Source organism: Bos taurus, chromosome 10 (assembly GCF_002263795.3).
Source record: "Bos taurus isolate L1 Dominette 01449 registration number 42190680 breed Hereford chromosome 10, ARS-UCD2.0, whole genome shotgun sequence".
Lineage (NCBI taxonomy): Eukaryota > Metazoa > Chordata > Mammalia > Artiodactyla > Bovidae > Bos > Bos taurus.
The window spans coordinates 36979779-37218756 of NC_037337.1; the positions used below are offsets into that span (position 1 = coordinate 36979779).

Sequence of the window (238978 nt, forward strand, 5' to 3'; positions counted from 1 at the left end):
GAGACTATTTGGCTGCCTCCTAACCCTCTATCAGACTCTGTTGGGTGTGGAGACAGCGCTCACCTTCACAATGTCGCCTGGACCCAGGAAGTGTGAAAAGTGGGCACAGAGAATGGTGAGCCTCTTGGGGATTAGAAATAAGAGCATGAAGTTTGCTTTCAAGTATTTCCACCTGAAAACTGCAGAAGCTTTTAGAGCAAGCTAATGGGAATGAGCCACAGGAGGCGTGAGAAATGGCCGCTCTCTTTGTTGAGGGGTGTGGGAAGACTGGGAGGGACGCAGGTATTGCACGGCTGGCTGAGGGCAGTGGAATGGGGCGGATACTTTTTGAAAGCAAATATCCTGAAAAACCTGTTACTGGAACTCCAGATTCTCGTTCCCACGTGGATCATGAGACCCGAAGTAACTTTCAGGCTTTCAGAATCTTTCCTGCTTGTGATTAGCTTTAACTGCAGGTAATGATTTGGAGAAGGAAATGGCAACCCCCTCCAGTATTCTTGCCTAAAGAATCCTGTGGTCAGCGGAGCCTGGTGGGCTGCCGTCTATGGGGTCCCACAGAGTCGGACACGACTGAAGCAAATTAGCAGCAGCAGCAGATAATGATTATCTGTGAGGTAGTGTTTGGGAATTACTGACTGGGAGACCTTTCAGTTCAGTTCAGTCGCTCAGTTGTGTCTGACTCTATGACGCCATGGCCTTTACACCTTGGGAGATCTTTACATCTAAATAATTGTCTACTATTAATGGACTCCTGTTATATGTCAGGTATAGTGCCTGGTGCTTCATGTATATTATCTCACTTAATACAGGGAATATGCCTATAAAATGGGACTATAATTATCCTTCAAAAGGACAGAAATGCAGAATAAGTAACTTGTCTAAGGTTATGTAACTAACAAATGGTTGATCCAGACTTTAAGCCTACTATATCAGAGAGCAGAGCCTGTGCAATTCTCCTACCACACCAGAGAGTGTCTAGAAGTTGCATTGCAATCATGTCATCTTTTGGGTGACTGCTTGTCAATAGTAGGTACCTTTAAAAATGCACAGGACAGGGGACTTCTGGTGGTCCAGTGGTTAAGACTCCGTACTTCCTCTGCAGGGGGCATAGGTTTGACCTCTGGTCCAGGAACTAAGATCCCACATGCCACATGGCAAGGCCAAATACATAATAAATACATTTTTAAAAAATACATAGGAGTTCCAGTAAGTGTGTGTGTGACAAAGTAATCTATCTAAATTGAAATTATCAGTAATTAAAATCAGTGTAAGTAACTTTTTCAGCTCAGTCTCTTTTCCCCAAGCACCTTGGACCTTGGCCCCCCTGCAACAGTCATGGGGTTTGAGGTAGGTGATAATAGTGGAATTTTTTTTTTATTATTATTAAGTTTTTGTCTGCACCACATGGCATGCAGAATCTTAGGTCCTCTACAAGAGATCAAACCCAAGCTCCCTGCACTGGAAGAGCAGAGTCTTAACCACTTGACCACTAGATGAGTCCCAATAGTGGAATTTTTAAAAACCTTTTTATTGAAGTGTGACACATACAAAAAGTATATACCGATCAGAAGTGTATAGTCATATGGAATTTTCGCAAACAGATCCAAATAGCCAGTAAGCAGATCGAGAAACAGAATGTTACCAACACTCCAGGAGCAATTTGGGTCCCGTCCCATCTCTGCCGCTTCTCTCCTCCCCAGAGGTAACCTCTATCCTGCCTTCAAACACCACTGATTGGTGTAGCTTGTTTTGCAGTTCATATAAATAGAATCATATAGGTTGGATTATTTTTCGTTTGCCTTCTTTCACTCAGCAATGTTTTCCAGAGTCATCAAGCTGTTGTCAGATCCAAGTTCATGCACCCAATGCACAGTAAGGCCAAACAAACCAAAATGCTGAAGTTTGGAGCAGAGAAAGGTTTAACTGCAAGGACTCAGCAAGAACAGGCAGTTCATACTCAAAATGGCTGAACTCCTCAGTGGTGTGGGGAGGTTTTTTTGTTTTGGGCTGTGCCCTCAAGGTTTGTGGGATCTTAGTTCCCCAACCAGGATCAGTCTCTTGCCCCCTGCACTGGCACTGGACTGCTAAGGACGTGCCAAGGAAGAGTTTTTATAGACGAAATTTGCTTGGAGGGCTGCAGGGTGCAGGACCTTCCTTTGATTGGTTGGTGATGACGTAACAGGGTGGTTCTGGGAGTCAGCCTTCTGGTTCTAACCAGTCTGGATCCCCTGCTTTGTGTGAAATTACCATCCTCCACATGGGTGGGGGCCTTAGTCCTCCTAGGCAGAAGGACTCAGAGATTCGTATCACTTTGTGATGTATATTCCTTGAGGAGGAACTAGTAACCTGCCCCTAGTTTCCTTTGTTTCTGCATTCCTTTATTCCCCTAATTAGTAACTGCTTGAATCTGCCCTTTGAAGCTCAGGGAAGGTCTATAGGGCTGAAGCTTTTTCCTACAAACCAGAAATAGAGGACACAAAAAGGCTTTTGTACTCAGGAGGGGCCCCATAGAATGCTGCTTGGTTTCAGAGCCACAACAATTTTGAGAGATGGGAGTCGAAGGGAAGAGACAAGAGTAGAGCAGTGTTTTTGTTTTGTTTTGTATTTCTGTGTTTTTAAATTATGTCCTCTGGCTCAGTGCTTCTCATACCTCAAACAAGATGCTACAAACAAATTCCTTGAGAATCTTGTTAAAAATATAGATTCTGATTTGATAGGTGTGTGGTGGGATTCTGAATTTCTTAACAAGTTCTGAGGCGATGCAGATGTTGCCAGCCTGAGGCCCACACTTCGAGGCACAAGCAGTATGCTTCACAGTGGGCAGCGGCGTTTTAAAACCCATTCAACGACTGCAATATATAATCATTTCACCGTAATAACACCAATGGGAAAGATTGGAACATAGTTTCTATATCATAAAATTTGATTATGTTTTTCTGAATGATACTCTTCTACTAAAAAAAAAATAATTTATCTTTTCAAATAGATGTCAAATACACATAAAAAAACTTTAATAGGTAGACAGTGAAAATAACTTGCCTTGCTGCTGGCCCCTTATTTCGTCTGTCCAGAGGTAACCACTGTTACTGATTAACTGTGAAATGTTCAAGGGATATTTTACCCATATACTTATTTATCTTTTACACAAATGGTAGGTAATTGTACATGCTGTTCTGCCTCTTGTTCTTTTTATTATTAACAATATGTGTGTAAGTAAATATCTAATGGTATGTATTCTAGATATTGTTCAGTTCAGTTCAGTTCAGTTCAGTCGCTCAGTCGTGTCCGACTCTTTGCAACCCCATGAATCGCACCACACCAGGCCTCCCTGTCCATCACCAACTCCCGGAGTTTACTCAAACTCACGTCTACCGAGTCGGTGATGCCATCCAGCCATCTAATCCTCTGTCATCCCCTTTTCCTCCTGCTCCCAATCCCTCCCAGCATCAGAGTCTTTTCCAATGAGTCAACTCTTCACATGAGGTGGCCAGAGTATTGGAGTTTCAGCTTTAGCATCAGTCCTTCCAATGAACACCCAGGACCGATCTCCTTCAGAATGGACTGGTTGGATCTCTTTGCAGTCCAAGGGACTCTCAAGAGTCTTCTCCAACACCACAGTTCAAAAGCATCAATTCTTCGGTGCTCAGCTTTCTTCACAATCCAACTCTCACATCCATACATGACCACTGGAAAAACCACAGCCTTGACTAGACGGACCTTTGTTGGCAAAGTAATATCTCTGTTTTTTAATATGCTATCTAGGTTGGTCATAATTTTCCTTCCAAGGAGTAAGTGTCTTTTAATTTCATGGCTGCAGTCACCATCTGCAGTGATTTTGGAGCCCCCAAAAATAAAGTTTGACACTGTTTCCACTGTTTCCCCATCCGTTTCCCATGAAGTGATGGGACCAGATGCCATGATCTTAGTGTTCTGAATGTTGAGCTTTAAGCCAACTTTTTCACTCTCCTCTTTCACTTTCATCAAGAGGCTTTTTAGTTCCTCTTCACTTTCTGCCATAAGGGTGGTGTCATCTGCATATCTGAGGTTATTGATATTTCTCCTGGCAAGCTTGATTCCAGCTTGTGCTTCTTCCAGCCCAGCGTTTCTCATGATGTACTCTGCATAGAAGTAAATAAGCAGGGTGACAATATACAGGCTTGACAAACTCCTTTTCCTATTTGGAACCAGTCTGTTGTTCCACGTCCAGTTCTAACTGTTGCTTCCTGACCTGCATACAGGTTTCTCAAGAGGCAGGTAGGTCAGGCAACTCTTTCAGAATTTTCCACAGTTTATTGTGATCCACCCAGTCAAAGGCTTTGGCATAGTCAATAAAGCAGAAATAGATGTTTTTAGGTAGTGAGAATAGGAAACAGGAGTTCAAAATGGCGGTGGCTAAAAGACAAGGAAAGGAAAAGCCCACGAAAATAGAACAAAGAAAGGTCTGAGGACCGGAAGTGAAGACCTCAGGTAGAACAGCACTCCTGGCTAAGCCCAATTTGCATAGGGCAGGCCCAGGGGGAGGAAAAAAAACATATAAAAGGAGGAACCAAAGCGCTTTCTCTCTCTCTTCCCCGCATGCGTGCCTGCACTCCCTCTCTCTCCCTCTCTCTCTTCCTCCCTCTCTCTCCCCACCGCCACGTGCGCCTTTGGGTTGGCATGCCCTCAGGAACACTGATTTGTCTAAGAGCTATAACACTGTCTGTCCAAGACCGGAGAGCTGTGACGCACCGAAGGCTTTAATGTCTGTCATTCCAAATCTTTGTTGTGATAGAACCGAGGAGCATACACTCGCCTGACAATATTGTTCTAAGTTCTTTTGGTATTTTAATTCATTTAAAGTTCACAACAACTCTCTCCAACAGGTATGATTATTATTTCCATTTTATAGATGTAATTCAAATCTAATATACCCTACAAGCCTCGAATTTGAAGGTTTTTCCCTAGCTGTACACATGCATCTCTACTCCTATATATATCATAATTTACTAAATAAGTTCACTATTGATAGACAGCTAAATTGTTTTCAATACTTTGCTATTACAGAGTGCTGCAATGAATTTTTGAAGCACATTGTTTCATACTGATGAGTATAGCCATAGGAAAATTCCTAAAAGAGAAATTGCTGAATCAAAGGAATGTGCATTTAAAATGTTGGTCAGTATTGCCAAACTGGGGCTTCCCTGGTGGTCCACTGGCTAAAACTCTACTCCCAACACAAGGGGCCTGGGTTTGATGCCTGGTCAGGGAACTAGATTTCATATGCCGCAACTAAGTTCACACGCCATAATGAGGATCCCTCTTGCTGCAACTAAGACCAAATGCAGTAAAATAAATAAATATTAATATATATATATATATTGCCAAATTGCCTTCCATAGGTGAGTTTTGTCTATGTGATAGATGAGAAAGGTATTTCCTTGTAACTTTGGTTTGTATTTCTCTTATGAATGAGGCATCTTTTCATGTTTAAGAGCCATTTTGATATTCTTTACAACTGTCATATACTTAAAAAAAATTGTAGTTGATTTACAATGTTGTGTTAGTCTCTGCTGTACAGCAAAGTGAGTCAGTTATACATATACATATATCCACTCTTTTTTAGATTCTATTCCCATACAGGCCAATACATAATGTCAAATAGAATTCCCTGTGCTGTACAGTAGGTTCTTATTAGTTATCTGTTTTTATATATATAGTAGTTTATGTCAATCCCAATCTCCCAATTTATCCCTCCACCTCCCATCATGTACTGTTTTACCAAACTGTTGGTCTCTTGTTACTGATTCATAAGTGTTGTTTTTTTGGCTGTGCTGCTCAGCTTGTGGGATCTTAGTTTTCTGGCCAGGGATTGAACCTGGACCCTTGGCAGTAAGAGCACAGAGTCCCAACCCAATCACTGGACCACCAGGGAATCTCCCATAATTGCTACTTTATATTAAGGAAATTATTCTTTTGCCTGTGATATGTAGTAGGATGGGTTTTTGTTTATTTTTGGCTGTGTGCAGGCCCTTCTCTAGTTGTAGCGAGTAAGGGCTACTCTCTAGTTGTGGTGCGAGGATTTCTCACTGAAGTGGCTTCTCTCATTGTGGAGCGTGGGCTTAGGGCTCTCAGGTTTCAATAACTGCAGTGCATGAGCTCAGTAGTTGCGGTTCCCCGGCTCTAGAGCACAGGCTCCGTAGTTGTGGTGAACGGGCTTAACTGCCCCAAGGCACATGGAATCTTTCTGGACCAGGGATCGAACCGTGTCTCATGTATTGGCAGGTGGATTCTTACCACTGAGCCACCAGGGAAGCCCCTGTATGGTGTTCTTTATTGTAGTTGTTTGAATGTGTCTGTGTATGCATGTGTATATGTGTGGCTTCTGGCTTTCATGTTACACTACTTAGAGAGGATTTCCATACTCCAGCATTATTTTTAAAAACCTATGTTTTCTTCTAGGGCTTCTAAAGTCTACTTTTCATTGCTCCATTTTGAGTCATCTAAAATATAGATTCCAGATGGCTATTTATTGTCCCAAATATCTCATATTGAACAATCCATGTTTTCTGAACATTTCTTGAATAATCTCTGTATTTCTATGTATTACTTCCTTTTCATATACTATATTCACATATATATTTGGGTTTATTTCTAGGCTTTTTATCCCATTTTACAGTATCACTAGTACAGTATTTTAATTACTGAGAAGGAATGTAGTTTTCCTACGTGTTCCTCTTCCATTTTTTTTTTTGCAACATCCCCCCAGGGGTTAAGGAACACCATCACAGGGCATGGCTGTTCGTTGTTCAGTCATGTCTGACTCTTTGCAACCCCATGGACTGTAGCCTGCCAGGCTCCCCTATCCATGGAATTCTCCAAGGCAAGAATACGGAGTGGGTTGTCATTTCCTACTCCAGGGGATCTCCCCGACCCAGGGATAGAACCTAGGTCTCCTGCACTGCAGGTGGATTCTTTACCACTGACCCACCGGACATACTTGCAGTCTAAGGAAGAAATGCAGGTCTTCCAAGGCTTTACAAAACAGTGATTTGTTCATGACGTCATCCAGCAAAGAAGACCACAAACAGGATCAGAACCCAGGGATTTACCTAGTTCTTCCTTCTCTCCAATGCCCCAGCATGGGAGGGTAGAGGTGGCAGAGAGGTTGGGTCAATTTTTCAATCACCATCCACAACTAACAAATCATTAAGTCTTGTTGATTTCAGTCTCCTAGTTTGATTGATTGATTGATGCTTGGCTGCACAGCATGTGGGATCTTAGTTCCTCTATCAGGGAACCAACCCACACCCCTTGCAGTAGAAGCTGAGTTTTAACCACTGGACAGACAGGGAAGTCCTAACCTCAGTTTTCTAACACCATAGAGATAGGATGTAAAAATAATATTTATTTCACAAATCCTTTTGAAGATTAACTAAAACAGTTATCAATGAGCCTAGAAGAGTGTCTGGCTAAGGGCCAAAGTCCAGTAAATGTAAGGCAGAGCTCCTCTCCTTTCCCCCAAATCCCTGTTTTCCCCTGGGGTAAAGCAAAGGAGAAGGCAATGGCAACCCACTGCAGTACTCTTGCCTGGAAAATCCCATGGACGGAGGACCCTGGTAGGCTGCGGTCCATGGGGTCGCTGAGGGTCGGACACGACTGAGTGACTTCACTTTCACTTTTCACTTTCATGCATTGGAGAAGGAAATGGCAACCCACTCCAGTGTTCTTGCCTGGAGAATCCCAGGGACGGGGGATCCTGGTGGGCTGCCGTCTACGGGGTCGCACAGAGTCAGACGACTGAAGCGACTTAGCAGCAGCAGTAGCAGCAAAGCAAAGGAGAGAAGCTCTTTGGACCTTGCCTAAGACACACAGACGTGGAGGAAGCCCCTGGATGATTAAGAGGGAGGTTGGAATTTTACATTTCGACCCTTGAGAACCCAAAAGGCCCCAAGTCAGAGGGCTGTGCCAGAACTTTGATAGAGCAAAGTTCATCTATTGCCGCCACCAGCGCCTTTCCTCTACCCACCGGTTCTGACAAGGGGCGGATCCGGAGGAGCCGGGGTCGGGCGGCTCGGCCCACAGAGGGTCACGCGGGACTGGGGCCGGAGCCTAGAGCGACTTAGCCCGCGGGCTCGGCTGGCCCACTAGGGAGCCGGGCCACGCGCGGGGTCGCAGGCGGTTCGCTCCGCCCTGGCCTCAGCAGAGGCCTCTCCGCCGCCAGCAGGGAGAGGCTCCGGCCGGACACAGGCACCTTTGTCCGCGGCTTGGAGGGGCCCCAGCTGCAGCCCAGGGAGCCGAGTGTGGCTGCGACGGTCGGAGGGAGCGCTCCCCCGTCTGGAGGCCAACGGTTGGGTCCTCCCATCACGCAGAGAACATTCCACCGTCTAAATGCCTGCGTCTGGGAACAATAGCTTTTGTTAACCCTGGCTTAAGTTGGTCCTCTGGAAGTAAAATTTAACTCAACGAGGATTGACTTGGCCGCAAAGAGTGTAAGAGAACTGTGAGCACCATTTTTTTCTTTAATCCTAGGAGCTTGTGCTTTGGGAGACACGGAAAACGTCACTGAGTTTGACTAGAAAGAGCCAAGGAGCGCGTGGACAGCAGGTGCCGAGAGGGCAGAAGAGGGCAGATGTAGGTGAGCCGGCCCTATGGGGCAGTGTGGAGGCCGGAAGGTGTCCCGACCTGGTGGCTGGAGCTGTGGGGCTACCACATGGAAACAAGGGATGGGAATGCTTACTGGGTGAAATGTAAGTGGAGAGTCCCAGGACAGTGCTAAAGCCTGTGGACCAAGAAAATACTGCCTACCACTTCAGGACACTACAAAGGTGGCCCATCATCAAGCCATAGCCCCTAGAGCCTCAGCTCCTACCCTGCAGGGTGCACCTGGAGGGGATTCTGGAGGAAGAAAAGCAGGATGCTGGCCTAGATAGTTCAGGTGCATTTCAAAGGAATAATTTCATTGGGCCCAGACTCTTGAATCTTCCAATACACAGAAAAGTGCTAAAATCTTTAACTTTAGAGATTGTTTTTTTTGTGATGAGAATAATCTTTTGATATTCAACTAGTTTTTTTCACAGCAAAAACTCCTATATACTGTGACTCTTCCCTTACCTCTTTGGTAAGATCCTCAGAGTTATCTGAGAGGCTGTCTCCCAGACGATAGTTCACAGTAAAGGTCCTAGAATAAAATGTAACTCGCGGCTTTTAGGTTGTGTGTGTGTTCACTCTACAAGCCCCAAACAATAGTCCAATTCAACAAAACAATTTTTCAATATATATACATTTTTTTGACAAAGAATTTGATTTTTATAGTTGCTGCTGCTGCTAAGTCGCTTCAGTCGTGTCCGACTCTGTGCGACCCCATAGACAGCAGCCCAACAGGCTCCCCTGTCCCTGGTATTCTCCAGGCAAGAACACTGGAGTGGGTTGCCATTTCCTTCTCCAATGCATGAAAGTGATGAAAGTGATTTTTATAGTTAAGAATCAGTATATATTTAAAGATTGGTATCAGTCTTTTATTAAAATGAAATATAGAAAATGTAACATGTAAAAATGGATGAAAGAAATATGGTGCTCAAAACATTTAAATCTTCATTTGTTAGGAAATACTTTCTTGTTTGTGACCCAGAGGTACTTTGGTCCAACTACTGAAATTTACAAATGAGGAAAAAAAGGAGGGTCAGAATCATTTGTTACTTGCTCAGCCTTTTATGGTAAAATGCAGCATGAGTTTCTACCAGCACCATCTCTCATTACTCTGAGTTGCAAATTTAGGATGAGAAAAGTGTTAAACCTTATAGAAACTTAGTTTTGCAATGCGTCAGTAGTGTCTTCTAGAAACACATTGAATATTATTGAAACTGTGCTGCCTTCTTTCAAGTCTGTTATTTCTTTTGGTCAGATCATGGGCCCCTTTTTGAAAGTTGGAAAGTTTCGAACTGTCAACTCTGTTCAAGCAATGAACACAACAGTTAACTTTGTTTTTTAAAGAGCTTTACAATTTTAACATATTTAATATTCTTAACAATGGTTTGGGGTGGAGATTCTTATCCCTATTTTTCCCAACGAAGCACAGAAAAGTTAAGTAACTTTCACAGGCTCTTAACCACAGGTCTCTGCTGTGAGAATTACTATCGCCATATTATCTATAAAGAAAATGAGGGGAAAAAAAGAAAATGAGGGGCCCAAATAATCCCTCAGTATTTTTTAAATTAGGTCTGTTACAGTGCACAGGAGAGAAAGTTTCAAGCTGTGTCTTAGGAATCTCCAACTCTGCCAGATATTGCCAAGCTCTCTCTCAAAGTGGCTGTAACAGGAACATTTTCCCCAGCAGTGACCCATTGCTCCATCTTCTCAATAATACTTTTTTTATTAACAATCGTATAGGTGTAAAATGATATCTCATTTTTGTTTAAATTTATACTTCATCAGTCACTAGTGAGTCTGAGCATTATTTCAAATATTTATGAGAGGCTTTTTTGTTTGTCTACAGCAAACAGTTTTCTCCTGGTTGCAGCTTGCCTTTTGTACAAAAGTTTGTTTCTATAAAGAAGTTTTAAATTTTAATCCAGTCAATGTATTAATATTTTACTTTATAGCTTTTTGCGATTTGTTTACGAAATTATCTCTTACCCCCAAAGTCATATAGATATTCTTCTGTATATTCTTTGTAAAGTTTTAAAGATTTTCTTTTCAAATCAAGATCTTTATTTGGGATTATATTTACATATGGTATAAGGTAATTTATTTTTTTCTCATATTTATATCTAATTATCTAGTCATCATTTGTTGACCAGACAAGGATAGTTCAATTTAAAAAAAATAGATAAACCATAACCATATCCTGGGGGTGAGTGGGTTTCAAGAGTTGGAGAGAGCTCAAAAGGGAAGAAATGGTTCCCAGGGCCCACTCAGGTCTCGATGGTGCTGCTGGCCCTGACTAATTCCAGGAATCAGAGTGGGATTTCGAAGAATCTGAAGAAGGTATTTCTGTTCAGCTAAACCCCTGTGGGACCTGGTTCCAGTCCCAGCCACTGGAGGAGGGCACATCAAAGCATGGAACTCCCCTGAGACAGGTGCATAGCCAGGGGCAGGGAGCTGCCTTGGCAGCTCTAGAAGCAATACTAATATTATGGCTTTTTCCAATCATTTTCCCTAGAGCTGATAGCTCCATAGGTCTGTTTTCCAAGTTTTCACGGGGAAGGGTTTTCCCAAAAATTCTGACACCTCACCCAATATTCAGCCTTCAAAATCTGTTTCTTTGTCACAAGCTCCCTTACCAATTTATCAGGACGCTGTGTTTTAGGTTCTTGTTTTGGTAGCAGCTCCACTTCCAGATAGCAGTTTCCATAGTATCAGAATATAGGGTAAACTGATATAACAAAGAGACTACAAAATACAACGGCTCAAACAAAATGTTTCTTTTGTTCTTATCCAACTCTCTAGGGGTGAAAAGTCAAAGGCTAGTAGGTAGCTCTTTTTCAGAAGTTTATTTAGGGATCCTTGTTCCTTCCATCTAATTGTCCAACATTTTCCTAAGGTGTCTCCTCTTACTAAGTCAAAGTTGGATTACTCATACACTACATTCTAGCTTCCAGTCTTTCTGTCTGTGTCTGTTTCTTTTTATTTGTTTAGTTTTCTGAAACTCTTTCTTTGGTTAATTTCTCAGAAATAACTCATATAACTCTCAGGATGAACAGTAGCCTGAAATTTTGCCATATTCCTAACAGTTTGGATTCTCCAGGCAAGAACACTGGAGTGGGTTGCCATTTCCTTCTCCAACGCATGAAAGTGAAAAGTGAAAGTGAAGTCGCTCAGTCGTGTCCGACTCTTAGCGACCCCATGGACTGCAACCTACCAGGCTCCTCCATCCATGGGATTTTCCAGGCAAGAGTACTGGAGTGGGGTGCCATTGCCTTCTCCAACGGTTTCTCTACAGTCTATATACTTGAAGATCAACTTGGCTGGATACAAAATCTGTGGTTCACATTTTCTGTCTTTGTCTCAGATATGTTACTCCATTGCTTTCTATAAACAGTGTTAAATAACAACAACAACAAAATAACAATGTAATATTTTTTTCTCTTGGTCTTTTTTTTTTTGCCTGCATGTCAATAACTGTTTTGTTTTCAAGTCCAGTGGTTTTAATAGACCTTGGCTCTGTATTGGCCATTCTGAATCAGTTTTCCCAGATACCTGCTATATTCTTTTCAAGGATAGTTTCAAGTCCTAGAGAAGAGCTCCCTAGTTGTATTTATGTAGTGATTTAAAAAAAATAATATTTATTCATTTTGGCTGTGCTGGGTCTTCATCATTGCACATGCTTTGCTCTAGTTGTGGTGAGCGGGGTCTATTCTTTGCTGTGGTGTGCAGGCTTCTCATTGTGGCGGCTTCTCCTGTGGAGCGCGGGCTGTAGGCGCTTGGGCTTCAGTAGTTACGGCACATGGGCTCAGTAGTTGTGGCTCGCAGGCTCTAGAGCACAGACTCAGTAGTTGCTCTGCGACATGTGGAATTGTCCCTGACCAGGGATTGAACCCGTGTCTCCTGCATTGGCAGGAGGATTCTTTACCACTCAGCCACCAGGGAAGCCCCACAAAGTGATTTAAAAAGATATATGGCCTCATATTTTCTGAGATTTGTCTCTTCTGCTTCCCTCCCTTACATTTATTTGGATCTTCTTATTTATCCCTCTTCCTGAGATTTCATTCCCAGACGTTCATTGAACGTCTTTGTCTTGGGAGGAGCTTTGTCTGTATTTCTGAGTTTATAGGGCCCAGTCTGCCCCCTAACCATGAGACCTTATCATATCCTTTTGGTGCTCTTGATTTATTGGTGAGCTAGACCCCTACTGGATCCCCTCCCAGCTTCCATTAAGAGGAGGTAATTGGGGGGTTTTTTTTTTTTGAAGGGTTCTCAAAAGCCAGGTTCCTTTTCTATGCCTCCTTCTGCACAGATTCCATCACACACAAGTCTTGTAGCTAACAGGGTTTATTCTTGCCTGCCTGAATTTGTGGGTTCAGAGGAATGCTTTGCCACCCAGGTTTGTAGAGATGTTATCCACGAGTCTTTACTACCCCAGTGGCACTTTGCTGCTTTTGCAGTCTACCTCCACTCCACTGATCCTGCCATGTGTTGCTTTCACTATCTCTCAACCCTAAACCTTTTTTTTTTTTTTAGTTAGTTTTGGCAGCACTGGGTCTTTGTTGGTATACTGGCTTTTCTCTAGCTGCAGAGAGCCAGGGCTACTCTCTGGTTGAGGTGTGTGGGCTTCTTGTTGTGGTGGCTTCTCTTGTTGCAGAGCAGGGGCTCTAGGGTGGGCTGACTCAGTAATAGTGGTTCCAAGGCTCTGGAGCACAGGCTTAAGAGTCGTGGTGGCCCAGCTTACTGTGGCCCAGCTTACTTGCACTGTGGTACGTGGGATCTTCCTGGATCAGGGATTGAACCCGTGTCTCTTGCATTAGCAGGTGAATTCTTTACCACTGAGCTACTAGGGTAGCCCCCCAAATCTTTTATTATATATAGAAAATGTCCTTTATAACCCAAGTAAGCGATCTCTCTGGCAGCTGTCAGGACTGTTTGTCAGTCTCATTCCTCAGTGGAGAAACTGCTCCAAGCCCTGGATTCAAGCACTGAGCCTGATTCTAACCCCTGACCCTGATTGGATCATTTTTTTCCCCTAAGTGCCTGACTGCTACTCCTCTCTTTACAGCCTCAAGGCTTCAGTCCTGCTTGTGACTGTGTTTCTATTTAGTTCAGTGCCGCAGAGATGATAATCTTGTTTTTGAGCTCAGCACTATCATTTCAGTGTTTTCTTTCTATATTTTATCTATCCCTGCTGTGTAATTTGAGCAGAGGGAGTACCTAAAGAGGGAACTCGCAGAACCATCTTGACTCAAAGTATCTCAAAAAACAGTTTTGAATGCACAATGAACAGACAAGTCACTACAACGTTACAAAAAAGAACAAGAAGGGCTCGCACTCGGAGAGATTAGAATGCAGTGAAGGAAGGTGAAGGTGATCTGTACTATACCACTGTAAGACAGACTGAAAACTGCTCTATTGGAAATGATCAGTAGAGCTCTGTCAGCCTACAAGAAGAAGCAAGGGCTCATGAGGGAGGGGTGCAAAGAAGCCTTCTCAGAGGAAGTGGCTTTGAAATGGATCCTTTAGGAGTGCTGTAACAGGAGTGTACCTGTTGGTTTGGTGACCTCATCCTTGAAACTGGAGGACATGCTGCCTTGGTGGAGTGAGGAGGATGTGCTGGAAGAAGAGCCTAGAGCTTAGCGCACAGGCCACGGAGTTCACACAGACTCAGCTCCAGTCTTGGCTTTGCAGCCAACTAGAGGCAGAAGCCTGGGCAATTCACTCAATCTCTCTGAGCTTTAGAAAGGGAATAGTGTCCCCAGCCTCACAGAGTTGTTGTAAGGATAATTGATGGTAATATAAATAAAGTCGTGATTAAACTCTCATAAAGTGATAGCTGTAACTTTTAGATTATGGAGGGCCTTGAATATCAAGCAATTAACTTTTTAGAAGCTTTGTTGAGGTGTAGTTTACAGTAACAAACTGAGCACTTTTGACTACCACTCTCTGGTCCTACTTCTGCTCTCTGGAGCAGCCTCTAGAATATTACTCAGACTTCGATAACCTCTGTGGTAGGCAGAGTAATGATTCTGCAAAAATGTCTACTTCTTAACCCTAAGAACCTGTGAATGTGTTAGGTTGAAAGGCAAAGGGGAGCCTAAATTGCAGATGGGATTAAGGTTGTTAATCAGCTGACCTGGGGATGGGAATATTATCCTGATGCTTAATGTGATGGACTCCTTTAGGAGTGGATTAGGGAGGCAGAAGGGAGGAAATCATATATGTGTGAGGACTCCTTGTTCATTGCTGGACATGGCTTTGAAAATGAAAGGGGACATCAACCAAGGAATGTGAGCAGCCTCTAGAAACTGGAAAAACAGGAATGGGATTCCTTCCTGGAGTCTCTGGGAAAAGAGCCCTGCTAAAGCCTTGATTTTAGCCCAGTGAGACCTACTTTGAACTGACCTCCAGAAGCATAAGATAACAAAAATGTGTTGTCTAAAAGCACTAAATTTGCTGTAATTTGTTACAACAGAAATAAAGAACTTGTACAGTCTTGAATAAATGCTTGTTGATTAGCTGAATTAATAAATCAAAGGCAAATCTACTGCCTTTTTCATTTAATAATCCTTCTAGTTTTGAGGGAGAGAAGATTTAGTTTGGACCATGTTATCTCCCAGTAAAGTTCTTGTATCTTGACATGAAATTGCTGGATTGGTGCTAAAGCAATTTTGAGGTTGATTTAAAAGCACTATAAACTGAATGTTTGTATCTTCCCAAAATTCATATGTTGAAGTATTGGAAAGTGGGTCCTTTGGGAAGTGATTTGGTCATGAGGGTAGAACTCTTGTGAATGAGATTAGTGCCCTTATAAAGGAGACTTCCCTGGTGGCTCTGAGGGTAAAGCGTCTGCCTGCAACAAGGGAGACCTGGGTTCGATCCCTAGGTTGGGAAGATCCCCTGGAGAAGGAAATGGCAACCCACTCCAGTACTCTTGCCTGGAAAATCCCAGGGACAGAGAAGCCTGGTAGGCTACACTCCATGGGGTCGCAAAGACATGACTGAGCAACTTCACTTTCACTTTGAAAGAGTTCCCTTGATCCTTCCTCCATTTGAGGACATAGCAAGATGGCAGCTGTGTATGAACCAGGAAGTGACCCCTCCCCAGACACCAAATCTGCTGGTGCCTCGATCTTGGTCTTCCAGCCTCTGGAAATGTATATGCCACCCAGTTTATGATATTCTCTTATAGCAGGCCGAAGGGATTATAACAACTGGGATCATTCCACACTGGATGCACTATTGATATGGTAATGATGTAAACCACACTCCCTCTGCTACCATTCTAGATGGGCCAGCAGAAGGCAGGCTGACCCCTACAAATCAGCTGACCCCCTTCTTTCTTTTCCCACCAGGTGCCTTTTTTTTTTTTTTTAAGGGATATGTCCTGTATTTCCAATAAAAATGGGAAAGGTGTTAAAGTCAGTTCTTTGTTGCAGTGCTTTTTGATTTATGGACCTTTGTTTTATTCAGTTTGTTAAATAAGAGTTGACAAAATTATTGCTTCCCATCCCCCACCCCCAAAGCAGTCAGAGAAGAGCATTGAAAAAACAATTCCAATAGTTAGTTACGAAATTTAATTGTAAGGGTTAAGCAGTGGTTATTGGTCAAACCAATCAACATTAATAACTTTGAGGTGTGCAGAAACTAGTCTTTAAATAAAGGTGACAAATACCAGTAAGATTCTTACAACACTGTTCAGGATCTTAATAAATGTGATTCTGGAAGTTGAGTACAAAAGAGAATGATAGTGCAATCATCAATAAGTAAACCAAAGGCATAATTTTCTAAATCATTTTTATGTATTTTTTAAAAAGATTATTTATTTATGGCTGTGCTGGGACTTCACTGCTATGTGGGCTTTTCTCTAGTTGTGGCGAGTTGGGGGGTTACTCTATGGTTGTGGTGGGTGAGCTTCTCATGGGCTTCCCTGGTACCTCAGCCAGTAAAGAAACCACCTGCAATGCAGAAGACCCCGGTTCGATTCCTGGGTTGGGAAGTTCCCCTGGAGAAGGGATAGGCTACCCACTCCAGTTTTCCTGGGCTTCCCTGGTGGCTTAGATGGTAAAGACCTGCAATGCTGATGGCTTCGATCCCTGAGTTGGGAAGATCCCCTGGAGAAGGGCATGGCAACCCACTCCAGTATTCTTGCCTGGAGAATCCCCATGGACAGAAGAGCCTGGTGGGCTACAGTCCAAGGGGTTGCAAAGAGTCAGATACCACTGAACTTCTCATTGCAATGACCTGTCTTGTTGGTGGCTTCCCTAGTGGCTCAGTTGGTTAAGAATCTGCCTGCAGTGCAGGAGACCCAGGTTCAATCCTTGGGTCAGGAAGATTCCCTGGAGAAGGAAATGGCAACCCACTCCAGTACTCTTGCCTGGAGAATTCCATGGACAGAGGAGCCAGGCAAGCTACAGTCCACTGGATTGCAAAGAGTTGGATGTGACTGTGTGACTAACTTTCTCTTGTTGCAGAGCACTGGTTCCAGGGTGTGCAGAGTTCAGTACTTGCAGGACGCTGGCTCAGTAGCTGCAGTTTACAGGCTCTAGAGCACAGGCTCAGTAGTTGCGGCACATGGTCTCAGTTAAGCTGTGGCATGTGGGATCTTCCTGGATCAGGGATCGAACCTGTGTCTCCTGCATTGGCAGGTGGATTCTTTACCACTGAGCCACCAGGGAAGGCCCTCTAAATCATGTTTAGTTAAACAGAGTAAATTCTAGTTTTTTAAAAAAATTTAAAGTGCATAAACTCAATCTGTTTTCTACCTGAGACCAAAACAAGTTTCTTTTTTCCTGTCTAAACAAAATTCTTGGCATTAAGGTAAATCTGAATTCACATGATATACTTTGTTAAACATTTCCAAAAAATTTTAAGCCTGCTGTAAAGAGAAATTCTCATGTTATACTACATATATATTTACATATTTTTCTTCAAAGACAAATTTATGAAGTTAATAGGCCTAAAATAAAAAGTGTTCTTATATGTGCAATATGAAATGGGATCACAGAATCTGTGTACCCAGATGAATCACTAAGAGTTCAGAAATTAAGCTCACTTTAAGAAAATGCATTCCCTCTTTTTTGGTGCCGAGGTTGCAAAGTTGTGATGTATGACAAAAACTTTGTGTATACAGGCTCCAAAACTAAGCATTGTTCTAAATTGGCTGTAACTTAAATTAAATAACTGTAACTTAAGTTAAAATTAAACTCAACTAGATCATTGTGGTTGGAGAAGGAAATGGCAACTCACTCCAGTATTCTTGCCTGGAGAATCCTAGGGACAGAGGAGCTTGGTGGGCTGCCATCTATGGGGTCACACAGAGTCAGACATGACTGAAGTGACTTAGCAGCAGCAGCAGCAGATCACTGTGGTTACACCACACTTGGCTTTAGGTAGGGTCTGCAGGTTTTACTGAGGTAACAACCTCTTATCTCTTGCCTCCCATCCTGCGCTTGTCCCCACTGCCCCCAGCTTCCTTTCATATGGCTGCATTTGGCAATGTTTCCAAATCTTGGAAGCAGAAGAACCTGCTAAAGTAAACAGAGAGGATGAAAAATGACACTATAAATGATACATGAAAAATCAACCTTAGAGTATAGTCTGAGAAGCAGCAGTCTACCCTCAAGGGAAAAAGAGAGAATTTAAAAAGTAGGGGGACTTGCCTGACCGTCCAGTGGTTAAGACTCTGTCCTTTCACTGCGGAGGCTGTGAATTTCATCCCAGGTAGAGGAACTAAGATCCCACATGCCAAGCAGCATAGCCAAAAAAATAAAATAAAATAAGGGGCTGTTTTTCCTAGATATTTTCCCACATAACAAAATTTCAAACTCTGGAAAGGTAATGCCTTTGAAGGAGGAGCTAGGGAAGTAAATAAATGATAAAGAAATACAGCAGTAGCTTTAGCTGTCAGTGAGTTTCTTTGCCCTGGCATTGGCATTATCAATATGATCTTTATTGGTGTCAGCCTTTTCTGTGATCTGTTCTATTTGTCAGTTGTGAGCCTCAATCCCATTGCCTATGTCCAGGGCCATGTTTTTAGGTTGTCTAGGATACTGGCCACTTGAGTCAGGTTCTCTTCCGTTTCATCTTCCCTGGCATGATTTGTTATATGTTTAATGTATTCACCCGTTGGCTGCTCCTGTGGTCACTTGACGCAGCTGACCATTTGTCACTCAGCCTGGCTGCTTAGATACTATTACATTGCTAGGAGAGCTGTCTCCAGCATCTCCCCATGTTGCCTTATAGACTTTACCAGACTCAATGTTCTTTGTCCTATTACATGGACATAAACAACGGCCTCAGTCCTTGTTGAATTCTGTTAAAATCTTCTCTGCTTCTCTCATGTCTTTATTTGGTCTATGCCTCCTTCTGTGTGTTTCAGTTGTTCCCCTTGCTCAACCAGTGTAGGGATAGTCTTGATTCCTGCATCCTGAGCTTCAGTGGCTAAACCCAGGATTCTCCTTGTACTTTCCGCAGACTCATCAGTAACGTGGTTGGCCCTCAGCTGAATTCCTTCTGCTGACAGATTATCCATGATCAATTAAAACTCTTGATAGGTGCGGAAATTGAAATGTGGATATTCAAGCAGTTCTGACTGTTTCTCTCTGGCTGCGGCAGCTCTGACTCCCGCAGGCCAGACTCCCAGCTGCACCCTTCTTCCAGGTGACTTCTTAAGCAGTGGTTCTTGGAGAGGCAGAGGGAGGAACACGTCAGAGTCGGCTAGGAAACTCTACAAACACCCACAACACCTTACTTTCCTACCTACCCCAGGGGAATCTGCTATGGTTTTCTCCACCCTCTTTGAGAAGCACAGTCTTAGAGCAAATGCCACATGAGAGAAGGGAGAAGTATCCGCATGGGGGATACACAAAAGGGGTGCTTCTGAATTAAAAGAGATCTCATTCCCAGTTAGAGTTTGTTCTCTTATCCTGTGACTATGTCCAAGCTGTTGACCTTTTTTCCATGGACAGAGCTTTCCCAGAGTATTCAGAAGCCCCAGGAAGACCCAGTGTCTTCCCTTCTGTTTTCTTTTCTGTCACCTCCAATCCTGGGAAGACCAGGTTCTATTGCTAGAGTTGCCAGGATCAGGACTTCCTTTCCTGGTCCCTGTGCCCTCTCTAGATTGAAATATTCTGTCTGTAGCCCCTCTATCCTAGTAGATCCTAGTCTTGTTAGAAACCAAAAGACCCCCAAACCTCCAAGTGATTTTTTTAAAATTTTGCTGCACTGGGTCTTAGTTGAGGCATATGGGATCTAGTTCTAACCAACTAGGAATTGAACCTGGGCATTGGGAGCATGGAGTCTTAGCCACTGGACCACCAAGTAAGTTCCCAGATAATCTTTTTTTTTTTTAATGTTATTTTTAATTGGATAATCGTTTACAGTGTTGTGTTGGTTTCTGCCATATATCAACATGAATCGACCATGGATATACACATGTCCTCTTTCTCTTGAACCTCCTTAACCCTTCTTGGTGGTCACAGTGCACAGGGTTGAGCCTCCCGAATCATGCAACAAGTGCCCACTCGCTATCTAATTTTACACTTGGCAATCTATATATGCTTCAGTGCTACTGTCTCATGTCCCTCCCTCTCCTTCCCCTGCTGTGTCACAAGTCTGATCTCTATGTCTGCATCTTTATTGCTGCCCTGCAAATTGGTTCATCTGTACCATTTTTCTAGATTCCATATATATGTGCTAATATGTGATATTTGTTTTTCTCTTTCTGACTTACTTCATTTTGTATAACAGGTTCTAGGTTCACCTACCTCACTAGAACTGACTCAAATTCATTCCTTTTTATGACTAATACTCCATTGTATATTTGTCCTACAGCTAGCAGGTGATGTTTGAGTTTCTTCTTAGCTCTGTGGTTTTGGGTTTGTGGTGTCTCCACCAACTTCTCCAGCCAAATTCCTAGAGTAATTTCATGAAGAAATCGGATTTCTCCACTCGATTGTTCTAACCCGATCTGTACCTTTGTTTTCTCTAGAAAGTCCTGCTGTCAGGAGGGTTGCTATTTGGCCCAATGCCCTGTCTGTGTAATTTGCCTTTAGGGATTCCAGATACTTCTACTCTCATTATCAGTTGGGTAAGAAACTCTTCTCCCTGTTTATCTTTCAGATGTTCTTCCTCTCAGCCACTCTGGCAGTTCCTTTGCTCCAACCCCAAGGCTGGCGACTCAGGGCTAGCCCATCTGCTCCTGCAGCCCCTTTTCTTAGTTGCAACTGTCCACTCAGATTGGGGAAAGGAAGGGAAAAATGGACTCCATCATGCTACATTGTTGCCTTTTATAGTATGATGTTAAAACAAATGTTAAAGCGATTATAATTGGCTCCCATCCCCAGAAGGAACATCTTTCTTTACAAGGAGGGGATGTGTGCATGTGTGTGCACATCTGTTGTGCTGGACTGAGGACAGCATTTGGGCGCCATGCAGGGGCACACATTTGCAGATGGTGTGTTCAACCTGGTCCTGACCCTTCCTGAGGCCCTGGGGGTGGAGGAGCATCTCCTGAGACTCACTTCTTTCACAGGAAGCTTCTGGGCTGTCCCCTTCCCCACTGCAAGGGGTGGCTTATAAGTCTCTCAGTCTTCAGGCCCAGGCTGATGTTCCTCCCACTAGCACCATCCCAGGCAGCTCCTGACTATCCCCAGGACCCTTGGGTGAGACCTCATGGGACTTCTTGTAGGTTTAGGTCACACTCCAGCCGTCAGGTAATGGCACCCCACTCCAGTACTCTTGCCTGGAAAATCCCATGGACGGAGGAGCCTGGTAGGCTGCAGTCCATGAGGTTGTGAAGAGTCGGACATGACTGAGCTCCTTCACTTTCACTTTTCACTTTCGTGCATTGGAGAAGGAAATGGCAACCCACTCCAGTGTTCTTGCCTGGAGAATCCCAGGGACGGGGGAGCCTGGTGGGCTGCCATGTATGGGGTCACACAGAGTTGGACACGACTGAAGTGACTTAGCAGCCAGGGGTCCCAGATGCAACCCGATTCCAGAGTCCATAAAGAACAATTCAGCATTTCTAGGAGCTTAAAATCAATTCTGCTCTTTTATCATTGGGACAGAGATTTTTTCTAGGACCATCTGGACTCCCTGGAGTTGCTGCCAACAGGACAGCAGGGAAACTCCAGACCAGCACAGGCTGACTAGGGTATCGACGTGGTTTCCTGTGATGTCTTCCACTCACCAGGTCAATCAACTGCAGCCTGTTCCTTATATTTCACAGAGTCCTTACAGTGGAGCTGTTTGGTTGCTCCAGGAGCACAGGAGGAAAACAGCGAGGAGGATGAGTGGGGAGAGAAAGACTCATGCAAAAAAGGGAGAGGAAATGAGTGATGCTGAGGAAGGCGAAAAAGGCAAATAGCAACAGCAGTAGCAGCAGGAGCAGAGAAAATTGGGATGTGAGGGTGGGAGGGAAAAGCAGAAAGGCAGGGTTCTGTTCATGATAATATTAACCTGAGTTCCTGGTTAACATTTTTTAGTGACTCATTAAATATGCATAAGAAAGTAAGGAAGGAAGCTTGCAGTTTTAATTCAAGATAAAGCCCAGTGTTTCCACAGTCCCCATCCCTGGGAAGAGCTGTGGGGTGACTTCCCAGGCTTCCCCTGCAACCTGGTCTGGGAAGTCATGGGTGAGGAAACTAGCAGAGTTGAGTGACTTTGCTGCACTCCCCTGCCCTCAAACTGGCAGACGGTCCCCTACGACATAAGGGTTGAGATGCCAGAAGCTCTTTGAAGGCAGTTTGCTCTGTTTCTTTCTTGGATTTTCCTTCCTCATATTCTGCTTCGTTTTCTCTTTTGTCCTGCTTAACCCTGGATAAATCACTAAACCTTTTGGAACTTCTGCACTTATGAAAATGGAGATAAGAAAACTTTCCGGCCTTTTCTCTAGAATACTGTTGAGATCAGCTTTCATCTATAAAGGGCTTTGTATGCTGCAAATGACAGCACAAATGTTAATTGTGATGGCTGTATTCTAGGATGATATTGCTTTTCTTGGACTTCTCTGCCCTCCCAATGCAGGGGGCACGGGTTCAACCCCTTGTCAGGGAACTTCCTGCATGCTGCATACTGCAGCCTGAAAAAAGAAAGAAATTGCTTTCCCCAACCCATAGGCTTTCCACTCCTCAGTATGACTGTCAGAAAGCGTGCTATTAATCCAATTTCAGAATTTCCCTATACCTTAGGCCAGCAGGTAATGTTAATGAGGATTTGGAAAACAACCGCTGGGTTGACATGAAGTCTGTCCTTTCGGTGGGTTTTGTTTTCTGCTCTACGGACAGTGATCTACCTCCAGTGTTCACAACTCAGAGCTTTGCTCTCTCTTGATTCAGTTAAGCAAGTATTCCAGGATTAAGTTCCCTAGGAGCTATGGATGTCGTCTCCGCATATCCATTTAGAATAAGTCTGTTTGGGCCCAGAACACCTGGACCCTATGTAAATACTGTGTGTGTGCCCGTGGAATGAATTTGAAAATGCTATGTGAATAAATAATGGAGTAGCAAGGAAGGCATTCTGTGTGATTATGGTGAGATAACCCTAAACCAATAAGAGGGGAACAGGAAAAGGGACTAAGAGAAAATAAAAGCTGATTCCTGGTAGAGACATACGACCTGAATCTGTGCAGCTAAGTAGTGACTAAGAGGGAATGAAATATGACATAAAACTCAAGAGGAGGGTTTTAGCTTGTCCAAGGAGCAAAAGGAATGTGGGAAAGAGAGACTTTAGAATCCATAGGTATCTTCTTGTTCTGCTAGGAGAGGCAGGATCTTGGTAAGATTTCAGGACTTATAAAACCTTCAGAAAAGACTTGCAGATAGCTTAAGGTCAGGTGGCATGATCACATGTTGTCTTCAATCTGTGGTTTACTTGCTTGTGTGGATGCCTGGCATCTAGCTCTGATTAGAAAGGGTAATTCAAAGACAAGCCTCTTCTATTATAAGAGACTAGTTGTGTGTGAGGAGCCCCAGGGACTGTGGCTGGATGAGGGAGGTTAGCTGTTCATGCCACGGCTTTGATAGTCTGAACGCAAGTCTGCTGTAGCGCAGGTGCGGCTGATCTTTCCCAAGCCTTCTCACAGTGCAGTTAGAAAAACCTGCAGCCTTCTCTTCCAGGAAAGGACTAGATGTTGCCATGCATCACTTCTCTTGTCCGCCCACAAAGAATGAAGAAGCAGGTCAAAGCTTACCTGTCAATTATTCTGAGTTGACCTCCACTGGGGAATCTCTCCATTGCCCACAAATTAGCCCTCTGTACACCTCTCTCTGTACACCTCTCTTTGGAGAAGGCAATGGCACCCCACTCCAGTACTCTTGCCTGGAAAATCCTATGGGTGGAGGAGCCCAGTAGGCTGCAGTCCATGGGGTCGAGAAAAGTTGGACACGACTGAGCAACTTCGCTTTCACTTTTCACTTCCATGCATTGGAGAAGGAAATGGCAACCCACTCCAGTGTTCTTGCCTGGAGAATCCCAGGGACGGGGGAGCCTGGTGGGCTGCCGTCTATGGGGTCGCACAGAGTCGGACAGGACTGAAGCGACTTAGCAGCAGCAGCACACCTCTCTCTAAGGAAATCAGTCTTCCCTCCACATCCACCAGGAGGAAGCAAAGAGCACGCCTGCCTGGGTGATGCCAGGGGCAACCTTGCTTCACAAGGGATTGTAAAACTACCCCCCACTTCCTTCCTTCGACAGCAAATGCAGAGGTTAGGGCTTTCCCGCTGGCTCAGCAGTAAAGAATCTGCCTGCCAATGCAGGAGATGCAGGAGAGCTGGGTTTGATCCTTGGATTGGGAAGATACCCTGGAGTAGGAAGTGGCAACCCACTCCAGTATTCTTGCCTGGAAAATCCCACGGACAGGGGAGCCTGGCAGGCTACAGTCCTTAGGGTCGCAAAGAGTCAGCTTAGCGACTAGGCACAGTGAGCATCAAGTTTATTTCCCAGAGTGGGGAGAAGGGAAGTGAGGGAAGGGAGACAGCATATCAAAATGCACTTCCAAGACAAAAATCGTTTCTGTGGCACATGGTGCTACCGAGGGAGAGGTGATGACAGCCTCCTCCCATTTCAGGAACAGTTCCCAGAGTTGTCCGTAGGCGGATTCACATGACACATTCTTAAACCCAGTTCCATTCTGTGCTGTGTTTGCTCCTTGTTCACATCTCCGGAACAATGCATCTCTACATCTTTGTATCTGAGTTTGATTCCTAATTGGTTGTCTAGCTGAATATCCAGGCTGGCTTGCTTATCATGCATTTGTGCCAGTATTTATCCTTTCGAATCATGAAGCTTCATCAATCCAGCCCTACTTGTGCACCAGAGCTGGAATATTGAATTGTGTGAATGTTGATACTCTAAGAGAAGTATAATTAGGAAGTTGGGTGTTCTTCACAATGTTTTGATATGAAAAAATACTAATACATGTTGCTGAAAGAGATAACAACCAATGATGCAAATTTGCCTGGAAACTATTCTAAATCCAATTTGCAACTTTCTGTGAGATAAAATTTGGGTTGTGACATTTTTTGATTGATGTCTCTATATGAGTAGGTTTTTGGCTTTTTAGTGTTGCTGATTTTCTGTTCTCACTCCTCAAAGAATCTTTGCCAACATACCACTGACATTTGAGGAAGAGAATAGAGACAGTTTGGCTTCTTGTAAATTCTTCTGTTTCCTTGGTGATGTAAATAATTATGGAACACATAAAAAGTTTTTAGCAAGTTCAAATGTGGTTTTGAAAAAGCAGGTTTGCTACCTGTGATAGGGACAACAGGAACAATCTCAGCAAGAAATTCTCTGCTCTTTAACTCGCTTTAATTTAGAAAATCTTCCTTAAAACACAGGGCCTACTCAGATGCCAATTTAATGGCAATATAAAATATGCACTTAATATGGTTCAATAAAGCTGTTCGGGTGGGTGGGTGGCTTTGGACCTCATCTCTGACAGAATAATTCTCTGCCATCTTCAGCTTTCCTGGGAGAATCCTGTTCAATGGGCAGACCCAGAACCCAGGAGCTTGAAAGGAGGGGCCGAGTCACCTAAAACTGAGGGAAGAATTAATCCATGTCCATTGTGGAGTCTTCACATGGACAGGTTCTCTCCACGCGGGAAAGATGACTGCCATTCTGGAAGAGGTCTGACTTGAATCACACCCTCAGTGGCATGCTTTTCACTTTGACTCTTCTAAACTGTTCTCATGTTCTTCAAGTCCCCAGTTTCTCTTTTTCCTTCCTTTACCACCACATCTTCTTTTAATCTTGGCAAATCACCTCACTCCCTTACTACCTCCCAGGTAGAAATATAAGCTCTGTACATTTATTACCCATGGGATCTTACTGAAGTTATTTCCCTTCTCAGTGATTTTTGCTTCCTTCACTGTAAAATGGGGATAACCACAGTACCTATCTTATGAGGTGGTTGTGAGGATTAAATAAATTAATATATAAGAACTGTTTAGGCCTATACCATGGTGAATGCTTAGTAAATATTAGCTCTTAATGTTTCTGAGAACACAGAGGCCAATGACGTGAATTCCATCATCCAAACTCCTCTTCACCTGAAAAAAAACTCTGTCACTCTCTACCACTGCCTCCCTCAGAGCAAAAACATGTCTTATTTTCTAAGTCTGTGCTCTCCACCTGTGTCTTGATTCCATCCCCTCCCATTTACTCAAGGGAACTTTGTTGAATGAATTCTTTTCTCCTTCATAGTTTAAATTGATTCCTTTTTCCTGGCTCCTGTTTCTCATTCTCAAACACACTCAGGTCTCTCCTATTTTGAAAAAGGCCTCTGTATGACCCCCATGTCTTTGAGTTACTGTCCCATTTTCCTCCTCCTTTCACTGCCAAATACTCTGTGCCTCCATGTCTTCGTGACTCACTTTCTCGTTATTCCTCTGCCATCTGGCTCCCTCTGCCACCCCCCACTCTCACATGGCTGTGTCTGTGGTCACCCATCTCCAAATTCAAAGGACTTTTCTTGATTTCTGTCCTCTTTAGCCACTTTGCAATGGTCAGTATTGCTGGCTGTCATCTACTCTGTGAAATCCTCTCCTCTCTCACACTCTCCTCTGAGTGCAAGTCTGTTGTGCTGCTGCTTCTCCTTCCCTGTGTCTCCTTTGTTCAATAAATACCCTTACAGGTTCCATTTTTTTCTTTCTACTCTTTGGTTGTGGACATGGAGAGGGTTCACCATGCAACCTACTGATCTCTACTCTTACTCTTTGATCTCTTGCAGGTCTTGTGCCTTCCCATCACTCCTTTAAGTATGGCACCTGCCTCACTTTTTGTACTCACCTCTTTAGCCTCATGCCTCATGCTCGGAGAAGGCAATGGCACCCCACTCCAGTACTCTTGCCTGGAAAATCCCATGGATGGAGGAGCCTGGTAGGCTGCAGTCCATGGGGTCGCTCAGAGTCGGACACGACTGAGTGACTTCGCTTTCACTTTTCACTTTCATGCTTTGGAGAAGGAAATGGCAACCCACTCCAGTGTTCTTGCCTGGAGAATCTCAGGGACGGAGGAGCCTGGTGGCTGCCATCTATGGGGTCACACACAGTCGGACACGACTGAAATGACTTAGCATAGCATAGCATGCCTCATGCTTGCTCTCACTCTCTGTTTCGGCCACTCTGGCTTTCTTTTGAGTTCTTGAAGGTGCTGGGGCCTTTCTGACATGGGATTTTTGTTATTGCTGTTGTTTAATTTGCATTCATCTTCATCTTTTTTTTTTTTTAACCCTCATTGTTACTGTAATTTTTTTCTATTTTGAAGATTGAGATATAATTCACATACCACAAAATTTTATCCTCTTAAAGTATATGATTCAGTAGGCTTTAGTATATTTACGAAGTTGTGCAACAGTTACCACTATTTCATTCCAGAACATTTTCATCACCTCAAAAAGAAATCCTATACCCATTAACAGGCCCTCTCTTTCTCCCTTGTCTCCATCAGTCCCTGGCAACCACTAATCTACTTTCTGTCTCTGTGTTGTGGGTTTTTGTGCATGCTGGTCCTTTTGCCTAGAACCTCTCCTCTACTTTATTCCCTAGTCAGCTTCTGTTTTTCCTCAGTGATCAGTGCCAGTGTCCTTGAGCTGGTCAATTCCTCCTACATGCTTTCACAGGAATATGTACCTCTTTTGCAGAATTTGTTATAAATTGCAGTTTTATTCTCTGTGTGTGGAGTCATTTATAAATGCACCAAATTGTACATTTCCATTAACACCAGATTCACTTGAATGTAATAGTATGATACCCAACTAACACAAAAATGCATATTTTTCTCCCCACATCAATTCCTCCTTCATACTTCCCCATTTGATGATACTTCCTCATTGTCTCAAGCACACAGGTTCAGTTTCTTGAAGAACTTTGATTCCCTTCTCTTTCGTCTTCAACATCCAGTTCTCTTCAAATCCTCAAGTTGAGTGGATTCTTTTGCAAGTCCTTGCATGCCAGCCTTTAGTAGTGTCCTTAATGCTCAGTAAACACTGCCTGATAACGAATACCTTATGGAGCTATCTGCAATAAAGGAAATGGTTGTGGCCATGATGTTGAGTGAGTCTTAGAGACTGCCAAAGGGGCGAAAGAGAGAGGTGAACGCAGAGAGTGGAGGGTGGCATTGGATGGAGACTATCCTATACTACAGAGAGCTGGAGAAAAGCAGTAAAGTACTAAGAGAAGCAAAAGGAGAACCTGGCTAATGTACCACAGTCCAATCACCATTTTTGAATATCTGTTACCTGCTTGGTGCCCAGATTATGGTGATACAAAGATGAATCAGAAGTTGTTTCTTTCCTAAAGGAAGCCAGGGTCTGGTGAAGGAAACATTTATGTAAACAAAAATTCACAATAGAATGTGGTAAGTTTTATAATAAGACTATTCACAAAGTATTCTGTGAGCAAGAAGAGGTAGTGACTAAGACTGTAGCAGCACAGAGGTGGGTAAAGGTGGGTGGGCGTCACAAGATGACTGGGACTTCAGCAGCCTGTAATCAGAAAGAGTGATATGCCAGGAAGACAGAAGAACTGTTAACAGGCCTGGGCCCATGAGAACTGCAAATCATTTTGTTTAGCTTTAGTGCAAAGGGTAGGAGGGAATATCCTGGGAATTCAGCCTGGGGCTCCTTTGTGAGGAATCTCACAGGAGGCCAAGAATTTATTGTCTAGTTAATAGAGAGTCTTCAAAGTTTTGTTTTTTTTTTTAAATTTGGCCATACCCTGAAAGGCTTGCAGGATCTTAGTTCTCTGACCATGGATAGAACCTGCGCCCTTAGCAGTGAAAGCACAGAGTCCTGACCTCCTAACCACTATTTCAGTTCAGTTCAGTCACTCAGTCATGTCCAACACTTTGCAACCCCATGGACTGCAGCACACCAGGCTTCCCTGTCCATCACTAACTCCTGGAGCTTGCTCAAACTCATGTCCATTGAGTCGGTGATGCCATCCAACCATCTCATCCTCTGTTGTCCCCTTCTTCTCCCACCTTTGATCTTTCCCAGCATCAGGGTCTTCTCCAATGAGTCAGTTCTTCGCATCAGGTGCCAAAGGATTGGAGTTTCAGCTTCAACATCAGTCCTTCCAATGAATATTCAGAACTGATTTCTTTTAGGATGGACTGGTTGGATTTCCTTGCAGTCCAAGGGACTCTCAAGAGTCTTCTCCAACACATAGAGAGGCACAGACATAGAAAACATGTATGGATACCAGGGGTGGAAAGGGGGAGTGGGATGAATTGGGAGATTAAGATTCACATATATGTACACCTATGTATAAAACAGACAAGAAGTGAAGTCGCTCAGTCGTGTCCAACTCTTTGCAACCCCAGGGACTGTAACCTACCAGGCTCCTCTGTCCATGGGATTTTCCAGGCAAGAGTACTGGAGTGGGTTGCCATTTTCTTCTCCAGGGGATCTTCCTGACCCAGGGGTTGAACCCAGGTCTCCTACATTGCAGGCAGACGCTTTACCGTCTGAGCCATCATACCACAGTTCAAAAGCATCAATTCTTTGGTGCTCAGCTTTCTTTATAGTCCAACTCTCACATCCATGCATGACTACTGGAAAAACCATAGCTTTGACAAGATGGACCTTTGTCAGCAATGTAATGTCTCTGTTTTTTAACATGCTGTCTAGGTTGGTCATAACTTTTCTTCCTAGGAGCAAGTGTCTTTTTATTTCATGGCTGCAGTCACCATCTGCAGAGATTTTAGAGCCCCCAAAAATAAAGTCTGTCACTATTTCCATTGTTTCCTCATCTATTTGTCATGAAGTGATGGGACCAGATGCCATGATCTTAGTGTTCTGAATGTTGAGCTTTAAGCCAACTTTTCCACTCTCCTCTTTCACTTTCATCAAGAAGCTCTTTAGTTCTTCACTTTCTGCCATAAGGGTGGTGTTATCTGCATATCTGAGGTTTTTGATATTTCTCCCAGCGATCTTGATTCCAGCTTGTGCTTCATCCAGCCCGATACTTCACATGATATATTCTGCATAAAAGTTAAATAAGTAGGGTGAGAAAATACAGCCTTGACGTACTCTTTTCCCGATTTGGAACCAGTCTGTTGTTCCATGTCCAGTTCTAACTGTTGCTTCTTGACCTGCATACAGATTTCTCAGGAGGCAGGTCAGGTGGTCTGGGATTCCCATCTCTTTAAGAATTTTCCACAGTTTGTTGTGATCCACACAGTCAAAGGCTTTGGCATAGTCAATAAAGCAGAAGTAGACTGCCAGGAAATTCCCTGAAGTTTTTTTTAAATTAACTTCATTAGGTATAATTTACTTACATTCTAATATATAGATTTTAAGTCTACGGTTCTAAGTTTTGATAAATACATCCTTATAACTACTGCCCAAATCAAGATATAAAACATTTCTTTTTAAAAAATTGTCCAATAATGTTATTTATTTATATATAGTTGATTTACAATATTAGTTTCAGGTATACAGCATAGTGATTCAGTATTTTTACAGATAATATTCCATTAAAAGTTATTACAAGATAATGGCTGTAATTCCCTGTGCTATACAACAGACATATCTTATTGCTTATCTGTTTTATACACAATAGTTTGTATCTCTTAATCCCATTCCCTTATTTTGCCCCTCACCTCTTCCCTCTTCCTACTGATAAGCACCAGTTTGTTCTCTATACCTGTGAGTGTGTTTCTGTCTTGCTGTATACATTCATTTATTTTTAAAATTTCATAGATGAGTGATATCATACAGTATTTCCCTGACTTCACTAAATTTAATGCTCTCTAGGTTCATACAAGTTGTAAAGGGCAGAATTTCATTCTTTTTATGGCTGGGTAATATTCCATTATATATCTTCTTTATCCATTCATATCACATCTTCTTTATCCATTCATCTTTTGATGGACACTTGAGTTGCTTCCCTATCTTGGCTATTGTAAATAATGCTTCTGTGAACTTTGGGGTGCACATATCTTTAAAAAAATTTTTTAATTTTGTATTTATTATTTATTTTGGCTGCACTGAATCTTCACTGCTGCCATGTGGGCTTTTCCCTAGTTGCAGCGAGCAGGGTCTACTCTTCATTGTGTTGCATGGGCTTCACATTGCAGTGGCTTCTCTTGTTGCCCAACACAGGCAGGTATCTTTTTGAATTAGTGTTTCTGTTTTTTGGCATCACTGACTCGATGGACGTGAGTCTGAGTGAACTCCGGCAGTTGGTGAGGGACAGGGAAGCCTGGTGGGGTCGCAAAGAGTCAGACACGACTGAGTGACTGAACTGAACTGAACTGATACTATTTTCCAGAGTGGCTGCCCTAAGATACATTCATACCAACAGTGTACCAGGATTCCTTTTTCTCCATATCCTCTCCAACATTGTAAACTTTTTGATGAGAGTCATTCTGACAGTGTGAGGTGTTATCTCATTGTGGTTTTGCTTTGCATTTCTCTGATGATTAGTAATGTTGAGTATCTTTTCATATGTCTGTTAGCCATCTGCAGGTCTTCTTTGGAAAAATGTCTATTCAGATCTTTTGCTTTTTTTTTTTTTTGGCTTCTCCACAGGGCTTGTGGGATCTTAGTTCCCTGACAAAGGATAGAACCTGGGCCCCCTGCAGTGGAAGCACAGAGTCTTAATTAACTACTGGACCACCAGGAAATTCCCTCTTCTGACCATTTTTGGTAGGATTGTTTGGTTTTTTGACATTGAATGGTATGAGCTGTTTATATACCTTGAATATTGCCACTTGTGGGACATATCATTTGCAAATATTTTCACTCATTCTGTAGTGCCTTTTCATTCTGTTGATGGTTCCCTTTGCTGTGCAAAAGATTTTAAGTTGAATTATGTCCCATTTGTTAAGATATAGAACCTTTTTTTTTTCACCCACCCAAGAAACTCCTCTTGTGCCCTTTGCAATTGATCCCCTCCTTTCCCCAAGGAAACGATATGATTTTTATTACCACGTTTGGTTATTTATTGATATGTAAAACCACCCCAAACCTAGTGACTTAAAACAATAAAAATCATTTATTTGCTCATGACATTGCAATTGGTCAGGGTTTAGTGGAATCATTTTGTCTTTGCTCTCTGTGGCATCAGCTGAGATAGCTTGACTGAAACCGGAGAACCCACTTCCACAATGACTTGCTCAAATGGCTGGCAAGTTGGGATTGGCTCTTGGCTGGGATCTCAGCTAGGACTGCCAGTTATGGATCTCGTTTATCTTCCACGTGGCTGTCTGGGCTTCCTCACATAATGGGTTCCAAAAGGAGGAAGTGAAAGCTGCCAGTCCTTTTAAACACTAGACTCTAAACTGGCACAGTATCACTTCTGGTATATTGTGTAAGTCAAAGCAATCATAGGCCAGTCCACGGGCACACAGGCTCAGTTGCATCAAGGCATGTGGAATCTTCCTGGACCAGGGATTGTATCTGTTTACCCTGCATTGGGAAGCAGATTCTTATCCACTGTACCACCAGGGAAGTCTCCTTTTTATTGTTGAGTAATAGTCCAATGATAATCAATATGTTTATCCACTTTTTGTTGATGGACATTTGGGTTGTTTCTAGTTTTTTATGATTATGAATAAAGCTGTTATAAAAATTCTTATACAGCAGTTTTTGTAGCTATATGTTTTCATTTCTCTTGAGTAAATACCTAGAAATTTGAATTTCTGGGTCATGGGATAGGTATATGTTATAATTTATAAGAAATTGTTAAACAACTTCCAAAAGACTGTACCACTTTACACTTCCAGTAGCAATGTACAGGAGTTCTAGTTGTCTCAGATCTAGCCAACAGTTGTTATTGTCAGTGTTTCAAATTTTAAATATTCTGGAAGGCATGAAGTGTTATCTCATTGTACTTTTAATTTGTATTTCTCTAATAATTATTACATAATTTTATTTTTCATATGCTTATTACCATTTTGTAGGATGTTCTTTTAAAAAAAATCTTATTTGGGTACACTGGGTCTTCTTGTGGAATGTGGGATCTAGTTCTCTGACCCAGGATCAAACTCAGGCCCTCTGCATTGGGAGCACAGAGTCTTAACCACTGGACCACAAGTGAAGTCCCAGTAGATGTTCTTTTATTCATTTACTATAGCTGTGTTGGGTCTTTGTTGCAGTGCATGAGCTTTCTCTAGTTGCGGTGAGCGAGGGCTACTCTAGTTGCAGAGCATGGGCTTCTCACTGCAGTGGCTTCTCTTGTGGAGCACAGCTCTAGGCTATGTGGGTTCAGTAGTAGCAATGCGCAGACTCTAGAGTGTGGGATTGTAGTAGTAGTGTATGGGCTTAGCTGACCTGTGGCATGTGGGATGTTAGTACCTGGACCAGGGATCGAATCTGTGCCCCCTGCATTGGCAGGTGGATTCTTAACCACTCAGCCACCAGGGAAGCCCCCCAGTAGATATTATTTGTTAAGTGTCAGTTTAAGTCTGTTGTCCATTTAAAAAATATTGTGTTGCTGTCTTGTTATTTTTGAATACAGGTGTTCTTTATATAGTCCAGATGTTTATACTTTGTCATATACAAATATTATTACCATATGTTAATAGATTGGAAGATAATATTATTAAAATATTAATTATTCACAAATTGACCTACAGAGTTAATGTATTTCCAATTAAAACACAAGCAGGTTTTTAACAGAAAATGAAGAGCTCATTCTAAAATTTTATATAAAAATACAAAAGACTTAGAATAGTCAAGACAGTTTTGAAAAAGATAAAATTGAAGGACTTATACTACCTGACCTCAAGACTTACTACAGATTTACAGAAATCAAGGCAACATGGCATTAGTATATGGACAAATAAATAGGTCAATTTAACAGAATAGAGCCTAGATATAGACCCAAACATAAGCAAAAAATTGATTTTTGAAAAAGATGTTATAGTAGGCAGTCTCTACAATGGCCCACATTGATTCCTACCTCCTGGTATTCACACCATTATGTACTCTCTTCTGTTTGTATTTGGACTGATAGAAATGATAGGATGTGGTTTAGTCCCTAAGTTGTGTCTGACTATTGTGATCCCATGGACTGTAGCCTGCTAGGCTCCTCTGTCCTTGGGATTTTCCAGGCAAGAATACTGGAGTGGTTTACCATTTCCTTCTCCAGGGGATCTTCCCGACCCAGGGATCAAACCTGGCTCTCCTGTACTGCAGGCAGATTCTTTATCAACTGAGCCACCAGGGAAGTTACTTCTGGGGTAAGGCTTAAAAAATGCTTAAAAAATGCTATGACTTACACTGTGGGGGCACTCTTTCTTTCTTGGATGGTTCGCTGTTGGTAAAGAACTAGTAGTCCTGTTGTAAAGCAGCCCTGTGGAAAGGCCCATGTGTCAAGGGACAAAGGTCTGCCAAGAACCACATGAGTGAGCTTGGAAGCGGACTCCCCTCCCCGCAAATCAAGCCTTTGGATGAGACCAAAGCCTTGGCCAACAGATTCACTGCAACCTCATGAGAAACCTTATTCCAGGGCACCCGTATAAAATATGCCCAAGTTCCTTAACTATAGAAACTATGAGGTAATGAATATTGCTGTTTAAAGCTGTTGCAGACCAAAAGAAGAAGAAAAAAAAAAAAAAAAACTGAAAAAGGGAATTCCCTAGTGGTCCAGTGTCAGGACTCTGAGCCTCCAGTGCCGCAGGGGCATAGGTTTGATCCCTGGTCAGGGAACTAAGATACTACAAGCCAAGCAGCCAAAGAAAAAAACAGCTTCTAAGTTGCTAAACTTTGGAATAACCTGTTAAACAGTGATAGATAACTAATATAGGTGCCAAAGTAATTTGAAGAAGGAAAAATAGTCTTTAACAAATAGTGGTGAATAAATTTAATATCCTTATGGAAAAAAGTGAAACTCAACCCCTACCTCACACCATACACTGGCATTAATTTGAGCTAGATATTAGACTAAAAGCTAAATCTAGTAAACTTCTTCCCCAAAACACAGAAGACAATCTTTATAAATTGAGGTGGACAAAGATAATTTGGACAAGATACAATAGTGGCAACCATAAAAAAATGTTTGATAAGTTGGACTTTCTCAATAGTTTTAAAATAGAGGCATTATATGATGAGATCTGTATTTCAGAAAAGTTAAGATGAATGTGACAGCAGTGTGTCTGTTTTTCTCTCTCTTTCTCACACACACACAAATACTCAATACTAGTAACCATTAGAAGTAGCCAAGTTCAGTGAAGTTGAATTGATAAATACATATCAGAAATGCTTGTCTTAACTTACATATTCTTTCATTCTTTCACTCAATTAACAGATATGTTATCTTTTAAAAACTGTAGTAAATATATATATATATATATATATAACATTTACAATCATAACCATTTTTTAAGTGTGCCTTTCAGTAGTGTTAAGTACATTCCCATTGATGTGCAAGCTCCAGAACTCTTTTTATCTTGCAAAACTGAAACACTGTACCCTTTAAACAGCAATTTTCCATCTTCCCTTCCCTCCAACCCCTGGCAACTGCCATTCTATTTTCTGTCTCTGTGAATTTAAGTACTCTAGATACCTCATATAAGTACAAAAAAAGTATTTGTATTTGTGTGACTGGCTTCTTTTCATGTAGCATAATATCCTCAATATTCATCCATGCTGTAGCATGTTTCAGATTTTCCATCCTTTTTCAATGCTGAATAATATTCCATTGTATGTATATATTGTATTTTGCTTATCCATTCCTCTGTCCACAAGCACTTGGGTTGTTTCCTTTAAAAAATGGATTTTGTTATCCATTTTATAATTTCCTCCATTTCTGTATAATTCAGTGTGGCTGTTATAAGCCATAACTAATGTTCACAATTACTTTATCAACAAAGGTCTGTCTAGTCAAGGCTGTGAGAGTTGGACTATAAAGAAAGCTGAGTGCTGAAGAATTGATGCTTTTGAACTGTGGTGTTGGAGAAGACTCTTGAGAGTCCCTTGGACTGCAAGGAGATCAAATCAGTCAATCCTAAAGGAAATCAGACCTGAATACTCATCGGAAGGACTGATGCTGAAATTGAAACTCCGATACTATGGCCACTTGATGCAAAGAACTGACTCATTGGAAAAGACCCTGATGCTGGGAAGGATTGAAGGTAGGAGGAGAAGGGGACGACAGAGGATGAGATGGCTGGATGGCATCACTGACTCGATAGACATGAGTTTGAGCAAGCTCCAGGAATTGGTGATGGACAGGGAAGCCTGGTGTGCTGCAGTCCATGGGGTCGCAAAGAGTCGGACACGACTGAGCGATTGAACTGAACTGAATGTTCCCAAATCTTACTGTCTGAAATCTACCTAAGTTATCTTTTGCTCTGATGCTGGGAGGGATTAGGGGCAGGAGAAGGGGACGACAGAGGATGAGATGGCTGGATGGCATCACTGACTCGATGGGCGTGAGTCTGAGTGAACTCCAGGAGTTGGTGATGGACAGGGACGCCTGGCGTGCTGCGATTCATGGGGTCGTAAAGAGTCGGACACGACTGAGTGACTGAACTGAACTGAACATATTCACTGCCAGTTGATTAGGTGTCTCTGCTCTATGCCATCCATATTATGGGACCAAGGCTGACAGAGTAACCACCAGTTGGAACACTGTTAGCAGCTGTGGCAGAAGAAAAGAGAAAATGGCTGAATTGCATGCCGGCCTTTAAAGCTTCTTCCCAGAAGTGATACATGTCACTTTCACGCATATTTCATTACCAAAGCAAGTCATGTAGTCATTCCTAACTTTATAGGAGCAAGGAAAATCAATTATATCATGTTCCTGGAAGTTGGGAGAAGCAGAAATATTTGAGGATAGTATAACTGTGAACAACTACTTCCAAGATCACCATTAATACTCTTCAGCACTCAGTAAAGTATCTGTCCCAAACTTCAATAAACAGATACATTAAAAAATCATTTCACTCAACCTTACTAAGAGTATTCACTGTGTAGGACATTATAAACCTTTTATTAGTGTATTGTAGAACAATATAGATGACAAGTTTTGTATTCTAAAATCAACTTTAACATGCTATTATCATTATAATGAAATAACTTGTATTTGTAGGGTCTCACAGAGATAAGGTTTGAACTAATGCTGTAATAGTGGGAGAAGTTGAAAATAGGGATTTACCTTAAAATACAAAGTTTCAACGTTTGAAGCCATAGAACTTTGTGACTAATTGAAAGTGACAAATAGATGAAAAAGATCAGTTAAGGGTAGGAAGCTTTCCTAGACTGGGAGGCTTATTGAAATGGTGGTGTTATTGCCCTTTTAAGGGAATGCAGTAGTAGCAGGTGTGTGATGCAAAGAGACAATGAGTTTGATTTTTGGAACACTGAATTTCCGATGTCTACAGGAGGCTCTGCCCTTGCTAACCGTCCCTTGCTAGGAATGGATAAGAGCAGGAGAGGATAATGAACTGCTGGAAGGAGACCGGGAAAGGAGAGTCTAAAACATTGTGTTATATAAGTGAAGGGAAGAATGAGTTTTGCGGATGTGTTTACTCTGAGGTATTTAAATGTAAGCAATTTTTAACCTTCATCAAGTGCAGGAACAAGTGCCCCCTATACCCTCTAGCCATCTCTGTATTATTAATATCATTATTTTACTTCAATAATGTCTACAGTTTAGCATCTTAAATGACAGGTTAAGAGGAAAAAAAGCCCCTTGAAATGAAGGTGGGAGATAATGTAACAGTTTGTACCAACAGATGGGCACCAGGCACCAAGGAATCTAAAAAAGATCTGCAGTGTAAGAATCTGTTGGTGTGCCTCTAGCACTGTCTAGGGGAGAAACAGAATACTGGAGGAAAAAGAATTCAAGAATATGCGGTATTGGACACAGGATGCTGGTTAAAACACAACCTTTACCACTAACTTGTATTCACAGCTATACAGTGCCTCCTATTCACCAAGGACTGTGACAGGTGTTCAAAATATTTTTATTTTGGAATCATCATGACAATCCAAAGGCTAAGTTTATTGGCCCCAAATTGAAGTTAAAGGAAGTGAGGATTAAAATGTTAAAAAAAAAAATCTGTTCAAGGTCAAAGTACAGAAAGTGGAGAATTGCAAGTTCACACAAATGGGTCTGATTTCAAGGCCAGGGCTCTTTCCACTATAGTCAATGACCCCAACCTAGTTGTGCGTCACAACTGCCTGGAGAAAACACAGAAACACATTTTTTAGTTTCCCACTCAAGACTGTCTCAGAAGGTGGTAAAATGGTAACCCACTCCAGTATTCTTGCCTGGGGAATCACATGGACGGAGGAGCCTGGTGGGCTATAGTCCACCGGGTTGCAAAGAGTCGGACATGACTGAGCGACTTCACTTCACTTACTTTTCTCTCAGGGTTGTTGTTCACATTAAATATAATAAAGTATACTGGACTGTTTGATTAACATCAAGTTTAACATTGATAGGCAATTAATTTAATAGTTTTAGTACATGTGATTGTCTAATTTCCTTTCTTTTGATTTCCTAGTCAGAACATAATCTTCTGATAAGTAATTAGGCTTATCAAGTAAGTGCTTTGAAACCAGAAAAGGGTGTGAAAACAATATATTTTGGCTTGATAACCGCATTATAAATTAACTCTTAATTTCTAGCTTATAAATCTGCATTCTTGAGTCTGAGCAGTGCTAGTCAAATTCCTCCAGTTTAATCATTCCTTTGTTAACCGAAAAAACAAAGTTTTGAAATCAGCAAAGCTGAAGAAGGGAGTTAGAGCAGAACAGATACGGATTGTTTTAATTGGGAGTAGAATATCAGTTTTTTGTTGTTGTATTTGTTCTGGAGGTCAGTTTCGTGAATATAGTACAAAATTAACTCATTTAAATGCAAGACCACCTTTTCTCATCTTAGTAGATGGTGTTTTTTTCGGCTTCAATACATCATAGCTAGATTAGGTTGAAACAGAAAATGTAGTAGGGCTACATCTCTGGCTCCTTTAAAATTCCTCCTGCTCCTCTCACCTCCACTTTCCCCAACAATAGCAGAACGTTTATCAAGAAAGGTCTGGTCTTCAGTCCCCAAAGACATTCTGAAGCATTATTTCTACTTGCTAGAGGGGTTTAAAATAAGTTGTATCTAAATTAGCATTCTTCCCCTCCCACTACCACGAACTTCTGATAGTTTGCTTGTAGGCAAATACTTTTTTCTTTTCAATATTCAAAAAGGCACTCAGCAGGAACTTACCAAATGCATTCTCCCTGGAAGAAAAGTTAAGCAGTTTCCCTAAAACCACACAGCCATCAAACAAGTGGGGGAAGGGAGACTGAAAGTGCCTGTTACACCCAGTCTCGCTCCCATAATTACCCAAACTGCCTGCATCCCCGCCGTAGGACAGGGTTTTCTACGGGACAAGAAAGGAAAACCAGGGAGGTGAGAGCCAGGAAATCGGGAGAGGTGCCTTTCCCGGCATGCTCTGCAGCACACCGAGGGGCGCCAGACATATCCCGGCGTGCATCGGGGAGCGCCCAAGGGCGATGGTTCCCGGCTCCTGGAGGGGCACGCGAAGTTAAAGCGGTAGGTGTGACCTTACTTAGTTTTGAGTCCCTGCTTTCTCGTTTCCACTTTAGGAATATAATCTCATGACGGCTGAAAAGGAGGTCTTCTAACTACCCTCCCTTTCCGCGTGCGAACGACTTTCGGCGCCGCTTCGAGAACGGTGCCAGGTGATTAGCGGTTAGGGGCGGGCCCGAGCTGATCACGTGATCAAACCTGGCCGCCAATGATTAGCCGGGTGTTCCAGCAGCGCGAGGATTCCCGGACCCGTGTGCGGAGCGGCTCGTGGGCCCGCTGCGGTCGGCCCTGGCAGGTACGCGCAGGCGCCCTGGTTGCCACGCGCCCCGTCTGTCCCCACGCGCCCAGCGGCGCTTACTTGGCGCGAGGTGTTAAGAGTCTGTCTGTTTTTCTGGGGCGGGGGGACAAGAAAAAGGTGGGGGGCAATGGCGTCACGTGGACGCCACAGCCAATCGCACTCGGAGGCGCACCCACAGCTCTCCCCGGCGCCCCGGGGTGCGACGTGTTCACTGAGGTTCGGCTCTCCCCTGCCGGTCCCACCACTCTTTCGAAGCGCGTGTGCAGCCTGTAAAGTCTGGCCGCGGGTTTTCGTGGCGTCCTGCTCCGCTGTGAGCACGGACGACAAGTTCTAGGCAAAATGGCTGCTGGAAAGAGTCGCCTAGTAGGGGGAGCGCTGGGGCCGCGTGAAGGTCACATGACGAGGTTGGCAGCGCGTGCTGCTGGCGCGGGGACGGGGGAGGGTGGAAGGGGAGAAGAGCGGCCAGTCATGTGCTCTCGACTGCGCCGTTCCTAGGTTTTCCAGCGCTTTTCCTATGGCCTGACTGGCTGTTTTTACTCCTCCCACCTCGAAGCGTGGCAAGCGTCGGTGAGAAGCTGTGTGGTGTGGTAGACCGAACAGGGTTCTGGGAATGAGGACACCTAGGGTGTAGGCCTTTGGCTGCTTTTGCAATTAGCAAGTCATGTTCCAGTCCTGGGGCTTCCCTGGTGGCTCAGCGGTGAAGAATCAGCCTGACAATGCAGGGGACGCAGGAGACGCGGGTTCGATCCCTTGGTCCGGAAGATCCCATAGAGGAGGAAATGGCAACCCACTCCAGTATTCTTGTCTGAAAAATTCCATGGACAGAGGAGCTTGGCAGGCTGCAGCCCACAGAATCGAACTGGGCTCAGCACGCTTTTACGTTGCCAGTCCTGGCCTCTGTTTACTCATCGTACAGCTCTGTATAGGAGGTTATTATTATTATTATTTTTAAAAGCCTGTAGAAGGTATATGACCTCTACCTCATCCCAATGTCATGCTGATAGCAAAACAATTAAAAACAATCATTGTGAGATAAGCCGGTCTCCCCATAGGAGAAAACCCACAATAGGCCCCCTCCCTCCATCCTTAAAGTGATGTGGGAAACTTGGTGGAGGTAGCTTGTTATAATATTCTGGACACGTCTGTCTGTAGTTAGCCGTAGCATATATACTCTGTACCTGGCCACTATCTCATTTGAAAAGTATTTTGTCTTAGACGTCTAGTCCCTCTGTGTTTTCTTGGAAAGAAATCAAGAGGGAAGTAGTATTGTCATAACTGTGGAGATAGGGAAACGAAAGGAGTTAGAGGGCATGTGCTAGTGCCCCAAAACTCTGACTGGAAAGAAGTGATCTTCTCCACTTGGTGGGCCGGTCTTTATAAAAATTTTGAGGCTTCCTACCACCAACCTTCGGTGTTTTTCATAGTTCTTGGCTCCTTGCGTCAGTTCTGCGTTTTACCAAGGGTCAAGGTTTTAGTGAAATGAAGCAGGCATAAGTTACGTGTTTTTCATATCACTACCTGTGCTTTATGGTACATTTGGTGTATCTTGAAGAGCCTTTTGAATTTTGTGGGCGCACAATCTGGAAAACATTTATTGAACAATCATGGTAATAGTTATCACTTTTGAACAATTACACTAGTAGTTAACATCTTCCTAGCTTAGTACTTTATATGTCTTAATTCACTTAGTTCTCATAACAAACCTGTGAGTTAAGTAACTACTATCTCCATTTAACCAACGAGGGAAATAGCAACAGAGCGATTAAGTAACTGGCACAAGGTCGTATGGCTGATAATTTACAATTCCAACCAGAATTCTTTTCAAAAACTTGACAAAATGAGTCTAAATTTCATTTGGAAGAATGAGCTTATAAGTTAAAAAATTTTTGAAAGAAGAAAATTAAGTGGGGACTTGTACTAGTGAATATACAAATAAAGCCATGGTAATCAAAACAATAAGTGGTAACTGGCATAGACAGCACTGGGTCAAAATAATCTAAAAATAGATAAGGCTAGTGTTATACAGGTGACATTTCATGTTGAGAAAGAATTTTGAAATTATGTTGAAACAATTGGCTAACCATTTGGAAAAAAAAGGAATCCTACCTTAAAATGTAAATAAAATCTGGGAGTTAGTTCAGTTGCTCAGTTGTGCCTGACTCTTTGCGACCCCATGGACTGCAGCATGTCCGGCTTCCCTGTCCATCACCAACTCCCACAGCTTACTCAAACTCATGTCCCTTGAGTCGGTGATGCCCTTTAACCATCTGCCATCCAAAATCTGGGGGAATTAAATATAAAATATGAAGTCAAAATTCCTGCTTTAAGGAAGAGAGAAACAGATGATGAAGAAGATGATTAATGAGACCCCAAATAACTTGAAGGAAAAGAACTGTTCAGTATTGGTTGGACTGCTGACATGAATTTTTAGCTGTTTTTTTTTTTTTAAAGGTAGCTGTGATACAAACCCCAGGACGCCCACCTACCCTGTCACCCAAATAGCCAAAGAATAGTTCGTGTAACATTCCACCTTATTCCATTTAGTCCCTCTTGGAAATCCACCACCAACCTTGGGCACTTCACCCCAACAAATTTGTAAAAGTTGTTAGGTTTTTGTGTAAGACTTGCTGTAGCGTGGATAGCTGTGATTGGTGAGTTAGCTGTCTGTGGCTGCTGGAGATTGTAACAGCCTTTTTTACTTTCTGTGCAACAAAGAAGCTTTGTAAATAAAATCTTAATATTTAAAGAAAAATTACTGGTTTAAAAAAACGGGTAAGCAGTTTTCTAATGTTCTCATAGGATGAGCTGTTCTAAGCATGATTGCAAAGGCAATTACGATTGATAGAATTCTTATTGATAGAATTATTATGTAAAACAGCCTCTAGTTGGCAACAATACCAGCAAGTTAAAAGACAACTTTACTCATTTAGTATTCATTTGACATATTTATTGAGTGTGTTTGATGTGCCAGGCAGTTTTCCAGGTGTAGGGGAACCAGTGATGACTAAATCCAGGCAAAATGTGGGGAAAAAAATTTTTGCAGTAGGTTGGACTCAGAAGGTTACTTTAGTATCTAACAGATTGTCAAAAAAAGACCTAACTAGATAGATGGCATGCATAGAGAAAAATAACCAATAAAGATAAAAATACAGTATTTTCTGCTTATAAACAACACAAAACAACTCCCCCTGCAGCAGATTGGCATATATGTGATAAAACAGTAGTATCTAGTATTGGCATAGGAGTGGGGAAATTGGCACACTCATACACTGTTGTTCATGGATATTTACTTTTGAACATCCTTTCTGGAGAATATTTTGGCCATACTTAATGAAAGCATGGGCATCCCAGGTGACTCAGTGGTAAAGAATCTACCTGCAGTGGAGGAGACACAGGAGAGTTGGGTTCGATCCCTGGATTGGGAAGAGCCCTTGGAGGAGGAAATAGCAACCCACTCCAGCATTCTTGCCGTGGACAGAGGAACCTGGTGGCTATACTCCATGGGGTTGCCAGTTGCAAAGAGTTGGTTACAACTGAGCGACTAAGCACACATTGAAGCATTAATAACCTATCACTCAGCTGCTCCTCTTCTTTATTAAGGCCCTAACTGGTAAGTTTGCAAAGATATTCGTTTAAGAGTTGTCTTTTTTTTTAATTAATTTTATTTTTAATTGAAGGATAATTGCTTAAAATATTGTGTTGGTTTCTGCCATGCATAAAAATATAGAACGCTTCATAAATTTGCATGTCATCCTTGTGTAGGGGCTATGCTAATCTTCTCTGCATCTTTCCAGTTTTAGTATATGTGCTGCTGAAGTGAGCACAATAGTTGTCTTAAACAGTAGCAAAAAAAACCCCAAGAAAAATGTAAATTTTAAATAATGGGTGTTTGGCTACGTAAATAAGATGCCCTCATAGAGGGTAATGTCTTGTAACTAGTAGGCATGATAGAGATTTCTAGTAATGACTTAGAAAGCACATCAAAGCACATTATATATATTGTTAAAGTGTAAAAAGCCAGTTTTAAAGTTATTTGTAGTGTGATCACATTTTTGTAGGAATATACCTCTATGTGTTCATTTACATAGAAATCTAAGATGGTTTATATAAAACATAAACTAATGGTGATTTTATTTGAATGATAGGATTTTTGGATGAATTTAACTTAAAAAAAACTTTTTATTTTTTGGAACAGTGGTAGATATATAGAAAAATTTCAAAGACAGTATGCTGCTGCTGCTGCTAAGTCACTTCAGTCGTGTCCGACTCTGTGTGACCCCCTAGACGGCAGCCCACCAGGCTCCCCTGTCCCTGGGATTCTCCAGGCAAGAACACTGGAGTGGGTTGCCATTTCCTTCTCCAATGCATGAAAGTGAAAAGTGAAAGTGAAGTTGCTCAGCCGTATCCGACCGTCAGTGACCCCAGGACTGCAGCCTTCCAGGCTCCTCTATCCATAGGATTTTCCAGGCACGAGTACCGGAGTGGGGTGCCATTGCCTTCTCTGCAAAGACAGTATAGAGAGTTTCTAAATTCCAAATGCCCAGTTTTCCCTATTGTTAATGTCTTATGTTTGTGTGGTGTATATATTATAATTAATGAACCAAGATACACAATTATAGAACTGCATAGTTTAATCAGATTTTTTTTTTAAGTTTTTATCTACTGTCTTTATTTCTATTCCAGAATTTCATCTAGGATATCATAAATAACTTTTTAAAAAATTTATTAATGGTTTGTTGGCTTCCCTGGGTAGCTCAGAGGTAAAGAATTGACCTGTAGTGTAGGAGATGCTGGCGACTTGGGATCGATTCCTGGGTTGGGAGGATCCCCTGGAGTAGAAAATGGCAATCCACTCCAATATTCTTGCTGGGAAAATCACATAGACAGGAGCCTAGCAGGCTATATGGTCACAGAGAGTCAGGCATGATTAAGTGACTGAACACATACACACACACACACACACACACACGCACATACAATGCTTTTTTGATAGGTGAAATTACAGGGAAGAAGGTGTGAAGGGGAAAAGAGAAGTGATGTAGGGAAAAAGTGAAAATGAACCTAAGGCATGTGTGACCCAGATGGCCATAGCTTTGTTCCAAACAAAGCTGGCTGCTTGTTCTTCCAAGTCATCTGCAGAGAGTTCATATGAAATTCTTGCCTCTCAGAACCTTCCATTATACAACCACGATACCTTTTAATCATGTCCTCTTAGGATCCTCTTGACTGTGCTAGTTTCTTGACTTTTCTTGTTTTGATGACCTTGACAGTTTTGAAGAGTACTGGTCAGATGTTCCTCAATTGGGATTTTATGTTTTTTCCATGATTAGATTGGGGTTAGAGTCAACATGACTTGTCACAATGTTGACCTTGATCACCTGCCTGTGAATTTGGTTTTTAAATGTTTTCTTTTTTGTAGTTTCTGTTTTTAGAAAATAATCTGTGTTCCTTGTTTTTGTTATAACAAAAAGTATTTGTAATAATATTCTGGACATGTCTGTCCATCTTTAGCAATAGCATTTGTAGTAGGCTGTACATTGATAAGCTGATAATACAGACAGCTGATAATAGAAATTAGAGTCAGAGAAAAAATAACGGGCCAAGTTGCTGGAAGGACTAATTATAGAAAGGAATTAAAGGCATTAGTATAGTATAGCTTGTTTTAACAGTCCTTAAACTGTTTTAGGAAGAACAGCCTGGTAACTGAATTATGCATAACAGGGTGAAAATATAAATAAGATAGATTAGGCCAATTAGGTAAATTCATTCAACAGCAAATATTAATGAACCATACTGTATGCCAGGTATTATATAGGTCTAGGGATTGAGCAGTGAAGAAGACAGTGTCTTAATTTTTTTTTTTAAGATTTTATTTGGCCATGCCACATGGAATTTGGGATAGGATCCCTGACCAGAATAGTTCCCTGACCAGGGAGACGAGGCACTGAACGTGTGCCTCTTGCAGTGGAAACTGGGCCACCAGGGAAATCCCAACAATCTTATTTATAATGGGAATTTATGTTTTAGTAGATAGACAACAAATTAATACATAATATGATTTCAGATATTGTCAAAGTGCTGTGAAGAAAATAGTACAAAAGAATAGAGCATGGTGGTGCTAGGCTTGGTGTTTCTTTTAGGTAGGTCATGCGGTAAGGATTCTCTGAGGTAGCATTTAAAGGTAAAGAAACCTGAATGATAAGGAATGAGCCATGCTAGCATGTGGAACTTTTCAAGCAGTGGGAGGGACTACTAGTGCAAAGATTCCGGGGCAAGAATCAGTTTGAGATTTTCCAGCAAGTGTAAGAAGGCTGGTGTGCTAGAGTTTGGAGATTGCTGCAGTATTAATTGGTGGCAGTGGTGGGGCAAGAATCAGTTTGAGATTTTCCAGGAAGTGTAAGAAGGCAGGTGTGCTAGAGTTTGGAGATTGCTGCAGTATTAATTGGTGGCAGTGGTGGTGGAAGTTTGGTAGTAGGAAATGATATTGAGAAGTTGGTGGGTCTCAGATGATATAGAGCCTTATAAACCAGAAGGGCTTTGGATTTTATTCTAAGTGTGGTGGGATCCATTGGACAAGTTTTATGAAGACAAATGGTACTATCTAATTTATGTTTTTACAAGATTGTTTTGACTACTGTAGAGGCAAGAGGGGCAGCAGGAGACCATTCAGGAAGTCACTGGAATGGTATGATGAAGTATGGTGGCTTTGGGTCAGGGAGGCAGTGATGGAAGCAGTGTGAGGGGAGGTCAGATTCAGAGTCTGTTTGGAAGGTGGAATTGATAGAATTTGCTGATAGATTAGTTGTGAGATGTGAGAGAGAGGGATCAGAGATGGATCCAAGGTTAGCTAAAGCAACTAGTATCACATACAGAGATGGAAAACTGGAAGGAGTTAATTAGTTTGGGGTTTAAACTGAACAATTTAGTTGGATATGTTGAATTTGAGATGTTCACTGGAAATCCTTCCTGGTGGTTCAACTGTAAAGAATCTGCCTGCAATGCGGGAGACCTGGGTTTGATCCCTGGGCTGAGAAGATCCCTTGGGAGAAGGGAATGGTTACCCACTCCAATATTCTTGCCTGGCGAATCCTATGGACAGGAGCCTGGTGGGCTACAGTCCATGGGGTCGCAAAGAGTTGTGAGTGACTAACACACATGCTGTCTATCCAGGAATAGGTAATTGATTGTTTAGTCTGGAGCCCAAAGTCAAAGTCATGGCTGTGAATATACATTTAGGATGTCATCAATACGTAGATGGTGTTTAAAAATCTGGGTCTGGTGAGGTCAGCCAGGGAAGTAGAGAAGAGGGCCAGTGACCGAGCCCTGAAGCTAAACTGAAAGCATAGACAGAGAAATAAGTAACCCTTAGATTGTTTTGTCGGAGAAGGCAATGGCACCCCACTCCAGTACTCTTGCCTGGAAAATCCCATGGACGGAGGAGCCTGGTGGCTGCCATCTATGGGGTCGCACAGAGTCGGACACGACTGAAGGGACTTAGCAGCAGATTGTTTTGCATCCGCATAAGCACAGTATTTACTGTGTCTGTATGGTACAATATTAAACAAAGCTTTTGAGATGATTGTAATGTAACTTAGGCTCTTCCTGATATATAAATTGATTCTTCGGGTTTTTGTCTTTGCCCTACTTAAAATTTCTATTTTCTCTCCATTACCTGGGGCCATAAACTCCAAATTTCATACTTTAGCATGCCAGACCTATCACTGTTGAACTCTGCCCTACCTTTCTGTCCTCTCTCCTCTTTATCATTCCCGTCATGTCCAACATGTTCTGCTTGTGTATAACCCTCTATTTGCCTGGTATACTCTTAATACTTCTCTGCCTGCTCTTTGCCTCAAACTCTTGCTCAGTCTTCTATGTGTAGCTTACATTTGCTTTGTAATTTCCCCAAATTTCCACAGATAAAAGTTTGCTCCTCAGTGCACAGTACTTCCTCAGCTCTGTTGTTGGTACTTTAATTTATAGCAGAATATAAAGTCAGTTGATACTGACTGGCTTTTTTTTTTTTTTGGTGGGTAAATAGTGTTTATTTTTATTGAAAAAAATTTTTTAAATTTTAATTGGAGACTAAGTATAATATTGTGGTGGTTTTTGCCATACATTCACATGAATCAGCCATGGGTGTACATGTGCTCCCCATCCTGACCCTTGATTGACTTTTTAAATTCGTTTGTTTCCCCAGTGTGTGGCATGTAGTAGATGCTCAAGCTAATGCTTGGAAGAAGTTTAGAAGTTTTGTTTTGGCAAAAGAGAGTAAACAACTAAAACTTTGTCTTACAGTACATGAACATATGGATCATTAGCTGAGATTTTTAGGATTTTTTTAATGGTGAGTTTTGGTTTTAATGATATTTATTGTGATGGAATTTAGCCAGTACAAAGTTTAATACTGTCAATTAGGAGCCTTAGTTCAGAGACATTTTTAGAGTGGTTTAATCTCTAGAGTTGAATAATGCTTATTCTTTGAAGGCAAGGTATTATAATAGATATCTTCTTTCATTTGCCCACTTTCACACCCACCTTCTCAGTAGTCAGGAATTCTGTTTTAGCATTACATGTGTACTTTGAGCTGTTTGCTAGAGGAAAAACCCAGTGTAATAAATCCAGTAGAATCAGCAGTACCCACCCCAGGAATGTCTTTAAACTATTGCATAGAGACAGACTTAATGGTGTGAATTGTAGGTGTGCATGTTTCAGTCTGTGAGCTCAAGTAGGGTTAATTATTCTGTCATTCAGTTGTAAGCATGTATTAAGCACCACCATATATGGGCACTGTATGGGGTGCTGTGGGGGATGCACAAAAGAAAAGTTCTGGTTCCTTGCACACAAATCCCTGACAATTTAGTCAAGGAATTGAAACATAACATTAAAAAGGAGTTTAATCTTAACAAGCAGTGTATCAGTAAGTGCAAAGTACTGTGTATAAATCAAAGACTTTGCATTTCTTAAGCCCATAATTATATTTGCAGAGATACATGGTCTTATCTTGCATCAGTTTCAACATTTTGACCTGACTTGCAAGCTCTGCATTTTTTCCTGTCTTTTAACATTTTTAGTTTCAAAAAGATATTATTGATTTGACTCTTTGATGTAATGAAAGCTCTATATGGGAAGAGTGCTCTGCCAATGCATTGCTTTCCAACATTTTATTCTTGCACGCCTCTAAAGCAAATAGGTAATTTGAAAAGGTAGAATGTTATTTAACCTTTGTAAGTGTGACATAGGCGTCCTTTTATAGTTTTGCTATATGGATAGGTTTCCTTAGACACATTTTCTCCTTCTGCCTAAGGCTGAAGGGGTGGGAGCAGCTGAGGGGGAGGGGAGAAGTGTATAGAACCTAGAGGAACAAATGTTGTGTGTGTACGAATATGAGTTTAAAAGTACTTATTTTTGGATTTGAATTATAAAAGCAGTTTTCTTCTCATTTGAGAAGATATGAAAAACATAGATAAGCACAAAAAAGGAAATAAAAATTTCAAATATGCTACCTACCACTGTTAAAGAATCTGCGTACCAATGCAGGAGGCACAGGTTTGATCGCTGGTCCAGAAAGATCCCCTGGAGAAGGAAATGGCAACCAACTCCAGTATCCTTGCCTGGAAAAACCCCACGGACAGAGGAGCCTGGTGGGCTACAGTCCATGGAGTTGCAAAGAGTGAGACAGCCTACCACTCACTGTTAACCGTACTGGTGTGCTTCTAGTCTTTTTTTTTTTTAAGTGGCAAGTTTTGTTTTTTAGTAAATAAAATACTTCAGCTACCTTTAGACATGAATAAATAACTGCCTTTACATAAGGTGAATCTAGGCAGATTACTCTCAGTGCAGTTCTTCAGTAGCTTCTCATAATAAATGGAATCAAGTGGAGACCAGTTCAGATTCTTTAGCCTAGCAGATACAGCCCTTTACCTTATTTATAGCTTTGGGCTTCCCTGGTGGCTCAGTTGGTAAAGAATCCGACTGAGCCACCTGCAGTGTGGGAGACCTGGGTTAGATCCCTGGGTTGGGAGGATCCCCTGGAGAAGGGCATGGCAACCCACTGCAGTATTCTTGCCTGAAGAAGCCTCATGAACAGAGGAGCCTGGCAGACTGCAGTCCATGGGGTTGTAGAGAGTCCGACATGCCTGAGTGACTAAGCACACCCACCTTGTAGGTTATCTCATTTACTGTCTGTCTCTCTCAGACACATCTGAGAGTTAAATTCATACTAGGTATTACTTTCAGGCCTCTAGACCAGGGGTTGGGAGACTTTTTCTGTAAAAGGCCAGATAATATTTTAAGTTTTTGGGGTCTTTTTTGTCAATAACTACTCACTTGTGCTGTGGTAGCATGAAGGCAGCTATTGACAATACGTAAGTGAACGATCATGGCTCTGTTCCAGGGAAACTTTAATTATGAACATTAAAATTTTTCATGTCATTAAAATTTGATTAATTTTTTTTCAACCATTAAAGAATGTAAAAACCATTCTTAGTCTGTGGGCTATATAAAAAAAGATGGCAGAACATGGCCTCTGGGGTTGTAGTTTTCCAGTTGCTGTTATAGACTACCGTGCTTGCTATACCTCTACCTCTATTCAGTGTTCCTTCCCCCCATTTTTTTTTCCTAGGAGGACAATCTTGTTCAGAACTCATCTTAGAAGTCAGAGTCTCAGGGAAGTTAGAGTTCTGCTGTTCAGACCTCCATCATTGTATTTATTTGACTATATTAAAAAATTGTAATGGAATATAAATACACTGTTTTAACTAGTGTAAGTATCCAGTTCTTTGGCACTAAGTATGTTCACGTTGTTGTGCAGTCATCATCACCATCCATCTCTGGGGTTTCATTTCTCCAGGCTGAAACTCTGTACCTATAAAATACTATTTAATTTACCGTTTTCCTCTCACCCTAGTCCCCAGCACACCATTCTGCTTTCTGTCTCTGAATTTGACTACTGCAAATAGCACACATACGTGAAATCATACAAAATATTAGGTTGGTACAAAAGTAATTGAGGTTTTGGACCGTGAATTTTAAATCATTATAACTAGGTTCAAACACATCTTTATTAATCAAAATAGGAACCATTACAATCAACACATTTTTGCCAACGAGAAATAAGTTCATTTATTCCTGTAGCGTAAAAATCCATGCTTCGGGATTTGATAATCTCTTGGAAAACATTTTCTCCCTCCTGCTGGATGTAGAAGCATTTTCCCTGCAAAGGGCTGTATAGATGCTTGAAGAAGTGTAGTTGATTGGTGAGAGGGCAGGTGAATGTGGCAGAGGAGGCAAAACTTGGTAGCCCAGTTCATTCAACTTTTGAAGCATTGGTCGTGCCATGTATGGTCATACGTTGTCATGGAGAAGAATTGGGCCCGTTCTGTTGACCAGTGCTGGCTGCAGGTATTGCAGTTTTCAGTGCATCTCATCAATTTGCTGAGCATACTACTCAGATTTAATGGTTTTGCTGGGATTCAGAAAGCTGTAGTGGATCAGACCGGCTGCCGACCACCGAACAGTGACCATGACCTTGTTTTGGTGCAAGTTTGGCTTTGGGAAGTGCTTTGGAGCTCCTTCTCAGTCTTAACAACTGAGCTGGTGATCGCCCAATGTATAAAATCCACTTTTCATTTGTTTCATGTCACAGTCTATCAAGAAATGATTTGTTGTTGTTAGGTGGAATGAAAGGTGACATGTCAAAACAACGAATTTTTTGATTTGTGGTCAGCTCATGAGGCACCTGCTTATTGAGCTTTTTCACCTTTCCCATTTGTTTCAAATGCCGAATGACTGTAGAATGGTCAATGTTGAGTTCTTCAGCAACTTCTTGTGTAGTTGTAAGAAGATCAGCTTGGATGATTGCTCTCAGTTGGTCATTGTCAACTTCCCATTGCCTGGCCACTATGCTTCTCATCTTCAAGGCTCTCATCACTTGCAAAACGTTTGTTAGCAGTTCCTGGGCCAAATGCGTTGTTGATGTTGTGAATTGTCTCCCCTGCTTTATGACTGATTTTGAACTCAAATTAAAAAATTGCTCGAATTTGCTTTTTGTCTAACATCATTTTTATAGTCTAAAATAAATATAAATACTAAGTTATGTCATTAGCAAAAAAAAAAAAAAGGTGAGAAATGTGCATTAAGATGATGTATAACATAACCACATTTAAGAATGTATTCCAATATCAAATGGGAAAGTTCAACAATGCAAAAAACCACAGTTACTTTTGTACCAACCTAGTATTTGTCTTTTTGAAACTGGCTAATTTCACCTGGGGCTTCCCTGGTGGCTCAGTGGTTAAGAATCGCCTACCAATTCAGGGGATGCAGTTTTGATCCTTGGGTTGGGAAGATCCCCTGGAGAAAGAAATAGCAACCTATTCCAGTATTCTTGCCTGGGAAATCCCATGGACAGAGGAGCCTGGTGGGTACAGTCCTTTGGGTCACGAAAAGAGTTGGACATGACTTAGGGATTAAACAGCAACAATTTCACTTAGCCTGATGCTTCATAGTTCATCTATCTTGTACCATGTGTTAGGATTGGCTGAATAATATTCTATTATATGTTGTCATTTAGTCACTGAGTCACGTCTATTATGTGTGTATATCATGTTTTTTTGTGTATCCACTCATCTGTTGATGGATATTTGGGTGGTTTCTACCTTTTGGCTGTTGTGAATAATGTTGTTATGAACGTGGGTGTATAAACATCTCTTTGAGTCTGTGCTATCAATTCTTTTGAGTATATAGAAGTTTTGATAGAATTGCTGGATCACGTGGTAATACTGTTTTTAATTTTTTGAGGAACTGCAGTAGCTTTATCATTAAGACTTGAGTTTTTTTAAAGTAAACCTTTTGGCGAATGATCTTAGATTATAGAAAAGTTGTAAAGATTATAACAGAGATTCTGTATACTCCTCACCCAGTTTCTCCTAATGTTAATCTTACCTTACGAGGGTACCTTTGTCAAAACTGAGAAACCGACATTGATATATTACTATTAGGTAAATTCCAGGCTTAATTTGGACTTCATTAGTTTTCCCAATAATGTGCTTATTCTGTTCCTGGATAAACTTGAGGATATTACATTGTATTTATTCTGTATGTTACTTTATTTATTTTTAGTCTATTTTTTTTGTTGTTTTGTTGTTGTTTCTCTAGTACTTAGTACAGAGCATGGTATGTAATAAGAGCACAGTGTTTCTTGAATAAATTATCTCCTTTTAATTTTTCTCTCCTTTTTGGAGGCATGTTCATTAACTGTCCTTCAGGTTTGCTTGACTGATATTTATCCTTGTATCTTTATGTTCCTCTCTGTTTGTGGATAACTTTGATAAAAATAAAATTACAATTAAAGATATTTGGTAAAGAATGACAACAAAAAACTCCAATCAAACTCAGATTCTCCTTTACAAAAGCCACAAAAGTTGATCACTTTTTGCTAAATATATCTGATAACAAGGGAGCTCAGCACTTTGTGAGGAAACTTGTTTCATTGTTGAGTAGTTTTAGAGGTCAAAAGGTTATTCATTATGCTGATTTGAAAACCTTTTGTAGAAACTTCCATTCCAGAACCCTCTAGAGTATATGGAATATTCTTGCTTTCACGACAACTTTCAAGTAATTTCTTTAAATTATCTTCATAATCCATCCCTACATCTTAAATCTTCTAGGCAATGATTAAGAAAATCATCTTTGATTTTGAGACTGATTCTCACTGATTCCTTCCAGATCATGGTTCACTGGCTCCTGACTGTTCTGTGGATGTTGATTTGTTGGTTCTGCTGCAGTTGGCTGTGCTGCCCAAACCTCTACTGCCTGGTGACCTTAATTGGCTACTGATGTTCTTTTGTGATCCTCTCAAGAGCTGACCTCAGTGGTGCCTTTGGGATTATCAGTGTTGACTTTATAGCTGCCCTTATTGGCTCATTTTCTTCTCCTGATACCACTAAAGTTGCCATTAAGTTTCCTAAAGGTTAGCCTCATGCTTTTAATTTCTTACAGCAGATTTACAAGAGATTTGAGAGCAGTTTCTCTGCACTCCGTAGTGTACCCTCACTTAGTGCCAGAGGATTCCTTCCTTGCCAGTAGTCCACTGGAGTGTTTTGATACAGCTCATGTACCTCTACTCTTCTGTCTCTCACCACATTAAGAATTCTCTTTTTTTAGCTGAGGTTTTGCCTGGAGTGATTGGATATGACCTGCTTCCTTATTATTTAAGCATGTTAGTTCTCATTCTGGGATCCTACCGTCAGCTTTAAAGTACTCCTGCAGAGAATTCCCTGGTGGTTCAGTGGTTAGGACTCAGCACTTTCATACTAGCTTGGCACAGCTTAAAAAAAAAAAAAAGCCCTCCTGCAAACTTAACAGCTTATTGCCTACCTTGCCCAAATTCCTCTGGAGAGGGAATTCACTCCCAGCCTAGTCCTTTGTTGCATTTACAGCAAAGGCTGGACATAACATGTGTTGGAAGAATGGAGGAATATTAAGTAAATTGTGATGTTAAAAGTGAAAAACACATATTAAAGTTTGGAGCAACTTGCAAAGTATGTTTTCAAAAATAATGTTAAATGAAGAGTAGAACCAAAAGTGCAGAGATCCTGCTTTAAAGGAGGATCTTTATTTATTGATTGATTTTTTCATCTTTCTATCTTCTTTTTTTTTAAATTTTATTTTATTTTTAAACTTTACAATATTGTATTAGTTTTGCCAAATACTGAAATGCATCTGCCACAGGTATACCTGTGTTCCCCATCCTGAACCCTCCTCCCTCCTCCCTCCCCATACCCTCCCTCTGGGTCGTCCCAGTGCACCAGCCCCAAGCATCCAGTATCGTGCATCGAACCTGGACTGGCGACTCGTTTCATACATGATATTATACATGTTTCAGTGCCATTCTTCCAAATCTCCCCACCCTCTCCCTCTCCCACAGAGTCCATAAGACTGATCTATACATCAGTGTCTCTTTTGCTGTCTCATACACAGGGTTATTGTTACCATCTTTCTAAATTCCATATATATGCGTTAGTATACTGTATTGGTGTTTTTCTTTCTGGCTTACTTCACTCTGTATAATAGGTTCCAGTTTCATCCATCTCATTAGAACTGATTCAAATGTATTCTTTTTAATGGCTGAGTAATACTAAAGGAGGATCTTTAAAAAAAGATGCCTTAAAAAAAACCCCAAACCCTATAAAAATATGTACACATGAATATAGAAATTCAGAGTAATACAAAGTCATGGTGAGTCGTAAGACTGTAGGTATCAGAAATTATTTATTGATTTTTTTGTGTTTTCCATTAGAATGCAAGCTCTAAGAAGTCAAGAGTCTAGACTGGTCTGTCCTAGAACAGTGCCTGGCCTGTAGTAATTTTCAATAAATAATGTTGATTGTTTAATGAATTAAAATTTGAAATTTCATTTTGATTGTTTTATTGTTTAGTGCTATAGTAATGCTTGTGTGTGTGTGAGTCATCTGTCACGTCTGACTCTCTCCATGGAATTCTCCAGGCAAGAATACTGGAGTGGGTTGCCATTCCTTTCTCCAGGGGCTCTCTCAACCCAGGGATTGAACCTTGGTTTCCCGCATTACGGGTAGATTCTTTACCATCTGAGCCATGAGGGAAGCCCTATAGTAATGTTTGCTGCTACACGCTTCAGTCGTGTCCGACTCTGTGCGACCCCATAGACAGCAGTCCACCAGGCTCCCCCGTTCCTGGGATTCTCCAGGCAAGAACACTGGAGTGGGTTTCCATTTCCTTCTCCAGTGCATGAAAGTGAAAAGTGAAAGTGAAGTCGCTGAGTCTTGTCCGACTCTTAGCGACCCCATGGACTGCGGCCCACCAGGCTCCTCTGTCCATGGGATTTTCCAGGCAAGAGTGCTGGCGTGGGGTGCCATTGCCTTCTCCAATAGTAATGTTTATTAAAGTTAAAACAAAAACAAAAATTAAAAAGAGAATTCTCAATGATTTCAACCTTTTAAAAATACATTATAGTATCTGAATATTCTTCCCACCCTTGTTGGCCTTCTTTGGTCCTCTTAAAAAAAGTGGTGCTCCAAACAGGATATACTAGTACAGATTTTGACAAGCCAGCCCAGCGAATAGAGGAATATTTTCTTCTCAGGTTCTGGTAGAAAGTATACACAGAAGAACTGTACAAAAAGGATCTTATTGACCAAGATAACCATGATGGTGTGATCACTTACCTAGACCCAGACATCATGGAGTGCAAAGGCAAGTAGGCCTTAGGAAGCATCACTACAAACAAAGCTAATGGGAGGTGATGGAATTCCAGCTGAACTTTTTGAAATCCTAAAACATGATGCTGTGAAAGTGCTACACTCAATATGCCAGCAAATTTGGAAAGCTCAGCAGTGGCCACAGGACTGGAAAAGGTTCTTTTTTATTCCAATCCCAAAGAAAGACAGTGCCAAAGAATGTTCAAACTACCGCACAATTGCACTCATCCCACACACTAGCAAAGTGATGCTCAAAATTCTCCAAGGTAGGCTTCAACAGTATGTGAACTGAGAACTACCAGATGTTCAAGCTGGATTTAGAAAAGGCAGAGGAACCAGAGGTCCAATTGCCAACATCCAGTTGATCATAGAAAAAGCAAGAGAATTCCAGAAAAACATCTGGTTTATTGACTACGCCAAAGCCTTTGACTGTGTGGATCACAACAAACTGTGGAAATTTCTTCAAGAGATGAGACTACCAGACCACCTTACCTGCCTCCTGAGAAATCTGTATGCAGGTCAAGAAGCAACAGGTAGAACCAGACATGGAACAATGGACTGGTTCCAAATTGGAAAAGGAGCCCATTAAGGCTGTGTATTGTTACCTTGCTTATTTAACTTATATGCAGAGTACATCATGTGAAATGCCAGGCTGGATGAAGCACAAGCTGGAATCAAGATTGCAGGGAGAAATATCAGTAACTTCAGATATGTAGGTGACAACACCCTTACGGCAGAAAGTGAAGAGGAACTAAAGAGCCTCTTGATGAAAGTGAAAGAGAAGAGTGAAAAGCTGGTTTAAATCTCAGCGTTCAGAAAACTAAGATCATGGCATCCGGTCCCATCACTTCATGGCAAATAGATGGGGAAACAATGGAAACAGTGACAGATTTTATTTTTTTGGGCTCCCAATCTCTTCAGATGGTGACTGCAGCCATGAAGTTAAAAGACGCCTGAACCTTGGAAGAAAAGCTATGACCAACCTAGACAGCATATTCAAAAGGAGAGACATTACTTTGCTGACAAAGGTCTGTCAAAGTTGTGGTTTTTCCAGTGGTCATGTATGGATGTGAGAGTTGGACCATAAAGAAATCTGAGCACCAAAGAATTGATGCTTTTGAACTGTGGTGTTGGAGAAGACTCTTGAGATTCCCTTGGACTGCAAGGAGATCCAACCAGTCCATCCTAAAGGAGATTAGTCCTGAATATTCATTGGAAGGACTGATGCTGAAGCTGAAGCTCCAGTTCTTTGGCCACCTGATGCGAAGAACTGACACATTGGAAAAGACCCTGATGCTGGGAAAGATTGAGGGCAGAAGGAGAAGGGGATGACAGAGGATGCGATGGTTCGATAGTATCACCGACTCAATGGATATGAGTTAGAGCAAGCTCCAGGAGTTGGTAATGGATAGGGAAGCCTAGCATGCTGCAGTCCATGGGGTTGCAAAGAGTTGGACACGACTGAATGACTGAACTGAATGGCGGGAGTATGGTTTATTAAGTGAAAGTGAAAATCTCCCAATCGTGTCCGACTCTTTGTGACCCCATGGGCTATACAGTCCATGGACTTCTCCAGGCCAGCATACTGGAGTGGGTAGCCTTTCTCTTCTCCAGAGGGTCTTCCCAACCCAGGGATTGAACCCAGGTCTCCTGCATTGCAGGCGGATTCTTTACCAGCTGAACCACAAGGGAAGCATGGTTGAATAAGTTGTGTCTTAATATAGGTGCTAGGGCTTGCCCGTGGTGTTGTTAATGTATAAAACCCAGATGTTCTGCCTTTTTTTCTTGAGCAGTGAGTCCAGGAAGTTGACAACTAAGTGGATGTTGTACACAAGCTCATAATCTGTCATCTTCATCAACAGCCACTGCCACACATAGCACCTTCTTCATCTGGAGCTTGATCATGGACTTTACTTCATTAACTTGGCCATCATATTCTCATTTTGAGTCAGCAAGGAATGAAATTTGCCAGCCTTATTCAGGCCTGGGCCCAGAATTTGTGGGGTCTGCTGAAGACTGAATCATAAAGGCATCATGCTTCTTGGCCAGCTTCTTGACCGGTTTCTTATTGTTGAGTTGCTTTAGCACCGAAATGACCACATGAGGGGATATCTGCAGCTTTGGCTTATTCACAGTGCTGTCTGTCTCCTAGAACACATATAGAGACCATGGAGCAGGGAGTGGGCTTAAGCCTGACTGTGCCAGAGAAGCATTTGTCCTTCTGAGGGTCATAGTTCTTCAGGCTGACCTGAAGCTTCACCACTCCAAAAACTTCCAGTGTTTGCACTGGTTCCTGTGCAAGACTTCCCACGCTAACTCCTAGAGGCTGTGTGGGGAGACTTTGCAGCTCAGGGTCCTTTGTGTTAAAATAACTAGAAGAGAGCCACACCTCCATTTTTAGAGTTTTTTTTTTTTTCAGATGTGTCCCACTGTTGATTGACTTAGGTTGAATTTACTTTGTTGGTATTTAAAACTTTAGTTTTGTTAACACATTGTAACAATTTCCAGGTCTTTCCCAGTGAGTATTTACCTGCTGATAGAACTGACCAGCTTGCCTCTCATATATTTTTATTTTCCCTGTCTAGCTGTGCTGGAAGTGCTAAGTAGCAAAACATTCAAAAATTGGGCAGCCAGAGAATAAAAGAAGTAAAACCTCTACAAAGTCTGCACATTTTCTAATTATCCTCCAGATAATTTAGTGATTATTATCCATTTACTAGGTGTGTTCTTCAGAATTCCTGAAGTGGCAGGAGGTTAAGTACTTAGATAAAAATCAGAAACTGACCTCTTGGCTTTGTCTTCAAATAGTATTAAAAATCTGTTTTTTTCCAGGAAGGTGTGCCATTGCAGTCTTACCATTATTTTCCAGATGCTTATCAACTGCCAAGAGCCCTTCATTTTTCATGGTCTTCATTGGCTCTTATATTCATGGGCCAGGAGTTGGCAAATTTTTTCTGTAAAGGTTCAGATAGTAAATATTTTATACTTTGTGGGCCTGAGGGTCTCTGCCTTAACTCATCTATGCTGTAGTATCATAAAACCAGCCATAGACAATTCATAAGTGAATGCATGTGATGGTATTCCAGTAAAACTATTTACAAAAGTAGACATCAGGCCTAGTAGAGTGATGACCCCTATCATACACCCACCACATTCACCATCATTAAGAAGATAGAATAGTAGAACTCTATGGTGGAACTCATTTTCTTTTGAAAGGCCTGGAATCTTTGAAGAACTTGAAGGGCTTCTAACTTCCAATATTCGTTATTTGAAAAATCCTTTGCTTTTCTAATTTATTGATCCTTTATTTAAAAACTAATCATTTCCTGGCTTCCCGCCCCCGCCAGTCTTCTCCTGGTTCACACTACTTTCTGTGTGCCTCTTAAAAGTTACTTAACTTCTTCCACATCAGTACAATGGAGATAATAATATCTACTTTAGGCTTGCTGTGAGAATTGATTAGATAAGAATGTAAAGTGCTGGAGACAATGCTTGGCATATAATAGGCAGTTAGTAAGTATTTGCTGCAATTATTGTCAACATTATCATCATTTTGCAAACTGAAATGCCCTTCTCAGTGTTTTTGACAACCTGTTACTACCTCCTGGTACAACCCTTATGGCAGAAAGTGAAGAGGAACTAAAGAGCCTCTTGATGAAAGTGGAAGAGGAGAGTGAAAAAGTTGGCTAAATCTCAACATTCAAAAAACTAAGATCATGGCATCCGGTCCTATCACGGCATGGCAAATAAATGGGGAAACAGTGGAAACAGTGACAGACTTTTATTTTCTTGGGCTCCAGAATCACTACAGATGGTGACTGCTGCAGCCATGAAATTAAAAGACGCTTGCTCCTTGGAAGAAAAGCTGTGACAAACCTAGATGTTACTTTGCCGACAAAGGTCCGTCTAGTCAAAGCTATGGTTTTTTCCAGTGGTCATGTATGGATGTGAGAGTTGGACTATAAGGAAAGCTGAGTGCCAAAGAATTGATGCTTTTGAACTGTGGTGTTGGAGAAGACTCTTGAGAGTCCCTTGGACTGCAAGGACATCCAACCAGTCCATCCTAAAAGAAGTCAGTCCTGAATATTCATTGGAAGGACTGATGCTGAAGCTGAAGCTCCAGTCCTTTGACCACCTGATGCGAAGAACTGACACATTGGAGAAGACCCTGATGCTGGGAAAGATTGAAGGCAGGAGGAGAAGGGGACAACAGGAAGATGAGAAGGTTGGATAGCATCACTGACTTGATGGACATGAGTTTGAGCAAGCTCCGGAAATTGGTGATGGACAGGGAAGCCTGGCGTGCTACAGACCATGGGGTTGCAAAGAGTTGGATACGACTGAGCAACTGAACTGAACTTCTATCTCCTGGAACTGTGGGGTACCTATGGTGTGAAGTCTTGATTTCATAGAGAATGTGTAGGATAGCTTGAGGTGATACTCAGGGCTTTAGGATTAAGGAGTGGGAATGGAATAGTCTGTGTCCCTGAGCCTAAGATAGAGGTTGAAGCCCATAAGAATTTCATCCCAAATTGCATTCACTAAGTTTGGACGGAGAGGTCAGAGTCCATATGTACCTTTCTTCACCTAGGTGACTCCTTATCAGGATTATGCATGTTAGTATCAATCAGCTTGTTTTCCAAGCTGTTAACTGTATTTATATTTTCAAAATGAAAGCTTTTCAGCACTGAAGATTACTTTTCAGTTCTTTTTAAAGTGTTATAACTGCCTTTTTAATTTTAAATAGTTCTAGTTCTTGGAAACCAGCATTTTATATTGCCAGTAAGAATTTAAGATAATTAGATCAATAGAGCTAACCAGTATTGATACCATTTTGAAGTAGTAATAGATTTGATAACAGATTTTTCCAGATTGAAATGTTCATGCAGAAGCATACTTTATTTTCTCAAATTCTCCTTAATTTCATTTTTAGAGAATACTCTGCCTTCTGAGTGGCACGCTAGTAAAGATGTGGCTAGCAACAGACATTCTTGTGTCATCTTTATGGGAAATAGGGAATCATTGTAAAAGTCATCAATTATTATTTGTTTAAGCATTTTTATTTTTGATGAGCCTAAAAATTGCATGAGATATACTTGTTTTTCCTCAGAAAATCAGCCTTAATTTAGCTGTTTATTTTACTAGTGTATGGTCCAACATGATAGGAATTCATTCTTACTCTGTGAAAAATAGCTTACCCCTAAGGCTTACTTCGGAGAAGGCAATGGGACCCCACTCCAGTACTCTTGCCTGGAAAATCCTATGGACGGAGGAGCCTGGTAGGCTGCAGTCCATGGGGTTGCTGAGGGTCGGATACGACTGAGTGACTTGACTTTCACTTTTCACTTTCATGCATTGGAGAAGGAAATGGCAACCCACTCCAGTGTTCTTGCCTGGAGAATCCCAGGGACGGGGGAGCCTGGTGGGCTGCCGTCTATGGGGTTGCACAGAGTCGGACACGACTGAAGTGACTTAGCAGCAAGGGTTACTTATATGCCACACATTGTGTTAGGTACCATTATCTAATTTAAGCTTCTAGGTGGTCTCTTCCTCTTGACTTTGTTCTCTTACAGTATATTCTTAATATAACAGCTAGAGGGATGGTGTTAAATCAGAGATGCTGTTAAAGTCAGATCACGTCATGCTTAGAACTCTATAGTGGCTTCCTTTTTTTGCAGAATAAAATCTTTATAGTGGCCTATAAGGTTCTATATGATCTGATCCCCTCTTAGTTCTCTGACTTCATCTTTTACCACTTACCCCATTCTCTGCTCTATTTCCTTAGCTTCCTTGCTTTTCCTTTATCAAGGCTTCCCTGATTGCTCACATGGTAAAGAATCTGCCTCCAATGCAGGAAACCTGGGTTTGATCCCTGGGTTGGGAAGATCCCCTGGAGAAAGCAATGGCAACCCACTCCAATATTTTTGCCTGGAGAATTCCATGGACAGAGGAGCCTGGTGGGCTATAGTACATAGGGTTGCAAAGAGTTGGGCACGACTGAGCGACTAACACTTTCACACTTTGTAAGTCCAAGGTTTTCAGCTTAAATATCTACCAGTCATTGAAATAGAAAAATCTGGAGGGACTTTGGTTTTTGAAGGCAAGATGAAGTCTGAGGTGGGGACAAGATATCCAGATGGTATTGTCCAGTAGGCAATGGGAGATGCATAACTGCATCCTATGAAAATGGTTAGGACTGGAACTGTAATCCTTTTTTGTTTTTTTTTTAAACCTATGGGGTAACATACATATAGAAAAATGCACATATCATAAATACAGAACTGTTGAATTTTTACAAAATGAATGTACCCTTGATGTAGCACCTAAATCAAGAAAGAATTATTACCATCATTCTTGAAGGCCCCTGGTGATGAACTATAATGTTTTAATTGGCATTTGTTCTGTGTCTTCTTTGATTGTAAACACTTTGAGACAAGGACCATACCTGTTTCACGTATCATGGTAGTTTAGTAAGGTGATTTTTGTTGATGATTGCTCAGAGGAGTCTTACTTTCATTAGTCATCCCAGGGTGAGGAAAGTGTTTTCTCTAGAACTGTACTCATAGGACTTTCTGTTGATTCCAGCCAGTCTTTGTTGTTTTCCATGTCTCTGAACTCCTACAGTATTAAATGTCTGCACTTCATTTAATACTTCATCTGTGCTATCCGTGGTTCTTTAGTTTTTACCATGTGTTCAGTTCATATCTCTATTAGAAAATAAGTTCCTTGAGGTTGGGAGCCTTGTCATATACTCCTCCCTCCCTCCTTCTGTCCTTAAAATAGGATTTACTGTGGCTCTGATTGTACACATGTGAGGTGTGCCTGGCCAGGCCAGCCTGGCTCACATGGCTTGTATAATACATACATCTCTGGGGCCTGCTCTCTGTAACTGGGAAGTGCCCACCCCAAGGGTTCAGTCCAGCTTCACAAGGTCCTTGGCCACCTTTTTCTCAGTGTGGTTGGCCTCCACCTCCTGCTGATATTCCTTGTGATTCTTCTAGGCTAGCTCAGTCTTTGCCTATCGGCTCTCAGTCTCTAGGTCCTCCCAGTTGTCATCAATACCAAGAGTCTGGTCTTGGCTGGGCACCAGCTCTTGATGTGCTGACAGGGCAGCAAAGGGATCACCTTTGTCTCTAAGCTCTGGTCTACCCCAGTTATACTCACTGGCCAGCTGTGCATCCTCAGGGACAGCTCTGGGAGATGTGCTCCTGCCAACTTTGCTCCCATGAGCCCTCAGCTTCCCAACTGTTTCAGTCTGACTCTGGGGATCTGTGGCTGGATTGTTGCTCTGCCCAGCCCAGGCAGAGTACTGTACTGTACTTGGTACTCAGTACTGTAGCAGTCTTGCTTGGTCGACACACATTTGATCTCCTACTCGAAGCCGCCCCAGGCTTCGTCCTCCCAGCACTGCTGTCCTCTTCTGTATCCTTGCCCTCCTCTTTTGTGTCTCCCAGTGGCCTGAGGTCGTGGGTATGGCAGGCACGGGGTGGGGTCTGGGGCAGGATGTCCCTCAGGCACAAGTCTCTGGGGGAGGTTGGTCTTGGCTTAAGCCATGGGGTATGCGTAGATCAGTATAGAAGTGAGTGACGTGACTCCTGTCATGGCCCAGCCTGCCCAGCTGGCTACGTGAGAAATCCACTTTGGCCAGCTGTGTGGGGTCCTCTGACACAGATTCCAGTTTGGACAGGCAGCTTTGAATGGCCTTGAAGGCCTCATCCTGCGTGGATTTCTCAGAACCCACAGTGAGGCTGCAGAGCACAGGCAGGGAGGATCTTGTGGGCTTAATTGTTCATCGAGTGAAAGTTATGGGTGGCAGTGAAGCCCAAAACACCTGTGACCTGAGATGATGCAAATAGGTCCTTAGTGGCCACCTAGAGGCAGAGGTGAGGCCCCTGTGTCTTGTGCTGGTATTGAAATAGGAGCTGATTTTGCCCAGGCAGATGGTGTTGCAGCTGATGGGGCCCTGTTTGTCCTTGGCCTGCAGCTGCGCAGAGAGCTTCATCAGCTCCACAGTGAGGTTGTCCTTGTTCAGCTTTGGGGCCAGGAGCAGCATGGACTTGACCATCTGCTCCTAGGGATCATGGAGAGTCTATTCCTACAAGGTTGCCACGTAGAAGTATCATAACCAGGGAGAAGCAAACATGCTGTGTCTTATTTCAGGGACTGTTCCTTTCGTTGAAAATGATTTTTAAAAAAATTTATTTTACTTTGTTGTTGTGTGCAGACTTTCTCTAGTTGCAGCGAGCAGGGGCTACTCTTTGTTGCGTTGTGATTGCAGAGGCTTCACTGCCCCACCAGCTGCACCGCCACCACTGGCTTCTCATCGCAGTGGCTTCTCTTGTTGCAGAGCTCAGGCTCTAGGTGCGAGGGCCTCAGTAGTTGCAGCTCATAGGCTTAGTTACTCTGTGGCATGTGGAATCTTCCTGGGCCAGAGATCAAACCTATGTCCCCTGCATTGGCAGGTGGATTCCCATCCACCATACCACCAGGGAAGTGCTTCACTAAAAGTGGCTTATCAAATGTATAATTAAATGCAATTTAGCTTTTATGAGATTTTCTACATTCGTTTTTTTTTTTTTTTTTAATTCTTCATCAGAGAGTTCCCTGGTGGTCTAGTGGTTAGGAGTTCAGGCTTTCACTGCCATGGCCTGGGTTCAGTCACTGGTATGGGGACTGAGATCCTGCAAGCTGTGTGGTGGACCAAAAAAAGAGTGTTTCAGACAGGGTTGCTGATAAAAATTTTAGTGCATAAAACCTTTTCTAAATTTCAGGTTGTTTCCCTAAAAGCAATACTTAAGATACATCTTTCTGAGGCAGAGGCTATGAACATTTAAAAGCTATTGATTATAAAAGCTACACATGTTCATTTTAGAACATATGAAGAATACAGAAATAGATGATAATTAAAGTCAGCTGTAATCTTGCAATGCTGTGATAACCAGTGCTTTAACATTTTGGTGAATTCCTTTCTAGAGATATCTATCTATCTGTGTATATTATGCATTTAAAAAACCAATTGGAGTGGGTAGTGGGTCTTTTCCAAAGAGATTATACTGTTTTATAAATATTTCCATAGGCAAAGTATGCTAATTTTCTGCACACTTGACAGGATTAGGGATGCATTCATTCATCATTCACTGACTAAATGAATGCTTGTTTATAGTGAAACTCTCATGGGATCACACAGAGGCCAGGCCTGAGAGACTAACACTTTCATTTTCATTTGTCTCCATACCTACAGTTAATCTCCTATCATTTTTTTCCTTGAATTTAATTAGGTTTTTGACCCATTAGTCCTCTAGAATTATACCTGTGACTGTCTGTCTCCACATTGTTAGTCTAGTGGTCATTCCTCATTTCACATGATCTGTCAGCAGTTTTGCCACAGTTGATTACTTCCCTGTTCTTGAAACCATTTTTCCATTTGCTTCCAGGACATCACATTCTCCTAGTTCTCTTCCTATATCAGGGTCTGTCCTCCTTGGTGTTTCCTAGTTCCTCCTAATCTTCCTACCTCTCGGTGTTAGAATGCTCCAGGGCTCATATCTTGGTCATTCCCTTTAAAAAAAACTTTGTGGGAGTTCCGTGGTGGCTTTAGGATTCCAGGCTTTTATTGCCATAGCCTGGATTCAGTCAGGAAACTGAATACTATAAGTCCTGTGGCACAGCCAAAAAACCCAACTTTATTTCCTGGTCTCATTTAGTCTCTTACACTGCTGCTGCTAAGTCGCTGCAGTCGTGTCCATCTCTGTGCGACCCCATAGACGGCAGCCCACCAGGCTCCTCCATCCATGGGATTTTCCAGGCAAGAACACTGGAGTGGGGTGCCATCGCCTTCTCCGAGTCTCTTACACTGATGACTTCCAAATTTATACGTCTAGCTTTTGCCTTTTCTCTGAAATATACACTCATATTCAGTTGTCTACCCAACTGTTAGATATCTAACAGGATTTCAAACTTGACCTGCTCAAAACTGAGCCCTGATCTCCTACTGCCCCCAAATCTCCAACTCCCCTGTCTGCGCTCACCTTCCTCCCAGGAGTGAGCAGTTGTATAGTGGTTATGTTGTGGTTGTCTTGCCTTGGCTTCCTTAATTGCCTATGTGATTAGCTGTAGAAGTGGCTCAGAATCAGACAACAGTTAGGCCTTGGGTTTTGGCATACTCAGTAAAGATGAGTGGAGATACTTAGGGACTTTGGTGGACATTAAGAATCCTCCTCCCTCATTAAACTCTCTGACTTCATTTTCTATTATTGTTCCTCTATATCCCTTCTCTTCAGTCCTAATGTCTCCTTGCTATCCCTTTATCCCCCAAACTCCCCGGGAAAGCTCCTGTCTGAGGACCTTCTCCTTTTGCCCTCAATCTTTCCCAGCATCAGGGTCTTTTCCGGTGAATTGGCTCTTTGAATCAGGGGCCAAAGTATTGAAGTTTCAGCATCAGTCCTTCTAATGAATATTCAGGGTTGATTTCCTTTAGGATTCACCTGTTTGATCTCCTTGCAGTCCAAGGGACTCCCAATAGTTTTCTCCAGCATCACAGTTCAAAAGCATCAATTATTAGGTGCTCAGCCTTCTTTATGGTCCAACTCACGTCTGTACATGACTACTGGAAAAACCATAGCTTTCTCTTGTGGCTCAGTTGGTAAAGAATCCACCTGCAATGCGGGAGACCTGGGTTTGATCCCTGGGTTGGGAAGATCTCCTGGAGAAGGGAAAGGCTACCCACTCCTGTTTTCTGGCCTAGAGAATTCCATGGACTATAGAGTCTATGGGGTCACAAAGAGTCGGGCACGACTGAGTGACTTTCACTTTGACTAGCCGGACTTTTATTGGCAAAGTTCCTGCTTTTTGATACTCTGTCTAGGTTTGTCATAGCTTTCCTTCAAAGGAGCAGTTCAGTTCAGCTGAGTTGCTCAGTCGTGTCTGACTCTTGGCGACTCAATGGATTGCAGCACGCCAGGCCTCCCTATTCATCACCAACTCCTGCAGTTTACTCAAACTCATGTCCATTGTGTTGGTGATACCATCCAACCATCTCATCCTCTGTCATCCCCTTCTCCTCCCGCCTTCAATCTTTCCCAGCATAAGGGTCGAAAACAAAGACTGTAGAGACCATAGAGTTTAGGAAATCATAGGCATATGGTTCGTTCCTTAGGGCTTGGGAATGGAAGAGACCTCACAAAGTGTGTTTAGCTGAAGAGATAAAAGGAGAGGGGGAATGCTGCAGAGGATCAACGTAGGTAATTTGCAAAAGATGAGAATTAAGTAAAGGAGATTAAGAAGGAAGTCAATGGTAGAAGAATAAGGAGAGGGGGACACAGTAGAGCCCAGGGGTGAAGCAAGTTTTAGGAAGGGTTAAGTGGTCAGTGGTGTCAGATACCTTAGGTTAAAAGCCAAAAACTGAAGGATAAGAACTGAAGAGTGGTTATTGAGTTTGGCCACTAGGAATTCATTGGTGACCTTTAATAAGAAACGTTTTAGTGGAGTGATGAAAGTGTAGTACAGGTGCCTTCAGTTGTAGACTCTAAATGTTTATTAGTGAAAGGATGAGGGAAAGTGGGTCACAGCTTGTGGGACAAATAGAGTTGAGAGAAAAAAGATTTTTTTTTTTAAGAAGGGAAGACTTGAACATATTTATAGAATGAGGAGATGGAGTTAGAGGAAAGGCAGATATTGTGGGTGAGAAAAAGGAGTTAACTGAAGATTCTACAGAAGGTTGGGGGTTTTAGTCTTAAGAGTTTCAGTGGGGATTAGTTTTAGAAAGAAGAAATACATTTTCCTTTATGATGGATAGGAAGGAGATAAGAATGGTTGAAGACAAAGGAGTAGGAGAGAGAGGAGAAAATTTGTAGGCGATGGTACCTGATCGTCGCTTTTAGCTATGGGATTTATAATGAGAACAGCTTAGGTTTTTCATGATGTAAAAGAGCATAAATGCTTACCTTGCCTGTTTCATAGACTTGGTGTGAGTTGAAATGAATATATGTTAAAATGCTTTAGAAACTTAAAATGCTGTACAAATCTGTAGCCTATTGTTAGTAGTCAAGTGTTGGAGAAAGCCATTTGCTTTGTATAGACTATATAGTTTACTATATCAAAATACTCCAGATAGCAAGAAGGTATAGAGGATTCTGGTGTGTTTGGACCATAATGTTGGGTTCCTGTGTCTTTATCTTGTAAAGAAACCTTTCCAAATATAAATCAGGCATGCATTTTATTAAGTACTGCTGCTGACATTAGCACCTGAAATCATTTAAAATGCTGACAGTGGGAATAATTAAGGGAAAATGTGTGGGAAGAGATCTGCTTAGAAACAAAGTGAATTTTCTGTAGTTTAAGTTTGGCTTGAGATGGCAGTAATTCTACATTCTCATGTGTATCTTCAGCTAGTTCACTTCTCATAACTTTTGAAAAACTAAACTTCAAGTTTATTTATGAATTTTTAATAATTTAGTGCTGCAGACTGATGAATGTTTAGCTCTTTTCTTTTCCATGTGTCCTCATGACACATAGGCATAGTCCTTTTTAAAATCATGTATAGGGAGTTTATCATATGGTACTTAGTAAAAAAAAAAAAATACAAAAGTTTTTCTTTTTGTAAAAAAAAAAGTGTTTTCTTAGCACTCTAGATTCTTTTAGAATTTTCATTACTTTGCCCTTGCTTATCATCAGTCCTAGTTTTCTGTTTATGATTTATGGTGTTGAGGACGACTGGAGAAAATCATGTAATTGAACTAATTGTTTCATTACTCATACATGCTGCTTAGTCTAATTTGGTCCTTGAGTTTTGGTTAATTACCATGAATGTTTCATGGGCTATTGACTCATTCTCATTCTCTCTAGAGAAGTGCATGATGATGTTTCATTTTGTACCCTTATGCATTTATTCAAATATATTTGAGTGTATGCTGTGTGCTGGCCAGCGTGTTAAAGAGTAGAAAAATTCAGGAGGGAGACAGTAACAGTGTCAAATACAGTACATTGGTATATAAGAAAAAAAAAAAAAAGACAGGAAATATACTCATTTGGTGACTAAGAAGTCATGGTGACCTTAAAAGCAGTTTCAGTAGGGGGCTAAGGGTGGAATCCCCCTCACAGTTGGTGGAAGAGTAAATGGCAGGTGATAAAAGAGGCGGGGAAGAAGAGGATAGAGAGAGGCAAAGGGGAAGGAGCAAGAGGTTGTGGACCTGGAACTGTGGTGTTGTGGTCAGGTTCAGAGAATGGGTACAAATCTGAAGTTGCTGCTGAGATATTTAAACGTCCAACCATAGGCTCTGGGTTGGAGGAATCAGGATTTGAGGGACAAGAGGTTTCTGTAAAGTAAGTAAATTAAATAGAGTAAGTAAAGTCTGAGTAAGATTTTTGTGAGCTCTTGGAGTAATCGGGGGAGAGCAGTTTCAAATGATGGTGTGATTCAGGATAAAGAGCCGAAAATAGATGGTTAATATAGAGTTGAGCTAAGAATCCTTGGAACTGAAGAGGTCTGTGCATTCTAGTGGACATTAATTGGATGGGTAATCTTCATGGACACTGAAATCTCCCAAAATTGTAATAGGAAACTTAGTAGAGAAGATTACTTGGAACTGGGCTCCTACGTTTTCAGTGAAGGAGGTATAACTAAGGGATCAGAAGATGCTAGTGATGAGGAGAAGATATATCTTGAATGTGGGGCCATGAAGGAGGGTGATCATGATCTGGAAGCTTCAGTAGAAAGGCAAGTGAATGGCAATCACTTCTGGCTGTGTGGAGATACAGATCACAGTGAAAAGAGAGAACTGTGAGAAAATCTTTATATTCCATTTATAGTTATCATAAAATATTGACTTTATTCCCTGTGCCATACCATATATCCTTCTAGTTTAATTATTTTATACATAGTAGTTTATACCTCTTAATTCTCAACCCCTACTTTATTCCTTCACATAGATAAGCACTAGTTTGTGCTCTGTATCTATGAGACTGTTTTTTTTGTTGTTGTTGTTGTTGTTATATTCACTAGTTTTATTTTTTAGATTCCACATATAAGTGAATATAAGTATTTGTCTTTCTGTGTCTGATTTACTTAGCATAATCCTCTCCAAAGTCCATCAATATTGCTGTAAATGGCAAAGTTTCATTCTTTTTTTATGGCTGAGTAGTATTGTGTGTATGTGTGTGTGTATAACTTTTTCAGCATGTATGTATGTGTGTGTTTGTGTGAAGATATATCACATCTTCTTTATCCATTCATTCCATATTTTGGCAATTGTTAATAATGCTGCTGTGAACATGGGGGTGCATGTTATCTTTTTGAATTAGTGTCGTTTTGTTTTTTTTTTGTTTTTGGATATATTCCCAGGAGTGGAATTGCTGGGTCATATGAAAGTTCTGTTTTTTAAATTATTTGAGGAACTTGCATTATCAAGTCTGTGTGTGCGTGCATGTATAGTTGCTCAGTCATGTATGACTCTGTGATCCCATGGACTGTGTCCCGCCAGGTTCCTCTGTCCATGGGCTTTCCCAAGCAAGAATACCAGAGTGGGTTGCCATTTCCTTCTCTAGGGGATCTTCCCGACCCAGAGATTGAACCCACATCTCTTGTGTCTCCTAATTGCAAGCAGATTCTTTACCACTGCACCACCTGGGAAGCCCCTATGGGGTCTGTAGGAAAAGCTAATTTACAAGGTTATTCACTGTTCATTAATAGTTGTTTAGGGCAGTTCTTCTCATTCACAAAAATTTTAGCTCAGAAAATTACAGTAAAATGTTACCACTGCTAAGCCTACTACTTAGTGGTAGGGCAAATCAGGATATTCGTCTTCTATTTCTGACAAAAATTCCTGAAATCAAAGATAGTAAAGTCCATGAGAGGGAAGTTAATCACTGACACTACTAGTTGAATAAAATAAGATATTCAGTTATTTTCTGCAAAGTACCTTCTGATGAATAATGCAGTGAATAACTATAGGCTTTAAACTTCCTAAATTTTCATAAACTTTGTAAATTTGTCCAATTAAGCCCTTTTCTGCCCACGTGTATTTTTACCCTATTGGTTGTAATGCATCCTAGCAGATTCTACTTCAGTTCCGTTCAGTCGCTCAGTCGTGTCTGACTCTTTGCGACCCCATGAATCGCAGCACGCCAGGCCTCCCTGTCCATCACCAACTCCTGGAGTTCACTCAGACTCAGGTCCATTGAGTCGGTGATGCCATCCAGCCATCTCATCCTCTGTCGTCCTCTTTTCCTCCTGCCCCCAATCCCTCCCAGCATCAGTCTTTTCCAATGAGTCAACTCTTCGCATGAGGTGGCCAAAGTACTGGAGTTTCAGCTTTAGCATCATTCCTTCCAAAGAAACACCCAGGGCTGATCTCCTTTAGAATGGACTGGTTGGATCTCCTTGCAGTCCAAGGGACTCTCAAGAGTCTTCTCCAACACCACAGTTCAAATGCATCTATTCTTTGGTGTTCAGCTTTCTTCACAGTCCAGCTCTCACATCCATACATGACCACAGGAAAAACCATAGCCTTGACTAGACAGACCTTTGTTGGCAAAGTAATGTCTCTCCTTTTCAATATGCTGTCTAGGTTGGTCATAATTTTCCTTCCAAGGAGTAAGTCGGAGAAGGCAATGGCACCCCACTCTAGTACTTTTGCCTAGAAAACCCCATGGACGGAGAAGCCTGGTAGGCTGCAGTCCATGGGGTCCCTAAGAGTCGGACACGGACACGGCTGAGCAACTTCACTTTCACTTTTCACTTTCATGCATTGGAGAAGGAAATGGCAACCCACTCCAGTGTTCTTGCCTGGAGAATCCCAGGGACGGGAAGCCTGGTGGGCTGCCGGCTATGGGGTCGCACAGAGTCGGACACGACTGAAGCGACTTAGCAGCAGCAGCAAGGAGTAAGTGTCTTTTAATTTCATGGCTGCAGTCACCATCTGCAGTGATTTTGGAGCCCCAAAAAATAAAGTCTGACACTGTTTCCACTGTTTCCCCATCTATTTGGCATGAAGTGATGGGACCAGATGCCATGATCTTAGTTTTGTGAATGTTGAGCTTTAAGCCAACCTTTTCACTCTCCTCTTTCACTTTCATTAAGAGGCTTTTTAGGTCCTCTTCACTTTCTGCCATAAGGGTGGTGTCATCTGCATATCTGAGGTTATTGATATATTTCTCACAGCAAGCTTGATTCCAGCTGTGCTTCTTCCAGCCCAGTGTTTCTCATGATGTACTCTGCATAGAAGTTAAATAAGCAGGGTGACAATATAGAGCCTCAAAGTACTCCTTTCCTATTTGAAACCAGTCTGTTGTTCCATGTCCAGTTCTAACTTGCTTCCTGACCTGCATATAAGTTTCTCAAGAGGCAGGTCAGGTGGTCTGGTATTCCCATCTCTTTCAGAATTTTCCACAGTTTATCGTGATCCACAGAGTCAAAGGCTTTGGCATAGTCAATAAGGCAGAAATAGATGTTTTTCTGGAACTCTCTTGCTTTTTCCATGATCCAGCGGATGTTGGCAATTTGATCTCTGGTTCCTCTGCCTTTTCTAAAACCAGCTCGAACATCTGGAAGTTCACGGTTCACGTATTGCTGAAGCCTGGCTTGGAGAATTTTGAGCATTACTTTACTAGCGTGTGAGATGAGTGCAATTGTGCGGTAGTCTGAGCATTCTTTGGCATTGCCTTTCTTTGGGATTGGAATGAAAAACTGACCTTTTCCAGTCCTGTGGCCACTGCTGAGTTTTCCAAATTTGCTGGCATATTGAGTGCAGCACTTTCACAGCAGCATCTTCCAGGATTTGAAATAGCTCAGCTGGAATTCCATCACCTCCACTAGCTTTGTTTGTAGTGATGTTTTCTAAGGCCCACTTGACTTCCTATTCCAGGATGTCTGGCTCTAGGTGGGTGATCACACCATCGTCATTATCTTGGTCGTGAAGCTCTTGTTTTGTACAGTTCTTCTGTGTATTCTTGCCACCTCTTCTTAATATCTTCTGCTTCTGTTAGGTCCATACCATTTCTGTCCTTTATCGACCCCATCTTTGCATGAAATGTTCCCTTGGTATCTCTAATTTTCTTGAAGAGATCTCTAGTCTTTCCCATTCTGTTGTTTTCCTCTATTTCTTTGCATTGATCGCTGAGGAGGGCTTTCTTATCTCTTCTTGCTATTTTTTGGAACTCTGCATTCAGATGCTTATACCTTTCCTTTTCTCCTTTGCTTTTCGCTTCTCTTCTTTTCACAGCTATTTGTAAGGCCTCCCCAGACAGCCATTTTGCTTTTTTGCATTTCTTTTCCATGGGGATGGTCTTGATCCCTGTCTCCTATACAATGTCACAAACCTCAGTCCATAGTTCATCAGGCACTCTATCAGATCTAGTCCCTTAAATCTATTTCTCTTCAGGTTGCACTAAATTAGTGTTTGGGAAGTTTCTTTGAAAATATTCTTGTCTATATGCAGATTATTCATACAGGCTAATTATCTGACTCATCAAGAGCCAAGGAAAGGACTCAAAATCATTTGCCTTGATATTGTATGGTTGTTTTTTAATTAATGAATGAGATAGTTTTTTGTTGATGTTGAAATCAAATGTCTTCAGCTCCTTGAACTACTATTTTTGCCAAAAGGTTTATAATCTCAAATTTATTTTCTATAGACACATTTCTTTGACTGCTATAGTTATAAGTTGATTTAATTAACTCACCATTGAAAAGGCTTTCCTTGTGGCTAACAAATGAGCCACTCACAAGCTTATTTTGGTTCCATCCTCATTTTTATTTTTGTGAAGAAAATCAGCTGTGAAGAGATCCTCTTTTTAAGTTTTCTAATTTTTCTGATTGTGTTTTCCCATGAGTTGGAAATACTGTGATGACTGCTTATTCTGGTTCTATTGATGTATTTTGTATTCTTTCAGCACAGCTGTAGTATCATTGCATAATCAACCTAATGCTTTGTTAATCTAGTTTGATAACAAAATTATCTAGACTTCATTGTATCTTAAAAGTATGATATTTGAAGCTCAGTTTTATCTTCTTGTTTTGACTTAGGGTATGCACTGGTAATATAAAATACAACACATACGGATAAATGTAGTGCCTGAAAAGCTGTTGTCATTATTGCTTTATTGTAATTTGTGGTGCTCTGAGCAGCATTGCAAAACCATTAGACTGCCTTATGTGATCTCTTAGAAATGCTGAAGTCTTGCATGCTGTCTTAGGGTTTTGCATATTGTCTTACAGTGTTCCTTCATGAACTTCTTAAAAGTCTGTGGTCTTGTAATTAAGAAGTTGAGATCTAAGATGTTCCTGCTGCTGCTAAGTCAACTTCAGTCGTGTCTGACTCTGTGTGACCCCATAGATGGCAGCCCATCAGGCTCCCCCGTCCCTGGGATTCTCCAGGCAAGAACACTGGAGTGGGTTGCCATTTCCTCCTCCAATGCATGAAAGTGAAAAAATGAAAGTGAAGTGGCTCAGTCCTATCTGACTCTTAGCGACCCCATGGACTGCAGCCCACCAGGCTCCTCCACCCATGGGATTTTCCAGGCAAGAGTCCTGGAGTGGGGTGCCATTGCCATGTTCCTGAGCTATGTTTAATTCTACATGTCCAAAATCAATGCTGTTGTCATTGACTCTATCCCACTTAATTCTTATCCCTTTCACTATGCCTCCAAATCCAATCATCTGTCTCTTGTTTATTAATCCATTGATTTTGCAAATATGTGAATGCCTGATTTATATTTAGCACCAGGCCTAAGTATGTAATGATATACAAAGCAAACACAGTTACTCTGTTCTTTTAAAGGTTATTCAGTAGTATAGCAATTTAAAAGTGTGAACTTTGGGTTCAAATTTTTCTCCTTACTGCTTTATGACCTAGAGCAAATTACTTAACCTCTCTGTACCTCAGTTTCATCTTTGAAGTTGAGAGAATTCTTGCTTCATTGGTTATTGGAATTAAATGAGTTAATATACGTAAAATGCTCAGTAAATGTTAGCTTTTATTATTTGTGGAGGAAATAGACATTATATGGTCACAAGTAAGTGATCACACATATTGATAAGTGTTATGAAGTAACAGAACAAGATATTTTGAGAGAATTTAGAGTTGGCAGTAGGGATACCATTGAGATAGTGGCATTTACACAGACTTGAAAGATGAATAAATGTTAACTGAGGGTTTGTGAGGACTAGAAGCATTTCAGGCAAAAAGAAAAGGTGATGCAAAGGCCTCAGAAAGGGTTAGGGTTAGGAGCATTTGATGAACAGAAGGTTGTTTTGTCTGGAGTATGGTACATTATATGGAGACTGCTGCTACTGCTACTGCTAAGTCGCTTCAGTGGTGTCTCTGTGCGACCCCATAGATGGCAGCCCATCAGGCTCCCCCATCCCTGGGATTCTCCAGGCAAGAACACTGGAGTTGGTTGCCATTTCCTTCTCCAGTGCATGAAAGTGAAAAGTCAAAGTGAAGTCGTTCAGGCGTGTCTGACTCTTAGGAGCCTACCAGGCTCCTCTGTCCATGAGATTTTCCAGGCAAGAGTCCTGAAGTGGGGTCCCATCGCCTTCTCTGTGGGGAGACTGACGTGAATGCAAAGATCTGTAGGTCATATTAAGGAGTTTGGATTTTATTCTGACTGAAATGAAAAGCTAATGGAAGATCATAAATGGCAGAGTTGACATGAACTGATTTATGTTTAGAAAGTGCCGCTTGCTGCTGTGTGGAGAGTAGACTAGGGAAGAGCTAGAATGAGCACCTAGAGATCAGTCTATTGAAAAAAAGAAGCCATTGCAGTGGCTCTGGGAAAGAGCTGTTGTTATTTAGGACTAGGGTGGCAGTAGCGGAGGTGGAATGAAATGTGTGGATTTAAAGTGTTTTAAATTGAGTGCCTGTACCACCCTTATGGCAGAAAGTGAAGAAGAAACTAAAAAGCCTCTTGATGAAAGTGAAAGTGGAGAGTGAAAAAGTTGGCTTAGAGCTCAACATTCAGAAAACAAAGATAAAAAAAAAAACAACAAAGATCATGGCATCCGGTCCCACCACTTCATGGGAAATAGATGGGGAAACAGTGGAAACAGTGTCAGACTTTATTTTTCTGGGCTCCAAAATCACTACAAATGGTGACTGCAGCCATGAAATAAAAAGACGCTTACTCCTTGGAAGGAAAGTTATGACCAACCTAGATAGCATATTCAAAAGCAGAGACATTACTTTGCCAACAAAGGTTCGTCTAGTCAAGGCTATGGTTTTTCCTGTGGTCATGTATGGATGTGAGAGTTGGACTGTGAAGAAGGCTGAGCGCTGAAGAATTGATGCTTTTGAACTGTGGTGTTGGAGAAGACTTGAGAGTCCCTTGGACTGCAAGGAGATCCAACCAGTCCATTCTAAAGGAGATCAGCCCTGGGTGTTCTTTGGAAGGAATGATGCTAAAGCTGAAACTCCAGTACTTTGACTACCTCATGGGAAGAGTTGACTCATTGGAAAAAACTCTGATGTTGGGAGGGATTGGGGGCAGGAGGAGAAGGGGATGACAGAGGATGAGATGGCTGGATGGCATCACTGACTAGATGGACGTGAGTCTGGGTGAACTCCGGGAGTTGGTGATGGACAGGGAGGCCTGGCGTGCTGTGATTCATGGGGTCGCAAAGAGTCGGACACGACTGAGCGACTGATCTGAACTGAACAACTAGGCTTGCCTAGTAGCTCAGACGGTAGGAGCATCCACTTGCAGTGCAGGAGACCCGAGTTCAATCCTTGGGTTGGGAAGATCCCCTGGAGAAGGAAATTGCAACTCACTCCAGTAATCTTGCCTGGAGAATTCCATGGACAGAGGAGCCTGGCTGGCTACAGTCCATGGGGTGGCAAAGAGTTGGACATGACTGGGCGACTAACACACACTCAAAAGTGCTAGGCACTGTAATTGAAACTGAGGGTACAATGTTGAGGTTAAAAAGGATACAATTTCTAATTTAGTCAGTTTGTGGGGGTGGTGGGATAGGGGAAGAAATAAGACAATGAAATAATTATACAATTAAGTATAAAAATTAGAACTGTGGTAAGTTCTAGTAAGGGCAGTTATGTGGTGCTTTTTGAGATCATATCATGATCAGTAAGTCAGGGATGTTGAAACAACAGGAAAATTTGGTGATTGGCTAGACCTTTGGGCAGGTAAGGAAGAGGCAAGTGTCAAGAATTGAGTTTCTGATGTGAGCAAGTATGTAGGTGTATATAGAGAGAAGTCTGATTAGCTTCTAGTCTTGTCATCTTCCACATGGTCTTAACCAGTGGCCAGAAGTAGTTTTCTTAAAACATGTGAATTTGAGTATTTCATATATCTTCTTATAATCCCTTGAATGACAGTTTTTAGGTTCTCAGTTTCTTTAGTAGAGCATTTTAACATTGAATAGCAACAGGCAGAATCCCACATTATACATTTTTGTCTTTTGTTTCTTATAAGATGAATTTCCACCTCTTATTTGCTAGGTAATATGAAATATGGCCCCTTTGCTTTTTCTAGACCTATAATTCTCCATAGATCACAGACTTTTTAAATTGTAGCCATATTACAGTACTTGTGCCCCCTGAAATGTATTCCCTCTTCTGTCTTTACACAGGCTGCTTTCTGTCTGAAGTACTATTCTTCTGTACCCGCTATGCCTGCTGCTCTTTTATACCTTGTTAATTTCTAGTCATTCTTCACTTTTTCTGGGAGTTCTTTTCTAACCTCCGTCGTCTGGTTTTGTTGTTCAGTTGCTCAGTCATGTCCGACTCTTTGTAACCCCATGGACTGCAGCATGCCAGGTTTCCCTGCTTTAACTATCTCCCTGAGTTTGCTCAAACTCAGTGTCCATTGAGTCGATGATGTCATCCAGCCATCTCATCCTCTGTCGGCCCCTTCTCTCCTGCCCTCAACCTTTCCCAGTATTAGGGTCTTTTCCAATAAGTAGTTCTTCGCATCAGGTGGCCAAAGTATGGAGTTTCAGCTTTAACATCAGTCCTTCCAATGAAATATTCAGGACTGATTTCCTTTAGGATTGACTGGTTTGATCTCCTTGCAGTCCAGGGAACTCTCAAGGGTCTTCTGCAGCACCACAGTTCGAAAGCATAATTCCTCTGCACTCAGCCTTCTTTACCGTCTAACTCTCACATCCATACATGACCACTGGAAAAACCATAGCTTTGATTTAGTCTGATTTAGCTATCCTTCATTTGTGCTTCTGTTTTCTCCCTGGACAGAAAGGCATAAAACAATAGCTTTATTTTTTGCTGTCATTATTGATTATCTGATAATTGATTGCAAGCTCTTAAGAGCAGAAATCACGTCTTGTTTTTGTGATCTGTGTATGGTAAATACACAAAAAATGTTTGACTGGAGGAGTTAATGAATTCTATTTTATGTCAGGTACCTTTGCACAAACTATTTTCTAATTAGGATACGTTTCCTCCTTTGCTTTGTCGACTTCTAGACATCCTTTATTTAACCCTAAGTCTTCCATGATACTTCAGTGACAGTTTCTTCATTCCCTGTGCTTCTCTAGTTTTTCTTTTGTACACCCCTGATAAATGTTTGGCAGTACAGAGTAGGGATCTAAATGTTTGAATGAGTGAATCATGAGCATCGTGGAGTTATAGACTGGATAAATATTTCCCCAGTGTCCAATCCATTTCTTGGGGTAGGTTACGTCTACACGGTACTAATTGTACTTGTTGCATTGATCTTCATTATTTTATAAAGACATCCCTATCTCCAAATTCTAAATAGTTTATTGTAGTTCTCTTTACTGACTATGTAGCTACTGCCTTCATTGTTTTTTTTTCTCTCCCATTAATTTTATTTTTCCTTCAGGAACGAGCTCAAAAGTCCTCTCTTCTTTGTAACCTTTTAGAATCCCTAGACTGTGTGCATTCCTATGGTGTTCCTAGAAGGATTTTTCCAAACTGCCAAAAATAACTTTGCAATATTATTATCCTGTCTTTTCATCTAGAACTCCAGGGGACTCATTTTTATTCATTCTTCTATCCCTGGTTCGGTGCCTTGCACATAGTTGGTGCTTAACACATATTTCTTAACCGATTATATTCTTATTTAGAGACTGTTGGGTGGCAATAATCTGGAATGAAAAATATCAGGTCTGTGTGTGATCTCTACAATCTATATATAGATAATTTGGATAATGTACTGTGTTCAGCTTGCTTGAATAATCTTTATATTCTGTATTTCAATACATCCTTTTCCTTTCATTTAATAGGTATTCCCTGCCCTCCAGTGGTTAGATCACAGCTAACATTCTTAGTAAGGGTAAAGATTATACAATCCTTTTTCAATGTTTGTTTTAAAGTTATATTTAAAATCTCAGATTTACTTCTCAGATAAACAAGTTTGTTTGTTTTTTTTTTAACCCCACTGTTTTTCCCTTGGATCATCAAAAAAACAAGAGAGTTCCAGAAAAACATCTATTTTTGTTTTATTGACTATGCCAAAACCTTTTGACCGTGTGGATCACAATAAACTGTGGAAAACTCTGAAAGAGATGGGAATACCAGACCACCTGACCTGCCTCTTGAGAAACCTATATGCAGGTCAGGAAGCAACAATTAGAACTGGCCATGGAACAACAGACTGGTTTCAAATAGGAAAGGAGTACGTCAAGGCTGTATATTGTCACCCTTATTTAACTTCTATGCAGGGTACATAATGAGAAACGCTGGGCTGGAAGAACCACAAGCTGGAATCAAGATTGCTGTGAGAAATATCAATAACCTCAGATATGCAGATGACACCACCCTTATGGCAGAAAGTGAAGAACTAAAGATCCTCTTGATGAAAGTGAAAGAGGAGAGTGAAAGAGTTGGTGCTCAGCATTGAGAACACTAAGATCATGGCATCTAGTTCCATCACTTCATGGCAGATAGATGGAGAAACAGTGTCAGACTTTATATTTTTGGGCTCCAAAATCACTGCAGATGGTGACTGCAGCCATGAAATTAAAAGACACTCCTTGGAAGGAAAGTTATGACCAACTAGACAGCATATTAAAAAGCAGAGACATTACTTTGCTGACAAAGGTCCGTCTAGCCAAGGCTATGGCTTTTCCAGTAGTCATGTACAGATGTGAGAGTTGGACTGTGAAGAAAGCTGAGCACCAAAGAATTGATGCTTTTGAACTGTGGTGTTGGAGAAGACTCTTGAGAGTCCCTTGGACTGCAAGGAGATCCAACCAGTCCATCCTAAAGGAGATCAGTCCTGGGTGTTTATTGGAAGGACTAATGTTGAAGCTGAAACTCCAATCCTTTGGCCACCTGATGCGAAGAATTGACTCATTTGAAAAGACCCTGATGCTGGCAAAGGTTGAGGGCAGGAGTAGAAGGGGATGACAGAGGATGCGATGGTTGGATGGCATCACCGACTCAATGGACATGAGTTTGGGTGGACTCTGGGAGTTGGTGATGAACAGGGAGGCCTGGTGTGCTGCGATCCATGGGGTCGCAGAGAGTCGGACATGACTGAGCAACTGAACTGTTTTTCCCTTATGTCTGATAATGCTTGAAGTGTAGCTTGACCTACCTCTTCTTTTGTTACCATGAGCCACTATGTATCCCACAGTGTTTCTTAAGTATGCATTGATTGAGTGGGTGGCTCACTCAGTCTGACCTTGGTGCTTGGTTTCACTGCATTGTTCTCACATATCTCTATCAAGGGTGTAGGATCTTGCCACAGTGGTAAAGGTATCTTGTTTTCAGTAATACTCTCTGCACCCCACTAACACATACACTCAGAGTAGCCTGCTAATCATGTGCTTGTCCTTTAGTCTGGATTGGGGTGTCTCCTGGCTCTAACATCTTCTTCCCTTCCACTGTTTCTGATGAGGAAAGGCTGACTCTTGACTTCTTGGCAAGGTGATTTATTAACCTGGCCCAGGCCTCTTTTATGTTATTTTTTTCCCCAGAAGACCAAATCTTAGCTATCCAGGGAGCTTGGTATATGGCTAGCAGTCATTTCTAAACACCTGCTGCAAATTTTCAGTGGTATATCATGAAATAAGGACAGTGGAGTACATTTTTTTCTATCTAAATGTATTAAAAATAAATGACTATTATTCCTCATGAGATACGGTCTCCTTGATTTTTGGTCTTAAAATACCCATTATTTTGGGAATTCCCTGGCAGTCCAGTGGTTAGGACTCTGCACTTCCATTACAGGAGGCCCAGGTTTAATCACTGGTTTGGAAACTAAGATCCCACAAGCCATGAGGAATGGCCCCCTGCAAAAAATAAAAAAGTCCGTTCTTTAAGAAAGAATGGTTAATAGTAGGTGGTATACTTTGTAAGATAAAAATCTGCTTACCTTGTGATAGTCATTTAAATCTTTTGGGGAAATTTTACTGTTTTGTGGTGTACTAGTAGTCTCGGACGGAGAAGGCAATGGCACCCCACTCCAGTACTCTTGCCTGGAAAATCCCATGGACGGAGGAGACTGGTAGGCTGCAGTCCATGGGGTTGCGAAGAGTTGGACACGACTGAGCGACTTCACTTTCACTTTTCACTTTCATGCATTGGAGAAGGAAATGGTAACTCACTACAGTGTTCTTGCCTGGAGAATCCCAGGGACGGGGGAGCCTGGTGGGCTGCCGTCTGTGGGGTCACACACAGTCGGACACGACTGAAGTGACTTAGCAGCAGCAGCAGCAGTAATCTCGGAACCACTATGTTGATCACCATAGCTCATTTCCATGAGGCAGTGTGCCTTTCTTGCAAAGTAAGCATGATTTCTTTCATATGCATTTGCAGACAAATTTTCAGTGTATTTTTCTGTCATAGATTTCTTGATTTTTGCTTGATTCCAGTCTTGCAGTTTACTGTCTCTCGGTCATCTTCTTTGGCCAGTAGTTCTAGTTTTTGTTTTTGTATGCTCCCATGTGTGTTTTAAATCCCTGTGCTGCTGTAGGCTATAAACTTTTTCCTGTTCTTCTTTTTATGCTTTCCTGGATAAGATGTTTCTTCTGAGGGCTCAATACTACATTGAAAATATTTATTGTTTACTTTTCTTTTAGACCTATTCTGTTTTTGCTTTGTAATCCTTCTGAAACTAGTTTTCTTTTTTTCTTTTTCTTTTTTTTTGAAACTAGTTTTCTGAACTTCATTTATTTTTTACTGATTTCTGACATCTCCCTCTTTAAATATTACTAAAGCAAATTCACTGTTATCCTTTCATCTTGAAGATATTTACTGATTTTTTGGTATATGCAGATGGCAGTCTCTGTTATGACTTTTGCTTTTGTTACCAGATGATAAATTATGGAATCACAGAATTTCTCCCAATGCAAAGAATCTGCTTGCCTTTGGTGATTTCCCAGGTAATAGTCAATTAAAAGTCATGCATGCAAAGGCAGTCAACAACTAGTTGGATTTTCCTTCAGAACTGTTCTTACCTCTTGAAGCATCTGCCCTGTCAATAATATTTATCCATTCCTCTCAGGAGAAATTAATTTAAGAGTCAGTGGTACTACAACAAAAACTGTACACTTTTGGAAAATGTTGGCCAAAGTAGGATGTTTGTTTGTTACTATTAATGTGAATATGGTTTAAAGTAGTATGATCCTGTTTTCCAAATCCCAAATTTTTACACAGTAATTCAATATTTGATATTTAGACTTGCCTAGAAAACTGGGACCTATAGTTTCATATTCATTTGTTCAACAAATATGTGTCTGGTCTGTTCCAGGGATTGTGCTAGGTGCTAGAATAAAGCAAGCAAACAGTCTAGTGGGCAAAACATTCATTAATGCATAATTTAAAAAATAATTACAGTTGTGGCAGGTGTTGTAAGAAATACATGGTAGTGTGAGAGCACAAAATAGGCAGATATCTGATACTGATGGTTAAGGAAAGTTTCTTGAAGAAGGAGATTTAAATCTAGGCATGAAGGATAAGTAAGTTAGGTTTGAGGGATCTGAGAAGATCTTAGGCAAAGGGTAAGAAATATGATTGTGCAGGCTTAAGATATGGGGCAGCAAGAGGAAATGGTGTTTCTTCATGAACTTTGATAACATTCCACCACATTTGTTTCTCTTTTCCATTCTTACTTTTATTAATAGATATTAAGAGATATTTTCTAAAATATGCTTTTAATCATATTACTATACTGATTAAGAAAGTTATTTTTTTAGGAGTTTTTTTGGTGTGGACCATTTTAAAAAAGTATTTATTGAATTTGTTACAATATTGGTTCTACTTTCTGTTTTGGTTTTGGCTGTGAGGCATGTGGGATCTTAGCTCCCTGACTGGGGATCGAACCTGCACCCCCTGCATTGGAAGGCAAAGTCTTAACCACTGGACCACTGGGGAAGTCCCTGATTAAGAAACTTTTAAAGCTATTCATTGGATAGATTATTAGAGCTGCTTCAGGGCAGGAGTCCTGCCACTTTTAAGACCCGACACTTTTAAGTTATACATGTTGAGCCAGTTGTACTTTATCTATATGAGTTGGTTTTAGTTGCAATAATAAATAGTAGGCAAAGATGGAGTTGTATATAAGCTGATATGATCCCTTCTTTTTTTTCTGCCTAGCACATAAGTTTTTAGTGAAATGTGGCTAGTAAAAGTTGTTGTTGTTGTTTTTTGGTTAAAAAACAAAAACAAGCCGCTTTTGCGACCTAGTCTGTATGTAGCTCATATTCTAAGAATAGTCTTTATTGTATTGAAATAAGATATTGTACTGTTCATGGAGTTCTCGAGGCAAGAATAGACCTTGGAAAAGACCTTGCTCCTGGGAGGGATTGAGGGCAGGAGAAGAGGGAACGAGAGGATGTGATGGTTGGATGACATCACTGATTGAATGGACATGAGTTTGAGCAAACCCCGGGAGATCGTGAAGGATAGGGAAGCCTGGCGTGGTGCAGTCCATGGGATTGCAAAGAGTTGGATTCGACTTAGCAACTGAACAACAAGAGAGTATAAACGGGATAGCAACCCAGGAGTTATGAGGGGTGGTGCTGGTCTCATCTGAAGAGTGTCATCATTTTCTCTTTTAGTCATTTGAGGGAGGTATGTCTTCAGTAGAAATTGGAACTGGGAAGGTGGGATTTGAATAGACTGGATAAGGAGTATAGTTTGTCTTGCTGGTGGATTCTGTTTAAGTTGTGCCAACTCTTTGGAGTTCTAGTGCAGACATCTTAACAGTACATGAGTTGCCTGTCTTCTCTCCTCAGCATATACAAGGCACTCAAATATTTGTTGAGTAGGAAAAATGTTCATGTAAGTTGATAGGGTTTATGTGTTTATAAAGAATCTTGGTTCAAAACTGTACTTTTTAGCCAGATTTAGCATGCATTCTTTATCCCCACCCCCCTAATACTTGGTAAAATCTCTTTGAAAGCCCAGCAAAGGAAATCCAAGGGAAAGCTTTTGTTTCAGGCTGGATGAATAAAGTGAGTTTAGAGCTCATTTCTCTAACTGAAATGAGAGAACTCCAATAGAAAGGAGCAGGATCTCCTGGCACTTGAAGCTCGGCCCCAGTGATTCAACCACTCGGTCCCAATGATTTAAGTGGATTCAACTTAAACAGAATCCACCAGCAAACCAATGTCACGTGGAAACTCCTAGAATATTCCAGAACTGGGCAGAGATGTAGTCACTGAGTGTTCTTCAACTGAACCACTGAGGTCTGCCTGTGAAACTCACAAGCATCAATTCTTGCAGTTAGTTTGGAATTTTAAAAAGTTGGATTATATAAGCCTTTTAAAGGAAGTCATTCTTATATATGCAAAGAATACACCCAAGGATCCCAGTCTGAGAAACACTGCATTAAACACTGAATGTAAACACAGGTTACTTGAAGAAGCCAAAAGAAAAAAGTGGTACTAGCATGATACGATGTTGGGCTTCCCTTGTAGCTCATTTGCTAAAGAATCTGCCTGCAGTGCAGGAAACCTGGGTTTGATCCCTGAGTTGGGAAGATCTTCTGGAGAAGGAAATGGCAACCCACTCCAGTATTCTTGCCTGGAGAATCCCATGGACAGAGGAGTCTGGCAGGCTACAGTCCATGGAGTTAGAAGAGTCAGACACGACATAGTGACTAAAGAGAGAGAGAATGATGTTAAATCAAAAACAGGCCACTAAAATGGTGTGGCAATGTTATTTTTAGATTACATATAAAAACATTTTAATAAGTTCTCAGATTCTTGATAGTACATCTCTAGCTCTTTATAGGTTAGGCAGATTCCACTCTGAAAAAATACAAGTAGTCTACCTCTCCCACCAGGAGATCCAGTGCTGAATCTTGAATTTTTTTAAGTGCCTGGCATTTTATAATTTTTCTTGGTGTAGGGAGAGAGAAGCAAAAGATAAAGACTCCATTCTCCCTCACCACCAAGGTGTCCTCACAGATTCTCCAATGTTAACTTGTTCTTCTGGGGATGCATCTCTGGCTAGACATGGTTGTTAACCAGTCATCGTTCATTTAGACTTTAGGATTAGATGCTTAAATAATAAGTCAACACAAATTTTATTTTTGCTTCAGAAAATGCAAATTTTATAAGAGGAAACCTTAGACTTTTGAGAGGAAGGCATTCTTGGATAAGGTGGGAGATTCTGAAAAGGTGGCTTCCAGGAAAGAGGTTCTTGGAGTCAGGGAAGAGGAGGAAGGTGTGGAAAACTTACTTTTCAGTTTTGCCTAGGATCTTGCATATTATTCTTTTGTTGCACTGGTAATGCTGTGGTTGACAGTGCTTGAATGCGGGGCTTCAGAGCAACTTAAGAAGTCCGTCAACGTTAGCCTGCATGTTTTCCATTCCATACTTATTTCAGCAGTTTCTCCTCATGGTGTGGCGTATCCTCTCAGGAAGAGCAGAAGGAAGAGAAAGAAGACCCTTCCTAATATGCCTGGAGTCCAGCACAGATTAATAAGTCTTGTTGGATAAGCCTCTTCTTGGCTCTTTTCTTGTAATCGCCTCTTTCTCCTTCACAGCGTTTTATATTAAGTCACCTAGCCGGTAATAGGTTCTCAGTATTTGCCAATTCTTCTAAGAGAGTGACAGGAAAGTGGAAACATGGACCACAGTTTATGCTCTCTTACTTCCTACTTCTCTTTTGCCTCTTTTCTCCCACTTTAAACGACTGTCTTTTTACTGGATGTTAGCAGAGAAGAAAGAATGGCTTGTAATGGGGGTAGGTAAGGGGTAGGGAAGAAGATATTTTTGATATTTGGTTGGGAGAAATATCATACCATCAAGTTAATTCAGCAGTTGCTTGAAACATCATACTTTTTTGTTTGTGCCTCATAGCTTAAATATCTCGAACAAACAAAAATTAAAAACGCAGGATCAGGGCATTAACCTTGGATAATACGCTCTATCGTGCAAAATTCTCATTTTCACGTTTTACTGTTTTTTATCGACATCTATCAGGTGAGCTAGTAGCAATTCTTCTTCCCTTCTCACTTGGCACTGAGGTTTTCGGACTCCTCCCTACTTTACTAGTGGTCTTCGGTCGTGGATGTTGCTAAATTGATCACCCGTCTCACAGGATCTTTTCTTCAAGGTTTCCCGACGTCGTGGTCCTCTCCAAGACCACAGCACATTGGGGAGGAAGATCTCAGATTCTTTGGACGGGCTAGTAAAGCCTTGGAGGCTGCGGAATCTCACGTGGGTGGGGCTGGGCGCAGCAGGGGCGGGGCCAGCGAGGAGCCCAAGGGAAAAGGTGGCAGGCACAGATGAGAAAACCCGAGGGCAAAGGTTTCACAGTTTTCACGAAGGCTTCGTGTGCGAGGCTGAGGGAATTGGGATGCCTCCCTCCTGCCTCGCCATTCTTGATTCTGGAAGCTTCAGTAGGCTTTTCTCGGTTGGTGGTACCCGGAAAGGCAGCCGCTTCAGTTCCAGGGGCGGGTCCCAAGGGTCTTGTCGCAGCTCCCGGGCCGTTTGGCCTCCTGGCGTTGGGGGAGGGGCGAGGGAGGTGCTGCTCGCGCCTCCTTTTGCGCTTGCGCGACGGGCTCCGAGCGGGTAGGAGCGCGTGCGCGATGACGTGTACGTCCTATGCGCGCGCAGGCTCTTCAGCTGGAGCGGACACACGGTGTGCGAACCGAACAGAATAACCCGCCCCCAGCGGGATGTGAAGGACTCCGGGTGAGGCCGGCCACGCCCCGCACGGTAACTCTCGGGCCCGGGTGGAGGGCGTCTCCTTAGTACTGGCCGGATTGGAGTTTTCCGAGAGTTTGAAGCTCTTGTGTATTTTTTACGGTGTGAGGAGCGTTCCACTGAGCGATCTTCGCACGCCCCGGCCAGGCCGGGCCTTGCGCGGGGCCGCCTTTGGCGCGCGCCTATGGTCTTCTGAGCGAGGCTGCGCATGTCACCTCGCGCGCGTCCCCGGCCTCACTTCCGCGTCGCGCGGCGAACTCGGAACATCGACGCCAGCCAGAGCGGCCACGAGGCGGGCGGGGTGAGAAGCGCCCATGGCGCAGCCCTGCCCTCGCGTGTGTGGGGTGCTGCACCGCATGGTACGATCCGCGTGACGCCTTCCAGCCAGTCGTGGGGCTTTAGGTCGAGAGCCGTGCTTGTGCGCTTTGCCTTTTAGAGCTCAGGTCTCGGCGTTCCAAAACTCCGAAGGAAACGGTGCTGACCTCGCTTTTCTAAGGAGCTGTGTGCAGCATATTGACACCTGTATAAACCTTTGGTCTAGCATGTAATTTCCTGACAAGTTGTTTGAAGCAAGACCGCGAGTTTAATAAAGAAGGAGGTCGAGGAAGTGAGCTGTATAGGACTGGGAACTTGGTAAACAAAGGACCGGTGGTTCGTAAGTGCAGAAATGAGGGCGGGGAAAACAGGTGGGAAGAGCAGGTGATATTTTCTTTTCCCCTCTGTGGGGCACCCTTTGGCCAGTTCTCTGTGTGGCTTCCCGCCCCTGTTAAATGGTCAAGCTCTGTGCCCTCAGCAGTAGGTGGGTCTGGGATAGAAATACACCGCTCCGAGTACTAGCAATCAAAGTTAAGGAATCTGCTTGCGAGGAGTATAGAAAATTTAGGGATTATTTCAAACTGGGTTGAGAGTGGGAAGTGGTAGTGTCTTGTGAAGATTTTTGTTCCGCCTTCGGAACTCTGGAGATGCCATGCCTCCTCTGGCGACGATGGACGCAGGGAAGGTGAAGGAGTTCTGAAAAGAAGAGTTACTGATGGCAGAACAATGTGAATAACCAAAGCGCTCTTCCTTCTGAGGGAAGACCACTCTCCCAGAGTTCGCGTCGCAGGGGCAGACACGTGGATCAAGAGACCTCTCGAGCCCACCCGCGCGCTGCCTTATGTGTTTTAAAGCACACCAGGCTTCTGCGGCAGAGTCCCTGGCAAATGCTGCCTGCTCTGCCTCTTTTTGGGCACGACGCCGCGGCTAAGGCTGCAGGGAAAGTGCTTGGAGGTGGCGTGACGGCTGCTGGGAAAGAGGGCCGGCCTGGGAGGGCCGGACGGCTGGTTCTGTAGTCGCCACGGTAACCGAATGCGACTGGATCCCGCCGAGTGATCCGCGGGTTCCCGCTGGCGGCACGTGATTTGTCGGTCTCCCCTTCCCCAGAAGTGCTTTCCTTGAGGCATTTTTTCACGTGGTTCTTGGCTAGCTAGCCTCTGTAGTTGAAAAGCGGTGATGTGGGCCCTGGTAGTCGACGGCGACTGCGGTTCTCTGAGACTGGCAGGAGGCCTCTTCGCGCTAGTCCTTCTTGATGCCAGAGAGCTATGTTTCCAGCTGTTGTGTGAGTTGAGTGGGTTGGATGCACCTTCCAGAAAACACATGTTTAGGATTTGAGAAAACTTAGTGCACTGGGTACCTTGACATACTTAATCCAAGGCAAGGTGGCTATTTGATTGCTGTCCATTTCTGCCATAAAAATTAGTTCTTTAAATTCTACTTAGGCAAGTATTAGGGACTTGCCAGCTTGCTAACCCTGAGTTGTGGTAAAGGGATCATTCCTAGGAATAGAAAATACTTATGAAGCCTGTATTAACGAATGGTAATTGGTGAAAGAAAGGGGTGGGGATGGGCTACTATCTTAGGTAAATGCAACTTCTTGCCTTAAAACCTAAAAGCATTTCAGATGTATTTTGAAATTTACCTTTCAAATTTAGGGTTGTAGTCATGATAAAATGCCCAGGGTATAGTTTCTGGTCCAAAGTAAGTGCTTACTATAGATAGTGAGTACCATGGCAACCCACTCCAGTGTTCTTACCTGGAAAATAAGGACAGAGGATCCTGGCGGGCTACAGTTCATAGGGTCGCAGAGTCAGGCACGACGGAAGCGACTTAGCACGCACGCACATCATTTATTTAATTATGAAAGTTAACCTAATGACGATTAAGAACGGATAGTTGGCGATTGTCTTTGCATCCCTTGCTGTCTTGTTTTCTGATTACTTTTGTATGTAAATTGTGCTTTTTAAAATCTTTTTCAAATTTCTGGGCCCATTGTATATTGATGAATACTGAAATTCAAGTGAATCTATTCTCTTACAAATTTGAGCTTCAGAAATGTAATTTAACCGCACTCTTGTAGTGAATAATTACGTTAAGGAACAAACTAACATCTCCATGCCTGCTCCTGCTGCTGCTGCTGCTGCTGCTGCTGCTAAGACTCGTCAGTCGTGTCCGACTCTGTGCGACCCCACAGACGGCAGCCCACCAGGCTCCCCCGTCCCTGGGATTCTCCAGGCAAGAACAATGGAGTGGGTTGCCATTTCCTTCTCCAGTACATGAAAGTGAAAAGGGAAAGTGAAGTCGCTCAGTCGTGTCCGACTCTTCGCTACCCCATGGACTGTAGCCCACCAGGCTCCTCCGTCCATGGGATTTTCCAGGCAAGAGTACTGGAGTGGGGTGCCATTGCCTTCTCCGATCTCCATGCCTACCTTACAGTAATGCATTTACTGTATGAAAAGTTATGGTTATTTTTAGCAACTTTGAAAATACTCGGTTTAGGTTGAGTATCATCTGAATGTTTTGTAATGTTTTGTGTTTTTAAAGTAATAGTATTGGTTTGGAATTTTGGTGTACTTTGTTGCCGGGGTTGATTGGGGGTGGGGTGGGGGGAGGGGGAGACTGATACTAGTATCTGAATTAGGTAACTAGCTAGTAAACTAACTAATGTATTTTGTAAGTTGTATGAAGATCATGGCTTTAGTAGTTACTAAACATTTCCCAAAGAGGTCATTGGTGAAAAGATACTCAGAATAGGTACTCTGGAATTGTAACAGTTTTCTTATGGAACTTGACACATTACTGGAAAACATTCTCTGTGAAATCGCATTTGTGTGTTGATGTGAGTGCCTGCACCTTCTGATGTTGACAGTTTCAGAATGTTACTTAGAATATTTCCCAGCCACAACTGAATTTATCTCTGTAGGTCATTATTATAGTAATTCTATGTGGGTAACTGCTTGATCTTGAAAAGCTGAACTGAGATTTTTTTGAATGCTGAGTTATACCTGTATACCCAAAACTGTGGTCTTCCTTAATGCTTTCAGAGAATTTTTAGAATCTTTCTGGAAGGAGATTTATGGCTTCATGAGTAGCCTAAGTAATTTGATTTTTGCAATTGGTTAAAGTTATCTTAGACTTTAGAGTGGTATTTGTGTGTCTGACACAGCTGAATTTGCTGAATTGACTATCCTTTCTGTAGAAAATCCAATATTGTATTCCAAAAGCATAGGCATATTCCTTATAATGAAGTGAAATCCATGTTAAGAATTGTTGTGGAATAAAATTTTATTTGTCTGTAAACCTTTAGCAATGTATGGCTTAAGATAGATACTATTTTGTTTGTAAATTATGTTTTTGGTTTTACACATTTTGATCAATTTATGGAATAAACTTGACAGGAAGATTAAAAAAAAGACTATACAAATCAAAAGTCTGAAAGTTCAAACTTTTTTTGGACTTAATACACACATATTTACATTTATTAGATACTTGTGTACAGAGTGGAAATGAAGCAGTCTGACTCTTCTGAACTTAAATTTTGTGTTTAAATGAAAGGAAAATTTTGAAATGTGTATATATAATGTAAGTTTAAAATTTATTATAGTACAGTCTTTAAACTGGATTCCCATCAGTAGAATATTTGATATTTCATAGATTAATTTTTAAAAGATAATGATTTTTAAAGCATTGGTTAAAACTTCCTTGCCCACTTTTACCTGTAAAAATGATCTGAAAAATCAAGATTTTATTATTATAGAAGACAGTGTTTAAGAAATTCTTAACTCTTTAATGTCTTCGTAGGTTTGGGATAGCTAAACAATTTTTTCAAGTAGTTCTTTGCTGCCTGTCTTAAACGCATTTCATAAGTGTGTTTTTGCATAATTGCTTACAAAAATACTTGATTTGTAACAAAATTGAGCTTTATGGACTAAGTACAAGATTAAGAGTTTATGTTATTTGATTTATATACAGTTTTATGTTTTTAGCTTTGTTTTATTTAACTAGAGGATAATTGCCTTACAATGTTGTGTTGATTTCTGTCATATAATAACCTGAATCAGCCATAGATGTATATATATCTTCTCCCTCTTGAGCATCTCCCCCGAATCTCAGTCCTGTAGGTTGATGCAGAACTTTGGGCTGGTTTCCCTGTGTTTTATAGCAGCTTCCCCTTAGCTATGTTATTTCACACATGGTAGTGTATATATGTCAGTGGTTCGCTCTCACCTCTTGCCCCCATCCCAGCATAAGTCCATTCTCCATATCTGCGTCTCTATTCATATTCCTGTCCTGCAAATAGGTTCATCAGTGCCATTTTCTAGATTCTGTATATATGCATTAAAATATGATATTTTCTCCTTCTGACTTACTTTACTCTGTTTGACAGGCTCTAGGTTCATCCCCCTGATTTTGTTACTTTTTATGGCTGAGTAATATTCCATTGAATGTATATGTACCACAACTTCTTTATCTGTTTGACAGACTCTAGGTTCATCTGCATTAGTTCAAATGACCTTGATTCCTTTTTATGTCTGAGTAATATTCCACTGTATGTATGCATCACAACTTCTTTATCTGTTTTTCTGTTGATGGACATCTAGGTTGCTTCCATGTCTTCTCTGTTGTAAATAGTGCTGCAGTGAACATTGGGGTACATGTGTCTTTTTGAATTACAGTTTTCTAAGGGTATATGCCCCCTAGTGGGATTGCTAGGTCATAATGGTTGGATAGCAGGGAGATCAAACCAGTCAATCTTAAGGGAAATCAACCCTGAATACTCATTGGAAGGACTGATACTGAAACTGAATATCTAGTATTTTGGTCACCTGATGCGAACAGCCGATTCACTGGAAAAGGCCCTGATGCTGAGAGAGATTGAGGGCAGAAGATGGCGTTAGAGGATGAGGTGACTGGATGGCATCACTGATGGAATGGACATGAACTTGGGCAAACTTCTGGAGATGTTAAGGGACAGAGAAGCCTTGAGTGCTGCAGTCCATGGGGTTGCAACGAATCAGATATGACTAGCTGACTGAACAACAACAATGGTAGTTTTATTCCTGGTTTTTTAAGGAATCTCCATACTGTTCTCCATAGTGGCTGTATCAGTTTACATTCCCACCGACAGTGCAAGAGGGTTCCCTTTTCTCCACATGCTTTCCAGTATTTATTGTTTGTAGATATTTTGATGATGGCTTTTTTGATCAGTTATACACCATTTTAGAGGTATTGGTTTTTATGAACTTTCTGAACTTTACTATTTTTATAAAAGTCACTGTATATTTGTGACTTATAAGTCTGTTTAAATTTTGTCTTATCAGTCTCTGATAGATGTTACTTAAACTAGTTTTAGGAAATCAATAAACTTAATTGCCTTAAGCCTGAGGAAACTTTTGAAAAGAATCATTCTAAATTTTATCTATCTCTTAAACTCCAAATCAGAGGAGAGAGCTTTTTTTTTTTAACCTTTCCTAGGTATTAGTGCTTTAGTGTTAGAAAGTAGGGTTTCTATTTTCATATCTAGCCATTATCAGAAACAATAACCAACCTTTTTTGAAGTGTTGATCTTTAAAGTATTATCCTGAAGATAATGAATATTTTAAGTTTTGGAGCTTCCCCCCACTTTTCGGGGGGATCAAGTGGCCAGTCCTGAAAGATGTAAAATTCAGATCAGATGATTTTATTATTGCTTGTCAATAGCTCTGACGAAAAGTAAAATTAGACTTTTAATTAAAAAGAGGAATACCAGTAAGTGGCTCAGTTTGATTGGTCAAAAATTACTGATCCAGTTAAACAAGTGTGTGTGTGTGCGCTAAGTTGCTTCAGTTGTGTCTGACTCTTTGTGACCCTATGAACTGTAGCCCACCAGGCTCCTTTGTTGATGGGATTCTCCAACAGGTAAGAACACTGGAGTGAGTTGCCATGCCCTTCTCTAGGGGATCTTCCCAGCCCAGGGATTGAACCTGTGTCTCTTATGTCTCCTACATTGGTAGGTGGATTCCCTAGTGCCACCTGGGAAGCCTAGTGATGTAATATTTTTCTTTTTTGTATAAAAGCTAACTGAAGGTGATAGCTTTATATTTTGGAGAATATTTAGGTAATTTATTTTAGCACATCACTTCAGTTGAATGTAACAACCTGAGATTTCTTTATAATGGCTTATGGAGATATAATTCACATAAAATTCATGATTTAAAACATTTATATATTTATTTGACTGTACCAGGTCTTAGTTGCAGCATGCGGGGTCTTCAGTTGCTGGCATGTAGGCTCTTGATTGCAGCATGTGGGCTCTTGATTGTAGCATGTGGGCTCTTGATTGTAGCATGTGGGCTGTAGTTCCCTGACCAGGGATTGAGCCCAGGCCCTCTGCATTGGAAATGTGGTGTCTTAACCACTGGACCAGCAAGGAGTCCCAAAATTCAGCATTTTAAAGGATACATTAACTGGTTTTTAGTTCTGAACATTTCCGTCAGTCTTACAGAAGACCCCAAGCTTTTAACAATTGTCCTCATTAATCCTCTCCCTTTTCACTGTCAGCCACTGATCTACTTTATAGATTTGCCTATTCTGGACATTTCTTATAAATGGAGTCATACAGTATATGTGTTTTTTTGTGTGTGTAACTTTTATGAATTAACTAATTTAGGCTTTTTTTTTTTTTTTTAAATTTTTGGGTGGGGGGATAGGTTGTATGGTCACAAGGTAAAAAATTTGGAAAGTGTCCGAGTATTTTTCCAGCCACCCTGTTTTGCCTTGATAAAGCCAATACTACCAGTTCCTCTTCTGTCTTTGCAGGTAGTCTGTGTCAGGAAAATACATACATATTCTTTTCTTTCTTTGGCTTTTTCTTTGTTTAAACTTATAGAAGTATATAGCATAATCTATAATTCTTTTGAACTTTATGCTTTGTATATCTTTTAGATAATATTAATGAGTCTATAAGATTTATAATTCTCTTTTGTAGCTGCAGAATATTCCACTCTTTCATAGTACCACCATTTATTACAGGTGTGTATGTGTGTGTTTGCACATATGTATGTAAGATAAAGTCCTAGAAGAACCATTGTTTCCTGGAATGTGTGCGTTTCTACTTTTGATACTTTCATACTACCCTCTGAGATTCTGTCATCTTACACTCTTAAGTGGCTAATTAGATGAGAATGCTGGTTGACATACACCTTTTCCAGCACCTTTGACAGACTTTGATTTTTGCCAAAAATTCTGCTAGGGTAAAAAGCAGTATCTTAGGGTGACTTTAATTCCTTCTGTTCTGTGACTGTGTACATTTTCTTAACTATTTGCAGTTCCTATCCTTTGTCCGTTTTTCTATTAGATTTTTTGTTTTTCCAATTTGTATAAAATTCCTTTTTATATTAGGGAAATGAGATCTTTATGATATGTTTCAGGTACTGTTTTCCAGTTAGTCATTTTTTTAATCTTACATGGATAGTTTTTGTCATATTAAAAACAAATTTATATGATTTTGAATTTATCAAAAATTTTATTTTATTAACTTCTAGGTTTTGTGTACTACTTATTATCAAAAAGCTTTTTTTCAAGATTTCTTTAAGAATTAAAAAAAATTACACTGAGTTGGGAATAGGGGGTGGGATTTAAGTGTTCGGTTTATTGGAATTTTTTTCAGTGTAAGGTCTGAGTTGTGGAGCCAACTATTTCTTTTTCCAGTAAGTTCTGGTGTTTTGTCATGTTTTCTTTAAATGTATGTACTAACAGGGCTTCCTTGATGGCTCAGTTCATAAAGAAACCACCTGCAGTGCAGGAGACCCAGGTTCCATCCCTAGGTTGGGAAGATCCCCTAGAGAAGGGAATGGCAACCCATTCCAGTATTCTTGCCTAGAGAATCCCATGGACAGAGGTGCCTGGTGGGCCACAGTCCAAGGGGTCCCAAAGAGGTGGACACAACTGAGTAACTAACACTTTCACTTTCATGTACTAATTAAGTTAAATAGCATTTTACTTGTGTATGAACTCATGCCAGTACTCTAATAAAAGAGGTGATTCTCTATACAGTGATAACATGGAAATTTGTTAATTTTTACTCAGGAGAATGTACTTGTAACAGAATCCTCTCAAATTAATTCATAAATTATTGGAATTCTTTTGGAATGTGGATAACTTTACAATTTAATCTTCTTTTAAGTCTATACTTTTATATTTTCATATAATTTTTCTAAAATGAATACTTTTTTAATGTGAGATGGTTGCATGTATAGTGAATTATTGAAGGATTGGGGTATGAGTAACTTAATTAGATTAAAATGAACTTTAAAAAGGTAGTCAAATATTCCAGAATGAATATCCTTACAGTGATTGAGAGAAAAGTAGAAGCAAAATCTTAGAAGAATTTAGGAATGTATTTTGGGATAACAATCATTCTTACATTTTTGTTAATAAAATAAATGTTCACTTGATTAAAGTGTTGTTTTGTTTTTTTAGGCTGGGAAGGCCATTGTGATTATGTGGTAACTACAATTATCTTACTACTGATTTTCCCACTGGAATCATGGAGGAGAAACAACAGATTATATTGGCTAATCAAGATGGTGGGACAGTGCCAGGAGCAGCACCTACTTTCTTTGTCATCCTGAAACAGCCAGGAAATGGCAAAACTGATCAAGGAATTTTGGTTACTAATCGGGATGCCTGTGCTTTGGCTAGCAGTGTGTCATCACCAGGAAAATCTAAAGGAAAGATTTGCCTTCCAGCTGATTGTACTGTAGGAGGAATCACTGTCACCTTGGATAACAATAATATGTGGAACGAATTCTATCATCGAAGCACAGAGATGATTCTGACGAAGCAGGGGAGACGCATGTTTCCTTACTGTCGTTATTGGATAACAGGTTTAGATTCAAATATGAAATATATCCTTGTCATGGATATATCTCCTGTGGATAATCACCGTTATAAATGGAACGGTCGCTGGTGGGAGCCCAGTGGGAAGGCTGAGCCCCATGTTTTGGGGAGGGTTTTTATTCATCCAGAATCTCCTTCCACGGGTCATTATTGGATGCATCAACCAGTGTCTTTCTACAAACTCAAACTTACAAACAATACACTGGACCAAGAAGGGCATATTATCTTGCACTCTATGCATCGCTACTTGCCACGGCTTCACTTGGTGCCTGCAGAAAAGGCTACTGAAGTGATACAATTAAATGGCCCTGGTGTCCACACTTTTACCTTCCCACAGACTGAATTCTTTGCAGTAACAGCTTATCAAAACATTCAGATTACCCAGTTGAAAATAGATTACAATCCATTTGCTAAAGGCTTCCGGGATGATGGGCTGAATAGTAAGCCCCAGAGAGATGGAAAGCAAAAGAACAGCTCTGACCAAGAAGGGAACAGTGTTCCCAGTTCTCCTGGTCAACGGGTCCGTCTTACAGAAGGTGAGGGGTCAGAGGTGCAGCTAACAGATTTGGATCCTTTATCAAGGGGTCAGGAAACTTCAGGCAAGGGTTTGGAGAAGCCTTCCCTTAATATAAAGCGAGATTTTCTTGGTTTCATGGATATTGATTCAGCCCTTGGTGAAGTCCCTCAGTTGAAGCAAGAGGTTTCTGAAAGGTAGGTAACAATTTTCTGTTCTTAGAGATAAAAGGAGGATTTGAATTTAAAATATTGGTTATGTGGACTCCTGACTTTAGGTATTAATAATGCAAGCCACTATAAAATACCCCACATTTGTGAAATAATAGTTGCTTTTCTGTTCTGCAAAATGATAGTTCATTTTTCTGTAATGAATATCAGTTGGGTTCACAATCTAGAATTGTAGGCAAATTAGATGACTTATCCCAGTGGGAACCTTAGATTTTTAGATTTAGACTTTTGTTAATCATGCATGTTTGTCTATTCCTTGTTAATATATAGACAGCTTTTAAAAAGTATTAAAATATAGTTCATATATAGTATATATAGACCGCTCTTGATTAATTGGAGAAGGGAAAAGAATGACCCCCAAATCATAATTGAAATAAGACTTATCCAATGAGGCTCAGAAGAAATTGAAAGTAAACTAATTTATGTCTAGTACGTAAGAATTTCCTGGGACTTACCTGGTGGTTCAGTGGCTAAGACTCCATGCTTCCAGTGCAGAAGGTCCATGTTCAATCCCTTGTCAGGGAACTGGATCCCACATGCTGCAACTAAGGGCCCTGCATGCTGCATCTAAGACCCAGCGCAGCTAAATAAATACGAATTTTTTGTCCTGTGGACATCCTGATCCATAAATTTCCTGACTAAAAACAAGCTGAAGGTTATTACATGTTAAAATAACATGATACACTGTTGCACTTTTAAAATTTGAACTTGTGTTATTTATTTTTATTGAAGGCTTTATTTTTTTAAGAGCAATTTTAGGTTTGCAGCAAAATCGAGATCAAAGTTAGATATTTCCCATTACAGCTTCTGTCCCCACACATACATAGCCATTCCCATTATCAACATCCACCACCAGAATGGTGCATTTGTTTATAATTGATGAACCTATATTGGTGCGTCATAATCACTCAAAGTCCATAGATTGCATTAAGGTTCACTCTTGGTGGGTTTGGACAAATAATGTAAAGACATGTATCCACCATAATAGTATCATACAGAGTATTTTCATTGCCTTAAAAATCCTCCATGTTATACCTGTTAATCTCCTGTTCCCCTCGCCTCTGGCAACCTCTGATCTTTTTGTTGTCTCATAGCTTTGTCTTGTCCAGAATGTCCTATGTCTGGAATCATACAATGATGTAGCCATTTCAACTTGGCTTCTTTCACTTAGTAATACGTATATAAAGTTTCTTCATGTCTATTCATGACTTGATAGCACATTTTTTTTGTTTGGTCGTATCAGTTCATTTATTCAGTCATCTCTTGAAGGACATCTTAGTTGCATTTCAGTTTTGGCAGTTACGAATAAAGCTGCCATGAACATCTGTGTCCAAGTCTAATGTCCATTTGGATAGATACCAAGGAGCATGGTTCCAAGACTGGATGGTAACAGCATGTTTGTTTATTTATTTGTTTGTTTTTTTATTTATTTGGCTGCCCCAGGTCTTAGTTATGGCACACGGGATCTTCCATCTTCATTGTGGCATGCTTGATCTTTAGTTGTGGTATGTGAACTCTTCAGTTACAGTATGTGGGATCTGGTTCCCTGACCAGGGATCGAACCTGATCCCCCTGTGTTGGAAACGTGGAGTCTTAGCCACTGGACCACCAGGGAAGTCCTGGTGACAGTGTATTTAGGTTTATGAGAAATTGCCAAACTCTTCTGTGAATGAGAGTTCTTGCTGCTCTACATCCTTGTCAGCATTGTCAGTTTTCTGGATTTTGGCCTTTCTAATAGGTGTGTAGTAATATCTTGTTTAAATTTGCCTTTCCCTGATGACATGATGTGGTGCATCTTTTCATATGCTTATTTGCCATCTGTGTATCTTCTTTGTTATCTGTTAAGGTCTTTGGCTTATTTTCTAATCAGATTGTTTTACTCTTGTCTTCAGACTTCTTTGTATATTTTGGATAACATGCTTTTGCAAATATTTTTTCCCAGTTTGTGGTCTGTCTGCTCATTCTCTTGATGTTGTCTTTCACAAAGCAGAAGTTTATTATCTTAATGAAGTTCAGCCTATCAGTGATTTCTTTCATGGATCATGCCTTTGATTTTGTATCTTAAGAAGTCATTGCCATATTGAAGGTCATGTAGGTTTTCTCTTAGGTTATCTTTTAGGATTCTTAAAATTTTGTGTTTTACATTTTGGTTTATGATCCATTTCAAATTAATTTATGTGAAAGTTGGAAGGTCTGTGTCTAGTCATTTATTTTTGCATGTGGATGTCCTGCTATTTCAGCAGTGAGAAGACTCTCTGCTCTGATACTGTCCTTGCTTCTTTGTCAAAGATCAGTTGGCTCTATTTGAGTCTATTTGTGGGCTCTCTAGTCTGTTCCCTTGACCTATTAGTCTCTTCTTGTAACAGTACTACACCGTTTTGATTACTGTAGCTTTTTAAGAAAGTCTTGAACTTGGGCAGTGTCAGCTCTCCAACTTTGTTCATTTTCAATACATGTTGGCTATTCTGGGTCTTTTTCGTCTCTATATAGTCTTGAGAATCAGTTCAACCATATTCACAAAATAACTTGCAGGGATTTTGATTATGCTTGCATTGAATCTATAGATCGAGTTGGGAAGAACTGACATCTTAACTGTATTGAGTCTTCCTGTTCATGAACATTGACTACCTCTCCATTTATTTAGTTCTTTAATTTTTTTCATCAGCGTGTTTTCATTTTCCCCATATAGATCTTGTATATATTAGATTTATAACTAAGTATTCACTTTTGGGGAGTGATAATGTAAATGGTATTGTGTTTTCCACTTGTTCTTTGTTGATACATAGGAAAACTATTGAATTTTGTACTTTACCCTCATAATCTGCAGCTTGTTTATTAGTTCCAGAAGTTTTTTGGGGATTCTTTGACATTTTCTACCTAGATGATCATGTCATTTGTGAACAAAGATAGTTTTATTTCTTTCTCTCAAATCTGTATTATTTTTATTTCCTTTTATTGCATTCACTAGGACTTCCAGTAAGATGCCGAGAAGGATTGATGAGAGCAGACATCTTTTCCTTCTTTCTTATCTTAGTGGGAAAGTTTCTAATTTGAGTTGAGAAAGTTCCCTTTTATTTGCTAGTTCACTGAGAGTTTTTATCATGAATGGGTGGTGGTGTTCAGTCACTAAGTCATGTCCAACCCTTTTCAACTCCATGAACTGCAGCACGCCAGGCTTCCCTGTGCTTCACTATTTGCTGGAGTTTGCTCAGATTCATGTACATTGAGTTGGTGCTGTTATCTAACCATCTCATCCTCTGCTGCCCCCTTCTTTTGCCCAGCATCAGTGGCTTTTCCATCTTCAGCTCTTCACATCAGGTGGCCAAAGTTTTGAAGCTTCATCATCAGTCCTTTCAATGAATATTCAGGGTTGATTTCCTTTAGGATTGACTGGTTTGATCTTGATGTCCAAGGGACTCTGAAGAGTCTTCTCCAGCACCAAAAATAGAAATCATCAATTCTTTGGCACTCAGCCTCCTTTATGGTCCAACTCTCACATCTGTACATGACTACTGGAAAAACTAAAACTTTGATGTTACGGACCTTTGTTGGCAAAGTGATGTCTCTGCTTTTTAGTATGCTGTCTAGGTTTGTCACAGCTTTTCTTCCAACGAGCAAGTTTAATTTCATAGCTGCAGTCACTGTCCACAGTGATTTTGGAGCCCAAGAAAATCTGTCACTGTTTCCACTTTTCCCCATCTATTTACCACAAAGTGATGGGACCGGATGCCATGATCTTAGTTTTTTGAATATTGAGTTTTAAGCCAGCTTTTCACTCTCCTCTTTCACCCTCAGCAAGAGGCTCTTTAGTTCCTCTGATTTCTGCCATTAGAATGGTATCATCTTCTTAACTGAGGTTATTGATATTTCTCCTGGCAGTCTTGATGCCAGTTTGTGATTCATCCAGCCTAGCATTTCACTTGATGTACTGTGCATAAAAATTAAATAAGCAGGGTGATAGTATACAGCCTCGACGTGCTCCTTTCCCAATTTTGAACCAGTCCATTGTATCATGTCTGATTCTAATTGTTTCTTGACCTGCTTACAGGTTTCTCAGGAGGCAGGTAAGGTGGTCTGGTATTCTCATTTCTTTAATTTTCCACAGTTTGTTGTGATCCACACAGTCAAAGGCTTTATTGTAGTCAGTGAAGCAGAAGTACATGTTTTTCCAGAATTCTTTTGATTTTTCTAAGATCTAAAGGATGCTGGCAATTTGATGTCTAGTTCCTCTGCCTTTTCTAAATCTAGCTTCCATCTGGAAGCTTTTGGTTTACGTACTTTTGAAGCCTAGCTTGGAAGGATTTTGAGCATTACCTTGCTACATGCGGTCCTTCCTTGTGGCTCAGATGGTAAAGAATCTGCCTGTAGTGCAGAAGACCTGGGTTCAATCCCTGGGTCGGGAAGATCCCCTGGAGAGGGGAATGGCTACCCACTCCAGTGTTCTTGCCTGGAGAATTCCATGGACAGAGGAGCCTGGTGGGCTATATAGTCCTTGGGGTCTCAAAGAGTCAGATTAACACTTTTCATACTTTTTGCTAGTATGTGAAATGAGCACAGTTGTATGATAGTTTGAACATTCTTTGGCATTGCCTTTCTTTGGGATTGGAATGAAAACTGACCTTTTCCAGTCCAGTAGCCACTGCTGAATTTTCCAAATTTGCTGACCTATTAAGAGCAGCACTTGGACAGCATCATCTTGTAGGAATTTAAATAACTCAGCTGGAATTCCATTACCTCCACTAGATTTGTTCCTAGTAATACTTCCTAAAGCCCACTTGACTTTACACTCTAGGATGTCTGGCTCTCGGTGCGTGACCACACCATTGTGGTTATCTAGGTCATTAAGACCTTTTTTGTATAGTTCTTATGTATATTCTTGTCACCTCTTCTTAACTTCTGTTAGATCCTTGCCATTTCTTGCCCATTTCTGGTTTTGATCTTTAGACAAAACCAGAATGATCAAAGATATTTCTGGTTTTGTCTCTTTTTGCTTCTTTATTAGGATTTTCATTTCTCTGCTTACATTGCACATCTGTTCTTAGCACAGCCTGCCAGGCTCCTCTGTCCATGGAATTCTCCAGGCAAGAATACTGGAGTGAGTTTCCATTTCCTCCTCCAGGAGATCTTCCCAATCCAGGGGTTGAACCTGAGTCACCTGTACTGCAGGCAGATTCTTTACCACTGAGCCAACGAAGCCCACATGTGGTCTACTTTATTTATTAGAATTCTTAGCATGTTAATCATAATTTTAAATTCCCGATCAGTTAATTTCAACATTCCAGTTTGATAATTTTGATGGTTGCTCTGTCTTCAAGTTGGGGTTTTTTTTTTGCCTTTTAGTATGTGTTGTAATTTTTTATGGCTAGTTAGACAGGATGTGTTAGGTAAAAGGAAGTGTTTTATATAATAAGCTTTTAATAATGTTGTGTTAAGGCATGGATGTGAGGGAAAGGGAAGTGTTCTAGTTCTGTGATTAGTTCTCAGTTTTTAAATGAGTCTGTGCCTCTGGACTGTGAACTTCACAGGCGCTCCTCATATCCCTTCTTGCCCCCTTAAGTTGGACAGGATTGGCTCTGGTAGGCTGGAGTTGGGTAATTTCCCTTTCCCTAGGTCAGTTAGGTTCTGATAAAACCCCACGAAGTTAGACTCTGGTTAACTCATTTCTCTCTAGAGATTAGGCTTTGTTGTTAAAAGTAACAGAGACCACCCCTCCGAGCCACCTGCACTCCAGGATTTTTCTCATGAGTTGAAATTTACTGTGAGATCTGGTCTAGCTCCTAGAGGAAAACTTACAGAAATGTGGGAGCCCCCCTATAACTGGGCATCCCTGGAGTTTTAAACTCAGGCTGTCTAACACTGAGCGTCCAGCAATTTGTCAGTTACAGTTCAGGTTTTTCTACCCTGGCACTGATTCCCAAGGTGGAGTCTGTTGTCAGTTACTGCTCCATTAAACCACGATCCCCTGTATTTACCTGTCTGTTTCAGCAGTTTGTACTGTCTCTTATGGATTCAAAATAATTATTGATTTTTCAGTCTATTTAACTCTTTCTTTGTTAGGACCTAGTGGCTGTTTCTAATCTCCTTACATTTGCTACTGAAAATTTGCCTTATTTCAATGTTAAAATCCAAGTTTGGCAGAAGTACATCCCAGCCCAATACTTCTACTTTATTTTTCTCAATTCATATTCCACTAATAGCTACTATGGAATCCCCACATTCATGAGCTCCCCTTGACTTGTTTATGGGCAAGTTAGTTCTTTGCTATTTTCTAAGGGTTATTAGCAGGTGGAGTGGATGTTACTCAGGCAGCATACAGGTTTTTCTTTCTTCCTATCGAGAGAAAGTGTTTTTCAGTTTATACTTTTTACTGTGGTGTGTGTATCTATATATATTGCAGTTGCAACTAGTGGATGCCATCTATAATATTTGATTCTCCAGTCTCTGTCTAATCATCTTGATTACCCAATATAAGTTTTAAACATTTCAACACCAATATTTAAAAAAATTTATTTTATTGAAGTACAGTTGGCTTACAGTGTCTTACTAATTTCTGCTGTACAGCAAAGCAGTTCAGTTACAAATATATTCTTTTTCATCGTGTTTTATCACAGGACATTAATACAGTGCTTTATAGCGGTACTGTGAGGTTTATCCATGCTGTATATAATAGTTTGCTTCTGCTAATCTCAAACTGCCAGTCCATCCCTCCAGTATCCCACTGTCCCCTTGGCAACCACAGTCTGTTTTATATGTCTGTGAGTCTGTTTCTGTTTTGTGAATAAGCTGATTTGTGTCATATTTTAGATTCCTTATGTGAACATGAAAGTGAAAGTCACTTAGTCGTGTCCGACTCTTTGCAACCCCATGCACTGCATAGTCCGTGGAATTCTCCAGGCCAGAATACTGGAGTGGGTAGCCTTTCCCTTCTCCAGGGTATCTTCCCAACCCGGGGATCGAACCCAGGTCTCCTGTGTTGCAGGTGGATTCTTTACCAGCTGAGCCACCAGGGAAGCCCAATCATATTTTAGATTCCTTAATGTAAGTGATATCTTATGGTATTTGTCTTTCTCTTTCTGACTTCACTTAGTGTGGTAATCTTTAGGTCCATTCATGTTGTGGTAGATGGCATTATTGTTCTTTTTTTTAATGGCTGAGTAGTATTCCATTTATATATGTACCACATTTTCTTTATCCATTCTTCTGTCATTCAGATGTTTAGATTGTTTCCATATCTTGGCTATTATGAATAGTGCTACTATGATGATCTTAGGGTGCATGTATCTTTCTGGATTATAGTTCTGTATAGATATATACTCAGGAGTGGGATTGCTGGATCTTGTGGAAACTCTATTTTTAGCTTTTTTGAGGAACCTCCATGTTGTTTTTCATGGTGGCTGCACTAATTTACATTCCCACCAATAGCATGGGAGGGTTCTCTTTTCTCCCACATTGTTTCCAGCGTTTGTTGTTTGTAGACCTTTTATTGATGGCTGTTCTGACCAGTGTAAGGTGGTATCTCACTGTGGTTTTGATTTGCATTTCTCTAATAATTAGTGATGCTGAGTATCTTTTCATGTCCCTCTTGGCCATCTGTATGTTGTCTTTGGAGAAATGTCTGTTTAGATCTACTGCCTGTCTTTTGATTGGGTTGCTTGTTTTTGTTACTGAGTTGTATGAGCTGTTTGTATGTTTTGGAAATTAAGCCCTTTTTGGTCACATCATTTGCAAATATTTTCTGTATTTGTCTTTTCATTTTATTTATAGTTTGCTTTGCTGTACAAAAGCTTATAAGTTTGATTAGGTCCCATTTGTTTATTTTTGCTTTTATTTCTATTGCTTTAGACTGACATAATAAAACACTGATAGGATTTATGTCAGAGAATGTAATGCCTATGTTCTCTTCTAGGAGTTTTATGGCAGCACCACTATTTTCACCCTCATAATCCAAAAACAGTTTAATCTATCCTTGAGTGATAGAGAATTTACTTTTAAAATTACTTTGGAGGCCGAGGTGAGAAGGAGTTTGTTAGCTGAAGGAATCGTGTATTTCTTCAGACAGTAGTTTTTGGTGTCACGTGTTGTTCAGTTGCTCTTTTGTGTCCAACTCTTTGCGACCCTATGGACTGCAGCATGCCAGGCTTGCCTGTACTTCGTCTCTTGGAGTTTGCTCAAACTCATGTCCACTGAGTCAGTGATGCCATCTAATCACCTCATCCTCTGTCATCCTGTTTTCCTCTTGCCTTCAACCTTTCCCAGCATTAGGATCTTTTTCCAGTGAGTCAGTTCTTCATATCAGGTGAACAAAATATTGGAGCTTCAGCTTCAGTATCAGTCCTTCCAATGAATATTCAGGATTGATTTCCTTTAGGATTGACTGGTTTGATCTCCTTGCTATTTAAGGGACCCTAAAGAGTCTTCTCCAGCACCACAGTTTGAAGGTATCAGTTCTTTGGTGTTCAGCCTTTTTTATTGTCCAGCTCTCACATCTGTACATGACTACTAGAAAAACCATAGCTTTGACTATGTGGACCTTTGTAGGCAAAGTAGTGTCTCTGCTTTTTAATACACTGTCTAGGTTGGTCATAGCTTTTCTTCCAAGGAGCAAGCGTCTTTTAAGTTCATGGCTGCAGTCACCATCAGCAATGATTTTGGAGCCCAAGAAAATAAATCTGTCAATGTTTCCCTATCTAAATCTTAAGATTCTGATCTTAAGAGTTAAGAAAATGGTTCCGATTTATGAATGCATAAATATCTGTTACTGAAGAGGAAAAAAACCAACTTGATGTGCATGCTCCAAGAAATAGTATTATCGTCTACCTGAAAATGGTTTTTAGCTATATGCAGACTTTGTCTTTAGATGCTTGGTTTGGGAGCTGAGATTATTTTGAGGCAGGGCTTGTGGTGAGAACTCTTAGGATTTACTCTCTCAGTGACTTTAATATATAACATATAGCAGTGTTAATTATATCAATCATGTTGTGCATTATAAACCTAGTACTTATTTTATATCGGAAGTTTATGCCTTTCCACCACCATCATCCAGTTTCCATTCCCCTGCCCCCAGTAACCACAAATCTGATCTCTCTTTCTGAGTGTATATTGAAGTATAATCGACCTACAGTACTGTTCATTCTGGTGTGTAGCATAGGGTGATTTGGTATTTGTGTACATTACAAAGTGATCACCATGATAAATCTGTTATCATTTGTCATAATGTAATTTTACATTTTGTATATATTGCATTAATCGTGTATTAATATATATTACATTATTATTGGCAGTATTTCCTGCACTGTACGTTTTATTCCTGTGATTCATTTACTTTGTGACTAGAAGTTTGTACCTCTTAATTTTCCTCACCTATTTCATTTATTACCTTTACTTCTCCTCTGGTAGCCATCTAGTTCTCTAGATCTATGACTCTTGTTTCCATTTTGTTATTTTTGTTCATTTCTTTTTTTTTAAGATTCTACATGTAAGTGAAATCATAAAATATTTGTCTTTTTATGTCTTGACTTCTTTCACTTAACACAGTATCCTCTACGTCCATCCATGTTGTTGCAAATGGCAAAATTTCATTCTTTTTTTTTTTTTTTTTTGTGGCTAATATTCATCTATCATCTTTTTTATCCATTCACCTATTGATGGACACTTAGATTGTTTCCATATCTTAGTTATTGTGAATAATGCTGCTGTGAACATAGATGTGCATATGTCTTTTTGAATTAGTGTTTTTAGTTTCTTTGAAAAAGTACCCAGAAGTGGAATTGCTTGGCAGTTTCTATGGCAGTTTTATTTTTAATTTCATGAAGAACCTCGATACTGTTTTCCATAGTGGCTGCACCAGCTTACATACCTACCAACAATGCCTGAGGGTTCCTTTTTCTCCACTTTCTCTCCAGCACTGATTATCTGTTGTCTTTTTGATAATACCATTTTGACAGGTGAGGTGATAGCTCATTGTCTCTCTCTCTCTTTAGTCGCTAACTCGTGTCTGACTCTTGCAACCCCATGGACTGTAGCCTGCCAGGCTCCTCTGTCCTTGGGATTCTCCAGGCAAGAATACTGGAGTGGGTTGCCATTGTCTTCTTTTGGGGATCTTCCCAACCTGGGAATTGAACCTGGGTCTCCTAAATTGCAGGCAGATTCTTTACCACCTGAGCTTTGAGGGAAGCTCTTAGCTCGTTGTGGTTTTATTTGTTTATGGTCGCACTGGGTCTTTGTTGCTGTACGTGGGCTTTCTCTAGATGCAGTGAGTGGGGGTTACTTGTTGGTTGTGGTGCACAGGCTTTTCATTGCTATGCCTTCTTGTTGCAGAGCTCGAGCCCTAGGGCCCGTGGGCCTTCAGTAGTTGTCTCACGCAAACTCAGTAGTTGTGGCACATGGGTTTAGCTGTTCAGCAGCATGTGGACTCTTCTGGGAACAGGGATTGAACCTGTGTCCCCTGCATTGGCAAGTAGATTCTTAACCACTGGACCAACAGAGACGTCCTCATTAGGGTTTTGATTTGCATTTCCCTGATGATGAGTGATGTTGAGCATCTTTTCATGTACCTGTTGCCCATTTGTGTGTCTTTCTGGAGAAATGTCTGTTTAGGTTCTCTGTCCATTTCATGATAAGATTGTTTTTTTGGTGTTGAGTTAAATGGATTTGTATATATTTTGTATATTAACACTTTGTTAGATAATTGTTTGCATATATCTTCATTCAGTAAGCAGTCTTTTCTTTTGTTGGTGTTTTCCTTCCTTGTGCACAAGCTTTTTAGTTTGGTTATTCCCATTTGTCTGTTTTTGTTTTCCTTGCCTTAGGAGACATATTCAAAATATTGCTAAGACTGATAAAAGCATTGTTAATACTACTTACATTTTCTTCTAGGAGTTTTATGATGTCAAGTCTTACTTTTAAATCGTCAATCCACTTTGAGTTTATTTTTGTGTATCATGTGAAAAAGTCCAGTTTGATTTTTTTTGCATGTAATTGTCCAGTTTTCCCAACACTATTTATTGAGAAGGCTGTCTTTTTCTCATTGTATATTCTTATCTCCTATGTTGTAGATTAAATGCCCATGTAAGCGTGGGTTCATTTCTGGGCTATTCTGTTTCATCCTTCTCTGTCTACTTTTGTGCAAGTATTATATTATTTTTGTGACTATAGCTTTGTAGTCTGTTTGAAATCAGGGAGCATGGTACCTCTAGTTTGTTCTTCTTTCTCAGTATTGTTTTGGGTAGTTAAGTTAGGCTGTTTTGGATTTTCATACAAATTTAGAGTAGTTTGTTTTGGTTCTGTAAAAAATGCCATTGGTATTTTGGTAGGGATTGCAGTTAATCTATAGATTATCTTGAGTAGTATAGTCATTTTAACAATATTAATTCTTCCAGTCTGAGCAAAGTATATATTTTCATCTCTTGTTGTCTCAGTTCTTTTTCATCATTGTCTTACAGTTTTCTGAGTAGAGATCTTTTTCTTCCTAGATTTATTCCTGGGTATCTTATTTCTTTTTGATGCAGTTGTAAATGAGATTGATTCCTTAGTTTCTCTTTCTGATAGCTTGTTGTTAGTGTATAGAAGTGCAACAGATTTCTGTGTTTTAATTTTGTATCCTGCAGCTTAACAGAATCATTCATTTGTTCTAATAGTGTTATGGTGGTGTCTTTTGGATTTTCTGTATATAGCAGTAGTATGTCACCTGCAAACAGTGAGTTTTACTTCCTACCCAGTTTGGATTCCCTTCTTTTTTTCCTTCTTTTATTCAGTTAATATTGGAAGTCCTAGCCAAAGGAATCAGATGAAAAAGTGGTGAGAGTGGGCATCTTGTCTTGTTCCTAATCTTAGAGGCAGTGCTTTCAGCTTTTTACCATTGAGGATGGTGTGTTTGTCATAATCAGCTTTATTATGTTGAGTTATGTTCCTTCTGTACCTATTTCGTTGATAGGTTTTATGATAAGTGGAATTTGAATTTCGTCATAAGCTTTTTCTGCATTGATTGAGATGATGTGATTTTTATTCTTCAGTTTGGTAACATGGTATTGCCAGATTGATTTGTAGATATTGAACCATCTTTGCATCTCTGGGATAAAATCCCATTTTATCAAGGCTTATGATACTTTTAATGTATTGTTGAATATGTTTTGCTTGTATTTTGTTGAGGATTTTTTCATTTATGTTCATAAGTGATACTGGTCTGTAGTTTTTTTTTTTTTTTTTTACAGTCCAGGTCTTTATCTTTACACCCATCAGGCCATGAATTGATAAGGATTGGGCTCCATCACTTCGAATTCCTTTTCATTGGTCCTCATGAAGTATGCTTCTCTGGGTGGAGCAGGCTGGCGCTTCAGCTGAACCCAAGTCTCTTTCTCTTTGGCTTCCTTCTTTTTCTGATCATTTTCCTTCACATGTTTCAGGAAACTATCTTGGCTCTTAGAGTGCTTAATATGCTCGATATGCACGTTAATTCTCTTGGCAAGAATCTTGCCCTTAACTTGTTTGTTTACAATGATGCCGACAGCATGCTGGGTAACATTGTAGACTCTCACAGTTTTGCCATGGTAACATTTGTGGGGCATTCCATTTTGAACAGTACCCATTCCCTTGATATCTACAATATCACCCTCCTTGTAGATTATCACGTATGTGGCCAAAGGAACAATTCCATGTTTTCTAAAAGACCTAGAGGACATATTGCAGGTGCCCCTCCTTGTTCCCTTTGTGTCGGTCATTTTGGCGAATTATTGGAAGATGGCGGTTCTGGCTGAAAAGTGGTCTTTGTTTTTTCTTTTTTGGAGGTGGTGATGTCTTTGATTTTGGTATCAGGGTAATGCTGATGTAGTAGAAGTTCAGATGCATTCTTTTCTCATAGATGTTTTGGAATGTTTTGAGAGAAATAGTTGTTAATTGTCTAAATATTTGGTAGTATTCACCTGTGAAGCCATCTGGTCATGGACTTTAATTTCTTGGGAGTCTTCTAAATTACTGATTCAGTTTTATCATTGGTACAGTAAGTCCCCTACATACAAACCAGTAAGTTGTAAACTTTCAAAGATGCAAATGTGTATTCTCTCAGTATCTGATGTGAATGAAGTTGCAGCTTACCCTCCATCTTCTGTTGCTGAAAACCTTTCAGCTCTACCATCCTACACCTCTTTCCCTCCTCTAGTCAGTAACTCTTCTTGCCTGTTCACTCGATGTCAGCCCCTGTATGCCAGCTGTTTTACTGTTCAGTTCAGTTCAGCTGCTCAGTCGTGCCCGACTCTGCAACCCCATGAATTGCAGCACGCCAGGCCTCCCTGTCCATCACCAACTCCCAGAGTTCACCCAAACTCATGTCCATCGAGTCGTTGATGCCATCCAGCCATCATCTGGATGGTGATGCCATCTATCTCATCCTGTGTCGTCCCCTTCTCCTCCTGCCCCCAATCCCTCCCAGCATCAGAGTCTTTTCCAGTGAGTCAGCTCTCCGCATGAGGTAGCCAAAGTACTGGAGTTTCAGCTTTAGCATCATTCCTTCCAAAGAAATCCCAGGACTGATCTCCTTTAGAATGGACTGGTTGGATCTCCTTGCAGTCCAAGGGACTCTCAAGAGTCTTCTCCAACACCACAGTTCAAAAGCATCAATTCTTTGGCGCTCAGCTTTCTTCACAGTCCAACTTTCACAACCATACATGACCACAGGAAAAACCATAGCCTTGACTAGACGGACCTTTGTTGGCAAAGTAATGTCTCTGCTTTTGAATATGCTATCTAGGTTGGTCATAACTTTTCTTCCATGGAGTAAGCGTCTTTTAATTTCATGGCTGTAGTCACCATCTGCAGTGATTTGGGAACCCCAAAAAATAAAGTCTGACATTGCTTCCACTCTTTCCCCATCTATTTCCCATGAAGTGATGGGACCAGATGCCATAATCTTCGTTTTCTGAATGTTGAGCTTTAAGCCAACTTTTCACTCTCCTCTTTGACTTTCATCAAGAGGCTTTTTAGTTCTTCTTCACTTTCTGCCATAAGGGTGGTGTCATCTGCATATCTGAGGTTATTGGTATTTCTCCCAGCAATCTTGATTCCAGCTGTGCTTCCTCCAGCCCAGCATTTCCCGTGATGTACTCTGCATATATAAGTTAAATAAGCAGGGTGACAATATATAGCTTTGACATACTCCTTTTCCTATTTGGAACCAGTCTGTTGTTCCATGTCCAGTTCTAACTGTTGCTTCCTGACCTGCATATAGGTTTCTCAAGAGGCAGGTGAGGTGGTCTGGTATTCCCATCTCTTTCAGAATTTCCCACAGTTTATTGTGATCCACACAGTCAAAAGCTTTGGCATAGTCAATAAAGCAGAAATAGATGTTTTTCTGGAACTCTCTTGCTTTTTCCACGATCCAGCGGATGTTGGCAATTTGGTCTCTGGTTCCTCTGCTTTTTCTAAAACCAGCTTGAACATCTGGAAGTTCACGGTTCACGTATTGCTGAAGCCTGGCTTGGAGAATTTTGAGCACCACTCTGCTAGCGTGTGAGATGAGTACAATTGTGCGGTAGTTTAAACATTCTTTGGCATTGCCTTTCTTTGGGATTGGAATGAAAACTGACCTTTTCCAGTCCTGTGGCCACTGCTGAGTTTCCCAAATTTGCTGGCATATTGAGTGCAGCACTTTCACAGCATCATCTTCCAGGATTTGAAATAGCTCAACTGGAATTCCATCACCTCCACTAGCTTTGTCTGTAGTGATGCTTTCTAAGACCCACTTGACTTCAGGTTCCAGGATGTCTGGCTCTAGGTGAGTGATCACACCATTGTGATTATCTTGGTCGTGAAGCTCTTTTTTGTACAGTTTTTCTGTGTATTCTTGCCACCTCTTCTTAATATCTTCTGCTTCTGTTAGGTCCATACCATTTCTGTCCTTTATCGACCCCATCTTTGCATGAAATGTTCCCTTGGTATCTCTGATTTTCTTGAAGAGATCTCTCGTGTTTCCCATTCTGTTGTTTTCCTCTATTTCTTTGCATTGATCGCTGAGGAAGGCTTTCGTATCTCTTCTTGCTGTTCTTTGGAACTCTGCATTCAGATGCTTATATCTTACCTTTTCGCTTCTCTTCTTTTCACAGCTATTTGTAAGGCCTCCCCAGACAGCCATTTTGCTTTTTTGCATTTCTTTTCCATGGAGATGATCTTGATCTCTGTCTCCTGTACAATGTCACGAACCTCCGTCCATAGTTCATCAGGCACTCTATCAGATCTAGTCCCTTAAATCTGTAGTGTAACATTCAGAGTGTTTTACTTTTTTGTTTTTTAATGTATTCGGTCCAGTTCAGTCGCTCAGTTGTGTCCGACTCTTTGCGACCCCATGGACTGTATAGCTGTGCCAGGCTTCCCTGTCCATCACCAGCTCCCGAAGCTTGCTTAAACTCATGTCCATAGAGTCAGTGATGCCATCCAACCATCTCATCCTTTGTCATCCCCTTCTCCTCCTGCCCTCAATCTTTCCCAGCATCAGGGTCTTTTCATATGAGTGGCATCAGGTGGCCAAAGTATTGGAGCTTCAGCTTCAGCATCAGTCCTTCCAATGAATATTCAGGACTGATTTCCTTTAGGATTAACTGGTTTGATTGCAGTTAAAGGGACTCTCGAGTCTTCTCCAACACCACAGTTCAAAAGCATCAGATCTTCAGTCTTCATCTTTCTTTATAGTCCAGCTCTCACATCCATACATGACTACTGGGAAAACCATAGTTTTGATTAGACGGATCTTTGTTGGCAAAGGAACGTCTCTGATTTTTAATATGCTCTCTAGGTTTGTCATTGCTTTTTTTCCAAGGAGCAAGCATCTTTTGACTTCATGGCTGCAGTCACCATCTACAGTGATTTTGGAGCTCAAGAGAATAAAGTCTGTCACTGTTTCCATTGTTTCCCCATCTGTTTGCCGTAAAGTGATGGGACATGAAAAGTATTATAAACCTATTACAGTACAGTACTATACAGCCACTTGTGTTAGTTGGATACCTAGGCTAGTTTTGTTGAATGAATTGGACTTAAGAACATGCTCTTAGAACAGAACTGGTTTGTATATAGGGGACTTACTGTAATTGGTCTCTGTTTATATTTTGTATTTCTTCCTGATTCAGTCTTGGGAGGTTATACTAGGTGATTATTTCTAGGAGATTATCGAATTCTCCTACGTTGCCCATTTTATTGCCGTATAATTGTGTTATGTAATTTCTTTATGGTCCTTTATATTTCTCTGGTGTCAGGTATTGTGTCTCTTTAATTTTTTTTTTTTTTGGATCCTCTCTTTTTGTTGATGAGTCTGGCTAAGGGTTTGTTGATTTGGTTTATCTTTTCAAAGAGTCAGCTCTTCATTTTCATCCTTATTTTGTTTTCAAAAAGGAAATTGCATATTTCATGTACGTTGTTTATTGTACAATGTACGGAAATATAGCTGGCCCTTTATATTGATTTTGTATCCTGTATCCTTGCTTAATTTGTTAACTGTTTCTCTTTGTGTGTGTTTGTATGTGTGTGTATTATTTAGAATTTTCTGCATATAAGATCATGTCATCTTCAATAGAGATACCTTTACTTTTTCTTTCCCAGTTTGAATTGATATTTTTTTCTTACCTAATTGTTTTAGTTACAACTTGCAGTACAGTGTTAAATATACATGGTGAAAGTGGGAGCATTTAAGTTTTAATTTGCACTTTTTCAAGTGCATTTTCATAATTTCCTCAGGATGTATGGGATGTAGAATTTTAGAATGTTTAAATAAAATCACTTCGGAGGAAGGTAGTAATCTCCTTTACCGCTCAACAATTTCCTTCTTACGTGTTGAATAATAGCTTTATTAGTATTTTTAATAGCTTTCTTATGCCTTCATACTTTATAAGTATTTCACAATGATGAGCCTCTGTATTGGTGTGGTTCTTCTCATCATTGTGAGAAAACATTTTTTTCAAAACAAGAAATTCATGTTCTTTGGTCCTAGAAACATTGAAGTATATTTCTCTGAAAACGTTTTCACTTTCATGTTTTTCCTTTTTTAAAAAAAACCTTGATAGTTGACATATTATCTTATATAATCAGTCTTTTATCTTTTTGCTCTGTGTTATATGAGATTTCCTTGATTTAGCTTGTAACTTACTGATGTTTTTATTGTAGATATCATATTTCAGTTTCCAGGAGCTCTTTTGTTTTCCACTCTACATTCCCTTTTCCAGTGGTTTTCTTTTTCCTGTTATTCTAATTACCAGTTTCATGGGAGGCATTATCTTATGGGTTTATCTAATGTGCACCTTTATATGTCTTAGTATCTATTAAGTTAAATGACATAATATTGTCTATTTGTCTGTCTTGTGCATTTGATTTATGAGCTCCTTGAATGTGTGGACTGTGCTTTATTTATTTTGGTAAATCCCTGTGCCCCACAAAATGCATCTGGCACATGATAGGAGCTCAGTAAGTGTTGCCTGAATGAGTTTATCCATAGCACTAAAAAGCTTTTTTAGTGTGTTTCAGAATGGCTGGTATACATCATATTTATTTGTTAGATTGATTGTATATGCCAACAAAAAAGTAATTCTTTAGATAATTGATGTGTACAAATCAGTTGTTTTGCTGTAGTGTTGATTAGATAATCTTGTAGCAAATTTTTTTGTATAGTACCTTCTTAGAAGTATGAAACTTCAGGATTGTGTACAAAATCCTTCTGCCAAAGAAAAAATTCATGCTTTAGGTATAAAGGTTTTATTGGAAGATAAGGAGAGATTCTTCCTGACAACTTCTGTAATTTACCAGATTTAATATCCTGGGAAGATGTGAAAGCAGTTATTTTGGTAGCAGCCAAGATTTAGCTTCACAAGGTTCTTAGTTACTGCAAACATAATTGAAGTCATATGGCTAAATGAAAAAAGATAGAGATTATTTACTGCATGTTGGAAGTTCATTCTGTGAAATAGGAAGATAATGAAAGAACTGTCATTAAGTGTGAATCCTAAATTACTTGATAGTGAATGACATTTATATATGTAAATATACATAAAAACTGAGATTAATAGGGAAAGGGCAAAAGAGACATCATGGTTTGCCTAACCTTTAAAAACAGGTAAAGTAGGGAATTCCCTGGCAGTTGAGTGGTTAGGACTCGGTGCTTCCATCTCTGAGGGCCTGGGTTCAATCCCTGGTTGGGGAACTAAGATCCACAAGCTGTGCAGTGTGGTCAAAAAATAAAAAAATAGGTCAATGGGATTGTGGTGATGGCAAAACTATAAATTTAGTAAAAATAAGTGAGTTGTCACATAAAATGGGTGGGATTTATGTTATGTAACTTACATAATAAAGTCATTAAAAAAAAAAACAGATAAAGAAATAGCTGTTTTTTCCAGTTAAGTGAAAATTTTGAAAAGGGGAAGCTATTTTAGCTTTTACATTTAAATCTAGCCTATCTTGGCTTTTTGTGTATGGCATGAAGTTGGGGGTCAAGGCTCATATTTTTCCATGCAGATACCTGTGTGTTCTAACATATTGAAAATATTCCCATTAAAATGCACTGGTGCCTTGGAAAATGAGGTGACTATATATATGAGTGAGTCTATTTTTGGACTATTTTTATTCCATTTTTTGGTCTGTTCTTTTGCCAGTAGTACACAGTCTTGATGACACTGTAATAAATGTTTGGTAGTGTAAACTTCAAAACTACCATAGTATGTAGAAATACAGTTGATTTTTGTGCCTTGATGTTATATTTGATGACCTTGCTGAATTCACTTATTGTTTTGTAGTGTTTAGGATTTTCTGCATACACAATTATGATGTCTGTGAAATGGTGTCTGTGAACAAAGTTAGTTTTACTTCTTCCTTTACAGTCTTTATTATTATTCTCTTTCTTTATTACTTTACTGCACAGTTTAACTTCCAGTACTCTATTGAAACTGAATTTTGAGAATGGTCATTCATGTCTCCTAATTTTAAAGAATATCATTCAGTATTTTTTAATTGGCTGTTATCCTGCTGGCTTTAGCTGTTTTTGTAATGCTTTGTATCACATTGAGAAGTTTCCTTCCAGTCCTAATTTCTTAAGTGTTGTTAAGAATAAATGTTGAATGTTTATCAAATGACTTTCTTGTATCCATTGAGATTTTGTTTTTCTCCCTGTTTTTTGTTAATATGGATAGTTACTATTATTATTTTTTAATGGTGGGGTAGGGACTGTGTGGGAATGCGGACTAGAAGTGTTCTAACATCTTTGCATTCCTGGGATAAATACTACTTGGTTTAAAGAACATTGTTTTTAATATTGGATTCAATTTACTGATACTTCACTAAGGATTTCCCTCTGAATTCATGAAGGATATTTTTATTTCTGATACTTAGGGTTCAGGAATTTGTTTTCTTCAAAATTGTAAAGTGTTGAATTCTCGGGTATTTTCTGAGTTTGTGCAAGATTGGAATTTTTTTCAGTATGTGTTTGCTAGACTTGAGTGAAGCCAAGGAGTTTTTCTTTGTTGGCAGGTTTCAACTCATAAATGCAATTTCTCTGTTCTCTATTTCATTGAACTTTTTCCTCTTAGCACTTGTCCCTTCTTTGTGCTTGCTTTTGTTTTTATTTATTTATTTGACTGCTCTGGGCCTTAGTTGTGGCATGCAGGATATAGTTCCCTGAGCAGGGATTGAACCAAGCCCCCCTGCATTGCAAGTCTGGAGTCTTAGCCACTGGACCACCAGGGAGTTCCCTTGCTTTTGTTTTAATTTGCCTACTTCAGTTTAGTGGTTGGCAGACTTAAGACCTGTGGACGACACCTAGCCTGCCATTTTTTTTGTGGTGGTGTTATGGCCTGCAAACTAAAAATATGGTTATTATATTTTTTAATGATTGTGAGGGAAAAACAAGAGTATTATTTGTCATGTGAAAATTCTGTAAAGTTCAAATTTCGATGTCCATTTGTTGGGACACAACTATGTTCACTTCTTTATGTATTGTCTTGTGGCTTCTTTTATGCTATGACGGTAGAGTTGAGTAAAGGTTATACAGACTTTAGAGACTAAAATTTTTACGTCTAGCCCTTTGTAAACAGTTTATCAATCCCCAAGATACTGATTTTTTGAAAAATTTGTGCACAACATTTCGTTTTGGTATTTTCTGTCATCTATTCTTTGATTATCTTCCCCTGTTTTCATTTGGATTGAATTTAAAAAATTCCATCCATGTGGCCTGTTGGTTTTTTTTAGCTACGCCTCTGTGTTTTTTTTTTTTAGTGTTTATATTAGTCTGCTTAGGTTGACGTAATACCATAGACTGAGTGACTTAAACAATGAAAATTTATTTTCTCACGTTTCTGGAGTCTAGAAAGTCCAAGTAATGGTTTTGATAAGGTTCAGTTTTGTTGGGAGCTCTTATCCTGACCTGTAGACAGCTGCTTTCTAGCTTTGTCCTCATATAGAAGAGAGGTGACCTTTATGACCTCACTTAACCTTAATGACTTCCTCAGACCCTATCTCTGTGTATAGTCACTTGGGGGTTAGGGCTTCAGTTTATGAATTTGGGAGGGGACACAGTGCATTCTGTAGCAGTGGTTATGGAGATAAGTATGTACATTCTTAATTTATCAGTAGAATCAGATTAATATAACAGTTCATGACCAGCTAATGTCCTTGTTGTTCATGTCCTTAGATATATGTTATAAACCACCCCCAATAGTTAACTGTATTTGCTTTAAACAGTAGTCATTTAAATAAATGTAGGAAAAATAGTCTTATATTTAGTGACATGTTTATTTTTTCTGGATCTTTTCATTCATTCCTGGATTCATTTTCATACTAGTTCATTTCCTATCAGTCTGAAGAACTTCCTTTAGTATTTTTTTTAAACTTGGTTTTTAAAAAAAGATGTAATTCACTGCTATATAATTCACCCTTTAAAAGTGTTAAGTTCAGTGACTTTTATATATTTGCAAAATTATATAGCCATGACTAGAGTCATTTTAAGAACATTCATCACCGCAAAGAAAGAAACCCTGTGTCCTTGACTGATCACTCTCCATTTTCCTTCAGCTGCTGTTCCACCCACCCAACCATATGCAGCCACCAGTCTCTCTTTTAAAAGTCTCTGGATTTGCCCATTCCGGATATTACATATAAATGGGATCATGTAATATGTGGTCTGTTGTGCCTTACTTAGCATAAGGTTTTCAAGGTTCATGTTGTAGTGTGTATCTGTACTTAATTTCTTTTATTACTGAATTATATTGTTATGTGGATATACTACTTTTTTATTTATCCATTTATTAGTTGACAGACATTAGGTTGTTTCTTTTTGACTATTATGAATAACGTTGCCATGAACATTTGTGAAGTGTTGGTGTTGAATAAGTTTTGATTGTTGATAAGCCCATTCTTCCCTCACTAAATTGTCTTGGCATCCATGATTTGAATTCAGTTGAAAATCAATTGAGGGACTTCCTGGTGGTCTAGTGGTTAAAATTCCTCACTCTCAATGAAGGGGGCACTGGTTCGATCCCTGGTGTGAGAACTAAAATCCTACATGACGCATGGTGTGGCCCTTAAAAAAGAAAAGAAAAAACCAGTTGTTACAAATGTGGGCATTTATTACTGGACTCTAAATTCTGTTTAGGTGATTGGTATGTTTAGCTTTATGCTGAGTACGGTAGCTTTATATAAGTTTTGAAATTGGGAAGTATGTGTCCCCATTTGTTTCTGTTTTTTAAGATACTTTGAGTTATTTTGTGGTTCCTTGCATTTCCATGTGAATTATATAAGATCAGCTTGTCTATTTTACAAAAATCCCAGGTGGGGCGTTGATAGGGATTGTGTTGAATCTGCATTTCAGTTTTGGGGAGTATTGCTGCCTCACCAGTACTAAGTTGTCTAAGTACGTAACTGTGGAGTATTTATCCTTTTTTTAAAGGCTGGCTATAATTCTATTTTTTTCCCCCAACAGTTTTGTAGTTTTCTGTGTATGAGTCTTACAGTGTTTTGGTTCAGTTTATTAAGTAGTTTATTCTTGCTGCTGCTGCTGCTGCTTCTGCTAAGTCGCTTCAATTGTGTCCAACTCTGTGCGACCCCATTGACTGCAGTCCACCAGGCTCCCGCATCCCTGGGATTCTCCAGGCAAGAACACTGGAGTGGGTTGCCATTTCCTTCTCCAATGCATGAAAGTGAAAAGTGAAAGTCAAGTCGCTCAGTTGTATCCTGCTCCTAACAACCCCATGGACCGCAGCCCACCAGGCTCCTCCGTCCATGGGATTTTCCAGGCAAGAGTACTGGAGTGGGGTGCCATCGGCTCTATTGTAAATAGGGTTGTCTTCTCAATTTCATTTTTGATGTTTATTCCTAGTGTGTAGAAATACAATTATTTTGGTATGTGTTGATCTTGGATCCTTCGATCTTGTCAAACTCATTTATTCCCTTTGTGTGTGTGTGTGTGTGTGTGTGTGTGTGTGTGTGTGTGTATTTCTTAGGATTTTCTGCTTTATATCCACAGAGTTTAGTATCTGTGGGGAGTTCTGGAACCAGTTTCCCTCAGATACTGGAGGTGACTGTATACAAGATGATGTCATCCACAAATAGAGGTTTTTTTTTTTTTTAACTTCTTTTTCAATTTGGATCTCTTTTGTTTCTTTTTCTTGACTGATCACCCTGGCAGAACCTCTAGTATGGTGGTGGTGCTTTAGTTGCTATGTCCTACTCTTGAGACCCTGTGGACTGTAACTCACCAGGCTGTAACTCACTCCTCTGTCCATGGTATTTCCCAGACAAGAATACTGGAGTGGGTTGCCATTTTCTTTTCCAGGGGATCTTTCGGACCCTGGATCTTTTGGATTGAAACCAGGTCTCCTGCGTTGCAGGTGGATTCTTTACCACTGAGCCACCAGGGAAGCCTGAACCTCTAGTATAAAATTACATAAATAGAAGTGGTGAAAACTAATATCCTTGTGTTGTTTTGGTCTAAGGAGGTAGTATTTTTTGTGACGTGTGAATTCTTTCAGATGTCTGAAAATGTGTTTAGCTTTGAAGGCTTCTTTTAAACCTACAGCATTACATCGATTCTTTAAATGCTTTATGACAGGTGTCATTCCCTTGTCTTCTGTTTTACATTCTTTCCCATGAGTAGTCTGCTGTTCCATCCTTTTTCCTCTGATCTGTTCTTTTTTCCTTCCCTGCTTGTAAGGTTTTTCTCTTCGTCTTTTTTCAGTACCTGATCTTTATGTGCCTAGGTATGACTTTTTTTTTTTTTTTTTTAATGTTGCTGAGCTTCTTGGATCTGTGGATGAAAATCTTTCCCTTTGGGAATACTTTTCAATTTCTCTTCAAATGTTTCTCCTTTCTTTCTCCTGCCATTTTGGAAGTGCTGCTACTAGTATGTTAGATCATCAGATGTGTTCCACAGGTCTCTGACACGTTTTGCCTTTTTCTCTTATCTTTCAGTCTAGATCCCCAACCCCTGAGCCATGGACCAGAAAAATTGTCTTCATGAAACAGGTCCCTGATGCCAAAAAGGTTGGGGACCACAAGTCAAAATGATTTACTTTAATAAATTTTCGCTCACTTCAGTTTCTGAATAATTTACTTTAATAATGTTAGCTCACCTCAGTTTTAAGGGTAGGATCGAACTCTTCTTTCAGACAGGGCCCTGGAATCTTAAGTGCTGTGACACTAAGTTTCTGTTTTCAGGCCAAGTTTCTGCATCACTGGAAATTCTGCAGAAGTCCACTGGAGGATAATTGATGGTAGCAAGACTTGTTTTCTGTTGAGGGCAGCTTTTAGTCTGCCCATACTCAGGCATTAAAAGTTTGGTTTCTCTGTGTTCCAGCAAAGTTTCTTTGCCTATAGCATCCTTTTTCTGTCTACATTTGTACTTCAGCCAATGTAGGTGCCATGCAGGGTTGAAAGCACTAGTGGTCTGTGGTCACGTAGAGATGGCTGGTCCCTCTCTGGAATTCAGTTGATTTAGACTTACTTTGTACCCAGAGGTATTCAGTGGCTTTAAAGAAAGAATAGAATTTTAAATTTATTTAGTGTTTTGTCACTGTATGTTCTTTGTGAACTTCTATATTCTAACTGGAAGTCCTTTATTGAAGAGTTTTTGAGTGAGGTCAAGATCTCAAGTCAGTTTTTCAAGGGGTACATTGATTTTGTTGTTGCTTTTGCATATTTGAGGTAAATGAAAGTTATACAGATAAAGTGACTTTAAGGTTAGTGAGTCATGCTAACATGTTCTCAAGATACATTGGTATAGTTTATATGCTTTCAGTGATGAATTAGGCAAAGTGGGAAACTAAAAAGTTGATTTGAATTTTGATGAATTATAAACACTGAAGTCTAGACAGATTGTATGTATTTGCCTTCATCTACCGCCATCCTACCCTTTGATTTTGGAAGAACTAATGCTGGGTTCTTTACATTGAAAGTTAATTTTTTCAGTTTTCAATTTGAAAAATCACCTGGCAGCAACATTGTGACTGCAGTGGGAAAACTAGTAGCTAGTACATTTTAAAATGGTTAACATGTTATGTTTTATGTTGTATGAATTTTATCTCAATTAAAAAATCAATGAGCTGTTTGAAAGGCGCTCTCTGATGTTTATTTAAATTTTTAATCATAATGGACATTTGTGTGCTTTTATTGGCAGTTGTTTATTAGTCTGTAGATTTCAAGAGTTTGATTTTGTATCAGTGCCAGCTAACTTTCAAAATTGAATTCATTTGAAGAATACTGTTAGGTTTGATCTTAGCCAAAAGGCTGAGAAGCCATGAAGAATACTATTAGAAAAATAACTGTTACAACATATCTTGCTTTTTGATTTAGTCATGAGAGTTACTTGTTAAAACTTTACCCTTTGTTTTATAAGTTTTTCATGAAAAATTGACGGAATATGTAAAAGTGTGATGTTGGTAAACCGTTGAGAAACTTGTTATGTTATACAGAGTGCTTTTTTTTTTTTTAATGAATGGCTCTTGAAATCTGATGTGATTTTACTTGGTTTTCAACAATCTCTTTTTCCACCTTTCCCTTCTTGAGTCTTATTTATGGATGATTCTCTCCTTTTTAACCCTCCCTACTCTGTCTCTCCAGCCTTGGCAACAGTTTTGAAGATGGCTCCCATGTAACGTCACCATTAAACCCAAATGAAAACTTCAATGTTGTCATTAAAGAAGAGCCTCTGGATGATTATGAATATGAACTTGGTGAGTGCCCAGAAGGGGTCACTGTGAAACAGGAAGAGACAGATGAGGAAACAGATGTATACTCAAACAGTGATGATGATCCTATACTAGAGAAACAGCTGAAGAGGCACAATAAAGCTGATAACCTAGAAGCTGACCATCCATCTTCTAAATGGCAACCAAATAGCCCATCAGGTGTTGCTAAAGCTAAAATGTTCAAATTAGATGCTGGAAAGATGCCAGTAGTCTACCTGGAGCCCTGTGCTGTCACCAAAAGCACAGTGAAGGTTTCTGAGCTCCCTGACAACATGCTTTCCACATCTCGGAAGGATAGATCTCTGTTGACAGAATTAGACTATTTGCCTGCGTACGTTGAAAATTCTAATGAGACTGGCTTCTGCTTAGGCAGAGAATCAGAAAATGATCTTGGAAGACATTCACTAGATATCAGAGTGGTACAAAAATATCCCTCACTTAAAGAAGCTCAGTGGAAATACCCTGATATATCTGACAGTGTTAACACAGAAAAACTACTTGATGGTTCAAAGAGTTCAGTTGGGGACTCGTTTTTAGGAAAAGAGGACTTGGGCAGAAAGAAAACTATGCTTAAGATTTCAGCGGCTCCCAGGACTGTGAATGCTAATCAGAATGCCCCTCCAAATGTCCCTGGAAAAAGAGGAAGGCCACGAAAACTGAAACTGTCTAAGGCAGGGCGGCCACCTAAAAACACAGGAAGATCTTTAACTTCTACGAAGAACACTCTTACGGGCCCTGGAAGTACCTTTCCAGATGTAAAACCTGATCTGGAAGATGTAGATGGTGTTCTCTTTGTTTCCTTTGAATCAAAGGTAAGATTGTCATTTTCAGCTTTCTTTCTAAGGCCAAATAATCATCACTGAATTGTATACTAGCTGCTAGTTATCTTAGAATGTAGTTACTGTGAATGCATCCATTATATGAGGTTGTGTGCATGGGAAGGGGAGTATCTCTGAAATATTGGGTTAGCAGTATTAACCCAACGCTTCAACTAGATTATTTTTCTTTCAGATTTTTAGAGAAACTTAGTCTTTCTAAATTGACTACACAGAGGTTGAATTCTCTCTGCCTGTTCTTTTCCTCCCTCCTTGTTAATTGCTGAGTAAATCTATTTTTATTTAAACAGGGGCTTCCCAGGTAGAGCTAGTGGTAAAGAACCTATCTGGCAATGCAGGAGACATAAGAGACGTAGGTTCGATCCTTTGGTTGGGAAGATCCTCTGGAGGAGGTTATGGCAACCCACTCCAGTATTCTTACATGGAGAATCCCATGGACAGAGGAACCTAGCGTGCTACAGTCCATGGGGTCACAAAGAATCGGACACAACTGGAGCAACTTAGCATGCATGCAGAAGAAATCAGTATACAAATTGCAATAAATGGGCATAAATACAGTTCTAAGTCAGTTAGCTGAGTGTATTATATTTAAATTTTTTGCTTTCTCCCCACTATTAAAGTGATGTTAATGTAGAACATTTAGAAAATAGTGAAAAGTATCAACATGGAAAAAATGCCCCTGGTTTACTTTTAAATCCTTAGAAGTGACATTAACCACTTTTTTTCTTTCCTTTTTTTTTTTTTTTTTAATACAGGAAGCTCTAGATATTCATGCAGTTGATGGAACAAATGAAGAATCTTGTAGTCTTCAGGCATCAGCTGCAAATGACCCAGGTATTATATAATAGTAAAAAAAAAACAAGAGAGAGTTGGAGAATTTGGCTCTAGAAGTGAAAGAAGCAATGTGTAGTCTGCTGTAGTATATAGCAGCTTATTTTTATCATTGTTTTCTGAGTAGGTTGCAGAGCAAGAATTTCCCAGTTGGAAAAGGAATTGATAGAAGATTTGAAGGCCTTACGGCACAAGCAAGTCATACATCCTGGTCTTCAAGAAGGTATAATTCTCTAAAAACTATGCAAGCCTGGTTTTGTTGTTGTTGTTGTTCTTCTTCTTGCCCTCTCTTTTTTCTCTCTTCCCTTTGCACCTTCCCCAAACCTTTTCTGTTTTCCTTCTTTCCCCTTTCTTTTGATTTCATTTATTTTAGCCCTTCTCTCAGCTTGCATTTTTTCTGTTCTCTCTGTTCATGATTCTTTCTCTTAACTAAAAAGCATGCCTAGGTCTTTGGTGTCCTAAGAGAAACCTTTCAGACTCTGAGGATACTGTTCTGTCATTGGTGAAGCATAATATATTATGCATTAAAAATGTATCATGGTAAGAAAGTGGTGTTTTTCTTTCTTATAATGCAATTTTGGTTGCTTTTGTTTCTGGGGGTTTTTGAAGGTTCCTTTGTTTTGTTTTTGGAGGGAAAGACCCTACTTTTTTTATGTACTTGGTAATATATTTAGCTGTGTAAAGAGAATACTTATTTCTCATATGTGACTGTAAACATTTTATATATTTCATATATTGCTTGGAGTGTAGTTTAAAATTTTAATCATTACATATTTTGTTGAAATAGTTTATCTTGGCCTTGATTATATGGTTTAATCCTTTTTTAAAGAATAGCAAAATTTACCATACCTATGCCATTATAATTAACTACTGACTTTCCTCCCTGTTTGCACTGTAAATAGAAGGACTATAAACCATGCCTCAACTTTTAGTTTTCTCATATCTTTTATTTTAGATATGCTTCTTGGAGTAGTTTGAGTTTTGACACTTAGTCAATTTTCAAAGGACTATCTAGGCTGATTCACATTGTATAGTTGATCATTTATATGAAAGTCTAAGCATTATATACCAACAGAACATTGATTTATAAACAGCCATTCAGTTTCTAAATTCACTGGTAATATTTGAACTTTTTGCTTTAACGTGAGACTGTGTGACAGTATGGTGTTAAAGTATGTAAATTTCAACCCAAGTAATTAGGACTGGATACTGTGGATTGTAATGGAAGATCAGTCATGTCATATTAGTCTTGCTGGTAATAATGTTTGCTGTCCTTTATTGTTTGTTTTCATTTCTGCTATTTTATTTAAATAATAATCTCTTTTCTCAGTTAACTTTTCGTTTTCCCCTCACTCCTACATTTTTTTAAGTACTCTTTATAACATTTGCATTGTGTTCTTTCAGCCTAATGACCACATTTATTGTCTTAGTTCTAGAGTTAAATATATTTAGTGCTCCCTGCTGATCTTTTTGCTCTGTTTGTTAGTTTTTTTGGCTAAGGTTTGAGTTTTTTTCCTTTCCTTATAGACATTTTAGTCAAATCTGTGATTTTTTTTCCCTTTGTGTAATGGGCCTTCAAAGTCAAATGCTTATGGGAACTAAGCAGGTAACATATAGTGAAATTAGCCTGAATTTGTGGGTGGGGTTGGACTCTAGTTGGCTGGAGTATAGGTTCTTTTTCTAAGGGGTCATCCACATGAGTTCAGTTCAGTCACTCAGTTGTGTCTGACTCTTTGCGACCCCATGAATCACAGCACGCCAGGCCTCCCTGTCCATCCCCAACTTCCGGAGTCCACCCAAACCCATGTCCATTGAGTCGGTGATGCCATCCAACCATCTCATCCTCTGTCGTACCCTTCTCCTCCTGCCTTCAATCTTTCCCAGTGTCAGGGTCTTTTCCAATGAGTCAGCTCTTCGCAACAGGTGGCCAAAGGATTGGAGTTTCAGCTTCAACATCAGTCCTTCCATTGAACACCCAGGACTGATCTCCTTTAGGATGGACTGGTTGGATCTCCTTGCAGTCCAAAGGACTCTCAAGAGTCTTCTCCACATCAGTGAATTGTCAAATAGGAATGTAGGCCCATTATTTTCAGAAATTCCCATTGTAGTGTAGAAGATAAAGTAAGTATTTTTATGTAAAATCTATCCGTTGTAAGTGGTGGCAGCTGATAAAGTTTTTTTGAACAGAAAAGTGTGTGAGGCATCCATCACCTTTTAGTTACTACACAAATTATGCATTTAGTGTTCAAGTTTGTACTTAATCCTCACATTGTTAAGGGTAAATTCAACTACATTCTTATATAGTTTTACAGTTAAATCTGTAATCCGTGTGTACTTTCTAAAATCCATGAGGCACTTTCCATAATGTATAAGGTAGAATTACAGTTTGGAGGTTTTCCTCTATTTTATTTTGGCAGATGTCTCCCCCAGCCCCCAACCTTTGCTTAAGACTTAAAATATTAAAAGAATTAAGTTAGTTTGACTAAATGTTTATAGTAACTTATGGTGCCAGCTAAGTATCTGCAGATAGTGAAAATACTTGTCTAGATTCCTTTCTAATAATTGATGTTTGAAGTAATTTATTAAATTTATTACATTTCAATTCAGTAATGTCCTGTTTCTTTGCCTTTCTGTCAACTGTAGCATTTCCTTATTTTTTAGAAAATGAGCACTTCTAAATCTAGAAAGATTTTGAGCTGGAAAAAAAAAAACTTGAAAAGCTTTGTGAACTTCCTTTGTAATTGTGGAAGAAATGTTGATTTAAGCCTGAGAAAATGTTTTTATTGTTGTTGTTTATAGTTTTGTTGCTAAAATAAGATTCTTAATTTTGTTTTCCACAGTGTGATATTTTTGTTTTCTATACTTTTCTTTGCTGCTTCCAAACTGGTTTATTTTCTAAGCCCATCATCCTGAAATTACAATTTTTTGATCTTTAAAGGTATTGTTATAAAAGCGTTTTCTACTTCATTGCTACCAAGTAAATTAATTCTATGTCAGTTGTTACATTCATGTTTTATTTTAAGTAAGTATTAGATTTGCAGAAATATTGGAACCATAGTACAGAGTTCCTATATACTCAACATCCAGTTTCCCCTGTAGTTAACATCTAACTTGAGCGCAATACATTTGTTACAATTAGAGAACCTACTGATATACTATTATTTACTAAAGTGCATACTTTATTCAGATTTCCTTAGTTAGTTTTCTATGTTTCAAGGTATCACCTAGGAAAATGTCGTAGTACTGCATCTAGTAGTCATGTCTCCTTAGGATCCTGTTGGCTGGGATGGTTTCTCAGACTGTTTTGTTTTTAATTGTTTTGACCGTTTTGAGGAATACTGGTCAGGTATTTTGTAGAATGACCCTCAGTTGAGATTTGTTTGATATTTTTCTCATGGTTCACCTGAGACCATATGTTTATAGGAAGAATACCACAAAGGTAAAGTGCCATTCTCATCTTACCATATCAAGGATAAATATTATCAACATAATTTGTCACTGACATTTTTATGCTGTACTCTTTGGAAGGAAGTCACTGTGTAGTCCACACTTAATGAGTGGTAAGGTATGCTTCTCTTTCTTGAGGAAGGAGTATCTGCATAAATTACTTGAAATTTTTCTGTAGCCAGAGATTTCTTTCTCCCTCATTTTTATTCAGTCTTTTATATCAGTATGAACTCCTGTCAGTTTTAATGTTAAATTCCTTAAATGACAGTATTCCCAGGGCACTCTCTCTTTCTTTTTAGTTACTTAAAAAAATCTCTGTAGTGTTAAATCAGTGGTTAGGTAGAGTTTTTCTTTTATATATCTATATCTACTTTTCTGTTCTATGTTCAGTAGTTATACAGGTTTTTCTTTGGAGTGTATTTTTGTGGATATCTCCTATTTAAGTGCATTTAGCTAGATGCGCACTTTTTTTTTTTTTTTCTACAGTTTATCATCTTAGGTGATTCTGCCTTGAACCTAAAGGGTTATCTGTTTTTGTTTCTTTCTTTATGAGTCTTTTTTTTAATGGTGAGATAATGTATTCTTAGGAAGTTGCTCCTAATATGATGAAAAGGCAGAAGCATTTAGGGGTATGATTTAACCCATCATGTGCAAAGCATTATATGCTTTTATATGCTAAGAATTATTTAACTTATTTTTGCAAGCTGAAGTTATTCTCATTCATATGGAACCGACTAAGTCTGGGTCTTATGGCAAATAAGTCTTCATGGCAAATAGATGGAGAAACATGGGGAAATAAATCTTCATGGCAAATAGATGGGGAAACATGGCAAGTAGATGGGGAAACAATGGAAACAGTGAGAGACTTTATATTTTGGGGCTCCAAAATCACTCACTGCAGATGGTGTCTGCAGCCATGAAATCAAAAGACACTTGCACCTTGGAAGAAAGCTATGACCAACCTAGACAGCACATTAAAAAACAGAGACATTACTTTGCCGACAGAGGTCTGTCTAGTCAAAGCTGTGGTTTTTCCAGTAGTCATGTGTGGTTGTGAGAGATGGACTATAAAGAAAGCTGAGTGCCAAAGAATTGATGCTTTTGAACTGTGGTGTTTGAGAAGACTCTCTGAGAGTCCCGTGGACTGCAAGGAGGTCCAACCAGTCCATCTTAAAGGAAATCAGTCCTGAATATATATTCATTGGAAGGACTGATGCTGAAGCTCCAATCCTTTGGCCACTTGATGTGAAGAACTGACTCATTTGAAGAGACCCTGATGCTGAGAAAGATCGAAGGTGGGAGAAGGGGACAACAGAGGATGAGATGGTGGGATGGTATCACCGACTGAATGCACATGAGTTTGAGTAAGCTCTGTGAGGTGGTGCTGGACAGGGAAGCCTGTTGTGCTACAGTCCATGGGGTTGCAAAGAGTCGGACACGATTGAGCGACTGAACTGAAACTGAAAGTCTGGGTCTCAAGTATTTGTTTCTTGGGGAAGGATTTTCTCTAAGGACAAACATTTCAAGATGTGTAGGTAAGCTAAGTTGGGAATTACTTTGAGTAGTGTCCATGTGCCATTGACCTCTCTACTGTTAAGGCTTTAACAAAATAAGTATATTTAAAATAAATTTGATCTTTGTGTTGATATTTTTCGGAGAAGGCAATGGCACCCCACTCCAGTACTCTTGCCTGGAAAATCCCATGGACGGAGGAGCCTGGTAGGCTGCAGTCCATGGGGTCGCTAAGAGTCAGACACGACTGAGTGACTTGACTTTCATTTTTCACTTTCATGCATTGGAGAAGGAAATGGCAACCCACTCCACAATTCTTGCCTGGAGAATCCCAGGGACAGCGGAGCCTGGTGGGCTGCCGTCTATGGGGTCACACAGAGTCAGACACGACTGAAGTGACTTAGTGGTAGCAGCAGTTGATATTTTTAGGATCACTTGATACACCTTTTTGTGGGAAGATGGCAGTTCAAAATATTAGCAAATCCAGACAAGAAGATATGTAGGGAAAACAGTCTGTAAATTTGATTGTCCTGGTCTAGATTTTGCATGTCTGCCTACCTATTTGGCTGTATGGATACATTTTTAACAACTTAATTCCTTTCTTTCTGTTTTCTCTGTAGGCTCAAGTAGTTTTTGTCTGTAATAATAATATGTTTCTCTTTTCAAAGCACTACAGTATCTGATTTTATCCTTTGTTTAGGATTCAGTGTGACTTGAATTTCTGCGATATTTTGCATTCTGCTCCACTCTGGTTCCACTCTGCTCTTCCTCCCCACCTTTCCTAGTTAATTCCTACTTATTCTAATTTAAGAATTACACTCTCTGTACAGTTTTACCAGGTTGCCTTAGGCTTTTCAAGTATCGTTCCATTTGCCTCTCACAGGATTTATTTACCCTATTGTAACTACTAATGAGTCAGTTGGGAAAACAACACAAAAGCTCCATGAGGTCTGGGAAATGTCTTTGATCTCTGTCCTCATCTGTATTGCAGAGCATTTGAAAGAGAAGGTACAGTTAATTCTTAAAACATAAAACTCAGTGCAGTGGATTGATACTTCACTGATGAGAAAGCAGAAGCTAAGAGAAATTTAGCCCAAAGTCAGGATTAGAGAACAGTTTTTTGACCCATATTAACCTGCCTGCCAAAGCAGGAGACGTAAGAGACACGGGTTTGATCCCTGGTTTGGGAGGATCCCCTGAAGGCGGGCATGGCAATCCACTCCAGTATTTTTGCCTGGAGAATCCCATGGACAGAGCAGTGTGGTAGACTACAGTCCACAGGGCCGCAGAGAGTCGGACCCAACTGACAGTGGCAGCACACAGGCACACGTTTTTCTCCCTAGTTGATTGAAACATGAGGAAAATACTTCATTGATGTTCATTTTAATCACATTATGTGATTCAATAAAATAAGCATGATAAAATGATACTTATTTTAAAGAACTAGAATTATAAACTAAAGCCAAATTGCCATCTCTGTTTATTAAGTTTTATGTGGAGTATATACAAATCAACCTTAAGAGAACTTGAAGCTTGTAACCTGACCAGTGTCTTCACCTTGCAGGAAACGAGTACTATGTAATAAGCTTTTTATTGGAAACCTGTACCTGTGACTTCTAGTAGTTAATACCATGATAGTTGATGCCTTCAATTTCTTATTTCAGTTTTGTTCAAATTTAGGTTAAATGCTTTCCTTCTCAGTAATATGAAGCCAGTAATTGTACAAACAAGGAAATCCAGATTAGAAACTTGTCACTAGTAACAGAAAAAATTCAAATTTAAGAACAATAGGATATAGATTTATACCAATAAGATGAGGACAGTTTTAAAAGTCCAGTGATATAAAATGTTGATGAGGATGTGGATCAGCAACGACTTTTAACGCTATTGGGGAGAGTATAAATGGAGAGTTAATTGGCAGTCTAGTGAACAACTTCCCAACTAGTGCAGTATTGCATGTGGTTATCCATGATTGTGTGACAGGTATGCTCTTGAAACACTTGATCTCAGAGTGGCCCGACAAGACCACGGGAAATTAATAACTGTAACTGGTTGCCTCTAGCCATAAGCAGCCTCATGTTTATTCCAGTTTGTTATGTAATTACTGTTTTCTTATTTCCCATTAAATAAGAAAGATTCAGAATAACTAGGTGTATCAGTTAGAATTCTGAATTGCAAACATCAGAATCCACTCACTCTGCAGGTGAAATAGAATATAAATTTATTAAAGAATATCAGATGATTTACAGAGAGAATCTCCTGAAAGGCAGAAAAACAGACTCTAGGACTATGCAGTCAGGAAAAATGTCCAAAAAAAAAAAAAAAGGAAAAATGTCCAAATTATATTCCCTGAGACTGCAGCCATGATATTAAAAGACGCTTACTCCTTGGAAGGAAAGTTATGACCAACCTAGATAGCATATTGAAAAGCAGAGACATTACTTTGCCAACAAAGGTCCATCTAGTCAAGGCTATGGTTTTTCCAGTGGTCATATATGGATGTGAGAGTTGGACTGTGAAGAAAGCTGAGCGCCGAAGAATTGATGCTTTTGAACTGTGGTGTTGGAGAAGACTCTTGAGAGTCCCTTGGACTGCAAGGAGATCCAACCAGTCCATTCTAAAGGAGATCAGTCCTGGGATTTCTTTGGAAGGAATGATGCTAAAGCTGAAACTCCAGTACTTTGGTCACCTCATGCAAAGAGTTGACTCATTGGAAAAGACTGATGCTGGGAGGGATTGGGGGCAGGAGGAGAAGGGGACGACGGAGGAGAAGGGGATGACAGAGGATGAGATGGCTGGATGGCATCACTGACTCCATGGACGTGAGTCTGAGTGAACTCTGGGAGTTGGTGATGGACAGGGAGGCCTGGCATGCTGCGATTCATGGGGTCACAAAGAGTCGGACATGACTGAGCAACTGAACTGAACGGAACTGAACTTAAGAGCCCATACAAACAGTCTCACAACATTGAACAGTTACTACCATTTTCAACATAGTACACTGAACACAGTATACTACAGCTAGGACATTGATTACTTTTACCTCTAAAAGTTCTTAACTTGGCCAAATAGTATCAACCTCGTTAACACAATTCTGCATAGTATTCCTTTGCTTATGGTCCTCTCTTCTAGATTGGAGCCTTTTATGGCTACATCTGTGTTTTAACACCTCTCTATTGAAGAGGTGGGGGTTATAATGTGGAAAAGTAATAGCTTTTGGAAAGGTTCTCAGAATATTTTGGGCAGCCACATGTATGTCAAACAGTATCCAGTAAATTAAAGATGAACATATCCCATTATATAGCAATTCCACTCTTGGATAAATGCCATAAGGAAAAGCTAAATACACTAGAGAAACTTTCATACATGTTCATATTTGTGATAGACTTTTTTGTACAAGATGTACAATTACCCTGCAGTATTTTTTGTAATAGTTTAAAATAGGAAACAGCTTAATTCTCATCAAAAGGAGAATGGTGAATAAATGAGAGTCATTCATAATCTGGAATAGTGTACAACAGTGAAAATAAATCATGTAGAGATACACCTGTCAACATAGACAACTCTTTGATGTAAAATGTTAAAGAAAAAAAGGTAGAAACATAGGTAAAATATATGCTTTCCCAATACCTACAGATAAGCCATAATATTTATAGGCTCCATTAACCATAAATATCTTAATAATAACTAAAGAATTAGTAGCCTTCACCAGGCCAGACGCTCAGACTATTGTATGTTTGTATTAGAGGTCCTAGAAAATCTCTGGGGTATAAAGTATTAAAGTACAAAAAGTCTGAAGTCTGCTGTGTTTATGTATTAGTTATCTATTGCTGCTTAACAGATTGCTACAAACCTAGTACCTTAAAACAACACATTTACTGTCTCAGGGTTCAGTGGGTCAGGTGTTAGGCCATAGCCTAACTGGGTCCTCCTTTTAAGGTATCACAGGATTGCACTCAAGATGTGAGTCTTGTCTCCTCATCAAAGGTTTGAGTGGGGAGGGATCTGCTTCCAGTTTCCCTCAGGTTGTTGGCAGAATTTTTATCCTTGCAGCTCTAGCAGGATGGATGATAACACTCACTCTTAGATTATCACATATACATACATAATCATGTACATCCTATCCCTTTTGCCACTGGTTAGAAGCAAGTCACAGGGCCCACCAACATTCAGGATAGAAAAGGGAGGATTTTGTAAATATATAATACCCAGGAAGTGAGGATCATGAGGCCACCTTGAAGTCTGTCTGCCACTTTCAACTTTTATTTCATCATTTCTGGTCTCCACTTATTCTTTATTATACCCCTCCCTCCCCCCTCCACCCCAACCAGAGATTAAAAAATACCCAATATGAAAAAAAAATACCCAATATGATTCTTTTTTTTTTTTTTGTAGTGGGCTTAAAATTGAATTCAGTGGACCCAACAATGAGCATTGATCTTAAGTACTTGGGAGTACAGCTACCTTTGGCTCCAGCCACTAGCTTTCCATTCTGGAACCTTACCGGAGCCAACCCTGCCTCTCCTGGTGAGTGCACAGTATTTGTAAACTCAAACAAGTTTGTGATAAAAATAAAATGCTACCATTGTTAGAGACATTTAGGATACTCTAATTAAATCCTTTATCTAGTGGTGAGTCTTAACTATAATTTATACATTTTAGATGAAATCTTAGTAATTAATTAGATATTAAATATTGGCTTCCTTGAATTTTGATCGTCTTTTACTTTTACTTTTATAGATGCTGGATTTCCCTTTGTTTCTAGGACAGGGAAGACCAATGATTTCACCAAGATCAAGGGATGGAGGGGAAAGTTTCATAGTGCTTCTGCATCTAGGAATGAAGGTAGTCAGCTTTTTAAAAATTTAAAAATACATTCTGAAACATGTGGCCAAAGACTCTTGTTAAAAGTAAACCTTGGTTATTTTTCTTTATCTCTTCTTTCGATGCTTTAAAATAAACTGAAAATAATTATCTTGCCTTTTTTTGTTCATTTTCTGTGTCTTGTAGTCCCTATCCTGGGTTTCAGTCCCTAACCATGTCAGACTTAAATAATTCTTGCAGCCTTTTCAAACTACACTTCCTTTCTATTCCTACAGTTATAAAAAGCATCATCGTCAAGCATTATTTCAGAACTGTATACTTTAGAGCTGTATAGTGATTTCCAATAATGTTACAGTACTTCAAAATAAACTTCTAAATCCAATCTGAAATCTAAATTTTGATTGTGTGTCTGTTGGTCTCCTTTCTTAGTGCTTTTCCTTTCAAACTGCAGTTGTTTGCAGTTACACTCTAACTAGATAAATTTATTGTTTATTCAATATAATTTTTCTCCTCTTTGAATCTTTGTACAGTATTATAATAGTGTAATGCTTGTCTCTGTTAAACTTGCTTTTTCTTGTTCCTTAAAAACTAAATTTTATACTACTGTTTTTGTGCCCTTAACTTTTTCCCTTCTGAGGAGGGACCGTTTGGAAGATCTGGTAGCTTATAAATGAATGCTCCTGGCCTTTTTAAGTGTATTTTTCTAGAGACATAAATATCTGTCTTACATTTCTTTAAATATCTGTTTATCTTTATTTCTAGGTGGAAATTCTGAAGGTCCATTGAAAAACCGTTCTGCTTTCTGCAGTGATAAGCTGGATGAATACTTGGAAAATGAAGGCAAGCTGATGGAAACAAGCATGGGTTTCTCTTCTAATGCTCCCACGTCGCCTGTGGTATACCAGCTTCCCACCAAGAGTACCAGCTATGTTCGAACACTTGATAGTGTGCTGAAGAAGCAGTCTACCATTTCCCCTTCTACCTCTTACTCTTTGAAACCTCATTCTGTACCCTCTGTCTCTCGAAAGGCAAAGTCTCAAAACAAACAGGCAACTTTCAGTGGCCGAACTAAATCATCTTATAAATCCATTTTACCATACCCTGTTTCACCAAAGCAGAAGCACACTCCTATGATTCCAGGAGATAAGATTACCAAGAATTCTTCAAGCACCACCTCAGAAAACCGGGTGAATAACTTGATTGTGCCAACTTTAGATGAAAATACATTTCCGAAGCAAATTAGTTTGCGGCAGGCACACCAGCAGCAGCAGCAACAGCAACAACAACAGGGATCTCGCCCTCCAGGCTTGTCTAAGTCTCAAGTGAAGCTAATGGATCTGGAAGACTGTGCACTTTGGGAAGGAAAACCAAGGACCTATATCACTGAAGAGCGAGCAGATGTATCCTTAACAACTCTGCTTACGGCTCAAGTAGGTACCTTTTGTTTTCCAAAAGCATATTAGTCTTGTCGAGAAAGAATTAGGTCGTTAGAAGAAATGGGAATGGGGCTTTTTGGCAGGAGGATGGGGTGTTCAGTTACCTTAGTGACAGCTAAGGAAATGTCTTCCACATTTGTTCTTTATCAACTAGATATCAAGTGTAGATTCCTCCTACCAGCAGAGGGAGACTGTACAATCATGCTTTTGAATTGTCCCTCTCCTTTATAAAGGCAGCTGACTATTTTGAACATTTTTAATTTCATTCTCCAGCATGTGGGCAAGTACATTTACTGGGCTTGTTAAAAAGAGCTTTGAAAACTCTGCTTAAAAGGTATTAAATCCCAGAAAATGCCCCAAATTATCAACCTACAGAGAAAATGGTTTTGTCTTTTATAAAATTATATATTAAGAAATTTTCATTAATTGTTGATTCACCTATGGTAACATAGGTGAATGGTATGTTAAAGCCTTGGTGCATGTGAAATGATACAGGAGCATGTGGATAAGTTTTCTGTCATGAAATTTCTGTAGTTTACCTTCCATATTTTAAATTCTGTGACTATATTCTAAAGCTGAAGATCATCAGATATTGGGACTAAATATAAATTTTATCTTTTATAATCAATCATTCCTAAAGACTTTTCATTTTCAGTTCAGTTGCTCAGTCGTGTCCAACTCTTTGCGACCCCATGAATCGCAGCACACCAGGCTTCCCTGTCCATCTCCAACTCCCGGAGTCCACCCAAACCCATGTCCATTGAGTCGGTGATGCCATCCAACCATCTCATCCTCTGTTGTCCCTTCTCCTCCTGCCCTCAATCTTTCCCAGGATCAGGGTCTTTTCCAATGAGTCAGCTCTTTGCATAGGTGGCCAGAGTATTGGAGTTTCAGCTTCAACATCAGTCCTTCCAATTTATCACTCAGGACTGATCTCCTTCAGAATGGACTGGTTGGGTCTCCTTGCAGTCCAAGGGATTCTCAAGAGTCTTCTCCAACATCACAGTTCAAAAGCATCAATTCTTCTGTGCTCAACTTTCTTCATAGTCCAACTCTCACATCCATACATGACCACAGGAAGAACCATAGCCTTGACTAGACGGACCTTTGTTGACAAAGTAATGTCTCTGCTTTTTAATATGCTGTCTTGGTTGGTCATAGCTTTCCTTCCAAGGAGTAAGCGTCTTTTAATTTCATGGCTGCAGTCACCATCTGCAGCGATTTTGGAGCCCAGAAAAATAAAGTCAGCCACTGTTTCCACTGTTTCCCCATCTATTTGCCATGAAGTGATTGGACCATATACCGTGATCTTTGTTTTCTGAATGTTGAGCTGTAAGCCAGCTTTTTCACTCTCCTTTTTCACTTTCATCAAGAGGCTCTTTAGTTCTTCACTTTCTGCCATAAGGGTGGTGTCATCTGCATATCTGAGGTTATTAATATTTCTCACAGCAATCTTGATTCCAGCTTGTGCTGCTTCTAGCCCAGTGTTTCTCATGATGTACTCTGCATATAAGTTAAATAAGCAGGGTGACAATATACAGCCTTGACATACTCCCTTTTCCTATTTGGAACCAGTCTGTTGTTCCATGTCCAGTTCTAACTGTTGCTTCCTGACCTGCATACAGATTTCTCAAGAGGCAGGTCAGGTGGTGTGGTATTCCTATCTCTTTCAGAATTTTCCACAGTTTATTGTGATCCACACAGTCAAAGGCTTTGACATAGTCAATAAAGCAGAAATAGATGTTTTTCTGGAACTCTCTTGCTTTTTTGATGATCCAACAGATGTTGGCAGTTTGATCTCTGGTTCCTCTGCTTTTTCTAAAACCAGCTTGAACATCTGGAAGTTCACGGTTCACATACTGCTGAAGCTTGGCTTGGAGAATTTTAAGCATTACTTTACTAGTGTGGGAGATGAGTGCAATTGTACAGTAGTTTGAGCATTCTTTGGCATTGCCTTTCTTTGGGATTGGAATGAAAACTGACCTTTTCCAGTCCTGTGGCCACTGCTGAGTTTCCCAAATTTGCTGGCATATTGAGTGCAGCACTTTCACAGCATCATCTTTCAGGAGTTGGAAAAGCTCAACTGGAGTTCCATCACCTCCAGTAGCTTTGTTCATAGTGATGCTTTCTAAGGCCCACTTGACTTCAAATTCCAGAATTTTGGCTCTAGGTGAGTGATCACACCATTGTGATTATCTTGGTTGTGAAGCTCTTGTTTTGTACAGTTTTTCTGTGTATTCTTGCCACCTCTTCCTAATATTTTCTGCTTCTGTTAGGTCCATACCATTTCTGTCCTTTATCGAGCCTATCTTTGCATGAAATGTTCCCTTGGTTTCTCTGATTTTCTTGAAGAGATCTCTCATGTTTCCCATTCTGTTGTTTTCCTCTATTTCTTTGCATTGATTGCTGAGGAAGGCTTTCTTATGTCTTCTTGCTGTTCTTTGGAACTCTGCATTCAAATGGGTATATCTTTACTTTTCTCCTTTGCTTTTTGCTTTCCATCTTTTCACAGCTATTTGTAAGGCCTCCTCAGAGAGCCATTTTACTTTTTTTTCATTTTTCTTGGGGATGGTCTTGATTCCTGTCTCCTGTACAGTGTCACGAACCTCCGTCCATAGTTCATCAGGCACTCTATCAGATCTAGTCCCTTAAATCTGTTTCTCACTTCCACTGTATAGTCATAGGGGTTTGATTTAGGTCATAGCTGAATGGTCTAGTGGTTTTCTCCACTTTCTTCAATTTCAGTCTGAATTTGGCAATAAGGAGTTCATGATCTGAGCCATAGTCAGCTTCCGGTCTTGTTTTTGCTGACTGTATAGAGCTTCTCTGTCTTTGGCTACAAAGAATATAATCAATGTGATTTCAGTTATGCATGTATTATTCTGTTCTCTTTTTATTAATTACCATAGAGCAAGGGTCAGTAAACAGTTTCTGTAAAGGGGTAGATAGTAAATACTTTTGGCTTTGTAGGCCTTACAGTCTCTGTTGCAGTTTCTCAACTCTGCTATTGTAATGCCATAGATGTTATGTAAATGAGTGGACCTGGCTGTGTTCCAATGAAACTTTACTTATGAAACAGACTGAATTTGACCCCTGGGCCTTAAGTTGGTCAACCCCTGCTCTATAGCATTATGTGTGATGTCTATTGAGAATAAATTCATCCTTGTTGATATTTTGGCTCATAATTAATTACAGTATTGGAGAAGGGAATGGCAGTTTACTCTAGTATTCTTGCCTGGAGAATCCCGTGGACAGAGGAACCTGGCAGAGTACAGTCCGTGGAATCGCAAAGAGTCGGACCTGGCTAAGTGACTAACGCTAACACTGATTAAAATATCTGTTCTTTTATCTGTGCTATGTATTTTAGAATGGGAGATAGCTCAGACTTCTGGTTATATTCCTACTTTGTCTTCTGAATTTGCATTAATCTGTTACTGTTTGTACTGAGTGCTCAGAGTAGAAGGTGGCAGACCAGTATATGATTGTAACTTGTTAGGGGATGATTTAGTAGATTTATAATTGTCTACTCTTAACTTTAGGCATCTCTCAAAACTAAACCCATCCATACGATCATAAGGAAACGAGCGCCTCCATGCAACAATGACTTCTGTCGATTGGGGTGTGTATGTTCAAGTCTAGCTTTGGAGAAGCGCCAGCCTGCTCACTGCCGCCGACCAGACTGCATGTTTGGCTGCACCTGTTTGAAAAGAAAAGTTGTACTTGTTAAAGGGGGATCCAAAACTAAGCATTTCCAGAAGAAGAGTGCTCATCGTGATCCAGTATTTTATGATAATTTGGGAGAGGAGCAAAAAGAAGAAGGAGAAGAGGGAGTCAAAGAGGAGGAAGAACAATTGAAAGAGAAAAAGAAGAGAAAGAAACTAGAGTACAGTGAGTATCAATTAAGAATTAAGACAGTACAGTTTTTTTTCCAAATAGTATGATTATTTGAAAATGTATGTCGGATATAAATTACTTTAATCTTCTTAATCAGTGATCTCATAGGAATTTAGTTCTTATTATTCTTAAAATGCTCTTTGTATATGGCATGTGTGATGTACATAGACCTGCACTCATATGCTTTTTTTAAATTGAAATTTTCTCTTGAAGATAGCTCTTCTGTGTTAAATTCGAATCTTCTCTCAATTTCATTTTTTCCTTTTCTACTATATCTTTTTATTTTGTTTAAATAGATTGACTAATTTCACCATGTAATTAGAGAGTTTCTTGCTTCTTAGTTTATTGGTAGATTCTTTAGTGTTTGAGCCACCAGGGAAACCCTTAGTTTATTAGAGGGTTAATATTCCATTGTTGGCAGTTTATGTTTACATTTGCTGCTGTTTGCCATGTACTTTCTTCAGTCAGATTGGATGATTAATATTTTGATATATATCTTCTTCCAGTATTTTCTGTTCATCTACATGTATGCATATATATATTTTTATAGAAATGAAACTTCTGTATGTATAGTAACTTTAGAACTTTCTTATCATAAAATCATGTTCTGCTTTCTGTATTAACAACTGCGGCTCTATAATTTTATTTTTATTAGCTTTGTATTTGAAGAAGGCAATGGCACCCCACTCCAGTACTCTTACCTGGAAAATCCCTTGGACACAGAAGCCTGGTGGGCTGCGGTCCATGGGGTCCCTAAGAGTGAGACACGACTGAGCGACTTCACTTTCACTTTTCACTTTCAGGCATTGGAGAAGGAAATGGCAACCCACTCCAGTGTTCTTGCCTGGAGAATCCCAGGGACGGGGGAGCCTGGTGGGCTGCAGTCTATGGGGTCGCACAGAGTCGGACACGACTGAAGTGACTTAGCAGCAGCAGCCGCTTTGAATTATTACAGTTCTTTTGGTTGGATATTTAGCTTTTCTGGGTTTTCAAATAGTATGGTAATGAACATTCATGTTCAGTATAGGCTATTAAAAGTGGAATTGCTGTGACAATGAGGATTTTTAAACATTTTTAAATGTTGCTACAGTTGTACCAACTACACAATTACCAGTAGTTGGATAGTGCCAGTTCTATATTCTTGTTAGGTATTAAAACTGATAGGCAGAAACTGATGTCTTACCTTAAATTTACATTTCTGTAGTGATAGGTTTATTGAATATGTCATAAACTGTAAATGGCTTTTTCAAATTGTTTGCTAACTTTCATTGGAGTGGCTTTGTTTTTTTCCCACATGTTTCCAAAAGCTTTATTTTTTCCAGGTTGTAATTTTGTAATTTACATTTTAATTTTCTTCAGAGTTCTTCCCATCTCCCTTAGGCAAAGGAAAATCTGAGATGACATAGTTAAGTCTAGTCTCTTCTTTTTATGATTTTGGTTTTTTGGAATCTTATGTAGAAAGTCTTTCTCTATCCTCAAGATTTAAAAAAATTAGATTAATAAATGGTCTTAAAAAATTAAATTTTTGATATATCTGGAATTTATATCAAATTTGGAGTAGGGCATCATTTCTCCCTCAAATGGCTAGCCAGTTGTACTATTACTTGTTGAGAATAAATACTTATTGGTTTAAAATGTCATCTATGGAAAAAAAAAAAAGTCATTTATGATACAGGAAATGAAAATATACCAGTGTTTGGGTCTGTTTTTAGTTTCTGCTGTTCATTTTGTGATCAGTGCCAGGCTGTTCTAATTGCTGTTTCAGTATTCAAATAAGGTACTCTACCTTCATGAACTTCTTATAAATATGATTTTAAAAGTTTAGAATGAAATATAATACAAAGTTATTAATTTAGTTTTTCCCATATCTTCTTATTGAGTTTACCCCCATCTTCCACTTACAGCAATACTTTTCCATTTCAAAGCAACAGAAGTAAGTTACAAAAACCACAGCAGGAGGAATACAGTATATCTGTTAGGTTTATTACTTTGTTTTCTTGGTAGAGACTTTACCCTGTATTTCAATTAGAATTAAACTCCAGAAGCCAGCCAATTACTGAAATATATTTTGGTTTTCTCACTGGGATAGTCCTTAATAAAAGACATTGTCTACTATGTTCTAGGAGCCATTAAATTTCTTGTACTGTTAGGGAACAATGGGGAAAGGAGGAGAGATATTTTTGTAATGATTGCTTTGTAAAAGGAGTAGAAATAGGGAAGAGTTCTTGGAGACAGAAGTGTTGTTGAGACTGAACATAAAGGTAAATATAGAAACTGGAAGAAGTTGAAATCTATCAGTGTTTTGCGAAAAGATAGGTGGAAAATGAGAAAAAAAAATTGCTGATGATTAAAAGGAGTTGGAGAAAGTTAGGAGAAAATGAAAGAGAAATTACTGGAAGAAATGATGGTAGAGGGCCTTCCCTGGTGGTGCAATGGTTAAGACTCCACATTTCCGCTTCAGGGGACACAGGTTTGATCCCTGGTCAGGGAACTAAGATCCTGTAGTCTGTGTGGTGTGGCCAAAAATAAATAAATAAAAGTAATAGGGTAGAGTAGAATAGAACAGGAAGAAGTAGTGATAGAAAATGTCTCAAAGCTGAAGAATATGACATTTCTGATTTAAGGGGCCACTGAGTACCAGGCAGTTAAGAATTTTAAGGTGACTCTATGTAGACACGTTCTTCTGACATTTCAGAACACTGAGAGTGAAGAATATATTCTGAACTCTTTTTAGAAGAAGACACTTTTCCTGGGAAGGATTTTGAATCAGTTTGGTATCAAAGAGATCATCAATAACACTGGATATTTGAGTAATATTCTTAAAGTCAGAGTTGAATAGGAATTGGATGAATTTTTAATCTTAACAGCCTTGGCCAAATTATAAACCATAATTTATAATTATGCATGAAATAGAGATACATTAAAATATCAGGATGCAAGAAGTTGATCTCTTACAGATTCTTGGTTACTTTCTTGAGGTTGTGCTCCAGAAAATGAAAAAAAAAAAAACAAAAAACAAGAAACATGAGATAACTTCTAGTGAGTTATGAACACAGTCCAAGAGAAAACAATCTTAGGATGACTACTATAGAGCAAGACTATAAAGCAAGCCGTCTAATTTAAAATAGAAAAATCAGAAGATGCTGAGAAGACTACCTTCAAGAGTATATTAGTTTTATTTTAAGAAATGACATGGTTAAGAACCTGGATGATTCATGATTAGGTGAAAGTATATGTCAACTTCATCAATTAAAAAAAGAATTGAAAACACAGGAAGGAAAAGATTTGTACAGGAAAATTATGGTCCAACTATTCTATGAACCAGCACAATTTTTGGTTAGTTTCAAGCAATTAAGAGTAAGAAAAGAAGGACTTCCTATTAGTCTACTGGGTGGGAATCCACCTTCCATTCTGGGGAACACTGGTTCAGTCCCTGACCTGGGAACTAAGATCCCACATGCTGCATGAATAATAATAATAATATTAATAAATTAATAAGAAAAAAGAATCTATTGGACAATTTAAACAGATTTAGTGGTATAGGATTACATTTTCTTCTCCTTAGGGGTCAGTCACATTAGTTGATTCTACAAGGATTGATAGGGCTTCCCTCATAGTTTGGTAAAGAATCCACCTGCAGTGCAGGAGACCCCAGTTTGATTCCTGGGTTGGGAAGATTCCCTGGAGAAGGGATAGGCTACCCACTCCAGTATTGTTGGGCTTCCCTTGTAGCTCTGCTGGTAAAGAATCTGCCCTCAATGCGGGAGACCTGGGTTTCTGGGTTGGGAAGATCGCCTGGAGAAGAAAAAGGCTACCTCCTCCAGTATTCTGGCCTGGAGAATTCCATGGACTGCATAGTCCATGGAGTCCCAAAGGATCGAACACAATTGAGCTACTTTCACTTTCTTTCACAAAGATTGATCACGTAAGCATAATTGACTAAGCAGATGTATGGATGTTTTGATGTTTAGAATTGGCACATACAAATTGTTGAAGTTCCAAGTTTTTAGGATAGAAATTAGTACCACAAACCATGATAATGTGAAAGTAGCTCTATAGCTGGAGAAGGCAATGGCACCCCACTCCAGTATTCTTGCCTGGAGAATCCCATGGGCAGAGGAGCATGGTAGGCTGTAGTCCATGGGGTCTCGAAGAGTCGGATAAGACTGAAGTGACTTAGCAGCAGCAGCAGCTCTATAGCTGATAAAAGTTGAGATGTGGAACAAGTTTAGGATGCTAATTTCCTTATCTTTCATCACACTGAGTCCCTAGCTAATCACGGAGTTGAGTATAAAGTGTTTTATTTAGGATTATTGAGATAACTACCAAAACTGAACACAAATGGTTGAAAGTAGTCACTTATGGGACTCTGACACCGTGTGGTGGAAGACTTCCCTTTCATTTTTGTGTCATTTTGTAGTTTGAATTTTTAGTGTTTTTGAATTTATTCTACAGTTAATGTGTAAATTAAAAATTAGTGTTTTTGATGTGTGAAATTTAGGCATTTAACAATTGGTTTTTTTGGTCATTAAATTTTTTTCTGTGATTAGCAGCCCATTAATTCATTGATGTGGACAGAGGGATGCTAACATTATTAGATAGTTTTTATGAAGAGCACTCTCTAAGGGTTATGTTATTTAAATCTTGCAACTTTTCGTGATAAGGAGGTTTCTCCATTTTACAAATACACTAATTGAGTGCTTAAGCATTTGAGTGGCTTGTTCCTCAAGGTCACATTGCTGTTAAGTGAGCAATAGGGATTTGAACCCAAGTTTTCCAAATCTTTGTGTTTTTTCTACTGTGTAAGATACGATTTCTGAAATTTGGCCTTCACTCTTATCACCTGTTTACTCTTTTGTTTGTCTAAAAATACTGCAGACAGTATAAAAGCACCACTTAGCTGCTGTGGGGTGGTACCATGACAGAGGATAAAAATCTGGTATTCCTGATTTCTCAACCTGCTTAGAATTTTGTTGGAAATGTGTACCTGCAAGTTAACTTGATGTAAAGAGAAGATCAGTAAAATTGATATTTGTAGGAAACTGATTATGAAAAATGGAGAATATACCAATTATCAATATCAGGAATGAGAAGTGACATTACTACAGACTTTCAAAGGATAATAAGGAAATATTAGAAACAACTTTATAGTGATAAATTGGACAACTTAGATGAAATGAAAAAGTTTTTTTGAAAGACTGCAAAGTTGTCAGACTCATGAAGAGGAAATAATTGCTTAGCCCTATACCTGTGAACTTGTAATGAAAACTCCCACAGTGACATGAGTTCCAGATATCTTCATGGTGACGTTTGCAAAACTGTTTAAGGAAGAAATAATATCCAGTCTCTACAAACAATCCATAAAATGGTTCATTCTGTGAGACCAGTGTTACCCTAATACTCAAACCAGTTATGAACATACATAAAAATTATAAATAAAAATTTAGCAAGTCACATCTACGTATATTTTAAGGATAAATATGTCATGGCCTAGTGGGATTTATCCCAGGTCTGCAGGGTTGATTTAACATCTGAAAGTAATTACTGTAGTTCACCATTACCATAACAAACTTTTTCTTTTTTATAACAGACTCTAAAAAATATATATATATATCTCATATGATTGCAATAGATATTTTGAAAAATTGGGAAAATCCATTTCCGATGAAAGTCCTTAAGCACACTAGCAATAGAAAGAAACTTCCTCAACCTGATAAGGAGCATCTATAAAAAACTTGGCAGCCAACATACTAATTTTGGTACAAGGCTGGGTACTTCCTCCCAGAGATTAGGAATGAAGAAGATTGTCTTCTTGCATCATGTCTGTTTAACATCATACAGCCTAGCCAGCCAGTAAGGCACGAAAAAGAAAATGCATCCAGGTTGGAAAAGAAGAAATAAAATTGGCTTTTTCATAGATAGGGGAATTCTAGGAAATCTACAAAACTACTAGAAGTGTAAGTTAGTTGAGTGAGGTTACAGCATTCAGCAATATCAAGATATAGTATATTTGTATATATGCCAGTGAACAACTTGAAATTGAAGTTAAAAATACCATTTAAAATAGTATACAAAGAAATGAAATGCTTAAGGATAAATCTGACTAAAGTTGCAAAAAAAGAAAATCCTTTATACTAAAAAAGTGCTGAGTGCATGCATGCGTGCTAAGTCACTTCAGTTGTGTCTGACTATTTGCAAGCCTGTGACTGTGTGGCCTGCCAGGTTCCTCTGTCTGTGGGATTCTCCAGGTAAGAATGCTGGAGTGGGTTGCCATGTTTTCCAGGGTATCTTCCCAACCCAGGGATCAAACCCACATCTCTTGCATCTCCCGCATTGGCAGATGGATTGTTTACCACTGTGCCACCTAAGTAAATGGAGAGGTACACAGTTTTCATGCATCAGAAGATTCTTGGTAAGATACAGTTTTCCTCAGACTGATTTATAGATTTGACTCTGTTCCAGTCAAAACCTCAATAGGCTTCTTTAGGTAGAAATTGGTGAGTTGTTTCTAAAATTTATATGGAAAATAAAGGACTTAGAGTAGTCCTTTGATAAACAAGGACATAGTTGGTAGACTTATACTACCTGATTTTACTGTAAAGCTGATGTAATTGGGAGAAACAAAGACACTCACAAGCATACCTCATTTTATTGTAATTTGAATATATTGCAGTTTTTATAAATTGAAGGTTTGTGGCAATTGATGTCCAGCAAGTCTGTTGGCACCATTTTTCCAGCAACGTTTGCTCCTTTCATGTCTCTGTGTCATATTTTGGTAATTCTCACAATATTTCAGATTTTTTCATTATTAGTACACTTGTATAAATTGTACCAATACAAGATGGCAAACTTAATGAATGTTGTGTGTATTCTGACTACTCTAGCTACTATTTCCCATCTCTCTCCCTCTGCTTGACCTCCCTGTGTCCTGAGACACAACAGTAATGAAATTAGGCCAATTGATAACCCTACAATGGTCTCTAAGTTTTCAAGTGAAAGGAATGGTTTTACATCTCTCATTTTAAATCAAAGCTAGAAGTGATTAAGCTTAGTGAGGAAGGCATGTCAAAAGCTGAGATGGGCTGAAAGCTATGAAGTGCTTTCACCAGTTAGCCAAGTTGTAAATGCAAAGAAAAAGTTCTTGAAGGAAACTTAAAGTGCTACTCCAGTGAACATATGAATGATAAAAAAGCAAAACAGTCTTATTGCTGACACTGAGAAAGTTTCAGTGGTTTGAATAGAGTATCATACCAGTCACAACATTCTCCTAAGCTAAAAGCCCGTAATTGTTTTGAATTCTATGAAGTCTTCTGAGAGAGGGTGAAAAGTTTGAAGCTAGCTGTGTTTGGTTCTTAAGGTTTATGGAAAGAAACTAGCTCCATGACATATAAAAAAATGCATGGAGAGGCAGCAGGTACTGGTATAGAAGCTGCAGCAAGTTATCCAGAAGATCTCACATACAGCAATGACTGCTACACTAAACTGCGGGCATTCAATGTAGGCAAAACAGCCTTATGATGGAAGAAGATGGCATCTACAACAGTTTTGTCAGTTTTTGCTTCATGTATTTTGATGGTCTGTCATTAGGTGTATGAATGTTTGTAAATATTTCTTCTGGATGTATCAAACATTTTATTAGTATATGACACCCTTCTTTGTTGGGCTTCCCTGGTGGCTCAGATGGTAAAGAATCTGCCTGCAATGCAGGAGACCCAAGTTTGATCCCTGGGTCAGGAAGAAGGGAATGGGCTACCCACTCCAGTATGCTTGCCTAGAGAATTCCATGGACAGAGAAACCTACTGGGCTACAGTCTCTGGGGTTGCAAAGAGTTGGACATGACTGAGTGACTAACACACACATCCTTCTTTGTCTGTTTTTTTGATTTGATGTTTACTTTGATCTTAGTATAGCCATCCCTATTCTTTTCTGGTTACTGTTTGCATGGATTATCATTTTCTGTCACTTTCAGCCTGTTTGTGCCTTTGGATCTCAAAGTGAGTCTCTTGGTGACAGGATATATAATTAGATCATGTGTTTTTTTTTGTTTTTTTGTTTTTAATCAATTCTTGCCAGTCTTTCTTCTAATGGAGATTTTAATCTATATTTAAAATAGTAATCTATAAGAAGGATTTTCTGTCATTGTGCTGTTTGTTTTCTGTATACTTTATAACTCCTCGGTTCCTCGGTTCCTGCATTACTGTATTATTTTGTTTTTAGTTGGTATTTTGTTGTGAAATGTTTGAATTTTTTTCTCATTTCCCTTTGTGTGTTTTGTGTAGCTTTTTAAATTTTTTTGGTTACCATCAGTTCAGTTCAGTTCAGTCGCTCAGTCGTGTCTGACTTTTTACAACCCCATGAATTGCAGCACACCAGGCCTCCCTGTCCATCACCTATTCCCGGAGTTCACTCAAACTCAACGTCTATCGAGTCGGTGATGCCAGCCAGCCATCTCATCCTCTGTCGTCCCCTTCTCCTCCTGCCCCCAATCCCTCCCAGCATCAGAGTCTTTTCCAATGAGTCAGCTCTTCACATGAGGTGGCCAAAGTATTGGAGTTTCAGCTTTAGCATCATTCCTTCCAGAGAACACCCAGGACTGATCTCCTTTAGAATGGACTGGTTGGCAGGGGTTACATTTACCATCCTGAAGTTATAACACTCTAAATTTGTATCAACTTAACTTGACTGACATTAAAAAAAACTCTGCTCCTTTATAGCTATACTTCCACACCTTTTGATTGTTAATGTCACAATGTTACATATTTATACATTGTGTATTCAGAAGCAAATGATTTTTTAAATGCATTAATTTCTTAAATTATGTAGAAAACAAAATTTAGAGTTATAAACTAAAAATAACAATAATACTAACTTTCATACTAATGATTTTTCCCTTTAAATGCATATTAGTCTCAAATTCTATAGAAAATTTAGAGTACATTTACAGAATATGTTATAATAATACTAAATTCTCTCTCTCTGTCTCTGGAAGGACAGTTCTGCTACATTTAGGTTTCTTGGTTGATAGTATTTTTCTTTTAACACTTTGGATAGATCCGATCACTGGTGGCCTCCAGAGTTTCTGATGAGTCATCTGCTCATATTTTATTGAGGATCTCTTGTAAGTGATGATTTGCTTCTCTCTTTCTGCTTTCAAGATTCTTTGTCTTTCTCTTTTTAAAGTTTGATGGTATCACCCAGGTCCTTAGGTTCTATTCACTTGTCTTTAATCTCTTTTATTCCTGTTTCTTAGACTCCCATGATTCCCATGGTGCTATCTTCAAATTTACTGATTCTTTTTTTTGCCTGTTTGAATCTCCTTTTGAGTCCCTTTAGTTAATTTTTCATTTTAGTTACTGTGCTTTTTAAGCTCCAGGATTGCTTTTTGGTTTCTTTTCAGGTTTTGTGTTTCATTATCAATATTTCCATCTTTTTCACATGTTATTTTCTTGACTTTCTCCACATCTTCCTTGATTTTTTTGAGTATCTTTAAGGCAGTTATTTTAAAGTCTTAGGTATATCTGTCTTTTGGTCTTTTTCAGGGATGGTTGATTTATTTTTTTTCTTTGAAATGGGCCATACTTTTTTTTTTTTTTTTTTTATGCTTTGTGATGTTTTGTGAAACACTGGACATTTGAATCTAATAATGTGGCAACTTGAAATCAGATTCTTTTCCTTCGGATTTTTTTGTTGTTAACTTTTTTTGTTTTTTTGACTCTTGTAGGCTGTCTTTGTGTCAAGCCTTTCCTTAGGCATTCATGTGTGTGCTTAGTCGCTCAGTTGTGTTCGACTCTTTGCGACCCCAGGGACTGTAGCCCTCCAGGCTCCTCTGTCCATGGGTATTCTCTAGGCAAGAATACTGGAGTGGGTTGCCATGCCCTCCTTTTGGGGATCTTTCCAACCCAGGGATTGAACCCAGGTCTCCTACATTGCAGGCAGATTCTTTACTGTTTGAGCCACCTGGGAAGCCCAAGAACACTGGAGTGGGTAGCCTATCCCTTCCCTAAGGCAGTTTCCTGAACAGGAATCACACCAGGGTCTCCTGCATTGCAGGCAGATTCTTTACCAGCTGAGCTATGAGGGAAGCCCTAGGCATGCAGAGTCCCTTTCTAATTTTCCTTGTATATGCAGGTTTTTTTTTTTTTTTTTTCCCCAAGTGTTCTAGTCTTTAGTGTCTATCTCCTGTAAAGGGGGATGAGTGAAAAGTGAAGAGAGGAAAGGGTGCTGTCCCTTTAAATCCCCCTGGAAGTTACCTAAGACAGAAGGATAAGGCCTTGCAACCAAGTGGGTAGCTTCAATAGCAATGGCTTCCTGCCTCTTTGCATCTCTGTGGCCAGAGGCAGCAGTCAGAGCAGAAATCCCTGATATTTAGAGGACAAGGTCTTTTCTGCCCACCCTGGCTCCCACTGTGTTGTAAGCTGCTCCAGGAACATGTGCACAGCTGCTTGCCAGGTGACGAGGTGATGAGGAATGAGTAGCTGGTATTGTGCCAAGAACTGAAATTGAACCTAATGAAAGTTTACTGTCCCAGTCCTCCCCTGAAAGGTGCAATTCTTCATCAGACTCCAGAGTTTCAAAATATATCAGATTCTGCCAGTACAGTTATTGTTCACATCTAGAATCATGTATCTTGGTGCTGCCTACTCCATCATCTCCCCAGAAACTTCTGTGTTCATTCTTAAACAACAACAACAAAAACCCCAAACCCAAAAAACTCCTAGCAAGCAAAACTGAATATTGTAATGGTGTTTCTTCTCTTTTTCATCTGTAATTTCATTGCAGTTCTAATCATTGCAATCCTAATCAAAATTGTGACAACTTTTTATGTGAAACTTGAAAAGCTGATTCCAAAATTTATATAAAAACGCACCTAGAAATAGCCAGGGCAGTCTAGAATAAGGCGGGAGGTCTTGCTTGCTAAATGTCAAAAAAGTTATAGAACTCTCATTTTAAGATGGGATGGGGACTTCCTTGGCAGTCCAGTGGTTAAAAACTTCATGCTTCAAGTACAGGAGGCAAGGGTTCGATCTCTGGTTGGGGAACTAGGATCCCACATGCTGTGTGGTATGGCCAACAACAAAAAAAAGATGCTTCTGGCTTGAGTATCAACTGAATAGACCAGTAGACAAAATAGAGAGGCTGCACTAGACTCAAACACATGAACAGTTGATTTGACAAAAATGGCAGAAGAGTAAGGAAAAGGATGATCTCTTCAGTAAATGTTGGTGGAATCATTGAGTATCCATATGGGGAATATATGAAACTTTATTCCTCACGCTATACATAGAGATAATTTCTACATAGATTACAGACCCAATTGTCAAAGCCAGGCAATACAACTTTTAGAAGATAATGTTTTTAAAAATGTGTGTGTGTATGATCTCATATTAGTAGAAGGGTTCTTAAGCGTGACAGGAGAAATAATCAGTCCTTTTTGGGACTGATTGTCCTTTTGGGTTGGCCAAAATGTTCATTCAGGTTTTTCCATAATATCTTACAGAAAAATCCAAACAAGCTTCTTGGTTAAGCCAATATCTTTGATGAATTAAAAATGAGAAACTCAGGTCTTAAAGACATTAAATGCAAGTGAAGATGTAAGCTACAGTGAGAAAATAGATACTTGCAATATTTAGGGACTTGTATCCAGAATATATAGAGATATCAGTGTAGATTAATCAGAACTAAGCAGTCCCATTTAAAAAAGGCCCAGAGGCTAAGACTGTGCTCCCAGTGCTTTGGGACCTGGGTTCGATCGCTGGTCAGATAACTAGATCCCACATTCCACAACTGAGATTTCACATGCAGCAACTACAGAGTTATCATCCCGTAACTAAAGATCTACATGCCACAACTAAGATGCAGTATGGCCAAATAAGTGTAAAAAATTTTTTTTAAGTGGGGGCAAGTCTTTTAGAGGCACTTGAGGAGGGATGTTGACCATCTCATTTATAATTGGAAATGCAAACTACATCCACAGCAAGATTCTACTGCATGCCTGCAAAAATGGTTATAATTAAAATTCTCTGATGATATCAGCTCTTAAGAAATGGGAGCTTTGATGTACTGCTAGTGGGAATGTAAATTGGTATAAGCACTTTGGAAAGTAGTTTGACAGTTTCTGCTGGGATTGGTGACTCACATGCCCTTAGTCTAGTAGGTTGACTCCAAAGTAACCAGCAGAACTGCATTCTACAACAGTGTTTTGGCACAATGACTCACAGTAACTAAAACCTGAAAACAAACCCAGATACCTGATAGCATTAGAATGAATAAATAATAGTATGAATAATCAGTGGAATAATATATACTACAGTAAAAATAAGTGACTTACATGTAGAATATAGATATATTTTAGAAAATTGTTGAGTGAGAAGGAAAAAGGCAAGGCAGGGAACACATCTCTGTAATTAATTTCAAAAGCAGACAAAATTAAGCTGTGATGTTTAGTGGTGATGTTTGGTGTTAAAAAGGAATGCAGAGAGGTGGCTAATAATTTAAGTGAGTTGCTTGTAGGAAGGAATTATGAGAAAGGCACGCAAAGGCTTCTGGGGTTTGTGGCGATATTTCATTTTTTAATCTTTATAGAGTTTACATGGTTGTGTATTTGTTAATATGTATTGCTATTAAGTTGTATATACATTGTTTCTGTACATATGGGTATTATATTTCACAATAAAGAGATTTAAAATGCCTTCAGAATGGGAGGGAGATGAATATAGTATGCTGATTGTTAGCATAGCAGTTTTCTGGGACTTATATGCCCAACACTTCATTCATGGAGCAAGTACTCTGGGCACTGCTAGGAGTGAGAGGAGTTAAGATATAGACAGTTAAAACTAAGTCTGTCTGTAAGAAGTTACTGTCAATTTGATGAACAGGTAAACATGTAGATATATATTTATGGTAATTTTAAGTGCCACAATAACAAAAGTGCCATGTTTTAAGTATCATGAACAAAAGGCTTTTTGAGAACTCAGAAGGCAAAATGATAATGCTACGGAACCTTGGGAAGATGGTGTGTATTAGAAAGCATTTGAATAGAAAGAAGGGGATATTACTTTTTTCTTGAAACAGGTTTCTGTTCTTGGCTTCTGTGAATATATGCTACTCTGGCTCTCCCCTCAATGTGCCTTTGCTAGTTTCCTTTATCTGGGTTTCGGATGAAAGGTAGGAGTATCTCAAGTGTATTGTGAGGGGGAAAGAGAAGCGTTCAGTCTTGGATTCCAGACTGTGTAAAGGAGTCAAGCGGGGTTAAGGAAGTGTGAGGAAGTGGACTGTTGTTCTAGGTCTTGTGTGGAGTCTGTCCATTTTCATGGCTTCAGGTGTAGTCTCTGCCAATGGTAGTCTTAATTTTTAATGCTTACCCTAGTTACTGTCATTCCAATCTTAACACTGTCCTCAGCAGAACTCAATTCAATAGATTTTGTGAACTCTCCTATTTACTGGAGCCACAATTTCTGTTTTATCCACAAAATTTAGAGTTGTTTTTGATTCTCTGTGAGGAATTAATATGTTTAGACATTTTAAGAGGTTTTCTTTGGAAGTATTGTGAAGTTATGAGCTATTATTTTCAAAAGAAAAAAAAGATGAAAAGGGTTCTTAGTAAATCCTTAGTTTATGGAGGCTTAGAAAGTCCTTAAAAGATGATTGAAAGAGGCAAGACAATATTGCTTGACCTGAAGCCTTTTATTTTTGTAGTAAAATTAAAATGTGTGAAATAATTCATAGAACTAGACAACAAAGCTTTAACCAAATAAGTGATAGAGGCTCTGTATACACCACCTTTTTGTAAGGGCACCCTGGTTACCCTTTTAAAAATTGCAACCATCCCCCTTAAGATATATACTCATACATACTCACTAAACAGTTTATCAATACTTCTCTGGGCTTGGTTTTTTCTCATAAGCACTTGAAAATCCAACATATTTTCATTATTTTCCCTGTTTATTGACTGTCTTACCCTCTTCCCTCTACAACTTAAATATAACCTACATGAAAGCAAGATTTTTTGATCAGTTTTGTTCATTACTGTGTCTACAAAGTCTGATACATATGAATGTTCAAATATTTGAATACCTGACTGAATACTGGGGTTTTAACAGCCTTTGTGAATTATGTGATAAGTAAGCTAAGTTATAAAAGTTGGATAACAGAGGCTGCTAAGTAGCTAATGAATTAACTCAGTCACATTCTAGCTCAGGTATTTTCCCCCTTTGTGTTTTTTTAATCTTTAAGCCTTTATTCAGTATTTTATAGTTATACCCTGAATGATGTTAGACTTAGGAGACTTATAGACAAAATTATTCATCAGTAATTGGGTCTTAGTGTTCAGAGCAAATGGACTTCTTATGAGATCAGGTAGCAGTTTGGATACTGCTTTGTTATGCAAGATTAAGTGTCAGTTGGTCCTTTTATGTGATTTTAGGCAAAGATTGTGGGTCTTTGGTTTAGAGCTATCCTCTCTGAGCACTGATCATTGAAATGCAAAACACAGTGTTTGCTTCTCTTGTCTTATTGATGGGAATGGACAATTTGCTTTTGAAAAAGAAGCCAGCAGCCTGTTAACCAAATCCTCCATTTAATTTGGTTAAGAATCAGTGCGTGTTTTCCTTTGTGTAGAACTTGTAGATGGTATGATTTCGTCTTAGTCAGGTTTCTTTGCGTTCCTGTTGATGTATTCTTGCTTCTATGCTGAGTTCAGGCTGACTTCTGAATAGAAGTTGTCATCAGAAGGCAACAGTAACAGCTGTGGAACCAGATTGATTGGGTTTGATCCAGGTTCTGCCTCTTATTATTGGACTTCTCTGAACCTCAGCTTTTACAAAGTATCAGTTCAGTTGCTTAGTTGTGTAGGACTCTTTGCAACCCCATGGACTGCAGCTGGTCAGGCCTCCCTGTCCATCACCAACTCCCAGAGTTTACTCAAACTCAGATCCATTGAGTCGGTGATGCCATCCAACCATCTCATCCTCTGTCGTCCCCTTCTGCCTTCAATCTTTCTCAGCATCAGGGTCTTTACAAATGAGTCAGTTCTTCCCATCAGGTGGCCATAGGATTGGAGTTTCAGCTTCAACATCAGTCCTTCCAATGAATATTCAGAACTGATTTCTTTTAGGATGGACTGGTTGGATCTCCTTGCAGTCCAAGGGACTCTCAAGAGTCTTCTCCAACACCACAGTCCAAAAGCATCAATTCTTCAGGGCTCAGCTTTCTTCACAGTACAACTCTCATATCCGTACATGCCTACTGGAAAAACCATAGCTTTGACTAGACGGACCTTTGTTGGCAAAGTAATGTCTCTGCTTTTTGATATGCTGCCTAGGTTTGTTGTAACTTTTCTTCCAAGGAGCAAGAGTCTTTTATTTTATTTTATTTTAAGAGTCTTTTAATTCCATGGCTGCAGTCACCATCTGCAGTGATTTTGGAGCTGAAGAAAATAAAGTCCGCCACTGTTTGCACTATTTCCCCATCTATTTGCCATGAAGTGATGGGACCAGATGCCATGATCTTCGTTTTCTGAATGTTGAGTTTTAAGCCAGCCTTTTCACTCTCCTCTTTGACTTTCATCAAGAGGCTCTTTAGTTCTTCACTTTCTCCCATAAGGGTGGTGTTATCTGCATATCTGAGGTTATTGATATTTTTCCTGGCAGTCTTGATTCCAGCTTGTGCTTCTTCCAGCCCAACGTTTCTCATGATGTACTCTACATATAAGTTAAATAAGCAGGGTGACAATATACAGCCGCGACATACTCCTTTTCCTATTTGGAACCAAATGGAAATAATAATATCTCAAGGACTACTGTTATAGTTACATGAATTAAAACATAGTAAGTGCTTAGAATCTGCAGATAGTGAGGTTCAAAAAGTACTTGTTGTTATTTGTAAAATTAAAAAGTGTAACATAGAATGATTATCTTTCCAGGATAATAGAGAAAGCCTCTTCTGATCATGTTAATTATAATAGCATCTCCTGTTAACTCTTTATCCTTTATTTATCCATCTATATTTTTCTGTGTTGTTCTTATTACTTGATACTATATGTTTATTAGATTGTTTTCTCCTGTGGATTATCAACTCTCTGAAGGCAAGAACTTTGTTTTAGTCATAGCTGTTTTCACTCTTGGATCTAAAACAGTGTCTGATTTATAATAGCTATTCAACAAATACTTGGTTAATAGATAAATTAATTAAGGTTCATGAGGGCCAACTAAAGGTTTCTTAGGGGGTATCTATCTGTTTGATTATTTTAATGATTTAATGCTTTTTATGAGGGAGAATATTTTGACAGTGCCTCAGTTAACTTTTGCCTTACCCTTCCTTTTGTTAAGCTATCTGTGAAACAGAACCTGAACAGCCTGTCCGACATTACCCACTGTGGGTAAAAGTAGAAGGTGAAGTAGATCCAGAACCAGTGTATATCCCAACGCCTTCTGTCATTGAGCCTATGAAACCATTGTTGTTGCCTCAGCCAGAAGTTTTATCTACTACTGTGAAGGGCAAACTACTCACTGGAATTAAACCTGCAAGGGCATATACTCCCAAACCCAATCCTGTGGTAAGCTTGGCGTTATACATCTTTTATTGAAAGTTATAAAAATCATTTGTAAAGGTAATGGGTTTCAACCAGATTTTTGGTTTATATTTTGTGAATCATGGTGCTTTCAGGTAGTATGTCTGCAAGCCATCTCCCTTTCTGATTTAGTCAGTTTAATTGATGGCATTTAAAAAGTGTCATAAAAGTTGACAGAAAACAGCAAAATTCTGTAAAGCAATATCCTTCAATAAAAAATAAACTAATTTTAAAAATGTCATAAAAGTAGAGTGAATAGTAGTACAATTGACCCTTGAACAACAGGGAGGGTTTGGAGTGTAGACCCTTTGTGCAGTCGAAAGTCCGCGTGTAATGCTACAGTTAGTTTTTTGTGCCTGTGGTTCTGCATGTGTGGACTCAACCAACTGAGGATCATATAGTATACTGTAGGATTTACTATTGAAGAAAAGCTGTACTTGGACCTGTGCAGGATTATTATAATTCTTAAAGATAGCTAAATCTGTCTTTAGGAGGATCATATCAAATTGGCTTTTAAAAAAATGACTTGGCAAAAGTCTTCTAAAGGTTCTCTTACTCCTGTAGTATAGAATATTGAGTGATTGAGATGTAGTATGCACTATTAGAAAAGCATTAGGAAGAAACTTTAAAGAGTCACTGTGATCTTTTTAAAGCATATTGTCTTTATATACAATAAAGTTTAAGGTTTAAAAGAATAGTTGCATGACCAGGTGAAGACAATAGGTAGAAGATCTAATGCTTCTCTTGTGTTAATAGCTTAAGCAGTTCTGATTATTAGTAAATCTATTTCAGTCTTTCTGTTTAATTAAATTGAAGAAAGATTGTTCAGTACAGTGCTATTTAGTGTGGTCTCTATACAGTGCTAATATATAACTGTTTGTTACTAGTCTGTGATGAAATAAGTATAAAAACAGGTAAACGTGTAGATATATATTTATGATAATTTTAAGTGCCACAATAACACTGTGTTATTATCAAAAAGGAGATATTTAGAAACTTTTGCCACAAGTTGGTAGAGAAATTTTTATCTATTAAATCTAATACTGAAAAACTTGATCTTTGTTTTTCTAGTAATTTATTTTACTGTCTTTTCAAAAATATCAGTCTGTGTGTGACAGGTAATTAAGAAATTTATCCTTCACTGCAGATAATTTGAGAACCACTGCTCTGGTGTGCTGAATTTTCTTAAAAGAGAAACAGATCCTTTCTGACTGCCCCAAGAGTCAGCACATACAAACTGTAATTGTACTATTTAAAGTTTGCATTAAAAATTTTTAAGTGTTGTAATAGAAGCAAAGATTACATCCTTTTCCTTTTGGAATCCTGGAGACCTTGCCCCCCAATATTTGGAATGTTTTGTTGTATGAAACTTACAGATCCGGGAAGAAGACAAGGATCCAGTCTACTTGTACTTTGAAAGTATGATGACTTGTGCCCGAGTTCGAGTGTATGAACGAAAAAAAGAGGAAGAGAGACAACCATCACCATCACCATCCCCATCATTTCAGCAGCAGGGCTCATGTCATTCTAGTCCTGAGAACTGTAGTGTAAAGGTGAATTCCTTATTGCATAGATTTCTCTTTTTAACTTCCAGTTCCTTGCTGCTAGTATTAGAATTTGCATTACTGTTGGTATAATATGAAATAATTCTTTAGGGGCAGAGAAGGTTTACATAATGTGCATATCAATTTATGTTTCTCTGCATACCTATTCTAGAACATATTCCCTTAAGGTCATTTTAAAAGTATTACTCTTTCTGAAGTAGGAGTAATTTTGAAAATTTAAACATTTTTGGTTTTAATAATGTGGTTTATTAGGATTTGAATCTTTCTGCATTGGTGAATTTTCTAAATAGTTGAAACTTGTTTCATTAAACATCAAATATTTTTCCTTCTTTATTAGAATTACACTATAAAATGCAATGTTAATTGTTTTCTTGGTAACTCAGTCACTATCACAGACGTTAAACAGCAAGACTACTTGTTTTTATGGTTGTATAGTGTGATGGTAATGCAACTGTGCCTGTGGATGTCAAGATGTTCTTTGAGTACTTTAATTTTTCTATTATTTTAGGCTTCCTTGAGAGATTTAATTCATATGTCCTACTCTCTTGATACTAAATATGTATTGAATTGAAGTATTTGTGTTGTTCTCTTTGTCAGGAGCCAGCTTCTGAACAGCAGCCTTTGAAACCACTCACTTGTGACCTGGAGGATGATTCTGATAAATCACAAGGTCAGAATGAAAACTATGACTTACCATTTGATCGTGATTATTAATATATAGGTATGGACTGTACTAATAATGAAGGGGAACCAAAGCTACCAATCCAGAGCATGTCTACCTACCTTGTTTCTAGTTTTGGTAAAAATAGAGACTACAGGTAAGTTTTTTTCCCAGTTTTTTGCTGTGTTTAACACTCCTGTTCTAAGAAGTACAATTTGTTGGTATTCGTGGTATGGTGTGTTGTAAGAAACAGGATGAGGTCGGTGATTTTTTTTAAACTCCTTTACAAACCTCAGCAATATTGACATCATTAGTTACAGAAATTTTACCTGAGATTTTCAATAGTTGCTGCAGTTGGAGAATACAGAGGGAGAAAGGAAGGAGTATCACTGATTTATCTAGTAAATGTTACTGCTAGAATTAGTATTAGTATGATGAAGGTAGTGTCTAGGGAATTAACTTGTTTGTTTTTGATTTTGCTTCTTAAGACATCACACATTTAAGCAGCAGTGTCTCCTAAACTTTTTTTATGGCATGATACACATACAAAAGTGATAATGTTGCTAGCACATTGAGGCAAGTGGAGAGGGTGCCTGTTAGCATGATCACCCTGAAGGCTGAGGGGATCGCTGTCCTGATGTATTGATAACTGTAGTACATTGGTTGGGAGATCCTGCTATAGAAATCTAGCTAGTGAAATGTATATTTAGTTAATGTGTTGCCATGAATGTAAACATACTTGAGGTGTGCATGGTCTTGCATCAAATGTAGAAGTGGAACAATCATATCCAGAGGCACAGAAGTAGTTCTGAAATATATGCAGTGGAAACTAGAGGTAGAGTGCAAGGGTTTTTTTCCCCAACAAAAACATCATCTTTCTTGCTGTTCTTTAGGGTTGACTCTACCTCTCACATATTACAAAGCATCTTGCAAGTGTCTTTGCTTTGCTTATATGGATAGCAAGTACACTATACTATATAAGCCTAACCCTGGTTATATACTTTGTTTGCAAGATAGTACCTTCTTATGTAATAGTTAATGGCTTTTTAGAGCAATCTCAAGAGGGATTCACTTTTATTAAGAGGGCCCAATGAGTAGAATAGTGAAGACTATTATAGTCTGATTTTCTGGAATCTTTCTTTTTTTCATGGAAAACTCCCAAATTGTGAGTGTCAGTTTACCACTGAAAGTCCATGGGAATGGGATACTGGGCAACTGTTGAATATCTATGCTCCTGGCACTTTTCTGAGAACTCAGGAAAAATGAATATCTTTCAAAGTTCAGAACAAAATGCTATAATGCAGAAATATCTTTCAATTCCTTACCAGAAAAGAGCTGGAAGTCTTCCTGCAATGAAGGGGAATCAGCTTCTACCTCCTATGTGCATCAGAGGTCACCTGGTGGTCCCACCAAACTGATCGAGATCATCTCAGACTGCAACTGGGAGGAGGATCGGAACAAGATTTTGAGCATCTTATCCCAGCACATCAATAGCAACATGCCACAGTCACTTAAGGTGGGCAGCTTCATCATTGAGTTGGCTTCTCAGCGAAAGAGCCGGGGTGAAAAGAATCCTCCTGTTTATTCTTCTCGTGTGAAAATCTCTATGCCATCATGTCAAGATCAAGATGATATGGCTGAGAAATCTGGATCAGAGACTCCTGACGGTCCATTATCCCCTGGGAAAATGGATGATGTCTCTCCCGTGCAGACAGATGCCCTGGATTCAGTGAGGGAGAGATTACATGGAGGCAAAGGTCTGCCCTTTTATGCAGGGCTTTCTCCTGCAGGGAAGCTTGTGGCCTATAAACGTAAACCCAGTTCAAGCACATCTGGGCTTATCCAGGTGAGAATTATCTTTAATCTGGATGTAGCACCTTTTTATACTTAGGTACCACCTTGATTTTTCACAGCCCTTTGTGGGCTTTACATTATTTATCTTTGCATTCCTTGGGAACTGGGTGACAAAATCGTCATCTCTTTTTGTAATAGGCCTAGGTTAGATGTATACCCAGGGTGAATTTTTGGCACATTTTACAAACAGAAAGGTAGAGCCCTGTATGAGCTTATAGTTTTCTTTTTAGTCTTTCTAGAAAGTTGCCTTTAAGCTGTTTTACCTAGGCTATAGTGATATTTTGACAGTCAAGCAAGAATAGTAAGGGATTCAGTCTAGTTCTTGGGATTATTATTAGCAGATAACTTTTAAAATAAAATGAAGTGAAGTTAATTTTTAAGATAAGCAATATATGTTTGAAAACTTGGGAGAAAATTTAAATTTAGGAAGATGTTATTCAAATACATAAATTTTGAAAAAATTGAGCCACAGTTTACATATTTTATCTTTATTTGATTCATAGAGTTCTTGCCAGTCTAATCATTGTTATAGGGCAAATATCTATATCCTTGCTACGTAGTACTTCAGACAGATATATTAGTAAAATTACACTGGCATGTAGAAAATCTTTTTGAAGGAAAGTTCTGAGGTAAAATGTAGTCATAGGTCCAAAAGAGTTTCTCCTTTTGTTCAGTGACATTAAATGCACTTTTATATCAGAGTACCAAATGTGGGGTCCTGTGTGACATTACTGCTAAGGTTACTTGACTTCACTAGCTCAGCTGCTTCTCTGGGTTAAGGACTGTGCCACCATTATAACTGATCTACTTAATTAAAAACTTTCTATTGCAGTTACCATGTAACTGCTTCTGTTGATATTTCTTAAACTCTTAATGATGAGAGTGTTTTCTCCTTGTTTAATTTACTGATTGATGCTTTGAGAATAGCAACTTACCTGATATTTTAGTGAAACTAGGCCCCCTTCAAATAGTCATAGAAATTTTGTGTTCTCCTGTCTAGGACTCAGAATGCCCCCATAAAATATGAACCTGCATAGCAGTCAGGCCACTGTAAGGTATGCTTTGGGAAAGCTGCCGAGTAGTCTTCAGAGCAAGTCCCAAAGGAAAAGACAGGAGTATCTGATCCAGACTCCACAGAGCCTGGAAAACTGTGCAGGAAAGTTTACTCTAGGATGGAAAGATCATATTCTTTGGATCAAACTCGGGGCAAATATATACCTGATCTGTCTGGAAATAACAGTTTTATCTAAGTAACAGAATAATTTTTGTGTCTTAGAAGAGGGAGTAGCTTGGTGTAGCTCTTCTCCTGACCAGTTCTCTATTAATTTAGAGAGTAGGATTTTCTCTGCCTTACTCCACTTCCTCACCCCTTTAAATGATGGAAAAGAGAGACGGAAAAAGATTTCTTCTGTAGTCATTTAGCAATAAGACATAGAGAACTTAAATAAGAAACTTGGGAAGTTTTGTTTTCTTTCTTTTTAAAATGATTCTCCTGTGTAAGATGGGCAGTCTGTCAACTCAGGCAATAGAGAAGAATCTTTACCTCATTCATTGATTCACTTTCTTCTGACAATTTAGTGGCAACTTAAAAAAAATTACAATGAATTTCAACTAGCATTTATTTTGAGTCCAAGTTTTGTGCAAAAGATGAAGATAGTTGTCTTCAAAACTGAATTTTTTGAAAACTGAAAACTAAGGTGACTTTGTGGCTTAGGTATTTGTAACAGTGACTTTCTCATAAGTTAAAGCAGACTTCCATGTATTTTTCAAATATTAAGGACCCTTGTGAGAAAGCTTCATTATGCCTCTGGTCTCATCAGAGAGATTCTGTGGAACACAGTTACTCATTTTTATGCTGATGATTATTAATAGCTCAACCATAATTGCTTATTGACAAGTAAAACAATTGGATGATTCCTTAGATTTGACTGTATCTTCCACAAATCTAGAATGCAGGTATGATGAGTTTCTGTTTTTAAACTTCCAAAATGAAGGAGATGAGATTAGTTGAGAATATCAGATGGCAGCATTTTTTTTTCATCTCCTAAATACTCAGATTATACCAAATGGGAAAAGTCCATTTCTTTTTCCCTTTAAATCTGAAAAATTAGACTTTTAAAACCTTGTAAAAATGAAACCCTTGTCAAGGGAGATGAGTTAGCAAGAGAATTTTATCTTTACAGAATTTCTCTTTGCCACTTGTTTCAGGTTAATGGTAAGAGTTACCCGCAGGCTAAGTTGCTATTGGGACAGATGGGGGCATTGCATCCAGCCAATAGGCTAGCTGCTTATATCACAGGCAGGTTGCGACCCTCAGTCCTGGACCTCTCAACCCTCAGTACTGTCATCTCCAAGGTAGCATCCAATGCCAAGGTGGCTGCATCCAGGAAACCACGCACCCTGTTGCCTTCAACATCCAATTCCAAAACGGCATCATCTTCTGGCACTACAACAAATCGCCCTGGGAAGAATCTGAAGGCGTTTGTCCCGGCGAAAAGACCAATTGGTAAGTTGGACTGTTTATATGTTTTGGGAAGGGTTGTGACTTGGTGCTGGGCCAGTGGATACAGATATGGAGGTTGTAAAACTTAGAGAAATATAGAAGTTGGTACTTTTTTTTCTTGATGTTTATCTTGCCTGAATTTAAATATTTTTTTAGTAACTCTTCTGATGACCTACAGTACTAAATAAATTGAGTTATAGTTAGTTTTATAGTTATTTCCCAGACGTTTAGACTGGTTTTGTTAACATAGAAAAGACTTAGCTTTTTAATTTTGTTTTGCAGAAGGGAATACATATTCCTGAGTACTTTCCCTAATTTACTATTTCTCCTATGAGGACTGGTGTTTTTGGTAACCAATCGTATGTATGTTCCCTGAATTTATGAAACCAAGGAGCTAGCAAAATCAAAATGCATTATGTTAGTATAGACTTAGAGTAGAAGGCTCTTGTAAAACGTAATTCTGGGAACATTGATTTATTATATTTATCCCTATTCTGTGAGTAAAAACCTAATTTATTTAACATCTTAGTGTTAGAGTCTGTAATAAATTGCCTCCTTAAATCATTTGTGTTTTAGAATTGACAGTATATACAGTTGATTTTATTGGATTCCTCTTTTTGTTTTTTTCACATCTGTTTAGAAATGTTAAATAAAAATGTCGTTTGCTGTGTTTTTATTCCTCTTAATAGGAAATTGAAATCTCTGGCTAAATGCTGGAGTTGTGTGAAGATGGAGTATAGGCATTGCCTTAAAAAGAACTCTTTCTACCTCTTGTTAAAAAGGTAGCTTTAACTGGTGATCTTAAAAAAAAAAAAAAAAGGATCGTCTTATCCTGGCCTCTTCTGAAATGTCTTTTTGCATATTTCTAAAATGCAAAACTTTACTGTTTTGTAAAAGGACAGCAATAAAGAGGTAGAGGTGCTGTGACAGAAGGAAGTGGTGCAAACAGATTTTAAAATTAGAATTAGGAATACAATTTCCTTACTTTCTTCCTCTGTTTTAGATGCTGAAGTTGTGTGCTGCTGTGCTATACAGTCTTTTTAGTGTTCTGGCAGTTAGACTGTATTGCATAACCAAAGGAATTTCAGAAGGAACATCCAATTTTATTCCCTTTAGTTGTTAGAACTTTGAAAGTTAGGTTTGGGTGGACAGGTATGTTTGACTTCTGTGAGTGGAAATTATAGGTACATACCTGTAAGAAATTGACCCAGTGGTGCACAATAAATGTTGATAAACACAATCACTACAAGGATGAAATATGAGAACTGAAGATTTTTGACCTGCAAATTTTTATTTGCAGCGGCTCGACCCTCTCCTGGTGGTGTGTTCACACAGTTTGTGATGAGTAAAGTTGGAGCCCTGCAGCAGAAGATCCCTGGAGTTAGCACACCCCAACCCCTAACAGGGCCACAGAAGTTCAGTATCAGACCTTCTCCAGTAATGGTCGTCACACCTGTGGTTTCTTCTGAGCCAGTTCAGGTGTGCAGCTCTGTGACTGCTGCTGTCACTACTACCACCCCTCAAGTGTTTTTAGAAAATGTTCCTGCTGTGACACCTACGACTGCTCTATCTGACGTGGGAACTAAAGAAACTACTTATTCTTCTGGTGCCACCACTGCCGGGGTTGTTGAGGTCTCTGAAACTAATACCAGCACCCTTGTAACACCTACCCAGTCTACAGCCACTTTGAACCTTATCAAAACGACTGGGATAACTACCCCTGTGGCTTCAGTTGCTTTTCCTAAGTCTTTGGTAGCATCTCCTCCAACCATAACTCTTCCTGTTGCTTCCACTGCCTCCACCTCCATAGTCGTGGTGACCACAGCTGCATCTTCTTCCATGGTGACCACACCAACTTCATCTCTGAGCTCTGTTCCCATTATACTCTCGGGAATTGATGGGAGTCCACCAGTGAGCCAGAGACCAGGTAAGGCCTAGATGTTACAAGCTGGTTTATTTTATAGCTGGTTATATAACTTTGTGGTTCTGATAGAATTACAGGTAAATATCAAGTGTTTCTGCTATAACAGGGAAAAAAAAAAACAAACTTTACATTCTGCAAAACTGAACACAAAAAATAATGGACTTCATGGTAAATACAGGGTTAGTACAGTCAGTGAACATTTGTGCAGTTTTGTAACCAGTGAGTGAGTGAAAGTCGCTCAGTCATGTCTGACTCTTTGCAATCCCATGGACTCTAGCCTGCCAGGTTCCTCTGTCCATGGAATTCTCTAGGCAAGAATACTGGAGTGAGTAGCTGTTTCCTCCTCCAGGGGATGTTCCCAACCCAGGTATTGAACCCAGGTCTCCTGCATTGCAGGCAGATTTTTTACAGTCTGAGCTACCAGGGAAGCCCCAGAATGCTAATAAAAACTATTAACCTTCAAGATAAACAGCCTTAACAGATGGTTTAGTGGAGCTAGAGATTTTCTCAGGAAATTAAAAATATTCAAAAGCATTAGAATGGAAATGCTACATTTGGGAGTGGAACTCTGAGCCAGTAGAGCAGCCATTAAAGTGGGTGCAGGAGGAAGTGCAGCAGCTCTTGTGTGTTGAGAGCTAAGGGCTCATGTCTCTGAGGGAACCAAATGTAGGTGTGCCCAGTTTTGGGAGTGGGAGAGCTGCTGCTTTATATTTAAAAAGGACAGATCAGAGGGCTTCTGCTTATGTTGCAGCCAAGCTGAAGGTCTTTTCTCTTGCTTAAGATTAAAATTCTAGGTCCTTTTTTTTTTTTTTTTTTTTTAAGGTCCTCTTGCCTAGTAAAAATCATTTGTGAATCAGCCCAACTCCTATATACTATACATTCTCTTAATTATTATACATAAACTGATTGAAATAGAAGTAGGGAAGCATATTTCTTTGTTTAGGACTCGGATATTTTATATGTCAACTTTTTAGTTAAAGTTAATTTTTTTCTCTTGTTGACTTAGTTTAAGTGAATTTGAAATAGAAATAGTTCACACTTTGGTCACTTTTATATCCTAATTCAACCAGCTAAAGTAACTTAGTAGACTCAAAGAAGAATTAGTATGGAAAGGAGTGTGAGAGATACAGAATATAGTGTGTGTGTTAGTTGCTTAGTTGTGGCCAACTCTTTGTGACCCTACGGACTATAGCTGATGAAGCTCCTCTGTTCATGGACTTCTCCAGGCAAGGGTACTAGAGTGGGTTGCCATTCTCTTGTCCAGAGGATCTTCCTGACCCAGGAATTGAAGCCGGGTCTCCTGCATTGCAGGTAGATTCTTTACCATCTGAGCCACCAGGGAAGCCCCTACAGGATATAAGGGGGAATAAAATAACTGACAACAGTTCTGTCTTGGTTATTGATAGTTTTCCTACTAAATATTTTTGTCTTCAGGGGCATGGTTTAAATCCCTGTAGATATTTTAGGAAAGAAGGGATTTATAAATTGAAGTGCTGTTGAAAGGAAAAGTGGATGACAGTGTCAATTTTGTTGTCTTTTGCTACTTCCTGTCAACACACGTACCAAAAATGGCTAATAATATTATTTCAAAAGTAAGATTGTGTTTGATGAAGCCTTTTTGATTTCCTTTTGAAACTCACAGTTCACATCTTGTCATATTTTAACTGGTCACGTCTTCTAAATCATGTATTCTGACCTTTTTTATATTTTTAATTATGTCATGAAACTGTGAAGTTGTTTACCTTTTGTAGTTCATTTTCTCTCAGATTTCAGTCACTCAGAACATACGTTCAGGTATTTTGCTCTGATTCCCATTTGTACTCTCATATAATTGATTTATTATTGTTATTTAAATCAAGTCAGTTGTTCACTTAAGTATACTTTTAAAAGGAGCAGTATTACTGTAATTGGAAACCAGCATTACTTGCCAGAATGGAGGATAGTCTCTTAAATAAATAAACTGAACCAATAATAATAAAAAGTATCAAATACTAGCCAGCTCCTGTGTATTTTTAACATGTGACTTGTTCTCTGTTAATGAAGGAAGTTAGAAAATGCTGGCATAGTCTTTTTTTTTTAATTTTAATATTAAAGACATAATATCAGAGACATAATTTCTTCTGTATTTAATCAAAAGATTAAAATTCTGACAGTATAATATGGTGTTATTCTATATGACATACCACCTTAAAGTATCTTATGTAATACTACTTGAGGAAATACTAGTTGTATATTTTCTTATCTGCTCTTCTATAAAAGGAGCTGACTCACATCACTGCCAACTTCTAAGGAAGTATGTGATTTTGTTATAGTTTCATAAAGTGGATCCCAACTCGGGGATTTAGACCTCTGACTTTTTCATTTGACTTTTCATCCTTTTGTCTTTCTCTTCTTCCCTGAGCTCTCACCCAGTGCAATAAATAATCACTTATTTAGTGTGTATATTAAAGGCTGCTTTGGGAGTAATTTGGTTTTGAATCATTCTGTAAAACTCAATTTGAATAGAAATTTTCAGGAAATTAAGAATGTTTTACTTTAACATGTTTCTCACATAAGATAGATGATTTTTTTGTTTGTTTAAAAAGTTGCACACTATTTTTTTTTAATCAGTTTGGTCTTGTGTTGTTATTTCCTTTTCAAAAGTAATCATGGATCTTCTATAGTAATTTGTCATGTAAATGTTAAGGAGCATCACTTTCTTTTAGAAATTTGATACTTTTTTTGGGCAGAGTGCATATTACATATTAAAATCTTTGTTTTGTTTGGCTTGTTAATTTTTCTGTTTAGTGACAAACTGATGAAAATTTTTATTTAAAAATGTCAAAGAATAATTGAAAATAATAATGTTAAAGAAATTCAGTAATTTGAATGGTAATATTAGATCACTTTCATTTATGCTTACTATTATCATTATTCCTACTTCTTTATTCCTATGACCAAAAACTCATACTGTTTTTTCCCATATCCTTGGTGTTTTCTTCCAGACATTGAAGTGCATCTTTCAGTACTATTAATGTTTTGAGATCTCTTTTAATTCACATCTTCTGCATTAAATTTCTACCTTTTCTGTTTCAAAACTATGTTTGCCTCTTCCTAACCAGGCTTTATTTCCCTACTTCTTTGATGTCTCTTAATTTCATTCCATTTTTGGGGGATATGTGTTTTTTTTTCCTTTTGAAAAATAATTTTCACAAATCTGTATGCTTTGCTTATTCATCAGTGAACTTTAAAGGCCAAGAAGTTTTTTTGTACCTTGTGATTTTTAGTCTTTGACTTTGTCTTCCTTGAGTAAGACCTGTTAAACTAAGTCATAAGCCTGTTAAGTATTAACAGCCTGAATTTTTAAGTTGAACAGAAAATTTACTTGAACTTTAATGAGAATCCAGGTTTAGAGTTGTGCCTGTGTTCTTTCTTTAGGCAGAAGTATTATCTCTTTAAATGTACCTCTTGACAGTTGAGACTTTCTTTTTTTACCAATCTAAATGTAAGGCCCTGTAAGCTGTGGTTAATACTTAAGTTTAAAGTAAATTATTCTCAGCCATAACTCCTGTGTCCTATATCATGGACATAACAGAATTTTGCCAACTCTGTAATTTAAGCTTGTACTTATTTGTAGCATGGTTAGATTCTTTGTCATAATTATTTTTTCCCAAGTATTAAAGGGAAATTCTGATACTATGTTTCCATTTCCTATTTTTCAGAAAATGCCCCTCAGATTCCAGTGGCTCCTCCACAGGTCTCTCCTAACACAGTGAAACGTGCTGGACCTCGATTGTTGTTGATTCCAGTGCAGCAGGGTTCTCCTACTCTTAGGCCTGTCCCAAACACACAACTTCAGGGACATCGGATGGTCTTGCAGCCTGTTAGGAGTCCAAGTGGAATGAACCTATTCAGGCACCCTAATGGGCAGATTGTCCAGCTTCTCCCTTTGCATCAGCTTCGAGGATCTAATAACCAGCCCAACTTACAACCTGTCATGTTTCGGAACCCAGGTATAAAGTTACAGATATTTTTGATAAGTTTCTCTTTTCTTGAATCATTTGGTCATATGGTATATTTATATACCAGCATTGGTCTTATCAGTCTCTTGAAATCAATCACCTGTTAGGAAAAAAATACGTACTTTGAAAGTCTTTGATGTGGGCAATGGTGATTTAAAATGCTTTTTTTTTCCTCACCAGGGTCTGTGATGGGAATCCGTTTACCCACTCCTTCCAAACCATCAGAGACTCCACCTTCTTCGGCTTCGCCCTCTGCTTTCTCCGTTGTGAATCCTGTAATTCAGGCTGTTGGGTCTTCTCCAGCAATGAATGTTATCACTCAGGCACCATCATTGCTTTCTTCTGGACCTAATTTTGTGTCTCAGTCTGGTACATTGACTCTGAGGATTTCCCCTCCTGAACCACACAGTTTCACAAGTAAAACAGCCTCTGAAACCAAAATAACTTATAGTTCAGGAGGGCAGCCTGTTGGTACAGCCAGTCTTATTCCTCTCCAGTCTGGTAGTTTTGCCTTGTTGCAGCTCCCAGGACAAAAGCCTGTTCCCAGCTCCATTCTTCAACATGTTGCTTCACTTCAGATGAAAAGAGAATCTCAGAATGCAGACCAGAAAGATGAAACAAGCTTTTTAAAAAGAGAACAAGAAACCAAGAAGGTTCTGCAGTCAGGAGAAGCTGTAGAGCCTGAGACTAATATAATAAAACAAAACTCAGGAGCTGCTGTCTCAGAAGAAACTCTGAATGATTCCTTGGAAGACAGGGGTGATCATTTAGATGAAGAATCCCTTATAGAAGAAGGGCCTACAGCTGTTAAACCTTCTGAGCATGTCTGTAGCACTGGCTCACACGCAGGTGAAGACTATAAAGATGTTGAGGAAGAATATGGGATTAGGAACCATAACAGTTCCAAAGAAAAACTGACTGTTCTAGAAGTTAAGACCATTTCTGGAAGAGCCAGTAACATGACAGTCCAAAGTGTGAATAATGTGCAGCTTAAAAAACTTGGTGATGTGAAAGTGGAACAGCAGAAAGGCTTAGACAATCCAGAGGAAAAATCAAATGAATTTCCAGTTATCTCTAAAGAAGAAAGCAAAGTTGAATTTTCAGGCAGTAGAGTTGCGGAGCAGCAATCTAATCCAAAGCCAGAGGCCAAGGAGAAGGAATGTGGAGAGTCTCTGGAGAAGGACAGCATTAAGGAGAGGTGGAGAAAACACTTAAAGGGCCCTTTGGCCCAGAAATATGTTAGAACTTCACAAGAAGGCAAGAATGAGACAAATGAGCAATTAATTAAAGAAACAAAAACTTGTAAGGAAAATTCAGATGTGTTTCAACAAGAACACAGTATCTCTGATTTACTTGGAAAAAGTGGAACTACTGAGAATGCCAGAATTTTAAAAACTGAATGTGATTCTTGGAGTAGGATTTCTAGTCCTACAACCTTCTCCATTGTCCCTAGGAGAGCTGCCAAAGGGAGCAAAGGGGACGGACATTTTCAAGGTCACTTACTGCTCTCAGGAGAACAGATAAAACCAAAGCAAGAGAAGACGGGTGGCAGAAGCAGTACTGACTTCACTGTTTTGGAGTTGGAAGAGGAAGACGAAGAAGATGAGAATGAGAAAACTGATGATTCTATTGATGAGATTGTGGATGTTGTTTCTGACTACCAGAGTGAGGAGGTTGATGATGTAGAAAAGGTGGTGAGCCCATTTTTGTTGTGACTGAAACCTCAAGAATTTAAATGATTCATTAGAGACAATAGCTTTTCCAGAAGATAACTTAAGACCTAATACATTCAATTGGATGCCTAGGTTTAAATCATGATTAAATGACTTTGTAGTTTTTAGGCTGTGTCAGTCAGGTAACATTTATTGAGCTTATATTGTGTTTTGAGACTTCTCTGATATTATACAGGAAGGCTGGTTTAAGCCTTGGGGGAATAGATGCTTTGAGAGTCCCTATCAAATTAGGTTTTTTGTTTTGTTTATTTTTTAAAAAAATCCTAAAATCACTACTCCCATTTGATCTCAGTTTTTTTCACATTTTTTATGCAAAGTTATTGTAGCTTATCTGGTAGATATATATAAGAAGCAGGGAATGGGTGGCCTTAGAACTGGAAGATAATTTGTCAGCATTTGTAGAGATGTTTTTTGTTTTGGAGAGAAATGAAAAACATCATTTAGTATTTTATTATCACCCCGCCTAAAGTTGCTTTCTAACCATCTCCTAAAATTAAATAATTAGTGTCTAAAATTTGTATTCTAACCTCTGGTCATCTTCCTTTGTAATTTGACCTTTATAATTTATTTTTATTTTTTAATTTTGCTGAAGCCATTTTCATAGACTTCTGTGTAGAGTTGTGTTTGCTGAGCTAAGTAATTGAGCATCAGTATGATATAGGGCAGGAATTGGGCAAACTTTTTTGTAAAGGGCTAGTTTGTAGATATTATAGACTTTGCAGGCTAGATGACTTGCTTTTGCAGCTACTCAGTTGCTGCTATAGAGGGAAAGCAGCCATAAACAGTAGTAAGTGAATGAGTGTGGCTGTGTTCCAGTAAAAACCTCAGTTACAGAAACAAATGGGGGGCTGTGGTGTGCTGTCCCCTTCCCCTGATGTAAAACATAAGGAGGTTATAGTCATCTGCCTGTGGGGTATCTTGAAATCGAAATTGAGATAATACGGCCCTTTGCAATGATTGTCTTGCATGGCAGTTTTAGAATTTCACTCCTTTTGAGATTCATTTGTTCTCTGTGTTACCTGGTCCTCCTCCGTTAATGCCTAACTGTCTTAGGCAAATAAAATATAGCAAAAAGGTTTATATTTTAAAATTCTAAAATGTCTACGTTTTGAAATGTTTCTATGTCATTATTTCTGAACCTCACTGTCTCATTTGTAAATGAGATGGATAATTCTATATGCATTTGCCTTGCATTCTATCTATAACCTTATCCTTTTTGAGGACTTACATCTGTAGGTAGTTTAGGAGTTAGATTGCCAATCTTGTTGCACTTTTTGCAGTCTCATTATAAGTCAGCCTAGGTAAGCATCAGACCAAAAACAGTCCAGCTTTATTTTAATTAAATTTTTTTCTATTATGGTTTATTACAGGATATTGAATATAGTTCCATGTGCCATACAGTAGGATTTTGTTGTTTATCCATTCTATATATAATAGTTTGCATCCAGTCCATCCTTTACTCAATACTTCTCCCCCTTGGCAACCACAAGTCAAAAACAGTCCTGCTTTAAAATCAGTGAAAACAAACAAACAAACAAATCAGTGAAAACTATTGCTATCAGTAGAACTGACTTAATGGAACCTTTAGAGTGTCTTAGTCATACAGAGTGGCATTGCTTGAACTTCAAATGGGAAATCTGACAGGTACACTGGCCATTTTAAAGTAAGGGCATTCAAATTTAAATTCTACATTGTATTTATGTATATGTTTGACACCTATGATAGCTTTATGCCTGTTAAGCATTGTATTGGAATAGTGTAAGGAAAGTTGTGAATAACCTTTTTAATTTAAATCTTCCCCAATTAAGTTAATTGGATATTATTTACAAAGCCTCCAATTAAAGCCATGTAATTACATATTCTTCAGTTTAAATATTATAAAGCATCTGCCTACATTAGTATTCAAACTTTTGGGCTTCTGTTGGTTTAGATTCCCAAAGTTAATTTTAATATGCATTGATTAATACACAATATTTAGATGATGATTAAATTGGGGATCATAAATGATGACTTGAAAAAAAAAATGATGACTTGAGTCATTTATGTCTGTTAGCCATAGGGAGCCTCTAATTTGGGAGTAAGTAGTTTTTCTGGTGAGATTAAAATAGAGCTAGTAAAGTGATAGGGATGCTTCATTTTGAGTGTGCTTCTTTGGTACAGTACAGTTACAGATGACATATTCTCTGTTTAGTTTCTGGCATAATAAACACTATTTTAAAGGTGGACTTAGAAATTCTATCTGCATAGCCCATAATCCATATAGTTTATATGCATACTAAGTTACTTCAGTTGTGTCTGATTCTTAGTGACCCTATGGACCATAGCCCACCAGGCTTCTCTGTCCGTGGGATTTTCCAGGCAAGAACACTAGAGTGGGTTGCTGTCCCCTCCTCCAGGGGATCTTCCCGACCCAGGGATCGAACCCATATCTCTTAAATCCCCTGCATTGGCAGATGAGCTCTTTTGCCACTAGTGCTACCTGAGAAGTCCCTCTTATAGTCCTCTGTTGTGAGTTTCTTTGGTAGGTGCTCAATAAATGCTTACTGATTGACTCATCTTTTGGTATAATAAGCAGTACAGCAAGCCTGGGCTTCTTTTGGTATCTGAAATTCTTCAAAAGCTCTCATTCTGTGGGATTGAGATTCTTAGAAGATTGGGCTATATTCTGTTTGCATATCTGCCTTGAATGTGTTTTTGTGGGTGTTTAATATGGGGTTAACCATGAAGCACTGTTACACTAGAACTTGAGTTTTTCTGCTTTCTACCTTCTCCCTCACCACGTTTTATTTGATTGCTATTTAATCTTTAGATTTATGCAGCTTTAATATATCTGTACTTGAATTTGTCCACTTGCAGTAATATTGAAGCATCAGCACAGCCCTTTGGAGACTCTGTCTCTTTAGTCTAATCTTTGTTGGGTTGTCAAAAAAGTTTGTTCAGGTTTTTCTATACCATCTTGCGGAGAAACCTGAACGAACTTTTTGGCCAACTCAGTGTGATTTATAATGTAGTTCTTGGTTGTTAGCCCTAACCATATGCTGTCTTTATGACTTAATTCCATTTTAAGATTAACAGATTTAGGGTTATTAGTACTCATGGTTTAAGATCAATGTTTGGCACTGGTTGGCTTTATAAGGGAAACATTCAGTTGAAAAATTTAGGTGTGCTTGCTTCCCAATGCTTTATTTACTGTTGGACTGGTGTATTTCAGAATAACTGTATAGAATACATTGAGGATGATGAAGAACAAGTGGACATTGAGACTGTAGAAGAGCTCCCTGAGGAAATTAAAATCGCCCACATGAAGAGCACAGCTGTCCATACAGAGATTTTGAAACAGCCGTAAGTCTTATTTTTCTTTGGATTGTTATTTCTTGTATTGTGACCATAAGCAAAACTGAATGTTCTAGTCAAGAGTTCTGGGTAATTGACATACTTCCTTTATTTCTCTAGCTTTTTATCTTATTAGTAGATGAGGAAAGGAGCTGAAATTCAGAGGTAATTAACTTCCTTGTTATTGCTAGGAAACAGTATATAAATGTGAATAACATGCTTTCCGAGCCTGATACATTGGCATTAAAATACTAGTTTTGCTAGTTTGTAGCTATTTAACCTTGGGCAAGTGTGTAATCTTTCTGACTCTTAGATTCTTTACCTGTGAAATGAGGAAAATGCCCTTTTTTAAGGCATTAAATCATATAATATATGAAATAACTAGCATAACTGACACAGTGGATTACTCAATAAAGTTCTTTATCTTTTAAGAATACAGTTGTAAATTCTAAATGTGGTTACTTTGCTAGTTGAACGGGTGAGGTACAGTTAGAAAAATTTTTCTGCCTGTTCAGCTGATGAGATGAAAACACAGAATGATAAGATGACTTAGGAAAAAAATGTTATGCCTTAGTAAACCTTATATTGATTAGGAATTGGGGTATGAGAGAAAGAAGGTAAGAGTTATTTTGTGCCAGACATTGTGCTTTTCAAGTTATTATATCATCAGCTACCTAAAGTAGCAATGAGTTGAGAAAGAGTAATTCTTCACTCCTAGTGAGAAAGTCTAAGGTAGGGATATGGTGGTATTTTTCTTCACTCCAGGGCTATTTGGAAGGTCCTTCAATTACCTGGACTCCCAGTTAGTGCTAGTGGTAAAGAACCTTCCTGCCAATGCAAGCGACACAGGTTCAGTCCCTTGGGTGGAAAGATCCCCTGGAGTAAGAAATTGCACCCCACTCTAGTATTCTTGCCTGGAGAAAACCATGGCTAGAGGAGCCTGGCAGGCCACAGCCCGTGGGGTTGCAAAGAGCTGAACATGACTGAGCACATACAAAACACCTCAGTTGCCTGTTGGTTATGATTGAAAGAATTTAAATCTCTTAAAAACTTAATTAGACTTAAATTCAGTAATATTGCAGGATGTAAGTTCAGTATACTGAAATTGAGTTCTAAAACAATAGCAATAAACAAAAAAAAATTAAAAATACAAAAAAGCTGTTTGGGATTTTTGATAGAATCAATAATATTTTATAAAAGTCTTACACAACTTTTTGATAGAAATTGTGTAAGACTTTTATAAAATGTTATTGAAAGACATTGAAAAAATGAAAAACAAACAAACATTGATGAAGATTTCAATAAACAGATTCCATCTTTATGGACTGGAATAGTAAAGGGCCAGGAATAATTAACAGTTAAAGAGCACAAACTGTAAAGGAACAGATTGTTAAAAATTTCTGTCAGTAAAAAGGTGATTTCAGACTGTAAGGAAAATATTTGCAATATGTGTTAGAGGATTAGTATCAAGGATATAAAATAATTCTTACAAGTCAATAAGAAAACGGTGATCCACGGGCTTCCCTGCTGGTAAAAATCTGCCTGCCAATGCCGGCAACATGGGTTTGGTTCCTAATCCAGGAAGATCCCTCATGCCTTGGAGCAACTAAGTCCATGGGTCACTGCTATCAAGCCTGTGCTCTAGAGTGCAGGAGTTACAACTGCTGAGCCCATGTACTGCAAGTATTGGAGCCCGTGCTCTAGAGCCTGTGTTCCACAAGAGAAGCCACTGCAGTGAGAAGCCTGCAAACTACACAACTAGAGTAGCCCCTGCTCACTGCAACTAGAGAAAAGCCTATGCAGCAATGAAGACGCAGCACAGCCAAAAAGAAATAAATAAGATTAAGTAAATTTTAAAGAAAAAGGAAAGAAAAGTATGATCCAATAGAAAGGTAAGTAATGGATATTGTGGGCAGTTCACAGAAGAGGAAACCTGGACTGCCAATAAACATACACAAATTTGTTCCCCCCTCACAAGTAATTAAGGGAAATAAAGATTAAACCATAATGACGTTACAAATTTGTACCCAGAAGTTTGGCATAAATTGAGATTTCTGAAATAATATTGTCTAGTTGTGGAACAATGGGAACATACTACAGGTGGGGTGGGGGTATGAGTTATTATTACCTCTTTGGGGAGCAGTGCGATGTGACTACAGTTGAAGATGTGCATGCATTTCTTCTATCCATCAGTTCCACTCCTAGATATAGATTCTGGAAGGGTTCACGCACATGTATAAGGGGTCATGTGTGGGGTTGTCCATTCCAGCATTTGCCATTGTGAAAATTTGGATGCAATGTAAATAATTACTAACATACTAAAAAAATAAAATTTAGAGAAGTTATACTTTGGAATACTATATAGCAGTTAAAATGATCAAACTACAAGTATTAACATATCTCATATGTAATGTTGAATGAAACAAATCAGTTGAAGAAAGATACACATTACATATGTTTAAAATGCTACACAATATTTTCTTTTTCAAGATGAATCAGTTACATTCCTAGTAGAACTATATGAGAAGGAAGGAAGGCGGGTATTTTATTTCTTAGGCTGAATGACAGATACCTGGATGTTGATTATGTATTTTGTTTGTACAGTTTTACATGTTTGAAATATTTCACAATTGAAAAATGTAATTTGAAGTTTTAAGGTTTTTTGGGAGAATTTGAGAAAAAAGGATATTGTTGAATAAATCATACTGTCACAAATGGGACTATGGGAAAATAAGCCAGTCACAGTTTAGACAATTAGGGGTGGTTTGAAATAGGTCTTAGATTATTGAATTTTGATAAGTCTTTGGAAAATACTGTCTTTATTTAGGTGCTGTACGCCTGTCTCTGCAGATGAAAAAGCTACTGAAAGGAGTCGAAAGGTATTTACAGAATATTTAATGATAATTGCTCATTTAATAAAATTGATAACATTTGTCCTTACAGGTAAAACATTAGTTACATTAATTATGACTTTTTTCAGGGCTGCTTTTACCAATGAGTTAATATAATCAGCTACCCCCCCTTAATGAAATTACACTACTACTGTTTTTTTTTTTCCTAATTCTACCCGCCCACCCCACCTAGTTGATAGAATAATTTAGAGGAATTAAAATGGGCATGGAATTTGTGAAACTTGTTTTGTTTATTTGAAAACTAATTGTATAATGTGATGATGTGATGTGAAATAGGCTAGCATTCTTTCTTATCTAGACTCCTGATTTTTCCAGTGACCTAAAAAATTACTTGTTATCTGAAATAATGGCTGGCAATTCAGGGAGCAATGAGATTATAAATTTTCTTTGATTTTCTTAATATATTGTGTAGGATATCATGGTACCATGATTAAGCAAGATTTTCTCTATCCTTACTTAACACTGTGGAGGAATTAATTTCAATTTTGAAAAATATATAAGTACAAATTACAGATTGGGAGATAAAAGAGGGCAGAAGAAATGAAAGGATATAAGTACGGATACCCTCGTTTTACAGAGACACTGTCTATTGTGGATGAAATGAGAAATGGAAATAGAATTATATCTCCAAAGGGATCAATAGAAGAACTAAGTGATTTATCTGTATTAGGAAGATGGGATGGTGAGATACAAGAGAGTGGTGAACTGAATTCTTTTCTGCATCAGATCAGATCAGATCAGATCAGTCGCTCAGTCGTGTCCGACTCTTTGCGACCCCATGAATCGCAGCATGCCAGGCCTCCCTGTCCATCACCAACTCCCGGAGTTCACTCAAACTCAAGTCCATCGAGTCGGTGATGCCATCCAGCCATCTCATCCTCTGTCGTCCCCTTCTCTTCCTGCCCCCAATCCTCCCAGCATCAGAGTCTTTTCCAATGAGTCAACTCTTTGCATGAGGTGGCCAAAGTACTGGTGTTTCAGCTTTAGCATCATTCCTTCCAAAGAACACCCAGGACTGATCTTTAGAATGGACTGGTTGGATCTCCTTGCAGTCCAAGGGACTCTAGGGACTCTTTTCTGCATAGCAGGAAGTAAATAGTTAAAAATACTGTTTTTAACTTAGGATATAGACTTAAGAAGCAGAAAAAGCAACTCAAAGAATAAAAGGGGTTGTTTCTAAGGATCCAGGTATACGTGCAAGGCACAGTTGCTTTTCATTATAAGCTCTTTACATTTTTGTATTTTAAACCCGGTATGCATCTACTACTTCTTTAAATGATTTAAAAATAGAATTAGAATAAATAAGAGAGAAAGGAAGCCTAAGGCATCCTGAGAGTTAAGGAAGACTTTCCTGAAAAATGCAAAGGTTTGCATTTAATTGTGAAGTCATAAAGGAGGGTGGAAAGGGATAGGTGCAGGCAACAACCTGTGTAATGACAGGGAGGTGTGGGATTATAGAGTGCTTAGGAAATTTACAGCACTTTGGAATGGTTGGAGACAACAGTGATTTAGGAAGAGTGGCAGTTGACCCTTTCCCAAATTGTAAAGGGTCTTTACAGTATTTAAGAAAACATTTTAAACTTGTTTTCCACTAGTCAAGTTTTTCATGTAATTTGTGTCATAAAAACAACTCTCAATAATAAATTATACACATAAGCTTTTTTAGAGTCCCTCTCTCAATCCCTCATTTGAAAACTGCTGATATTTGAGCTGAGAAGTGATATCACATTAGCATGTTTTAGAATTTACACTGTTGATTTGGAGAAAAGATAGACTGGTAGTAAGAGGACCAACTGAGAGGCTATTAAGATACTCTAGGCAGAAGATGGTTGGTGTCTGATATAGAACAGTGCCATTGGTGTGGTGGAAAGCGAGTAGATGTGAAAGATACTTAGGAGGCAATCTTTTGTTTGGATAGGCTGCACAAGTTCCTCTAAAGCTAAAACCTGATTATTGGAGTGAAAAACTACAGAAAGAAGCAGAAGCTTTTGCATATTATCGCCGGACACACACTGCCAATGAGCGCCGCCGCCGTGGTGAAATGAGAGATCTCTTTGAGAAGTTGAAGATCACATTGGGGTTACTTCATTCTTCGAAGGTTTCCAAAAGTCTCATTCTTACTAGGGTAAGTGTGTAAATGACAGACGAATAAGAGCTTGACTAAAAGAATCTTCTTTAGATACATAAAAGGAAAAGGAAGAAAATTGAAATAGAACTTGTGTTTATCATTTGAATGTGGACTAGTGAGTGTCCAATAATTCCCTTTGGAAGAAAATTCTTATGTTCAATCAGAGTTGCTTTTCATTGAAAGTCAGATTCTGAACCAGCAGAGTTAATTATTCATTTTTAAAATAAAGTTAGAAACTGATAAACTCTATTTACAACAATTTGTGTAAACTTGTTTTCCATAGCACTTAGAAAAGTTTGTTATGGTGAAAGACACAAGACAACTACTATTTTGACATACTTCTAAATGGTTGACAGTCACTTTAAAGGAAACTATAGTATTCAAGCTAGCAGAAGTTTTAATTTTGCATGTAGAATAATAGCTAAGGTAATTTTGTTTCAGTTGCTTATAATTAAAGGTTGGAAGTGTATAAGGCAAGCATTTTATCCCTCTAGAACAAGGTGGTTTCAACCAGATTTTGCTTAGAGTAGGAGTTGATTTTAAAGCTGATTATTAAAATCTAAGCAGAGTAAAATGTTTTGTATCTCCTTGCAGTAGTGAAAATACCACTCAGTGGTGCTCTTTGTAAATAATCACTTTCCCTAGAAGTAGAAGCCAGAAAAGCCTCCTTTTTGGAATTGACTTTTTTTTTTCCACTTGTATAATTTATTATTTAAATTTTTATTAGAGTATAGTTGATTTACAATGTTGTGTTAGTACGTTAGTTAGCTGGTTAGTGAACCAGTTATACATATACATTGTTGTTGTTTAGTCCCTAAGTTGTTTCTGACTCTTTGCAACCCCATGGACTATAGCTCGCCAGGCTCCTCTGTCCGTGGGATTTCCCAGGCAAGAATACTGGAGTTGGTTGCCATCTCCTTCTCAAGGGGAACTTCCCGACCCACAGATCCAACCTGTGTCTCCTGCATTGGCAGACAGATTCTTTACCACTGAGCCACCAGGGTGGCCCATACATGTATATATAGGTACATCCACTCTATTTTAGATTCTTTTCCTGTACAGGCTGTTACAGCGTATTGAATAGGGTTGCCTGTGCTATAAATAGTAGGTTCTTATTAGTTATCTGTTTTATATATAGTAGCACGTATATGTCATTCTCAGTCTTCCAGTTTATTATACCTCCTACCTGTTTCCCCAGTGGTAACCATAAGTTTGTAAAACAATAAAAGTGGTTTTAAATGATATTATAAAGTTCTCTAAAATATTAGATTTAAAAGTTTTTATTAAAGAAATTTGTGTAGACCTTACCTGTTTTTCAGAAAAAGAAAATTGATGGACATGATATTACTATTTCTCTTCTAGGCATTCAGTGAAATTCAGGGGCTAACAGATCAGGCAGACAAGTTAATAGGACAGAAGAATCTCCTGACTCGCAAACGGAATATTTTGATACGGAAAGTATCTTCACTTTCAGGTGAGATAATGGTGAACGATCTCTGGTAAAGGCCATAAATACAGCTTTAGTAAGGAAAATACTTAGTAGATCTTTCAAATACTACTTCATTTGAGTCTTGGTTCCCAGAATTACCATCAGAATTGTCTTTTGACTGGGTGGGACATTTTTTTTTTTTCGATTATAATCACTCTTGACTGCCATAGTTTTGGGGGATATAGTTAAATCAACTGGACTCTATTTCTCATTATTATGTGGGGTCTTTTTTTTTTTTTTTTTAAACTTTACAATATTGTATTAGTTTTGCCAAATATTGAAATGAATCCGCCACAGGTATACCTGCGTTCCCCATCCTGAACCCTCCTCCCTCCTCCCTCCCCTCCCTCCCTCTGGGTCGTCCCAGTGCACCAGCCCCAAGCATCCAGTACCGTGCATTGAACCTGGACTGGCGACTCGTTTCATATATGATATTATACATGTTTCAATGCTATTCTCCCAAATCTCCCCACCCTCTCCCTCTCCCACAGAGTCCATAAGACTGATCTATACATCGGTGTCTCTTTTGCTGTCTTATACACAGGGTTATTGTTACCATCTTTCTAAATTCCATATATATGCGTTAGTATACTGTATTGGTGTTTTTCTTTCTGGCTTACTTCACTCTGTATAATAGGTTCCGGTTTCATCCATCTCATTAGAACTGATTCAAATGTATTCTTTTTAATGGCTGAGTAATACTCCATTGTGTATATGTACCACAGCTTTCTTATCCATTCATCTGCTGATGGGGTCTTATAGAGAGTGACAGTTTATTCCCTCTCAACCTGTAGGTAAGACAGAAGAAGTGGTCCTGAAGAAGCTAGAGTATATTTATGCAAAACAACAAGCAGTAGAGGCACAAAAGAGAAAAAAGAAGATGGGATCAGATGAGTTTGACGTGTCTCCCAGAACTAGCAAACAGCAGGAAGGAGCTTCTGTATCATCTGTAGATCTCGGACAGATGTTTATAAATAACAGAAAGGGGAAGCCTTTGATTCTTTCCAGAAAAAAAGACCAGGCCACAGGTAGGAGGGACATTTCTTTGCTTTCCTTGATGCAGATGAACATTTAGTTTAGTTTAAAGAACTGAACATCTAATCTTGGCCATAATTTTAGTTTTAATTAGATGAAAGATGAGTTGTATTAAAAGCAGAATATTAACTACATTGTATTTCATTTTCTAGCTTTACACACTCAAGCAAATCCTAATAAGTTATCCATCATGGTAATATATAAGACTAATTTCTGGTAGGAGTTTATTTTTGTTAACCAGGCTCTTTTTAATCAGATTGCAGTCTGTCAATGAATTGCTATACAGGAACAAAGTAAATTGGTTTTGATTTCTTACTCTGTCCTATATGATTTTGAAGGTGAGGCTATGTTGACTTTACATTACTTGTTTATATCCTCTGAAAATGGTATATCCTTTTCTACTCTTTTACTCTTTGGATAGCCAAGTGTAGGAACCAAGGAAATCTGGTTTGTTATATCAGCTAAGAAGGTGGAGATGGATACTAAAATATGAGTTAGTTTTCACATTGCACATTCAAGTGATGTTATTGGTACATAAGTAAGGACTTTAGTGACCATTTAGTCCAGTCACCCTGTTTTACAGATGGAAAAACTGAGGTCTAAAAACTTGAAGTAGTTTCTTAGAGGTTTATAGGAAAGCAAACCTAGGGATAAAATAGTGTGTACCTTCATCCTGCTTCACCAGCAAGACCATCAGAAGCATTCCGTTGAAAAAGTGGTTCCGTAGCTCTGTTCCTCAGCAAAAATAAAATTCTGTCCCTTAAGAGAATCAGTGGATAGGTAACCATTACTGAAAAAGCATTCAAAAAGTAAATTGCAAGTTGAAGTTCCCCAACAAATTTGAAATGTCTTGCTTTTTAAGTCAGAGTGTGGTTTTAGGCATGTCTCCTACAATTGCTAGGCTGTACACTAGCATTAATTGAAGGTCTTTTATCCTTAACTAATTTCTGATCTTCTTTACAGAAAATACCTCACCCTCTAATACTCCACACACCTCTGCCAACATTGTGATGACTCCACAAGGGCAATTGCTTACCTTGAAAGGTCCCCTATTCTCAGGACCAGTGGTTACTGTTTCTCCTGCTCTCTTAGAAGGAGATCTGAAACCTCAAGTTGCCAGTAGTGCTGTGGCTCAATCAGGTATTGTCTTAAGTGTTGTCTTCAATGGGTGGTGTAAGAGTTATCTCTGGTATCTCAAAGTGATAGAGAAAGCCTAAGCCTTTGAATGTGTTCTATAGTAATAAAGAGCTGTTGTATTCAAGTCTGTATGAGAGGGTTCTCTCTTTAGAACGTTTGGCTCTATCTGTGGTATTGATTGGTCTTTTTTTTACCTGGGGATGGGAACTATTTTGTGATCTCTCCTAATTTCTAATTGTGTGCTAAGTTGCTTCAGTTGTGTCCAACTCTTTGTGACCCTATGAACTGTAGCCCTCCAGGCTCCTCTGTCCATGGGATTCTCCAGGCAAGAATACTGAAGTGGGTTGCCATGCCCTCCTCCAGGGGATCTTTCCTACCCAGGGATCAAATCCTCCTCTCCTATGTCTCCTGCATTGGCAGGAGGGTTCTTCACCCCTAGCGCCACCTGGGAAGCCCAATTTCTAATTAGGGAAAGAATTTAAAAGATGTGAAAGTAAAAGGAATGTGAGGAGTCATTATTATAGTTTTGGTGTTGATAAACATGTATCAGTTTTGTGTTGTACTCAAAGATGGTACACTCCTACATTACCAACCTGATAAAGTTGGAGCACTCTCTCTTTTGGCAGTGAGGAGTTGAGTTGAAAAGGAAATTTTACTTTGATCATTTAGGTTTTACAAACCTAAATTGCTGTTAAGGTAAAAGGATATCCTTACCAATACTAATACTGCTAAACCCAGTCTGGAGGAGTCATCTTCCTAGAGTGCTGCCTTTAGGGCTTCATCTTTCTGTCAGAGTAGCAGTTATTGGGTGAACAGAATCAAGATGTGTGTCTGCCTCAGGATAAAAAAATAAACTTGGGGAGCATTTATATTAAAAAATTAAATAGAACTTTTATTAATGATGGAATATCAGTGTGTCTTTTGGTTAAATTTTACCTATTTTCTTGTTAGGCTAACTCTGTAATTTGAAAAACTAGCATTTCCTTTCATCTTCCTGCTAAAAGTAGACGGTGAAAATTTAACTCCTTTGAGATGGTTATTGGGTATGAATGGGAGCGAGTGCTTACCACTATAGATAAATGAGTTTTTTTTTTTCTTCCCTAGAAAATGACGACTTATTTATGATGCCAAGAATTGTTAATGTGACATCATTGGCAACAGAGGGAGGTTTGGTAGATATGAGTGGCAGCAAATACCCCCATGAAGTTCCTGATGGCAAGCCACCTGACCACCTGAAAAACACTGTCAGGAGTGAGGATAACTCCTGTGAAGATTTGGGTAGAATCTCTTCCAGAGGCAACCATAGAGATGTCAGAATGACACTGGGTACAGCACAGGTTTATCTGTCACATAAAGATTCTGGTTTTCCACAAATAGTTGATGTTTCCAGTATGCAAGAAGCACAAGAATTCTTACCCAAAAAGATTTCTGGTGATACCAGAGGGAGTCAGCATAAATGGAAAGAGAGTGAATCAAGACGGGAGAGACTGAAGACAAAGGAGTCTCCATTTCATAAATTAAAGATGAAAGATCTCAAAGACTCAAGCATAGAGATGGAATTGAGAAAGGTAGCATCAGCTATAGAGGAAGCAGCATTGGATCCCAGTGAACTGCTAACTAGTATGGAAGATGAGGATGATACTGATGAGACACTGACATCTCTGCTCAATGAGATTGCCTTTCTTAATCAGCAGTTAAATGATGACTCTGTTAGCCTGGCTGAACTGCCTAGCTCTCTGGATACAGAGTTCCCAGGGGATGCTCGCCGGGCTTTCATCAGTAAGCTTCCTCCTGGGAACAGAGCGACTTTCCAGGTTGGCCACTTGGAAACTGGTTTGAAGGAATTGCCTGATGTGCAAGGGGAGAGTGACTCTGTCAGCCCCCTCCTCTTGCACTTGGAAGATGATGACTTTTCTGAGAATGAAAAACAACTTGCAGAACCAGCCTCTGAACCAGATGTACTTAAGATTGTCATTGACTCTGAGATAAAGGATCCCCTCGTTTCCCAGAGGAAAGCGGGGGATGAAGGAAAGAGTGCTTCTGGCGTCCCTGCCGAGCCTGAAAGTGTGTCCTCACCCCCTGTCCTACACATGAAGGGTGGCCTAGAGAACAGCAGCACAGACACCTTGTGGAGGCCCATGCCAAAGTTGGCACCTCTAGGTTTAAAAGTAGCTAATCCTTCCAGTGATACAGAGGGTCAGAGTCTCAAGGTGATGCCTTGTTTGGCACCTGTAGCTGCCAAAGTTGGGTCAGTTGGACACAAAATGAACTTAACAGGGAATGATCAGGAATGCCGGGAGAGCAAGGTGATGCCTACATTGGCACCTGTTGTGGCCAAACTGGGCAACACTGGGGCCTCGCCAAGTTCTGCAGGGAAATGAACTTAGTTGTTCTCAGGCAGAAGCCAGGCTGTGAGGGGGAGCCTCCTTTCTCTGCAGGCACCTGTTTGTGTCATGGAACTGTGATCCTTGACTTTGAAATGTGGTGAATGATGGTAGAGAAAGGGGGTAGGGTGCTGACCTCCGTATAAGAAATTAACTACTATGAAATTCTGATCATGTTAAAATGTGTTACCTCACTTGTGGTGCTGGGTCTCCTCATCCTCTCGAAGAAGATGCGATCCATTACTGAACACGAGGTGCCCCTCTTACCCAAGGAATTTGTAACAAGACTAGGTCCATAGTGGTTCCTAGTTCTTCCCTCCCAGAGTAAAAGCTGCTTGAGACTTAGGAGTTGCTGTGGACTGAACCTTAGCTGATAGCTGTTGTTTTAAGTCTGAAGTCCAAGGAATGTGATGCACTTGTGCAAAGGGATCCAGAAGAGGTAGCTTTTAGTTGGTGTTTCAGAATAGGGGGAGAGAGGATGGGTACCATGGAATACCAAAGTGAAGGACTTAGTATCATTCAACAAAATTTTCTCTTCTTTCATATCCTAAGTAGCTTCCATTCCCTCACCTTTTCAATCAGAATTATAAATCTAAGCCTTCTGGTAAAGTAGGAATGCTTTTAAAAAAGCTTTTATTACTAAGGTAATAATTTTGAGATTTAAAAATTAACTAGTTCTCCCTTACTGTGTTTGGGTGTTGAGAAGACCATTTCACGGTACCAAGGATTTCTACCTTGAATATGTTTTTTGGAGGTAGACATACAGGGAGCCCTTCCCCTTTTCACAAATCACATCACTCAAAAGACATGTAAAATGATAAGCATTCCCTCCCCGTACCAGAGACAGTGGCCAAAACAAAACAAAACAAACTGTGGGGCTGGGTATTTCACAAGTCAAACCAGCCTCCTGGTGCTTGGAGGTTTCATTCACTGTTACCTGCACAGGATGTAAAGAAAAGAAAAGTCACAGTAGGCACTCTTTACCAGGGAAATAAGGCAGTATTTGAATCACAAGATATATTTTTTATTATCTGCTACCATGGATTCAATGATCTGTAGAGCTTTTTCACTCATTAGCTGTCAGGGTATGAAGGTCTGACAGCCTGTAAAGATAAAAAGATATTTATATTTTTGTATAGTTGTTTTCATAGATTTCTCAAAGGCTGAAGTTTTCAACCTAGAAGATGAGATTTGTATTGAGTATAGAAATGATGTTTCCTATCTAGTTTGTAAATAATCATGGTGCACTTGAGGGGTCTCTTGGAAACTCCTGGGGGCAAGAATCACTATTCTGAAAATGTATAGACTGGGATTTAGCTGCTGCATTTTGCCTTTCTTAAATAATTATATTTTGGAATGTAACCCCTGTTCTGTCTTCATTGACAGGATTTGCTTGTGTTGTGAAACAATAACACAAGAGCTTCCAGTGCCTGGGCTGTGCCTAGGCCGTGCTGTTTCTTCTACATCCCCTGCCTTCTTTATCCCAAACCCCACTCAGCATTTCTTCAGAACTAGGTTGTGAAACCAACTTTGGAATGGTCCTAGCCAGTGAATTATTACCTCCGTGGTTGGTTCCCTTTCTAGTAACTCTGGTAATAAACAGATTGAAAAGGGTGGGAAAGTTTCCTCTGCGAATTGCACCGGGAACACATTCTTTGTTGTTTTTTTTATGCTTCTTGCCTTTCTTGACCTCCTCATCAGCCTCCAGCCTTCCCACCTCTAAAGGTTACTGAAGGAGCTTCAAGTAGGTGATGAGTGCCCCTCAGCTTCTCATTATCCCTCCCACTTCTCTTTACCCAGGAGATTTCATTCAATGCCTTAGCCAAGGAATCCAGCACCTGTCTTCCCTGCTAATAACTGTCCTTGGAGATGCTAGTAGTTTAATCCAGGTATAGCAGTTTCCCATTATTTCTTTGCTTGTCTTGTCTTCGTGTTCCCTCCTGACTTTCCAAGGCTCTTAAAGCTTTTGAGGGTCAGCCAAGGAGCAGGCAAGTGAGCGAGTAATCCTCAGGAAAAGAAGGACCATTCTGCTTCTGAACACTGTTCCCTTTTTTAGAAGAAAATAGACAAATAGGTAGTATTCATTTCTTGATGGGAAGATATTTGACTGTTTATGGAAGATTCCAGAGATAGAAATGAGAGATGATCCAGTGTGTTCAAGGAAGGCTGCAGATGTCATTATAAACACCCCCACCCTGCCCCATAATGGTGTTTGCAAGACCTCTTAGAACTAGGGAGTTGTTAGGGCTAATTTGAGGAGGGCTCAGTCTTAAGAACAATCCTACAGTCTTGATAGAAAACTAAAAATCTCCAAAAACTCCAACCCTTTAAACCTTACCCCAGGAGAAACTGATCTATGAAAATTCATGTGTGACTATGAAAGATGTAGTTGAGTGAGGAGTTGAGGAATTGGGAGGATAGTGAGCTCTCACCCTAACTATAAGAAGCATGATCTCAGTAGACCAATAATTCGCCTTTTTATACATCTGTAAATAAATGGAATGTTTTTAAGAATATAATTATGTCAGATTTAGCTTTTTCTTTTATATATTAAATATATATCTTTCTTTTTCTGCTTTTGAAAAATGACTATTTTTTTAGAACCTAAGAACAGAAGAAGTTTGGTCAGTGGGAGAATGTATAAACTTGAAATAAATCAGTTACAATAATTAAAGCAGGACTTGGTGTTGCTAGGTTTGTGCTGAGTTGTAATAGAGGATTCTGATGCTCTGAGACATCTGGGATGGTCACTGAAGGAGTTTAATCATAGAAATTCCTTACTGTTTTCAAAGTTTCTGACATGCCATTTGGGGGAGGTTTTTTGTATTCTATCTTTGCAGCATGTTTTACATGGAGAATTTGAAATTTCATACAACTTGATGGCAAGTATTTGTCTCAAGAAGTCATTCTACAGTGAAGAATGGCTAGCCTCCTAGTACCAGTGTGTGCAGGGTGTAACATACCTGTTACCCATAGTCTTAGTGGCTAAGGACAATAGATGTTCTTAAAGCAAGCTATAGGTTAACTAGTGTCACAGTTTACAAAGAATTTTTATTAAAGGAGTCCTTTAGACATTAAACTACTCTAAGGTCACTAACAGATCAAGTCCAGTTATATAAACTTCATACATAATCACTGTGTGTAATGTTTTTTTCCCCAGAATTATGATGAGATACTAAACAACAGGCCTTTCTATAACAAGTTTGAAACTGTTTTGAACACAGAAGAAAGGCAGACAATCCATATATTATTTGGAGCAGGGTTTAGTAATATAGATAGTTTTTTCCCCCTGATTATACTAGTTGAGATATTGGAATGATATCAGGTGAATTGAGAGGTAAATGCACTTTGAAGATAGTCTGAAAAATGATGACCCTTATTCCTCACACTCAGATTAAAACAAAACAAAAAACAATGCACAGAGGCACAAAGTAGGCACATTTTCAGATACTTTTGTAGAGAATGATTGATAACCAAGAATCAGATTTATTGCACAGAATTGTTGATTTTTAAGAAAATATAAGGGCATCAGTACTTCATGTTGTGTTAGCGCTAATGAAATTTTCCATGAACATGAATTGCTGGATGCAGGGAAAATTAAAGCTGAGGTATATAGACTTACTGCCATTTGGAGAAAAAGTAAAATGCTTTTTTGAAATTAAGTTAGAGGGAAATAATTTGATACATACAACTTTTGAACTGAGGCATAATTGTAGCATTTTGTAGCATATGACTGAACTGCTCTACAAAGATATGCTAAGTGCTGATTAATAGGGATGGAAGTGTGTGGAGGGTGAGAAGGCTAAACCATGGGATGAGTTGAAATTTTGAGACAAATCTAAACTCTACTAAATTCTGTCATTGTAAACTATGCTGTTAGATTTTGTTAAATAAGAAAGCAGTCTTGGAAGCATTGTTTTCAGATCCATCCTGTTTCCAACTGCAAACATTGGTCTCAGCTGTCCCCCAGTGCCTTGCATGTAAAGGTGCTCAATAAATATTTGAATTGATGAGCAACTGTTTAGCCTGTTAGTTTTCTAGGATCTTATAATTGCACCTATTTGTATATTAAGCCTAGGGTAAATTTAAAAATCTGATCTAATTATGGTCGTGAAAACAGACAATTGTATACACCTTTCCTAGACATGTGGAATTTTAGAATCTGACAACCATGTATACATATTGAGGACATAGACAAGTGAATAAAACATGAAATAGCATATGAACAATGAAATATATGTGTAAGGGTCAGCTGCATTTTGGAGGGTGGGATAGCAATTATTTGAAGAAAAGGGAATAATGAGTTTATTCACTTTGGACCTGGGATGATGATTTTCTGAGCCTACAAGCCTATTTCCCAAATTGGTACTTAAAAGTCTACACGGTACATATCCTAGATAGTAAGGTAGGACTCAGTTGTGAAGAATTAAAAATACGTGATGTTGATCCTAGACTGGAAGTATCCAGATTCTAGACTTAAGTCTCTTCATTACACTGTTCTCAGTTGTTTTTTGCCAGATCATCTTAGACAATGAAAGCAGGAGCTTGTATTGTTTCTGTAACTTCAGCTTCAGATGGGAGTAATTTGGGGAACATTTTTCTGAAGAGGATAAACCAAATAGCTTTTGATAGGAAATGACCAATGACTTTCCTGGCCATGAGTGGTTAGGTAAGTGAGAAATGATCCAGATAGAATTAGGGACAGCTCTAATGGGTGGAGGTGAGATTTGCTCGGGAATGCAGCACACAAGTAAGGACACCAGGTGGCACCCTTTATCAGCAGTGCTTCATTGATCCTCCACGCCCCCCTGCCTGCCGCCATGGAGGCAAAATCAGACTAGCAAGGAGTGAAAGGAACCAGCCCCCAGTTTCATACAGTTATGGCTAATGACCTTGACCACCTCCTCCAAATTTGAAAATACCATTTTATATTTCATTACCTCTGCAATGCATGGTTGAAAGGAAGGAAAGGTCATTCCTCTGGTAGCTATTGCCAGTTGGTTTTCCAAGAGGTGACTTCCCTGATCTTTGCTTCTGGTAGCTATTGCCAGCTGGTCTTCCAAGAAGTGACGTTTATGTCAACTTGTTAGCTTTACAGTTCTCACACAAGTATATACCTGTTCTGTCACTTGGCAGTACAAGAGCCACTCACAGCAGTAAGTAGGTTTAAGAGTTTTTCCCTCTTGCTAACATGTCATCTCCCCCAGGGTTCCCCTTAAGTATCTGGATCAGATGGGAGACGTATCAGTGTACTCTTTCTCTGGAGCCCAACTGTTGGAATAGGTTAAGCTTTTTGTAAGGTAATTTCTCTAGCAACTAGGCGGAAAGGCACCTAGAAAACAAACTTAGGTTGAAACACGTATTAAATAATAGGCAAAGGTGTTTCTGTGCACACTCTGCCATCCCCCCAACTTCTCTCCCCCACCCGTTGAGCTAGAAAAACTTTTACTATTGAATCTGGTGCCAACAAGCTTGGCAGTGAAATCGCCAAAGTAACTGTATCAAGGAAAAGGGTTCGTGAGTGAGTTTTGACAGGAACATGGAAAATGGCTGGAGCAACTGGTTAACTGGATGAGAACGAGATGGAACATTGGAGGCTAAAGAAAACATGAAACAAATACGTCCCATCGGCACATTGACCCGATCGCACCCTTCCCGCCTAAAGCTCTCTCCTAGGCTATCAGCTTCTTCCGCCTTCTTCCACCGCGGCCAATCAGGTTGCTTAGTTCAATACACTCCGTAGCGATCGACTTATGAAGAATTATTTCCATGTAGGTCAACTCGCCCGGCAAGCGGCGAGCAGAAATTATTCTAGCCACTTTAAATCCCGGCGCTTGGAAGCAGACTTTATGGCTGTATCCAGTCCTGTAATTCTCAGCTAGGAGTTTCAGCTCGGTCCCTCGGGCCTATTAAAAGCCAACCATAGTGCCGCTGGGGGCGTGGTTACCGTCCTGTTAGGGTTCTGGGAAGTGCGCTTCTCTGGGGGACCAGGCCTGATAATACCATAAAAGGCTTGGTTTTCTCAGTTCTGAAGCCGTGTTCTGACGACCTCCCTCTAGGATCCGTAGTCGCGACTGCATTGTGCGGAATCCGTGGATCCCGGGTGCCCAGTCCTCGCTTCCTAGGCCCTTTCCTGGGCCCCGCCCCATAAGCCGTACTCGTCCACTCTGGGAACGCCCCCGTGCGTAGAGGCCGCGCCCCCTCGTCTCCGCTCCTCCTATCCAGCCGGTGGCTGAGCCCAGACGGTAGTTCGCGTTTTGAGCCGCTCGTGCCACCATAGCTGCTTCTGCCGCTGCCGCAGCGGAGCTGAAATCGCTGAGCGCGATGCCTGAGGGCGCTGCGAGCCGGGCGGCCCTCGCGCCCGGGGGCTGGTGAGGCTGGGCCCGAGCGGGGGCGCTGGCGAGTAGCAGGGGCTTCTGAGGGACCGAAAAGCGAAGGATCTAGGGCTCCCGTGGCGGCCTGAGAGCGAGCTCGGGAGGGTCGTGGGTGGGGGAGGGAGGCCCCCGTGGCAGAAAGGGTTGCAGGGCCAAGACGAGCCCCGCCGGGCTGGGTGTCCCCGCGGCCGCCGGCGCAGGTGCTCACGACCGCTGCGGGGCTCCTTGGTAGCCTCGGTGTCCTCCTCCTTTAGACGCTGCTGTTGCCATGAAAACAATTGGGAGTTAACGGGAATCGGACCAGTCACTAGCCCTTCTAGGGCCCATCTTATCCTTTCAGTTGAACGCCTCTGGCAGGTGTGGGCCTGGCATTTCTTCGCAGCTCAGGCTTTTTAACGCCCCCTTTCCCTGAGTCTGTCCTTAAGGCGTTTTAAGAAACCGCGCAGGGCTTGAAGGTGGGAATGAGGCTAAGGGAGAGGGCAGTTACCTAGAGATAAGAGCTGCAGGCACAGCTTAGGCAGAAGGTAAGGTGGCCTCTACCATCTCAGGTCAGTGAGAGGGCATACTGGAAGGGCCTGTGGAGTGGGAAAGCATTGCCGCTGTTGAGGCAAGTCCCAGGATTGGGCCAGGAGCTGTCCCCGGGGCTCCCCATCATGATGGCTGTGGAGGGGTCAACCATTACCAGCCGGATCAAGAACCTTCTGCGATCCCCGTCCATCAAATTACGCAGGAGTAAGGCAGGAAACCGGCGAGAAGACCTCAGCTCCAAGGTGAGTCCTAGTATTGGGAGCCAACCCTTCCCATCCCTCCTCTCCCCTCCCCTTGTCTGCTCCACGTACATCTTTTACCTTACTCTTTCTGGGGAAAGAGGAGAACTAGAAGCTCATGGTAGCTCTAAAGGACCATCTCTGCCGCTCAAGAAAGCAATTATTTAGTTATAAGGTAAAGGGAAAAGAGCCTCATGGGTGAGCATGCTGAGATTCATCCGCGAAGAGCACGAGGAAGGCAACATGAGGGTTCAATTGTGGCCTCACTACAAACTAAGTCTATGCTTGGGGAAGCCAGTTGATATGCTGACTCAGTTTTCCTTCTTGGAAGAAGGTAGTGAGACCACGTATCCTGTGATGGGCTGAGCTACCACAAGTGTTAAGTGTCACAGCTGGGTTTCTCTAAGACAGTGGTAGCAGAAATGTGCTAAAACACCTTGTCAGAGGAATTGGCTTGGTAAATGCTCTTCCTTGGGGTCAAAACAAATTTACTTGTCTATGCAAGAGACCTGAATTAATTTAACTGGAGTTTCTTGGCTTTTTAGAAAAGGTAACATGCAAGGGGCCAAGTATCTGCCAGCCATGCAAATTCTGGTTTGCCCCTGGACATTGCTCATCTCATTCACTATATCCCACCCTGCTGCAGAAGTTCTCCAGGAACCAAGTCCCCTTCCATCCCCTCACTTGTCTGAGTGGTGGTGTTTATGCTTTCTTCAACTTCTAGAGCCCCACAAGTTTGGGAATACAAAAGCCGACTAAATTTATTTAATCCCTGAGGGAAAGTGGGGCCTTGTTCCCACAGGATCAGATTAGACTTTTGTGTCATATTAGCAGCCTGTAAACACAGTGGCCTTGTGTGGTGCAGGATTGCTACAGGGAGAGGCGTTTGAGACAGCAGCATTTTATTGCCTTGCCTGCATCTCTTCAGAGATGAGTAAACCCAGTGAGGAATGATTTGGAATGCTAATATACAGCATGGCAGAGTTCTGGGAGGACTTAACTCAGATCCCTGTCCCTTAGTGGAAGCTTACTTGGCTTTGGTCACAAATGACCCCCTTTCCTGTATATTCTCTCAGCAGGAATCATATTTGGCCACAAGGTTCCATGGCTGTGGAGAGAGTGACTTTTCCAGGGGCCCTCATTGATCATTGTTCATAATCTCCAAAGGCAGGAGAATGAGCCTGAAACATAGACAACTGTCTTGGATTTGGCTCTGTTCACTTGTTTGTTGTGTTGGATCATTCTTGGTGTTGGAGGCTCTCGTATTCCTGGCTGGTTACTTGGCAATGACCGGCACTGTTAGAGCCATCTTCTTGTATTTTTGGCCTCTTTTTCTGACCCAGAATGATACACGTAATAGAAATGTATGGTGGGATTTTAGTCTTCAGTATTAGTACTTATTGTAATTTTGGTCTGGAATCCAGAAGGTATGGTCACCATTCTTTAAAATTTACTATGTCATTAATCATTAATACATTCAACAAACGTTTATTAAGTGCCAATGATGTGTAGAATCAGTGATGAATAAAACATTATCCTTGCCATCAAAGAGCTTGTGGCTAGTCAGACATGTAAACAAATAATTACAACATGATGTGGCAAATGCTGTCCTGGAAGTATGTATAAAGGTGTTGATGGCAGTACAGGGGAGGGAACCTAAATCAGCTTAGGGGGATTAGGAAAAAACTTTCACCGAGGAAGGGATGCTTGAACAAGAGAAGAGGAGAAGCTCTCCAGGAAAACAGTGAAAACTGGAATCTTTGGCATCACCATTAAACGTCCCCGCTTCACATAGGAATTCAGTGCTTCAAACTGCTTTAAATGGCTTTGTTTGTCCTAGAGCTGTGAATGAAGGAAATACTTAGCTGAAGTTGAATGACCCTTGAATAGTCTGACTGAGCTCGAGTGCCGGTGCATATCTTTAGCACCCAAAACTAGGAGCTGCCTTTGCGTGCCTCAGACCTTGCCTCTTGCAGATGCCCGACTCCCGGCACTCTTTATTGAAGACTACCCGAGATGATTCTAAAAGCCTGCCTTATGGTAACCAACGTAAGACCTGGTGTATAAGGCTTCATGTGCTGCTCTAATATATGGTAGCTGTGGTAACAGTCATAGAGCTTGTGATTCATGGATAACTAACTCTGAAGCAAAATTTGAAGACCAAAAGACATACGTATTTTGTGGCGGTTGGGGGCAAAGAAGGAAGTGACAGAGGGCCTTTATGCAGCTCTTACCTCATATGGCCTGTTGCTTTGAATCATAACTGTTCCTTCTATCTAAAGTAGCCTTTTCACCAAATTCTCCACTTATTTTTAGATCCAACTCTATATTTACTGGAGCCACAGGGCCTTCTCAGACTAGCCCTACCACCTTGGAATCAGTCTCTAATTGTTCTTTATGTATGTCTTCATTTCTTAAGGTCAGGGCCATGTTCTTTATTTCCTTTACATCACCAGGCTTCATACAGTGTAAGGAATGGTCTAAATACTAAATGAATAAATGGATGAGAAAAATTAAAAGATCTCAAATATAGTGAAGGTAAATTCCAGAAGAAGAGCAAATGTTCAGGAGGAATTTGTGACTTCTTTAGAAATCAAAATTAGAAATAATAAAATGTTGAAAAGAAATTTAAAAAAGAAATAGAGACACATCCTATTTAAGTGTGAAGGGCATTAGAGAGAAAGAGAAGTATATATATCCAGAAAGTAGTGCTCATTAAAAGCTTTTTAATTCAGAAGAGACCTAGTTAAAAATATGGTTAAAATATGGTTAAAAGCCAAAGTGAGAGCCAGTAGAGATGGGGATTTAAGTTATTAGAGAGAGTAGGTGAGAGCTGGGATTTCTGTTATATTTTCTCTAAGGGAAGGAAAGAAGTCTCTGCAGTGTAACAGAATTAGAGAAGAGTAATTTGAGGTTTTATGCCAGATCTGCTGAGTCTTGACAAAGTGGAACTCAAGGTTATCAGCTGTAAACACCCTGCAACTTCAAATCCTGTGCAATTTTTCAATTCTTTCTCTCATTTTGGTTGAACTGTGGTTTTCCTTAAGAAGCAAATGTATGTGCTCTTGGTGGCTAAACCTCCCCCTCTTTTCTTAAACTTTCTGAAAGATTTTTATGTGGAAGGAGCTGAGTTGTTTTTCATTTTAACAAAGGACAGAAATGGACTGGAGCCAAGCAAGCAAGATTTAAGTTAGGGATACAAAAGCATTGCTTGTCCTGGAGCGTTGTTAGATTTTGAAGTGAGTAAGGGAGGTTTTGAAATCATCTTCCTTATTAATAGGCATTAGTCCAACCTGCATTATATATTAATATATTATCCCTTTGAAAACAATGGGCGGCTAAGTAACTGCAGCTTTCTTCTGGTTCTCAGTTTTTATAAGTCTAATTTACTCTCCGTCCCCCCCACCCCCATTTCTTTCCCCAATGTTTCTCCTGCCTGACTGTACGGTGGTGCTTTGTGCCTTTTAATATGTGGCAATGAGAAAAATTTGTGTAGGTGAGTTTCATAGAGAAGAAAAAACTGGCAGTAATCTAATTTCACCTTTTGCTTAGTGTTTGAACCCAGATATTAGTATTGTGACTCTATACTCTGCTGATTTGGTAGAGGGGGATCATATTCATTTTCAAAGCATTTATACATCACTGGATTTAGCTTCATGGTGCTCAACTTGGGGGAATGGTCAGGAGAGCTTTAAGACATCAGAATACCTGTGCAGCTTCTAAAAAGTACCCTTTCCTATGCCCCATCCTGTCTATATGGAATCAGAACCTCAGGGGGTAGAGTTTGTTGTTTGTGTATCTATTAAGTTCCACCAGCTGCCCACTGCTGGGTTATGAACCCCTTGGCTTACATGCTAGGTAGGACTCTGACATCTGTTGACTTCATACCCAAGTCCTCATTGAGGGTTCTTGGGAATGTATGAAGCTATCTCAGTAACTATATGCTTCTCCTTGTGTCTTCACAAATCTCCACAGTGTCTTCTGGACTAATTGTTCTGAAACTGCTATATCAGGGATAGATCTGAGAGAAGTGCCCTGTTGTAGGGTCATTTGTAAGGAGCTGATCACTGACTTAACTACAGATGGGCAGGAATTTCCCTTGGGGGCAGAAATAGGAAACTTTATGACAATCCCTGGGTCCTGGCCAGGTTTTTTTTGGTACCATTCCATTACCCACTCCCCTTGGGACTCATAGCAACCCAGAGTTTTTCATGTTTAATACACACTCTCTGGGTTCCCTGCCTAGAATAGATGACCGAGAGGAGAGGCCTCTGTGCCAGCAGCCCTGCCCCTCACCTGTTTTTGTGAGTGAACTTGGGCAAGTTCTTGTTGCATTTTCTGCCTCCAGTATATTCTTCAGTTAAGTCTTGTGAAGTGCTGTGAGCTCCTCAGAACAGGTGGTGTACAGTGAAAAGAGTGAGGTGTCCTCCTGGTCGTGTTCCTTTGATCTCCATTTCCTTTTCCTTCCGGTGCCTGCAGCTGCCCTCAGCCTTCAAAGTAAGTCTCACTGGGGAGACAGAAATTCTTCTCTTCGCAATCAAGCACCCCTTGCTTTGCCGTCTAAAATAGCCCAGTCTCTTCGGGCTCTAAGTTGTCTTGCAGAGCCTCCCCTCATCTACTTGGCCTCCTGCCTTTCAGGGTCTAACAGCACTGCTACTTCTCGCATTTCTTTTCCCTCTCTCAGCTTGTGATTTAGGGCAAGTTTCCCCTGTTGGATCAGGTTGAATGACTGTCTTATTTCTTGCTGATATTTTTAGTATCTTTGGGGCCATTGGTGTTTCTCTTGACTTCCCTCCCTCTTCTCCTTGTTATCTGTGTGTTTTCATTTCTTGACTAATGAGAAAACATTCATATTTAGAAATGAGGCTTCAGCCTGAGCTCTGTACCCTCTCTATCAACCCCCTGAGTCTCAAGTTGGACTTGTGGCTGATATCACTGCCCCTTTGTTTGGAAAACAGTCCAGGGTTTGAAATTTGGGACTGTGTTTATTCACACTAAGCTTCTCTGGGAACATGGCTGTCCCCTTTTGTTCTCAGAGTATCTGTTGATTTTTCCTTCATGTCTAGATTGCTGTGTTAGTAGGGAAAAAAGCTACAGTGTTTTCAGTAGGATTCGTTATATTATACGTCACATTCCCAGTGCTGCCAGCTAAGCCTCTCCTCTGGGCTCTGTTGTTTAATGCAGGACAGGGCCAGGTTTCTATCAGCCTTCTTTTATAATAATTCTCAGTAGGATGTGTAGTGAGAGCTGCCCACCTCTTTGGAAGTTTACTGAATCAAATCTGCATCATAGATTTTACTTTAGTTTCTGTTACCTCTTAAAAAAAAAAAAAAAGAGGGATGGGGAGGGCAAGAAATAAAGTGAGTGTGGTAGACAGACTGGGCAGTGTAGATCCTTAAGGTTGGTATTTTTGGTTGTTCAGATTTTCCAGATCTTGGTTTCCTTCCTCCTGACAGTTGTATCAGCAAGTCCACAGTGCTTCTCAATTGGCCACAGCATTTTCCTCTGGTTTTGAAGGATGCGTCCAGAAGAAAGAGTTCATACTTATCTCCTCTTTGACTTCTGGGGAGAGAATTCCGCCCTCACTCATCTTATCACAGAATGTGATGCTCTGTGTATTGCTTCCCTAGTCTATAAAACAACCTCTCTTCTTAGTTTAGATTTGTTAAGTTTATGCACTTTATCTCTCCTCCTAAACCTGGAATGGAGCTAAACATACTTTCCCTTCCCTGCCCCTACATTCATAGTTGAGATTTAAATATAGCGGAAGATCTTGGAACAACACTTTGTGAAACCACATGGCTGTTTTTATTCTCCCCCCACCTCCACTTTGTCACATTCTCTTTGGGAGGAATCCTGAGAAGGAATTCCTCAGCCTCTTCTGGGTTTGAGCATTGCTTCTCACTCGCACAGAGCTCACTACAATTTCTGACTTCCCGTCATGCCTCTCCTCTCTTTGCTGTCTCTGTTCCTTTAGTGATGCTTCTGGCCGTTTCCCTGTGAGTTTGGCTAACCCATTAAAGGTGCTTGCACAATTGGCACCCCACTACAGTACTCTTGCCTGGAGAATCCCAGGGATGGGGGAGCCTGGTGGGCTGCCGTCTGTAGGGTCGCACAGAGTTGGACACGACTGAAGCGACTTAGCAGCAGCACTTAAAAACTTTAAAAAAAATTGTGGAATAAATATAATAGACATTGAAAAGTTTATGAAATATAATAATATAGCCTTTTTTATTGTGCACAATTATAAAATGATTGCTCATGTAACCACCACCCAAGTCAAGAAACAGAATGCTGCCAAGGTGTTGGTACTTTCTGAAGGATGTGATGCTAAAGGTGTCATTAAGGTGAGATGAGGTTTTTGTCATATGTAATTAAGACGATTTTATTGTTAAAAATTGAAGTACCCGAGGACTTAATCTTGACTAGCTGTTCTTTTACTTTTCAAGTTTCTTTTTCCATCCATTATAGATTTGTGCCATTCCCCATTTCCAGGTAGTATGCTTTTTGGAACCACCCATTCCCAACTTTTGTTGTCCATGCTTCCTGTCTTTATCTTACAATAATAATACTGGAAATTCTAATATTTGTAGTGGTAATAGTGACTAATTTTTATTGAGCTTTTTGCTGTGTACTGTGCTAAGTATATACATACATTATTTAAGTTTCATACCACCCTACTGTAAGTACTGTTACTATCTCCATTTTGTAAATGAGGAAGCTGATGCTAAGAGAGGTGGTTATATATCCAGTGGATGACTGAGCTGTGATTCAAATCTTGGCTGTCTTAACTCCAAAGCCTGATCCTAAACTTTATCCTGTACTCCTCCCGGGGAATCTTCATGTGCAAAATATAACACTGAGCACAGAAATATGCCTAGTATTGCTGCAGCCAAGTGTCACATCTGTGATCAGCTTGAAAAAGAGCAGTACCTTTAAAAATGTACTTTTCCCCCAACATTCCCTATAAAATTAGTTTAATTAACTTCTCAGACTGTTGTTTTAGAACCATCATTCATTAACCCTTGTCCCTGTATGTCCTTGCTCCTCTTCCCACTCCCAACTCCAGATTTCCTGGACTGTATCCCAGCTTCTCATGCTGTGGTATCCTTAGAAAATGTACAGCTTGTGGGGTTCTGTGGGTCCGCGAATGTCAAGATGACAGGGCACAGCTGTGTGGTTCCAGATGACGATAAGCCACAAGCAGTTGCTGCTTCTCTCTCGGGGTTGGAGCGAGGTCGGGGAGTGAAGTGGAGACCAACTGATGCCTTGGTTGTGTGTGTGTGTGTGTGTGTGTGTGTGTGTGTGTGTGTATAGGGGGGTATCATGAGGCTTTAAACTGTTTTTTTCCTAGATGGCAGTTGATTGTGTAGCTTATACTCCTGGTGGCTTGCTAGTACTACCTACCCCAAATCTCTCCCTCATCACCCCAGTTCTCCACCTCTGTTACCTTGTAGCTGTCCCTATGCAAACTGACCTTGTCTTTGAAGTTGTGGAGAGTCACTGAGTTGAAATGCCTGTTTTCTGTGAAAGAAACTGAATCTGGAATATCCTGTGTCGGGGCTGACCTGGGTGATGATAGCTGGGGTTCAGTGAACATGAAAATAAGCAAAAATAACATCATTTGCCCACCTGATTCTGTTTGGCTGGGCAGGCTCCAGGTTTGCTAAGTTCCTTGAGCAAGTGCCTTGCCTCACTTGATGTGAAATTTGTATTCTCTTGATTTATTTCCTCAAGTAGGCAACAGTGATAACATCAGGGGTGCAAAAGCAAGGGATCTTAATGCATGCTTTCCTGCAGCTGGCCTAGTTAATCCTGAGGAGAGGAAGCCCCAAGCTACTTTGTGATCATGAAGGAGGGGTTGAGAGCATGCTCAGAAACCTTGACTCTTGCCATCACTCAACTACTGCCTGGAGGAAGGCAAGCAGCTGCTTGTCAGGATTTAACATGCAACAGGCAGGCTGCGGGCTTGCTTGCCTCTGGGACCCTGACACTACTGGTCAGCTTCTAGCTGGAAAAATACACTATCTTTGCACAATGTGATGGTTTTCATATGACATAATAACCTGCTGCTGATTTTCTAAACATGCCCTTTCTCCTTAGGATGTCCTTCTGTCCCCAGGCTGCTTTGGTCTCCCTTCTGAGGCCGCCATGCCACTGTGGTAGAGACTTTCCCTCCTAGCAAACCCAGAAATGGCTAGGGAACAGGGCTTCCAGGAGTTAACGTATAGACAAATTAACGAGTGGGGGCAAGAGGCCAGGGGCCTTGCTGAGATGCAGGTTAAGATTCAGACCCACCCCAAGACTCTGCAGTACCACCAGGCTCCCAAGTGGTGCCCACCATACTTCCAGTTGCGTGCTGGGAGTGGGTGTGGGTGTGAGGGGATTGGTGGTAGAGCGTAGTGGGGGCTGGTGGGACAGCTTCCTCACTTCTGAGGGCACTGATTTCTCTCTCATTTGTAAAACTGGAATACTTACAGCTTCCTCCCAGGGCTGTTGTGAGGATTAAATGAGGTTTAATGAACGTGAAAGCACAGTATAAAAGCTAAATAAGGTTACAGCTGTTACGGGGTTGCTAGTGTTATCAGGGTCCATAGATTTCTAGAATATCCAGGAATTTGTTTCTGATTTGCTGGCAAAATATTCGTTCAAGTTCCCATTTGTGAGAAGTCCTTTTTTGCAGGTTCAGCTTCTGTTCCAACGTTGAATCATCCTCCGTGCACCTTTATGCTGTGTCCTTTGCCTTGCCAATATTAACTTGTACCGACCGTGCTTTAACTAAGGACCAAAAAGAATGGCTTAGCAAATATTCTTTTTGATACCAGCTACTGTGTAATGTATTTCAGGGCTATGGATATGTTTTTTGGGAATGAAAAAACATCAAACTAGTGAACCGGGAGTGGGGAGAGTCCTAATTTACTGTGTCTGATTGAAGATCACTGGAGTAATAAGCATGCTTTTTAGCAGCAATAGCATCTATAGAAACAAATAGAACTTTTTTCTTCTTTGGGAGCTAATTCATTTATGTTGGGAAATAATTTGGGAAGTGAATTAGTCTTAGAGCTTCCTTTCAGACTACGAATTTAAAGGCAGAGTGAAAATGCATTAATTTTATGACCCATTGTTTTGAGTTTCTATACGGGACAAGAGTGAAATAACCTGTTTAAATAATTTTTGCTTAAAGAAAATATATCTGAAGATGGGGGGACACAAGTGCATTCATACCCTTCACTATCGGTGAAAGCAGAGACTGACCTAACCGTTTTTTTAAAGGACAACTTGGTAATATCCTTTAGAAGGAAAATTTACATATTCATCTCTTGATCTAGCAGTTATAGTTCTGGGATTTTATTCTATGCAAACATTCACACCACACAAAAGTATATATAACTGAACTTTTTGTTGTTAGGGAGCATTATTCACAGTAGTAAAATCTTTGAAGTAACCATCAATAGGGGATTGATGTATATCCATAAAATGAAATACCTTGTACTTGTTGGAAAAAATGAGGTCAACCTATGTATACTGACACGAGAGAGTATACAAAACCTATTATGTGACAAAAAGCAAACTGTGCAACAGCTTTTATGTTAATGATTATTTATATTTTGTTAAGACATGTATGTTAGTATGTGCATAGAAAAAATTGTGTGGCTATGAATACCAAATTGTTGTTAAAATTGGTTACCTCAGGGAGGGAGAGTAGATTATGCTGGACATTCACTATCTACATTTCTATATTTCTGTAATGTTGGAATTTTTTTACAATGAGTCTGTGTTATTTTTGTAAGTAGAAAAAAACAATAAAGATAAAAGTCTCTCCAATTTAAACGTGTATTTCATACTTAAATCTAAAATGTTTAAATTTAAAAATCTGTATACTCATTTTATGCACAAATGTTGGAAAATATATCTGGTATAATAAACTTTGTTTCTTTTAGTATTAATAATAAGATATAAAAATATCTTTCCACAAATTCATCATTAACTTCTTGAATTTGAGATAATCCATTTCTGATATCTTTAAAAATATTTCCTTGGTTAGTTTTGGTAAACAAAATATCTTTTTATACTTTCTGAAATATATGTGCTTTCTGAAAAGATTTTTTTTTACATAATATAGAGAAACATAAAGAAGAAAACAGGCCATTCATAATTCTAACATCCAGAGTAACTACTCATAGCTATATCCATTTCTGATTAAAAAGGACAGGTAAAGCTCTTTTAAAATAATAGTTGTTACTTTTATTAAGCAAAAATCTAAATCTTTTTTTGGACTTGTTAATTATAATTTAAGTCAGATTTATGAAGAGCCATGCCATGCATGTATTTACTAAAGTCAGGGGTAACAGTGTTTTGTTTGTAATCATTTAAGGCGCATGGATTATTCCATTTAGTCCTTCCCTACTCTTTCTGGAAAGGCACCAAAATCCTGCTTCCGGCTCCAACTTCTAGGATTGACTGTGATAGATGGAGGATTCTCTAGGAGATTAAAGAATTTACTAAGTAAAATAAACTAAAGAATATTCACAAATATTTTTAAAGTGCTAAAAGTGGATTCAAGGAATTCTCTGATGGTTCAGTGGTTACAGCTCCATGCTTTCACTGCCACGGGCATGGGTTCAATTGTTGGTTGGAGAACTAAGATCCCACAAGCCACGTGGCGCAGCCAGACAAAATAAGTAAAAGGTAAAAATGGATTCAACAGATACACTCTATTAAACATTGTGCCCTGTGCTATAAGCATAGAATTGTATGAGACACAGTCTTTGCCTTCCAGGAGATTATGGAGTAGTAGGAGAGAGAAGACAAATCCATAAAGAACTTCTGTACAAGATACTAAGTAACATATGCCATGTAAATGGTGAAAATTAAGTGCTGCTCTAAGAATACCAAGGAGGGAGGAGTCACTTCTGGCCAGGGTGAACACAGAAAGAATCATAGGGGATGTGATATTTGAGCCGGTTCTTAAAGGAAGGGTAGGGTTTCAGTGTGGGGTGGTGGATGCAAGGGAAGGGCATTCCAGGCAGAAGAATATAAACTAAAGCCCTGGAGCTCCTTTCCAGAATAATGAGTAATCCAGATTGACAAATACACATGATTCATATGGTGAGTAGAAGGAAATAGAATTAGAATGATAGGGCCCATTGACAGATGGATTCTAGGCTAAGACACTATAATTTGTTCAGTTGGCGTTAGGGAATCATTGGTTCAGAAGGTAAAGAATCTACCTGCAGTGTGGGAGACCTGGGTTCGATCCCTGTGTTGGGAAGATCCCCTGGAGGAGGGCATGGCAACTCACTCCAGTATTCTTGCCTGGAGAATCCCCATGATTACCAGAGAAGCCTGTAGGGCTACAGTCCATGGGGTCACAAAGAGTTGGACAGGACTGAGCAACTAAGTACAGCACAAGGAGTCATTGAAGGCTTCCCTGGTAACTCAGCAGGTAAAGAATCTGCCTGCCATGCAGGAGACCCCGGTTCAATTCCTGGGTTGGGAAGATCCCTTGGAGGAGGGCATGGCAACTCATCTAGTATTCTTGCCTGGAGAATCCCCATGGACAGAGGAGTCTGGTGGGCTACAGTCCATGGGATTGCAAAGAGACGGACACAATGGAGAGACTAAGCACAGCACGAGTCATTGAAAGTTTTTGAGTAGAGTAGGGACATGATCATAGCTATACTACGGAAGGATTATTTTGATGGGTTGGGGAGGGGAGGGCAGAGTCTGCAGTAAGGAGATTGATTAGAAAGCCATCACCATATTCAGGAATATGGTGCTGAAGGCCTCAACCAGGGTGTTGGTGTTAGCAATGGAAAGGAAAGTGTTAGTTGCTCAGTCATGACTCTTTTGTGACCCCCATGGACTGTAACCCACCAGGCTCCCTCTGTCCATGGAATTCTCCAGGCAGAAATACTGGAGTGGGTTGCCATTCCTTTCTCTAGGGAATCTTCCCTATTCAGGAATTGAACCCAGGTCTCCTGAATGGCAGGTGGATTCTTTACTGTCTGAGTCACCAAGGAAGCCTAGAGGAAGGCAAGTCAGCATTTTATAGAGAATAACACATTGAAATGATCTTCCTTCTTCAAAGAGAGTCCCATGGCACATGTTGGAGTGATTGCAGGGGCACTGAGCGTCCTCTCCACTCCACATGTCCTAGAACACACAATTACCTTGAACGGTTAGTCCAGATAAAGAACAGTTAGTACTCTCCCTCGTTACAAAGTTTGGAAACCAAGAGATTAAGAAAACTCAGGGATGGAGAGATGGTGAATGAAGAAGAATCAGACCCTTCTTGATCAGATTTTTTAGGTCATAAGGCTTTGTTTGTGGTTCCGGTATTATTATAGCAAGGACTGACCTTAGTGAGGGAAAAAAAAAAATTTTTTTTCCCTTTATTCTGGTTGCTTAAATTGAGGTGTCTCCTATCCTTGCCTTTCTGATAACTGGAAGGGAAAGGGAAGGTAGGAATATTGCCCTGTACCAGGCACTGTGTTATTCAAGCTGTGCTTTGAAATTGGCTATTGGTTATATTATACTTGAGTCGTTTGGCTAAAGGCCCCTCATTCCCTCTCTTCTGGTCTGAGGTCCGGTGCCATCCTTAGCTCCTCTATCTGCACATGAAAATGCTTCTGACCCTGTCAATGTCAGTTTCCTTGGAAATAGGTGTCAGCCGTCTATGCTGTAGGTTCTAGAGCCAGCTGGACACGGGTAAGCTGTGACAACGTGGGGTACTCTGACATCGGAAGACCCTTTGTTACTCTTTTTTCTCTGCAACATCTCAGAGAGGAAAGGTCAGAACCCATTTTTATTATTTTTTTTTCAGTTTATGTATTTATTTTTTTACTTTACAACGTTGTGTTGGTTTTGTCATACATTGGCATGAATCTGCCATGGGTGTACATGTGTTCCCCATCCTGAACCCCTCTCTCACCTCCCTCCCCATCCCATCCCTCTGGGTCATCCCAGTGCACCAGTCCTGAGCACCCTGTATCATGCACCTGGACTGGTGGTTCGTTTCACATATGATAATTTACATGTTTCAATGCCATTCTCCCATATCATCCCACCCTCGCCCTCTCCCACAGAGTCCAAAAGACTGTTCTATACATCTGTGTCTCTTTTGTTGTCTCGCATACAGGTTATCGTTACCATCTTTCTAAATTCCACACATATGCGTTAGTATACTGTATTGGTGTAGAACCCACTTATAGACCCAGTTACATTACTGATAAGGGCTGCTACTTTAAAAAAACAAACATTAACACAGGCAGGAGAGGACCCTGTTGCCTCTCTACTTCCTCCTGCGCCCTTTGCCTTCGATCCTGGTGCTCAGACCTGTCCCCACTGCCTTCACGATGGTGTGGCGACTTCCTTGTGTGCTCGTCAGAAGTGACAACATTTTGGTGGTTTGGGAGAACCTGAGCTCCCTCCTTGGTCACCATGATTTCTGAAACCAGACAGACCTATGTTTGAATCCTGGTTCTTCCATTCACTAATTACCTGACTCCTTTATCTCTGAGATGGAGCTAATACTAGTCCTTCATCAAGTTGTAAAGAGTATTAGAAGAGATGATCTTTCGAAGTGTTTAGCACAGTTGTTGGCACAGAGTACACATTCAATAGATGGTATCTGGTATAGTTGTAGATCCTCTTTCTGCCCAAGACCCTTTGCACCCTATGAATCTGGGTATTCTGAAGAATAAGACTACTCGGAATGTTGTTTTTTTCCTCCCTAGTCACAGGAGGAGGGGTTGAAATTTGAAAATAAAAAGGCAAAATGCTTTAATTGAATAGTTCCCTACCCTATCAATCACTGGAACCTCCTGGAGAGCTTTAATAAGCAGCTTCACCTCGACCCCACCCTCCCATAGCTGTTGATCAGGAATCTTGCAGAGGCAGGGTCTGGGTAAAAGGTGGGGACTGCTTTGTGAACAAAACTTAGTAAGCCCTCTGAGTAGTTTTACTGACGGGGCAGAATTGGGAACCTCTGTTCTCTAGTCCCCAGGGGCTTATTGGCTAAAGGATTTCTAAGGTCACCTCTTCTCAAACAGTGGCAGACTCACCTTCCTTAGTTGCTGAGACTGTTTTAATCCTAGCACTGCAGAATTGGCTCAATTCCAACTAATCTTGAGCTCTAGTGAGGGGACTGGGTTTTTCTGTCATAGTGGAAGTTATTTGTCTCAGAGACTTCATGGCATAGACAGTAGAACTGGAAATTGTCCATATGGGGTAGAGACCAGGAGCAGAGTGGAGAGGCAGGGTTTGTTCTACACTCTTGGAGTGGCCATTGTGTCTCTTCCTGCCTCTCACCAGCTGGCCCTTTGCATTCTGAACAAACAGGAGTGAGCGAGCTTGGGCCTGATACCTGCTTCCCCCTTCCCTCTCCCAGGGCTGGTCACTGGGTCTTTGCCCAGCTGGCTAAGTCCCTGCACAGAGCCTCCTGGCCTTGAACTTTCTTTGTGGCTTTTGTATAAGTGGCAATTCTCAGAATCTGGTGGAGAATCTGCTTTGTGAGATTAGAGTGTAGTGTGTGGGCAAGAGACAGGCGTAGTTATTCTTAACCTGCAGGAAGGGAGGGAAATGCAGAGAGGGCTCTGCCTCTGTCAGGTCTGTGACATGCTTGTTTATAGAAATAGCAAGCCCATAGTTTGGCTGGAATGACTTATAACTTAGGTATTTGTAACTTGTATTGAGTGGGATTGAGAAGTAGAGAAAGGGTGAAGGGGGAAGAAAGAAACTGATGGCAACAAAACATAGCAAGCAAAACAGCATCCTCTCAGTCGCGTCACGGGGGTTTCTTTATCATTCTGAAGTCAGCTGAATCCTAGATGACCCTGGCCTTTTGTAGCTCTGGCCTCTTAGTTTTCTCTCGGGGGAGCAGCTGCTTTCTTCAGGGAGCACCACAGACTCCCTGTTGTAGTCCCTCACACCAAGAGTGCAAGGACAGATCAGAATCACGTACACCGTGGGCTCCATAGAAGCCCTTCCCTGGCAGTGCTGTTGTCTTGCCTCCACACACTGAATCTTTCATTGGCTGGTGCCTCTCTTCTAGCATGTAGACTGATCAGATCTAGGGACTAGAGAGACACCAGAAGAGTTTAGAAGGCCTTATGCAGAGTTCCTGAGATCAAGTGTTTGCGGGGGTGGGGGGTGGGACGGCTTGGGACCCTGTGCTGTGCCACCAGTTTTGCAGATGGCTTTGGAGTCCATTTCTTGCTTCCTTCACTTCTTTTTAGCACTTACATTAACTATCCCTTCCTTCTGATAACTCTCCCTTTCATTAGCTTCCTGGTTCTCCTCTCTTTCTAACTGCCTGAGATCTCATTGTTCCCATACTCCAAAAACAGCTACTCCCCACATTTCTGCCCACCAGCCTCACTCTCTCTCCCCTCCGTCTCCTCCCATCTCATTGCATTTCAGTGGTGGCTTTCACCTCCATATAAATAATTTTCAGATATCTGTTTCTAGTCCTTACCTCTCTCCCAAGCATCAATTCCATGTGTATGTTGCTAAGCTAAATTGAATGTTTATAGTAGTGTAGTAGTGTTATTCGCTCAGTTGTGTCCGACTCTTTCCAACCCCGTGAACTATATAGCCCGCCAGGCTTCTCTGTCTATTGGATTTCCCAGGCAAGAATACTGAAGTGGGTTGCCATTTCCTTCTCAAGGGTATCTTCTTGACCCAGGGATCGAACCTGGGTCTCCCACATTGCAGGCAGATTCTTTACCATCTGAGCCACCAGGGAAACCCCAAATGTTTTGTGGTTCCTACAAAATATTCCTGAAGCGCCATAGATTCGACACATCTAAAACCGACATCAACAGTTCCCATCCTCCCGCTCTGTCCAGACCCCCTTTCTCTGATCATGGTACCATTTCTTATCATAGCACCACCTTGTTCCCTGTCTCTGAAGTTCAAAATTTGAGTCTTTTGTCTTTTTTCTACAGGGTTGTACAGTGCCTAGTCTTGCCAATTCTGTTTGCTTTGTCACTTTCTCCTTTGTCATTATTTCTTTTCTACTCTCACTATCTCTATGCTGGTCTAGATCCTTACTACTCTTCACTTGAGCTATCGTAATAGTCTCCTATATGGGCTCCCTGCCTGAGCTGTGCTTTGATGTATATAGCTTTGATTATGTCCCTGGTTTGAAACCCTCCTGGGGCTTCCCAGAGTCTCCAAAAGACCTGACTTAGTTTGATAACCAGGGCCTTCCTGATCTGGTTGCAGTCTACCTTTTCTGACCTAACTCTCCTGCAGAAAGTCCTTGCTTTCACTGTTGCTGCTGTTTGCCTTCTGCCAAACTCATTCATGCAGCTTCTTCTACTGAGAATTCCTTCTCTCTATATGTCCATCTGTCAAAATCCTATCCTCACTGCAAGGCCCAGGTCACATTCCATCTAATCTTCCAGGAAAGCTCATTGATTCCCTTTCCTGATCCTGTTCAGAAACCACCTCTCTTCCTCCTCTTGGAGCACTTCATATCTTTCTTATGACCCTATCACTTGCTGGATTGCTCTGTAGTATGTCATTGATCTTCCCTATTGGATTTTGAGGATAGAGGGTTGAGTCTGTACTCTGCATTTTAGGACTCTAACAGCATCCCAGTGACTTTCACACATTTTAAAGAACAACTCATATTAAGAAATGTGCTTTACATTGTGACCCAGTGCACACACACATACCCCTGAAATAAAGTGTCATGATCAGTACTTACCATTACTACATGCCATGAGGTCTGTTTTTTGTTCTAGCTATTCATTACCTATTAAATCAATTTCAGATCCCATTAATAGGCTGCAGTCTGCATTCTGGAAAATACTGTTCTATGGAGAATGAATGAGTAGTCCTGTCTATTGCCTCTGAGCCACCTGTTTTTTCCATCTACTTTAATGAGAGCCAGAAGAGCTCTTAAACAGTTGGCTTTAGTCTTTCCTTCTCTCTTGGGAATAGGCAATTATGAAGTTATCCCTTTATCTCATTACAGTGAGGAATGATTCTGCTTTCCTTCTTTCTCTTAGGAGGATGCAATACTGCCCTGCCTAGTGCACGTTGGGAGGGGTGGGCATTCAAGCCTTCCTTTGCAGTGTGTCTGTAGTAATTCTGCCCTCCTGCAACCTTGCTGCTGGGGAAAGATGACACCTTCTTTCTGGCTGGTTTAGGCTTTCCTCCATCTCAACACTCTCCACCTGCCCAAGGAGTGGCTGGGTCACAACTTGAGTATTCTCCCTGCTTCTGGGCTATGTTTCAGATGTGGAGGAGAGCACTGCAGAGTCCAGAGGTGGTGCCCTCTTCTTAATTCTGAGTTTTCAATTGCCCTTGATGTTCCTAGAACTGTATATGTATCGGGGTGCCAGCTGCATGGGCCAGAATCAATTACCTGCACTGGTGTATCTATGGAGCTGTATTTCATTGACATTTGGGCCATGAGGATTTGGAGCTGAAGTTCCTATCAGAACTTGGGGCCCCATCCCTGACTTTGAGGACAGCTATTTTCTCACAGGGCCTGATCCCTGCCTCATTTTCCTCAAATGATGCTCGAGGCCAGAACTCTGTTGCTGGTAGGCTTGCTTCCTTATGAAGAGATGCTATAGTATACAGGAGGGGCTAGTTATTGGTTCCCAAGGTGTGGTCAGAGAATCCCTGGGGTCCCCAAAACCCTTTAAGGGCATCTCTGTGGTCTCCTCTTTTCCAATTACATATACAGATAAGGCCAGATTTTCTTTATCTTCACCTAAAATAACATATCATAGCAGATTGCATGCAGATGCAGATATGAGAATCCAGTTGTTTTCTATTGAGCCAGACATTAGAGAGATTGGGAAAAATGTTAAACAGCGCCACTCTTCTCACTAAATGTTTTTGATTTTGTTTTGGAAGCTAGAGTTACTTTTAATAAAAGTGTTAACATGGAATGGGGTTTTTTTATTACTTTTGAACAAATTAAATAATTTCAGTATTTCCATTGTAATTTCTAATATAACCAGTATTGATATTTATAACTTATATAAACAAAAGCTCTTTGGGTCTTTGATAATTTCTAAGAGTGTAAGGAAACCAAAGCACGTAAGAGACCAACCAAAACGTGTGAAAATTGCTGGGCTAGGTCATACCATGGTAACAAATCTCCTCACCATCTGCCCGACTTAACAGATAGTTTATTTCTTGTTCCCGCTTGTGTTCACTGTGGGTCAGCATGGGCACTCTGTTCATCAGTCACTCAGGGACCCAGGCTGAGGGGGCTGTCTCATCACCTGTGGCCAGGCTTAGCAGTCAGGAGACGGGCTGTGTGCAGTAGTCCTTGAAAACTTCCACCAGAAGAAAGTGGTGTGTCGGGAGCATTGCAAATGCAACACAGCCTGACAAACACTGAAGTGAGGAACCTAAATCCAGTAAAAACAGATTCTTGAGTTCTCTGTTGCCCTTCCCCTCACATTGCTGGGCCAGCAGGTGCCAACGAAGTGGCTTGAGGATAAAGAGAAGTCAGGGATGTAAACTATAGAAGGATGTTGCTCATAAGGTGCTGAGCTCCACACCACATCCTGGACCATATCTTTTCTGTCTTTTAAACTTCTACTGTGCAGTATTTAAGACATACACTAAGTACACGTGGAATAATGAACAGTTGTGTGCCCACCATCAACTTAAGAAACAAAATGTCACCCGTACCATTAACCTCCCTTTGTACTCGTCCTCTTCTGGACATGGTCTTTCTGTCACAGCCAGTTTTACTTTATTATTATTTTTCAGCCATGCAGGTTGAGGGATCTTAGTTCTCTGACCAGGGATTGAACCTGTGCCATGGCAGTGAAAGCACCGACTCCTCACCACTGGACAACCAGGGAACTGCTACACACCCAGTTTTAGATACTTTGTGGAGAGCAACTCTACTGGCCTGAAAACCCCAGTTTTCTTGTGCTTCCCATCTCTGTTGTTTCACTGTTGCCAGAGCCTCTGCCATGCATTTACTTATTCATCAAATATTTATCAAGTGCCCATTTTGTGCCAGGCACTGTTTAAAGTGCTAGGGATGCATCAGGGAGGGGCAGCAACTTAGGCCATGCCCTTGAGGAGCTCCTGTTATGGTAGAGGAGACAGACAGTAAGGATGTGGACAAAGAATCCATGTCGGGTCACTGCCTGACTCTTACGTACGATGAAGGAAAGTAAAGCAGGATAGGTTGGGTATAGAGGAATAGCAGTAAAGCCAGTCTGGAAAGCTTTCTCTGAGGAGACCTTTGAGCAAAGACCCGAGTGAATTAGCTGAGTGAGTAGTTGAAGGAAGAGCATTTTAGTGTAAGAAATAAATAGCACACGCAGAGAACCGGAAGCTAGAATCTCCTTGTGGTGCTTAAGGCAGCCAGGATGGTTGGAGTGGAATAAGGGAGGGGAAGTGAAGGAAATGAGGTCAAAGAGGTAGCCAGGGGCCAGGTGACTCAGGATTCTGTAAACCAGGGTAAAGACGTTGGATTTAAACTTAAGGATGGGGAACAGTTGGAGGCATTTGAGCAGCATAACGACACGAACTCCCATCTTTCTTAAAAGAAGCACGGTGGCCAGCCATGTTGAGAAAAAAGCTATAGGAAGCAAGGCCGGAAGCAGAGAGAACACATGGGGCTTACAGCCATAGTCCATGGCAGAGAGGAAGGTTGCTTGAGCTTAGTGTTGCGTTGGTAAATGTTTACACACTCTCTGAGGGGCAAAGAGGGGCCCAGCTTGTAGTGCTGTCTGATTTCATGGTGTCAGTGCTCCTGTCTTGGTGATTTCAAGCTACCAGTGTGCTCTCGCTGTGTATGGAGCTGGGGCAGAGGTTCACAGTCACTCTCCCGAGGCAGTGCGAGCCACCGTAGCACCCCGCTGCTTGAACTTGGGCCTTCTCAGCCTGGGGTGTGTTTGCAAAGGGGTGTCCAGGCTTGTCTCCGTTTCCTAGGGTAGATGGAAGCTGTCCCAGGAAGGGGTATGGAGAGGGTTATGAGAGGAGAGAGTCAGTTCCTGAGGTCTGTTGCCCAGGAGCCTCGCAGGATAAGCCTAGACATTGGAAGCCCTGCAAGAGCTCTGGACTCTCAGATCTTTGAAAGTGGAGCTCAGCCCCAAACCTCCCTGCAAACAGGAAGCTGGTTTGAGTTAGAACATAAAATAAAAACCAGCTGATGCCCCTGAATGTTTTTCCCCTGCTCCTCCCCCTCCACAGAGCCAAAGGAAACTGCCTTTTTTTCCCCCTGGATAGCTGCTCAGAAAGCCAGGAGAAGCCAAAACTCATAAATCCTTTGAAAATCGTCCAAGTTTTGAGCCTGGGCGAGCTCCTGTCCGTGGGGTTTCCTAGCCCGGATGTCTGCTCTCCTGCCGAGAGTCCTAGGAGGAAAGTGACAGAGGAGCACAGGGGTGGCAGGGACCACGGCTGAATCCCAGGCCCAGTGGGGGAGATGGTCCTTAGCAGGGTCCCAGACTGCCACTTCAGTCCACTTATAGGGCACGAAATCAGTTACGTGGGCCAAGACCAGAATTACTTTTTAATGAAATGGAATATAATACAAACTGGAGTATATCACACGCAACAAGAGTTAACTATTGTTCTGTGAAACTTTCATTTCAGCTTTATGAACAAGCTCACACATGCATGTATGTTTACCCTGGATCAAGCTGTAAACTGTCTCTTAACATGGGTTGTGGTCGAAATCATTTGATAAACACTGGTCTTTGAGGTCTGAGTAACACATATCTCCTTCCTGCTTTATATTGCTGCTGAAAACTCCAAGCTAGTTCCAGAATTAATTCTCTGTGGAACTGGATCATCTACCCACAAAACACCTACCCAAATTCCTGTCAGAGGGAAGGCAAGCTGAGAACCAACAGACTGGTCTAATTCTTTGGGACCAAAGCTGAAGCATAAGGGAGGGATTGATGCAAATATGAATCCAAAGGATTTGCCTGAAATCAGATTAGCTTGGAGAGAATAGGAGTTGAGCCTCGTTTTTAGCTCAGCCCTTGCTTTGGTGACCTTTCTCATCTATGTGGGTAATGCTGGCCTCAGGCTCCTCTTTCTCTGCAGTAGGCAGTTGGCGCAGCAGGAATGTTCCTGAGCACCCCTCCCTCAGCAATAGCCAGAGGCACAGTGCCAGGATGGGGGCGATGCTATGAACTGAGCACTCCCAGGCTTCCCCAGGGTTGTTCGGTGTTCTCCAGTCTGTGTGCAGTGCTCAGACCTTTGAGAAAGGTTGACTGGGTGCCCAGGGGTGGGGGAGGATTGCTAAGCTGAGAAGAAGTGTGTAAAGAGGCATGTTAGAGCAAAGTATCAAGAATGTCTAGAGCAAACGAAAGTTAGTTTATCCCCCACTCGGTTTAGTGCCTGCGAAAGACCCAAGGGTAGCTGGCGAGTTTGGCTCTTGGCCAGGTTGCTGTGGCTAGGCATGGTGCCCTCGAACTAAACTGCCTCTGTCAGTGAGTAGGCATGTGTTGGAATTCCTGGTCTCCATCCTCAAGAAGTGCAGAAGACTCTTGGGGACCTTCTGAAGGAATAGCTTTCATTACAATATCCCAGTAAACTTATTTTGGTCTTTGGCCACCTCAGGGCATTTCTTTACAACATAATTCAAACTAAAGTGGTCCTTGGATATAAGAATTTAAACTGGCCCTCTAGGAACACTTGGAATTCTCCAGTTGGGAGAGTAAGAAAGAGGAGAGATACTAAAGTGACATGGGCTTTCCCTCTCTAGAAACTGACATGGACTAGTAGCCTGTGACTACTTCTGAAGTGTTTCTGGTTCACGAGGCCCTATTAAGGCCCCAGAGACTCTTAACAGAATACACTCTAGCCTGTTTACATGGCTGTTCTGCATTCTGAAGCCCTGCCATCTGAACCAACGAGGACAAGAGGACCTCCCCGAGGAGGGCCAGTGCAGGGGGCCCAGATAGTGCTGAGGAGACTGGCCCTGGAGTGACAGGCGAGGCATTCCGTAGCAGGGGGTGAGGTGGAGTGATGAGTTACACGGCAGTCTGAATCGTACATAGGATCATCTAGGAGAAAGCTCAGTGAACTAGTCTGAGGTTAGTCCAGTACGTGTCCCAGGGCCTGCAGACAGTGTAGGGTAGCAACAGTGACGATGAGAGTGATGGTGAACGTCTCCTGGGGCCGTGTTCTCTCAGAATCTCTGAGTACTTTGCACGTTTCCCTTTCATCTATGTGAGAGTTGTGGCTTAATAATAATAATTAGAGTGCTCTGAGCATCTGTGCTTTGCAAAACACAGCATTAAGCCATGTCTCTGCCTCCTAGGCTTACAGTCTGTATGAACTGGCTGCCATCTGATGGAGGGGAAGAGTGTGATGGAACGCATAGATCAGGGGTATTATGAGTCACCTAATTGATACCTAACATTCCCCCGGCTCTGGGAGATGAGAGTGGCCTTTCTTTCGTGCCTGCCAAGGCATGATCAGTGACATCCCCTGAGTCTCACAGACCCAAGAGGCCAGTCTGGGGACCCAGGGCTTTATCTTGTAAATGGAGTTTTCCTGGATTGGGGGAGTACTTGTTCCTCTGTGGCCATGAACTGAGTTTTAACCACTTCATTTTCTTCTCTTTGGATCCAGCAGTTTGATCACTGTTAAAAGTTGGTGATGTACACTGTCTATTTTTGGCGTGTGATCAGGAGGCCTATGCCAAATCAGAACTTGGACAAGCCCCATTCTCCAGATGACAGGGTCACCAGGAAAGCAGTCAGCGTGGGAGAACACCTCCTTCCCAACCCCCTCTGTCCATAACATAACACTTCTCTGTCTTGTTCTCACAGGTGACCTTGGAGAAGGTGCTTGGAATTACAGTGTCTGGAGGCAGAGGACTTGCCTGTGACCCCCGATCGGGTTTAGTTGCCTATCCAGCTGGGTGAGTATCTTGGCAGTGGTCTTACTACACGGGAGCTTATAGCTATGCTAAATCAGTCGGAGCAGGCAGGGTTTTCTGGTGTCTTCTGGACGATACATCCAGGCTCATGTTTTGGTGCCGTTTTTATAAATGAGATGCGGGGCCACATAAAGGCTCCGTGTTGATTGTTGTCTTTGTTGTCATCCTGTCCTGCTCTTTGGCCACCTACACCCACCCACACATACAGATTTATACTTTGTATTACACGCAGCTCCCAACTGTTTTCAGTGTCTTTAATATCTACCTTTTAGTCATTTTTGTTTTTATTATTTTTTTAAATTTTTGTTTTATACTGCAGTAGAGTTGATTTACAATGTTGTGTTAGTTTCAAGTGTACAGCAAAGTGATTTAGTTATACATATACATATATCCTTTTTTAGATCCTTTTCGCATATGTTATTACATAGTACTGAGTTCCCTGTGCTATACAGTCTTACTGATTATTTATTTTATATATAGTAGTATGTATATATTAATCCCAACCTCCTAATTTACCCCTCCCCAACTCCCGCCTTTCCCCTTTGGTAACTGTAAGTTTGTTTGAAGCCCATGAGTCTCTTTCCGTTTTGTAAATAAGTTCATTTGTGTCATCTTTCTAGATCCCACATATAGGTTCTGTCATGTTTGTCATTCTCTGATTTACTTCACTTAGCATGATAATAGGTCCATCTGTGTTGCTGCAAACATATATGGACTTTACGGGTTTCATTCTTTTTCATGGCTGAGTAATATTCCAGTGTGTGTGTGTGCACGCACGCATAGGGTCTAAAGAGTCAGACATGACTGAAGTGACTTAGCGCACACACACAAATAGATAGCTATAGCTATAGATATACCACATTTTCTCCATTAATCTGTTGATGGGCATTCAGGCTGTTTCCACTTTTTGGCTGTTATGAATAAAGCTTCTCTGATCACTTGACTGCTCTGGGCACGTTGAGAGATGTCAGTGCCCTGGCAGAAAGGTCAGGTTCCAGGGCCGGTGTTCTTTTCCGTGCTGCCTCTTCACTCCTCTGCTCCTGTTCATAAGAAAACCCCAACCGTAGGCGCTTGCAGCTTCTGCAGAAGTGTTTCTTGTGGAGCCTAGGGGCCCGTCCTGTCTCTGGTTTACTCTGTCGCCCTCTGATCCTTGCTGCTGGAACATGAAAATAGGATGGCCACTTCTCTCCTCCTTCTGTCAACTTAGGAATGCCAAGATGCCCAGTATGATTTCCACAGCAACCTGGAGGTTTTGTATCAGCTATATGATTTCTTTTTTTTTTTTTAGTTTTATCATCCCTACCTTTATCAAGAACTTTTTCTGTGTCAGGAACTTTGTTAAGGACTTCACAGGAATTATTTTATTTAATACTCTGAGCAACCCTGTGAAGTTGGAACTGTTTTCATCGCCTATTTTAGAGGAGGGAAGCTAAGATTCAAAGAGAGAAAGTGGTTTGCTCCAGGTCACACAGTTAGTATGTGTCTGTATTGGGATTCCAACCCAAGTCGTCTGACTGCAAAGCTCTTTCAAAATGGCTCGAGGCTCGAGGCAGGGGGGGAAACTAGACTTTTTATTTTTAAAAGCTGCCTTTCCCCTAAGCTGTTCACCCACTCTTCGATTGAGAAGAGCCCAATTTATGGGCAGCTCAGTATATTCCAGGGAGCCTTCAGCCCCTGGGTTCGGGGGTCTGTCTCTTCTGTGTGGCCATTTGGCATTTGATGTCTGTGCTGGGGGACTGGGAGCTGAGCTGACTTTACCCTTCAGGGGCTGAGCTGGCCTCCTCCTGTTTCCAGAGGCAAGGTGATGAATGATCTCTGTTGCTGGATACCCTGTGCAGTCTGCCTCTGGGGAATTCCACTCATGCCTGCCTCGGCCTGGGAAAGCCAGGTTCCTTCTTGTTGGAGGTGGTACGGGGGCTGGATGTGGGACAGACTGGGAAGGCTAGGGCTGCTGCTCTGGGCGTGCTGAGCCCTGTGCCCCTGCTCTGGGGAGTGTTGAGCCCTGCTCCCGCTCTTTCCCACCTACTCTGACCCCAGATGCCTTTAAGGGTGTGTTGCTTCTGTTTATGGGCAGGCCCCAGCCTGGTGCATGTGCCTGGGAGTCATCTTTCCAGGTGGTGTATGGAAGCTTCCTTGCTGTCACCTCTAGTGGGTTTCCTGCGTGTGTTTGGCTTGGGCCAGCCCTGGGCAGTGCCCTGATCCACTTCCTGACCATTTGACTTCCTAGAACTTTGAGTTTTCCCTTTGCAAATGGCTTTTTTTCTGGGTGTTTGGTTTTGCTCTGTGCTAGAGCTCCCCTTGTGCCTCAGTGGTATCTGGGGGGCCATCAAAGTCTGTGTGAGCCCAGCAGGCTCTTCCCCCCACCTCCGTCTTCCTTCTCTTCTTCCCTGGTGATCCTCACCCCACCCCCATCCCCCACTCTCTAGTTCCTACTGCGCTTGTTGCTCTAGGAGCAGTTCAGGTATCCTAGAAACAAGAAGAGAAACAAAGCTCCAAAAATTCTCCCAGAGGCCTAGAGGCAAATATCAAACCAAAACAAAGCTTTTCTGAAAGGAAATGAAACAGCTCAGGGAGGGCGGGGTGGAGAGAGATGTGTTCGAGGCAGGGGCAGGTTGAAGCCTCTGGGCAAGGACCCTTGAGTTTTAGTGGCTCTTGCGTCTCTTCTCCAGAGCTCTCCCTTTGCTCTTTTCCCCACAGGAAACCCACCCCTCACCTGTCACATTTTAAGCCCCTCAATTTAGTTGAAAACCCATAATTGACTTGGACTCCTTCCCTAGCTGCCCTGGTAGAGTTTCAGGACCTTTAGAGCCCAGCACAGCCCCTGTTGCTGCTGTGGAGTCAGTCAGTTTGGAGAATGGATTTCTCTCGACCCTTAATGCCAGAGTGCAGGACCTGGCCTGAGTGCAGAGCCTCTGTGCAGACCTGCTACTGGAGTGGGAGGTGTCCTGGAACAGTGAGGGGCCCTATCTGGCAGCCAGGAAAGGACCTCTTGGTGGTTTACGTCGGGGGGAGGAGGGGAAAGCCCGCTCTCCTGAGGAGGCCCTCCATTTACTCAGTGCCTGTTGGAATCGATGCTGAGAGACCCAGCTCCAGGGCTTTGGACTGCATGTGAAGCCACAGAATCTCCTCCTGGCCCGTGTTCTAGTGGCAGATGAGCTGAAGGAGCACGCTGCTGCCTTCTTCCTCCCTGTGGTAAACACTGGGTGCGGGGCGGTCGCCAGGGAGCGTGTGGAGTGGTGGACAGACTGGGTGGAGCTAAGGAAAGAGGACGCCTGGACTCGGTGCCCTGATGGCTGTGAGTCATGCGTGACGCCACCCGTAGACACCCATCCCCTCCGTGCCCTTTCTCCTGGCTTCCCAACAGATCTCACTCCAGAAACAGGGCCCTGTAGGTCTTCCCAGAAGACCTTGTTCATCCATACAGTCACTCGTGTGTGGCAGATACTTGCTGAAAACCTAATCTGTATACTCTTCTAGCCGCAGGGTATACAGCAGTGACTAAGACGGACAGTGTCACCGCTTCTTCCGGGTTTAAGGCAATTGGGGGAGGGGAGTGGGTAAGCAGATAGTAAGCATGTAAACAAACAAATGAGCAAGATAATATCAGAGACTGGTCAGTGTTCTGAAGGAGTGATGGAAAGGAGAGTACGTGAACATCCTGGAGCTGGGTGGGAGTAGGGCTACTTGAAGATCAGCTGGTCAGGGCTCAGTGGGAGCTGACCTTTGAGCTGTTGTCTGGGCGACAAAGAGGAATCCCTGTGTGAAGATATGTGCTTTCAGGTGGAGACCTCAACTACAAAGGTCCCAAGAAAGGATGCATTGATTCACTTGTTTGAGTAGCTAAACAGCAGCCATGGTGGCTAGAGCCTGGTGAGTGAGAGGAAGGGGCTCAGACCCTGCCTTTTGGACCTGAGTCATGAGTCCTGTGAGATCTGCTTCTTGTCCTGGAAGGGAATATGTTCAGATTCCCCTGGGCAGAGAGACATGTACCATGTTATTTACTGGGTTATTATGGCCAATTTTCTTTTCCCATTCCTTTGAGTGAATGGGTGGGTCTCACAGAGCATCTCGGAAACAGAGACCAATGGGTCTCATGATTTGGCCTAGGAATGTTACTTATTTGGAAGGATGCCAGGTATCTAAAGAGGACTACAATCAAGGATGTCCTAGGCAACATCCTAGACTCATCTCTTAGAACAATTAAAGCCATAACATTTCCCCTTTGGGAGTGAATCTGGAGGGACAGTTTGTAATTCCACATCTGGAGGAGGACCCTGATGAGTCACTAATCTGCAGGTCCTGGATGGGAGACTGTAGTTGGGGTTCCTGTTGCCACTGCTGACCCCTGGATAGCCATTTCCTTGTTATTGGTGCCCCAGGGAACCTGTCAAGAAGATAGCTAGGAGTGCCCTGCTGGTTATTTTGCATATTTTTTTCTTCAATTCTCACAACAATCTTGAGACATAGATATTATTATTCTTGTCTTATAGATGAGGAAACTGAGGTTCAGAGAAGTGAAGAAATATGCCCAAGATCACACAGTTTGTTAGCAGACAGGTCTGCCTGACCCCAGTTTTCCTATTCTTTCCATCATCACACTGCCCTCCAGCATCAGTGAGTCCTAGAAGCCTAAGGTCGGGGAGAACTGTGGACCTGCCCCGGGGTCTGCTACTCAGGAGGCTCTTCAGGAGTTAGGTTCTTTGAGATCTGGTAGCTAATGACTTAAAGATTTATTCACAAATATTTACGGAGTGTCAATTTTCTAGGCCTTTGGGATTTAACAGTAAACGAAGTAAACAAGTGTTACTGTCAGAGAGCTGGCAGTCTAGTGATGAAGACAGACCCTATTGCCTCCCCAAGAGAAAATTGTATGGAATATTACAAGTTGATGTGTGCTTTGGAAAAAGTATAAGCAATAGGCAGTGAGAGGGAATAGGGAATGTTGGGTTGTGGAATTATAGTGTTCAAAAGGCACACAGGGTGATGTGTGAGCAAGACTTGAGGACCTTTGGTGTGCCTCTGTGAGTCACCTTCTGATTTTACTTGGTCTGAAAGAGGAAATTTTAGGTGCAGGGTCACAGCTCAGACCTTCTGTGCTCTCCCTGCGTGTGCCTCTTCTGCATTCCTTGCTCATCCCAGGATTCATTTGTTTCTGCCTTCTGGAGGATGGAGAGTTGTAGGAGGCGGATCCTGTGGGAATGCTGGGCTCTTGGTGACGGCAGCAGGCCTGGACTTGTCTGGGGAGGGGGGCAGTCGAGGGCTTGACCCTTCTGGTTCAGAGAAGCCCCTGGGCAGCAGGCCCAGCACCTGGTACGGGGTGCTCTACCACGTGACTCGTGGCCTGAGGCCCAGAGGGACTGAGGCCTCACCGCCTGCCTGTGAGAGGGAGCAGCCTCCCTGTACCTGTACCCTGGGGTTCTGAACCCGGGACCCGGCCGGTTGGGCCAGCCCAGCCCTGTCAGATGGAGGACAGCAGCCAGCATTGCTGCTCACGCACGTGCCGATGGCTGCCTGCTGTGCTGGCCAGGGTCAAGGGATGTGGAGGCCAGAGGCCAAAGGTTGGTGCAAATAGCACCCTGCCCACCTCAGTCCTAGCAGACTGAGAAACTTGTTCAAAGGTCAGAGAAGACTGAGGAGGCTCTCACATCAGTGTTTTTGAGGTCTCTTCTGTTGGGAGGACCTCAGCAAGGTGGGCACAGGGAAACTTGGAGGTCTTTGCCAAGTCGTGCCTTCCCTCCACCATCTGCATTATTGTCCTCACAAGTGGAGCTGTGACCGTGGGTTGATCTCTTTCCTGCTCTTTCTCTTTGTTGGAAGGTTCCCAAATTTAAATAATTAGAAATAAAAATTTCAGCTTAAGGGCCAATCTCTGTGTGTTTCCCTCCTTGGCTTAACTCTCCCATGCCACTCAGAGAGTTTTCCAGGCCATGCTGGAAGGTTGGGAGGTGTTAGAGAAGGGAAAGTTTGCCTCATAGCTTGTCATCCTCTGTCCACATTGTCTCTTTATGCACATACGCTGCTCTCCCTCTTCCCACCACCATGGAGTCAAACCTGGGGAAGAAGGAAACAAAAGACGCTACGGTCCAGCAGAGCTCAAAGCTTTACGTGCAGTGACTGGAGAGTGCATTAAGCGGTCTAACGCACTGCCCTTCAAAGGTCACCATGCTGCTTTGGGTTTGAAGGCGCCTGCATCACCTGCTTTTTCTGAATGTGGAATGTGTCAGAATCTGTATTGATCCAATTCAGGTCAGATCTGCTTTCGGCCCAGGCCCTCTGCCATGATTTATCTGGAGCTGATCTGAAAGCTAGGTAACCCAGAACCATTCAGACTGGAAGCCGTCACCAGAGAGGACAAGCCTGTGGAGCCCTCCTTAGCCTTAGAAAATGCCAGCTTTCCTGAAAACTTGCTGGGCTTTGCTGATGGTGTCAGGCCTGGGGGGGTTTATAATTTTTCATACATTGAATAAAATATTAAAACCTAAATATTTAGACCTATGAACTTTGAACTATAACTGCTATAATTTTCATGTGCCCCGTTATGATTTCCCAGAATTCTGTAGCCAGAATCCCTTTTCCCTCCAAGCGCCCCAGTCTCCTCTCCCTCTTCTCAGAGGCTTCTGCCCTGGCACCCTCTGCATTAGGTCGGTATGCTTTCTGTGCTTAGCTCTCCTCTTCAATTTCAGTTTTCTCTTCTTTCTCTCACTTACTCCACTCTGCTTTCCTTAGAGCACAGCTCCTGAAATCCTGACTCTGTTTTGCTTTCGCTGAGATGTCTTGAAAAGGCCTCTGGACTCGTTTCTCCACCTTGAAGTGGGGATAATTGTCCCAGCCACAAAACTTGTGAGGATAAGCTAAGACCAGATCTCTCAGGTGCTTAGCAGAGTGCCCGCGTCGCAGACCCTGCTAGATGAATGGTAACTCTTATTATTGGGCCCACGGTGTGAAGAGCAGACCAGTTACTGAAGGAGGTGGAAAGCCATCGTGTTGAGAGTTCACTGCAGCCCTCGCACGGCGCTTGCTAACTTAGTCAGGTGGTTTCGCCTCCCTTCTCTTTCTGTGTCGCTGTCCTAGAGCCTGGGGATAGCGTCTCCCTCAGCATCCCCCCCACCTCCGTCCCTTCCTTGCTACTTTCCAAGGTTATGGTCTCCTAAATGGATGAAGATGTAGATACTTTCTTTCCCCAAGCTTAACCCAGTTCTCTTCCCTTGGCTGCCTTCCCAGAAATAAATAAAGCTTCCTTTAAAGTTTCTACCATTTCTCAGATCCTAATAGGACTTACCCCCGGTTTTCTGAAGGAGATACCTGACACGCAGCCCCTGGGCACCTCATTCCCCACTGCCTGGAGTCTCTTTTGGCTTCTTGTCTGTGCTCCAGGAGGAGGAATAGTAAGATCTGCCATTTGTTTGGTCCCACTTTGTGTCCAAAAAATTATGTGATCCTATACAGAAGTCCTGACAGCTTGATCTTAGAGGCTCCTTTTAAACAGATAATGAAATAGCTTCTGACTTATCCAGGGGCACAAAATTATTCATAACAGAACAAGGACTCCAACCCTGGTGTCTGACTCCAGAGCCTACCCTGTCCCTACTGCCCCTCCCTGCTCTGAGGATCCAGGGATCTTTGTTGTCTCCTCCCATAGGAGACAGGTGGGCATGCTAGGGAGGAGAGTCTGGCCTACGGATACCCCAGTTGACCAGGCTAGGGGAGCATTCATCCATTCAGTAAATGGTTTTGAACAACTAAACCTAACAGACTCTGCTAGGCACAGGAGACACAGCAGCGAGCAAGACCAGGCACAGTTCCCACCCTCGTGAAGGACACAGGCTAGAGGTGGAGGAGTCTGTACTCAGTGCCCTACTGTGGGCACAGGCGGCTGGACTCGATATCCTGAGATAAACTGTAATGGGAAAGAATATGAAGAAGAATGTGTATACATATATAAAACTGAATCACTGTGCCGTTCAGCAGAAATTAACACAACATTGTAAATCAACTGTACTTCAATAAAATACATTTTAAAATGTAAAAAAATGTTAAATTGCAGTTGTGATAAATGTCACAAAAGACTGGTACACCTGTGTTGTGAGAGCATGTACTGAGGCCATCTGACGTGAGATGTGAAAGAGGTTAAGTGTTAACCAGTTGGGAAAAGGAGGGGAGAATGCTCTAGACAAGGAAGGGCCCTAGCAAAGGCGTGGAGTGGGAGGAGCACAGGAAGCCAAAGGGTGAGGGTGGAGTGGGGCAGGGGCCACACCACCCAGGGCCTTCGCACAGCCCTTATTTAAGGCCTTGCGTCTTAGAAGCTCCCCAGGGATGTTCAGCAGGGGTGACACAGTCAGATCAAACAGACACAGTGTTTGATGTCGAGAGCACAGGACACTGCAAGACCTGCTCTCTGTCGGAGCCTGGGTGTCTGAGCAAAGTTTCCTCACTTCAGAAGTTGGAGAGTTGGACCAGATGATCTTTAAAGATACTCAGCACAGTGCATCAGTGCATTTAATTTCTTCCATCCTTCCTTCTGGCTCTAAGGTTCTATGAATCTTACCTGTTTGAGAGGAATTAGACCCCCTGCATCCTGGATTGCCCCTAACAGAAGCTGGACGTGTGTGTGTGTGTGTGTGTTGGGATAGGGGAAGGAGAGTGATGGGGCACAGAGTTTCCCTTTGTGTGTGTGTGTGTGTGTGTGTGTGTGTGTGTGTGTGTGTGTGTTGGGATAGGGGAAGGAGAGTGATGGGGCACAGAGTTTCCCTTTGTGTGTGTGTGTGTGTGTGTGTGTTGGGATGGGGGAAGGAGAGTGATGGGGCACAGAGTTTCCCTTTGTGTGTGTGTGTGTATGTGTGTTGGGATGGGGGAAGGAGAGTGATGGGGCACAGAGTTTCCCTCTGTGTGTGTGTCTGTGTTGGGATGGGGGAAGGAGAGTGATGGGGCAGAGTTTCCCTGTGTGTGTGTATGTGTGTGTGTGTTGGGATGGGGGAAGGAGAGTGATGGGGCACAGAGTTTCCCTCTGTGTGTGTGTGTGTGTGTTGGGATGGGGGAAGGAGAGTGATGGGGCACAGAGTTTCCCTGTGTGTGTGTATGTGTGTGTGTGTTGGGATAGGGGAAGGAGAGTGATGGGGCACAGAGTTTCCCTCTGTGTGTGTGTGTGTGTGTGTGTGTTGGGATGGGGGAAGGAGAGTGATGGGGCACAGAGTTTCCCTTTGTGTGTGTGTGTGTGTTGGGATGGGGGAAGGAGAGTGATGGGGCACAAAGTTTCCGAAGCCATGTGATTTTGGTTACGTTTTAAAAAACCCTCCTGACATGGTATTCTAGAAAGGAAGTGGAAGACTGAAAGTTGGTATAAAGAGAGAAGGAGAAAGTAATGAGGAAAGAGAAGCAAAGCTTAGGAGATGGAGGGAGAAGAAAGAGCATTGAGAAGGGATTTGGGGACAGGAGTTAGAGGAAAAGATGTTGTGACTCAGGAATTCCAAGGCTGTCAGTCAGCCTGGCAGTTCTGGGCATAGCAGGTGTCCCTCAGAGATCCCAGTGTCCCCAGAAATTACCTGTGGAATTTGTATATTAAAGTCATTTATTGACCCTGAGATGCTGAGCCGTCACTAGCAACTGGTACTCACTTTGGTTTTGAGTTCCTAGCAAGTGGTGGGTTTTAGGTATGGGAGCTGCAGTGCTTTCCCACTAATCCAGGCTGTGTCTGAGCCTTCTCTCCCCTTCCCTCACCTGGGGCAGCAGGCGCCACACCTGCTCCGTCAGCTAGTCGCAGTTCTGATGCAGCCCTGAGCAGAAGCGCAGTGAGGCCCAGCCTGCCGACAGCCGGGAGCCTAAGGGAGTGCATTGCTGGCTATGGCTTCCTGCTTCTTGCTCCCAACTCCTGCCACCTGGAAAGTCAGTCAGAGCCCAGTCCCATCCAGCCTTGCCCTCTGGCTGGAGGGATGCTCCCAGCCTTCTTCCATTGTCTTCTGTCAGTCTGGAGGGTCCTTCTCAGGCTCCTTGGGGCCAGGGATCCTCAGGGGTGGGCTTCCCAGGCCCTCCCAGGCTGTCTCTGCCCCTCCCTCTAGTCTTATCGACCCTTCTGGCAGTTCTGGTCCCTGCCTCCCACCCGCTCCATCACCTGATGCATAGAGGGGGTGTGTGTGCCGGGGCAGGGATGGGGTTGGCTCTTGCCAAGTATACACATGGACACACATGTGAGAGGCCTCACTCCTTGGGGCACAAATACTTGACACACATCTGACTCCAAGCCACACTGGCTGTGTGTGCACCTGCAGCCTGATTTGCCCAAATCGCGTGGGTTCTCCCCTTCTGCCCCACTTCCTGGGCTGGCGAGGCTCTGGGAGGGCCTGGGTCCCTGCTGCCCTGTGGCAGAGATGGCGCTGGTGCTGGGGCACATGGTGAGCCATCTTGCAGGGAGCCCTTCCACCTCATGAGGCTGGGAAGTGGGCCCTTGTGGGTGGAAAGGAAGCAGGAAGAACAAGTTTCCAGGAGAAAGCAGTCAGTTGCCCTTTGTGGCTAGTGATGCCCCTCTGAGCCGGTCGCCCCAGCTCCCTGGCCTGGGGGACTGGAGCTCCTGGGGGCGCCGTAGTTTGGTGCTGAAGTTGGGTTGCCTTCCTCATCTTCCCAGGTGTGTGGTCGTGCTGTTCAATCCCCGGAAACACAAACAGCACCACATCCTCAACAGTTCCAGGTAAATGGGTCTGGGCCCTCGGGAAGCATCTCCTGGGAGCTGTGAGAAGGTGCAGTCTGGGGTCTGTGTGGCGCTGGGGATGGGGACGTGGCTGGGCCCCCAGGCCGGCCAGGGAAATGCCACCTGTGCCACTGGTTGTCTGCTGGTCTTGCCTCTTGAGGAGACTGTGCGGGAGCCAGGCTTAGACGGGGCTGCCAGTGCCCCTTTGAGCCCACCTCATTTCTTGCAGGAAAACCATCACTGCCCTTGCCTTCTCTCCTGATGGCAAGTACTTGGTCACTGGAGAGGTGAGTGAGGAAGGGGGCTGCAGAGCTCTGAAGAGGGCAGGTGGCCTGGGCGCAGCAGAGAACTTCAGTCCTGGGCCTGGTTAGGGCTGCTGCCACTCTGGCTTCCTGAACCGGTGTCAAATCCCAGTTTTGGTTGCACCTTGAAACAGTGGTTTCTGAAGCCTTAGTGGGCATCTGAGTCAGCTGAGCGCTTGTTAAAGCGCACATTGCTGGATCTGCTCCCGGAGTTTCTGGTTCTGTGGGCCTGGGAAGGGACCCCAAATTTTGCATTTCTCTCAAGTTCTCAGGTCTCACTGATTCTGCTGGTTTATTAGAAAGCACACCGTGAAAACCTCTGCCTTAAGATATTCCTTATGCCAGGGGGCCCCCTGCTGGGCACATGCGGAACATCTGCCCCTCTCAGTCTCTTACAGGGAGGCAGTAGGGGCAGAAATAGGCGTGGGTGGTAGTGGTCCTCAACCCTGACTGCCCATCGGAATCACTCTAGGAACTTTGAACAAATACAGAGGTGCAGACCCTCACCCAGAGATACTGAACTGAGTCTGGGAGCATTTTCTCTCTGATAATGGTTGTAATCCTGAGATATTTATCATGTTTTCTGTATACCTTCGCCTGTGTAGCACTCTGCCCTTGGCCAGGGGATCCTTAGAGAGACTGTGCCCAGTCGCTGGAGAGGTAGGGCCCCAATCCTGAAAGGCTAGGGAGGCTGTGCCTCTGGCCCTCACTGCCCGTTCCTGCTTCCCTGCAGAGTGGGCACATGCCTGCCGTGCGCGTTTGGGATGTGGCAGAGCACAGCCAGGTGGCTGAGCTGCAGGAGCACAAGTATGGTGTGGCTTGTGTGGCCTTCTCCCCGAGCGCCAAGTACATCGTCTCTGTGGGCTACCAGCATGACATGATCGTCAACGTCTGGGCCTGGAAGGTGAGTGGCCCCGGCTGGGCTGGCCTGGCACCCTCATTGGGGTCCAAGGGCCAGTTGAGGAGTCAGGAAGCTATTGACCTGAGTCTCTTCATTCCACTCTGCTGCTCAGTTACATTCTAGAAAATGACCTGAAGCAGAAAAGAGGAACCGTGTAGCCAAGTGTGTTGGTAGAAAGAGGCTAGCTTTTTGCCTCTGAGGACCTCCGGAGGAAATGAATGTCTTCAGTTCCTCTGGAAAAGGATTCTCCTTCCTCCCCTCTTTTTCTGACCGGTAAATCCTGGAAAGTGAAAGAAAGTGTTAGTTGCTCAGTCATGTCCGATTTTTTGCGACCCCATGGACTGTAGCCTGCCAGGCTCTTCTGTTCATGGAATTCTCCAGGCAAGAATACTGGAGTGGGTTGCCATTCCATTCTCCAGGGGAACTTCTGACCCAGGGATCGAATCTGGGTCTTCTGCATGGCAGGCGGATTCTTAACCACCTGAACTACCAAGGAAGTCCAAATCCTGGAAAGAAACATTTTAAAGTACAAATCCTATGTTATCCTCCTCCATCTTCTGAGCCTCTTTATTCTTCACTCCAAGAGGCAGAATTTTGATTCTTCCTTTGACTTTCTCTCCAGAAAAACATCGTGGTGGCTTCCAATAAGGTGTCCAGTCGGGTCACCGCGGTGTCCTTCTCTGAAGACTGCAGCTACTTTGTCACTGCTGGTAACCGGCATATCAAATTCTGGTACCTTGATGACAGCAAGACCTCAAAGGTGAGGTGCTGAGGCTGGAAATAGCCTCCAGGGCCAGGGTCTGCTCACCCACCCCAGGAGACACTGCTCCCTTGGGCCCCCTCTCTGCTCGATCACCAGCCACCCAGTTCTGGATGAATCAGGTGCTGCCTGCGCCTAGGGATAGTCTCAAAGGGCAGGGGGTGGTAGGGCTTGCTGTGTCTCTTGGCTCCCTCTCCCCAGGCCAAGTCTCTGGGGCGGCTGAAGGGCAGATGGGTGGGCAGCAGTGGTGTGTCTCCGCAGGTTAACGCCACTGTGCCCCTGCTGGGCCGCTCGGGGCTGCTGGGCGAGCTGCGGAACAACCTGTTCACTGACGTGGCCTGTGGCAGAGGGAAGAAGGCAGACAGCACCTTCTGCATCACGTCCTCAGGGCTGCTGTGCGAGTTCAGTGACCGGAGGCTTCTGGACAAGTGGGTGGAGCTGAGAGTAAGTACCTCTGTCCTGCTGGCTGGGGGCCGCCTGGGTCTCCGCCCAGGGCAGAGCCGGTGCCCATGGCTCCGCCCCAGGGGCGGGGCCTGAAGGTGGGAGGGGGCCCCCAGGAGGAGGAAGCTTGAGGCCAGCGCTTGGCCAGGTTCCAGCCCACGCAGATGGGTGTAACTGCCTCCTCTCTGCTCTCTCTTTCTGTCTTTCTTTCCCCTGCTTTCCTCTTCTCAGAACACAGACAGCTTCACAGTAAGTGGTGCTAGACTCTTCCCCTCTTTCTCATGCTGTCCCTTTCTCTTTGCTGGGCTTTTCCTGTTTTGTCCTCTTGGCCAAAACCGCTGGTGCCTTCCAAGGCTCCGGGGCTCCCATCCCTGGTCCGCACGTGGCTTGTGGGCCCTCTGGCCACCTGCTGCTGGAGGGCGGGTGTCTCTAGGTGACAGCTGAGGGGCTCAGGCCTGTGCAGCTGGGCTGCTTTCCCTTGCCCCTGCCTTGGTGGGTGTCTCTTCTAGGCAGGTGACTGTTGAGGAGGGGTTGAGGGGGTGGCCCATGCTGAGCCGAGCCCCTCTGCCTGCAGACCACTGTGGCCCACTGCATCTCCGTGAGCCAGGACTACATCTTCTGTGGCTGCGCTGATGGCACCGTGCGCCTCTTCAACCCTTCCAACCTGCACTTCCTCAGCACCCTGCCCCGGCCCCACGCCCTGGGGACAGACATCGCCAGTGTCACAGAAGCCAGGTGAGCTGTGCAGGACCCCTGCCTCCTTTTCAGAGCTTGACTCCGCACCCAGCCTTCCTTCCCTCTGCTTCAAGGTGAAGGTATCAGCACCCCAAAGATTACAGGAACGTCTCTGCAGAAACACAGACTTGGCTTTATGGGTACACGGAACCCTCAGGGGACCATGGAGTATCTCTGTATGCAGGCGTTAGGTGGGGCTTAGTGTCAGATTTGGGTTTACATTCAATGATTTTAGGACTGGTTCAAGGGATTGAAGTTTTGCTTTGGTTGGATGCTGTGAAGAAGTGGGGGGCAATTCCACAATTGGACATTTAATAACTTTTATCTGAAAGGTGGAAGGAAAGGTGTGGAGCTAAAGCTGTAATTGATAGATAAAGGAATAGCGGCAGTCAGTCCTGAAAGATGAGAAAGGGTGATGATCTGTCTTCTCTATGGCTGGGACAGTGATCTTGTTTTTATCTGTCTCAGAACCACTGCACAGCGGTCTTGTTTTTGTTTCGCTCCATCGTGGCCGCAGTCACCTTGTCTGCCGTTGGTGTTCTGAGCCCTGGTCCGTGCTTGTCAGGAGAGCACACTGGTCCGGGAGCTGGTGCTGGGGCGGCTCCCAGCTGAGAGCTGTCAGAGCAGCGCTTTCCTCCCAAGCAGCTGCTTTCAAACCTGTGGGTCTGGAGAGGGCTCCCGTGCTCCTTCCTTTGTGGCTTGGCTTCTGTTTTCATTCCCTCATTTCCACAGCTCCTCACTCACCGCTTTGCACCGTCTTCTTCCCCACAGTCGCCTCTTCTCTGGCGCGGCTAATGCCAGATATCCAGACACCATCGCCTTGACCTTCGATCCTACTAATCAGTGGCTGTCTTGTGTGTACAACGACCACAGCATTTATGTTTGGGATGTGAGGGACCCCAAGAAAGTGGGCAAGGTGTATTCGGCTCTGTATCATTCCTCCTGCGTCTGGAGTGTGGAGGTAGGTGGCCGGGCTTAGACACATGGTGAGGATGGAGAGTGAGGATCCCCAAGTAGAACACTGTGTTCCTGCTCCCTCCTCCTTTCTTCAGCAGCAGCCCTGTGTATCCACATACCCTCAGATGGGTCCTGGGGACCGATCTTGAATTAGTGCTTAAACGTCTCAGGCTTCTTCCAATGGGCCCCTGTCCATCCTTAGCTCTGCCTTGTCCTGGGCTGGATGATCTTAAACAAGTTACTGAACTTACCTGAGTTTTGTTTTCTCAGTGGTAAAATGATGTACCTAATTCATCTAATTGTTTTAAGAATTAAGTGAAAAACTGTGAGTGGAGTATTTCATAGTAAGCATAGCAGAGTACCTTGTGTTTGGTGAATGTGCTTTCCCTCAGCGATTTGAAGAATATCTAATAGTTGCAGTTTGCTTACCATGTGACAGACTCTGGGCCAAGCCTTGGCCAACAACAGCTCTTTAGTCTCATTCCTTTCTGTCTCTGTGGGCTGGCAAGCAACTGCTGCCTACCTGGAGCTCTGACTTTGTACCCTCTGCCCCTTCAGGTCTACCCTGAAGTGAAGGACAGTAACCAGGCCTGCCTGCCCCCCAGTTCCTTTATCACCTGTTCCTCCGACAACACTATCCGCCTGTGGAACACAGAGAGCTCCGGGGTGCATGGCTCCACGCTGCACCGGAACATCCTCAGCAATGTGAGCCTGGGCCCCTCCAGGCCGAGCGCCTGTGTTCCCTTGCCTTCTCAGGAACTGGGTCCCCAGACTTGATGTCCGAGTTCTTATGTGGCCTTCCCCTGCAAGTCAGGGCTTTGTCTTATCCAGCATTCCTCTCCTCTTTCCCCTGTACTGATTAGACCTGTCTTACCCACTTCTCCTGACCTGCTCCACCAGGACCTCATTAAGATCATCTATGTGGATGGGAACACTCAGGCCCTGCTGGACACTGAGCTGCCCGGGGGAGACAAAGCTGATGGGTCCCTGATGGATCCCCGCGTGGGCATTCGTTCTGTGTGTATCAGCCCCAATGGCCAGCATCTCGCTTCAGGAGACCGTGTGGGCACACTCAGGTAAAGCCAGCTCTGGCATGGGTACCACCTGCCTCTGGTGGTATGGGTTTGGGGGAGTTAGGTCCCCAAGGACAGAGCTTTTGAAAATCTTGGCTCAAAAAGATTGGGGAAAAGATATTCATATACAAGGGAAAGATAATTATAGTCAAGAAACCCAGCAGAAACCATTCTAATCAAGTAATCAGGCTTACATTCTCATATCAACATCATAAACCCCATAATACAATGCTCTACAGAAGGACGTAGCAGTTTTTCTGTGGTATTCTTGCCAAAATTGAAGAAACTCAGTCCCATCATGAGAAAACATCAGACTAACTCAAATTGAGGTACATATGACCAAGCACCTGCACTAATCAATACTCTTCCCAAGTGTCAAGATTATGAAAGGGAAGCAAAGACTGAAGAACTGTTACAGACAGGACACTCAGGAGAAATAACAACTAAATGCAGTTGGACTCTGGATAGGATCCTAGATCCAGAAAGAGGACATTGTGGGAAAACTGGTGGAATTCAAGTAGAGCCTTTAGGTCCTAATATTGTACTGATGTAAACTTCCTTGTTCTGGTAAGTAGACTGTTGTTATATAAGATGATCACATTAGGGAAAGCTGAGTAAGGGGAATATGGAAACTCTCTGTACTTATTTCAACTTTTCTCTAACCTGAAAGTTCAAAAATAAATTTTAAAAAAGGTCAGGAGGGAGGATATAACAGAGAAAGCAGAGTGAGTCTCTCTTCCTGCAGCCCGGCAGTGACCCCCTCCCGCCTCTCCTTATCTCTGCAGGGTGCACGAACTGCAGTCCCTAAATGAGATGCTGAAGGTGGAGGCCCATGACTCGGAAATCCTGTGCCTGGAGTACTCTAAGCCAGACACAGGTAAAGAGGATGTCTGGTACCCATGCCAGAGGCTTAGGGCTCCTCTAGTCCTGCTAGTGCTGCTTACATTGATCCTAGCTGTAGGATGTGGGACTGAAAATCCTTTGAATCATTTGGTGTCTTTGCAGATTTAGAGGAGGGCAGCTCTGCCCCTTCTCCATGGTTGCCTTGGCTTAGGGAAATGGGGCTCAGTTCTTGTTAGCTGGGCCCAGATAGGGGCCTGCTCTTTTGTAGGCTGCAGTCCATGGGGTCACTAAGAGTTGGACACGACTGAGCAACTTCACTTTCACTTTTCACTTTCAGGCATTGGAGAAGGAAATGGCAACCCACTCCAGTGTTCTTGCCTGGAGAATCCCAGGGACGGGGGAGCCTGCTGGGCTGCCGTCTATGGGGTCGCACAGAGTCGGACATGACTGAAGCGACTTAGCAGCAGCAGCAGGAGCTGGGCACACATGGGCTGATGAAGTTCTTCCAACCCACAGGTCTGAAGCTCCTAGCGTCAGCGAGCCGGGACCGGCTGATCCACGTGTTGGATGCTGGACGGGAGTACAGCCTACAGCAGACATTGGACGAGCATTCATCCTCTATCACTGCTGTGAAGTTTGCAGGTAGTGGCAGGGCAATTGGGATACATTCTGCCACCTACCACTGACACCCCATGCCCCCTACTGCCCCCTGTGTTCTGCCTCCATGAGAAGAGTGTGCCAGTCACAGGGAGTATGGGACAGCAGCTGACTGTCTTGGGGCTGAATGGGAAAACAGATGAAATATAGACTGTTAGTATGGGGGATACTTATCAACCAGGCTTGCTGAGGATGGGGAGAAAGGAGGGCCTGGGTTTGAAGAGAAGCATCCTGATTTAGGTCTTCTCTGGGACTCAGACGGTAAAGAATCTGCTTGCAATGTAGGGACCCAGGTTCCATCCCTGGGTCAGGAAGATCCCCTGGAGAAGGGAATGGCGACCTACTCCAGTATTCTTTCCTAAAGAATCCTATGGACAGAGGTGCCTGGTGGGCTACAGTTCATGGAGTCACAAAGAGTCAGACACGACTGAACGAATAACACTTTCACTTTTCACTTCATCCTGATTTAATGGGTGGTCCCAGCTGTGTCGAGTAGCTCACCGAGGGAAAGTGTTGAGGGAGGCAGAGGGCAGACTGGACCCACTGTGGTGAGAGCAGTGGGAACAGCTCAGCCCCCTTCCTCTACAGCCAGCGATGGGCAAGTCCGCATGATCAGCTGTGGAGCAGACAAGAGCATCTACTTCCGCACTGCGCAGAAGGTGAGGTGACCAGGCGTCCCTGAATGGGACAGTGGGTTTGGGGATGAGGGGTGGGGTCACTACCATTCCCCTCCCTGAGGTCACAAGAGGTGAGGGGAAGCAAAAGCAAGGCTCCTGGGGCCTGGTGAGGCATTTGGGTGTGGGCTCTCCACCCCTGCAGTCTGGAGACGGAGTGCAGTTTACCCGGACACACCACGTGGTGCGGAAGACGACCCTCTATGACATGGACGTGGAGCCCAGTTGGAAGTACACAGCCATCGGCTGCCAGGATCGGAATATTCGGTGGGCATCCCTTTCTCAGGCCCGAGGGGGTCAGCTCACAGGTGTCTATCTTCTTGTCCAGGACTTTGTGCCCCTTGAGCCCACAGAATGAGGACTTTGCCTCACCTAAGAGGTGGTGGCCCCTTTGGTGTTGGGGAGTGGCTTCCGGAGAGAACAGAGCTAGGGGTGAACGCTGGCTGCGCTGCCTGCCAAGCGACTGTGGGTTCCTGCTCATGTGATGAGTGTGTGTCTTCACAGGATCTTTAACATCAGCAGTGGGAAGCAGAAGAAGCTGTTTAAAGGGTCGCAGGGTGAGGACGGCACTCTGATTAAGGTGAGGGCTCAGTGGGATGGGTGCCGGGCCAGAGAATGGGGGGCACAGATGGTGCTGGGTGGAGAGGGCCCAGTGCTTCCTGGCCTCATCCAGCAGTGTGTCCACTCCTCAGGTGCAGACGGACCCCTCAGGGATCTACATCGCTACCAGCTGCTCTGACAAGAACCTCTCCATTTTTGACTTTTCCTCAGGCGAGTGCGTGGCTACCATGTTTGGCCACTCAGGTGAGTGTAGCCCTGCTTCTCTCCCCCTGGAACCTTCCCGTTTCTCCGTAGCCTTTTCTGGGTCCCAGCAGAGCTGTCTGTCCCTCCCCTCCAGCCAATCCCCAACCTCCACTGTTGAGAAGACATCTGGCTGAGACTTTGGGTGGGGGGCTCATTGGCCATATTTGTTTTCACAGAGATTGTCACTGGCATGAAGTTTAGTAATGACTGCAAACACCTCATCTCTGTATCAGGGGACAGGTGAGCAGAAGCCAGCTTCCCTGGGATTCTTCCTGTGTCAGTCCCCTCTCCACATCAGTGATGTCTTGGGAAGTAGGGCTGAATGGCCCGGCACTGGAGGGTGGCTCTGGTGGTCTTGCCAGCCCAGGGAGGTGCTGCCCCTTGCAGTCCCCGCACCCCTCACCCAGCTCTGTGGCTCCACCCCAGCTGCATATTTGTGTGGCGCCTGAGCTCGGAGATGACCATCAGCATGAGGCAGCGTCTGGCTGAGCTGCGCCAGCGCCAGCGCGGAGGCAAGCAGCAAGGATCATCCTCTCCTCAGAGGGCCGCTGGACCCAACCGGTGAGATCAGAGTGTGGGCGTGGATGCTGGTGGGTGGGCCTCCAGGCTGCTCCTCCTCCTCGCCATGGACCTGCCACTCAGCAGCTCTGTGTCTCCCCGTACCTGTTGCTTACTCGAAGAGCCACGCCGCTGACCTCTCCACCCACCAAGTCTCCTCTCCCCGTCACCTTGCTTGTCTTGGATGCAGGCACGAGGCCCCCTCGATGCTATCTCCCGGACCAGCTCTCTCCTCAGACAGCGACAAGGAGGGAGAAGACGAGGGCACAGAAGAGGAGGAGCTCCCAGCGCTGCCTGTCCTTTCCAGGGGTGCCAAGAAAGAGCCAGGTCTGTGCGAGCCTGCAGTGGGCCAGACAGGCACAGGCCGGGCAGGGCCTGGATGCACCCTCAGCGGGACTGGGGGGTGAGAGCAGGGGGTTGAGGCTTTGAAGGGTGGGGGCTGGCGCTTCAGAGTGAGTGGGCGGGAGCCGTGCTCTCTGACTGTTTGTCTCTGTCCAGCCTCAGTGCCCAGCCCAGCCCTGCCCCGAAGCCTGTCCCACTGGGAGATGAGTCGGGTGAGTCACCATCGTTAAAATGTTCTTCCAAGGTTACAAGGGGTGCAGGATGGTGGAAGCAGGGCTCTCTACACCTGGCGAGGCATCTGGGCATCGGATCTGCCCAGGTGCCGCCCCCTGTGTTCAAGGAAGCTCCTGGGGTGGTTCCAGGTGAGGGGTGAAGCCCACCAGGTGAGGCCAGGGGAGATGGCCTACCCGGGTCAGCCACCACTAGGGGCAGCACTCCACTTGTTCAGCCACCTGGGGCCCTGGGAGCAGATGTGAGCAAAGAACCGGTGGACGTGGGGAGTAGAAAAGGGTCAGAGCTGAACAGTTAGAAGGAAATTTCAAGAAAGTCAAAGGGCCAAAGAATGAAATCTGGAGAAACTTTAGTGCTAAAGAAGGTTAGGAGGTAAGCTCAGAACTTCCAGAATAGTTAGGGGCAAAGGCCTTAAGAGGACCAGTAACTGAACAGTGACTTCCGGGTGACCAGGAGGAGAGAGGCTTTCAGAGGCGGCTCAGCCCTCCCTTGTTCCACGTCAGGATTTCAAGCATCAGCACCTTTCACTGTCAGCAGCAGCTTCATGGGATGATGGTGGTGTGGGGTCTGGCGCCTTCTGACCAGGCCCTGGGCCTCAAGCCTGGACTCTTGGCTTGTCCTTGGTGCTGTGTATGGACCTGGGGCTGTCCTCTGAGCGGGGGCCTTTTAGAGACTCCCAGGTCTGAGGTGTCCATGACACTGGTGAAGACTGAGACTGGAAGGTCCTCTAGGACAGCACACGGAGAATAGCTGAGAGCATGAGCTCCGGAGCCAGGCTGCCTGCGCTGGAACCTGCAGGCAGGCTGCCTGTGGAACTTGGACCAGTTCCCGAAGCCCTGTATGCTTCACTTTCCCTTCAGTACCTACCTCTTAAGGTGGTTGTGAGAATTAAATGAGCTAATACATGTAAAGTGCCTGGCACACACTAGGTGGCGCGTGAGTGTCTGCTGACTCTATCGTGTGACTGTTACTCCTCTCCCACCCCACCCCATACCAGGCACAGGAGACGGAGGAGTTCCTGGACCCAGCTCCTGCCACCAACCAAGGACCCAGAAGAAGGGGGCGCTGGGCTCAGCCCGGTGTGGAGCTGAGTGTTCGCTCTATGCTGGACCTGAGGCAGCTGGAAACACTGGCCCCAGGTCCTCGGGGTCCTCACCAGGACTCTCCGGCCATGACCCCTTCAGGTCCTGGGAAGCACAGTCAGCAGGCCCCTGAAACCTCAAGCGTGAGCAAGGTGAGCCTGCTTTCCCCCAGCAGCCTAGAGATCTCCAGGCTGGCTGAGCCAGCCTTGGGCTGACAGCGGTGCCTGAGCGTTCATCCCGCGGTGGTTGCTCTGCCCCCGTGGGGCATGGGTAACCTGACCTGCAGAGTCAGGTGGGCTGGTGAGGCTGTGCCTCACTTTTCCCCTTGGGTGGAAAGGCAAGGGGTTGCCTTTGTCCTGGGTGGGGTTCCCTGGAGGGCTCATGATATGAAGTAGTGGCTGGACGTTGGCAGCCCAGAGTGCTAACGTGGTTCTTCCTGAGGCTCAAGAACACTGGTTGGAACCCAGCCTGGCTTTTTGCTATCTGCTCTCAGAATCAGATTCCCTCAAAGTTGGTGCCCACTGAATCCTCCTTGCTCCCCTGCACCTCCTCTCCTGGACCCTTGCTCACATCAGCAACCCCAGCGATGCCACTCTGTGTGTTTCCAGAATGAAAAGCTCCCCCGACCTCAGGCTTCCCAACCCTGTTCCTGCCCCCACATCATCCGATTGTTGTCCCAAGAGGAAGGGCTCTTTGCCCAAGATCTGGAGACTGCACCCATCGAAGATGGTATTGTCTACCCGGAGCCGGGTGACAGCCCCACCCTGGATACCAGGCAAGGGTCCCGCAGACTTCTGGGGCCATGCATACCCCTCTCTCACATCTTCCCTTCCCTCCCAGTATTCTGTACTTGGGTTGGGGGCTGGCTCCAGGCACCCGGCTTGCCCACCATTGCACCCCTGCCTCATCTCCAGTCCTGCTCATGGGGCAGGAGGAAGGCAGGAGTCCATGGGGCTGCTGCTCACCACTGCTCACCGCCTCTTCTTTCCCCTGCTGGCCTCTCTGGCAGTGAGTTCCAGGTGCAGGCACCAAGCCGAGGGACCCTGGGAAGAGTGTATGCAGACGGCAGGGGCTCAGAGAAGCATAGCCCTGATAGTGCATGCTCTGTGGACTTCAGCAGCAGCCGCCTTTCCAGCCCTGAGCACCCCAATGAAGGTGAGGCTGCAGCCCCAGGGAGGGCCAGGAGCACACCGGTGGGAGTGGAGGCTCCGGCGACAGACGGGTGCAGCGTGATGCTTCTCTCCCCCTCCTCCACATCCAGACTCTGAGAGCACGGAGCCCCTGAGTGTGGATGGCATTTCCTCAGACCTTGAAGAGCCAGCCGAGGGTGATGAGGAGGAAGAGGAAGACGAGGGGGGCACTGGTCCCTATGAGGTGCAGGAGGGCAGCCCCCATACCCCGGACCAGGAGCAGTTTCTAAAACAGCACTTTGAGACTCTGGCCAATGGGGCTGCTCCAGGTGTGGTCAGATTGGTCATTGCAATCCTCCCTTTTCTCCTTGCCCAGCAGAGAGGGAGGGTCCAAAGGCAGGCCATGCCTGGGGTGGCCTTTTAGGGGAGGCAGAGTCTGGAGCCAGGGCTTGCTTCAAGTCATGGTTTCTGTCACCCTGGCAGGGGGCCCAGTTCGGGTACCAGAGCGGACAGAATCTCGGAGCATCTCTTCCCGATTCCTGTTGCAAGTGCAGAGCCCCCCACTCAGGTACTCTCCCCACAGCACCTTGCTTTCCTACAAGGAGCCCAAGCTCTCCTGACCTCGCAGTGCTCCCAGTAGGGCCTGTCCTGCCCCAGGGCGGCCTGAGCCGTCTCCTCTCCAAGGCTCAGTCTTCCTTGCCCAGCAGTACTGCGCCCTCCAGCTTTGTCCTGGCTGACTTGGTGCCTGCCCTTCTCTCCCAGCCCCCCTCAGTGCTGTGAGACCTTCTCCCTGTCTTGTCAGGGAGCAGCCCTGAGCCTTTTCTGGGCCTTCTTCCACATTTCCTCCCTAGGGAACCGTCCCCATCTTCCTCAAGCCTGGCAGTGACGTCGAGACTGGCCCAGGGGCTGCAGGCTTCTGGTGAGCAGCCGAGAGGCAGTGGTGCCAATCCTCCAGGAGCACCCCCAGAGGCGGAGCCTTCCCCTGGAAACCCTGGCCCCCAGCAGACAGTTCCTGTGTTACTGCCGCGACGCCGTCTTAGCCCGGACAGTGGCTGGTCCCCCAAGAGAGTGGCGGCAGCCGGCCCCACAGGTGGACTCCAGAAAGCCCAGTCGGTGCAGAGTCTGGTACCACAGGGTGAGGCACCCAGGGGGCTCGGCTCCAGGGGTTGGGTGTGTGGAGCCCATGGGCACGCTCGAGGAAGGTGGCCTCATGGAGCCCTGACGTGTCACTGGGCTTGCCAGTCGGTGTCCGTTAGTGAGTGTGTAAGGGCGCAGCAGCTCCTAGGGAGCTGAGCCTTAGCGCCCGGGACGTCTTCCTCACCCCCTGACCCGTGTGTGTGTGTGTCTCCCTCTGCAGATGAGGCCCCTCCACCAGGCCTGTTGCTCTCACAGGAGATGGAAGCCCAGGGGTGCCTGTGCCCCTTGCCCAAAGCTGATCGCCGTCTGTCTCGGCCCCACTCGTACCAGAGCCCCACCACCAGTTCCATGGCCAAGATTGCCCGCAGCATCTCTGTTGGGGAAAACCTGGGTCTGGCTGCTGAACATCAAGCTCCTGCCCCCGTCCGCATCTCACCACTCAACAAGCTGGCCCTGCCCAGCCGGGCTCACCTGGTCCTGGATATCCCGAAGCCACTGCCTGATCGTCCCACCTTGGCCACCTTCTCACCTGCTACCAAGGGCCGGGCCCCTGGTGAGGCAGAACAGCCTGGCTGCCCAGTGGGGCTAGGAAAGACTCACAGTACAGCTGAGAGGCGGGCCTGTTCAGGGGAGGGTGCCACTCCCAAGCCTAGGACAGAGTGCCAGGCTCAGCCTGGCCCCAACAGCCCCTGTGCCCAGCAGCTGCCGGCCAGCAGCCTCCTCCGAGGCCCTGCAAACTTGCAGCCACCACCCCTTGAGAAGACTCCCAGCCCTGTGGAATGTGCCAGGCCAGGGGCAGCCCTGAGCCGGGACTCAGGTGTGCACCGCTCCCCAGCTCTCATCTCCCGCCCCATCCTCTGTCTCCCGTCTTGTCGGCCGCTCTCTGGCTCCATCTCATTTCTATGGGCCCAGCCTCTGGTGTTTCTCGTCCTGTCTGCTCCTGTTTCGGTTCGTAAGTCACACCCTGATGGTGAGACACTCCGGCTAACCTTTATGGCCTCTCTATAACCCACTTCCCCTTCATTGCCCTCTAGCCCCTGGGGCTGGAGCTGGCCCTCTCCTCTGGACCATGTTTCCTGTGTGGCATTGGGAGAGTGTTGAGAAGGAAGGAGGCCAGAGGAAGGGACTCAGGGCATGTGGTGCTAGACAGGGTGGGGGGTTGGGTTGGGGTAGGCCTCTCTTGCTCTGAGCGGCCCCTGGGTGGGCAGGCTGGAAAGGACAACTCTTCTGGG

The 238978-nt window shown here is 41.5% G+C and overlaps 3 protein-coding genes, 2 non-coding genes and 3 pseudogenes across 34 annotated transcripts in view; 2 read left to right on the forward strand and 6 right to left on the reverse strand.

The window, feature by feature from the left end:
• Positions 1 to 18521: 18521 nt before the first annotated feature.
• Positions 18522 to 19240, reverse strand: LOC100138934 (synaptosomal-associated protein 23-like; annotated as a pseudogene).
• A 20348-nt stretch (positions 19241 to 39588) lies between these two features.
• On the forward strand, positions 39589 to 188419 carry MGA (MAX dimerization protein MGA). 28 transcript variants are annotated; one of them, XM_024997621.2, is made up of 24 exons: positions 39589 to 39927; positions 96040 to 97170; positions 122272 to 123211; positions 123991 to 124069; positions 124194 to 124289; positions 133421 to 133552; positions 133766 to 133870; positions 134612 to 135279; positions 138825 to 139173; positions 155506 to 155732; positions 157124 to 157300; positions 157910 to 157982; positions 159302 to 159819; positions 162036 to 162333; positions 163631 to 164257; positions 167956 to 168246; positions 168436 to 169949; positions 173200 to 173330; positions 176149 to 176200; positions 178152 to 178358; positions 179724 to 179835; positions 180645 to 180878; positions 181849 to 182025; positions 183127 to 188419. In XM_024997621.2, the coding sequence occupies exons 2-24, from the start codon at positions 96107 to 96109 to the stop codon at positions 184401 to 184403; spliced, it is 9348 nt and encodes a 3115-aa protein (XP_024853389.1). In that variant the 5' UTR covers positions 39589 to 39927; positions 96040 to 96106; the 3' UTR covers positions 184404 to 188419. The 28 variants fall into 28 exon arrangements, with proteins under 28 accessions (XP_024853389.1, XP_024853390.1, XP_059746446.1 ...); XM_024997622.2 differs by having other exon boundaries at positions 39589 to 39635; XM_024997618.2 differs by lacking the exon at positions 39589 to 39927 and adding an exon at positions 87163 to 87276.
• On the reverse strand, positions 43648 to 43754 carry LOC112448654 (U6 spliceosomal RNA). Its single transcript, XR_003037028.1, has one exon. It is a non-coding gene; the product is annotated as a U6 spliceosomal RNA (small nuclear RNA).
• LOC112448577 (large ribosomal subunit protein uL1-like) lies at positions 57245 to 58563 on the reverse strand (annotated as a pseudogene).
• Positions 62986 to 87474, reverse strand: LOC101902324 (N-terminal kinase-like protein; annotated as a pseudogene).
• LOC101907206 (large ribosomal subunit protein eL21-like) lies at positions 109193 to 109922 on the reverse strand. The gene has a single exon (XM_059890710.1). The coding sequence runs from the start codon at positions 109917 to 109919 to the stop codon at positions 109437 to 109439; it is 483 nt and encodes a 160-aa protein (XP_059746693.1). The 5' UTR covers positions 109920 to 109922; the 3' UTR covers positions 109193 to 109436.
• Positions 172909 to 172970, reverse strand: MIR2285CR-1 (microRNA mir-2285cr-1). The gene has a single exon (NR_162360.1). It is a non-coding gene; the product is annotated as a microRNA mir-2285cr-1 (primary transcript).
• A 2263-nt stretch (positions 188420 to 190682) lies between the features above and the next one.
• The window catches only part of MAPKBP1 (mitogen-activated protein kinase binding protein 1), a 51523-nt gene continuing 3227 nt past the window's right edge, over positions 190683 to 238978 (forward strand). Inside the window, exons 1-29 of one of the 3 annotated variants that reach the window (XM_002690805.6) lie at positions 190683 to 190777; positions 191329 to 191550; positions 214332 to 214423; positions 225057 to 225119; positions 225349 to 225406; positions 226155 to 226325; positions 226945 to 227082; positions 227344 to 227526; positions 228098 to 228258; positions 229030 to 229219; positions 229774 to 229920; positions 230116 to 230291; positions 231074 to 231165; positions 231648 to 231773; positions 232377 to 232447; positions 232608 to 232729; positions 232967 to 233042; positions 233155 to 233266; positions 233443 to 233506; positions 233693 to 233827; positions 234015 to 234151; positions 234323 to 234378; positions 235395 to 235631; positions 236088 to 236254; positions 236489 to 236634; positions 236741 to 236938; positions 237093 to 237177; positions 237461 to 237744; positions 237967 to 238563. In XM_002690805.6, coding sequence (XP_002690851.2) covers positions 191434 to 191550; positions 214332 to 214423; positions 225057 to 225119; positions 225349 to 225406; positions 226155 to 226325; positions 226945 to 227082; positions 227344 to 227526; positions 228098 to 228258; positions 229030 to 229219; positions 229774 to 229920; positions 230116 to 230291; positions 231074 to 231165; positions 231648 to 231773; positions 232377 to 232447; positions 232608 to 232729; positions 232967 to 233042; positions 233155 to 233266; positions 233443 to 233506; positions 233693 to 233827; positions 234015 to 234151; positions 234323 to 234378; positions 235395 to 235631; positions 236088 to 236254; positions 236489 to 236634; positions 236741 to 236938; positions 237093 to 237177; positions 237461 to 237744; positions 237967 to 238563 — 4201 coding nt within the window. In that variant the 5' untranslated portion in view covers positions 190683 to 190777; positions 191329 to 191433. Of the gene's footprint in view, positions 191551 to 214331; positions 214424 to 225056; positions 225120 to 225348; positions 225407 to 226154; positions 226326 to 226944; positions 227083 to 227343; positions 227527 to 228097; positions 228259 to 229029; positions 229220 to 229773; positions 229921 to 230115; positions 230292 to 231073; positions 231166 to 231647; positions 231774 to 232376; positions 232448 to 232607; positions 232730 to 232966; positions 233043 to 233154; positions 233267 to 233442; positions 233507 to 233692; positions 233828 to 234014; positions 234152 to 234322; positions 234379 to 235394; positions 235632 to 236087; positions 236255 to 236488; positions 236635 to 236740; positions 236939 to 237092; positions 237178 to 237460; positions 237745 to 237966; positions 238564 to 238978 lie in introns of all 3 variants that reach the window. The other 2 variants (XM_059890708.1, XM_059890707.1) reach the window with 2 other exon arrangements.

Bases quoted from the DNA above. Each gene is read 5' to 3' on its own strand.
- MGA (XM_024997621.2), top strand. From the start codon at position 96,107: ATGGAGGAGAAACAACAGATTATATTGGCTAATCAAGATGGTGGGACA. The intron at 123,212-123,990 runs GTAAGATTGTCA...TTTTTAATACAG, and splicing joins TTGTTTCCTTTGAATCAAAG to GAAGCTCTAGATATTCATGC. The intron at 135,280-138,824 runs GTAGGTACCTTT...TCTTAACTTTAG, and splicing joins CAACTCTGCTTACGGCTCAA to GCATCTCTCAAAACTAAACC.
- LOC101907206 (XM_059890710.1), bottom strand. From the start codon at position 109,919: ATGACCGACACAAAGGGAACAAGGAGGGGCACCTGCAATATGTCCTCT.